The sequence below is a fragment of the Balaenoptera ricei genome, chromosome 6 (genome assembly GCF_028023285.1).
Source record: "Balaenoptera ricei isolate mBalRic1 chromosome 6, mBalRic1.hap2, whole genome shotgun sequence".
NCBI classification, from domain to species: domain Eukaryota; kingdom Metazoa; phylum Chordata; class Mammalia; order Artiodactyla; family Balaenopteridae; genus Balaenoptera; species Balaenoptera ricei.
Window position 1 is genome coordinate 38,587,221 of NC_082644.1, and position 288,358 is coordinate 38,875,578.

At 38.5% G+C, this 288,358-nt stretch overlaps 1 protein-coding gene and 2 pseudogenes across 6 annotated transcripts; 1 reads left to right on the forward strand and 2 right to left on the reverse strand.

The window, feature by feature from the left end:
• Positions 1 to 11,284: 11,284 nt before the first annotated feature.
• LOC132366976 (ferritin light chain-like) lies at positions 11,285 to 12,902 on the reverse strand (annotated as a pseudogene).
• A 21,414-nt stretch (positions 12,903 to 34,316) lies between these two features.
• AGTPBP1 (ATP/GTP binding carboxypeptidase 1) lies at positions 34,317 to 213,067 on the forward strand. Of its 6 annotated transcripts, none has more exons than XM_059924507.1 (26): positions 34,317 to 34,499; positions 66,148 to 66,214; positions 77,321 to 77,445; positions 85,537 to 85,604; positions 90,009 to 90,072; positions 90,480 to 90,626; positions 91,231 to 91,362; positions 93,146 to 93,239; positions 99,485 to 99,522; positions 102,371 to 102,579; positions 104,118 to 104,295; positions 115,825 to 115,922; positions 120,688 to 120,804; positions 137,104 to 137,819; positions 146,558 to 146,641; positions 147,739 to 147,825; positions 147,911 to 148,059; positions 169,292 to 169,379; positions 172,797 to 172,941; positions 175,568 to 175,721; positions 176,756 to 176,936; positions 178,245 to 178,374; positions 179,422 to 179,553; positions 186,031 to 186,207; positions 190,178 to 190,338; positions 212,348 to 213,067. In XM_059924507.1, the coding sequence occupies exons 2-26, from the start codon at positions 66,183 to 66,185 to the stop codon at positions 212,523 to 212,525; spliced, it is 3,684 nt and encodes a 1,227-aa protein (XP_059780490.1). In that variant the 5' UTR covers positions 34,317 to 34,499; positions 66,148 to 66,182; the 3' UTR covers positions 212,526 to 213,067. The 6 variants fall into 6 exon arrangements, with proteins under 6 accessions (XP_059780490.1, XP_059780496.1, XP_059780491.1 ...); XM_059924508.1 differs by lacking the exon at positions 34,317 to 34,499 and adding an exon at positions 34,530 to 34,683; XM_059924510.1 differs by lacking the exon at positions 34,317 to 34,499 and adding an exon at positions 34,836 to 34,993.
• LOC132368045 (NEDD8-conjugating enzyme UBE2F-like) lies at positions 64,242 to 65,527 on the reverse strand (annotated as a pseudogene).
• Positions 213,068 to 288,358: the final 75,291 nt, after the last annotated feature.

A 288,358-nucleotide genomic window follows, 5' to 3' on the forward strand; every position in this document is an offset into this window, starting at 1 on the left:
AGCTATTAGAAGTAATAAATGAATTCAATAAGGTTGCAGGATACAAAATTAACATACTGAAATTGGTTGCATTTCTATACACTAATAATAAACTTTAAGAAAGAGAAGTTTAAAAAACAACCCCAGGGGCTTCCCTGGTGGTGCAGTGGTTAAGAACCCGCCTGCCAATGCAGGGAACACAGGTTTGAGCCCTGGTCCAGGAAGATCCCATATGCTGCAGAGCAACTAAGCCCATGCATCACAACTACTGAGCCTGTGCTCTAGAGCCCATAAGCCACAACTACTGAAGCCCACGTGCCTAGAGCCTGTGCTCTTCAACAAGAGAAGCCACCACAATGAGAAGCCTGCACACCACAATAAAGAGTAGCCCCCGCTCACCACAACTGGAGAAAGCCTGTGCACAGCAACAAAGACCCAATGCAGCCAAAAATAAACAAATTAATTAATTAATTAAAACAAAACAAAAAAAACAATCCGATTTACAATTGCATCAAAAAGAATAAAACACCAAGGAATAAATTTAATCAGGGAGGTGAAAAACCTGTACTCTAAAATTATAAGACATTGATGAAAAAAATTGAAGAGGACACAAATAAATGGTAAGATATATTGTGCTCATGGATTTGAAGAATTAATATTGTTAAAGTGTCTATCCTACACAAAGCAATCTAGAGATTCAATGCAATCCCTACCAAAATTCCAATGGCATTTTTTTCACAGACCTAGAACAAAGAATCTTAAAATTTATATGGAAGCATAAAAGACCCCAAATAACCAAAACAATCTTGAGAAAGAACAAAGCTGGAGGTATCATGTGCCCTTAAAATTTAAACTATACTACAAAGCGATAGTAATCAAAACAGTATGGTACTGGCATGAAAACAGACACACAGATCAATGGAACAGACTAGAGAGCTCATAAATAAGCCCACAGTTATATGGTCAATTAATCTGTGACAAAGGAGGTAAAACTATACAATGGAAAAAGACAATCTCTTCAATAAATGGTGTTGGGAAAACCAGACAAATACATCAAAAGAATGAAACTGGACCACTATCTTACAACATATACAAAAATAATTTTAAAATGGATCAAAGACTTGGATGTAAGACCTGAAACCATAAAACTCCTAGAAGAAAACATAGGCAGTAAGCTCTTTGACACTGCTCTTAGAGATATTTTTTTGACACGTCTTCTCAGGCAAGGGCATCAAAAGCAAAAATAAACAGACTACATCAAACTAAAAAGCTTTTGCACAGCTAAGGAAACCATCAACAAAAATGAAAAGGTGACCTACTGAATGAGAGAAGATATGTGCAAATCATATACTCGATAAGGAGTTTATATCCAAAATATATAAAGAATATATACAATTTAATATCAAAAAACAAACAACCTGATTAAAAAATGGGCAGAGGATCTGAATAGACATTTTTGAAAAGAAGACACACAGATGGCTAACAGGCACATGAAAAGATGCACAACATCAACAGTCATCAGGGAAATGCAAATTAAAACCACAAAGAGATATCACTTTACACCTGTCAGAATGGCTATTATCAAAAAGATTTTTTTAAAAAATGACAAGTTTTGGTGAGGATGTGGAGAAAAGGGAAACCCTTGCGTACTGGTGGTGGGAATGTAAATTGGTGCAGCCACTACAGAAAATAATAATGAGGTTCCTCAAAAAATTAAAAATAGGATTTAGATATGATCCAGCATTTCTACTTCTGGATATTTACTCAAAGAGAATGAAAACACTAATTTGAGGGGAACTGAGCATGGGGCTAGTGCAGATGAACTGAAATACCTGTCCTGACAGTGAGACCAGGGCAAGCATGGATGGTGCTATTATTGGACAGGCACCATAACATGCTGGAGAACACTGACAAGTGAGATTCACCAGTAACTAGTTTTGTGATGTTGGGTGTTGAGGATGGAGGGCGATGATGTTGAAATAGACTTGGCTGAAAGATGGCAGAGTAGAAGGACATGCTCTCACTCCCTCTTGCGAGAACACCAGAATCACAACTAACTGCTGAACAGTCATCGAGAGGAAGACACTGGAACTCACCAAAAAAGTTACCCCACATCCAAAGACAAAGGAGAAGCCAAAATGAGATGATAGGAGGGGTGCAATCACAATAAAATCAAATCCCATAACTGCTGGATGGGTGACTCACAAACTGAAGAACACTTATACCACAGAACTCCACCCACTATAGTGAAGGTTCTGAGCCCCACGTTAGGCTTCCGAACCTGGGGGTCCGGCAAAGGGAGGAGGAATTCCTAGAGAATCAGATTTTGAAGGCTAGCGGGATTTAATTGCAGGACTCTGACAGGACTGGGGGAAACAGAGACTCCACTCTTGGAGGGCGCACACAAAGTAGTGTGCGCATTGGAACCCAGGAAAGGAGCTGGGACCCCAGGGGAGACTGAACCAGACCTTCCTGCTAGTGTGGGAGGGTCTCCTGCAGAGGCAGGGGGTGGCTGTGTCTCACCGAGAGAACAAGGACACTGGCAGCAGAAGTTCTGGAAAGTATTCCTTGGCGTGAGCCCTCCCAGAGTCTGCCATTAGCCCAACCAAGGAGCCCGGGTAGGCTCCAGTGTTGGGTTGCCTCAGGCCAAACAACCAACAGGGAGGGAACCCAGCCCCACCCATCAGCAGACAAGTAGATTAAAGTTTTACTGAGCTCTGCCCACCAGAGCAACACCAACCTCGACCCACCACCAGTCCCTCCTATCAGGAAACCTGCACAAGCCTCTTAGATAGGCTCATCCATCAGAGGGCAGACAGCAGAAGCAAGAAGAACTACAATCCTGCAGGCTATGGAACAAACACCACAGTCACAGAAAGATAGACAAGATGAAAAGGCAGAGGACTATGTACCAGATGAAGGAACAAGATAAAACCCCAGAAAAACAAATAAATGAAGTGGAGAAAGGCAACCTTCCAGAAAAAGAATTCAGAATAATGATACTGAAGATGATCCAGGACATCGGAAAAAGAAGGGAGGCAAAGATTGAGAAGATGCAAGAAACGTTTAACAAAGACCTAGATGAATTAAAGAACAAACAAACAGAGATGAACAATACAATAACTGAAATGAAAACCACACTAGAAGGAATCAATAGCAGAATAACTGAGGCAGAAGAACGGATAAGTGACCTGGAAGACAGAATGGTGGAATTCACTGCCATGGACCAGAATAAATAAAAAAGAGTGAAAAGAAATGAAGACAGCCTAAGAGACATCTGGGACAATGTTAAACGCAACAACATTCTCATTATAGGGGTACCAGAAGGAAAAGAGAGAGAGAAAGGACCCAAGAAAATATTTGAAGAGATCAGAGTCGAAAACCTCCATAAGATAGGAAAGGAAATAGGCACCCAAGTCCAGGAAGCGCAGGGGGTCCAATACAGGATAAACCCAAGGAGAACCACGCTGAGACACATAGTAATCAAACTGGCAAAAATTAAAGACAAAGAAAAATTATTGAAAGCAGCAAGGGAAAAACAAAAAAATAACATACAAGGGAACTCCCATAAGGTTAACAGCTGATTTCTCAGCAGAAACTCTACAAGCCAGAAGGGAATGGCATGATATACTTAAAGTGATGAAAGGGAAGAACCTACAACCAACATTACTCTACCCGGCAAGGCTCCCATTTAGATTCAATGGAGAAATCAAAAGCTTTACAGACAAGCAAAAGCTAAGAGAATTCAGCACCACCAAACAAACGCTAAAGGAACTTCTCTAAGTGGAAAACACAAGAGAAGAAAAGGACCTACAAAAACAAACCCAAAACAATTAAGAAAATGGTCATAGGAACATACATATTGATAATTACCTTAAACGTAAATGGATTAAATTCTCCAACCAAAAGACACAGGCTCACTGAATGGATACAAAAACGAGACCCATATATATGCTGTCTACAAGAGACCCACTTCAGACCTAGGGACACATACAGACTGAAAGAGAGGGGATGGAAAAAGATATTCCATGCAAATGGAAATCAAAAGAAAGCTGGAGTAGCTATACTCATATCAGATAAAATAGACTTTAAAATAAAGAATGTTACAAGAGAAGGACACTACATAATGATCAAGGGATCAATTCAAAAAGAAGAAATAACAACTGAAAACATTTATGAACCAAACATAAGAGCACCTAAATACATAAGGCAACTGCTAACAGGTATAAAAGAGGAAATCGACAGTAACACAATTATAGTGGGGGACTTTAATACCTCACTTACACCAGTGGACAGATCATCCAAAATGAAAATAAATAAGGAAACAGAAGCTTTAAATGACACAATAGAGCAGCTAGATTTATGATATTTTTAGGACATTTCATCCAAAAACAGCAGATTACACTTTCTTCTCAAGTGCACATGGAACATTCTCCAGGATAGATCACATCTTGGGTCACAAATCAAGCCTCAGTAAATTTAAGAAAACTGAAATCATATCAAGCATCTTTTCTGACCACAACGCTATGAGATTAGAAATGAATTACAGGGAAAATAACGTAAAAAACACAAACACATGGAGGCTAAACAATACGTAACTAAATAACCAAGAGATCACTGAAGAAATTAAAGAGGAAATCAAAAAATACCTAGAGACAAATGACAATGAAAACATGACGATTCAAAACCTATGGGTTGCAGCAAAAGCAGTTCTAAGAAGGATGTTTATAGCTATACAAGCCTACCTCAAGAAACAAGAAAAATCTCAAATAAACAATCTAACCTTACACCTAAAGGAACTAGGGAAAGAAGAACAAACAAAACCCAAAGTTAGCAGAAGGAAAGAAATCGTAAAGATCAGAGCAGAAATAAATGAAATAGAAACAAAGAAAACCATAGCAAAGATCAATAAAACTAAAAGCTGGTTCTTTGAGAAGATAAACAAAATTGATAAACCATTAGCCAGACTCATCAAGAAAAAGAGGGAGAGGACTCAAATCAATAAAATTAAAAACGAAAAACGAGAAGTTACAACAGACACCACAGAAATACAAAGCATCCTAAGAGACTTCTACAAGCAACCCGATGCCAATAAAATGGACAACCTGGAAGAAATGGACAAATTCTTAGAAAGGTATAACCTTCCAAGACTGAACCAGGAAGAAATAGAAAATATGAACAGACCAATCACAAGTAATGAAATTGAAACTGTGATTAAAAATCTTCCAACAAACAAAAGTCCAGGACCAGATGGCTTCACAGGTAAATTTTATCAAACATTTAGAGAAGAGCTAACACCCATCCTTCTCAAACTCTTCCAAAAAATTGCAGAGGAAGGAACACTCCCAAACGCATTCTATGAGGTCATCATCACTCTGATACCAAAACCAGACAAAGATACTACAAAAAAAGAAAATTACAGACCAATATCACTGATGAATATAGATGCAAAAATCCTCAACAAAATACTAGTAAATAGAATCCAACAACACATTAAAAGGATCATACACCATGATCAAGTGGGATTTATCCCAGGGATGCAAGGATTCTTCAATATATGCAAATCAATCAATGTGATACACCATATTAACAAATTGAAGAAGAAAAACCATATGATCAACTCAATAGATGCAGAAAAAGCTTTAGACAAAATTCAGCACCCATTTATGGTAAAAACTCTCCAGAAAGTGGGCATAGAGGGAACCTACCTCAACATAATAAAGGCCATATACGACAAACCCACAGCAAACATCATTCTCAATGATGAAAAACTGAAAGCATTTCCTCTATGATCAGGAACAAGACAAGGATGTCCACTCTCACCACTATTATTCAAGATAGTTTTGGAAGTCCTAGCCACAGAAATCAGAGAAGAAAAAGAAATGAAAGGAATACAAATTGGAAAAAAAGAAGTATAACTGTCACTGTTTGCAGATGACATGATACTATACGTAGAGAATCTTAAAGATGCCACCAGAAAACTACTAGAGCTAATCAATAAAGTTGTAGGATACAAAATTAATGCACAGAAATCTCTTGCATTCCTATACACTAATGATGAAAAATCTGAAAGAGAAATTAAGGAAACACTCCCATTTACCACTGCAACAAAAAGAAGAAAATACCTAGGAATAAACCTACCTAGGGAGACAAAAGACCTGTATGCAGAAAACTATAAGACACTGATGGAAGAAATTAAAGATGATATCAACAGATGGAGAGATATACCATGTTCTTGGATTGGAAGAATCAATATTGTGAAAATGACTATAGTACTCAAAGCAATGTACAGATTCAGTGCAATCCTTATCAAACTACCAATGCCTTTTTTTACAGAACTAGAACAAAAAATCTTAAAATTTGTATGGAGACACAAAAGATCCCGAATAGCCAAAGCAGTCTTGAGTGAAAAAAGCGGAGCTGGAGGAGTCTGACTCCCTGACTTCAGACTATACTACAAAGCTACGGTAATCAAGACAATATGGTACTGGCACAAAAACAGAAACATAGATCAATGGAACAAGATAGAAACCCAGAGATAAACCCCCGCACATATGGTCAACTAATCTATGACAAAGTAGGCAAGGATATACAATGGAGAAAAGACAGTCTCTTCAATAAGTGGTGCTGGGAAAACTGGACAGCTACATGTAAAAGAATGAAATTAGAATACTCCCTAACACCATACACAAAAATAAACTCAAAATGGATTAGAGACCTAAATGTAAGACTGGACACTGTAAAACTCTTAGAGGAAAACATAGGAAGAACAACACTTTTTGACATAAATCGCAGCAAGATCTTTTTTGATCCACCTCCTAGAGTAATGGAAATAAAAACAAAAATAAACAAATGGGACCTATTGAAACTTAAAAGCTTTTACACAGCAAAGGAAACCATAAACAAGTCAAAAATACAACCCTCAGAATGGGAGAAAATATTTGCAAACGAATCAATGGACAAAGGATTAATCTCCAAAATATATAAACAGCTCATGAAGCTCAATATTAAAGAAACAAACAACCCAATCCAAAAATGGGCAGAAGACCTAAACAGACATTTCTCCAAAGAAGACATACAGTTGGCTAAGAAGCACATGAAAAGCTGCTCAACATCACTAATTATTAGAGAAATGCAAATCAAAACTACAGTGAGGTATCACCTCACACCAGTTAGAATGGGCATCATCAGAAAATCTACAAACAACAAATGCTGGAGAGGGTGTGGAGAAAAGGGAACCCTCTTGCACTGTTGGTGGGAATGTAAATTGATACAGCCACTATGGAGAACAGCATGGAGGTTCCTTAAAAAACTAAAAATAGAATTACCATATGACCCAGCAATCCCACTACTGGGCATATACCCAGAGAAAACCATAATTCAAAAAGACACATGCACCCCAATGTTCATTGCAACACTATTTACAATAGCCAGGTCATGGAAGCAACCTAAATGCCCATCGACAGACGAATGGATAAAGAAGATGTGGTATATATATACAATGGAATATTACTCCGCCATAAAAAGGAGCGAAATTGGGTGATTTGTTGAGACATGGATGGATCTAGAGACTGTCATACAGAGTGAAGTAAGTCAGAAAGAGAAAAACAAATATCGTATATTAATGCATATATGTGGAACCTAGAAAAATGGTACAGATGAATCGGTTTGCAGGGCAGAAATTGAGACAGAGATGTAGAGAACAAACGTATGGACACCAAGGGGGGAAAGAGGAGGGGGGGTGGGTGTGGTGGTGTGATGAATTGGGAGATTGGGATTGACATGTATACACTGATGTGTATAAAATGGATGACTAATAAGAACCTGCTGTATTAAAAAATAAATAAAATAAAATTCAAAAATTCAAAAAAAATAGTGTTCTTTGATGAAGAAGTTTTAAATTTTAATGTAATCTAATTTGTCTATTTTCACTTTTTTTTGCTTTTGGTGTAAAACTGTTATTTTTTAAAATTGTTGGATTTATTTTGTTAATATTCTGTTAAGGAATACTCTGCACCTGTATTCATGTGTGAAACTGGCCTGTAATTTGCCTTTCTCATATTTTCCTTTACTGGTTTTGTATCAAAATTAATTATACTAGCCTCATAAAATTAGTTGAACAGTGAAAAAAAAAAAAAGAAAAGAAAACACTAACTTGAAAAGATATATGCAGCCCTACGCATATATCCTTTGCAGTATTATTTACAATAGACAAGATATAGAAACCTAATTGTCTGTTGATAGATGAAAGGATAAAGAAGATATTGGTGTATGTATACAATAGAATATTATTCAGCCATAAGAAAAGAAACCTTGCCATTTGCAAGAATATGGATGGACCTAGAGTTTATTACGCTAAGTGAAATAAGTCAGATAGAGAAAGACAATTACCATATGATTTCACATATACGTGGAATCCAAAAAACAAAACAAATAATACAAAACCAGACTCACAGAGAACAAAGCGGTGGTTGCCAGATGGGAGGGTGTTGGGGGGCAGCCGAAGCAGGTGAAAAGGATTAAGAGGTACAAACTTTGAGTTATAAAAAAATTAAATCACAGAGATGCAATGTACAGCACAGGGAATATAGTCAATAACACTGTATTAAGTTTGTATGGTCTCAGATGGTAATTTGACATCGATTTGACCATTTCAAAATGTATGTAAATATCAAATCATTTTGATGTACACTTGAAACTAATATGATATTGTATGTCAATTACACTTCAATAAAAAATACTCATACATAAAGACAACATTAGGAAGATGAGGGCAGTAATAAGCGTCAACTGGGAAAAATGAAGAGGGATATATGCCTATTACAAGGAGAAAAAAACATAAGAAGGAAGTGCAGCGGCACTGACACTTGATTTGAAGGTTTCTGTCATATTTGACTTCCTTCCTCTTCTCTGTGGTCTATTTTCTTTATTCTCTCAAGAGAATCTTCTCTTATTTGTGCTAGTTGTCCTCCATTTGACCATACAGATCCATTCTCTTGCCTTTCTCCATGTGTCTGGAGGCTACCGCTAGGGATCGTGTCACCCAGGCTCCTTTATAGACTGACTTCTGGTTAGGTTTTGCCAGGGTTGCAAGGAGGAGGTAGAGGTCAGGGTATTAATTCCACCATTTCTTCCCTCCTGGGGCACTGTGGTTTTGACAGTGGCAACTTTCCTCCACAGTTCTAGCTCTTGTACCACAGTCCTTCCTCCCTAGTTCTGCTCTCCCTAAGCTTTTTTTTGGTTTGTTTTTTAATTTTATTTATTTATTTATTTACTTATGGCTGTGCTGGGTCTTCGTTTCTGTGCGAGGGCTTTCTCTAGTTGCGGCAAGCGGGGGCCGCTCTTAATCGCGGTGCACGGGCCTCTCACTATCGCGGCCTCTCTTGTTGCGGAGCACAGGCTCCAGACGCGCAGGCTCAGTAATTGTGGCTCACGGGCCTAGTTGCTCCGTGGCATGTGGGATCTTCCCAGACCAGGGCTCGAACCCGTGTTCCCTGCATTGGCAGGCAGATTCTCAACCGCTGCGCCACCAGGGAAGCCCTCTCCCTAAGCTTTAATGACAGTATTTCCTCCCCTTGTCCCCTTCAGCCCTAGGCATGGTAATGGATTCCCACTGTTGCAAGGTCTAGATGCCCCCAATTTCTCTTGCGTGGTCCTTTCATGAAGGGACTCTTTAAATAATCCCTTCATTAAAGCCTCCTCAGTTAAAATATCTGGACCTAATTTCCTGCCAGCACCTGAATGAATACAGCTCACCTTAGTTACATACTATTTTCAACACTAGAATTTTCTTCAGTAGTGTAATTTACACTACTCAGAGTTGGAGCTGAATAAATTATTTAAGTCAACAAATATTTTTTGAGCACTTACTATGTGCCAGGCACTGTGCCGATATCAGCTTATACAATGGTGACTGAGACAGATAAGGTCTCCGCCCGCATGGAACATACAGTCTACTGGGGGAGTTAGACAATACAAGATCCTTTAAGTTGCAAATGATAGAAAAGCTGAACCCAAACTGACTCATGCAAAAAGGGGAATTTATTGGCTCATTAAAAAAAAAAAAAAAAAAAATCCAGAAATCGGGCTTGCTACTGCGAATGAAAAAAAAATATCGCCTTTGGTATCAGTGAACAAAGGATGTTGCAGCCATCAAGCCATTACATTACAGCTGCCCCAAAGGTGAGCCCTGAGGGAACTCGGGATATGAACGGGATGGCCGCCATCTAGCAGTCAGCTGCTACCGCCATCCCCCCACCCCACCCGGCAGTGCACCCTGAGGAGACTCAGGATGAGAAACCACAGGGAGTTTGAAAAAGAATAGATACGTGTATAACTGAATCACTTAGCTGTACACCTGAAATAACACAACGTTGTTAATCAACTATGCGCCAATATAAAATAAAAATTAAAAAAAACCCAACCAACTCAAGTAGGCCATTAGTTAAAAAAAAGAAAAAGAAAAAGAAAAAGAAAGCACAGGATACTGGCCGCAGATAGCTGAGGCTCATGTCAAAGGAATGATTTCAGTGAGCCCAGACTCTTGCATCTTCCCATACACAGAAAAGCGTTAAATTCCTTAACTTGAGATGTCTGGTTTTCTTTAATTAACAGTAATCTTTTATTTATTTGTTTATTTATTTTGATGTGGACCATTTTTAAAGTCTTTATTGAATTTGATATTGCTTCTGGCTTTTGGTGTTTTTTTTTATGTTTTGGTTTTTTGGCTGTGATGTATGTGGGATCTTAGCTCCCTGACCAGGGATCAAACCTGAACCCCCTGCATTGGCAGGCGAAGTCTTAACCACTGCACCACCAGGGAAGTCCCCCAACAGTAAACTTTTGATGTTCTGACTACCTGGTCTTTGTTGCAGAAACTCCTGTGTATCCTGGCTCCTCCTTTACCTCTTCGGAGAAGTCCCTCAGAGTCTCTCTGAGATGCTGTGTCCTGGGCTTAAGTCTTCAGTTTTGTCCACCGAATAAAACATAATTCTCAAATTTTAGGTTGTGTATTTTTTCAGTTGACACTACCTATGAAGTTTTATCTAGGACCTCAAGCAATGTCACCAAAACCTATTTCTCTTACACCCCTGGTTCTGCTTTTCGTGTGTGGGCTCAGTCCTTAAACTAGCTCTCCCCTCAGTGCAGCAAATGTGTTACAACTGAGAGTCCTAGAATATATTTCATTGCTTCTCATTGGCTGATTGGGAACGTGATGCTCTGATTGGCTCAGCAGGAGCCTCCTAGCCACTATTATTATTACTATTTGCTGCAAAAAGCTTTATTATTTCCATTTGGTCCAGGGCTTGGGTTAGGGCTCCAGGGTGGTTCAAAAGCAGCCTAGTGGCTGCAGAGAGAGAAAGAGGGCTTCAGGCAGAAGCCCTGACACCAGAGGGGCTCCTCAAAGGCTGCTGGGCTCCAGAGGCTCCTAGTCGTGCTTGAGGGTGAGCCTTTTGAAGAGATACGCGCCCAGCCCAGCCTGGGGACCCCCAGCCTGTGGACGTTAGTCAGGTGGTTGCCATCTTCTTGATGAGTTTCACCTGCTCCTGTAGGAAGTGGCTCTCCAGGAAGTCACAGAGATGGGGGTCTACTCAGGCAGAACCCAACGCATGCAGATCCAAAAGGGCCTGGGTCAGGTTTATCTCCATGAGCACGGTGGCTTCCGTAGCTGCCTGGGTTTTACCCCACTCATCTTGGGACGGCTTCTGCAGGTCCTGGAAGTGGGTGAGGCCACTGCTGGTGTTGCATCTCCAAGAGACGCTCAGCACCCTTGGGTTTCTCCTCCGCCAATTTGTGGGAAAAGTGGCCCACGCCCTGCAGAGACACATCGTAGTCAAGGTCAAAGTAGAAGCCCAGAGAGAGTTAGTATAAGCAGATAGGGTAGGGGGTCCCCAGAGAAAGAACCAGTCATGGCTTTCTTGACATAAATAAGCCATTTCTGGCCTAAGCCATTTTGTGATCTAAGACTGGCCACAATGCTAGTCCTTGAACAGATTTCAGTAATTAATGATCTTAAGAGAGTAAAAGAATGCAGAAACAAATGACTATTGTCAAGTAAGCAAATTAACAATAGCAAAGATAATACATCAGTTGTAAAAACTCCCAGTTCTCTTTCAGTGGTAAAGATTAACCTGAAGCTCTCAACCACCAGATCAACTGGAACCTAAGGGAGGATGATGTTAACCTTTTCTGGACCCCTGTGACTTCCATCAACTAAAGCTTGGAGTCTTTTGACCACCCAAGTCCCTTCATGAAAATGCATGTACCCTTAGCTTCCTCAATTTTACTGTTTAAGGAGACACTGCTTTGGGAAAGATCCCCAGTGTTCTCCTTACTTGCTGCAGGTAATAAATCCTTCCTTTTCTTGATCTTTGGTTTGGTTGTATCAACTGAAAAAAATGGCACAAGCTAAAAGTTGAGAATCTCAGCAGATTTTCTGAGGACTTAAGACCAGAAGACAGCCTCCCAGATACCTCTGTGGGACTGCTCCAAAGAGGTAAGGGAGGAACCAGGATACAAAAGAGTTTTTGCAACAAAACCCAGGTAGTTGGAACATAAAAGATTACTGTTAATTAAAGAAAAACCAGACATCTTAAGTTACTTTAGTACTTTTTTATGTATGGGAAGATGCAAGAGTCTGGGCTCTTTGAAATCATTCCTTAACTGTATAGGGCCTCCATACAGAATCAGATGCACAGTCGGGGCAGCTGCAGTGGCTGAGGGCTTGATGGCTGCAACATCCTTTGTTTACTGATATGGCAGGTGACATTCACAGTTGTGTCTTTTAACTCGACACCCACCAAGAGGCAAACCCAGTTTTTCGGGTAACAGTAGGTGTAGGAGGCCGGCAGATGCATGTAGACCGGGCGGTTGATGACAGCCTCTATCTCCGTGGAATAATTTTGACAAATCTGGGAGCTCATGGTTGATTGGCATTAAGGAGCTAAGCTCAGAAAATGATGTTGGCTGGTCCCTGAGACCGAGGAGAGCTGAGTGGTTGGTCCAAAGGTTGCAAGTGATAAATAGGTTGGAGGGTGGATGGGGGCTGGAGGAAGGGGCGTCTCTGGGTCTGTTCTGTCCAAACACTATTGAAGCAAGAGACACATCCACTGGACTGCGGAGCACACTGCTTCCTGGCCATTATTAGAACGAGGAGTGGACTCTACTTTTTTTTTTTTTTTTTTTTTTTTCCCCATAAGTTTTTATTTTTTTATTTATTTTTTTTTTAAACATCTTTATTGAAGTATAATTGCCTTACAATAGTGTGTTAGCTTCTGCTTTATAACAAAGTGAATCAGTTATACATATACAATATGTTCCCATTTCTCTTCCCTCTTGCATCTCCCTCCCTCCCACCCTCCCCATCCCACCCCTCTAGGTGGTCACAAAGCACCGAGCTGATCTCCCTGGGCTATGCGGCTGCTTCCCACTAGCTATCTATTTTACATTTGGTAGTGTATATATGTCCATGACACTCTCTTACCCTGTCACATCTCACCCCACCCCCTCCCCATATCCTCAAGTCCATTCTCTAGTAGGTCTGTGTCTTTATTCCCGTCTTGCCACTAGGTTCTTCATGGCCTTTTTTTTTTTTTTTCCTTAGATTCCGTATATATGTGTTAGCATACTGTATTTGTTTTTCTCTTTCTGACTTACTTCACTCTGTATGACAGACTCTAACTCCATCCACCTCATTACAAATACCTCCATTTCATTTCTTTTTATGGCTGAGTAATATTCCATTGTATATATGTGCCACATCTTCTTTATCCATTCGTCTGTCGATGGACATTTAGGTTGCTTCCATGTCCTGGCTATTGTAAATAGAGCTGCAATGAACATTGTGGTACATGACACTTTTTGACCTATGGTTTTCTCAGGGTATATGCCCAGTAGTGGGATTGCTGGGTCGTATGGTAGTTCTATTTGTAGTTTTTTAAGGAACCTCCATACTGTTCTCCATAGTGGCTGTATCAATTTACATTCCCACCAACAGTGCAAGAGTGTTCCCTTTCCTCCACACCCTCTCCAGCATTTATTGTTTCTAGATTTTTTGATGATGGCCATTCTGACCGGTGTGAGATGATATCTCATTGTAGTTTTGATTTGCATTTCTCTAATGATTAATGATGTTGAGCATTCTTTCATGTGTCTGTAGGCCATCTGTATATCTTCTTTGGAGAAATGTCTATTTAGGTCTTCTGCCCATTTTTGGATTGGGTTGTTCGTTTTTTTGTTATTGAGCTGCATGAGCTGCTTGTAAATCTTGGAGATTAATCCTTTGTCAGTTGCTTCATTTGCAAATATTTTCTCCCATTCTAAGGGTTGTCTTTTGGTCTTGTTTATGGTTTCCTTTGCTGTGCAAAAGCTTTTAAGTTTCATTAGGTCATATTTGTTTATTTGTGTTCTTATTTCCATTTCTCTGGGAGCTGGGTCAAAAAGAATCTTGCTGTGATGTATGTCATAGAGTGTTCTGCCTATGTTTTCCTCTAAGAGTTTGATAGTGTCTGGCCTTACACTTAGGTCTTTAATCCATTTGGAGTTTATTTTTGTGCATGGTGTCAGGGAGTGTTCTAATTTCATACTTTTACATGTACCTGTCCAATTTTCCCAGCACCACTTATTGAAGAGGCTGTCTTTTCTCCACTGTATATGCTTGCCTCCTTTATCAAAGATAAGGTGACCATATGTGTGTGGGTTTATCTCTGGGCTTTCTATCCTGTTCCATTGATCTATATTTCTGTTTTTGTGCCAGTACCAAACTGTCTTGATTACTGAAGCTTTGTAGTATAGTCTGAAGTCAGGGAGCCTGATTCCCCCAGCTCCATTTTTCGTTCTCAAGATTGCTTTGGCTATTCGGGGTCTTTTGTGTTTCCATACAAATTGTGAAATTTTTTGTTCTAGTTCTGTGAAAAATGCCAGTGGTAGTTTGATAGGGATTGCATTGAATCTGTAGATTGCTTTGGGTAGTAGAGTCATTTTCACAATGTTGATTCTTCCAATCCAGGAACATGGTATATCTCTCCATCTATTTGTATCATCTTTAATTTCTTTCATCAGTGTCTTATAATTTTCTGCATACAGGTCTTTTGTCTCCTTAGGTAGGTTTATTCCTAGATATCTTATTCTTTTTGTTGCAATGGTAAACGGGAGTGTTTTCTTAATTTCCCTTTCAGATTTTTCGTCATTAGTGTATAGAAATGCAAGCGATTTCTGTGCATTAATTTTGTATCCTGCTACTTTACCAAATTCATTGATTAGCTCTAGGAGTTTTCTGGTAGCCTCTTTAGGATTCTCTATGTATAGTATCATGTCATCTGCAAATAGTGACAGCTTTACTTCTTCTTTTCCGATTTGGATTCCTTTTATTTCTTTGTCTTCTCTGATTGCTGTGGCTAACACTTCCAAAACTATGTTGAATAATAGTGGTGAGAGTGGGCAACCTTGTCTTGTTCCTGATCTTAGTGGAAATGGTTTCAGTTTTTCACCATTGAGGACAATGTTGGCTGTGGGTTTGTCATATATGGCCTTTATTATGTTGAGGAAAGTTCCCTCTATGCCTACTTTCTGCAGGGCTTTTATCATAAATGGGTGTTGAATTTTGTCGAAAGCTTTCTCTGCATCTATTGAGATGATCATATGGTTTTTCTCCTTCAATTTGTTAATATGGTGTATCACATTGATTGATTTGCGTATATTGAAGAATCCTTGCATTCCTGGGATAAACCCCACTTGATCATGGTGTATGATCCTTTTAATGTGCTGTTGGATTCTGTTTGCTAGTATTTTGTTGAGGATTTTTGCATCTATGTTCATCAGTGATATTGGCCTGTAGTTTTCTTTCTTTGTGACATCTTTGTCTGGTTTTGGTATCAGGGTGATGGTGGCCTCGTAGAATGAGTTTGGGAGTGTTCCTCCCTCTGCAATATTTTGGAAGAGTTTGAGAAGGATAGGTGTTAGCTCTTCTCTAAATGTTTGATAGAATTCACCTGTGAAGCCATCTGGTCCTGGGCTTTTGTTTGTTGGAAGGTTTTTAATCACAGTTTCAATTTCAGTGCTTGTGATTGGTCTGTTCATATTTTCTATTTCTTCCTGGTTCAGTCTCGGCAGTTTGTGCATTTCTAAGAATCTGTCCATTTCTTCCAGGTTGTCCATTTTATTGGCATAGAGTTGCTTGTAGTAATCTCTCATGATCGTTTGTATTTCTGCAGTGTCAGTGGTTATTTCTCCTTTTTCATTTCTAATTCTATTGATCTGAGTCTTCTCCCTTTTTCTCTTGATGAGTCTGGCTAATGGTTTATCAATTTTGTTTATCTTCTCAAAGAACCAGCTTTTAGTTTCATTGATTTTTGCTATTGTTTCCTTCATTTCTTTTTCATTTATTTCTGACCTGATCTTTATAATTTCTTTCCTTCTGCTGGCTTTGGGGTTTTTTTGTTCTTCTTTCTCTAATTGCTTTAGGTGCAAGGTTAGGTTGTTTATTCGAGATGTTTCCTGTTTCTTGAGGTAGGCTTGTATTGCTATAAACTTCCCTCTTAGCACTGCTTTTGCTGCGTCCCATAGGTTTTGGGTCGTCGTATCTCCATTGTCATTTATTTCTAGGTATTTTTTGATTTCCCCTTTGATTTCTTCAGTAATCACTTCATTATTAAGTAATGTATTGTGTAGCCTCCATGTGTTTGTATTTTTTACAGATCTTTTCCTGTAATTGATATCTAGTCTCATAGCGTTGTGGTCGGAAAAGATACTTGATATGATTTCAATTTTCTTAAATTTACCAAGGTTTGATTTGTGACCCAAGATATGATCTATCCTGGAGAATGTTCCATGAGCACTTGAGAAAAATGTGTATTCTGTTGTTTTTGGGTGGAATGTCCTATAAATATCAATTAAGTCCATCTTGTTTAATGTATCATTTAAAGCTTGTGTTTCCTTATTTATTTTCATTTTGGATGATCTGTCCATTGGTGAAAGTGGGGTGTTAAAGTCCCCTACTATGATTGTGTTGCTGTCGATTTCCCCTTTTATGGCTGTTAGTACTTGCCTTATGTATTGAGGTGCTCCTATGTTGGGTGCATAAATATTTACAATTGTTATACCTTCCTCTTGGATCGATCCCTTGATCATTATATAGTGTCCTTCTTTGTCTCTTGTAATAGTCTTTATTTTAAAGTCTATTTTGTCTGATATGAGAATTGCTACTCCAGCTTTCTTTTGATTTCCATTTGCATGGAATATCTTTTTCCATCCCTTCACTTTCAGTCTGTATGTGTCTCTAGGTCTGAAGTGGGTCTCTTGTAGACAGCATATATATGGGTCTTGTTTTTGTATCCATTCAGCCAGCCTGTGTCTTTTGGTGGGAGCATTTAATCCATTTACATTCAAGGTAATTATCGATATGTATGTTCCTATTCCCATTTTCTTAAATGTTTTGGGTTTGTTATTGTAGGTGTTTTCCTTCTCTTGTGTTTCTTGCCTAGAGAAGTTCCTTTAGCATTTGTTGTAAAGCTGGTTTGGTAGTGCTGAACTCTCTCAGCTTTTGCTTGTCTGTAAAGGTTTTAATTTCTCCATCACATTTGAATGAGATCCTTGCTGGGTAGAGTAATCTTGGTTGTAGGTTCTTCTCCTTCATGACTTTAAGTATATCTTGCCACTCCCTTCTGGCTTGCAGAGTTTCTGCTGAAAGATCAGATGTTAACCTTATGGGGATTCCCTTGTGTGTTATTTGTTTTTTTTCCCTTGCTGCCTTTAATATGTTTTCCTTATATTTAATTTTTGACAGTTTGATTAATATGTGTCTTGGCGTGTTTCTCCTTGGGTTTATCCTGTATGGGACTCTCTGTGCTTCCAGGACTTGATTAACTATTTCCTTTCCCATATTAGGGAAGTTTTCAACTATAATCTCTTCAAATATTTTCTCAGTCCCTTTCTTTTTCTCTTCTTCTTCTGGGACCCCTATAATTCGAATGTTGGTGCGTTTAATGCTGTCCCAGAGGTCTCTGAGACTGTCCTCAGTTCTTTTCATTCTTTTTTCTTTATCCTGCTCTGCAGTAGTTATTTCCACCATTTTATCTTCCAGGTCACTTATCCTTTCTTCTGCCTCAGTTATTCTGCTATTGATCCCATCTAGAGTATTTTTAATTTCATTTATTGTGTTTTTCATCATTGCTTGATTCCTCTTTAGTTCTTCTACGTCCTTGTTAAATGCTTCTTGCATTTTGTCTATTCTATTTCCAAGATTTTGGATCATCCTTACTATCATTATTCTGAATTCTTTTTCAGGTAGACTACCTATTTCCTCTTCATTTGTTAAGTCTAGTGTGTTTTGACCCTGCTCCTTCATCTGCTGTGTGTTTTTCTGTCGTCTCATTTTGCTTATCTTACTGTGTTTGGGGTCTCCTTATCACAGGTTGCAGGTTTGTAGTTCCCGTTGTTTTTGGTATCTGTCCCCAGTGGCTAAGGTTGGTTCAGTGGGTTGTGTAGGCTTCCTGGTGGAGGGAACTAGTGCCTGAGCTCTGGTGGATGAGGCTGGATCTTGTCTTTCTGGTGGGCACGTCCACGTCTGGTGGTGTATTTTGGGGTGTCTGTGGCCTTATTATGATTTTAGGCAGCCTCTCTGCTAATGGATGAGGCTGTGTTCCTGTCTTGCTAGTTGTTTGGCATAGGGTGTTCAGCACTGTAGCTTGCTGGTCATTGAGTGATGCTGGGTCTTGATGTTGAGATGGAGATCTCTGAGAGATTTTTGCCGTTTGGTATTACGTGGAGCTGGGAGGTCTCTTGTGGACCAGTGTCCTGAAGTTGGCTCTCCCACCTCCGAGGTACGGCCCTGATGCCTGGCTGAAGCACCAAGAGCCTTTCGTCCACACGGCTCAGAGTAAGAGGGAGAAAAAATAGAAAGAAAGGAAGGAAGGAAGGAAGGAGGAAGGAAGGAAGGAAGGAAGGAAGGAAAGAAAGAAAGAAAGAAAGGAAAGAAAGAAAGAAGCTATAATATAGTGAAGTAAAATAAAGCTATTGTAAAGCAAAGCTATACAGACAAAATCTCCCCCAGAAGCATATACATATACACTCACAAAAAAAAAGGAAAAGGGGAAAAATTAATATATCCTGCTCCCAAAGTCCACCTCCTGAATTTGGGATGATTCGTTGTCTATTCAGGTATTCAACAGATGCAGGCACATCAAGTTGTTTGTGGAGTTTTAATCCGCTTCTTCTGAGGCTGCTGGGACAGATTTCCCCTCCTCTTCTCTGTTCGCACAGCTCCTGGGGATCAGCTTTGGATTTGGACCCGCCTCTGCGTGTAGGTCGCCTGAGGGCGTCTGTTCCCCGCCCAGACAGGACGGGGTTAAAGGAGCAGCTGCTTCGGGGACTCTGGCTCACCCAAGCCGCGGGGAGGGAGGGGTACAGAGGAGGCGGGGCGAGCCTGCGGTGTCAGAGGCCGGCGTGACGTTGCAGCAGCCTGAGGCGCGCAGTGCGTTCTCCCGGGGGATGTTGTCCCTGGATCACGGGACCCTGGCAGTGGCGGGCTTCACGGGCTCCCGGGAGGGGCGGTGTGGAGAGTGACCTGTGCTCGCACACAGGCTTCTTGGAGGCGGCAGCAGCAGCCCCAGCGTCTCACGCCCGTCTCTGGGGTCCGCGCTGATCGCCGCGGCTCGCGCCAGTTTCTGGAGTTCGTTTAGGCGGCGCTCTGAATCCCCTCTCCTTGCGCGCCGCGAAACAAAGAGGCAAGAAAAAGTCTCTGGCCTCTTCGGCAGCTGCAGACTTTTTCCCGGTCTCCCTCCCAGCCAGCTGTGGTGCGCCAACCCCTTCAGGCTGTGTTCACGCCGCCAACCCCAGTCCTCTCCCTGCGATCCGACCGAAGCCCGAGCCTCCGCTCCCAGCCCCGCCCGCCCCGGCGGGGGAGCAGACAAGCCTCTCGGGCTGGTGAGCGCTGTTCGGCGCCGAGCCTCTGTGCGGGAGTCTCTCCGTTTTTTCCTCTGCGCCCCTGTTGCTATGGGATCCGCGCTGTTAGCTGCGGCTCGCGCCCGTCTCTGAAGTTCGTTTAGGCGGCGCTCTGAATCCCCTCTCCTCGCGCACCAGGAAACAGGGAAGAAAAAGTCTCTTGCCTCTTCGGCAGCTGCAGACTTTTTCCCGGACTCCCTCCCGGCTAGCTGTGGTGCACTAACCCCTTCAGGCTGTGTTCACGCCGCTAACCCCAGTCCTCTCCCTGCGATCCGACCGAAGCCCGAGCCTCAGCTCCCAGCCCCGCCCGCCCCGGCGGCTGAGCAGACAAGCCTCTCGGGCTGGTGAGTGCTGGTCAGCGCCGAGCCTCCGTGCGGGAAGTGCGGGAATCTCTCCGCTTTGCCCTCCGCACCCCTGTGGCTGCGCTCTCCTCTGTGGCTCCGAAGCTTCCCCCCTCTGCCACCCGCAGTCTCTGCCCGCGAAGGGGCTCCTAGTGCGTGGAAATCTTTCCTCCTTCACAGCTCCCTCCCACTGGTGCAGGTGCCGTCCCTATTCTTTTGTCTCTGTTATTTCTTTTTTCTTTTGCCCTACCCAAGTACGGGGGGAGTTTCTTGCCTTTTGGGAGGTCTGACGTTTTCTGCCAGCGTTCAGTGGGTGTTCTATAGGAGCAGTTCCACGTGTAGATGTATTTCTACTGTATCTGTGGGAAGGAAGGTGATCTCCGCGTCTTACTCTTCCGCCATCTTCTCTCCTCCCCCGGACTCTACTTTTGAAGCCTAATAGCTGTCAATAGAGAAGTGGCTTTCCTAGAGGAAAACTGCAGTACTGTCTCCAGAAGAAAGAAGCCCCCCCAAACATTAGATGCTCATGAACAAAGATAAACAATGATATATCCTGATAATTAAACTAAGCTGATCAATATTGTTAGGCAGAATGCTTTAATGGCTGCCTATTTCAGCAAAGCCTCGTGGGGGTTAACCTGCGTTCGATTCGCACTGCACCTGTAGGGGTCAGTTCTGCTGTGGACAGCATCCCACTGCTAATTCTGCCTCGGGGCTTTCTTGGGAGCTTGCTCTGCCAGGTACAGGGTAAACTGGAAGTATTCACCAGGGGCAACCATTAACCAAAAAAGGACAGAAGTTGGTGGATAAAGGCCCCAGACTCCAACCATTTTAGAGAACAATTCTGACGCACATTCTACGTGGTGCAGCAGAGGGCTCCTAGGGGGAGGGAGCCCCAGTAGTCCATAACCGTACCCAGCCAATAAGTGGGTTCTTTATTGGATTTTCCTCCTTCCTTGTCTTATTCTTCTCCACTCTCTCTCTAAGGAATCCCTTCCTAAGTCCTTATCTCAGTCTCTGCCCAGGAGATATCAAAGTGAAACCCAGCTGAGACCCGAAGGCTGGACAGAGCTACCCATGCAGAGAGCAAGGGGAAAACTGTGGTTTTGAAAAGGAGAGTAGAACTCCCCCATCAAATAGGAAAAACAGGTCAATTTTAGGCCACAGGGGAGAGCAATGAAAGGTAAAAATGAAAGCGCATTTAATGAAGGTAAAACTGAATTGTTTCTACTGTTTTATATTAAGAAGCATTCTTAGAATTATTTCCATATTAATAAGCATAATTAATTTTGTAATGTGTATAATTATTAAAGTTGATTAGCTTTGTTCCCCCCATGCACTGCAAATATTTTGAAAGCAGGAATTTCTTGAAACTGGTATCTCTAAATTAAATTAAACTCAGCAAATTTGCATTGAGTATATACCATATCCAAAGTACTTTGCTAAGTGCTGTAAGACAAATTGCCCTTGCTTAAGGGGCCCTCAGAGTCTAGTAGAGGCAACAGATATACGTATCTGGCAAGCTTGAGACTAACCAAGGGAACTATGGGATTACAGGTATAATCCTAGTACTGTACCTTATGGCTTCTTAGTAAAGGTCATGTATTCATTCATCTTTTACCAAGCATATACCTTATACCAGATCTATATGAAGGACCGCCTTTTAATTCTTATTGTTATTATTATTCAGGTGCAAAAATATTAATGTGTCTCCAAAGGCCAACTCTTCTTAACAACTACCGGCAAATTCTCTACCTTTGCTGTGAGCATCTTCCCTGTCTTTTTGAGACTCTCCAAAGAAAACCCTCATCTGATCTTTTTCATGGCCTCCCAGGCATATTTCCTGAGGGTTTTGGAAGCTCTCCCTCTGGGAAGTGCAAATGCCACATTTACAGATTCACAGAATGTTAGCTCTGAAAGGAATCTTAATGTTTTCTAGTGTTTTCCATAGAAATCGGTATATATACTGCATACCAAAAGGGATTGGGAGGTTTGCATCTGTAAGTGGCAGACTCAGGGGCTCCAGCTGCCCTAAAGGCCAAGGGGTTCAATACCTCTGCATGCTAGTGTGGCTAGACAGGGGCAACCAGATGACTGTCAGCTTGCCCGTAAGCTGTTCCGGTCACATTTATGTTAGCTGGCACACTTGCTGGGAATAATACCTTAGAGATTGTTTAGCCCAGCCCTGCAGTTCATTTGTTTTCCAGAACTTCAGTTTTAGAAAAGAGGGAACCAAGGCCCAGAGAGGTGGCATGGCTTACCCAAGGGCACACACTGAATTGGAGTTTCTCCCCATAGCTCCATTTAGAGATGGCTCCTCTTCCGCAACTTAAGGTCCTTTCACAATGCTCTTATCCAATTTAGGGAGAAGAGAGCTTACAGTGGGAAGCCGGGGAGAGATGGGTATAGGGAGCAGTAGTAAAGTTCAAGGAAAGTTACATGCAGAAACACGGGATGTGAGACAGAGCATTCCTTTGAGTTTCAGGGAGCATATCCCGGATGCGTTTAGTGCTGAAGCAAGCGAATTATGATGATCCTCCCAAAATAACTTTGCTTTAGAGTTAAAGATATCCAGCCAGGCTCAAGGTTGCACAAGCCTTTTCCCCACAGCTCTTTGCTAATTGAATTAAACCCTTCTTGGCAATGAGGGAGTCTCCCAAAGACTGAACAGAAGTATCGATTTTGCACATGTAATGACTTGGCTTTCCAGTTGCTTCAGGCTGCCTGTCTCAGCTCAAATTCCTCCTTTAGCTACTGTCTGCTTTCATCTTCCTGTAATCATTAGTGATACCTGATCCCATTACCCTCTGGGGGCCTTCCAGGCACACTCTGTTGAACAAATACTCATGATTGCTGCTAATTCATAGAGGGAAGAGCTCTGTACCGGCTGGTACATTTTCAAAGTGTTCTTATCCACTTTTCAATTTCAGATGCAATGCCAAGGGAACTGAAGGTACTTCAATTAGAAAAGGGAATGCTGCATTTTGTTTTCCAGAATCATGTATGAGCTAGGATCAAAGCCAGCAAGAGAGGACAAGAAAAGTCACAGAATTATAGTCTGTCTTTGAGTAATTCACCTCCCATTACTGTGGACTTCTACTCACTTTCAAAGCTCACTGTGCTTTGCTCTGCCCAGAGCCCACACATAGCATTCTTCCAAGCTCTGAACCTTTCTCCCATTCCTTCATGGTAATCTGTCTTTTGTGGCCTATTTTCTTTTCATTAAACTCATAAATATCTAAAAATTATATTTTTAACTGCTAAGGCATCTCCCTCATAAATTAAATATTTCATAGCTCTAAGTTCCTTTGGAGAATTAGAATTTGCCTCAGAGGAGTGACTCCCAGGCTGAGAATTTCAGGGAACTTGATGAAGCTGCAGTCGGAGATATTTGGGGTAGACATTTATTTTAAGTTTTCTTTATTTCACATCAGCCACTCAGGCTAGTGTGAATGAGAAATGTTCCCTGCCATATCAGCAAACAAAGGATGTTGCAGCCATCAAGCCATCACATTACAGCCCCCCTGACTGTGAGCCTTGAGGGAACTCAGGATGGAGACAAACAGGCTGCCCACTGCCAACCCCTGAGCCACTGTGGTCACCCCCAACTGTGCACCCTGAGGGGATTCAGGATGGAGAAAAGCAGAATACTGGCCCCAGGTAGCTGAGGTGCATATCGAAGGAATGATTTCAATGAGCCCAGACCCTTGCATCTTCCCATATATAGAAAAGCACTAAATTCCTTAACTTGAGATATCTGGTTTTCTTTAATTAACAGTAATCTTTTGATGTTCCCACTACGTGGTCTTTGTTGCAAAAACTCCTATACATCCTGGCATCCCCTCTTGTCTCTTCAGAGCGGTCTCTCAGAGAGATCTGAGAGTCCTGTCTCCCAGGTTTAAGTCGAATGTCTGTCGAATAAAACATAACTCTCAACTTTTAGGTTGTGGTTTTTTTTTTTTCAGTCGACACTAGCTAACACTGCCTAGGAGGTGAATAGAAATATTTTACAGTGTTTATGGTTCTGTGCAAGATGGTAATCTGCAAAAAACTATCAGGACTGACCTTATGCTGGAAAGCAGAACTGGTCATGCAGGCCCTCAGTAAGAAACCAGAACATATGGATAATACATAGTAAGAGAGACTAACTCAATTATTTGTTCAGGTCCAATTCTTCTGTGGCTGTATGAACACAGCATTTATTAAAAATTGTCCATTTCACTTCCAGGAATAAACAGAAGCATGATTCATAAGGGAGGAAAAGGCCTGTAAGGTATGAAATCATCACCAGGCCAAAGAGATGGCTACAGTTTGTCAGAATCACTGCTGTCAATAAATAGTGAACCTTCAGAATTTGGTTGCCCTCTGAATAAAACCAGAAAGAATGAACACATGACAAGTAGATTGTTTCTACCTTTGGCAGAAACAATCCAGAGATGGTTTGTAGATGTGTGACTATTAGAGATTCAGGAAACCTCTAAATTTTATATAGCTGACCTACATATATCATCAAGACAAGGAATATTAGCAAAGAAAGCTATAGCCTGCTAAACTGTGTTTTGCATGGAGCACACATATAGCAGTGTTCCACTGGAGCCGGCAGTATGGGTTTTACAGAACTGATTGTTAAATATTCAGGTAAAGTCTGTTGGTCCCTTGAAATCAGCCACAGTGGGAATGTTTATACCACAGAAATTGGCAGTTGCTATAGACCATGGATTTTTGTTTGCTAGTTTTGTTTAGTTTTCAGAGAGTTGGTTTACCAGTCCACCACTGTCCAGCACTGCTAGAAGCAAAGAGAGCCTATCTGTCAGGAAAACGTACATTCCCATCTCTCAGAGAGACATGTGTTGTGCGGAACTGGGAAAACTCACCAGACATTTCCCAGAACCTGGATGGAGTATTCCTCCAAGTCTCTTTCCTTCAGGTCTATGCTCACTAAGCAACCTTCTGCTTATTTATTTGGTACCAGTAGATGAATTGGTGCCAGATGGTATTCCTTCAAGTCCTGGGGCTTCTAAGGAAATGTTCTGGAGGACATCTGGGGAAAGAGGAGAAGATCACATCAGGCTGAGCAGGCCTTTCATCTGTCTTCAACAGGAGCAGCTTCATTTTCTCTGTTTTACATATTGGTCACACACACACACACACACACAGAGAACCCAAAACAAAACAGTTGCTTGGAGAAAGCATACCACCGCTAAAAAAAACTTTTGAAAATAGTAGGCCAGAGATTTTGTTTGCCAGAAAAGCACATCCCTTATTAAAGTTAACAGTTTATTTTTCTGGGTATAATTCGGCCACTTGTGAGTTTAGTTAACTTCAATCAGCTTCCTATTAACTGATAAAGTTGCGATGCACCGACTGAAAATTCAAATTTCTTGACTTACCATGTTGAAGATTAGACTCATCAGTGAGGAACTGCCCTTCTGAGATTTCCATCAGGGTGGTCAGCACACTTTCCTCTCCGATAGCTCTCTCTTACATGGAGCAACTGGGAAACTTTCTCTTTGCTACAAGGAAACTGGAAAATGCAGTCAGTCAGGTGAGCTGAGCTCAAGTCATGGGACGTTTCTGTCTATTAAAATGGTTCTTCTTCCAATTACAAAAGTGACCTGATGTCCCTTAAAATTTTTAGAAAATTAGAAAAACAAAAAGAAGAAAATGAAAATCACTTTCTCCACCACCCAAAGACAGTCACTGTTACTTCTGGTGTATATTCTAGCCATTTATACAAACACACATGTTCATCTACATACACATGACTATTTTTTTTTCTTCCACATGGCTTTTTTTTTAAAGAGGAGTTTTTTTTTTTTTTAAACATCTTTATTGGAGTATAATTGCTTTACAATGGTGTGTTAGTTTCTGCTTTATAACAAAATGAATCAGTTATACATATACATATGTTCCCATATCTCTTCCCTCTTGCATCTCCCTCCCTCCCACCCTCCCTATCCCACCCCACTAGGTGGTCACAAAGCACCGAGCTGATCTCCCTGTGCTATGCAGCTGCTTCCCACTAGCTAGCTATTTTACATTTGGTAGTGTATATATGTCCATGACACTCTCTCACCCTGTCACATCTCACCCCTCTCCCTCCCCATATCCTCAAGTCCATTCTCTAGTAGGTGTCTGTGTCTTTATTCCCGTCTTGCCACTAGGTTCTTCATGACCTTTTTTTTTTTTTTTCCTTAGATTCCATAAATATGTGTTAGCATACTGTATTTGTTTTTCTCTTTCTGACTTACTTCACTCTGTATGACAGACTCTAACTCCATCCACCTCATTACAAATACCTCCATTTCATTTCTTTTTATGGCTGAGTAATATTCCATTGTATATATGTGCCACATCTTCTTTATCCATTCATCCGATGATGGACACTTAGGTTGCTTCCATGTCCTGGCTATTGTAAATAGAGCTGCAATGAACATTTTGGTACATGACTCTTTTTGAATTATGGTTTTCTCAGGGTATATGCCCAGTAGTGGGATTGCTGGATCATATGGTAGTTAAAGAGGAGTTTTTAAACTTTGAGTTTGCAATGTAATGACATTTGACTGGTTCTCATCTCAGTTTCTGTATCTGTAATACCTGGGTACAGGTTGATCTCTACAAGAAAGGCCTTTTCTCTATATAAAATTCTAAATAAAAGGTAACGTAAAATCTTCAAATTAAAAAAAATCAAGTAGTTATTTTACTAGATACTACACGCATACAGTATAATCTAAGAGCATAATATGGTGTTCAATAAAGGTAAGTCTTTCTGCCACAGTCTACCAGTTCTCCCCAGAGGCAACCACTGTTATCAGTTCCTTGTTTGTTTTTCAGAGACACTCTGAGCCTATGCAAGCATATTTGTAAAGTGTAACAGCTAATTTAAAGAGAAGATTTTTGGTTTATATATGGAAATAGAGCTCAAACATTTTCCTTCTATTAAAATGTTCTTAAAAAGTCTTTCATTGTTGTTTTGTTTTTATGCATTATTTTCCTTTATGGCTAGAGAAAGCTTCTCCTCTATGGTCATTACTATTGTCATAATCATCAGCAAACATGAATTAAGTCCCGGTGTATGCAGGTTACTGTAAAAATACCTTCACTTAGAGAATGAACTATCCTGACTTTGGGGCTGAGGTTGGGGGTTGGTAAGATGATAACTGCATAATAATGAGAGTTCCTCCAATTCAGAAGTAAGAAACATATCTACCTTTTCTGTCTGGAAAGTTCAAAAGAAAAAAACCCCAGCATAATCACATTTAGAATTGAGTAGGTTATGTGTGTTTAAGAAGTCAAATAGACAGAGTAGTTCTCATTGCTTATGGATAATCAACATGGAGGTGGTATTAGTTTTCTATTGCTGCTGTAACAAATTACCATAATCATAGTGGGTTAGAATAACACACATTAATTATATTACAGTTCTGTAGATTAGAAGTCCAATACAGGTCTTACTGGGCTAAAATTAAAATTTTGACAGGGGTGCATTCCTTTCTAGAGTCTGGGGAGATTCCCTTTCCTTTCCTTTTCAGCTTCTGGAGGCCACTGCATTTCTTGGCTTATGGCCTACTCTCTCCACCTTCAAAGCCGGCAATGTTGCACCTGTCTGACCTGTCCTCTATAGTCACATCTTCCTCTGACCACAGCCAGGAAAGACTCTCTGCTTTTAAGGTCTCATGTGATTAGATTGGGCCCAGATAATTCAGAATAATCCAGATAATCCAGAATAATCTTCCTATCTTAAAGTCCTTGATTTAATAAAATCTGAAAAGTCTCTTTGCCATGTAAAGTAATATATTCATAGGTTCTGGGGATTAGGATGTGGGTATCTTTGGGGAGGGGGCATGATTCTGCCTTCCACAGGGATCAAGAGAAATGAATTTCCAGAGAAATAAAGCATTCCTTCTATGCTGTTCTGTGTTGTGTGAGATTCTTGGGAAAATCCCCAAATGGAGCCTGAAATGGCTGGCTCTAGCCAAGCAGCAATTTTTCATTTCTTATAGGAACAATATACCAGCATATCCTGACCATTGTTCATAAGCAATGCAGGCCACAGCCACTGAGTCTTTTCCTGTAAGATATTTTCATGTCTCTTTGAGCAATATCCACTAATCCTTTGGTTAAAATCCCTCTTATTTATGAATCCTGTTTTTTTACTTTTTTGACATGCATTTCTTTATAAATAGTTAAGGCATAAGCCTGTCACTTTGAATTTTAAACAATGCAAAAGGAAGTTGTAAAAGTATTTTTACCAGTGTCCCAGAATTAAAGCTCATTAAGTCTCAGTTTCTCAGGGAGGAATCACAGGTCTATAGTCCTTTGGCAAATCAAAGATTCCCACCTAGAAGGAAGACTGAAAGCACTACAGATAATACCTAGATATTTTGGGGGACACTGTATATATGACCAGCTGTCTGAGGAAGAAAAAAATCAAACTTGGTTTACTGATGGGTCTGTAAATATGCTGGCACCATACAAAAGTAGACAGCTGCAGCATTACAGCCCACACAGGGGTGACCCTGAAGGACAACAGTGAAGGAAAATCCTTCCAGTTGGGCAGAATTTTGAGCAATAGATATGGATCTACGCTGCTTCTTGGGCAGTTGCCAATTGTTGGGCTGGTGAGTTAGGAACTTGGAAGAGATGGGATTGAGAGATTGGTGAGGAGGAAGTTTGCAAAGGAGGTTATGTGGATGGACCTCTCTGAATGGGCACAAACCGTGAAAATATTTGTGCTCCACATGAAAGCCCACCTAAGGGCATCTACCGCAGGGAAGGTTAATTACCAGATGGACAAAATGATGCTCTCTGAGATGTCAGTCACTTTCCCCAGCCACCTCAGTGTTTGCTCAGTGGACCCCTGAGCAAATTGGCTGCAGTTGTTGGGATAGAGGCTATGCATGGGCTCAGCAACGTGACTTATGCTTACTAAGCCTGACTTGGCTGACGCTACTTCTGAGTGCCTAACCTGCAAACAGTGAAGACCAACGTTAAGTCCCAATCGGTGACTTCTCCAACGCATGGCACCCAGTAGCCAGCAGCTGGCACCCCTTCAGGCAGTTTCATAGTGGAGTGTCTCGGTGGGATGCCTCCCCATGAATAGCTTTCCCCAGCACCCTAGATGATGGAGTTCTAGGAAGTTCCAAAGGACAGGTTTCCAGCAAGTTCTGCCAGCACAGTACCACAGAGACTTCACCATCATCTCTGTGAGTCACTGCTGTGCTCTCTCCAAGATCTGGATCTTGAACCTGGGGACTGATACAGATAGAGAACAAATAATTTGATTGATTATTGTCCTGAAATTTCCATCTCATTGTGATGAGAGGAATCAAAGTCCCGTCTAGCCGAGTATAAAGGTATGCCCAAATTTCACATATCTAAAAATAGGAAATAATGTTTCCTCAATAATTCATAAAAAATTATTTCTTATTTTTAAGCTGAAGATAATTCTGCATGACTTTTCTTTGTAGTTAAAAAAAAAAAATCCAAATCTTTCATATTTGCATTAACTCTTGTTTTAAAAGGTGTTGTCCACAAAGTCGATTGTGACAGAAGAGAGTAATGTATAAATGAGACTTCCCAATGGTTGCCTTTGGTTTCAGGCTAATGCAGTCTATTGGTGCCCATGTTCCGTGGCTACTTTAAAGCCAGGGAAACAATAATTAACCTTTGTAGGGACCTTATGATTTACAACCTGCTTTTACATATACTATACTTTTTTTAAAAAAATTTATTTATTTTTGCCTGCGTTGGGTCTTCATTGCTGCACGCGGGCTTTCTCTAGTTGCGGCGAGCAGGGCCTCCTCTTCGTTGCAGTGCGCCATCTTCTCATTGCGGTGCCTTCTCTTGCTGCGGAGCACGAGTTCTAGGCGCGCGGGCTCAGTAGTTGTGGTGCACGGGCTTAGTTGCTCTGCCGCATGTGGGATCTTACCTGACCAGGGCTCGAACCCATGCCCCCTGCATTGGCAGGCAGATTCTTAACCACTGCCCCACCAGGGAAGCCTACATATACTATAACTTCTAATCTGCTCAACAACTTTCAAAATTAGTTATGATAACTTAAATAATGTAACTTTTTTGTTAAAATATCATATTTTTATTGTAGAAAGTTTAACAACCATTGAGAAATAAAAAGAATAAATTTTAAATGATCTATAATTCCATTACCACGTGATAACTGTTGTTAAAACTTTAATGTTCCAGTCTTGTTTTTATACATATAAAGACACGTTTTTATAAAAATGGAATCATGGAATCATGTTGCATGTAATCTGCTAACTTACAAAACAATGTACCATGAATATGTTTATGTGTCATTACGTGTATCCCTCTTAAACCATGATCTTAATCCTTTTGTAATTGGACCTCTTTAAGAATCTAATGAAAGCTATACTCCCTAAGCCCCAAAAGAAGCAGCTATGCAATTACACAATTAAAATTTATCAGTTAATAAATAGAGGAGGATCCAGGATTTATGGGATTTGAAGTTTATATGATTTTGGAGACACTATTTTATTTTTATTTTTTTGTTTTCAACTTTATTTTTTCTTAGGTTGCATGCTTACTTTTAAAACATTTAAATAATGCAAAATATATAAAATGGCAGTGCCTACCCCAACCTGGCCCCAAGTAATTCTAGTAAGTAGAATGGTATTTTCCCTTATAGAACCCTATTTATGAAACTATAAATGCATAATAATTTCTGTAGTATTGATTTTTTTAAAAATACAAATTTCTTCGTACAATCCATACAGTTCAACAACTTGCTTTTCTCATTTAACAATATATCAGACACTGAAGAATTTCTTAAATATGAGAAAGTGAATTTAGTTTTGACTCCCCATTTCTAAATTTCAATCTAATTAATGATTAGCTGGTATGAAACTATTTCTTTAATGTTTTCAAATCAGTTAATTTTTAGTCGTTTGGAAATGCTAAACAGTTTTATTACATAGAAATAAAGAGTAGTTTTAGTGTTTGTGACTTCTGTTAAAAATTTATTATTTTGGTTATTAAGAACAAAACAAAACACTTGTCTAGATTGTAGGATTGAGAAACTGACATGAAAATGATGGGAAATTCCCTCCTTCTCACACTGTGGGGAGCCCTCTAAAAGGAAAAACACAAAATTATATATAAATGTATTTATTTAGAATGAGAAATTACAATATCTTGCTGGAGACTTGGAGATTCAGGTGCTTTTTAAATGAGATCTGTTTAGGAATTTACCGGAAATGCTACGTAGAAATCCTTCTTGATTGCAACTGGGCTTCCCCTTCATGCCTAGAAAATTCTTTAACTCTCAGCAATTCAGCACTCACAGGCGCCTGCACAAGTGAGGGGCTATGAGACCTCTCTTCACTGCTCACTCCATTAGCCTCAAGGTAAATCCACAGCTGTTCATGAATGAAACCTTTTGGGCCCCAGGTTAAAAACTCCTTCTCTACCACATCATTTTTAATGGCTTCCTAGTCATCTATTGCATGGATGTACAATAATATGTTTATCCAGGTGCCTTCTCTTGAACACTTAAGATGGTTTATAATACCACTCCGGGATAATCATTCTTTTAGCTAAATTCTCTGCCACTTCCCTGGTTATTTCCTTAGGATAAATTCCATTAATTGGATCAAAGGGTATTTCAAATTTTCAAATGTCAGATTTGGCAGGAATATTTAAGTTCATTTCACAAATGAAGAAAGTGAGAGTATAGTGGTTTACAGATATGGATCGTTAAACTCAGTTTTTCTGACTCTGAATCATATATCATTCGATCTACCACATGACCACTGGAAATCATTTGCCACTGTAAAAAGGTTTTGCCCCCAGAACCACACCATTATGTGAAATGCTGGCGTTGCTTCCCAGCCTTGTCATGTTTGTTTAGCTTCAGCTCAGGTTGTTCTTGCTCCATGTTTTTTTATGGGAAACCTTTTAGTTTGACACATAACAGCTATTAGGTATTTTGTTGAGCATTATCATTTGTTTAACTCCTCAGAAGATTTCAGGAGGATTGTGTCTGGCACATAGGAGGTGCTCAATAAATTGATGATTGTTGAATGATATTGAATAATTACAACAATCCTACAGAGGTTACAACTCCAGAAGATTGGATACGTATCAGAAATTTCATGATTGAGCTTGTGCCTCTAACATTTATGGTTCCAGATGGAAATGACTGTAGACTTTTGAGAGGACCACTATTATTCTAAACCTTATGGCTATAAAGTTTCATGATAAAGTTTGTGGCATTTTGTATATTTCTCTAACAAAGGTATGGAGGTAAGGAAATCAGCAAAAGAGGAGAAAGAGATAGTTGGGCTCCAACGCTCACCTTTCTCTCCCAGTCTAGTCCAAAGTTAAAATAATCAAACATTTATTGAATACTTACAAGGTATGGGCTAGACTGATTTGAAGAATCCCAGTTAAATGAATATCACTGTAAGGTCAGACTCTGGTCTACATCACACAATTATTTACAACGAGTTTTATATATCATAATAGGGTGTGCTGACAAAGCTGAGGGAACAACAGGGATTGGTTCTGCATTTTACTTAGTTGTGTGGGTTAATCTACTGGGTCTGTGTCCTGGCCATTGAACCACACTAACAGTGCTTTGTTAAAGTTGAATGCAAATTTTGCAAAAACACACATTCACATTTGTATCTATACCTTTCTACATTGCAGGTTAATTCATTTAGGAAGATGCTCTTTGAATAAAGTTTCATGTATATTACATACATTTAATTTCCGTAAAGTGTTAAATATTTAGATAATTAGGTGTTCTCAGATAATGCTTTTCAGCCTGGGTGGTTTGGGGTGGCAGTTGTTTTAAAATTATTTAAAATACTGTACCCTGCCTTTTGGTGCTCACAGTCAAGGAAACTATGGCATTTATAAAATGGCAGTCTCTTTGTTTATCGGAGTAAAGACATCTGCCAAGGGCAAACTGCAGAAAGCACAGGTGCTGCACCTCGGGTTACCTTTTGAATGACCTTCACACCTGCTTAATTTCTTTTAAACTTGATGGTAAGAAAACAAAACTAAAACCTCATAGCTCTCAATTTATTTCCCTAACTGGTTGTAATAATTTTACATTCCTTAACAGCTACTATAAACAGCAGGAAACATGATCCATGCTCTTGAAAAAAAGTAAATGGCAGTATTCATTAAGAATATATTATAGTGCGTTTACATGCAGTCAAAACAGAAGGGGGTGTATCAGTATTTTACCTTTCTGACACATTACTTTGGCTCAGATAAAACATTCCGTCTCTGCCTTCAGTGGCCCATTTAGCATTACCATTTTTGTGACTATATGTACGCACATTACAAAAAAAAAAGCAAAAAATAAATCAGCATGCTATTTTGTTCGTTGCAGCACTAGGTATCTGATTTACTGAGGCAGGGCCACAAAGCGGAATTTCGTTGTGTTCTGGGAGCCCAGCTGTGATAGCTGCTTGTCTTCACCTTCTTATTATGGACTCTCCTTGAGGTGAGGAAAAGGCTAAGTTTTACCGCGGTCCCCAGGGTCCAATGCCACCCCGGTACCACGTGGGTCGGAGGTACCGGGGTGGCATGGTGTTGGCCCGGTGCTGCTAAAAGCCTCCTAAGAGGGCGGGCGTGGGCTCCGGCTTAGTTCTGGGAAAAGGCGTTGTCTCTAACTGGTAGCATACAGGAAAGTGACTTGCGGGACATGGGCAGCCGCCCGAAGAACCATTTGGTTGGGTAGGCCGGCAGCTGCAGGGCACCACAGCCGGCGTCGCGCACATGCCCTGCTCCAGACTCTCGGCCCGGCCTTCCCCGCCCCCAAACAACGGCGCGAGCGCCCCGCCCTCCCCCCTGCGCGCGCTCCCTCCTTCTCCACGCGCGCTCCCCAACACCCCCCACCCTGCTCCTGCCCGCGCGTGCCCCGCCCTCCCCGCGGGGCGCACCCACCCGGCCCGCGCGCACGCGTGCCCCACCCTCCCTCCCGCCCGGCGCGCGCGAACCGGCTGGCCGAGGAGTGCGGTGGGAGGGGCGCCGCGCTGACGTTGCCCGGGATGCAGGCAGGTTCCGCCGCCGCTGCCGCCGCCGCCGCCGCCTGCTCCTCCTCTTCTGCCACCGGGGTTTGTATGAAAACACCCGGCGGCGGGCGGCGAGGCATCCGCCGGGCCCCCGGAGAGCAGCTGCTCGCGCTGCCGACGCCGAGCCGGCTGCTGCAGATTTACCCAGTCCCTGCCAGCGCCCCATCCTGAGCCGGTGAGCGCCCCGCCGCCGTCAGCGCGTCCGGGCCGGCAGCCCCTCGGCTGCGGCTATCCCGCCCGCCCGCCACCCCTCCTATCTCCTCAGCCGCGGCGTCCTGGGGGCTGGAGGGGCCGGGGAGGAGCGACCCCGGGCCCGCACCGGTCTGCGCCCTGCGATCCCTCCGCCCCTTACCTGACAGGTTGTGTAACCCGTGTCTTTCGGGGGGTGGACCGGGTCTTGAGGGGAACCCCTGATGGGTGGGGCCTTTGGCCGGTTTCTGGAAAACGCCCCGCCCCCACCCATGGAGGCTCGGTCGTTCCCGTTCCAGTCCCCGCGGAGGGTGCCCGGCGCGGTCTCAGGGCAGAGGCGGCCCCCTGCCCTGCTCTCCCTTTCTCTCGGTGGTGACCGCGCGGGTGGCTGCGGTACAGCGCGGAGCGGAGCCGAGGGGCGGAGGGCAGGGGCCGGGCGCGTACCCCGCCTCCCCAGCCGCCCCAGCTCCCACCCACTAGGTGCGCCGGGCTTCAGGGTGGGCTGTGGTGTGACGTCGGCAATGGCTGGGCTTGCTCCCTCTCAGTGGGTGGCTTGGCCTAAAGTGTGTTCTCTGCTTACAACTTGGCGCCTTGTGGGTTTGATTTGAACCTGAATCAGATCGCCCTAGATGACAGTGCAGAGTTTCCCTCCAGCCTTCCTTCCTGAGTTGCGGGTTCTTCCTGCAAGTGTTCAGGGACTCCTGCAACCCAACGCAAAGGCTTGCTGGGCTCAATGGTTGTTTCCCTCCTGTGCCTTTAAGTCTCTTAAAGTACCAGTGCAGTTTTGAATTGGTTCGTTTCCTTTCCTGGGCATTTACTCATTACAGAATAGAGTTTTACACATCGTTGTGAATGTTGATAACTTAAAGCCCATTTCTCATTTTAAGATAGCTTCCTCGAGTGCTTGCAGGTCTAGCACTGCCGATGACCTAATATGTTGTAAGACTCAGTCGAAATTTTCTTTGGCAATATTAATTCTGTGTGGTTTTTTTTTCTTTCAGGTATTCAAAATTGTAGCAGTGTTTATGATGTACGACAGTTTGTAGGTAGAAGGGACTTTATCGGTCTTCTGGATCACTCATTTTCACTTACCATTTATGTTCGTGTTGGAATCTTTATGTAAATCGGGTTATCTCTTTCTTTGTTAACCTCTGAATTCGTCTTATAAATTGTCTTTTTTTTTTCCCTGAGAAAACCAGAAAGTTATTTTTGTAATTGTATTGTGGAATGTTTTCAGTTCAGCAGGCCAAAAAAGTAGTAATTTATTTAAGGCACTTTATAATGGTACATATTTTAAAACGTGTGCCAAATGTTAAAACCAAAGAAAACCCTGAAAGATCTGTAAGCATTTTCTTATGTAATTACTGTGAGATAGTTAGCAGTGCCTTATCCACTCCTTATTTCTCATCCTTAAGGCTGAGTTGTAACACGACTTGTTCTGTTTCCCATTCCACTTTGCTTGAATTAATTTCTACAATGAAGTTGTAGGTTCATTTAAAAAAAAATTTATTTATTTTATTTATTTATTTTTGGCTGCATTGGGTCTTCGTTGCTGTGCGAGGGCTTTCTCTAGTTATAGGGAGCGGGGGCTACTCTTCGTTGCGGTGCGAGAGCTTCTCATTGCGGTGGCTTCTCTTGTTGCAGAGCATGGGCTCTAGGCCCGAGGGCTTCAGTAGGCTCGCGGGTTCTAGAGCGCAGGCCCAGTAGTTGTGGCGGATTCTTAACCACTGTGCCACCAGGGAAGCTGTAGGTTCATTTTTTTTTTTTTTCTAACTTTATTTATTTAGCCTTGGCTGTGTTGGGTCTTCGTTTCTGTGCGAGGGCTTTCTCTAGTTGTGGCAAGTGGGGGCCACTCTTCATCGCGGTGCGCGGGCCTCTCACTATCGCGGCCTCTCTTGTTGCGGAGCACAGGCTCCAGACGCGCAGGCTCAGTAGTTGTGGCTCACGGGCCTAGTTGATCCGCGGCAAGTGGGATCTTCCCAGACCAGGGCTCGAACCCGTGTCCCCTGCATTAGCAGGCAGATTCTCAACCACTGCGCCACCAGGGAAGCCCCCTAGGTTCCTTTTTAATGACCTCAAAACTCTGCCTTGAATTGCTTCAACACATTCTTAGAACTGCAGTCTCACTCTGAACACTGAAAAGTATAGACATAGAGCTACCCTTGTAATTAGTCACATTGCAAAACATTTAAATGTATAGTGTAATCTGAACTTTTGTAAAAGCAGTTTTTATAAAGCTCTTTCAATTGACTTGAATTGAGGCATTATTCTCTTTGGAATAGTCTAGCTAGATTCTTATATAATAACGGTTTTATCTTCAATAGTGGAAGGAAAAGAGGTCCAAGATGTGTGAAATCATCTAATTTGTATTATATTCTATATCTTGGACAAAAAATAAATCTCCACAGTTTCACCTTCCAAAATCTACTTTTCTTGCTCGAAGCCCCTTAATACCTGGAAGTTGAACAGTGCATGGGTAGTAATGGATGACCTGTCAGAGGGCTCTCTGCAAATTGGGAGCTTCTCTTAGGCAGTAGGTCTCAGTGTAACCAACAGAAATTGTCTACAGTGGACACTGAATTTAAACTTTATATATTATTGTTGGTTACTGTGCCTTTGTGTACTACAGTGTAGTGGCTAAGGGTCTGGGCCTCAGAGCCAGACAGGCTGGATTTGAATCCTGGCTTTGCTTTGAGCAAGTTATTTATCTTTTTTGTGCTTCAATTTTCTCAACTCCAAAAATGGGGATAATTATGGTGTATACTCTTAAGATGATCTTGAATATTAAATGAGTTAATACATATAAAGTGCTTAGCCCACAATGCCTGGCACATGGTAAATGCTCAGTAAATATTGCTAGTGTTTTTCCTAAGTGCAAAGGATCTAGTAAGCCGAAAAGGGGCTTTGGGCTGATCGAGCACTGTTATTCCAGATTAATTCCACGATGACCCATTTGCTCTTTTGGGGCTAAGTGAGAGCTTAGTGTTACTGTCCGGACTTGGAAGCATGTAGTTTAGTTTAGAACAGCTAGACCCTGAGCTGGGTGCCCTGAGATGCTGCCGGAGAGTGGCTGTAGTATCCCTGTTTGTCCCTTCTGACAGAACCTTGGATTGTCTCCCTCATGGTGGTGGTGGCTGCTATTTTAATCACCTGTTTTTGAGTTTGTGATTGCATGTTTCTTTGGCTGTCATGTGCAGCTATCAAAAATATTATCTATCAAACTATTAATGGATATATTTATGTGTTTATCTGATCAAGATATTACATGTTTCCTGGATATACAAAATCACTTTCATCTAAGCATTCTTTTTTTTTTTAAATTCTGTATTGATGTTACTTAGAATGAGGTTAATTTTGATTTGCCATTGTGTTCCTTTTCAGTTTTCATGTAATTTTCCTAGGAAAACTAAAAAAAAATTTTTAAAATGTACTTCTTGTTCTTTTTGGTTTGCAGGGATCTGATATTAATACTTTGTTCTTTACATCAGGTGCTTTCAAATGTTTGGTATCAGGACCCTTTTATACTCTTAAAAAATTATTGAGCACCACAGAAAGCTTTTGTGGATTATATCTATACTATATTATAAATTAAAGCAAAGATGCAAAATTTTTATTAATTCACTTAAAATGATCATTATAAACCCATTACATGTTAATATAAACGTATTTTTTAGTGAAAGATGACTATTTTTCAAGAATAAATAAAGGAGTGAGAAGACTGGCATTCTAGATTTTGTAAATCTCTAATGTCTGGTTTAATAGAAACAGCGGGATTCTCATATCTGCTTCTGCATTCAGTCTATTGCAATATATTGTTTGGGTTGAAGTATATATACAGAGAGAAATCCAGCCTCACCCAGTTAATGGCTGAAAAAGGAAGGGATATTTTGATAGCCTCCAGATAATTATGGATATACTTGTTTGGTACTACATCAAAACTCAGCATATGACAGTTTTTAGTTAGTTATGTAAGGGTTTGGAATGAACCTCCCCAAAATGTGCCACTTTTGAGCGTGGATTATTTTGAGCTAAAGGCAGTTGAGAAACTGCCTGTTCAAGGGAAACTACTGCCCCTTCCTTAACTAACTAGAAGGATTTAAATTGGGGATTTTTCCCAGAAAAAGAGTTATTACCAGAGATAAATTTTATACTAGTGGCCCCATCTATATGGCAGACAAACATCATATTGTCAAACATCTGCTCTTCTTACTGTCCTGTGAATGACCTTAGTTCTTGGAAGCCGCAGGCCCCTATCCCATTCTGTAGCTCAGGATGACATATACACTTCATTTTACCTTTCTGTCTTTGAAACTCTGATGTATGGAGGGTCTCTGACCCCTCATGTGGATGGGATTCCCATACATATGAAATTAAATTTGCTTTTCTCCTGTTAATCTGTCTCATGCCAATTTAATTCTTAGACCAGCCAGGATAACCTAGAAGAAGGGTAGAGGAAAGTTTTCTTCCTCCCTGACAGTTACAGTATGGAATCTGAAATCATAACATTGGACTTTTTGATAATGTTATGTTAAAATCCATTGGTCTGAACTTAGAGTGGATCTAATGCCCATGCCTGAATTTATAACATCATGCCCTGGTCATTTGTAAATATTGGTTCAGTGAGTTACTTTTCATTATAAAATATTGAAAAAATCATGTATGTTAATATCAGTATCACCACCTATTCCATCAGAAACAAGTTATTGGGAAGCTATCCCAGTTGTGACATGATGGTGTATATGAGTTTTCCAGAAATCTAATTTTTGCTTGAAAGCTCAAATTTTATCATTGGCAACAAATATGATTGTCAGTTGTTTCCTGTAAGTGACAAGTAGACTTCATTCATTTCTGAGCAAACCTCTGCCAAAATACCTAAGTCATTCTTTTAAGTAAAGGTGGTGTTTAATGAAAAAGGCTAATTCAAGGTCTCAATTCAGTTACAGAAGCACTTTTCCTTGAGACAGCCATCAAGCATTATAATTTAGTATATAGCAAGAAATGCTTCATGCATACTTAACCATTTTTTCACATAGAACATTAAAAGAATATGTATGCAATGGCCAAGATTTAGTAAAATTAATATCTTTTTTTACTATTTCAGGGACATTCTTAAGTGAAACAGACTCTTTTTTATAATTGCTGGTGCTTGATGGTGAAAATACAATCACTAATAACAATACAGTTTGGTGCCACCATTATAATTTGTTCCAAGGTGCCAGAAATTTTACACACCGTTGCTTTTGCACTATTAGTGTAAATGCTAATATAGTTAAAAAAGCTAATAATGTTTTAGTATTATTATAAAAATAGTTTTGACCTTGTGGACCCCCTAAAGGGTGTTGGGACCCCAGGGTTCCACAGACCACACTTTGAGGACTTATAGTATAAATCATAGGGGATTTCTACCAAACTTTGATTAGGAAGGGAAGTGGTAGTAACTATTTCTAGTCTCTTTTTGCTTCAGACTTTTGGGTCCCTGTAAAGGCCTTCTTTAAAAAAAAAAACATTTAAGCAGAGTTAAGATTATTCATAGAAAGTTGAGAGGTTTCTTAGGGTTTTAGTCAAGTGCTGATACAAGGGGGCTTTATTATTAGTATTCTGAAATTACACTATCTTAAAACAAAAAGATTTGGTAGTACATTTCCACATAAATGTTCAAATCTAATTTTTTTTGGATTTTACATGTTAGACAAATATAGTGAAGGCACAGTATGGAAACCTCGCTTGATACTCAGCTCATAAGCTGGAAAAAAAAAAAGACAAACTACTTAGCTCCCTTCATTTCTCATTTAATTCTTGCTGAGGATGAACCATCCTAAGGAGAGGTGCCCAGCACTTGCTGTCTTTGTGTCACATCTTTTCCACGTGGGGAAAATGATTTACGATTATGATTATAAGGGTATAGGTTACATTGGGAATAATAATAATAATAATGTCAATGAAGGATTTATGGTAGAATAATAGTAATAAAAATGTTAACACTGTCTACATATAATAGAGTTTAATGAATTGAAAATAATGCTATTTTTGACAAAAACTCCAGATTTGTTAATTTATGGTAGGCACAGCTTCTTGTTGAATGTAGGCAGAACTGATTGATGATAGTTGATGCAAGACTGCTAACCTCCCTGAGGAGCTTCTCTGCTAATTTACAGAGTGAAAGAATTTGACTTCCACGAGATCTTTGAAGCCTGCTACAACTCTAGAGTTCTGGGATTTTTTGTTTGCCTTGAAAATGTCTCTTTCATCTGTTAATTTCATCTCATCAGTTTTAATTTTTTTAAATTTAACTTAATTTAATTTTTCCTCTTCAACAGATTTTTTATTTTTTGGGTCCAGATTTTCTTTTATTTATTTTTGTATACAGCAGGTTCTTATTAGTCATCCATTTTATACACATCATTGTATACATGTCGATGCCAGTCTCCCAATTCATCACACCACCACCCCCACCCCCTGCCGCTTTCCCCTCTTGGTGTCCATACGTTTGTTCTCTACATCTGTGTCTCCATTTCTGCCCTGCAAACCGGTTCATCTGTACCATTTTTCTAGGTTCCACATATATGTGTTAATATACGATATTTGTTTTTCTCTTTCTGACTTACTTCACTCTGTATGACAGTCTCTAGATCCATCCACGTCTCAACAAATCACCCAATTTCGCTCCTTTTTATGGCTGAGTAATATTCCATTGTATATATGTACCACATCTTCTTTATCCATTCATCTGTCGATGGGCATTTAGGTTGCTTCCATGACCTGGCTATTGTAAATAGTGTTGCAGTGAACATTGGGGTGCATGTGTCTTTTTGAATTATGGTTTTCTCTGGGTATATGCCCAGTAGTGGGATTGCTGGGTCATATGGTAATTCTATTTTTAGTTTTTTAAGGAACCTCCATACTGTTCTCCATAGTGGCTGTATCAATTTACATTCCCACCAGCAGTGCAAGAGGGTTCCCTTTTCTCCACACCCTCTCCAGCATTTGTTGTTTGTAGATTTTCTGATGATGCCCATTCTAACTGGTGTGAGGTGATACCTCATTGTAGTTTTGATTTGCATTTCTCTAATAATTAGTGATGTTGAGCATCTTTTCATGTGCTTCTTGGCCATCTGTATGTCTTCTTTGGAGAAATGTCTATTTAGGTCTTCTGCCCATTTTTGGATTGGGTTATTTGTTTCATTAATATTGAGCTTCATGAGCTGTTTATATATTTTGGAGATTAATCCTTTGTCCGTTGATTCATTTGCAAATATTTTCTCCCATTCTGAGGGTTGTCTTTTTGTCTTGTTTATGGTTTCCTTTGCTGTGTAAAAGCTTTTAAGTTTCATTAGGTCCCATTTGTTTATTTTTGTTTTTATTTCCATTACTCTAGGAGGTGGATCAAAAAAGATCTTGCTGTGATTTATGTCAAAGAGTGTTGTTCTTCCTATGTTTTCCTCTAAGAGTTTTACAGTGTCCAGTCTTACATTTAGGTCTCTAATCCATTTTGAGTTTATTTTTGTGTATGGTGTTAGGGAGTATTCTAATTTCATTCTTTTACATGTAGCTGTCCAGTTTTCCCAGCCCACTTATTGAAGAGACTGTCTTTTCTCCATTGTATATCCTTGCCTACTTTGTCATAGATTAGTTGACCATATGTGCGGGGGTTTATCTCTGGGTTTCTATCTTGTTCCATTGATCTATGTTTCTGTTTTTGTGCCAGTACCATATTGTCTTGATTACCGTAGCTTTGTAGTATAGTCTGAAGTCAGGGAGTCAGACTCCTCCAGCTCCGCTTTTTTCCCTCAAGACTGCTTTGGCTATTCGGGGTCTTTTGTGTCTCCATACAAATTTTAAGATTTTTTGTACTAGTTCTGTAAAAAAAGGCATTGGTAGTTTGATAAGGATTGCACTGAATCTGTACATTGCTTTGAGTACTATAGTCATTTTCACAATATTGATTCTTCCAATCCAAGAACATGGTATATCTCTCCATCTGTTGATATCATCTTTAATTTCTTCCATCAGTGTCTTATAGTTTTCTGCATACAGGTCTTTTGTCTCCCTAGGTAGGTTTATTCCTAGGTATTTTCTTCTTTTTGTTGCAATGGTAAATGGGAGTGTTTCCTTAATTTCTCTTTCAGATTTTTCATCATTAGTGTATAGGAATGCAAGAGATTTCTGTGCATTAATTTTGTATCCTACAACTTTATTGATTAGCTCTAGTAGTTTTCTGGTGGCATCTTTAGGATTCTCTACGTATAGTATCATGTCATCTGCAAACAGTGACAGTTATACTTCTTTTTTTCCAATTTGTATTCCTTTCATTTCTTTTTCTTCTCTGATTTCTGTGGCTAGGACTTCCAAAACTATCTTGAATAATAGTGGTGAGAGTGGACATCCTTGTCTTGTTCCTGATCATAGAGGAAATGCTTTCAGTTTTTCACCATTGAGAATGATGTTTGCTGTGGGTTTGTCGTATATGGCCTTTATTATGTTGAGGTAGGTTCCCTCTATGCCCACTTTCTGGAGAGTTTTTACCATAAATGGGTGCTGAATTTTGTCAAAAGCTTTTTCTGCATCTATTGAGTTGATATGGTTTTTCTTCTTCAATTTGTTAATATGGTGTATCACATTGATTGATTTGCATATATTGAAGAATCCTTGCATCCCTGGGATAAATCCCACTTGATCATGGTGTATGACCCTTTTAATGTGTTGTTGGAGTCTATTTACTAGTATTTTGTTGAGGATTTTTGCATCTATATTCATCAGTGATATTGGTCTGTAATTTTCTTTTTTTGTAGTATCTTTGTCTGGTTTTGGTATCAGAGTGATGGCGACCTCATAGAATGCGTTTGGGAGTGTTCCTTCCTCTGCAATTTTTTGGAAGAGTTTGAGAAGGATGGGTGTTAGCTCTCCTCTAAATGTTTGATAAAATTTACCTGTGAAGCCATCTGGTCCTGGACTTTTGTTTGTTGGAAGATTTTTAATCACAGTTTCAATTTCAGTGCTTGTGATTGGTCTGTTCATATTTTCTATTTCTTCCTGGTTCAGTCTTGGAAGGTTATACCTTTCTACGAATTTGTCCATTTCTTCCAGGTTGTCCATTTTATTGGCATCGTGTTGCTTGTAGAAGTCTCTTAGGATGCTTTGTATTTCTGTGGTGTCTGCTGTAACTTCTCCTTTTTCATTTTTAATTTTATTGATTTGAGTCCTCTCCCTCTTTTTCTTGATGAGTCTGGCCAATGGTTTATCAATTTTGTTTATCTTCTCAAAGAACGAGCTTTTAGTTTTATTGATCTTTGCTATGGTTTTCTTTGTTTCTATTTCATTTATTTCTGCTCTGATCTTTACGATTTCTTTCCTTCTGCTAACTTTGGGTTTTGTTTGTTCTTCTTTCCCTAGTTCCTTTAGGTGTAAGGTTAGATTGTTTATGTGAGATTTTTCTTGTTTCTTGAGGTAGGCTTGTATAGCTATAAACTTCCCTCTTAGAACTGCTTTAGCTGCATCCCATAGATTTTGGATCATCGTGTTTTCATTGTCATTTGTCTCTAGGTATTTTTTGATTTCCTCTTTAATTTCTTCAGTGATCTCTTGGTTGTTTAGTAACGTATTATTTAGCCTCCATGTGTTTGTGTTTTTTACGTTATTTTCCCTGTAGTTGATTTCTTATCTCATAGCGTTGTGGTCAAAAAAGATGATTGATATGATTTCAGTTTTCTTAAATTTACTGAGGCTTGATTTGTGACCCAAGATGTGATCTATCCTGGAGAATGCTCCGTGTGCACTTGAGAAGAAAGTCTAATCTGCTGTTTTGGGATGGAATGTCCTATATATATCAATTAAATCTCTCTGGTCTATTGTGTCATTTAAAGCTTCTGTTTCCTAATTTATTTTCATTTTGGATGATCTGTCCATTGGTGTAAGTGAGGTGTTAAAGTCCCCCACTATTATTGTGTTACTGTCTATTTCCTCTTTTACAGCTGTTAGCAGTTGCCTTATGTATAGAGGTACTCCTATGTTGGGTGCATATATATTTATAATTGTTATATCTTCTTCTTGGATTGATCCCTTGATCATTATGTAGTGTCCTTCCTTGTCTCTTGTAACATTCTTTATTTTAAAGTCTATTTTATCTGATATGAGTATAGCTACTCCAGCTTCCTTTTGATTTCCATGTGCATGGAATATCTTTTTCCATCCCCTCACTTTCAGTCTGTATGTGTCCCTCGGTCTGAAGTGGGTCTCTTGTAGACAGCATATATATGGGTCCTGTTTTTGTATCCATTCAGCAAGCCTGTGTCTTTTGGTTGGAGCATTTAATCCATTCATGTTTAAGGTAATTACCCATATGTATGTTCCTATGACCATTTTCTTAATTGTTACAGGCTTGTTTATGTAGGTCCTTTTCTTCTCTTGTGTTTCCCACTTAGAGAAGTTCCTTTAGCATTTGTTGTAGAGCTGGTTTGGTGGTGCTGAATTCTCTTAGCTTTTGCTTGTCTGTAAAGCTTTTGATTTCTCCATCGAATCTGAATGAGATCCTTGCTGGGTAGAGTAATCTTGGTTGTTGGTTCTTCCCTTTCATTACTTTAAGTATATCATGTCACTCCCTTTTGGCTTGTAGAGTTTCTGCTGAGAAATCAGCTGTTAACCTTATGGGAGTTCCCTTGTATGTTTTTTGTTGTTTTTCCCTTGCTGCTTTCAGTAAGTTTTCTTTGTCTTTAATTTTTACCAATTTGATTACTATGTGTCTACGCGTGTTTCTCCTTGCGTTTATCCTGTATGGGACTCTCTGCGTTTCTTGTACTTTGGTGGCTATTTCCTTTCCCACATTAGGGAAGTTTTCGACTATGATCTGTTCAAATATTTTCTTGGGTCCTTTCTCTCTCTCGTCTCCTTCTGGGACCCCTATAATGCGAATGTTGTTGCATTTAATGTTGTCTCAGAGGCCTCTTAGGCTGTCTTCATTTCTTTTCACTGTTTTTTCTTTATTCTGTTCCGCACTGGTGAATTCCCCCAGTTTGTCTTCCAGGTCACTTATCCGTTCTTCTGCCTCAGTTATTCTGCTATTGATTCCTTCTAATGTAGTTTTCATTTCAGTTATTGTATTGTTCATCTCTGTTTGTTCTTTAATTCTTCCAGATCTTTGTTAAACATTTCTTGCATCTTCTCTATCTTTGCCTCCATTCTTTTTCTGAGGTCCTGGATCTTCACTATCATTATTCTGAATTCTTTTTCTGGAAGGTTGCCTATCTCCATTTATTTGTTTTTCTGGGGTTTTATCTTGTTTCTTCATCTGGTACATAGCCGTTGCCTTTTCATCTCATTTATCTTTTTGTGAATGTGGTTTTTGTTCCATAGCCTGCAGGATTGTAGTTCTTCTTGCTTCTGCTGTCTGCCCTCTGATGGATGAGCCTATCTAAGAGGCTTGTGCAGGTTTCCTGATAGGAGGGACTGGTGGTGGGTAGAGGTGGGTGTTGCTCTGGTGGGCAGAGCTCAGTAAAAGTTTAATCAGCTTGTCTGCTGATGGGTGGGGCTGGGTTCCCCCTCTGTTGGTTGTTTGGCCTGGGGCGACCCAACACTGGAGCCTACCTGGGCTCTTTGGTGGGGCTAATGTTGGACTCTGGGAAGGCTCTCGCCAAGGAGTACGTCCCAGAACTTCTGCTGCCAGTGTCCTTGTCCCCACGGTGAGCCACAGCCACCCCCCGCCTCTGCAGGAGACCCTCCAACACTAGCAGGTAGGTCTGGTTCAGTCTCCTATGGGGTCACTGCTCCTTCCCCTAGGTCCCCATGCACACACTACTTTGTGTGTGCCCTCCAAGAGTGGAGTCTCTGTTTCCCCCAGTCCTGTCGAAGTCCTGCAATCAAATCCCGCTGGCCTTCAAAGTTTGATTCTCTAGGAATTCCTGCTCCCGTTGCCGGACCCCCAGGTTGGGAAGCCTGACGTGGGGCTCAGAACCTTCACTCCAGTGGGTGGACTTCTGTGGTATAAGTGTTCTCCAGTTTGTGAGTCACCCACCCAGCAGTTATGGGATTTGATTTTATTGTGATTGTGCCCCTCTTACCATCTCATCGTGGCTTCTCCTTTGTCTTTGGATCTGGGGTATCTTTTTTGGTGAATTCCAGTGTCTTCCTGTCGATGATTGTTTAGCAGTTAATTGTGATTCTGGTGTTGTCACAAGAGGGAGTGAGAGCATGTCCTTCTACTCCACCATCTTGAACCAATCTCCCCAATTTTAACTTTGTGTTTACATTTGAAACTTATTTTTTCCAATCTTTAACGTATTGACTCATTCATAGTTTTGGTCCATATTTTGATTTAAAAATTTATTTTAAGAAATTATGGTATAATATATATAACATAAAGTTTAGCGTTTTAATCTCTTTTTAAAATAAATTATTTTATTTTATTTATTTATGTTTTGGCTGCGTTGGGTCTTCATTGCTGCACGCGGGCTTTCCTCTGGTTGTGGTGAGCGGGGTCTACTCTTCATTTTGGTGCAGAGGCTTCTCATTGTGGTGGCTTCTCTTGTTCGGAGCATGGTCTCTAGGCGCGCCGGCTTCAGTAGTTGTGGCACCAGGCTCAGTGGTTGTGGATTTGCGGGCTCTAGAACACAGGCTCAGTAGTTGCAGCGAATGGGCTTAGTTGCTGCGTGGCATGTGGGATCTTCCCGGACCAGGGCTCGAACCCGTGTCTCCTGCATTGGTAGGCGGATTCTTAACCACTGCGCCACCAGGGAAGCCCTTAATCATTTTTAATATATGGTTCAGTGGCATTAAGTAATTCACATTGTTGTGCATCCATTATTACCATCCATCTCTAGAACTTTTCATCTTGCAAAACTAAAACTCTTGTTCCATTAAATAATAACTGCCCATTTCTTCCCCTCCCACCTGCCCCTGGCAACTACCATTTTGTTTTTTCTCTCTCTGAATTAGACTACTTTATCTACATTATATGAATGGAATCATGCAGTATTTGCTCTTTTGTGATTGACTTATTTCTTTTAGTACGGTATCTTCAAGGTTCATCTACACTGTAGCATGTGTCAGAATTTTTTTCCTTTTTAAGGCTGACTAACATTCCATTGTATGTATATACCATATTTGTTAATTTTTTTGTTTTTTCATCCATTGATAGATCCTTGTGTTGCTTCTACCTTTTGGCTGTTGTGAATAATGCTGCTGCTGTGTAGATGGGTGTGCATATATTTCTTTGAGACCCTGCTTTTAGTTCTTTTGGGTACATACTCAGAAGTGGAATTGCTGGGTCATATGGTAATTCTATTATTAATTTTTTGAGGAATGACCATACTGTTTCCGTCACGGCTGCATCATTTTACATTCACACCAACACCAACATTGAACAAGGGTTCCAATTTCTTTACATCCTTGTCAACACTTGTTATTTTCTCTGTGTGGGTTTTTTTGTGTTTTGTTTTTTTTTGGATAGTAGCCATCCTGTTGGGTGTTAGGTGATATCTCATTGTGCTTTTGATTTACATTTATGCTGCTGAATTCAGTTTGCTGGTATTTTGTGGGGGATTTTTTGGATCTGTGTTCAAAGGGGTATTGGTCTGTAGTTTTCTTGTAATGTCTGTGTGGCTTTGGTATCAGGGCGATGCTGGCCTCATAGAATGAGTTAGGAAGTGTTCCCTCCACTTCAGTTTTTTGAAGAATTTGAGGAGCATTGATATTCTTTAAATGTTTGGTACACTTCACTAGTGAAGCCATTAGGTTTGGGGCTTTTCTTTGTTGGGAGCTTTTTGATTACTGACTCAATCTCCTTAATAATTATGGGTCTATTCAGATTTTCTATTTCTTTGTGACTTAATAGGTTTCTAGAAATTTGTCAGTTTTACCTAGGTTTTCCACTTTGTTGGTGCACAGTTGTTCACAGTACTCTCATAAAATCTTTTTTATTTCTGTGGAATCAGTAATGTCTGCACTTTCTGATTAGTAATTTGCTTCTTTTTTCTTAATCTTGCTAAAGTTTCGTCAATTTTGTTAATTTTTTGAAGAATCAACTTTTGTTTTTGTTGGTTTTTCTGTATTATTTTTCTATTCAGTATTTCATTTATCTCTGCCCTAGTCTTTATTATTTTCTTCTTTCTGCTAGCTTTGGGTTTCAGCTTTTTCTAGTTTCTTAAATTGTAAAGTTAAGTTGTTGATTTGAGATCTTTCTTATTTTTTAATATGTGTTTATAGCTATAAATTTCCCCCTTAGCACTACTTTCACCGCATCTAATAAATTTTGGTATGTTGTGTTTTTTGTTTTCATTTGTCTTTTAAGTATTTCTAATTTCCCTTAGGATTTCTACTTTGACCCATTGGTTGTTTAAGAGCGTATTGTTTAATTTCCACAAATTTGTGAATTTTCTAATTTTTCTTTTACTGATTTCTAAATTCATTCTGTTGTAGTTAGGAAAAATACTTTGTATGATTATCTGTCTTTAAAACTCTATTGAGACATAATTTGTGGGCTGATATATCATGTATTCTGGAGAATGTCCCACTTGTACTTGAGAAGAATGTATAATCTGTTGTTAGGTAGAATGTTCTGTATATGTCTGTTATCTCTAGTTGGTTAATTGTGTTGTTCATGTTCTCTATTTCCTTACTTATCTTCCATCTGGTTGTTCTATCCATTATTGAGAGTAGGGTGTTGAAACTGCCAACTATTATTATAGAACTGTCTATTTTCCCCTTTAATTCTGTCAGTTTTTACTTCATATATTTTGATAGTCTGTTATTAGGTGAATGTTTATAATTGTTATATCTTCTTGTTCTCTTGAGCCTTTTATTAATATATAGTGTTCTTCTTTGTATTTTATAACCTCCTTTGATTTAAAGTCTATTTTGTCTGGTATTAGTACAGCCACCCGTGCTGTCTTTTGGTTACTATTTGCATGTCATATCTTTTTCCATCCTTTCACTTTCAACCCATTTGTACCTTTGTATCTAAAGTAAGTCTCTTGTAGAGAACATATAGTTGGATTACGTTTTTAAAATTCATTTTTGTCAATGTCTATTGGAGAGTTTAATCCATTTACATCTAAAGTAATTATTCGTAAGGAGGAACTTTTGTCCTTTTGCTATTAGTTTCTTATATGCCTGATAGCTTTTTGAGTTCCTCATGTTCTGTATATTTTGATTCCTATTGTGATATTAGTGGGAGGTGACTTAGGGCTGGGGTACTTTCCTTAAAACAAACAAAGAAACAAACAAAACTTAAACCATTTTAATGGGTTAGAGTCATAGGTTAGAGGCAAGGAAAATATGTGTTTCAAGGTAAGAATTTTAATTTCTTCCATCACCTATATGGATTTAGGAATTTTGGCATTTGTTTAAGTATAAAAATAGTCAGTTGGAAGCAGTGTTGGGTGGAAGAGTTATTTTAAATAAACTATTTAATTAAATTGAAGTGTAGTTGGATTCTGCTCCTCCAACAATAAGACCCTATTATTTGTAGTATAATTAAAACATCACATAGCAGAACAAATTAGACCTTTGTAAATGTCAGAGCATCTTTTGTGGAGTAGTGTGTGAACCAACCAAATGCTTGTGTTTTTAATGAGGATGCATAATGAAGAAAGGTAAAAGGTATAACCTTCTTATAGGTTTACTGTTATCCACATTTTTTGATAAAATTAATGACAGTAATATAGGTGAAATAAATTTGCCTGTTTGCAGATCAGGTTAAAACATTAGTAAACTAATCATAAAATGTCATATGTTTAATGTAACTGGATGAAAATGTATACCTTAATATTGTAATTTAGAGTAGGTTAATAAACACAGATCATGTCCAATGTATATATTTCTCTCTTAATTTAGATGATAATAATCTCTATCTGCCTATTGCTGGGAATGTTACTCTTCTTTCCTTTAGACGATAGATGTTATTTATCTCTTTTCTTTAAAGTTTCTTTTTCCTTTAATAAGGGAAAGGGGTATAAGCATATTCTTTGGGATCTTATTAAATAATCAGGATTTACAATTTTCCATCACATTGACATAGCTGGTGTGGGGGAATAGTAGCTCACTTATATTCTTGAAAAGTGGTTTCTTCCTTTTAGATGATGAAACAATAAGGGAGAGCTGAAAAAAGCTCTTTTCAGCATACTTGTTTTCCCATTCCCCATGGTAGGACCAGCTACCCAGATTTTCTTTAACTACAGTCTTTTCCTAGTTGCCCACAACCATTCCAACAAGAACAATTATCTGGTATTTAACAGCAAAGGTTATTATTATTGATTAGAACAGTGTTTCTCAAACGTTTTTAAATAGTGGAAGTTTTTTGTCTAATGATACCTTGTGGGGAGACCCATTAGTAAACAGATGAGAGTAAATTAGTGAAGTTGTTCTGGCTGAATGGGAACTAGACCAAGTTGTTTAAGCAAGTCAAGTCAAAGGGAATCATATTTCCTCAGATTGTTTTTTAGAGATTTAGATGGGGCTTTGGAGTGTGAACAGTATATGGTTCTTGGCGTTTTTTCTTTTGTAGCAGTTTGACTTGAAATAAATTTAAAATCACGTGTATTTGAAGTCTTTATATATTTCGAATATACAGCTTTACCTTTGCTGTGTGTCAGAATTTCTTCTGTGGCTTGTTTGTGGAATGAAAATTAGGACAGCTTACATGTATGAAATACTGATGCCTTATGTGTGTGTGCCTGTTTATTGACTTGGCTGATGAGCTTGATTCCAGGGTTAAGCCAGTGAGAACTGAGGGTTTCAGTTTTTAGATTCTCTAGGCCTGGAACTAGTTCTAGTTGAGAGCAAAAGATCAGGAAAATCTCAAAAATTCAGAAGATCCAAACCTTTGTACTTTTGAGCTGGAATATACAAAATTGTTTACTTTTCCTTAGGTGTGGGCTAGCTTGAGCTAGTTTATTTGCTTGTATGATTTTCTGCTAAGGCCAGATTTCCACATTTAATTCCAGTGTAAGCCACATTTAAATATATAAAAATCAATTTATACAGACTCTTCCCCCAACTGGGGGAGGTGTATACTGTGGATTTTTATGTGACAGCATAGTGCAGCTTTTTTCTTCCCCAAACCTCTTTTGGGTAAATAACTCAGAATACATATTCCCAAGAGCCAGGTGGGTCTGTAGTTTTGCTTTTGTGTAAAGGGTATTGTATTCTATCAAGAGAAGCAGGCACTGAGGTACAGAAGGATTTAAGTCTCTAATCCTAATTTAGGAATGGTTGAATTATGAAAGTACCTGCAGAGATTAAGCCTTTTTTTTTAAATAGTTGTATTGAGATATAACTCACATACCATACAATTTCACCAGTTAAAGTATGCAATTCAGTGGATTTTAGTACATTCACAGAGTTGTGTAAACATCACCACAGTCAGTTTTAGAAAGAACATTTTCATTACCCCTCAAAGAAGCCCCACACCCTTTTAGCCTCTTCCCACACAGCCATCCCCATCTCTCCTAGTCCTAGGTAACCACTAATTTACTTTCTGTCTCTATAGATTTAGCTATCCTGGATATTTCATATAAATGGAATTATATAATTATGTGGTCTTTCTTGATTGGCTTCTTCCACTTAACATAATATTTTTAAGATTCATCCAGGTAGCACATATAAGTACTTTGTTTCTTTTTGTCACTGAATAATATTACATTGTATGGATATACCACATTTTATTTATCCATTCGTAAGTTGATGGGCATTTGGGTTGTTTCCACTTCTTGGTTTTTATGAATAATGCCGCTATAAACATTTTTGTACAGGTTTTTGTATGGATATAACTTTTCATTTCTTTGGGTATGTACCAAGAGATGGAATAGCTGAGTCATTACGGCCACTTTATGTTTAGCTTTTTGAGGAACTGCTAGACTGTTTTCAAAGCAGCTGTATCATTTTACTTTCCCATCAGCAATGTATAATAAGGGTTCTAGTTTCTCCATATCCTTGTTAACACTTGTTATTATCTGTGTTTTTTATTATAGATATTTTAGTAGGTGTGAAGTGGTATCTCACTGTAGACTAATTTTTTAAAATAGTGGTTAGGCATTACAGGAATGGTAGTACTCTAAGATGAAGTTAATATTACAATTAAACTATTTAATAGCCTGACCTGGGAATATAATCTTCAGTAGCCATTCTTAACCCTGGCTATGTATAATTAGTATCACTTCCTAATTAAAAAAAATGATGTTATGAATATTGTAAAATCCTTCCACCCACCCCACCCCTAAAAATTCTTTATTCAAAGAGAAAACAGTGAAGACTTAATTATAGAGAACAGAATCCACTTGATGTAACTTAAGCAGAGAGGATTTATTTACCATGGGGTACTAAAGAGCTTAAAAAATTGTTGTGATATATCAGTCTGGGTCCGATCAGGAGATAGAAGCCACATAGTAATTTAACAGGGAAAGAATAGTATAAAGAATTATTGACTACACTTGATCTTAGCCAAAAGGCTGAGAAGTGGTGCTGGGAAAACTGGACAGCTACATGTAAAAAAAATAAAATTAGAACATTCTCTAACACCATACACAAAAATAAACTCCAAATGGATCAAAGACCTAAGTGTAAGGGCAGACACTATAAAACTCTTAGAGGAAAACATAGGCAGAACACTCTTTGACATAAATCACAGCAGTATCTTTTTTGATCTGATCAGGGTCAGGTAGTAGCTATCTTGTACAATTTAGGACAGTCGATCCCTTCTAGAGTAATGAAAAATAAAAACAAAAATAAACAAATGGGACCTAATTAAACTTAAAAGTGTCTGCACAGCAAAGGAAACCATAAACAAAATGAAAAGACAAGCCACAGAATGGGAGAAAATATTTGCAAATGAAGCGACCGACAAGGGATTAATCTCCAAAATATACAAACAGCTCATGTAGCTCTATGTCAAAAAAAACCCCCCAAACCAAAAAACAAAACAAAACAAAAAAATCAAAAAATGGGAAGAAGATCTGAATAGACATTTCTCCAAAGAAAACATACAGATGGCCAAAAAGCACATGAAAAGATGCTTAACATCACTAATTATCAGAGAAATGCAAATCAAAACTACAATGAGGTATCACCTCACACTGGTCAGAATGGCCATCATCAAAAAGTCTACAAACAATAATTGCTCTAGAGAGTATGGAGGAAAAGCAACTCTCCTACACTGTTGGTGGGAATGTAAATTGGTACAACCACTATGAAGAACAGTATGGAGGTTCCTTAAAAAGCTGAAAATAGAACTACCATATGATCCAGCAATCCCACTCCTGGGCATATATCTGGAGAAAACCATAATCTGAAAGGATACATGCACCCCAGTGTTCACTGCAGCACTGTTTACAATAGCCAAGACATGGAAGCAACCTACATGTCCATTGATAGAGGATTGGATAAAGAAGATGTGGTACGTATATATAATGGAATATTGCTCAGCCATAATAAAGAATGAAATAATGCCATTTACAGCAACATGGGTGGACCTAGCAATTATCATACTAGGTGAAGTAAGTCAGACAAAGACAAATATATGATATTGCTTATATGTGGAATCTAAAAAAAGTACAAATGAACTTATTTATAAAACAGAAATAGAGTCACAGATATAGAAAACAAATTTATGGTTACCGGGGGGGAAAGGGAGGGAGGGATAAATTGGGAGATTGGGATTGACATATGTACACTACTATATATAAAATAGATAACTAATAAGGACCTACTGTATAGCACAGGGAATTCTACTCAGTACTCTCTAATGACCTATATGGGAAAAGAATGGATATATTTATATGTATAACTGATTCACTTTGCCATACAGCAGAAAGTAACACAACATTGTAAATCAACTATACTCCAACAAAAATTAAAAAAAAAGAATTACTGACTGTAACAGGGGATTGGAGCAATATGGGATTTACCAGTAAGAAGTCAAGGTAATGCTAAAGAATATAGGAATAGCTGATATAAAGAGCAGTTTCTAACCCCAGGGCTCACTGACATCTATCCTTGGTTAGGTAGGGCACGTTCAAGTCAAGTAGGTAAGGTGTGGCACTAGGAGAATTTGCTGGATATGTGCCCTCTTGGGTACCAGGGAAAGCGTTCCTGGGGAGGTGACTCACCAGCGGCACTCTGCTACAAAACTGCCTAACCTCCTGTTGGAGAAGCTGCACTGCTGCAGGAATCTGGTGCTGGAGAAACCATCCTTGTCGGGGTGGGTCCTGGAGAAGCCTTGCCTGCTGCAGCCAAGTGAGCACATTGGAACCATGAAACAGAATCTTTTTCCCCTACAGTGTCTTTCCAGTGCTCTCTTGACAAAGCTTAATATCATGTCAGTTGGCAAAGAAATTGGTATTTTAAGTACATAAATCCATTTTCACAGTACAGGCAAAAAGGGTGAATTTGGAGAGGAGGGGGAATGAATCAATATCTAGCACAGGTATTAAGTGGTTTACAGAATTGTTTAGACATCTAAAGAAAGAGACTCTTGATTGAGCTTCAAAGGAACAACCTCCAAAACCTCTGCACAGAACTGAGAAGCACAGGGAGTTATTGTCTTTTTTTGACTAAGAGGCCTCCTGTCTAATTGTGAAATTGCCTTTAGATCTTTACTGCTGTTTTAAAATCAGGAAAATGTTGTGGTCAGGAGGCCATGGTGCTCAGGAATCTCCTGCTATACTTAACCAGCTCTAGAACCACACTGGACCTGTTCTGGTCTGTACCAGCCCTGCCTACAAGAGACTAGACTAGCCTTTCTCAATTTTTATACCCTGGAGGATCCATGAAATAATTTTCAGGTCTCAGGTTACAGGTGTGATATTAGTGTAAACAGAAAGTTTAGATATAGTAATTGTCTGACCACCTCCTATTCACCTCCCTTCACCTGATTGGTGAAAGAGAGATCTCCTGTCCTAAATGGTACAAGATGGCTGCTACCTGACCCTGATCAGATGAGACAGTAATTGTTTAGTTACATGTACTCACAACCTATGGGAATGGTACTTGGGAGTAGAGTAAACTAGCCAAATTGTCTATGGGAGATTGGCTTTGGAGTAACAAAAGGATGAAGTACTCCCCGCAACTCTCCACCCCCGTGGGAGGATGTGATTAGTTTGTTTGAATAATTCTGAGGACTGGCAGGGAACTGAAACTAGTTGGGTTGAGGACTGAGTGGAGTGCAACTGATTCAGCTGATAGTGGACTGAGCTGGGTGAGGAGTCTTTCCTGTTGGCTATGGTGAGGGTGGGAGAACTCTCATTAGGCCTCTGGGGCCCTGTGAGGCTCAAAGCTGTCAGAACAGCACTTGAAATTTTAGGCCTTACAATACAGTACTCCAGTAATGATTGCTAATGCTTTTTTGATAGAGAATGATATTTTTCTGTGCCTCTATATATTTTGGCCATCTAATTAGTCTATTCTTTTGTATGGATCTCCATCTGCACACAGGATATAAACTCTTATGTGAGTTAGTAATGCAGGTAGAAAAAAGTTTTTCCTTTTCCTAAAATTTCCCACTGTATTTTTGTACTTTATCCAAGTAGGCCTAGGAGTCTTACAGATTTTTACTATACAAGATATCAATAGCATGGCTTGTGGTATATAGCTTGTACAAGAGTAATTTTATTTTTCTTTATTTAATGCAAATAAAGACTTTAACCCACCTTACTTGAAAAATAACCAGGTAGTTAAACTTAGCTTACTGTTCTGGAGACTAATCTCTTTCCTTTTTATGATTTTTAAAAACACATATGGTGATGATAATAAATTTCTGTTAAATAACTGGCTTAAGCTAAAATGGGATTCAATTTTTTTGAAAAGTAGCCTTGGTAGACTTAGTTTAAAAAAATATTGTAAGCTGAGTTTTAAAAAAATTATCTTTTTATTGTGGTAAAATATATTTAACATAAAATTTGCCATTTTAACCATTTTTAAGCTTATAATTCAGTAGCATTAATTACTTTCACGATGTTATACAACAGTCATCACTATCTAATTTCCAAAATTTGTCATCACCCCAAACAGATACTCTGCAACCATTAAGCAGTGACTCCCCATTCACCCTTGCCACCAGCCCCCAGTAAACTAATCTACTTTATATCTCTATGAATTTGCCGGTTATAGATATTTTATATAAGTGGAAGCATACAATATTTGTTGTTTTGTTTCTGACTTATTTCACTTAGCATAATGTTTTCAAGGTTCATTCATACTGTAGCATGTGTTAGAACTTTATTCCTTTTAATGGCTAAATAACATTCCATTTTGTGTATATACCACATTTTCTACATTCATCTTTCAGTAGACACTTAGGTTGTTTTTATGTTTTGGTGTTGTGAAGAATGCTATGTACGTTGACGTACAATTATCTGTTTGAGTCTCTGTTTTCAATTCTTGTGGGTATATACCTACGAGTAGAATTGCAGGGTCATATGGTAATTCTTTTTGAGGAACCGCCAAACTGTTTTCCATGGTGGTTGCACCATTTTACATTCCCACCAGCAATGTGTGAGGGTTTCAATTTATCCACATTCTTTTATTTTTTAAATTTATTTATTTATTTACTTATTTTTGGCTGCATTGGGTCTTCATTGCTGTGCCCAGGCTTTCTCTAGTTGTGGCAAGCAGGGGCTACACTTCGTTGTGGTGTGCGGGCTTCTCATTGCAGTGGCTTCTCTTGTTGCAGAGCATGGGCTCTAGGTGTGCAGCCTTCAGTAGTTGTGGCTTGCCGGCTTCAGTAGTTGTGGTGTGTGGGCTCAGTAGTTGTGGTGTACCGGCTTCAGTAGTTGTGGCACGTGGGTTCTAGAGCGCAGGCTCAGTAGTTGTGGCGCATGGGCTTAGTTGCTCCATGGCATGTGGGATCTTCCCGGACCAGGGATTGAACCCGTGTCCCCTGCATTGTCAGACTCTCAACCACTGCGCCACCAGGGAAGTCCCTGGATATTAAACCCTTATGAGATGTATGATTTGCAAATATTTTCTCCCATTCTGTATGTTGTCTTTTCACTTTCTTGACAATGTCCTTAGATGCACAGAAGTTTTTAATTTTGAAGTTCAATTTATTTATTTATTTTTTGTTCCTAATGCTTTTGTTGCCATAACTTAGAATCCATCACCAAATTCAAGGTCATACAGATTTACTCCCATGTTTTCTTTTAAGAGTTTTAGTGCTTATATTTAGCTCGTTGATTCATTTTGAGTTAATATTTATATATGGCGTGAGTGGGTGTTCAAATTCATTCTTTTGCATGTGGAAATCCAGTTGTCCCAGCAATAGAAGAGACTGTTCTTTCATTATGGAATGGACTTGACACCCTTGTCAGTAATCAATAGGCCATAAATGTATGTGTTTATTTCTAGACTTGCAGTTCCATTCCATTGGTCTCTTTGTCTATCTTTTTGCCGGTACCACTGTAAACTGATTTTAACTAGTGTTTACTACAAACATGAAAATTATTGACAGTGCAGATATTTGCTATCTAAAAACCATAAGCCAAAGTAATAGTAATAAAAATATAGCCCATTAGAATTTATACCAGAATTTGATAAAAAACAAACTCTTTTTTTCCTGACTGACATGATGAGGCTCAAATATAGGTCCAGGAATTACAAATGAGTATATATATGTGTGTTGATCACTTGATATTTTATCAAAAGGTTTTATACAATAAACTTATTAGTTTTTAAGACTAAAAATAGTGAAGTTTATGTCTTTCATATGAAACTTGTTTTTGTTTTCTTTGGTTGAACTTTAAATAACCATTCACAGATTTCATTTTCGACTGACATAAGATGATTTCCTACTTGCTCTTGATGCTTGTTAAACAAAAAATTCCATACACATATAATGAAATTGAAAGCTGGCAGCAAGATGTTCATTACCCTCTTATGATGTGCAGGACACTACTCTTTGATAGAAATCCAGCACTTTTTAGGGGCAGATCAGTAAATACCATCTTGGGTTCATAGTCAGACCGCAGAGTGCAAAATTCTTCCTCCTCAAAGTCAAGTTCTCAGCCTGCACAGATGATTCAGAGAAAGGGTCTCTCATTTCAGCCCTATACTTGTTGGAAAAGAAAGGGAAAATACTGTTCTATTTTATTTTTAAATTTTGTTCCCCTAGGTCAGCAAGACTTGGGATTTGCAGATATATCCTTTTTCCCTCTCAAGTCCAAGCAGCAATAAGAGCATCTTTTGATATCCTTTTGTCACTTGATCTTTTCCCCAAGAATCTTGTCACTTGAAGTCAAAATGCTTTCTTTAAAGTCTTGCAGAGAGTGGTTCATTTGTTTCATGTGATAACAAATCTTTGCTAAGTTGGCTAGTTTCAGTAGCCATTCTTCATCCTCTAAGCACTTAGCAGAATCTGGCCTACTGTGTTTGCAAAAGTACCCCTGCAGCTCACCATTCAGCTTGGATGTCCTGTTGAGAACTCTTCATCTGCTAAGCCCCCTGGACTTCTGCATGGAGCAGGAGATTTTTGTGCTCTTTGTCCAGGCTTTCACACAGCTCTTTAATCATTTTTGAGTAAACAGGTTTTTGTTTAATAAAGTCAATCATTTTTTGTAGCTTCAAATAGAACTTTTTCATTTCATCTCCCAGAGCTTTTGACACTAGCATTTCTCTGTGAAGAAAACACTGTGTTGAGAAGTCAGATTTTTGATTTTTGGTTTTTTTTTCGGGGTGTGGGGAGAGTTTAAACAATAGTGGCACATCTTCACATGGAGCCAGCTGTTGGTGGGACATTTTCAGCACAGATGCCAACATAGTTCCTCCAAGAGGGACCTTTTGTTTCTAGACAGAGGACAAAACATTAAATATCCTGTCCTTTGCTGGCTTTGGGCAGCACTCTGTAGCAAAAAAAGGTTTTCTTGATTTCACCATTTTCAAATCTTATAAAATCTATAAATACATAATGTAATCTTATAAATATTACAGATGATGAACTCTGTTGGCTCATCAATCTGGTTAGAGAAACTTGTTTTCCTATTATCACGTAGGTCTTTAACATCACATGACATGTCAATACATTGACTTACCTTACTGTTATTGTACTGTAGAACTTTAAAAATTTCTCTTACTGCATCTCATATAAACATTTCACTCAGCATAATTTTACATTCTGGCCGTATTAGGTTCTCAGCAACTGGGGTGGCTTTCCTTTTTCCGGTCAGTAAGGTCTACTACTATATAACTTGCTACCTCAGCCTTTTCATTATATGTAATTTTTTAAAGCAAAAGCTTTATTATGCTTATTTTGAGATCCCATTAATACCTTTAACGTGTCAAATGACTATAATTTGCAGCTGTGTCTTTTGAATACTGCTGGAGCCATTGCTGCACTTGAAACGTTGTTTTCCACAGACAACACAAAATGGAATAGGATATTCCATTGTATAAATCCATTGATAAGTAGTTTTCATTAGAAGGGTATGTTTTTTGTGTGTCTCTTGTTGCATTAATTTAGTGAAATGACTCGCATGATACAACTCTTCATTACTAATCTTACCAGAATTGTCCACTGACCTTCCTTTCACACCTCAGCCTCAAAAATTGCCACATTGGATTATCAGGCATATTTGTAAATTACAAATGTTAATGTGTGAGACATAAGGACATACCAAACAATTAAATGAGAAAATCACAAAAAGTCCAAACATTTCACAGTAGAAGTCCCTGGTAATTTATTTAGTCCACATTTTGGAATGTTCAGACCAATAACAAAGCATTAGGAGTGGGGGCAACTGGGTATAAAGTTTTTTTCATTAAAATTAAAATTTCCCTCCAGGTTTTCATTACACTTGTAGAGCTTATTTGCTCCTATAAGGCAGTTAGCAGTGCATGAGGGGAGATTAGGGGAGGCAATTTGAGAGGGAGAGGCTGATAGTCATTAGCCTATTATCTTCTCCCTGTGTCCTGCAGTCTTCAATTATCAAGGCCAACTCTAACCAAATGAACATGGTCCTACTGTGCACTATCACACACAGCTGATTTGTAACAAAATCATTAATTATGCTGCCATTGCTTGGTGCACAAAAATAGAAGAGAAGGAAAAAAGAACCCCCTGCCCCCAATCGTGAGCTCTCAAAGAATTCAGCTTGTGGACCCCACTTTGAGAAACCCTGGACTAGACTTTGGGACCTCTCCATACACTGCTGTAGAAGAACTAAGCACGTTTAAGTTGGTACTTACCTGTGGGATCAAGTGGCCTTTTTCTGACTTTCAGTCTAATAAATTTCATAAATGATGAAATTGAGGAAAACATCTGGAACCCTAGCTGCAGGAGAGTCTAGGAAATACTTTTTTTTTTTTTTGGAAAGCTTTCACGTTCCTGTAGTACAGGAAGGCATACTGGAGAGAAATTGGGATAGATATTGCGTGCCAATATATCTACGATATTGTTGGATTTTTAAAAATGAAGATTTCTTATTTGTGTAGTAAAATTTTCTCAAATTTTTGTTCATTCAGAAAGTTATTTACCACCTGCAATGTGCTGGCACTGTTCTAGGTACTTGGGAGACAGTGAGCAAAACAAAGATTTCTGCCCTTATGGAACTTTAATTCCAGTGGAGAGAAATAGATAATAAATAGTGCACAGAGTTAAATTGTCTAGTTTACAAGGTGATTAAAAAGAGTCAAGTAAGTCACCACCAAGATATTAGATATTAAACTACGTGACTTATGTGGTTATATCAAGAACCTTGGGTTGCTGCTGCTTTCCTCAAAACCTTGAGGAAATGAAGGAACCCATTGTGGTTCTTTTGTAGTCACCAGTGGTGATAAGCTGCTAAGAGTCTGGGATGAATTAGAGTACAGGATTGATGTATGTGGTGTGATAGGGCCATATATTGAGCATTTATAAGTATATGGAAATAAACTGTTCCCTTAAAAATTTGTTTTGACACCTGTTCAATTATAATCAGTTATTGAGAGTACAATTTTCAATGTGTTCTGATACTTTTGAACCATCCTGTCATAGAAGGTGGTAAGTGCGCTGGGAAAAGACAAAAGTAAACTGAGGCAAGGGGCAGTGGGTATGCCGGGGTCTGGAAGTGATTTACAGTATTAAATAGGATGGTTGGGATAGGCTTTATTGAAAAGGTGATACTTGGGCAAGGGAAGTTTGGGAGTTGGTTGGTCATTGGGATATCTGGCAGAACATTCTGGGCAAAGGAAACAGGTTGGGTAAAGGTAGTAAGGCGAGAGTGAGCCTGGCGTGTTGGTGGAAAGCAAGGAGGCCCAGCCAGTGTGTCTAGAGCAGTGTGAGGGAGAAGAGTTGTAGGTAGGAGATGAGGTTAGTGAGGGAAGGGCTGGGGTATTCCCTTAGGGTCCCTAATGTCATTGAAATGGGCAGCATTGCTGGGCTTTGAGCAGAGTGCTGATAAGATTTATCTACGTTTTTTTTTCTCTTTTCTCCAAGTTTTTAAAAGGATCAGTCAGGATGTTTTGTTGAGACTAGACTGAAAGGAGACTAATAAGGGCAGTGGCCCAATCATGGTAGTAGACGTGGAGAAGTGATTGGAGTCTGGATATATTTTGAAAACAGAATTATCAGGAGTTCCTCATGGGTTGGATGTGGGGTGTAAAATAAAACAGGAGTCAAGAAGGCCGCTAAGGTTCTAGACTGAGCAATTGGAGAGAGAGAATTGTCTCTAACTACAGTTGGGGAAAGCTGAGGTTAGAGCACATTGGGAAGGGAAGGGAAAGTCAGATTAGTTTTATATATGTTGAGTTTGTGATATTATTAGAGAGCCAAGTGGAGATGTTGAGTAGTCATGAGACTGGATGAGATCACCAAGGAAGAGACTGGAGTTGAAAAGGACAAGAACTGAGCCCTGGGGCATTCTAGTAAAGGCAACTTAAGAAGGAGTGGCAGTGAGGTAGGCAGAAAACAAAATATGGCCATATAAATAAAGTATTTGCAAGAAGAGGGAGTGATCAGCTATATCAAATGCTCCTTCTTGGAAGTACTTTCTTTGGCCATACACAGTTGAAGCTATGTAGCCATTAGTGTTTGTTAAATGAATGAATTTTGAGATTACAGTGATTTTCATCATCTTTTTAAAGTTAATTATTCAAGTAGTATAAATCCATGCTTTCTAATATTTTAAATATATAGCAAAACATGGTAGTTACATAAATTACACATGTAATAAAATGACAGAACTAGAGAAACATGTTGTATGAATATCAAATTTCTGGCTTTGATACTGTGCTAGAGTTAGCATAAAATGTCATATAACTGTTGGGAGAAACAGAGTGGGAACACGGGACTTCTCTCTACTATCTTTGCAACTTCCTGTGAATTTATAATAATTTCAAAATAAGAAGGTAAAACAATATGGTGAAACATAAGAAATCAAAGATCTTTTTTCCACTATCACCTTGTTTTCCAGCCCCCTCTTCCACTCACCCCCATGCCCAGAGGTAACCACTGTTAAGCTCTGTTAAAGTGTCCATTTTTCCTAACCTCCTGAAATATTTTAAAATAAATATGAGGTAGGTCAGATCATAAAAGTGATTCAGATAGTGCCACAAACTGAATGTTGTGTCCCTAAAAATTTAGTTTTTGAAAACTAATGCCCAGTGCAGTAGTGTTTGGAGGTGGGCCTTTGGTAGGTGATTAGGTCATGAGGGTGGAGCTCTCATGAATGGGATTAGTGTTCCTATAAGACACCTAAGAGAAACCCCTGGCCCCTTCCCCCATGCCACAACACAGTGAGAAGATGGGGGTCTATGAACCACATAGCCAGTTCTCACCAGACACTGTAGCTGCCAGCACCTTGATCTTGGACTTTCCAGCCTCCCTTGCATAAGGTCTTAGCTTCTTTGTCCGTTTCTTGCTTTGTCACACTTGGTTGGCAAAGCCACAAAACTTCGTGAGATGCAACACTTCTGCTTCTAGGTTCCTGCTCTTTCTGTTACACCATACTGTAATGAACACAAACTGTCACAGCAAAAAGAAGGCTTTTCTTTTTCTCTGAAGTACTGTGGCATCAGGCTTCAGCAAGAAAAACTGACTGTAAGGGACATATTGGCTTAGTGAAATGCACTTTTTTTTCTTCTTTTGTATTTTCTTTGTATTTCTCTTAAGTAGTTGCTTGACTTAACATCCTTCTGTTGGCTCTATACAATGAAAATACAAACTAGATAACAATAGAAAAAATAATTAAAGCATTAAATTGTACAAATTACAAATCTGTTCCAAATATACTTACATTAAATACAATGCACATTTCAGTAGAGATCTACAGTGAATGACACTATACATTCCGGGAAGCTTCATGACATCTAGGAAAGGGCTAAGAGAATTTACATCCAATCACAGTTTGTGACGGATTTCTTATCACCAGTCTGCAAGCTACGCTGAGCACATCATTAGCATCACTTGTGCAGGGAACTGATTTTGTCTGGGAAAAAGGGAAGAAGCAAGCTCTAGGCTCAATTCTGAGTTCATTACAACTTCTCAGGAATAACAGAGGCCTATTTAGTACAGTTTCAAAAAAGTAAATATGTTAAGGTAAGGAGGCAACCCTTTAGAACTTCAAACACATTTTCTTGCTGTATTTATGTAGAACTCTCCATCTACAGTGGACAGTTGTGAAGAGGTTCTTCCTCAGGACAACATGGTCACAGGACTTGGACAACCAGTGGGACTGAGAGGGAGCTTGATGACTGGGGAGGAGGGCTTCCTTTTAAGTTGGAGACAGACTTGTAACACAGCCTATGAGCCCTGTAGCCTTCTCCTCCTATCATCTGGCAGTTAACGCTTCGTGTAGTCTTCAACTTTATTCCCCAGGTCCTCCTTGTCCCACAGATGATGTTCTGCAGCTTCATGATTCAGTCGAGCATCAGAATTGAGAGGATCAGTAAACAGAGTTTAATCCCGAAACAACATCCTTCCATGTCCTCATGGGAGCCCAGCCGGTGCCATCAACCGAATGTTCTCTCAGTAAACTTAGACATATTTTACCAGTGATCCTGGTCAAGCATTTCACTTTGGGAGGCTGGAGTTACAGTTTGCTGAAAGCAGCGAAGCTTGTTTGGATCAGAAAAGTGCACTTTACATGTGCAACGTATTATAAATTAGCTTCATGTCCTGCAACCTCTTTAATAAGCAGCATGTCTCTCATAGAAGCCCTCTGAGCAGAGTCGGAGGCTATGGCTGATGTCCGGGGACCCTTTGAGACCCATCATCTCGCTTCAGTATGCTTGCCAACGTCAGTGTTACTGCTCTCTTTACCCTGGGCACCCGAGACAGGCGAGATGCGGCCCCTCACCTCCTGAGGTGGGCTTGCTGTTAATGTAGTTTTAGAGAAGGTCATACTGCTCAACAAGTAGAAGTAGCTTAATTAAGTTCTGTTTATGGCAGCAACAGCACTTTTGAAGACACACAAGATCCCCCCCCCTTAATTAATTTGGAAATTGGAAAAAGTTACTTTGACTTTGTAGTCATTAAAAAAGTCAATTGTAAGAAAAAACAGCATTTAAAAAAATGTCTTATCTACCTTAAAAACAGCCTATGTAATTTTTGTACATAACCCTAAATACATGTTTCCTCTTTCATAATTGAGTTAATTAGAAAAATGAAAAAAAGTCATGTTTATTTTGTTAATGTAAAAGTTCTTTGTTGTTGAAGAACTACATCCAGAATATCTATATCTTCTAAATCTATTAAACAATTTGAAGTCTCTTTTTTTTGCATGTTTGTTTTCCTTTAAATGTAGCATTACTAAATATTGCATAAGAATGTAACTTGTTGAATTGGCAGTAATTTTTAAATTTCTTGTGTTGCCACAAAATTCTGCTTCATTAATAAGCATTGATATGTAAAATTAAAAGATATCCAGGGTTTTTTTTTTTTGGGGGGGGGTGAATAGTTGTAAAAGAAATCTGAAAAATTATAAAAATTGTGTGAATTGAGATTTAGGGTTTTAAACCCCTTCTCCCTCTTGTCCTTGCAGCCCAGGGTGGTAACTGCTTCCTGCAGCTCTTTATCTTGAGCCTCCCTAGGTTTCCTCTTTTGCTTGCTAGCCTTTCAACACTCATGTAACCAATTCCTATATTAGGTTCCTTCTATTAAAAAAAAAAAAAAAGATTTAAGGTTTTAAATGTGTAATATGCACTTTCTGAAGATGAAACCTGTATTGCGGGAAAATATGCATAAGTATATTAAATGAGATGGTGTTTTAGAAGGTTTTTGCTCTGTCTAAGCAATTTGTTTTTGATTAAGGTGTTTTCATATAGAAATAATTATACGTATTAACCAGTATTGCACTGCTGTGTGAATGGTGGACAATACACTAATCACATGATGCTGTGATTGGTTTGAGTATTTTAGGGTGGAGTATTAGAACAGGAAGGATAATTTGAATTATCTAAAAAGAAATCTTGGCACTATATCATAAATTCTGTTATGTTAAATTTTTGCATTTTTGTAGCACTAGGATTTTTGATAACATTTTGCTGGCTGATTTTAGGTAATTTAATAGTCACACATTGCAGATTGAAGTGACCTTCCAGAAGCACATAAAACTCAAACATTCTCCTGTGGTTTCCAGTCTTATGTTGCCCATGATAAAACCTTTCAATTGTATGGCTTTTATGATATCTAATATATAGAAAACAGAATTGTGTGTTTAATATCATTAACTTTTTTTTCTTTTCAGCTTATCTGCAATGGTGAAATGAAGAGTAATTCAAGATGAGCAAGTTAAAAGTGATACCAGAGAAAAGGTACTGCAATTTTAGTTTTGTTTATTTATTTATTTATTTTTGGCTGAGTTGGGTCTTTGTTGCTGCGTGTGGTCTTTCTCTGGTTGCAGCGAGTGGGGGCTACTCTTCATTGCGGTGCGCGGGCTTCTCATTGTGGTGGCTTCTCTTGTTGCAGAGCATGGGCTCTAGGCGTGCGGGCTTCAGTAGTTGTGGTGCACGGGCTTCAGTAGTTGTGGCGCACGGGCTTAGTTGTTCCTCAGCATGTGGGACATTCCCGGACCAGGGCTTGAACCCGTGTCCCCTGCATTGGCAGGTGGATTCTTAACCACTGTGCCACCAGGGAAGCCCTGGTACTGCAATTTTAAATACCAGTATGTATAAATTACAGAACTAATACATGAAGTGATCATTTGAAACTTTTTGCTTTAAGAAATATTTGTTTAAATACAGTGTGTTATATTTATGTTATTTTATTAATATTTATTAGTGTTTAACTTTTCAGTTAAAGCAGGAGTCAGCAAACTAGGACACATGGGTCAAATCTGGCCTACTTCTTATTTTTGTGTGGCCCATGAGCTAAGAGTGGTTTTTACATTTCTAAATGGTTGGGAATAAAAATAAAAAGAATAATATTTTCTGACATATGAAGATTATATGAAATTCAAATTTCAGTGTATGTAAATAAGGTTTTACTGGAACACACCTGTGCTCACTTATTTATATATTGTCTGGCCACTGAATTTTTTTCCTTACATAAGACTTGATCAAAGCACATCCATTTCCACAGAAAATTTATTATATTCTTTCTGTCTTTAAAGGCTTCTATAGTTGCTCTTTTTAGTTTATTTATTTTTTTGCCCCTTTTAGATTTATTTCTCAACTGTGAGATATCTATTAAACACTTTTATGTACCTAACCCAGCACTGAATCTGTGAGAGTAGAAAAGAAACATAAATATAACACTTAACACAGTGCTTTGCAGAAAATGGGTGTTGAGTATGTTCTAAAGAATTGAGCCCTGTACTCTTTTTTTTTCAACTTTGGGTTTATTTATTTATTTATTTATTTATGGCTGTGTTGGGTCTTCGTTTCTGTGCGAGGGCTTTCTCTAGTTGGCGCAAGTGGGGGCCATTCTTCATCGCGGTGCACGGGCCTCTCACTATCGCGGCCTCTCTTGTTGCGGAGCACAGGCTCCAGATGCGCAGGCTCAGTAATTGTGGCTCACGGGCCTAGTTGCTCCGCGGCATGTGGGATCTTCCCAGACCAGGGCTCGAACCCGTGTCCCCTGCATTGGCAGGCAGATTCTCAAACACTGCACCACCAGGGAAGCCCCCTATACTCTTTTTACACGAAGCTTATAACCTGATGAGAACACCTGCACAAATGCAGTGTAGTGGTTTAACCAGTATATAGTGAAGTGTTAAATTGTGGGGTCCATAGAGTTAGAAAACAGGATCCTCATAATAAATAGGTGTTTATTGTGTGATATGGACTTGAAGAGGCAGGGCTGGCTTGAGACTTTCTTACTTTTTAGCAAATCTGGAGGAGTGGGTGGAATATTGATACTTGCTGAGTTTAGACAAGGACTGTAATTAGATGGATTAGATTGGCAGATTTAAAGACCATGTGAGTGGGTGGTGAGACAAATCAAGTAATGAAAATTTTATAAGATAGAAGAAGCAGAATTTTTCTCTACTCCCTACTCTCCATCATGATGTTCATGCCCTAAATGTTATCACCAGCAAAACTCTCCTTTCAAAGTACTAATTCAGACTTTTCATTTTCCAACAAAAATCTTTTACCTTTCCAGCTCACTTGTTCAAGTGGCTGTACTGCAAAGAGTTCTGCCTTATCCAGAGCTCTGAGCTATTGTTGACTTTTATCATCTCTTCCTGTCTTACCCAGTGTAGAATCCATTGTTCATCATTACACTCTTTGAATACCTGAAATGTTTTTACCTCACTTTGTGTTATTTCATCACACATACCTGACGAAGTCCTTTCTCTGGGTAGACCTTTACTGAGCAGCTGAATGATGTTGGAGGATAAACTAACTTGGAAGATATTGCTAAAAATTATGGATCATTATTGATCAGTAATCTTACTACTGTGGTTCTCTATAAAGCTCATTTTCTCAATTTTTTTAATGACTGTTTTACACTTTCTTCATACCTTTCAAATCTTTGAAATCCTCCGATGTATCACATACATACCCTCAGCAGTTGACCTTCTCTGTGATATCATAGAGATAATACAGTTTTTTTATCCTTATATTTCTTACACAAAATTTGCCTACTCCCCTTTACTTGATTCTATCCTCTGTTTACCCTCCTGTTATTTACTGCAACAGAGGATGTGTCTCTTTTTTTGTTAAAGACTAGCACTGTCACCTGTGTTCTAGATTTCACCTCTCTCTTTCCTTCTCAGGGTCTTTTAATCATTAGTATTGTTCTGTATTGAATCTTTAACTCCTCCATTCCTTATCATTTAAACATGATCTAGGCTTTCCAATATTTAGACTCTGCTCTTCTGCTACTACTCAATTTATCTGATTTCCTCAAAAGCCAAAAAATTTGAAATAGCCTATAAATGAAATCTACATCTCATTTCACACTCTCTAATCACTCGTCTTTAGTTTCTGCCTTATCCACTACGCCAACAGTACCTATGAATTTTTAAACAGCTTTATTGAGATATAATCATCTTATAACAAGCTGTACATAGAGAGTACAGTTTGGTAAGTGTGGCCTATGTATAACTGGAATTATCCTCTCAATCAAAATACTGAACATATTTATCATGCTCAGATATCTCCTGGTGCCCTTTTGTAATCTTTCTCTCCCACCCCATCCTTCACTCCAGACAACCATTGATCTGCTTTCTGTCACTACAGAAGTGTTGGCTTTTTTAGAACTTAATATAAATGGGACCATACAGTATGTCTTTTTTGGGGGTGGGGGTAGAGGTAGAAGGTAGGGGTGTGGGTATGCCTTCTTTAATTCAGCACAATTATTTTTGAGAATCATCTCTTGCAATCATACCTTTTTTTTGGTTAGTAAGTAGTATTCCATTGTGTTGATATACCACAATTTGTTTATCCATTCAACTTTTGGACATTTGGGTTGTTTCCAGTTTTTGGTTGTTACAAATAAAGCTGTTATGAACAGTTTTGGACTTACACTTTATTTTCTATTAGCTAAATACCTAGGATTGGAACGGCTGAAGCATATGGTAGGTCTGTGTTTCTTTTTATGAAACTGCCAACAATCTGTTTTACAAAGACGTTAATACCATCTTCTATTCCCTGCAGCAGTGTATGAAAGTTCTAGTTCTACATTCTCAACAACACTTGGTATGGTCATTCTTTTTAAATTCTTAAATTCTTATGATCATTCTTTTAAAATTGTAGCCATTCTAATAGGGGTGTATTGGTATCTCATTGTGATTTTAATTTGCGTTTCCCTAATGACATGATGTTGAGCATCTTTTCATGCACTTATTGAAATATCTTTCCAAATCTTCCAGTTTTTGAAATTGTAGTGTTTCTTAATAGTTGAGTTTTAGAATTTTTTTAATATATTATGGATACAAGTCCTTTATCAGATATTTGAATTGCAAACATTTTCTTCCAGTCTTGTCTTTTCATATTCTGTGCAGTATCTTTTAAGATAAGAAGTTTCAAATTTAGATGATTTCCATTTGCTTATTTGTTCTTTTATGGATTATGCTTTTAGAGTTGCATCTAAGAAATATTTGCATAACCCATATTACCAACGTTTTCTCTTATGTTTTTTCTAGAAGTTTTTATAGTTTTAGATTTTACATTTAGGTCTATGCTCCTTTCTGAGTTAATTTTTATATATGGTGCGAGGTATGGATAGAAGTTCTTTTTTTTTGTACATATGGATATCTGGTTGTTCAGCACCATTTTTAGAAAGACTATCCTTTCTCCACTGAGTTTCCTTTGTACCTTTATCAAAAATCAGTTATTTGTGGATGTGTAGGTCTATTCTTTTTTTTTTTTTTTTTTTTAGGTCTATTCTTATACTCTGTTTTGTTCCGTTGATCAACATGTCTGTCTTAGTGCCTATACCTCACTGCTTGGATAATTGTTGCTTTATAATGAGTCTCAAGATTTAGATAGTGTTGGTCTGCCAACCTTTTTCTTTTTTCTAAAGTTTGGCCTATTTTAGGTTCTTTGCATTTCCATATGAATTTAGCATCAGTCTGACAATTTCTACACGACAGCCTGTTGGTATTTTGATTGGGATTGCCTTGATTCTGTAGATCATTTTGGGGAGAGTCTTGGTTATGAGTCTTGGTTAAGTTGAAAACTTTGATATATTTTAATGAATTTTTTTGCTGTCAGATGTTTATATCTTATTTATGAAGACATTTACTATCTGTATTCAATTTACATTTTAAGATGAAAAGGTAATAAAATTTATTTATAATGTGAAGATAGGTTCTTTAGCCTTTGCACTTCCTTGGGAAATTATTTGTTGCAAGATAATATCTATACACCATTGAGACTTTTGTAACATACAAAAAAATTATGTTTTTAGGGAAATAGCTGTAAGGCTGAATGTAAACTCAAAGAATCAAAAGCAGTAGGAGACCACTACAGTGAAACAAATATTTGAGTGATAGTGTCTTTAAAATATACATTGGAAAGTTAACTCGATTTGATGTATTTCACATTGATCATATTTTCAATTCCATGATTTTTTTTACTATAAAGTAATTAACATTAGCAGTTATAAATGGAACCTCCCGAGGTTGGTCTTGGTCTCATTTTGATTCATCTAAAAATAGGGCAAGGCAGGGAAGATAAATCCTTGTCTGAGCCTCTTTATTTAACAATTTTCTGCTCTGCTGTGTAGCTCAGATTGTTCATTGAATAGCTGTATAGCTTTTGTTTTTTCCTTTATCCTTGGATTTTCCAAAGTCTAAAAATCATTCAGGAGGTAGAGCTGCCCTCTGGTGTTCACCCTGCAGTTCTCTCAACATTAGTGTCAACAGCCTTAAATTTTTAGATCTGAGTTGGGGGTGGCTTGGAATATTTTGTTCAGTTTTTATTCTGTCAATGAGAAAAGTGAAAATAGGGAAATGAACTTGCCTACGTTCTTAATTTACATTTGTTTGCCGTCCTTCAAAAAATTCATGGCATCTATCCATCTATAGTTTGTAAGAGCATGATTCTTAGAAAGAAATCACTTAGTTGCAAGTTGTTTTACTTTGATAGTGGTGTAATTTAATTTAAAATTCAAACTCTTACTTTGGAATGGAATAGAGCATGTGTTATGATCAGTTTGTTTTGTATGTTTTTGAATATTATTAATAGTAGATGTTTTATTAGCTACTGAAAAATGCTAACAGATGACCTTTAAGAGAAAAATAACTGGAGAAAACTAAACAAAAAAAACCACTCAATTATTAAATTTCAGAATCCTGGTTTCCATAATGCAAATTTTTCTTAAATCTAGGTTACAGAATTGTTTTTAAAGATGTATTTGTTCTCTAGTATGCGGACTGTGGTGTCTTAATACCATTTCTTACCAAAAAGAACCAGGGCTTTTTGGAGAAAGGGTCGATTCCAGATCAGAGCACAAAATGTGCAAGATAAGTTGAGAACAATAGTTCTCAAACTTTTTGTCTAAGAACCCCCTTGTGCTCTTAAATTAATGACTCCAAAAAGCTTTTGTTGAATGTGCGTTATTTTTTATCTATTGATATTTACCATATTATAAATTAAAACTGAGAAATTAAAAAATTTGTATAACTTCATTTAAAAATAACAGTAATAAACCCATTGCATAATAACATAGTAATATTTTATATTAAAATAACTAAATTGTGAAAAATATTTAGAAGGTGGCATGTTTTATTAAATTTTTGCAAATCTCTTTAATGTCTGGCTTAATGGAAGACAGCTAGATTCTCTTATCTGCTTCTGAGTTCAAACTGTCATACATACATCAATATACATATTGTATATAGTACACACATATGTTATACATACATATATGTTTTTGTGTATATTCGTGTTGTTAAAGTATATGACTACAATATGGGCTCACATAGATATATATTTAGAAAAGGAAGGAATACTTCAATAAAAGGCCTTTTCAGATAACTGTGGCTAATTGTCTTTTGATTTATGATGGAGGAAAATAAAGTTGTGTGTTCAGTATTTGGAGAGAAACAGTAAAAATGTGATTAAAGCAAGAATAATAATTATAGGTGAGGAATAAACATTTCTGAATGATAACAGTGTACTTTAGAAATAAAGCCATATTGTTTGAAATTCAAATTGAAGTGGATGTTCTTTGATATTACACTAAAACTTGATAAGTGGTAGTTTCTTAAAGGTTAGTTGCACTGTGGAATCAGAAGCCACATATGTGAACTTTTTGTTTTCTTTTACATTAAAATCCATTGGTCTCTTTTGCATATTGACTGGTTATTTTTCCCATGTCTGAATTTGTAACATCACACATTGGTCAGTGTTTGGAACATATTGATTCAGTGAGTTATGCAGACCTTCTAAATATTGACAGTGTTTATTACACAGTTTAAAAAAATTACATTTACTAATATCACCAGTGATTTTATCAGAAAATTCTTTAAGTAGGGGGAAGCTGTCAAGGTCATGATGGGAGATCTTTGTTTTCCAAGATTCTAATTTTTGCTTGAAAGTTCACATTTAATCATTGGTAACAGATCTATCAGTTGTTTCCTTGAAATGATAGACTCACTTTGTTTATTGCCAAGAAAATGTATGCCAGGATACCCCAGTGCGAATAATTATTGTCAGTTGTTTTTTTAAAGTAAAAATGATGTTCTATGGAAAAAGTAACTAGTTCAGCTTGCAGTTTAAACAACCACACAAGTGTTTTCCCTCAACCATCATATTTCATTGTGCAGCTGAAATGTCTTATGTGCACACAGAATATTAAAAAAATGTATACTCATAGGTGAAACTGGCATTTTTGTTTTTAACTGTGAGTGCATGTTGGTGAAGAACATGGTGACTGCTAGTTATCACACAGTGACTACAATTTGGTGGCACTGTCTTGATTGTATCATGTGCCAGCACTTTATCCACCATTGCCTTAAGATCAACAATGTAAATGTCAACACTGTGTCAAAGGTAAGTAGTGTCTTAGTATTTTTATGAAAATAGCTTTTGACCTCACAGATTTTCTGAAAGAGTCTCAAGTACTCAGTTTTGTAGAGCATACTGAGAACTGCTGGCCTAATAATAGTCCTGTTATATCAGAAATCCAGGAAGCTATCAAAGACTAGGATCATAACAAAAGGACTTGGGAGCCCACATGAAGAGGCTCCCACTGATCAAAGATGGGGCAATTTGAGCATTAATAACTACAGTGGATAAAATGTATCATATGCGTTTAAATCTGTGAGTACATATTGATACATGAAATCAAAATACTTCATTGATTACTTGGGGAGGACTTTTGGAAATGAACTCATTCTTCTGAAAACTGGTAAATAAAGATAAATTAAAAATCCAGCATTTATTTTGCTTTTATTTGATGAATTATACCTCTGGATAATTAAATAAGGGATTTTTCTTTTTATGGAGTTGTCCTAGTTAAGAAGTAGAAGGAATGGAAATGATAGAGTATCAGTGCTTTTCAACTCCTAATAAAGTAATGGATCTAGGCAGTGGTAACCAGTGACTGCTTATATTACAAAAGTAAGATAACCAGACCCTGTTTGCCTCATTATGGAAGATTACAGTACCACTTATAAAGACTTCATGTCACCAAATCAGGCCTTGATCAGATGAGACCTTTAAATTCGACTACCAGTTTACAAAAAATAAAGATAGACAAACATATTAATGATACTATTGTTGGGGAGGGGAAAATATATGTACACACACACACACACACTAAAGAATATATTGTATTGAATTTGTATATTTTAAAACTTTATGTTAATATCATACTGTATACATTTTGAGTTGTTTTTTTCATTTAGAGATTTTTACATAGTGATATATATTTTCATTTCCATACTATGCTGGCTATTTGCAAAATTAGGAAATATTGTATTATTTTATTTTAGTTACATTCTTAAATAGTATGCTCAATATGTTTTTTTCATCCTCCAGATACTTTTTCAGATGAAGTACCTCCAAATTTAAAGCATTGAGTCTAGTTGTTAATCTAAAAATAGTATAAATATACTGTTTTCCATATGCTTCTTCGTTTTTTTGTTCATTCTGAATATAGCTGTGTATTGCCTATTCTGTGCTAGCCACTGTTCGAAATACTCCATATATAGAATAAGACATGCAAGGTCTTTACCTTTGTGAAGCTTACATTGTTGGACACATTTTAATATTGGAAGCTGAAGGGCTGGTGGAGAAGTGGGGACATCTTCAGGTTGTAACCTGAAATGAGAAGGAGCCAGCCATATGAAGAACTGGCAGAAATTATCCTCTAGGTTGAGAGGACAGCAAATATAAAGACCTTGAGATTGGGAAAAAACTTGCTATATTTAAGGAAATGGTAGAAGGCCAGTGTGTTTGGATCCCGGTATGAGGGCAGCAAGAATGAAAGCAGATTATTTAGGGTGCTGTAATTGCCAAGTGAGAAATGATGATTGCTTGGACTTGGGTAGTAATAACGATGAGATGTGGAGAGAAGTGGATGGATTTGAGGTGTTTTAGAGATGAAGCTAATATTGAGTTGGGCATGGGAAAGGGAGTTTAGATTTTTGTCTTGAGCAACTGATGGTTTCATATGAGTTTGGGAAAGTTAAGATTTGGAAGAGGAGCAGGTTGAGGCTGGAGTTGAATGTAGGAGCCAGGCAGCATATCAATTTTAATCTAACCCCCAGCTGTGGGGTTAGATGAGATTGCTCGGGGCAGTAGAATGGAGAGAGTGAAGGGAAGAGGGCTGGGGATAGAGCTGTGGGGGGTCCTCAGCATCTAGAGGTTTGTTGGAGGAGGAGCCAGTAGAGTCGATCTAAAAGAAGTGGCGATAGGAAGAAAATCAGGAGAATATGGAGCCATTGAAGCCCAAGGGAGAAAGTGAAGAAAGAAGGAGCTGATTGGGATAGGGCTGAGATTCTGAATCTGACAAGGAAAGAAGTGACCACAGGAGGTTTTGGGGAGACCTCAGAGTGCAGAAGCCAAACTAGTAGTTTGAAAAAGTGAACAACATGTGAGGAAATGGAGAGGTCAAGTACAGACATTTCCTTCAAGGAGTAGCAGAGAAATGGGGTGGTAACTAGTGGGAGCTCCTGGATCATATTGTGTGCCAATGGGTATGATCCAGTTGAAAGGGAGAGCTAAATGATGAATCAGAGAAAGATTAAGTGAAGGAACAAATACATTGGGAATGCAAGAAGGGCTGGGGTCAGGCATGCCAGTGGAGGGATTGTTCTTTAAGTCTCAACATACCGGCCGAAGAGAGCCTTTTAAAAGCAAGTCAGGGCTTCCCTGGTGGTGCAGTTGTTGAGAATCCATCTGCCAGTGTAGGGGACACGGGTTCAAGCCTTGGTCCGGGAAGATCCCACATGCCGTGGAGCAACTAAGCCGGTGCGCCACAACTACTGAGGCTGTGCTCTAGAGCCCGTAAGCCACAACTACTGAAGCCCTCGTGCCTAGAGCCCATGCTCCGCAACAAGAGAAGCCACCGCAATGAGAAGCCTGCACACCACAACAAAGAGTGGCCCCCGCTCGCTGCAACTAGAGAAAAGCCCGTGAGCAGCAACGAAGACCCAACACAGCCAAAAATAAAATAAATAATAAATAAATAAATAAAAGCAAGTCAGATCACATCACTCTTCTCCTCAAAAACTTCCCATCTCACCTAGTTGAAAAAAGTCAACGTTTTTACAGTGGCCTATGAGGCTCTAAATGATTGTGCTCTCTTCTACCCAACCCTCAACTCTGACCTCATCTTTTACCGATATTCTCCTTTAAGTCTGCTGTGGCCATCTCACTCTTAATTGAATACAGCAGGCATGGTCCTGCCTTGGTGTTTTGATGATTGTGACTCTGTCTTCTGGTCAGCTCTTTCTGTGGGTATCTGCACCGTTCACTCTCTTACTCCTTTCCGGCCTTTCCCTAAATGGTACCCTCTCAAAGTTTTTCCTGACCACCCTGTCTAAAATTGCAACCTTCCGTGCCCTTGCATCTTTTATTCCCACAACCCGCTTTTCTCCATAGTGCTTCCTACCTCCTTCATACTATATAATTATTTATGTATTTAATTTGTCCCATTAGAATGTTCACTCTGAGGGGCAGGAATTTTTGTTCATTTTGTTTACTGTTGGCAGTACCTAGAATAGCACCAAATGTGCAAATGTATAATGAATGGGAATAAAGAAAGAATGTGGGTAGAGAATCAGAGAGGTTTAAGGAACTGTTGGTGGGAAAATGAATGTATTCTTGTTTGATTTTATAATAGTTATGAAGCAGGGTACTAACTGAGAATGGAGTGGGTTAGAAGGGGTGGTTAGAGTTTTGAGGAGAGCATAGTAGGATGTATAAAAAGTCTGCTTGGAGAGCGGAAAGGTGAATTGTCAGAATGTGATAAAAGATTGCTGGATAGGGTTGAATGCACATTTGTGGTTTCCTGAAATAGAATGTTTCTCACGTAAATCAACAGAACATTAGTAATGTTAAGCTCTAACACAGAGTAAGGAAATGTGACATGTGTAAATGCTTAATGTTTTTAGAAGGGTAGAATTTTGTTTTGATTTGTTTTTTAAAATATTTATTTATTTATTTTTGGCTGCGTTGGGTCTTTGTTGCTGCGCATGGGCTTTCTCTAGTTGCGGTGAGCGGGGGCTACTCTTTGTTGCGGTGCACGGACTTCTCATTGCGGTGGCTTCTCTTGTTGTGGAGCACCGGCTCTAGGCACGCGGGCTCAGTAGTTGTGGCACACGGGCTTAGTTGCTCCGTGGCAAGTGAGATCTTCCCGGACCAGGGCTCAAACCCGTGTCCCCTGCATTAGCAGGCAGATTCCCAACCACTGTGCCACCAGGGAAGCCCCTTGATTTGTTTTTAACACTGATCTTTATAGTATTTTATTTGCAATTGATGTAGAATGTGCCCTAATTTAAAGTAACATTCTTTTTTTAGCCTTACAAATAACTCTCGGATTGTGGGACTCCTGGCTCAGCTGGAGAAGATCAATACTGAATCTACAGAATCAGATACTGCCAGACATGTTACATCAAAAATTCTTCATCTGGCTCAGAGTCAAGGTGAACTTTAATCTCTTATTTTTGGAATGCTTTCTTAATTCTTTAAAAGTAGATGCTGAGAATGTTCAAACTTTTGATAAATACATGGTTTTATGTAAAAATTGAACTTTCTCCCATAGACTCAAGACGTAGAAAAGTAAATAACTGTGGAAGAAATTGATCTTCAAAACATTGTTTCTAAAAAATGATTATGAGTTTACTTATGTGTGACTGCCCCCCTTTCCCCAATTTTCAGACAACACCTAATTCCAGTACTACTTTTTCTAGAATGTTGACAAAAAGATGGCAGATATTATGTTGGTTATTAGTGTTGTTCCCCACTTTGAAATGCAAGCCCTGTCATTCAGTGATTGGGTGACCTTAGGGAAGTTTTGAATCTCTAGGACTTAGCTGCACCACCTCTGAAATAAAGATAAGAGATATCATGTAATTATCATGTAATTTACATGAGAAGCATATAAAAATAATGTTAAAAATGTTCAATAAATATCTGTAATTAGGCATAATTTATCTGTTTTATGAAGGTAGTACTACTGAGTTGGTATCAAAACCTTGACAGAGTACAAGAGAAGAAAAGTATTAACTTTGCACTCCGGAACCTAAATTTGAAAAATCCCAAATAAAACATTAATGAATTAAGTCCAATTATAATATCAGGAAATATATCAGTGTAGCATTATTTGGACAGGTTGAATAAAATCCATGTGATTATCTCAATAGGAGCTAAAAAAGAAATTTAAGATTCCAAAATCTGTGCTTGATTAAAAAAAAAAAACCTTGATTTTTCTTTTTCTAAATAAGGGTAAACCAGTAGCTACCTTTATATTTAACAGTGACACATTGAAGGCATTCTGTTAAAATTAAGATCCAGACAATTCACAATTATTTTAATTAATTTATTTTTTTATTATTTCATTATTCTGGAGGTGTAGGTCATTGAAATATTGTGCTTATCAACTAAGGTAAATGTATACGGATGGTCACTGTATTAGTGCAAAGATAGATAGATGTACCAAGTATATTCATTGTATTCGCATATGAAATAACTCCTTAAAACAAACAAAACACCCCAGCAAAACAAAGAAGACAAATTCTCCGAACCTATAGATACTACTTGCGTATAATTGCTCTCACCACTGTAGGCTCTTCCCATCATAGTCTAGAAGTCCCGACTCCAACATCACTACTGAAAATGCCCCTAGTCATACCACTACCAGAGATTGTCCTTTTCCCCACACTGCCACCCACAAATGGGGAAACCAGCCCCTGAATACTGCCCCCTGGGGTTGTATAATACAGTGACTCTGTTTATAGTTAACACAGTGTAAATTAGTAATGAAAGATTGTCCCGTCATTATTTATAGGATAATCCAGTTGTCTATCCATTTGAGAGAGAAAGATTAGGAATTTACAGCTCAAAGAAGAGGAAATGCAAATAACCAGTAAACATATGAAAAGGTTCTTTACTTTCTTAAAAGTCAGGAATTACTAATGAAAACAACTAAGGTATTTCTCACTACTTAGATTGGCAGAAATTAGAGAATGGCAATATCCAGTGCTGTTGAAGGCATGGAAAATAGGGTATTCTCATACACTGTAGGTGGTACAATAATTATTATAAACTTTGGAGGAAAGATTCTGGCAATGTTTATTAAAATTTAAAGTGCACCTGCTATTTTACTTAACGCTTTCACTCTCAGAAATCTGAGTGAAATAAAAATCTTATTATATAAAAGAATATTTGGAGGTGTTTATTTCAGTGTTTGTAAAGTCAAAGATCAAGAAACAACCTTAAATATCCAACTATGGAGAATGGTTGAATTAATTTTGATGTAACTGAACTGTGGGACATTATAACTACATTATACAGCTATTATCAATAATAAATTATTTATAATATATGCTGTGGTTCATTTGTGGAACTACAGGAATACCTCAGAGATATTGTAGGTTCGATTTCAGACTACCGCAATAAAGCAAATATTGCAGTAGGGTTAGTCACCTGAAGTTTTTGGTTTCCCAGTGCATATTAAAGTTACGTTTACACTGTACTGTAATCTATTAAGTATGCAATAGCATATGTCTAAAAAAATGTACATACCTTAATTAAAAAATACTTTATTGCTTAAAATGTAAGCCCTCAGTGAGTCATAATCTTTTTGCTGTTGGAGTGTCTTGCCTCAATATTTAAGGTGGCTGACTGAGGTGGTGCTTGCTGAAGGCTGGGGTGGCTGTAGCAATTTCTTAAAATAAGACAGTGAAGTTTGCCACACATCACTCTTTCACGAGTGATTTCTCTATAGCATGTTGTGCTGTTTGATAGCATTTTACCCACAATAGAACTTCTTTTAAAACTGGAATTAATCCTCTCAAACCCTACTGCTGCTTTATCAACTAAGTTCTTGTAGTGTTCTAAATCCTCTGTTGTCACTTCAGCAATCTTCACCAGGAGTAGATTCCATCTCAAGACCACTTCCTTTGCTTATCCATAAGAAGCAGCTCCTCATCTGTTAATATTTTATCGTGAGATTACAGGAATTCAGTCATATCATCAGGATCCACTTCTAATTCTAGTTCTCTTGCTGTTTCCACCACATCTGCAGTTATTTCCTCCTCTGAAGTCTTGAATCCCTCAAAGTCATCCATGAGGGTTGGAATCAACTTCTTTGAAACTTCTGTTTATGTTGATGTTTTGACCTCTTCCCATGAATCACAGATGTTCTTAATGGCATCTAGAATGGTGAATTCTTTACAGATTTTTAACTGACTTTGCTCAGATCCATCAGAGGAATCACTACCCATGACAGCTATAGCCTTATGAAATGTATTTCTTAAATAAGAAGACGTGAAAGGCAAAATTACTCCTTGATCCATGGATTGCAGAGTGGATGTTGTGTTAGCAGGCATGAGAACAACACTAATCTTGTATATCTTCATCAGAGCTCTTCATCAGAGTGACAAGGTGCATTGTTAGTGAACAGTCCCATTTTGAAAGGAATCTTTTTTTCTGAGCCAGTAGGTCCCAACAGTGGGCTTTAAAATATTCAGTAAGGGCTTCCCTGGTGGCGCAGTGGTTGAGAATCTGCCTGCCAATGCAGGGGACGCGGGTTTGAGCCCTGGTCTGGGAAGATCCCACATGCCGCGGAGCAACTCAGCCCGTGAGCCACAATTACTGAGCCTGCGCGTCTGGAGCCTGTGCTCGGCAACGAGAGGCCGCGATAGTGAGAGGCCCGCGCACCGCGATGAAGAGTGGCCCCCGCACCGTGATGAAGAGTGGCCCCCGCTTGCCACAACTAGAGAAAGCCCTCGCACAGAAACAAAGACCCAACACAGTCATACATACATACATACATACAAAGAATGTAAGCAGACAAGAATAGCATTAAAAAAAAAATTTAAAAAAAATTAAAAAAAAAATAAAATAAAATATTCAGTAAACCATGTTGTAGACAGATGTGCTATCATCCAGGCTTCATTGTTCCATTGATACAATACAGGCAGAGTAGATTAAGCATAATTATTAAGGGCCCTAGGATTTTTGGAATTGTAAATGAGCATTGGCTTCAACTTCAAGTCACGAGATGCATTAGTCCCTAATGAGAGAAGCTTTGAAGCCAGGCATTGACTTCTCCCTAGTTATGAAAGTCCTGGATGGCATCTCTTCCGATATAAGGCTATTTTGTCTACATTGAAAATCTGCTGTTTCGTGTAGCCAACTCACTGCAGCTTCTACATCAGCACTTGCTGCTTTACTTTGGGCTTTTATGTTATAGAGATGGCTTTTTTCATTGAACCTCATGAGTCAACCTCTGCTAGCTTCAAACATTTCCTCTGCAGAAAAAGGTATTCCATGCAAATGGAAATCAAAAGAAAGCCAGGGTAGCAATATTTGTATCAGACAATAAAGACCATTACAAGAGACAAAGAAGGACTTAACAAGATGATCAAGGGATCAATTCAATTGTAAATAAATTTACACCCAATATAGGAGCACCTAAATACATACAGCAAGTATTAACAGGCATAAAGGGAGAAATGGACAGTAACACAGTAATAGTAGGGGGCTTTAACACTCCACTTACATCAAGTGACATATCATCCAGACAGAAAATCAATATGGAAACACTGACCTTAAATGACACATTTAAACAAATGGACTTGATAGATATATATAGAACATTCCATCTGAAAGCAGCAAAATACACATTCTTTTCAAGTGCACATGGAACATTCTCCAAGATAGTTCATATGCTAGACCACAAAATAAGCCTAGGTAAATTTAAGAAAATTGAAATCATACCAAGTATCTTTTATAACCACAATGTTATGAGTCTAGAAATCAACTACAAGGGAAAAAAAAACTGCAAAAACCACAAATATGTGGAGGTTAAACAATACGTTACTAAACAAGAAATGGATCACTGAAGAAATCAAAGAGGAAATCATAAAATACCTGGAGACAAATGAAATGAAAATAATGGTCTGAAATCTATAGGATGCAGTAAAAACAGTTCTCAGAGGGAAGTTTGTAGTGATACAAGCTTAGCCCAGGAAACAAAAATCTCAAATAACCTAACCTTACATGTAAAGGAACTAGAAAAAGAAAGAACAAATGAAACCCAAAGTTAGTAGAAGGTAAGAAATCATAAAGATCAGAGCAGAAATAAGTGAAATAAGACTTAAAAAAATTAGAAAGAATGAGTGAAAATAAGAGCTGGTTCTCTGAAAAGATAAACAAAATTGATAAGCCTATAACCAGATACATCAAAAAAAAAAAAGAGTGCTCAAATTGATAAAATCAGAAATGAAAAAGAAATTACAACTGAAATCACAGAAATACAAAAGCTCATAAGAGACTACTATGAACAACTATATGCCAATAAAATGGACAACCTAGGAAAAATGGGCAAATTCTTAGAAACGTACAATCTCCCAAGACTGAACCAGGAAGAAACAGAAAATATGAACAGACCAATTACCAGTGATGAAACTGAATCAGTAATTAAAACACTCCCTACAAACCAAAGTCCTGAATCAGATGGCTTCACAGGTGAATTCTGCCAAATATTTAAAGAAGAGTTAATACATATCTTTGTGAAACTGCTCCAAAAAATTGCAGAGGAAGGCATGCTTCTGAACTCATTCTACAAGGTCAGCATTACCCTAATAGCAAAACCAGACAAAGATATCACAAAAAAACAAAATTACAGGCCCATCTCACTGATGAACATAGATGCAAAAATCCTCACCAAAATATTAGCAAATTGAATCCAACAATACATTAAGAGGATCATACACCATGATCAAGTGGGATTTATCTCAGAGATGCAAGGATGCTTCACTGTCCACAAATCAAACAGTGTGATACACCACGTTAACAAATTGAAGAATAAAAGCCATATAATCATCTCAATAGATGCAGAAAAGCTTTTGACAAATTTCAACATCTACTAATGGTAGAAACTCTCGGGCTTCCCTGGTGGCGCAGTGGTTGAGAATCCGCCTGCCAATGCAGGGGACACGGGTTCGAGCCCTGGTCTGGGAAGATCCCACATGCCACGGAGCAACTGGGCCCGTGAGCCACAACTGCTGAGCCTGTGCGTCTGGAGCCTGTGCTCCGCAACAAGAGAGGCCACGATAGTGAGAGGCCCGCGCACCGCGATGAAGAGTGGCCCCCGCTCACCGCAACTAGAGAAAGGCCTCGCACAGAAACGAAGACCCAACACAGCCAAAAAAAAAAAAAACCAAAAAAAAAACCAAAAATACTCTCCAGAAAGTGGGCGTAGAGGGAACATACCTCAACATAATAGAGGCCATATGTGATAAGGTCACAGTTAACATCATACTCAGTGATGAAAAGCTGAAAGTATTTTCTTTAAGATCAGGAACAAGACACGGATGCCTACTCTCACCACTTTTACTCAACATAGTTTTAGAAGTCCTAGCCACAGCAATCAGAGAAGAAAAAGAAATAAAAGGAATCCAAATTGGAAAGGAAGAAGTAAAATAGTCACTGTTTGCAGATGACATGATGCTATACATAGAAAACCCTAAAGATGCTACCAGAAACTACTAGAGTTCCCCAATGAATTTGGTAAAGTTGCAGGATACAAAATTAATATACAGAAATCTGCTGAATTTCTGTACACTAACAACAGAATATCAGAAACAGAAATTATGGAAACCATCCCATTTATCATCACATCAAAAAGAGTAAAACACCTGGGAATAAACCTACCTAATAAGGCAAAAGACCTGTACTCTGAAAACTATAAGACACTGATGAAAGAAATTGAAGATGACAAAAATAGATGGAAAGATATACCATGTTCATGGATTGGATGAATCAGTATTGTTACAATAACCATACTACCCAAGGTGATGTACAGATTCAGTGAAATCCCTATCAAAATACTAATGGCATGTTTCACAGAACTGAAACAAATAATTTCAAAATTTGTATGGAAACACAAAAGACCCCAAATTGCCAAAACAATCTTGAGAAAGAAGAACAGAGCTGGTGGAATCACACGCCCAGACTTCAGACTATACTACAAAGCAACCGTAATCAAAACAGTATGGTATTGGCACAGAAAACAGACATGTAGATCAATGGAACAAGATAGAGAAGCCAGAAATAAAGCCAGGTACTTAATCTATGACAAAGGAGGCAAAAATATACAATGGAGAAAAGACAGCCTCTTCAATAAGTGGTGCTGGGTAAACTGGACAGCTGCATGTGAAAGAATGAAATTAAAACATTCTTTAATGCCATATACAAAAATAAACTCAAATTGGATTAAAGATCTAAATGTAAGATTGGATACTATAAAACTCCTAGAGGAAAACATAGGCAAAACACTCTGACATAAATCGCAGCAATATTTTTTTGGATTCATGTCCTAAAATAAAGTAAATAAAAGCAAAAATAAATAAATAAATGGGACGTAATTCAACTTAAAAGCAAAGGACACCATTGACAAAACAAAAAAACAACCTTTTTTTTCTATTTATTGTGATGAAAAGGATCATCTAGTTTCCATTTCTACTGAAAGGGAGAAAATATTTGCAAATGATATGACTGATAAGGGATTAATATCTAATATATATAAACAGCTCATGCAACTTCACATCAAAAAAAAAACCAGACAGCCCAATTAAAAAATGGGAAGAAGAACTGAACAGACATTTTTCCAAAGAGAAAATGCAGATGGCCAACAGGCATATGAAAAGATGCTCAATATTGCTAATCATCAGTGAAATGTAGCTCAAAACCACAATGAGCTATCACCTCACACCTGTCAAAATGGCTATTATCAAATAGAACACAAATAACAAATGTTGGTGAGGATGTGGAGAAAAAACCCTTGTACACTGTCATTGGGAATGTAAATTGGTGCAACCACTGTGTAAAACAGTATGGAGCTTTCTCAAAAAACTAAAAATAGAGCTACCATATGACCCAGCAATTCCACTCCTGGGTATATGTCCAAAAAACCCACAAAAACACTAATTTGAAAAGATATATGCACCCCAATGTTCATATCAGCATTATTTACAATTGCCAAGATATGGAAGCAACTTAAGTGTCCATCAACAGATGAATGGATGAAGAAGATGTGATATACACACACAAGCACACAGACACACACAATGGAATACTACTCAGACATAAAAAAAGAACAAATTTTGCCGTTTGCAGCAACATGGCTGGACTTGGTGGACATTATACTAAGTGAAATACGTCAGCCAAAAAAAAATACTGTATGATATAACTTAAATGTGGAATCTAATATATATAACAAACTAGTGAATATAACAAAGAAGCAGATTCACGGATATAGAGAACAAACTAGTGTTGCCAGTGGGGAGGGAGGGAGGGACAATATAGTGGTGAGGAGTGGGAGGTCAAAGTATTTGATGTAAGATAGGCCACAAGGATATGTCGTATACCACGGGGAATATTATCTAATATAATATAATTATAACTAATATAATATCTAATATTAGTAAATATTAACTGTGTGATAAAACTATATGTAATTTTTTTTCTTTCATGTTTTAGAAGAAAATTTTTTTCCTACTTTTCAGAAAAAACAAGGAGAGAAATGACAGCCAAAGGTTCTACAGGAATGGAAGTTCTGCTGTCAACATTAGAGGTAACTCACTGACATGCTTTAATTATGTAGCTGTTAATAGCAACCAATACTGAGAGAAAAAAAATGACAAAGTACAAAATTTTTATCCTAGAGGTAGAGCCAATGAATGGAAGTTTGTTTTCTTTTTTAAATTATTTGGAACGGGGATATAAACATTCCAGCATACATTAGATAAACCTCTAAGTGTATTTCCCTATGATTATAATGATAACCATATTTTAAATCTTTACATGCCATTCTAATTGGTAATAGAAAATAAAGCATTAGTTGCAAATAAATCTTTAGCATAAAATAAATGATTGAGGGACTTCCCTGGCGGTCCAGTGGTTAAGACTCTGCGCTTCCACTGCAGGGGGCATGGGTTCGATCCCTGGTCAGGGAAGTAAGATCCTGCATAATGCGTGGTGTGGCCAAAAAAAAAAAAAGGATTGAAATTGGAAATTCTCATTTATTTTGTTAGTTATACATTTATGATTAAGTTCACTTCATACATTGGTTGAATAACTATATTATATCGATATTAATTAAGTTTCAATGCTAGTATAACAGTTTGGGGTGGATCAGCAAGACATAGTCAGAATCAAGATTTTATATTTTATTCAGTGCAATGTTAAAAATAAGGAGTGAGTGAGTACATTGTACACCTTAGACTTAAACAATGTTATATGTCAGATTATATCTTAGTAGAACTGGAAAAAAAATGATCAGGGAGTGAGTTCATGTGTGTGTGTGTGTTTTTTTTTTTGACTGTGCTGCATGGCTTGTGGGATCTTAGTTCCCTGACCAGGGATCGAACCTGTGCCCTCAGCAGTGAAAGTGTGAAGTCCTAACCACTGGACTGCCAGGGAATTCTCTGTTTTTTTTTGTTTTTGTTTTCTTTTAATTGAAGTACAGTATTGATTTATAATATTATATTTTTTATAGTTTCAGGTGTATGGCATAGTGATTCAGTATTTTTACAGTTTATACTCCATTAAACGTTATTACAAGATAATGGCTATAAATTCCCTGTGCTATACAATATATTCTTGTTGCCTATTTGTTTTATACATAACTTTGTAACGTTGTATTTGTAACTTCATATTTGTAACTCAATTCTGTACCCCTAATGTGCCCCTCCACCATCTTCTCTCCCCACTGGTAACCACTAGTTTGTTTTTTGTATCTGTGAGAATGTTCCAATTTTGCTTTATACATTCATTTGTATTATTTTTTAGAGTTCACATATAAGTGATAGCATACAATATTTGTCTTTCTCTGTCTGACTTGTTTCACTAAGCATAAAATTCTCTGGGTCCATCCACATTACTACAAATGGCAGAATTTCATTATTTTTTTATGGCTGAGTAATACTCTATTCTATATATATATATATACCACATCTTCTTTATCCATTCATCTGTTTATGGATACTTGGGTTGCTTCTATATCTTCTTGGCTATTGTAAATAGTACTGCTATGAACATTGGGGTGCATATATCTTTTCAAATTAGTGTTTTTGTTTTTTCTGGATATATACTCAGGAGTAGAATTGCTGGGTCATTCTGTAGTTCTATTTTTAGTTTTGAGAAACCTCCATACTCTTTTCCACAGTGGCTGCACTAATATACATTTCCACCAACAGTGTACATGGGTTTTTTTCTCCACATCCTCGCCAACATTTGTTTTTTGTGTTCTTTTTGATGATAGCCATTCTGACAGGTGTGAGGTGATATATCATTGTTGTTTTGATTTGCACTTCTATAATAATTATCCTTATTGTACATCTTTTCATGTGCCTTTTAATTTGTTGAGACTTGTTTTGTGGCCTGGCATGTGATCTATCCTAGAGAAGGTTCCATGTGCACTTGAAAAGATTATGTATTCTGCTGTTTCGGGATGTAACGTCCTGTAGATACCTATTAAGTCCAACTGGCCTCTGGTGTCATTTAAGACTACTGTTGCCTTTTTGATTTTGTGTCTGATGAGCTGTCCAGTGATGTAAGTGAGGTGTTAAAGTCTTCTACTATTATGTATTATTGTCAGTTTCTCCTATATGTCTGTTAGTCATCACGAATTATTAGAGAAATGCAAATCAAAATCACAATGAGGTATCACCTCACACTGGTCAGAATGGCCATCATCAAAAAATCTACAAACAATAAATGCTGGACAGGGTGAGGAGAAAAGGGAACCCTCTTGCACTGTTGGTGGGAATGTAAATTGATATAGCCACTATGGAGAACAGTATGGAGGTTCCTTAAAAAACTAAAAATAGAACTACCATATGACCCAGCAATCCCACTACTGGGCATATACCCAGAGAAAACCATAACTCAGAAAGACACATGCACCCCAATGTTCATTGCAGCACTATTTACAATAGCCAGGTCATGGAAGCAACCTAAATGCCCACCGACAGACGAATGGATAAAGAAGATGTGGTATATATACACAATGGAATATTACTCAGCCATAAATAGGAACGAAATTGGGTCATTTGTAGAGACGTGGATGGACCTAGAGACTGTCATTCAGAGTGAAGTAAATCAGAAAGAGAAAAACAAATATATATTAACGCATGTATGTGGACTCTAGAAAAATGGTACAGATGAACCTGTTTGCAAGGCAGAAATAGAGACACAGACGTAGAGAACAAACGGATGGACACCAAGGGGGGAATGGGGGGGTGGGATGAATTGGGAGATTGTGATTCACATATATACACTAATATGTATAAAATAGATAACTAATGAGAACCTGCTGTATAGCACAGGGAACTCCACTTCACTGTACAGTAGAAACTAACACAACGTTGTAAAACAACTATATCCCCTCCCCCCCAAAAAAAAACTATAGGGTGCAAGATAGTTTTGTACAAGGATGTATTGTACAACATGGGGAATAAAGCCAATATTTTGTAATAACTGTAAATGGAAAGTAACCTTTTAAAATTGTATAAAATTTTTTAAAAATTAAAAATAAAAAACTGTATTCAAAAAAAAATTATCCTACCTCCCTGGTAAATGAGTTAACAGTGCAACTTCCATTCATATTCCAGTGGCCTGAAATCAGTCACATGGCCCAAACCTAATTGCAGAAGAGCTGGAAAATGTGGTTTGGCTGTGTACCCAGGAAGAAGATGAACACTTAGCAATATTGCTCCTGCCGCAGTCTATTCTTTTCTTTAACAAATGTTTGTCTCTCATTCTTCCAACTCTGTCCCCAGTAAGCCAGTGGTCCAGTTAACACCCCCAGTGCTAAGACGAGGGTCTCTGGTTAATGTGTGGTCCTTTTTCTGGTCTGGATTTGACTTTCTGGTTCCATTAGTCTCTGCCCTTAAATGGTGAAGTAGAGACAACACTTATTCCCTTTTGGAAAGGGGAAGAGCAAGAGTCCCATTCCAGTCACTGATACATTGCAATTCCGAAATTCCTCTAAATAAACACTGTAAAATCCTTCTACTCTGGGGATGAGGCAGTTCCTTGAATAGGCCACAGTTCTGCTGTCTGTGTGGTTTTCTTCATCCAAGCATTGCTTTTAGTAAGAGAAATATAACCAAAGTACAGTATTTAAACATTTTCTCTTATTAGATTGGTTGTTCAGACTTTGGGAAATAGTTACTTTTCTGCATTGTGGGTTGGAGTGTAAATTGCTCAATGAAGAGCAGGTTAGTAATATCTACTATCAAAATAAATGCCCATATCATTGACCCAGAAATTCCAGGAATTTATCCCATGTACAGTTGTACTTGCTTCCCTGTAAGTGTATGTACTTAGTTTTGGTTGCAATTTTTAATAGCAAAAGATTTAAAAAATTTAAATATCCCTTTGATAGGTGACTGGTTGCATAAACAGTGGTATTGCCATGCAGTGGAATATATCATGTGGCCCTTAAAAAAGGATGAAGAAACTATTTATTGACATGTAAAAATATCAGTATAAAAAATAGTTACTTATAGAGCAGTAATATCATTTGGAGAAATAAGTCTATGTATACATGTATTTTTACATGGATTAGTTTTACGTGTGCACACTATCTTGCTGGATACATAAGAAATTGATAATGCCGTTACTTTTTGAGAGGGGAGCTCACTGGATAGTCACCATATATACATTGTAGTGCCTTTTATATTTTGATACATTTATTTGTATTATCTATTTGGTAGAAGTTGATGAGTTCAAATGACAAATTAATTCCTGTTGATAATAAGAAAATAATAGCTCAGATGATTTCCAAAAAATTTTAAGGGCAATAAGAAGAGACTGAAGTGATGTGTGAGAATAGTGAAAACCTGAATACGTTTATTCTTAGAGAAACCAAAAAGGTCATCTGTAAAATATAGGTGGTTCCCGACTGACAGAAAAAGTTTGGGAATCACAAATTTACAATGTTTTAATAAAGCAAATAAACTATTTATTTCAGAACACGAAAGATCTTCAAACTACTCTTAATATCTTAAGCATTCTTGTTGAGCTGGTGTCAGCTGGTAAGTTTTTGTTTCCTTTGGTGTAATTTCTGTTTGTAAACAATGATCAGAAATGCATCATGTGTACTTTTTTTGGAATTTTCTGATACTCGTACAGAGGCTATTCTGAGTATTGGAATTTGGAAGCGAAAATGTCATACTCTTGTTGCTTTGTTTTTGGTATCTTCTGGTGTCCCTCAAACCCATGTCTTTTAGAGCCTTGAATGTAGAGTTTTGCATCACTTTTATTTACTGTCTGCGCTATTTTTTAAACTAACATAAATAAAATAAAATTTTATTTTGATACTATTTGTTTGCTTTCTGAAGTCATCACTTTTAATACTTCTTTAAAGCTAACAAGTTGTGATATCTAATATGTTACAGAAGAATTTGCGATTTCAATGTATTTCTTTCAAAAAACTTCTTAGGTGGAGGTCGAAGAGCGAGTTTCTTAGTCTCCAAAGGTGGTTCACAAATATTATTACAGTTACTTATGAATGCCAGCAAAGAATCTCCCCTGAATGAGGAGTTAATGGTGCAGATTCATTCCATTCTTGCAAAAATTGGACCGAAAGGTAAGGGTTTCATTTGTATGACTTTCAGGTGGAACTATTTTTGTTACATCAATTCTGTGTGCCTTGAAACTGGTAAATTTTACAATCTAAAATGCTACTGCTTTTTCTTGGTCTGAGTCATGGAATGCTTTTTACAGTCAACTAGTGACCTGCAAGAATTTAGGATCCTAAATTTCTGAGTAATTCTATTGCATATGGTGGAAAAAGGAAGAAAAAATGCATTAAAGTCAGAAGTGTGTCTTGGTGTGTGTGTCCCTGGCATATATATGTTATAAAAGATACACGTAACATGGATATTGTTGAGGCCAGAAGGAGGGAGTGTGGATGGGAATGCTTTGAGGAGCATGCAGGTAGAATGTGTTTGCTTTTCATTAATAGTCATCTTATAGTCATGTCTCAGTGCCTAAAAAGCTTACAGACTAGTTAAGCTTTTAATCATAATCATATAAGAAAGTGATTACAGCTTTAATTATCTCAGATCAACTTTTAGTTGATAATAGGAATTTATAACATTAGTTTTAGAAATTTAATCGTTTTATGACATTTCATTTTATTCAGAAGTTACATATGAATAAATTGTGTTTGTTCATTTTTTTTTAAACAGACAAAAAATTTGGAGTGAAAGCTAGAATTAATGGAGCTCTAAATATAACCCTGAATTTGGTCAAACAGAATTTGCAGAATCATCGCTTGGTTTTGCCTTGTCTTCAGCTTTTACGAGTATATTCTGCCAACTGTGAGTATTTCAGAGCAGCTTTTAGTTAGCTCAGTGTTGTGAAGTTAACACAAAATGAAAATTTTGTACTTTAACTCCATAAATCTCTAAAATTTGTGGACAAGGAAAGAGAATATTTAATATGGCTCTTTGTAATTCTAACCCCCCACCACAAAAGTGAGGTAGGGTAAGAAGGTGAGTTGACAAAATCTTCAGAATTCTCATAATTCCCCCAGTTTGTAAAGGCATGTAGTAAGGGGGATGATTAGGTGGCCTGTGGAAAAGATTTGGAGGAATATGAGGATATTGGCAGCTGGAAAAACTGCTATGCCTATTTGGATTTTCACAGATGAGAGGAAAATTGAGAAGGAAGGAATGCGGTGGCATAGTCACATGGAGCTAATTCTCTTCAGTAATGAATAGGGAAGTAGCAGAACCGAAAATAAATAGCACAGGAGACTCTGAGGAAGCTGGAGAAAACAGTAATCACAGGGAGAGAGTCTCAGATGAAGTGTCTCCCAATGGGCACGCACACACACACACACACACACATACACACATTCTCTCCCTCTCTCACTAATGTAATATTAGGTCCCAAGCCCCTGAGGTATGGATTTTCTTCTATTCCCTGACAATGGGTTTGGAATGATTAACAAAACACCCAGAATTGAGACTGTACAGTATATATTATTGCAGAACATCATCACAAAATAATGATAATCAAAGTGGTAGATGTGTGTGTGTGTGTATTTATTTATCTGTATCTATACTTTGACAGTATAGCTAAAGGTGTACTCACAGGAAAATAGTTTTGAACACTTAAATAATTAACACTTAAATAATTAAGAAGTGCATAAGGAAATGAATTAATTGGCTGTTTAAACAAAGAAATTAGGAAAAGAGCAATAAACATAAGGGAAGCAGAGGAATGAAATTGTAAAGAAAAAATACGTTATGAAGTCTTCAAAAGTTGATTTAAAAAATAAAACAGATAAACCACTGAATGAAGGAAAATGGAAGACAAAACAGACTAAAATTAGAAGCGATAATGGAGTAATAAACAGATATAGAGGAAATTAAAATTGTCATACAAAACTTGAGGAACTACATTTTTGGTGGCATTTTATTTAATTAAGCACCAGGAGGCCAGTAAACAGTGTATCTATAATTTTTAAGCAATATTCGTTCAGGGTTGAAAATGTTAGGCACAATTTTCTGGTTAGGTAATTATTTGCATGTTCTGTCTAAAGTTGTTACCTGTTTTTCCCTACTGCAGTCGCTTTAGTTAAGGTTCTCATTACCTCTCACCTAGACCACAGTCTCCTAATGTGTCTCTCAAATCCATCTTTCCTACAATGCTGTTAGATCTGACCTGTATCTAAAATGCAGATCTGATTTGTTGTTCCTTTTGGGTAATTCCCTGCAGTTGAAAGAATTAACAACTTCTAGGACCTTTCATAATTTGTTCTAACTTCTTTTCCCACCTCATCTTCCCATTGGCATGCCTTTGTCTAACACTTTGTTTTAACAACATGTAACTGCAATTTCCCTGCAACTTCCCATTAAAAAATAAAGCAAAAAAAAACCCTTCCTTTGAAGTATTGACTAAGGTGGACTTTACGAGGGACTTGAGTTCACATTTACTAAACAATTTCAGAGCAGCTTTTAGTTAGCTCAGTGTTGTGAAGTTAACACAAAATGAAAATTTTGTATGTATATGTTTTTGGTTATGTATCACACGTATACACATTTCTACTCCCTGAGGTTTTAAAATCACTTTACATCTTTTTTTTCACCTTCCCAGCTGTGAATTCTGTATCCTTAGGGAAAAATGGAGTTGTGGAACTGATGTTTAAAATCATCGGACCATTTAGTAAGAAGAATTCCAGTCTTATGAAGTGAGTAAATGTTTTAAGTGTAAATAGAGGTATACCCTTTGTTATTTTGGGCCTTACCATCTTGATCTGTACAATGAGCAGGTTGAGTTAAATTGTATCTAGGGTCCTTTCTCAGTTCTTAAATAGTGATTTAATTATGATAAAGATTTTCTTTAGTATAAAGTTTAATCTTCAAAAATATATCAAAATTAGATAAATTCATTGAACATAGTGTTATGGAAATTCAGACTTTGAACATTCCTAGGTACTATAATAGGAAAAAAGACCATTTATAAATCTCATTCATTCAGAAACATTTATTGAGTGCCTACTATATTCCCTACCCAATTTTACAGTCTTTTAATGACTACTTCCTTCAGTCTTACAATTATCTGGATATATTTTAAATTTATACATTTCTTTTTTGTCAGAATCATGTTATTCTTTTTCTTACTTTGAGATATGTATATATATCTCAAAATATGTGTTATATATGTGTGTATTTGTGTGTGTGTGTGTGTGTATATATATATATATACACACACACATCCATAAATAAATAAATAATAAATAAATACACGCACACACACACATATGCACATATTCATTTGTAGGTCTTTCAACCTCAGAAAATAAAAGCAGTTTCCAGTTATTTCATTATGTTTAGTACTTTCTTAAGCCAAATTAATGGTCATTCTTTAAAAAAAATTTTTATTATGGAATTTTTCAAATACAGCATTTATATTATATTAATTATTACTTATTATATTCAACAGTTATCAACATTCTGCCATGTTTGTTTCATTTATTCCCCCTCCAGACTTTTATTTATTTTTCCTGGGGTATTTTTAAGCAAATCCCAGATGTTATCCACATATATATGAATTTCTGTAAGCAAATACCAGATATTTTCTCACTTTTCCCCTAAATACTTCATTATGTAACTCTGCTAAATAGGGACCTAAAAAATAACCATAATACTATAATCATGCTCAACAAAATGATTAATTCCCTAACACAATCTAAAATCCAGTGTGTTTAGTTTTCTCCAGTTGTCTCCAAATGCCCTTTAAAGCAAATATCAGCCATCAGACATTTATACTGTAAATTCTTTAGTATGATCACTATCAGACATAGTTTTTTTCTTTTAGTGTTACCAAAGTATCATTTCTTTGTTCAACAATATTAATAATTCTTTAAGATCATCTAATATTTTCTGATTGTCTAAGGAATGTCTTTTTTTTACAGTTGGCTTGTTCAAATCAGGATCCAAATAAGGGCTCTACATTCTATTTGATTGATAAGTCTTGTAATTTTTTGCAGTCAATAACAGGCCCCCTACTTTTTTTTTTTTTTTTTTTAAATCTTCATCCTTCCTGTTTTTTTAAATTTATTTATTTATGGCCGTGTTAGGTCTTCGTTTCTGTGCGAGGGCTTTCTCTAGTTGTCGCAAGCGGGGGCCACTCTTCCATCGCGGTGCGCGAGCCTCTCACTATCGTGGCCTCTCTTGTTGCGGAGCACAGGCTCCAGATGCGCAGGCTCAGTAATTGTGGCTCACGGGCCCAGTTGCTCTGCAGCATGTGGGATCTTCCCAGACCAGGGCTCGAACCCGTGTCCCCAGCATTGGCAGGCAGACTCTCAACCACTGCATCACCAGGGAAGCCCCCCCCTACTTTTCCATTCTGTTTTGTTTATTTGTTGAAGGAACTGGGTGGCATCTTATAGAATGTCCCAACATAGATTAAGATGACTGTATACTGGGGTCACTTAATTTGTAGGTATATCCCTCAAATTTTCTGTAGACTGATGGAGCTTGAGGCTTGATTAGATTTGTTTGTTTTTTTTTTTAATGGTCAAAATATTTCATAGTTGGTGCTGGGTCTCTGTTTTGCACCCCTTAAAATCATTGAGTTGAAATGTTCCATCCTCTTTCACCTAAAAACTTAGCAATATTTCATAGCATTGCCTGATCCATTATTTCTTAAAAGGTTCCAAAATAGTGACTTTTCTAATTTTCTCATTCTTTCTGCTTTTATTAGCTGTGATTCTTTTATAAGGAAGAACTTGTCCACATCAACTATTTGGTTAAATTTTACAAATGAATAACGTCCAGAACATGCCCAGTCTTTTCACCCTTTCTTAATAAAGGTCAGATATTTAGCTTTTACCCTTCTTGAAAATGGAAGCTTACTTGCACATATAATTATTTATTAAATATTTTTTGGTGGGATGACAGCATATTTACTTATACAAAGATCATACACACAGTCTTAGAGCATCTGATGAGATGTGACAAGATAAAGAAAATGATTGTTCACAATTAGTAGAACCAACTTCCAGCACTGATGTAGTGTAGTGAGTGGGCTCTGGAGCCAGGCAGAACTCGATTTGTGTGTTAGCTCTTACTGGCTTCATGATATGAAGTAAGTTGCCTAACTTTTTATGCCCCAGTTTCCTGTCTGTAAAATGGTAGTATTTGTGCATACATCATGAGGTTGTTACGAGGATTTAATGAGGTGATTCTTGTAATTAGCACAATGCCTATATTAATGCAGTGTAATTAGTTTAGGTGAGTAATGTAGTAATGTGGATGTGAATGAATCCTAGTTAATATTAAAAACATATTCTTTATCTTTAAAATTGTTATGCCTTGTCTCTTCTTGATCTTTAAAGTACTTTAAAATTAATCTTTATCTTGGTTATGATCTCCTACTTAAGATCTACATTACTCTATTGTAACCAAGTTACCAAATCTAATATAAAAAGTTCCTAGGAGAAAAGAACATTTCACAAGTATCTGTATAATATACAACGTGGAATATTTCCAAAACCATGTAGAAATCAGTGGGTCTAAACTTCTGAGAAAGCAATGTAAGTTATCTACATTATTCCTTCATTCTTTTTTCTATATTTTAAAAAGAAAAATTCTTTAAACTTTATTTTTACTTTAAAAAGGATAAACCATTCATTGACCAGACATCTATATCATGATTCCTTTATTTTGAATAATTGTAGGATCCTCCCCCTTAATTAAACAATCTCAACATCTAGAGCATTTGTATACCAGTTCTTCCTCCCCTTAATGCCCTGCATTTAGTTAGTTGAAGAAGATTGAGGGTTATTATTTATGTTTGAAGAGCGACACTTCCCTTTAGAATTTCCTTTCCTTTCCATTTTAGGTTTTGGATTTAAACATTGTTAATCTAGAAGGAAGCAACTCTAAAAGTTATTGTAACTCTTTCCGAGTTTCACTACAGGTTTGGAGGTTATTGCAAGGATTGACGCCCCCCCAACTTAAATGACTTCATGAGTACCTGGGGCTTCAGTTTCTCCTCCCTCGCTGCTCCCAAATGAATAAGCCACAGGCTGCTTTTAAAGCCATTGTTAGTTATGTTATTCTGTGTGGGACTTATGAAGACTGAAAAATATATGAGGAAGTATAAAATATTGGTGCTGAGAAATTCTAATCAACATATAAAAATGTACTTTTCAATAAATACTATTCTGTAATTGTTGGGTAACTTTTATATTATAAATTCATACTGGCTTATAACTGACATAGAATTACAGAAATTCCTTTGTACTGAAGTTTTAAAAAATACCTTTTAAAAATCATCTTGGTAAAACTGTCAAGACGACTTTGCACCAAACTTCATAATTTCTTTTCATCTAATGGGGCTGTGGAACAAGCATGATGGGCAGAAGGAATTGGGTGTATATCCAGTCTTGGCAGTGTTGAAGAATAAACATCAAGAGAAAAACATGTAGTTTAAGGCTTAGAAAATGTCAGAGCACTTCTGTTTGGTTCAAATGTGTTGTAAACAACTGCCAGCAGGCAGAAAGACTGTTTCTGAAAGTACTGTTAAGATTTTTAAAATTTTGAATTAAGACTTAGCTGTAAATGGGAAAATTCTGAGTTCATTGCAAATGATTGCTGCTAAGCGATTGTACTAGTTTCCTAGGACTGTTGTAACAAAGTACCTAGTACAAAGTTGGTAGTTTACAATAACAAATTTATTGTCTCTGGAGGCTGGAAGTTCAGAATCAACTTGTCAGCAGGACCAGTGTTCCCTTTGTAACCTGCAGGGGAGAATCCTTCCTTGCTTATTCCTAGTTTTTGGTGGTTTGCTGGCAATCTTTAGTGTTCCTTGGTTGTAGGTGCAACATTTCAGCCTCTGCCTCTGTCATCATATGGTGTTCTCTCCTTGTGTGTCTGTCTTCAAATAGTCTTCCCTCTTTTTATAAGAGCATCAGTCTTGATGGATTAAGGGCAGTCTACTCCAGCATGACTTCATTTTAACTAATTACCTCTACAAAGACCCTGTTTCCAGATGAGGCCAAGTTCTGAGGTGCTAGAGGTTTGGACTTCAACATATCTTTTGGGAGGAGACTGACATTTCTGATTTCATAATTTTCTTTCTCAACAAGAATCTTGTGTGATTTATTTTTCATGTCACTTAGTTTTTTTGTGACCCTAGGCATATTATATTCTGAAATCCTTAGTTTCTTTATTCATAAAATGTGCCAATTCTATGGACTAGGAATTTTCTTTTTAAAGAATTAAACTAGAAAACACATATACAAGGCATGTGTAACAATTTTTGGCATTTATCAGGTCTTGCTGAATGAAGTCTTCTTTTCTTTTTTCCCCAAAATTGCCATTGTACTTAGAAGATCCATTTAGTTCTGATTTTGACCAATTTAAAAGTCATCCTTATTCTGATAGTTTTACAGTCTTAAGTGCATTTTATTGCATAATTATAAGATTATGAAAAGTTTCTTACTGATGATTCAGTGCTGTGAAAATTCTGTTAATAATTTTATAGTTTTCATTTACTTTTAACTTGCCATTACCAAAACTGCACATTGTTTTGAGAAAGTTACATGCAGGAGTTTATATTTTTTAGAGCATATACTGTTGTTTTTATTTTACAAATGTTATCATAAATAAATGTTTATATGGGTGCTTTATTTGTGTCAATAAACCAAAATGTAACTGTTAACAACTTGCTCTAGAGGGTAGCAGTAATGAGCATTTATTATAAATGAGCACTTAGTCTGTACCTAGTCCTGGATTATTGTTTCAGGTTTTATTTTGAACCAATATCCATCTTAAATCAGTATCCGTTTTAAATCTTCTAAGTCATCTTAGAAGTCATCATCTGGTCATGCTATGTGTACCACGAATGTGTATGCAGCTTTATTAACTTTATTACCTTGTTTTCAGTTTTAATTTCTTGAGTAGTTTTTCCATAGATGTGTACACTTTATTACATTATCTAGATTGTAAAATTATCTGTGAAAGAGATAACTGTTTTCTAATTTTATACCCATGAAGAACCTGCTACTGTGGGTATCTAGTAGGCATTCAACAAATGCTTAGTGATGAGTGAAATGCTTAAATTTGACAGTGTACAGATTTTTATGCAAATTAATTATCCTTGTTGCAATCTTACTAAGAGGTGCTGGCTTATATTTTTAAAGTTCCTGAAAGTTCCATTTCTTCAATAACTCATTTTTAAAAAAATATTTGAATTACAGGTTTTCCACAGTGATGTCATATATATTTTTAAAGCTGATTAATGGCCACTGATTTCACTGTGTGTAACTGTACATTTATATTCAAAGAATATATAAGTCCTCTAATGGGCGGTGAGAAATTTTGAGATGTTAATTAGGTCATTATTCTCTTTGGTGCCGTATGGCTGAAAAATGTTAAGGGTTCATACTTCCTCTCCCCAAACCTCCTAGTTCCAAAATATTTTACATTTGTTATCACATTAAATGTTAGGATTATTGCTTGATAGAGCTAAAATACTTTGAAGTCAGATACCTACGAATATCTATAGAATTTTGTAGTCGCAAACTTTGTGTTAAAACTTGTTTTTGTTTTAATTTTTTTGTGAATCAGAATCTATGATTCTTAGTATTATTCCTTTGTGAACTCTGTCCCAGTCAGACACAGGTACAATGATTCCATTCACCTAACCTCCGATAACGAAGACTTTTAGACATTGTTAATTTTCTTCTTTTTCTTTCTTAAACATTTTTTTTTGGTGCTCTTTTGTTGATATTTCAATCTTCCTCATATCCAATTTTAACCTGAAGGAAGTGAGGCATATAGAGAAATGCCATATGTAATTGATTATAACAGGAATGACATTTGGAGTAGATACTAATAACTTATCTGAAAAGATTGTATGAATTTACTATTGTAGATTAATTTTACTAGTTTTGTTGTTGTTTGTGTTTTCTCATGTTGACAGGGTTGCTTTAGACACTCTTGCTGCATTGCTAAAATCAAGTAAGTTTTTAAATACTAGAAATACTAGATACTATTTTCTGAGTATTCTATCTACTATGTTAAAGAAACTGGAAATGTAGATTTAGTTTATGTTTATAAAGCTTGTTCATAATAATGTCAAAGTTGATTTTATCTTTTAGTACAGTTGATTGATATACATCATAACTAAGATCATTTATGTTTATTGAGCTCTAATTTATCAGTACATTTATATAATTTATTCAAGTATATTGACTTCCTTTTTCTAAGTTACTTTTATAAACATAAAGCCTTGTTAGTAGGGGAAAGTAATATGTAAATATTATATAGTATCATTTTGAAAAAGTGATGCTAACATGGCCTTGAGAACATCTACCATGAAGAGTATCTTTGACAACTACTGTCTCTGTATAACATATGATTTTCAGTTAGGACATCTTTATTAGAAGTATTATTTCTACCATAAAATTCAAATTTATAACATTAAAAATGACTTAATGTAAATTTACACTTTGCTAAATGCATTTACAGACTAAAGCACAATTTTTTTAATCTTCAAAATTGAAGTTTTGGAGGAAATGTGTCTTAACACAATATGGTGTTTTTGGAGAGTAACCATCTGCATTATGTGCTTTTTTTCTCTCCATGATACTCAGTGTCTGTATTTTAAATATTAATTTTTGTTAGCGCTCCCATTCCCCCATTCCATTGGTTGATTAAATTAACATCTTATTTAATCACAATAACATTTAGTCCTAAAGATCTATGTTGATGGCTTTCAATGTTATTTTTCCCCAAAACTGTCTATTGAGGGTGAGAACAACTTGCCCTTAAGTTTGATGAGAAGAACAGTAGCAAATGATTAATCGATTGAGAATCTGATATTTGGTAATGATTTATTAAATTTAAAGAATCACCTTAGGTATTAGTATTATATACTAGAGTGCATAAAGTTCAGTTAACAGTTTTATCCTTGAAATGAAATGTGTGTTATTCAATTAGATTAGCTATGTAGCTTTGTTTTCATATATGATGTGATAAACTTTAGACCAAGATTAGAATACTTGGATTAATTTCAAAGATATTTGTAGCCTTGCTTTGATGTGCCCTCCCTGCCTTTGTGGTTCAAATTGTTTAAAGATTAATTTTTAAATTAATGTAGGCATATTTTTTGATTTAGAGTAGATTAAAATAGCCATTAAAACTAAACTCTTATTAAAGCTTACTAATTTTCAGAATCACTGATGACAAAGTCACTAATTTGAAGTCAGTAAAAACTAAAACTCTTAAGTTTCAAGTATTTTTAGATATCAGTTAACCTAAAATGACTGAAATGCTGATATCTTCAGTTTTAAATAATACGCTTCCTTTTACTCCCTCCCTTCTTCTCCTTCAAAGGAGGATGGTGGGCAAACATATCTGTTTGCTCCATCAGGTAAAAAAGTAACTGACAAGTAAAGGCTCCTGGATTGCAGATAGCTCTGTTCACTTCTCTTAAGAGTCACTCAGCACCTGTGTTTGAGTTATGCACAAGTTTTTTATTTGATCTTCAATAAAGAATTTAAATATTTCTCATAAGTACCATTTAGGCTTTTGGGAATTCCAGTGGAATCTGGAATTACATTTGTAGCAGTGGAATCTGAAATTACATTTGTAGCTCTTCCAGACACAACAGAGGTATTAAACCTTTTACATAAGAAAGTGCCCCGCTCCTGCCCCTGTGAGTTTCTTCCAGCTCTCAAATATCAGAACATAATTTCTAAGAGGGCATTAATAAGTTTGTTGATCTCGGTGTCTTTATGTTTTAGGTGAGTATTAGCACATTTAAAACTGTAGTAACTCTTTCAGGCAACTAAAAGCAGCACAGCCTTACTGTTGCATTATCTTAGTGTCCATGCCATGAGCCAGGTGGTCATTTTATACGTAAACGTAGATGAGGAAGAGATTGGTATTTCTTTCTAATTAAACAACCTCAGATGGGTTGGTATTCCACATTATCTTGCACTCTTATCATTGGCCCACCCATGTGGTGCTGGGTGGCTCAGGATGTTGCTAAGATATGATTCCCTTGCTCTCATCTTAGTGAAATGCACCCTTCTGGTTAAAAATCTTAAATATTAACATTAAAAAAATGAAGTACATCAGATTTATGGATTTATTTCTGTTAATTTTACCCCAATAAAATTGACTGTTTACAAAAAAAATTTTTGATGTAGTTTTTTCATATATTAAAAAATTAATGACAATAAAGCACTATCTTCTAATCATATAATGCTTCTTACATTTCACTTACTAAAAAGTTGTTTAAGTATTTTTCACTTAGCTTTGTTGTAGCATGGATATTTATATAATTGTGGGGGTAATTAAAATTTAAAATAATTTCAATAGAAACACATAAAATTTGTAGTAGGAGCTACAATCCAATGGAGTTTATTTCACACAAAGATTGTAATAGAAGTTGCAATAATGATAATGGCTTTTAACAAAATCATAGTCACAGCTAGTGAGGTAAAGGCTTATATATTCCTTTTGGTGTAATGAAAGTCAGTATATTCATAAGTTTTAAAATATATGAAAGTTTTGTTAGTATTAACATTTAAAAATATACAACCTTAATTGTGTTAAAGATATTTTGATATTTATTAACCACAAAACAATATATGGGCAGGTTTCTGGAAAATTACCTGGAACTTGTCATATTTATTTTGTTAGCTAAAAAATATTTAAATATGTGGTTGCCATTTTTTTTTGGAAAAAAAGTATTGTAAGACTTCATTACAGTATTGTGGTTATGTTTTTAATTTGATTTATTCTACCAGTGTCTCTTATTATTTAAAAAATATTCTTTCTCAATTTTCTTTTGTTAAAGAAACAAATGCCAGGAGAGCTGTAGACAGAGGATATGTCCAAGTCCTTTTAACAATTTATGTAGATTGGCACCGCCATGATAATCGGCATAGAAACATGCTCATTCGAAAAGGAATTTTACAGAGTTTAAAAAGTGTTACAAGCATCAAGTTGGGAAGAAAAGCATTTATTGATGCCAATGGGATGAAAATTCTTTATAACACTTCGCAAGTGAGTTTTTAATTTTCTTCCTATTATTATGATTATCTATTAATGATAGGATTTGGTTCTTAAGAATACTTATTATTTCTAAAAATACTCAAAAAGTATGATAAATATATTAAAAAAATCCGAAAGCCAAAAGGCACAATCGTTTCTGAAATGTGACATCAGACTGAGTTCGAGAAAGTGCTCAGTGCATATCTCTGCAATATGAGGTTTTTCCCCCATACGTAAAAGGAAGATGTATATAAATCTCTCCACTGGGCAGGAAGGGATTCCATATAGCCACGTTTTCTAAGGTGTGCAGTTGGCTGTACTCAGTTTTGTATGTTCCCCTCATAAGTATTCATGAATCCTTTATGGCTGGTCAGGCAGATATGCTGTTTGTGAGTGTTCTCAGTGTCTTTCTTCTGGAGAGAATATTTTTAAATAGTGCAGGTACAAAAGTGAAACCTGGCGTTAGGAATCCTGGTTCTGCCAGCCATCTTACGCATAAACCTTCTCAACAATATCTTTAGCAAGATTCTAGCATCTGTAGAAGACTGTCAGTTATGGAGAGTGGGGATATTGCAAAGAAACCTTTTATTTTTACAAGGCTATAATTATTAGAACAAAATCTGTCTTGAAAATTCCAACCAGTCATCTTGGTTGTGCCCTCTTGGTCTTACGCACAACAAATAATCTTTTTCTGTGTGAGAGTAGTTAAGAACAATCACATGATCAATCACATGCACTTATTTTTACTATTCCTAATATAGACAGTGATGGATATTTAATATATGAGGAAGAATTTGGTTGACTTTGTTTATGCCACCTCACATTTATGAGCCTTAGTTTTTCATCTGTTTTGACAGGTCAGGTGTGAAGATTTCTATTGAAAATTTCACAGGTTATCAAAGTGCCATCTAAAGCCATCTAAATGTCAATTGTCAATAATAATAACAGTGTTATATGAAATAGTTTCAAATTCCCTGTTCACTAGTCCTTCTCAAGATTAGATACCAGGATAGCAAATTAAACTCTTACAACTTAAAATTGTGATATTCAGGCTATTCTTTTATAAGTTGAACAGCTAACTTATTAGGGGTGCTATTGCATGATAACTGATAGAATTTTGAGAAGGGCTCAGCCAAATGCACATTCCTTTTTATTTTCTACACCTTTCTTAATTTCTTAATCTTTCTTCTTTTTTTCTTCTTCCCTTAAATTTTCATTTTTATTTTATACCCTAGGCTTGCTAAATGCTCCCTGAGTCACTCATAGATATTACTTAGTGCTTTGGTGACTTCTGGAACCAAAGATGGTACTGATTTCTGCTTAGTTAAGATATTTAAGGAACATTACTGCTAAATTTGCCATATGAGGTTCTTACTTACAAAGAGATATTTCTGATTAGTCAAAGCTGTTTTATAATTATGTTAAAAATATTCGTTTTTGTGATATTTGCCTTTTGAAATTATTAATATATTACTTTCTGAAGTCATGTAAAATTGCTTCACTTATTCACCAAAGGCACATTATCTTTTTTTTCTTTTCTTATAAAACAGGAATGTTTGGCAGTCAGGACCCTTGATCCTCTTGTCAACACCTCCAGTCTGATAATGAGGAAGTGTTTCCCTAAAAATCGCCTGCCACTCCCAACGATTAAAAGTTCTTTCCATTTCCAGTTACCAGTTATTCCTGTGACTGGACCTGTGGCCCAGCTCTACAGTTTACCCCCTGAAGGTAGGACCACATGCTTCTTGCTGACTTTCAGTGGTTATTGGAATTGTGTGACTTTATCTATTTTTGCTTTTGTTCATCTCCCTAGCAAAAGAAGGCTTTAATGAACATGATAAACTTTCATATTATTTTTTAGTTAATAAATATTTCTTCAAATATAAGAAATTGAGGTTGAGTAATTAAGGGAAGGAATGTGGGGTGTGCTACATATGTGGAAATGTGAATTGTGAAAAATTTAAAGCGCCACGCAGGAACAGTATTTGATAGTTTATATAAATTTTCAAAATCTAAGAATGTAAACATTAACTGTTTAGGTAATTATATTTGAGCTTATATTTGTAGCTTTTTAATGAACTTCATTTTTTAAAGTTAAAGATGTCTAATCATCAGACATGTTATGGTTTATGTTTAACAAAACTTGAACAGTTACTTACCTGATAGAAAATATGAAATGATCATAAATTGGCTTTTTGTCATTTTTGGTGCAATATTGTATACATAGCAAAGGAAGTAAGGGTTTCCACTTCTTAATGTGGGCAAAAAGCAAAATTTTTTTTTTTTTAAATTTTATTTATTTATTTATTTATTTATGGCTGTGTTGGGTCTTCGTTTCTCTGCGAGGGCTTTCTCTAGTTGCGGCAAGCGGGGGCCACTCTTCATCGCAGTGCGCGGGCCTCTCGTTATTGTGGCCTCTCTTGTTGCGGAGCACAGGCTCCAGAAGCGCAGGCTCAGTAGTTGTGGCTCACGGGCTCAGTTGCTCCACGGCATGTGGGATCTTCCCAGACCAGGGCTCGAACCCGTGTCCCCTGCATTGGCAGGCAGATTCTCAACCACTGCGCCACCAGGGAAGCCCAAAGCAGAATTTTTTTGATAAGACATAGCAAAATTAAAAAGAGAAAGTAGTCTAGGCTATTAATAGAATTTCTAAAGTATTTTCTTGTTAGGTGATCACTTTTTTAAAAAAATAAGAGGTTTTTAATTATATTGAAAAGCAACTCTTTGAAGTAAGTGATTTAAGAAAATTTTCAAGTAATTAGAATTAGTTTATTATCCTTGATATAGACTTACCTATGGTATATATCACAGAGTTCACTGTTATGATTTCATTTCTAAAGTATTTAGTTATTAAAGTAGAAGTTTAGTCTACACAAAATATCAAAATGGATTATTCAGAAACTTCCTTTAAAAGGTTTAAAAGTCTAAGTCTGGGGCTTGATTAAACATAGCTAAGTGAAAACAGTGATGTAATTGCTTCTTCTCATTCCATTTAAAATTGCCAACAGACTTCAAAAATAGGGGAAAAATCTGTACTGAATCTGAAAACTAGATAAAAGGAGCATTCCCATGGAATAAACATAGGGTGTGCAACAAACATGTTGGAGAAAAGAATAGATTAAGGAAGAGTGTCAACTCTATTCACCCTTCTATGAAATGCAGTATCTCTGGCTCCAGGTTGAGGGCCACTAGTACCTAATTTGGAGGGACAATCAAGGAGCTGTTGGAATTTCTTTCTCTCTCTCAATGTAGGATTATGGAGGTTTAAGTGGTGGTCTAACTGGTAGAAAGCTTGTGAGACTTCGCTATATGTGGCAGGTAGTAACACTGGGAGAGAGATAGGATATACCCCAGAGTGTTCTTTGTTCCGTGTCCAGAATAATCACATGGCTAGAGAAAGCTGACTTGTAGTGCAGGGAATATATCAAACATGGGGGAAAAAAAGACAGAGATAATATTTTTCTGAGGGTTCCTTTTCTGCATCATTTCAGACTGATGGATCACTGAACTAGAAATGGAGACTTTAATTGACTAAGAAGGCTTCATGAATAAGATGTGAGAGCAGGGTTCTAATAGCAATTGCATAGACACAAAGAAAACACCCTGCTCTCCATCATTTTCTCACATATCAGGCTTCATTACATTTATCACAATTTTCATTAGTTTTTACCATCCTCAGTTAGACTGTAAATTCCACGAAGCTAGGACTGTTGTTTTTACCTTCATTTCATCCTCAGCATGCGTTAGATTGCATGAGTTGTAATAAATGTGCATTTAACATTTGTTAATGGGTGAATTGAGCTGGGCTCCAGACTTATTCTCTTAAACATTTAATGCCAAAAGATAGTGAAGCAGACTCTGGAGATTCGAAGGAAAAGTTCTGACTCAAGATTTCTGAACCCTTATTAGAAGCCACCCATATGGAAAGGTGACATATTCTTAGATATGCAAGGGTACAGAAGCATATTGCCCAGGAACCCTTCTGAAGTAATTATATTAAATAATACTTCAGCCAGGCCAGTGATGAATTAAGTCAAGAATGCAGAAGACATGGTAGTAGAGTAATTGTCTTTAACATTACAAATTGTTAATTATGTAATACTAAATAGTTGCTCTACTATTATTTTGAAATATATCAACTAATTTTTGGTGGAAGATACATAATATACGGCTATAGTAAACTGGGTCTTTTGCAATTTATATTCATAGATTTCTTAAATTATAATATTGTTGTATTTCTAAGATGGTAATTATAGAAATAGTGGCCCAAATATGTGTTTCAAAATGTAAAAGTAACATCTAGAGCAGAGATCCTTAGACTAGAATCTACTGAACCATGGGAATTCATGGATGGACCTCAGAGACTAAGAACCCTTTGAAATTCTGTATAAAATAATGTATATTCCTTCTTGGAAAAAATTCTTGAAGAGGTCCATCCATCACTGCTATAGAAAAGTAAGAAAAATTCCAAGATGCACAAAATCCGGAGAATGCTGAATACAAAGCAAGAACAAGCAAATCAGTTTCAGTAATAAGATATCTAAAAGGATAAAATACTCCCATTAAAAAAAAAGAGACTCTCAGGTTGGGTTAAAAACAAAATCTAAGTAGCTAGCTGATGCATCCTAGAAACTCTTAAAACAGCAAGACTGAAAGCTTAAAATAAACAGATTGGCAACTGTGTATCTGTTTTTCTCAGCTCAAGAAAGGTGAGGAAGACATTATTACTACCCCACAAAATATAGATACAGAACAAAAGGTTTAAAGCAAGATATCAAAGATGATTTTATACAAGCTAGATAATAACAAGTGTGCCAAGCACTAGAACAAAGGTAGATAAAGCTATAATTATTTGGATAATATGGAGAAATTGATAGAAACACAGCATTAGTGGGTGATTTTAATATACCTCTAAGTTCTTGGCAAGTTAAATAGAGGAGATCCAGTCAATCTAAGTGGATGCTAAAGATAGCTCCTGTTAATACATTTGAAAATATGATTGAGATGGACAATATTTTAGGGAAATATAGGTAATTAAAATTGACTTAAATAGTAGAAAACCTGCAACTGAATATGAAATCAAGTTGCCTTCAGTGAAGACACCAAACAATGATGACTTTATAGATTAGTTCTCTCAATTTTCAAGAAATTTTCCTATGCTTTATTTTCCAGAGCATAGAAAAAAAGAAAAGTTTAGAAGCTAGTATGTTGCTGAAATCAAAACCTGGTAAGAATAACCTGAAACAACTTACAGATCATTGTCACTCATGAAAATAAATCTAAAAATCTAAAATACTAGTAAATTGAATTGAGCGGCATTTTCAGATATAGGACACTTTGACAAAGTAAGGATTATTAAGACTTTAATTAAAATTTATCAGTAGGTCAAAGCAAGAAAACCAGTGATTATCTTAATAAATGCAGTGAAGAGTTTTGATAAAAATCATTATTAGTTTCAGATAAAACTTCGTAAGGAATATTTTCCATGCTAGCTGAGTATTATCTAACTCAAATCAGCAACCAACATTACAAATAGTTATGAAGTGTTAGAGGAACCCTTTCTCAACCATTATTAGTTAACATTGTTTTGAAAACTCTGGCCAAATCAATAAGACAGGGAAAGGAAAGGTATTAATCATTAAAAGAGTGAGATAAAGTTATATCAGTGTCTGCAGAGGATGTTATTGCTCATGTGGAAAATCCAAGCAAATCAATTATAAAATGTATCTTAAACCAGATGAAAGTTCAGTGAAGTCCTGTTTACAAGATAGATGAATAAAATTCACTAGTTTTCCTTCATGTGCACACGCGTGCGCGTGTGTGTATGTATATGTATGTATCAACAAAAAACAGTAACAGAAAACACAAAGGGAAAGATCACATTTATAGGAGCAATAGGATGAACAAAATAAACCCCTTGGAATATACTTTCCAAAACCTTATGGAAAGTGCTGACTTGTACCTTTTAATTGTTATATCATAGAGATATAGTATAATTTATCTAACTAGTTTCCTATTGATAGCCATTTAAGTTTTTTCCTGTGTTTTTGTCTTTACTATAAATGAGCCAAGGACATTTTGAAAACTAACAACAAGGATGATTTATATTCCCTGATTTTAATTGTGAGATTAAGTTATAATAATTGATATTTATTGGTGATGGTACAAGAATAGATCATTGGAATAGAAAAGAAGGTCTCAGACACCCTAAGCTATATAACATTTCACATCTGGCGTATGAAACCAAAGGAAAATACCTATAAAGGAAGATATTTGACAGGTTTGCCTAAAAATTAAAAACATATTTTCTCTTTGATACTGAACTGCATTTTCCCTTCTCCCTATCCAAGGAGTTCTCTTTCTTGTTTGCAATAGGCTTTTCTGAATTCAGTGCCTTCTTTTTTCCTAACAGTTCTTTTTCCAAATGTCAGTTTTTCCTATGTTTATCCACGACTAACTGGCATTAGTACATTGACATAAATAGACCCAGTTACTATATGCAATATAAATACTTACTTTGTGTGGTCTATTTCCAAAAGAATTTAGAGCAATTTGGTAACTCTGTCTGTTAGGATAGACTGAGCTGCTGTTACACAGTGACCCAGTACAGTACCACAGTCCCTCAAGCAACAATAGTAATAACAGACGTTTTTATAACACATACTCTCTCTTTTTTAAAAATAAATTTATTTATTTATTTATTGGCTGTGCTGGGTCTTTGTTGCTGTGTGCGGGCTACTCCTTGTTGTGGTGCATGGGCTTCTCATTGTGGTGGCTTCTCTTATTGTGGAGCATGGGCTCTAGGCGCATGGCCTCAGTAGTTGTGGCGCACGGGCTTAGTTGCTCCATGGCATGTGGGATCTTCCCGGACCAGGGATTGAAGCCATGTCCCCTGCATTGGCAGGCGGATTCTTAACCACTGCACCACCAGGGAAGTCCCATATAACACATACTCTTTGCCTGGCACGTTATATATATTAACTCCTTTAAGTCTCCCAAGAACAGTATGTGTGGGTATCTCCATTTTATAGGTGAGGAAACTGAGACACAAATAACTTATGTAACTTGCTCAAGGTCAAGTAGTTAGTAACTCAGGGAGCCAGGATTTGAATTAGGTATTCTGTCTCCAGAGCCCATTTGCTACACTGCCATGAGATAGATATTTTTTTTTTCTCTCACATACCCATCCAGAAGATGGGCAGGTGATCCTGGACAGTAGGCCTCTGTCCACCAGGTCATCAAAGGAAAAAGATTCTTTTTGTTTTCATCATCTCCTATGGTGGTTTCCTCATGTGCATGTGGAAAATGGTAATGGAAGAAAATGGAGAGGGCAATTTTCTTTTTAAAGGATGTGACCTGGAGTTTGTATTTACAACTTTGCCTCACATACTATTGGTCAAAAATTAGTCATATGGCTGTAACTACTGTGAGGGAGGCTGGAATCTATAACCTCTAGCTAAAATTCAGAGGTTCTGTTACTGAAATGAAGGAGAGGAGAACAGATACTTGGGTGGGAGGAATTTATAATCTTTGCTATAAAAAAATCACATTGGAAATGGAAGTATAAAATGGAAGTTTAAAGAAGGTTACATCAGCAAGATGGAGGGGTAGGAGGTCCCAACACTTGTCTCCCCTGCAAACGCAGCAAAAACAATAAATAACCAACTACAAACTGATGAAAATATCTCAGGGATAGCTCTGAACTTCAATGAAGACGCATCAGAAACCATGCAGAACTCAAAACCTGAGGATGGCCACATAGAAAAGTACAGGAAGCATTTTATCTCCATCACCCCATCCCCCAGTCCAGAGCAGCTTGGTACCAGAGGGTTCCCCTCCGTAGAATTTTACCCCATGGAGAAAAGGACAGCAGAAGAATCCCAGTGAGCCTTGCTGCTGTGGATGTTTATAGCCTTTGTTTCCGAGGCCTCCTAAGTCTTCACCAAAGTTGATTTCAGCTGACGGAGCTGCCTGGAGTCCTGCCTCTTGAATTTGTTCCTTGGGGATGGAGCTGTTGCTGTGGGCTCATATAGCTGCTGCATCTCCCCTCAGCTGGACTCACTACAGTGAGCCCCAGAGCTCCAGACCTCATTTTCATGAGAGATCTGCACATTCTCGCACCTTAGACACCAATGCCACTGCCACAGCAAGTGCACCAGTGCCCAAGGACCCAGGCATTGTGGTAGTTCCACATGCATCTGATTGTAGGACCCTGTCTGGCTCTGTTACTGCTGTGAGATCCAGCATACCAGATCAGGTGCCAAGGGGGATCCCCTTAGCTAGAACTTCCTCGTATAGGCAGAAAAGAGGAGTACAAGAAGACCCTAGCAGCCTTTGCCCCTGAGGATCCCAGTAGCCCTAGCCACCACTGCTACCTGAGGACCTCCATAGTATAGGCCACAGAAGACCCCTACAGTCAGTGCTGATGTTGACCTCAACTGACGGAGCTGCATAAAGACGCCACCACTGTGCCTTCCCAGGAAGCAAAGATGCTGCATGCTACCCAGCTGGTGCTCTTGCAGTCACCTTCAGGTGAAAGTCTTTCCCTACCCAAGCCAGTCCAAAAAGGCTGGAAGAGTTGACTGCATCCTCAGATGTGCAGACATCAATACAAAACCTTCAGAAACCTGGAAAAGCAAGGAAACATGACACTGCCAAAGGAACACAGTAACTTCTCAGTAACTGAACTTAAAGAAATGGAGATCTGTGAGTTATCTGAAAAAGAATTCAAAATAAAGAAGCTCAGATACTTCAAGAGAAGACAGAAGCAATTCAGTGAACTTAGGAAAACAATACATGAACAAAATGAGAAGTTCAACAAAGAGAAAGAAATCATAAAAAGAACCAAATTCTGGACCTGAAGAATACAATGAATAATGCAATAGAGAACTTCAGTATCAGGCTCAATCAAGCAAAAGAAAGAATCTGTGAACTTGAAGACAGATCTCGTGATATTATAAGGTCAGAGGAGAAAAAGAAATCAGAAAGAAAAAGAGTGAAGAAGGCCTATGTGAATAGTGGAACACGATTAAGTGAAACAACATCTGTGTAATGGGAGTCTCAGAAGAAGAAGAAGAGAGAAAGGGACAGAAAACTTATTTAAAGACATAATGGCTGAAAACTTACCAAATCTGGTGAAGGTATGGCTATGTAGGTGCACAAGCTCAAAGATCTGCAAATAGATTCATCCCTAAGAGATCTTCACCAAGACATTTTCATCAGGCTCTTAAGGCAAAGGGAGGATTTTGAAAGCAACTAGAGAAATAACTTGTTACCTACGTGGTAATCCTGATAAGCCTATTAGTAGATTTCTTGGCAGAAGCCTTGCAGGCCAGGAGAGAGTGGGATGATACATTCAAATTGCTTGAAGAGAAAAACTGTCAATCAAAAACACTTTACCCGGGACTTCCCTGGTGGTGCAGTGGTTAAGAATCTGCCTGCTAATGTGGGGGACATGGGTTCAAGCCCTGGTCTGGGAAGATCCCACATGCCACGGAGCAACTAAGCCCATGAGCCACAGCTACTGAGCCCACGTGCCACAACTACTGAAGCCCGTGCACCTAGAGCCCATGCTCTGCAACAAGAGAAGCCACCGCAATGAGAAGCCTGCACACTGCAATGAAGAGTAGCCCCTGCCTGCTGCAACTAGGGAAAGCCCATGCACAGCAATGAAGACCCAACACAGCCAAAAATAAATAAATAAATTAAAAAAAAAACTTTACCCATCAAAGTTGTCCTTCAGAAATGAAAGAGAGATAAAGAGTTCAGCAGAAACACAAAAGCTGAATGCCCACTCTCACCATTTTTACTCAGCATAGTACTAGATATCCTAATTATAGCAATTAGGCTAGAAAAAAGAAAGAAAATACATCCAAGTCAGAAAGGAAGAAATGAAATCATCTGTTTGCAGATGACATTATCTTATATATAGAAAACTGTAACATCTCCACCAAAAAACTGTTAGAACTAATAAATGAATTCAGTAAAGGTACAGGACACAAAGTTAATATACAAATCATCAGTTGCGTTTCTACACGCTAATAATGAACTATCTGAAAGAGAAATTAAGAAAGCAGTCCCATTTACAATAGCATCAAAAACAAAGTACTTACGAATAAGTTTTACCAAGAAATTGAAAGACCTGTACACTGATCAATAAGACGTTGTTAAAAGTTATTGAAGAAGACACACAAAAAAATTGAAAGATATCCTGTATTCTTGAATTGGAAGAACTAATATGAAAATGTTCATGCTGACCAAAGTGATCTTCAGAATCAATGCAATCCCTATCAAAATTCCAGTGTCATTTTTCACAGAAATACAAAAACTGTCCTAAAATTTGCATGGAACCACAAAAGACCCCAGATAGCCAAAGCAATCTTGAGAAAGAAGGATAAAGCTGGAGGCATCACACTTCCTGATTTCAAGCTATTATGAAGCTATGGTAATCAAAATAGTATGGTACTCAAGTAAAGCAGGGCACATAGACCAGTGGAACAGATTAGAGAGCCCAGTCATAAACCCAAACATATTATGGTCAACTGGTTTTTGATAAGGGTGCCAAGAACACACAATGGGGAAAGGACAGTCTCTAATAAATGGTATTGGGAAAACTAGGTATCCACATGCAAAAGAATGAAACTGGACCCCTGTCTTACACCATTCACAAAAATTGACTCGAAATGGATAAAAGACTTTACATATAAGGCCTGAAACTATAAAACTCCTAGAAGAAAACTTAAGGGAAAAGATCCTTGACATTGGTCTTAACAGTGATTTCTCGGGTAAGATAACAAAAGCACAGTCAACAGAAGCTAAAATAAACGAGTGGGACTACAGCAAACTAAAAAGATTCTGCACAGCAAAGGAGACAATATATTGAAAAGGCAACCTACAGAATGGGAAAAGATAATTGCAAACCATATATCTAATAGGGGTTTAATATCAAAAAAATACAAAGAACTTACATAGCCGAATAGTACAAAAGAAGGTAGTCCAATTAAAAATGGGCAAAGGACTTGAATAGACATTTTCCCAAAGAATCATGTATAAATGGCCAGTAGATAATGAAAAGGTGCCTTACATCAGTAATCATCAGAGAAATGCAAACCAAAACCACAAAGAGATATTACCTCACACTTCTTAGAATGGCTATTATCAAAAAGAAGAGAGAGCAAATAGCGAGGATTTGGAGAAAACAGAACCCTTATATGCTGTTGGTGGGAATGTAACATGGTACAGCTAATGTGGAAAAGGACATGGAGGTTCCTCAAAAAATTAAAAATAGAACTACCATACCAGCAAACCCATTCCTGGGTATATATCCAAAGGAATCAAAATCATTATCTTAAAGAGATATCTGTATACCCATGTTCATTCCAGCATTATTTACAATAGCCAACATTTGTAAACAACCTTAATGTCTTTCCATGAATGAATGGATAAAGGAAAAGTGATTCATATATATGATGTACATATATCATATATATGAATATTATTCAGCCAATAAAAAAAAGGAAATGCTACCATTTGCAACAACATGGATACATGGATGAATCTGGTGGGCATTCATGCTAAGTGAAATGTGCAAGGCAGAGGAAGACAAATACTGTGTGGTATCACTTATGTGTGGAATCGTTGAATAAAAAAAAAAAAAAAAAACGATTTCATAGAAACAGAATAGAAAGTTGGATTCCAAGGGCTGGGAGAATGGTAAATGGGGTGATAAGGTCAAAGGGTATACATTTTCAGTTTTAAGAAGAGTAAGTTCTGAGGATCTAATGTACAACATGGTGACTATAGTTAGTAATATGGCATTGTGTATTGAGTTTCTGAGAGTAAATCTTAAGCATTCTCACCACATGCACACGCACACACACATACACAAAGTGTTAACAGTGTTAACCATATGAGGTGATGGACGTATTAATTATCTTCATCTTGATAATCATTTTACCATGATTTACCATTTTACCATATGTCATCACATTTTACACTTTCAATATATACAGTTATATTGTCAATTATTCCTCAATAGAGTCAAAAAATAAAAACAAAGTTTAGAAAAATGTCCTTTAAAAATATTCTCTACTTTGTTTTAATGCACTCATTTGCTTACATGAGTACTCTCAGAGTACTCCTTTACTCTTCTTTTCTTGTATCCTCCACCTCTATGGTCCTCATGTCCTTTTGCATTCTATTTCCTGGGTTTTTCTCTAATGCATATTCATTCTTCATCCCCATTACTGCTGTATTGGTCCAGACAGTTACTGTCTTTTCCTCTGTTAATTGGTCCCCCTCCATATATATGCTCCCTTTCTCATACCTGCCAGAGTGATCTTTTGAAAAATGTAAGTTAAATCACTCTCCTCTTTAAAATCCCCAGTCCTTATCATCCATGGGGTGAAAATCTAAACTAATTGGCCCATCATACCCTTCATTTTCTCTTTCTTATTTGCTTCTCGCAGTACTTTCTCAAGCATACAAGTTAAGTCACGATTAACTTATTTTCCAAAGATATAATTTAAATTCTTTATTTTCGCATTATCATTTCTTCTTCTTAAAAGCCACACTCACACACTCTTATGTTCACCCAGAAAGCTGCTATATTTTTCTCCAAGATACTGCTTAATTATTACCTGTTTTGTGAAGTGATCACTAATAACCTTGGCCCCAGGCAGTTTGCATTTATTATTCCATTCCCATGGCATTTTTAAGTATACACCTTCATTAGTGTATACCTTTTGTATTATAATTATTTTTTGCTCTTTCTCTCTTTAACTTCATAAGCTCCCTGAGGCAGGGACTATATTTACACATCTTTTAAAAAATTCCCAGCACACAACGCAGTGCATGGTACATGGCAGTCAGTGAAAGAAATAAATGGGGAGTGAATTGTAAATGGATGAAAAGAGTTATTGAAATTTATCATAAACAGGAAGCGAGGTGTTTCATTCAGGCTGTTGCAATGTAAGACATTATTAATTTTTTAGAATGTGACAACATTAGTAAAAAAGCTCATACATTTTTAGAGTGCTTTTCCAAATTTTGAAGTACTTTCACTTCATCTAACAGGTTTTTCAACACCTGGAACAACCTTAGAGACATTTTTTATAAGGAAATTTCATTTACTTTTCCATTGGTGATTGAAATACCAGTGTTATATATATATATATATATATAAAACATTCTACTTTTGGTTGTGCATGTTATAGAATGCTTACCTCTGACCTACTTATAGCACATTTTGTATCACAGTGGATGACGTAGTAGATGAAAGTGATGACAACGATGATATTGATTTAGAAGCTGAAAATGAAACCGAAAATGAAGATGACCTAGATAAAAATTTTAAGGTTGGTATAAATTTCTGTGTTTAGTCAACTTTATAAATTGTATTCACAGGTGTAGAACAAAGATTGGGTAGATATGTATAGCTAACAGTAGATTAATTTGTTTTGTCCACATCTTTTTATCATGGATGACTATGGACACTAAGCTATTGAAAGGAAAATAATGTTGCTTTGAATACATTAGTCTGAAAAGGGCCTTAAAATAAGTTATTTTCACTCTCTCTGACAAGGAAGATTTTATCTAACCTTTCTGGCTTAGATTTTAAAGTCTAAGAAAATCTAAGGTTGAAGGAAAGTGTTTTTTGAGACTCTTAGGTGGCAACCCGTTTTGCTTTGTTAAGTGGTAGAGGGGGCCATTTTAGTATCTGCAGAAAAGCATCTTAACTCCTTTATTTTTCAACTGTTTAGCTTAATGCCTTTTGGGGCACAGGGAGTTCATTTGACTCTTGTCTGCTGGGGCCTTTTTGTCTTGGAATGCTACATCAAAATTGGGGTACACTGAGTATTTGACTCTCTCTGGAGATAGAATCTAAGATACTGGAAGGAGATTTCTATCTTAATAGCAGATGTAGAACCAGTTTTATTATCACCAGATGTGATCACCAAGCTTTGGTGAAATTGTCATGGTAGCCAGTCTAGACAATGTGATGGCATGCATCCTGGCCTCAAGAAGCTACAAAGACGAAAAACAGTGCAGGCTCTGGTGTTCAAGGCAAAAAATCTGGGATAACTGTGTTGGTGGTTCTGGACTTGATATGGTGAAAGAACTGGTAGGATCCAAGTTAGAAGAGTTTATATTCTGCATGTAAAGTGTTCCTTAGATAACAGGAGGTATATTAAAATCAACTGTTTGGATTCTTCGGGAAGTGAGTGTTTAGAGATAGTAAAATTTCCTAGATTAATATTCAGTTTATAATTTAAAGTTTTGTATTTTGATGGAAACATTTCTTTTATGTATGTTTCCATGTGTATTAAAAACAAAGTATGTTGAGTGTAATTTATTCTTCATGGCTCAGGGTCCTCATTAAAAATATCTGTTGTGACCACTACAGATGTAAAGATGGAGATTGGCAGGGAAATAGAACTCGATAGGAATTTATAACAGTGATTCTAATTTTTCTGCTTGGAAATAGTGTGTATGCATGAATACATATTTAAAATTTAAAAAAAATCATATGGGGATAAGTTCCATATATTATGTATCATGGTAATTTACCCCTAAATACATTAGTGTATATTTTCTCTAAGGACAGTGATAAAGTAATCTCTCAGTGTCCTAGGGGGAATTGGTTCCAGGACCCACCTCAGATACCAAAATCCACAGATGCTCAAGTTCCTTATATGAAATGACATAGTATTTGCATGTAACCTATACACATCCTCCCATATACTTTGTCATCTCTAGATTACTTATAATACCTAATACAATGTAAATGCTATGTAAATAGTTGTAAATACAAAGTAAATGCTGTGTATATAGTTGCTGGCGTGCCGCAAATTCATGTTTTACTTGTTGGAGTTTTGTTTTTTTAATATTTTCAATCCATGGTTGGTTGAATCTGAGGAATGGGAACCTGTGGATACGGAGGACTGACTGTATTCTGTTACATAACCACAATACAATTACCAACTTAATACATTTATAGTGATATATCATTTTTCTCTAATCTACCATCCACATTCCATTTTGTCAGCTGATCTAATAATCCCCTTTAAAAGATTTTTTTTCTTTCTCCAGTATAGGATCTAGCATCAGGTATTGCATTTAATTGTCATTTCTATTAAGTCTCCTTTAATTTAGAACATTTCCACAGATTTCTTTGTCTTTTTTGACAGTCACATCTATAAAATACAGTTATTGGCAGCATTATTCACTGGGGTATTTGAGATTGCTCACATTTTCCCCATTTTACCTTAACACAGCAGTTACAATAATAAGAAAAAATAATAGATTGAATTTATTGAACAGTTAATCCTGTGCTAGTCCGTGCACTTTACATATACAGGCGTACCTCGTTTTATTGCACTTCCCTTTATTGAGCTTAGCAGATACTGCGTTTTTAACAAATTGAAGAAGGTTTGTGGCAACCCTGTGTGGAGCAAGTCTGTTGGTGCCATTTTCCCAACAGCATTTGCTCACTTCATGTCTCTGTGTCACATTTTGGTAATTCTCACAATATTTCAAACTTTTTCATTATTAATATATTTGTTATGGTGATCTGTGGTCAGTGATCTTTGATGTTACTATTGTAATTGTTTAGCAATGAAGTATTTTTTAATTAAGGTATTTACATTGCTTTTTTAGACATAATGTATTGAACACTTAATAGACCACAGTATAGTATAAACATAACTTTTGTATGTATTGGGAAACCAAAAATTCGCTTTATTGCGACATTCGCTTTATTATGGTGGCCTGGAACTGAAGCTGAGATATTTCCGAGGTATGCCTGTAGTAACCATTAAATCCTGATAGTAATCCTATAAGGTATGTGGTATTATTACCTCTGCTTTACAGGGCTGATAATTAGAAACCAGAGGTACAGAAAGGTTATTGGTGTAGCTGATAAGAGGTGGGACCAAGATGCAGAATAAACCAGTCCAGTGTGAATGTTTGCTTTCTTTACCACTCTGCTCTGCTAAATATTACTTTTTTTCAAGGGCTACAGAATTGTTGGCTCTTTGACACTGCTGAGCTGTGTTATCTTATTTTTCTTCTTTACCACTGTCTGCTTCTTACTCACGTTGTCTGTTACATTTGGACTTTCCTTAGTTTTTCCTTTTTATCTAAATCACATCACTTTTTTCATGCTTTAGGTGAACCTGCTACATTGTAGTGGGTATAATATCTGTGTTCTAATGTGACTGTAGTCATAGAGACTGTTTTTTCCTCACCATAGTGATTCAATTCTCTTTGCCCCAGATTTTTCAGAGTTTGGAGCATTTATAGAAACCTGGAGGTTCTGTTGTAGAAGAGTCGTCTCCAGATTGCCAGGACTTGTCAGTATATAAGCTTCAATGCATTCTTTTTTTTTTCTCCTTAATTTTAGAAGAACTTTAAGGAGTAGTAGGAGGTTTATTTCTTCTGAGTGTGTCAGGAGCTCTTTATCTTTTTTTTCCCCCCCGAACCAAAACACAAAATTTCTTGCTATTGACCTCTCAAAGTATAGTTTTCTTTCCTCACTGTGCCTGTTTTACAGGAAATTTTTTTTTTAATTTTTAAAATAGCTACTTTGTAAAGCTATATCTTCATAAAATAGTAATGAATATTGAACTACTAGTATGTTTAGAGAAAGGAATACCTTTTAAAAATTTTTTATTCTTTGGAAAGTATTATCTACTTTAATAGATGCTAATCAAGAAAGTTACATTTTTTTGGTTCATCAGTGCATAATTTAAGGATATATGAAATTATATATTCATGTAATAATAATTACACAATTATGATACAGTAATTAATATGATACTCTTTAAATAAAACCAGTCTTTATTATTTATGGCAATGGGGAAAATCTTTTTATTGGTTAAAGAAATAATAGCTAAATTCCTGAATATGAAATATGAGAAATATATAGTATATTGTTCTTTTTTAAATTGTGTGTTAATATGACAATATATAAATATAATCAGGTACATGTATATAAAGCATTTTAAGGATTGACACATAGTAGAATGAATTTAAGTCTGAAAAATATGTACTTTACTCTGATAGTAAGATAAATGTAAAATTGAAGATGAATACCAATTGAAAATTAATAAGTGGTCTTATTATCTCTCTTTAGCCATCAGTGAAGGTAATGATGGATTTGTATTTGTGAAAGGCCAGAGTTGTTGAGGGTCCTAGAAAATAGCTTGGATAGTAGGTAACTCACACTTGTCTTTCCATCATGATGTACATTAGCTCTTTGTACACACACAGATCAAATTGATCCTGGATACATACCCTATTCCTCCGAGGTCATATTTCTTTACATTTACCCTCTTTTTTTTCCCCAAAGGGACATGGAAATCATTTTTGGCTGTTGTTCCACTCCTCATTGTTTTTTTTCCCTGAAAAACAGAGTGAATGGTGGTAATGAGCTTTTCTAAGGGTGCCTGATAACCATTAGTCGCTCTTGAGGCAATGCGTTATATTGACTAACAGTGTATTCTTTGAAATCACTGATTAGTGATTTCACATGCTGGCTCCTCTCTTTGCAAGCCACTTAACCTCTCTGTACCTCAGTTTCCTTTTTAATTAAATGGAGGTCATGATACTATCTGCTTCATAGTATTCTTATGCAGATTAAATTAGATCATTATGTAAAATCCTTAGCATAGCCCCTCACATATTTTCATTGCTCTATAAAAGTTAGTTATTTTGCTTATCACCACCACCATCATATGCTTACGTTTTTCAATTTAGTTTTCTTAAGTTTTACTGCCCTTTAATCTGAGCGAAACGATGGCAGTTGGGGAGGTTGGGGGGGCGAACGTAATTTAGTATCGATCTTGATGTTAGTTTTTCTATCTTGAGGAGCCCAAATACCATGCTATGTTAGAATAATCTTTGATAAAAAGAAAACACAACATAACAACCAAAATAACAATAACATAACAACCAAAAAATATAAGCAAATTTTAATTTACAATGAAATTAATACAACCTTTCTGCAGTGATTATTCTCTATGTACATGTAATTAATAATTTGGAAAGCTTTAAATCTGAAATGTATTTTGTAATTTTTCGTTTTTCTTAATTGGTGACATACCATTTTTATTATTTCAGAATGATGATATTGAAACGGATATTAACAAACTAAAACCCCAGCAAGAACCAGGACGAACAATAGAAGAACTTAAAATGTATGAACACCTTTTCCCTGAGCTTGTTGATGATTTTCAGGTATACAGAAAATTCAGCATCTTAACTAATTTTAAGAAAAAGTTCTTTTTTTCTTAGACCTATAATCACTGTTTTCACTTCTAAAAAATTAAAGTATTGTTGCTTTTCTGAGTGACATTGGACAATTATTTCAGCATTCTGAGCTACAAATTGCTGTCGGTAAAATGAGGGGACTAGGCGATTTAATTTTTGGACTAGCTTTTAAATTTTTTAATCATTTTTGTTTATCAAGTTAATTGACATAATTTTTTATTCTTTTTAAAAATAATCTTTAAAATGGCATTTCAGAATCTTATGTTAAAGCCTTATTTTTATCAGTTGCTTTCAGCTGAGGGGAGATGAGAGCTGAGAAAATGCTTAATTAAAAATATAGTCTATGCTCGTTGAATTGTTTTTCCTGATAGTCACCATATAAGCATGGAAGGTTGGGGAAAGAGGACAACTGGAAGTCTTTGAATCTAAGTTGCTTCATAAGGACAGTGACTTCTTGTTAACATTTCTTACCCTCATTTATTTACTAGAATATAGTATTCAGCTTGGATTGCACAGCAAGTAAAGCTGATTGAATTGATGGCTAGTAGTAAATATAGTTTCTTACGCTCACTCTGCCACTCACTTGTGGTGGGTTCTTGAGTAAGTCCCTGAAACTGCCCAGAATCTTAAACTGTAAAATAAAGAGTTTGAACTGATAATCTTAGATTTATTTAGCTCTTGCTGCAAAACCCCCATCCCTCCCCCTCTTCCCCCCCCCCACCCCCACCAAGTTTCACACACTTAATTCCTGGTTGCTCAAAGAAAAAAAACTTAAATGTGAAGCTATATGTGAGAAATAAAAACAGAGAAATACTTGTAGCTAATGTTTACATTTCACAGTTCTAATTATTCAGGTTTCTCTTTGGGAACTAATGAGCTTTTGGATGCAATAGAAGAAGCAGCAAGTTGCTCCCTCTCCCCCTCCCCCAGTGTCTTGGTACTCCCCATAGATTTGGGGTATGTTGGAAGGTACGTTGAAATCAGGGGTAGTAGAAAGAGGGCAGGAATGAAGGAGAGGTTATTTGTCAAAGAAAAAGAAGAAGACAAGAAGAGGCATTTGGGAAAGGATACAGGGTGATTTTCTTTCATGCCACCTACAGGAAGTATCTGGCTGCTCTTTTCACACTTTTGTGCCCAACTAAGAACCGCTTTAAAACAAAATCCCAGAGATAACAAATACTGCCAATTTAAAGCAGAAAAAATATATTGTGGAAGGGGTTTGGGGAAGGAATTGATTATTCTGTAAAGAAATGACCTATTTTCTTCTCTATTTGTATACATATAAGAATTATATAATGTGAGTAAAAACTATAGGAGTTTTGATGTGGGAATAGAGATGACTAGTTTTTTAGTAGGTGTTAAGGTCAGGATTTTGATTCGCATTATTTCACAAGCCAGTTCTTTCTTGTAGACTATGTTGATGAGTACTTGTACGTTTGCCTATTAGTTCAACAACCAGAATAGGCCACCTGTGATGGTTTCCTGCTTGGCACCTTTGAAGAGCTGGCCAACTTGTCCTTTAGTTTGGCTGCTCCTAGAACAGACTCGTACTTTTGGCCTGACTTGGTGTGACCAGGGTCAGATGGTAAAGACAGGTGTGTCTGAGTGTTAAGAGATCTGAGGATTCTTCCCAAGTGAGTTACCCCTTTTTATTGTGTTTTATTGTGTTTAAGCAAAAAAAGTTACTTCCAGTATTTCAGGTAGTGCATATTTATTAATGCCATATTTTTAAAGCTTAAAGTAGAATAGTAGTTAGGTCTATGTATATAGTATATGTTGCAGGAAATAGCACATTTTCTTCTATGTGCGTAATTGGAAAATCATTCTAAAGTAATTGTGTTGGCACTCTTTCTCATTTTTCAGTTTCAGAGGAATGCACTGTTCAAACACTTTAGTCTCTAATTTTTTAAGTGTGTGTTGGAACTATGTATAGGCAGCAATATTTAAGTGATGTATTTTTGAGAATTAAAAATAATTGGTTGGTTCTAAATAGAAAGTGTTTGAATTTTTTTCATCTATCATTGTATCAAATGATACAATGATATGAGATGGCAGATCATGAGATATTAAACAGAAATGGAATTAATTTTGATTATGACTTTTTCCACTTGGATTTACATGTCACTTTCAACATCAACCACTGAAGCTTAAAATTGCTTGATGTGTTTGTTTTTACCTGAACACCACCCACTTTGTTTCCAGATGTGTTAAAGCTACTATTCAGTGGCCTGACAGAGGCAGAATGAGTGCATTTGAAGTCCACATAAAGAATTATTAAAGTAGTTAGCAACAGACTTTTTTGAGGGGACCTTACGCATGCTTTTAAAGCTATGATTATTTATTTGTAGTGACAAGTATAGTTTTATTTTCTTTTGTTTCTTGATAGCAGAATATTAGAAGTGTCAAAATCCTGCATTTTCACAGCTCTATTTTCATACATCTGTGGTAGCATGATGACATTTACGATATGGACTTTTGTTATGTTTATTTTTTCCCCTCTTTTTAATTTGGTTTTAAGTTTTTATTAAAGTTATGCATGAACAAAGTTTAAAGAGCAAATAGTTTTACATAGTTTAATCAGGAAAAACTGTAGTCTCCTTCCTATCTGCTGTTTCCTACAATCACCTTTCCATATGTTTTTGAAGTTAATCCCCATATTTCTAAATGATATGCTTACAGTGCCATGTCTTGATATTTCCTGCTTTCATTCTCTCTCTCTCTCTTTTTATTATCATCTTAAGATAGACGTCCAGTAATTTTCAGCTTTTCTTCTCTTCTAATATTTACATATTCAGGCTATAAATTTCCCTCTAATTACTGTTGTAGTTGCATCACACAGGTTTTGAAATTTAGTGCTTTCATTATCTTTGTTTTGAAACTTTTTTTCCATTATGATTTTTTCCTTTGATTCATTGGTAATGTCAGAGTTGGCTTTTTTTTTTTTTATAAATTTATTTATTTGTTTTTATTTTTGGCTGTGTTGGGTCTTTGTTCTGTGCGTGGGCTTTCTCTAGTTGCAGCGAGTGGTGCGCGGGCTTCTCATTGTTGTGGCTTCTCTTGTTGCAGAGCACGGGCTCTAGAGCGCAGGCTCAGTAGTCGTGGCACATGGGCTTAGTTGCTCCACGGCATGTGGGAATCTTCCTGGGCCAGGTATCGAACCCGTGTCCCCTGCATTGGCAGGCAGATTCCCACCCACTGCACCACCAGGGAAGCCCCAGAGTTGGCTTTTTAATTTCCAATTTTTTGTTTATCTTTTTATTGACTTCTAGCATATTGTAGTAGGATGAGAGGACATATCCTTTATGATTATAATCTTTTGAAATTTTTGAGGCTTATAACTTTGAATATGGTCAACTTTTGTTATTATTTCTCATGTCTTTGAAACGAACTCTGCTGCAGTTAGGCACAGTTGTATATTCGCCTAATAGGATAAGATTGTTAATTGTCTTTAGAATTAACACAATTTAATTAGTTTAGTTTAGAATTTAATTAATTAATTTAGAATTTTCTATCCTTATGGATTTTTATTCCTGTGTTATCAATTACTGAGAAAAGTGTGTTAAAGATTTCTCACTATGATTGCAAATATGTTTCTTTTTGCAGCTCTGTCAGTTTTTGTTACATATTTTTGGAGGCTTATTATTTAATGTGTATAAGTGTAAATTGATTTCTCTTCCTTTCAAACTGAACCTTTTGTTTTTTTGGCTGCATCGGGTCTTAGTTGCGGCATGCAGGATCTTTCCTTGTGGTGCGTGGGCTCTTCATTGTGGCACACGGGCTTCTCTCTAGTTGCGGTGCACAGGCTCCAGAACACGTGGGCTCTGTAGTTTGCAGCATGCGGGCTCTCTAGTTGAGGCATACAGGCTCAGCAGTTGTGGCATGTGGGATCTTAGTTCCTCCACCAGGGATTGAACCTGCGTCCCCTGCATTGGAAGGTGGATTCTTAACCACTGGACCACCAGGGAATTCCCTCAGATTGAACCTTTTATTGAAGTTAGTTTTTATCTGTAAGACTTTAAGGCAAAAAGTTTTTTTAAAAAAATATTAATGTAGTTACATAAATTTTAGTTACTTGCCTGGTATCTTTAAAAATTTTTTCACCAACTTCTTGTTACCCTTAGATGTTTATCTTTTAAACAGCATATAGTTGGATTTTAAAAACTCAAGTCTGAGTCTTTGCTATTTAACTGGAGCGTTTAGATCACTTACATATAATTATTCATATATTTGAATTTGTGAGATCTTATTTTGTATTTTCATTTGTTTCATCTCTGTGTCTTTGTGTCTTTTTCTTGCCTTTGTTTGGATTATTTTTCCTCGTTTCAGTTTTTTCACCTTTATATGAAAACTATACAGTCTTGTTATTTTAATTTTATTCAACTTTCTTGAGGTATAATTTATGTGCAACAAATTGCATTCATTTAGAGTGTAAGTTTGACATATATGCAAAAATTTTAGTTACTCTTTTTTTAAAAATTTATTTATTTCATTTATTTTATTTTTGGCTGTGTTGGGTCTTCGTTGCTGCATGTGGGCTTTCTCTAGTTGTGGCGAGTGGGGGCTACTCTTCGTTGCAGTGCACAGGCTTCTCATTGTGGTGGCTTCTCTTGTTATGGAGCACGGGCTCTAGGCACGTGGGCCTCAGTAGTTGTGGCATGCGGGCTCAGTAGTTGTGGCTCGCAGGCTCTAGAGCACAGGCTCAGCAGTTGTGGCACACGGGCTTAGTTGCTCCGTGGCATGTGGGATCTTCCTGGACCAGGGCTCAAACCCGTGTCCCCTGCATTGGCAGGTGGATTCTTAACCACTGTGCCACCAGGGAAGCCCTCTAGTTACTCTTGATAAAATAGTTAATATATGTATTTACTAAATTCTGAAGTTAATTAGGATCTTTCTTTTCTCTTCTTAATTATAAAAGGAAACTTAGGATACTTTATATACACCTCCCAAACCTTCAAAACTTATATGCTTTGAATTTATATTTTAATTCTAGCTTTAAAAAAAAAACTCATATGTTGCTACTGCTTTTTGTTTAGATTCAGTGTTTAAGATTTACACACATTTTCACTACCTTTTTATTTTTTATTTCTTCTTGTTTCTCAGACTTTCTGTCTGAATTGCTTTCCTCCTGCTTGAAATGTTTTATAGTGTCTGTCTGTCTCTTTTTTGGTCCAAAAAAGTATTTATTTTGTAATTCTTCTTGAAAGTTAGTCACTGTTTTCCTCTAGCTGCTTTTTTAAAATCAACTTTACTTAAGTGTAATTTACATGCAATAAATTACAAATATTTAGGTTCAATGAGTTTTAACAAATATATACAATTGTGTAGCTACCAACCCCATCAAGACATAGAATTGTTTCTGTCACCCCAGAAATTCTGCCTGGGTTTCTTTTTAGACAATACCCTCATCTCTTGCCCAGGTAACTACTGATCTGCTGTCACTCCAGGTTAATTTTGCCTGTTTTGGAATTTCTCAAAACTGGGCTCATATAGTGTGTACTCTTTTGTGTAAGGCTTCTTTTGCTCAGTATGTTTTTGAGATTCACCTGTGTTTTGCATTTATCAGTGGTTTTTTTCCTTATTGCTGAGTAGTATTTCATTGTATGAATATACCACGATTTCTTTATTCATTCACTTCTTGATGAGTATTGGAATGTTGGCAGTTCTCGGCTATCATGAATACAATTGATACTACCATGTGTGTACAAAGCTTTTTTGTAGGAAAGCTTTGTAGGAAATATGCCTTCATTTCTCTTGGATAAATACCTACAAGTGAAATTGCTGGGTTGAGTGTATGTTTTCGCTTTATAAGAAATTGTTTCTGGTGACTTGTAAGATTGTTTCTTTAGCTTCAATGCTCTACAGTTTCCCAGAAATGTTTGTTAAGTGTAGATATTTGTTAAGTCTTGTTTGGGATTCATTGTGTTTTGGAATCTGTGAGTGTTGTTTTCTCATAGGATTTGGAAAAATTCTTTATTCTCTTCTTCAGATACTGCCTCTTTCTCTTTCCCTCTCTCTTCTCTTTTGGCATTTCTAATTGAATGTAGATTTTCTAACTCTCTTCCATATCTTTTAACTTTTTTTTTTTTTTTTTGGACAATCCTTTTTGAGTTTTTTTTTTTTTTTTAAACATCTTTATTGAAGTATAATTGCCTTACAATGGTGTGTGTTAGCTTCTGCTTTATAACACAGTGAATCAGTTATACATATACAATATGTTCCCATATCTCCTCCCTCTTGCGTCTCCCTTCCACCCTCCCTATCCCACCCCTCTAGGTGGTCACAAAGCACCGAGCTGATCTCCCTGTGCTATGCGGCTGCTTCCCACTAGCTATCTATTTTACATTTGGTAGTGTATATATGTCCATGACACTCTCTCACCCTGTCACATCTCACCCCACCCCCTCCCCATATCCTCAAGTCCATTCTCTAGTAGGTCTGTGTCTTTATTCCCGTCTTGCCACTAGGTTCTTCATGGCCTTTTTTTTTTTTTTTTCCCTTAGATTCCGTATATATGTTTTAGCATACTGTATTTGTTTTTCTCTTTCTGACTTACTTCACTCTGTATGACAGACTCTAACTCCATCCACCTCATTACAAATACCTCCATTTCATTTCTTTTTATGGCTGAGTAATATTCCATTGTATATATGTGCCACATCTTCTTTATCCATTCATCTGTCGATGGACATTTAGGTTGCTTCCATGTCCTGGCTATTGTAAATAGAGCTGCAATGAACATTTTGGTACATGACTCTTTTTGAACTATGGTTTTCTCAGGTTATATATCCAGTAGTGGGATTGCTGGATCGTATGGTAGTTCTATCTGTAGTTTTTTAAGGAACCTCCATACTGTTCTCCATAGTGGCTGTATCAATTTACATTCCCACCAACAGTGCAAGAGAGTTCCCTTTCCTCCACACCCTCTCCAGCATTTATTGTTTCTAGATTTTTTGATGATGGCCATTCTGACCGGTGTGAGATGATACCTCATTGTAGTTTTGATTTGCATTTCTCTAATGATTAATGATGTTGAGCATTCTTTCATGTGTCTGTAGGCCATCTGTATATCTTCTTTGGAGAAATGTCTATTTAGGTCTTCTGCCCATTTTTGGATTGGGTTGTTCGTTTTTTTGTTATTGAGCTGCATGAGCTGCTTGTAAATCTTGGAGATTAATCCTTTGTCAGTTGCTTCATTTGCAAATATTTTCTCCCATTCTGATGGTTGTCTTTTGGTCTTGTTTATGGTTTCCTTTGCTGTGCAAAAGCTTTTAAGTTTCATTAGGTCCCATTTGTTTATTTGTGTTCTTATTTCCATTTCTCTGGGAGCTGGGTCAAAAAGAATCTTGCTGTGATGTATGTCATAGAGTGTTCTGCCTATGTTTTCCTCTAAGAGTTTGATAGTGTCTGGTATTACACTTAGGTCTTTAATCCATTTTGAGTTTATTTTTGTGCATGGTGTCAGGGAGTGTTCTAATTTCATACTTTTACATGTATCTGTCCAATTTTCCCAGCACCACTTATTGAAGAGGCTGTCTTTTCTCCACTGTATATGCTTGCCTCCTTTATCTAAGATAAGGTGACCGTATGTGTGTGGGTTTATCTCTGGGCTTTCTATCCTGTTCCATTGATCTATATTTCTCTTTTTGTGCCAGTACCAAACTGTCTTGATTACTGTAACTTTGTAATATAGTCTGAAGTCAGGGAGCCTGATTCCCCCAGCTCCATTTTTCGTTCTCAAGATTGCTTTGGCTATTCGGGGTCTTTTGTGTTTCCATACAAATTGTGAAATTTTTTGTTCTAGTTCTGTGAAAAATGCCAGTGGTAGATTGATAGGGATTGCATTGAATCTGTAGATTGCTTTGGGTAGTAGAGTCATTTTCACAATGTTGATTCTTCCAATCCAGGAACATGGTATATCTTTCCACCTATTTGTATCATCTTTAATTTCTTTCATCAGTGTCTTATAATTTTCTGCATACAGGTCTTTTGTCTCCTTAGGTAGATTTATTCCTAGATATTTTATTCTTTTTGTTGCAATGGTAAACGGGAGTGTTTTCTTAATTTCACTTTCAGATTTTTCATCATTAGTGTATAGAAATGCAAGAGATTTCTGTGCATTAATTTTGTATCCTGCTACTTTACCAAATTCATTGATTAGCTCTAGGAGTTTTCTGGTAGCATCTTTAGGATTCTCTATATATAATATCATGTCATCTGCAAACAGTGACAGCTTTACTTCTTTTCCGATTTGGATTCCTTTTATTTCTTTTTCTTCTCTGATTGCTCTGGCTAACACTTCCAAAACTATGTTGAATAATAGTGGTGAGAGTGGGCAACCTTGTCTTGTTCCTGATCTTAGTGGAAATGGTTTCAGTTTTTCACCATTGAGGACAATGTTGGCTGTGGGTTTGTCATATATGGCCTTTATTATGTTGAGGAAAGTTCCCTCTATGCCTACTTTCTGCAGGGCTTTTATCATAAATGGGTGTTGAATTTTGTCGAAAGCTTTCTCTGCATCTATTGAGATGATCATATGGTTTTTCTCCTTCAATTTGTTAATATGGTGTATCACATTGATTGATTTGCGTATATTGAAGAATCCTTGCATTCCTGGGATAAACCCCACTTGATCATGGTGTATGATCCTTTTAATGTGCTGTTGGATTCTGTTTGCTAGTATTTTGTTGAGGATTTTTGCATCTATGTTCATCAGTGATATTGGCCTGTAGTTTTCTTTCTTTGTGACATCTTTGTCTGGTTTTGGTATCAGGGTGATGGTGGCCTCGTAGAATGAGTTTGGGAGTGTTCCTCCCTCTGCAATATTTTGGAAGAGTTTGAGAAGGATAGGTGTTAGCTCTTCTCTAAATGTTTGATAGAATTCACCTGTGAAGCCATCTGGTCCTGGGCTTTTGTTTGTTGGAAGGTTTTTAATCACAGTTTCAATTTCAGTGCTTGTGATTGGTCTGTTCATATTTTCTATTGCTTCCTGGTTCAGTCTCGGCAGGTTGTGCATTTCTAAGAATCTGTCCATTTCTTCCAGGTTGTCCATTTTATTGGTGTAGAGTTGCTTGTAGTAATCTCTCATGATCTTTTGTATTTCTGCAGTGTCAGTGGTTACTTCTCCTTTTTCATTTCTAATTCTATTGATTTGAGTCTTCTCCCTTTTTCTCTTGATGAGTCTGGCTAATGGTTTATCAATTTTGTTTATCTTCTCAAAGAACCAGCTTTTAGTTTTATTGATTTTTGCTATTGTTTCCTTCATTTCTTTTTCATTTATTTCTGACCTGATCTTTATGATTTCTTTCCTTCTGCTAGCTTTGGGGTTTTTTTGTTCTTCCTTCTCTAATTGCTTTAGGTGCAAGGTTAGGTTGTTTATTCGAGATGTTTCCTGTTTCTTGAGGTAGGCTTGTATTGCTATAAACTTCCCTCTTAGCACTGCTTTTGCTGCGTCCCATAGGTTTTGGGTCGTCGTATCTCCATTGTCATTTGTTTCTAGGTATTTTTTGATTTCCCCTTTGATTTCTTCAGTGATCACTTCGTTATTAAGTAGTGTATTGTGTAGCCTCCATGTGTTTGTATTTTTTACAGATCTTTTCCTGTAATTGATATCTAGTCTCATAGCGTTGTGGTCGGAAAAGATACTTGATACGATTTCAATTTTCTTAAATTTACCAAGGCTTGATTTGTGACCCAAGATATGATCTATCCTGGAGAATGTTCCATGCGCACTTGAGAAAAATGTGTATTCTGTTGTTTTTGGGTGGAATGTCCTATAAATATCAATTAAGTCCATCTTGTTTAATGTATCATTTAAAGCTTGTGTTTCCTTATTTATTTTCATTTTGGATGATCTGTCCATTGGTGAAAGTGGGGTGTTAAAGTCCCCTACTATGATTGTGTTGCTGTTGATTTCCCCTTTTATGGCTGTTAGTATTTGCCTTATGTATTGAGGTGCTCCTATGTTGGGTGCATAAATATTTACAATTGTTATACCTTCCTCTTGGATCGATCCCTTGATCATTATATAGTGTCCTTCTTTGTCTCTTATAATATTCTTTATTTTAAAGTCTATTTTGTCTAATATGAGAATTGCTACTCCAGCTTTCTTTTGATTTCCATTTGCATGGAATATCTTTTTCCATCGCCTCAGTCTCAGTCTGTATGTGTCTCTATGTCTGAAGTGGGTTTCTTGTAGACAGCATATATATGGGTCTTGTTTTTGTATCCATTCAGCCAGTCTGTGTCTTTTGGTGGGAGCATTTAATCCATTTACATTCAAGGTAATTATCGATATGTATGTTCCTATTCCCATTTTCTTAAATGTTTTGGGTTTGTTATTGTAGGTGTTTTCCTTCTCTTGTGTTTCTTGCCTAGAGAAGTTCCTTTAGCATTTGTTGTAAAGCTGGTTTGGTGGTGCTGAACTCTCTCAGCTTTTGCTTGTCTGTAAAGGTTTTAATTTCTCCATCACATCTGAATGAGATCCTTGCTGGGTAGAGTAATCTTGGTTGTAGGTTTTTCTCCTTCATCACTTTAAGTATATCCTGCCACTCCCTTCTGGCTTGCAGAGTTTCTGCTGAAAGATCAGCTGTTAACCTTATGGGGATTCCCTTGTGTGTTATTTGTTGTTTTTCCCTTGCTGCTTTTAATATGTTTTCTTTATATTTAATTTTTGACAGTTTGATTAATATGTGTCTTGGCGTGTTTCTCCTTGCATTTATCCTGTATGGGACTCTCTGTGCTTCCTGGACTTGATTAACTATTTCCTTTCCCATATTAGGGAAGTTTTCAACTATAATCTCTTCAAATATTTTCTCAGTCCCTTTCCTTTTCTCTTCTTCTTCTGGGACCCCTATAATTCGAATGTTGGTGCGTTTAATGTTGTCCCAGAGGTCTCTGAGACTGTCCTCAGTTCTTTTCATTCTTTTTTCTTTATCCTGCTCTGCAGTAGTTATTTCCACCATTTTATCTTCCAGGTCACTTATCCTTTCTTCTGCCTCAGTTATTCTGCTATTGATCCCATCTAGAGTATTTTTAATTTCATTTATTGTGTTTTTCATCGTTGCTTGGTTCCTCTTTAGTTCTTCTACGTCCTTGTTAAATGTTTCTTGCGTTTTGTCTATTCTATTTCCAAGATTTTGGATCATCCTTACTATCATTATTCTGAATTCTTTTTCAGGTAGACTACCTATTTCCTCTTCATTTGTTAGGTCTGGTGTATTTTGACCCTGCTCCTTCATCTGCTGTGTGTTTTTCTGTCGTCTCATTTTGCTTATCTTACTGTGTTTGGGGTCTCCTTTTCACAGGCTGCAGGTTCGTAGTTCCCGTTGTTTTTGGTATCTGTCCCCAGTGGGTAAGGTTGGTTCAGTGGGTTGTGTAGGCTTCCTGGTGGAGGGGACTATTGCCTGTGTTCTGGTGGATGAGCTTGAATCTTGTCTTTCTGGTGGGCACGTCCACGTCTGGTGGTGTGTTTTGGGGTGTCTGTGTCCTTATGATTTTAGGCAGCCTCCCTGCTAATGGATGGGGCTGTGTTCCTGTCTTGCTAGTTGTTTGGCATAGGGTGTCCAACCCTGTAGCTTGCTGGTCGTTGAGTGAAGCTGGGTCTTGATGTTGAGATGGAGATCTCTGAGAGATTTTTGCCGTTTGGTATTACGTGGAGCTGGGAGGTCTCTTGTGGACCAGTGTCCTGAAGTTGGCTCTCCCACCTCAGAGGCACAGCCCTGATGCCTGGCTGGAGCACCAAGAGCCTTTCATCCACACAGCTCAGAATATAAGGGAGAAAAAAATAGAAAGAAAGAAAGAGGATAAAATAAAATAAAATAAAGCTATTATAATAAAAAATAAGAAAAACAATTATTAAGAGTAAATGTATTCAGAAAAACATTTTTTAAAAATTTTTTTAAAATAGATTTATTAATTTTTTATAGTAAAAAATAAGAAAAAATTTTTAAGAAAAAAATTTATTAAGAAAAAAAAATTTTTAATTTTTTAAAATAAAAAATATGAAAAAACTTATTAAAAATTTTTTTAATTTCTAAAAATAGAAAGTATGGAAAAAATTATTAAGAAAACATATATTAGGAAAAAAAAATTTTTTTAAGTAAAAAAAAAAAAAAAAAAAATGGACGGACCTAGCCCTAGGTCTAATGGTGAAAGCAAAGCTATTCAGACAAAATCTCACCCAGAAGCATACACATATACACTCACAAAAAAAAAGGAAAAGGGGAAATTAATATATCCTGCTCCTAAAGTCCACCTTTTGAATTTGGGATGATTCGTTGTCTATTCAGGTATTCCACAGATGCAGGCACATCAAGTTGTTTGTGGAGCTTTAATCTGCTGCTTCTGAGGCTGCTGGGGGAGATTTCCCTTTCTCTTCTTTGTTCGTACAGCTCCCAGCGTTCAGCTTTGGATTTGGACCCGCCTCTGCATGTACCTCACCTGAGGGCGTCTGTTCCCCGCCCAGACAGAACGGGGTTAAAGGAGCAGCTGCTTCGGGGGCTCTGGCTCACTCAGGCCGGGGGAGGGAGCGGTACGGAGGAGGCGGGGCGAGCCTGCGGCGTCAGAGGCGTCGTGACGTTGCAGCAGCCTGAGGCGCGCCGTGTGTTCTCCCGGGGAAGTTGTCCCCGGATTACGGGAGCCTGGCAGTGGCGAGCTGCACCGGCTCCCGGGAGGGGCGGTGTGGAGAGTGACCTGTGCTCGCACACAGGCTTCTTGGTGGTGGCAGCAGCAGCCTTAGCGTCTCCTACCAGTCTCTGGGGTCCGCACTGATGGCCGTGGTTCGCGCCCGTCTCTGGGGTCCGCGCTGTTAGCCGCGGCTCGCGCCCGCCTCTGGAGTTCGTCTAGGCGGCGCTCTGAATCCCCTCTCCTTGCGCGCCGCGAAACCAAGAGGCAAGAAAAAGTCTCTTGCCTCTTCGGCAGCTGCAGACTTTTTCCCGGACTCCCTCCTGGCTAGCACCAAAGCCCGAGCCTCAGCTCCCAGCCCCCGCCCGCCCCGGCGGGTGAGCAGACAAGCCTCTCGGGCTGGTGAGTGCTGGTCAGCGCCGAGCCTCCGTGCGGGAATCTCTCTGCTTTGCCCTCCACACCCCTGTGGCTGCACTCTCCTCCGCGGCTCCGAAGCTTCCCCCCCCTGCCACCCGCAGTCTCTGCCCGCAAAGGGGCTTCCTAGTGCCTGGAAACCTTTCCTCCTTCATGGCTCCCTCCCACTGGCGCAGGTCCCGTCCCTATTCTTTTGTCTCTGTTATTTCTTTTTTCTTTTACCCTACCCAAGTACGTGGGGATTTTCTTGCCTTTTGGGAGGTCTGACGTCTTCTGCCAGCGTTCAGTGGGTGTTCTGTAGGAGCAGTTCCACGTGTAGTTGTATTTCTACTGTATCTGTGGGAAGGAAGGTGATCTCCGCGTCTTACTCTTCCGCCATCTTGCCCCTACCTCTTAACTCTTTTTTTTAATGTTTTCCTTCTCTTTGTTTCTCTGTGCTGCATTTAGGTAATTTCATCAGAACAGTCTGCCAGTTCCCTAGTTCTAATTTTTGCTCCATCTAATCTGTCATTAGAAACATACATTAGGCATTTAAATTTGTTTTTGATTTTTAGAAGGTTTAAAAAAATGTTTAATCAGTCTTTAACTTCTTGTTTCTTGTCTTTCATTTCTTTGAACATATTAAATATAGGCATTCCTTAGTCTTATAGTTTTAGTGTCTGAATTTCTTGCAGTTTTTTTAAAAAAATTTTTTTTACCATGAGCTGCTCGTTTTCTTTATAATTTTGTGGAAATTCCAGAAGTTTTTGTTGTTGTTGCTTTTGACAAGCACTGTAATAGATTAAATTCCTCATTGAGGATTTTTGTACCACCCAGATAATGTGAATTCAGGCTGCAAATTCATGTGATGTGATAGCAGGCTTTTGGTACCATTTTGTGAGTAGTGCTATTCTTCACCCTCTTAAGTGCTAAGGTTTGAGACAGTTGACTTTTCTTGCTATTAATTGTTTTGTGGTAGGGTATTTCTAGGGCCTCTATACTGAAGGTTTAGTTTTCTGGGGTTCAATCTTTATGGGAGGTGTATCTTCTGTTGGACTCCCCACTTTATGCAAGCTCTGGGTTACTCTCCTGTTCTTTATACTTTTTGAGATGGGAAAACCTATACCCTAGGTCACCTGTTTTAGCAAACATTTTTCAAGTGAAAGCCAGCTTCAGTCTTAAAACTTTGGGATTCCATCTTCACTTACCATTTGGTTTTTAATCCTTGCTTTCTTATTCACTTGTTGTCATACTTAAAATGTTTTAATATCTTTTTTTTTTGGCCGTGCCATGTGGCTTGCAGGATCTCAGTTCCCTGACCAGGGATTGAACCCTGGGCCAAGGCAGTGAAAGCTCTGAATCCTAACCACTAGACCGTCAGGGAACTCCCAAAATATTTTAATATATTTTCCAACAGTTGTAAATGTTTCTGTAGGGTAGATACCTAGCCCACCAGGTTTCCTACAACAGATTTTTAAATGCAGATTTCTTCCCTTCAGCCCTTTTAATGCAGAGACACTTACCCATTACCTCCTTTGTGCCTCCTTGTCTCCTTGGATTAGATATAGTGCAGAGGCCGAAAGTGAATAATATTTGAATCCCTGGTTTTTATACAGTGGATATTTAAGGAATGAATCACAAAGGAAAAGAGTCTTAATTTTGACTACATAATGTGTGTGTAGAAGTTAAACAAAATTAAAAGATGAATTGTAAATCCAGAAAAATTGTTGCAAAAATGGGTTAAGGGATGTGTCTCTGTGTGTGTGTGTGTAAATAAATGTGAGAATTTATACTACAAAACAAGAAAATCCCTATATTCCAGGAACAAATATATTACCTATGAAGAAATAAACTGGTTAATAGATATATGGAAAATTGTTTGCTTTTCTAGTAGTCAAAGAAATGCAAATTAAAGTGGCAGTAAGACCATACTTCTTATCTACCACTTTAGAAAAAATTTTTAAAAACTATAGTACCTAATGTTGTCAAGGAAGAGAAAAGTTGAAATAGATACTCTCATATACAGTTACTGGGAATAGTATTAATTTAAGTATTTTTGGAAGGCATTTGGACAATTTGTATTAGACATTAAAATTGATTATAGTATCTGGCTCTGTAATTCCATTTCAGTGCTTGGGAAATTATCCTAAACAAAAAATTTATGCAAAAGGATGTTCATTGCAGAGTTCTTTATAATAGCAAAATTTTGGAAATGGCTTAAATATACATCTTATTTGTTTGTTTAAATCCTTCCATATTCTGTGAAGGATTTAATGCCCAGCAATAGAATAAAGGTTAAATCCATTGAGGTTTTTTTTTTTTTTTTTTGATAAAATCTTACATAGACCAATAAAATGTCTAAAAGTATAAAAAGAGAAAAGGCTATTTGATCTGTCAGCAGCATCCTTTTTTTTACTTGTCTTCCAGGACACTTTTCTTCCCTGGTTTTCATGTTTCCAGCCCAGCTTTTTCTTCTCCATCTCCTATTGTTTCATTTTCATCTCCTCAACCTCTTAAGATTGTAGTATCCCGAGGTGTACAGCCTTTTGTCTTCTTCTCTTATCTGTCTGTTTCTTTCCACTGATGATGTCCAGTCTCATGGCTTGGAATAGTATCTGTATGTGAATGACTTTTCCCCCTTTTGTGAATGACAAAATGACAATTTTTCCCCCTGTATGTGAATGACTTTTCCCCTTTCCCCCTCTTCTTTTGCTTTAACACTTTACCCTCTAACATTCCATAAAATATATTTGTATCATGTTTATTACTTTTTGTATTGACAGTCCTCTCCCCTCCTTCTGTAGAAGAATATAAGCTGCAAAAGGGAAGAGTTTTTTTTGTTTGTTTGTTTGTTTTTTAACTGATGGGTCTTAAGTGCCTGAAACAGTGCTTGGCACAAAACAAACACTCTAAATATCTGTTGAATTAGTGAATAACAATTTAGCTGTTCTGTTTCCTTTAATAGATTTTGGATGATTTTAATGTCTCTATACTTTTCTAAAATTTCTCATATTTGTTATATATAGGCACTATTTTTATAATAGAAAAAGTAAAATAAGTGTAATGAATTTTGTGCTGGTTAAACATTTTATCTTTTATTAGCAAAATTAAAATATACCCTGTTTTATCCACATTTAAAATTTTCAAATGTTAGGTTTCTGAATCAGCATATAAAATGAATATGATCTTAGTTTTGTTAATACGTGTAAATATTTACATATAAAAGATTAAACTTATTTTTTATTTTCAAAGGACTATGATTTAATCTCCAGAGAACCAAAAGCTTTTGTATTTGAGGGAAAAGTGCGTGGCCCTATTGTTGTTCCCACGGCAGGAGAGGAAGCATCTGGGAATTCCGGCAATTTAAGAAAAGGAGTTGTAATGAAGGTGACTGTGTCTCCTAAAGGAGATGAAGATAATAAGAAACCAGCCTGTGCGGTTCTGGCAAAAGAAGACATTAAAGATAATGACAGAACATTACAACAGCAGCTAGGCGATCAGAACAGAACTATTTCATCGGGCCATGGCTTAAACAATGATATTGTGAAGGCCTTGGACCGAATTACATTGCAGAATATTCCTTCTCAAACAGCCCCGGGTTTTACTGCAGGAATGAAGAAGGACTGCAGTCTCCCTGTCACTGCCCTGACGTGCGCTAACGCATGTTCACACGTGGCTACTTGTGGGAATGTTCTGTTTGAGGGAAGAACTGTTCAGCTAGGCAAGCTTTGCTGTACTGGAGTCGAGACTGAGGATGATGAAGACACTGAGTCTACTGCATCAGTGGAACAAGCATTAGTTGAAGTTCCTGATGGACCAACACTCCACGACTCAGATCTTTATATTGAGATTGTGAAAAGTACAAAGTCTGTCCCAGAATATTCAGAGGTGGCTTATCCTGATTATTTTGGTCACATTCCTCCTCCATTCAAAGAGCCTATTTTGGAAAGGCCTTACGGTGTACAAAGGTGAGTTGCAGATTTCCTCTTCCTCGTAAACAAGACCATTGTCAAAATATGGAGCATGCTGAAAAAAACTGCTTTGGGTATTTAGGAAGAAAATTACTCTGAATTAAAATTAGTGTCGGCAGAGCCCCCTCACCTGCCTGCTTGTATCCCTCACAAGCATCCTGTAGTAATAAATCTACTTCTTGCCTATCAAAAGAAAAAAAATAAAGTTAGTGTCATTTTTTATCCTGCTTTGGAAATTTTGCATTGTTTTGAAATTGTCTGTATGGGTTTACTTTATTTTCTAAGTTTATTACCTATTCAAATGAAGCCAGCATAATAAACCTGACCATTGTACAATTTAGAAATGTTCTATTTAGAATGATTCTGAAAATATAAAAAGATTATTTAGTAATCTTTGAAAAAATATTATATTAGTAATATATATTAATTTAGTAATTTGATTATTATTTGAATTTGATTTAGGTATATAATCTAAAAATAGCAATATGGACAGCATTATTTTGTTGTAAAATTTGGAATTGGAAATATACAATATAAAAATTTGGGATTCATAGAACCGAACTTATTAAATGTTGCCAATTAATTTAAAAAATTATGGTTAGTATTAACTGTTGCCAACTAGTGAATATTGGGCACGTAAATACATTTTTGGTGCGACTTGACTATTTTCAGAGATTATGATTAAGGGTTTGTGATGGTGGCTTACCAGTACTTAAGAACATTTATATGTTCTTGCTATGAGTATGGTATGTAATGATGAAGGAAGACATTACTGTGCATATTTGATCCTCCTTAGACTATTAGCTCCTTTAAGGCAACACCTGTGTCTTATTTATTTTTTATATTTCGTATATAATATAATTAATCATTTTTACTTGGCAACTTAGTATATGTTTAACGCTACCAATTGACTCCTTGATCCATAGGTGTGGAATCACATACAACATAGCATCAGAACAAGGGACTGACTTTGCTGGGACGTGGGACGGGTGGGTGGGTGGGTGGACCTTTGCCTTGTCATCCATTGGTTGTATCACAGACTGCATCATCCAGAGGCGACGGGCCTCTTGGAGTGCTGGAGTGGCCTTCAGAAGGCACAGATGAAGCTCCAACTCAGAGGAAATACTCTGCAAGGATGGGCTGCAGTCTTTCAGGATGCAGTATAGGCACTAAGTTAGAAACTTCCATTTGCTTCTGTATCCCCAGTAGAAAGACTAATGGGTCTGGGAAGCAGAAGGTGGAAACAGAAACAGTCCTACTTACTGTAGCTCACAGTGTCCCGCTAGGGAACTTTGTGCAAGCGTGTGTCCCTGCACCTCTGAGCTCTGCAGCGTTAGTAGTCCTAGTCTCAAAGTGGGTGTAGTCTTTCCACAGGGGACATAGCAAGGGTACAGTTTGACTGCAAGCTGTGGTTGCCAATGATTTACTTTAGTCTCTTGTGTCTAGGACCAGCAGACAGGACCCAGATCAGCTAAAGGAGGTAGGATTGCTTCTACACGATGGCAGCAGGTTGACTATGGGTGGCACTCAAGTGATCCACTAACTTTAAGTATGAGTGGACACATCACGGCCACCCTGGAATGAGGATGATATGATTGCCAGGGTCTCAGACACCTAAGGAATGTTTGGGTCACTTAATCACATCAGCTGCCAAGACCTGCAGAGGTGTGATAGCTGAGGCAGAGGGGAATTTTGATAGATATTGGAGGATGGAGATGAGTTGCAGCCCTGAATAATTGCAGTGATGGATGGGGACAGCGTTTGTTCTGCTCATGTTTTTCTTTTAAGTGTCTCCTTAGTAGAGGCCCACAGGAACTGTGGAGCAGCTGCTCTCCAAAGATGGGTGGAGAAGTGGATCCATGCAGCACAAGGGTGGGCTGTGGCAGCCATGGCAATGAGTTTCTCATCTCTCCCTTCCTGAGAGAACCTGCTGTGAGGCTTGTAGTTGCCCCCAGCCTTCAGCCACTGTATTTTGGAGATCTCTTGCAGCATTATTGCTGAGACCATGTCCTCTCTGCATTGCTTCAGCCATCGGCTGACCATGATGGTGGTACTAGAGCTGAGCCATTCCTGAGCAATGCGGGGATCTGATCATAGGCAATATTTGTTCTGTGGCTTCTTGTTGGCATGGTCAAGACTTTTGCAGAGCTGCACTGCAGTGTGAGGCTCTCCTACTCAGTGTTCTCTCTCTTCCCAGGGGTAAAATCTGCTTTTTGGACAGACCTGAAGGCCTTTCACGCCTAACTACTGCTCTCTCTCACCTTTGTTTTTCACACCTGTTTCCCCTAATAGATCTCTTGCACAGTTGGCTGCAAGAGATTGTGATTGTGTCTGGCATTTGCTTTTTGAAGGACCTGAACTCACATGCCTGGCATGAGTCACAATCAGTCAGCAGCTAGATTTTTCTCCTTTTCAGCATCACTGCTTAGCCTCTCTATCTCCTGAAAGTCAAAGATGTCATCTTGACTACAGAAGGCACTTCCTGAACTTTAAGTGTTCTTTAAATGCTGAGAGCAAGTTTCCTCATTAAATTGCCTCAGTCTGAAAGTTTTAATTTTCCTTATTAGCCTATAATATCTGAAGTAAGATTAGAAGGAAGGAAGATTGTGGAATTGGGCTATAACTATTATATAGGTCTCTGATTCTCAGCCTTAATTTAACTACCAAGGATCCTTCTTATTTCCCCTCATGGACTTTGTTATGAAAGCTTTTCTCAGTCAAGACTCTTATTTAAGTATTTTACCCATTTGTGCTAATAAAAGACATAAATTCCTGCTAAGCAGAGCCTCTGATTAACATTAGATCACCTTTTCAGTTGCTACATTTATTGATATTGATAAGTAAAGAAACTTGTTTTAATTAAGTGTTTCTGTACTGCAAATGAATGTATCATGGCCACGAATAGTTGTTATACCTACTCTGTGGGTTCTCAAAATGTCTGTGCTGCAGGTGGGGAGCTACACCCTCAACTCTGGTGGCCTCTGTCCTCTTTGAGCAGCTTTTTCTAGTGTTGGGCTTTGTCATTGCCTGGCGGGGTCTTTAAGAGAGGATTATTCCACCCATAGTCCCATAGTCTACTTGCTGTCTCTGCAGGACTATGCCTTTCTTGGTAGAGGAGAAGTTTATACAGACTGGAATTACTGTGGCTCTTCTCAATCCTCCCCTCTTTCTTCATATTTATGGTGAATTCTTTCACCTCATTCCTGAAACACAGACATTGCAATTGCTTTACGCATCTAATCAACAGATTAGAAGTTCGACCTCTTGAGTATATTAGGCCACCTTCAGATTTTTTTCCTGAAGTAATTGACTTTTTCTATTGCCTCTCTACACAGGGAAATGTACCACGGAGTTTGTATGTTATTCAAACCAAAGCTTTAATATATAATTTTGAAACTAAACAGCATGATAAATGATAAAAAGGTCACTCAGAGTTGGGATATGTGTTTTAAAGGTGGGTGTGTTGGTGCAAGTTAAAGTGCAAAGGAGATGGAGCTCAAGGAAGTGAAAACACAGAAAACCCAATGATTTACAACCCGGTTTCCTGCATCCACTCTGGAAAATTTACAATGAGAAAAATAGGACCCTAAAACACCTTGGAGGGTTAGATGATCCATTTCTCCTGGAAGTTTCAAAGATTTCTTACCCCACTGATTTTCATCACCTTGATAAAAATATTTTTTTGCCTTCTGATTTGTTGCAGAAGAAATAAGTCAGAAATTATGAAGTAATCTAATCTTTGCTAGTCTCTTTTGCTGCATCATTATATATTTTGTGTGACTGTGAGTGTTGCAAAGAACACCTTTCATCTTATTTGTCATAATTTCCATTTTCATATCATTTGTCAAAATTTCCATGGGTGTCAGATATTTGATGTGAGGCAGGAATATAACTCTATGTCAATTAAACCAAACATTATGATTCTGTTTATTTAGATGTGTAGGATTTCCCCCGGTAATGTTAATTGCTTTAGATATAACTAATGCAAAAAGTATATACTTAAAATATTTCTGAATTATCAATACATACTAGGCAGCAGTACTCTCATATTTGAGGGTTGTTACTTCTTTTCTCCTTATTTTATGTACTCTGCAAATATTTGTCAAGTATTTATGTGGAATTTGTGGTGGGCAGTGTCATCCCGATGCAGCGAGATGCAATGTGTCAAAGCTTCTTTTCTCCCATCATTTTTGAATAACGGGTAGAAAACTTCAGAATTATTTGTTCCTTCAGGTGACATTAATTTGAGACTGCAAGAACAAATGCCTGTAGCGGCAATACTTGGACAATTGGACTTGACTTGAGAGTGCTGAGGCCATGTGGCGTGGTGAGGCGTTTTGGCGGGTCAGGATACTCTGAAAAGCAAGTCGAAACACATGGATTCTAGACTGGGCTCTCCCACTGACTTTGTGTGTGTATATTTGAGCAAATAACTTTATTTCTCCAGATACCAATTTTCTTAACTAAAAGCAGATCACTGTTTTTGAAACTGTGGGTTGATGTCCATTAGTAGCCAGTATTGAAAGAGAAAATAACAGTGTGTCACATCTAGTGCAGCCAGGTATCGTTTTATAAACTTTTTGTTTCAGCTGTGTGTGTGTGTATGTGTGTGTGCGCTTGTGTGCCTGTGTGTGTATGTAAGGCTGTGATTTTTTTAATGTATTTCTTGAAGGTCACGATCAAGAAAGTTTGATAATTCATCTAGATGAGGGATAGCAAACTGGCCCACAAGTCAAATACAGCTTACTGCCTATTTATGTTCAGCCCACCAGCGAAGAATGGTTTTTATATGTTTAAATGGCTCAAAAAAATCCAAAGAAAAATAATATTTTGTAACACATTAAAATTATACGAAATTCATATTTGTGTTCATAAATAAAGTTTTATTGGAACACAGCCAGTCCCATTTGTTTATGTACTATCTATGGCTGTTTTTTCACCACAGTGGCAAAGTTGAATAGTAGTGACAGAGACCATGTGCCTTGCAAAGCCTAAAATATTTACTGTCTGACCCTATATAGGAAAAGTTTGCTGACCCCTGTAGCTAGGTAGTCTGAAGGCTTTATGGTTCTGTATTTGTAATAAAATATCAAATATGGGCCAGGTAATACGTATTACTAAAATACTCAGAAGTGCTTCCTTTTTTTTGAAATACATTGAGGATATTGATTCTAGTTTGTTTATCTTATTTGCCTCATCCTCTGAAACTTATTTTTTGAGCAAATGATAAACACTTTGTAAATGTCAACTTTCAGCTCAATCCCTATCTGAGTGCAGTAACATTGTAAATGACTGATGTCAGAATTAATGAGGATTTACTATTTTATTATTTTCAGAAAAGGAAGCATTAGATTCCTTAAAATTATTCAGTGAAAATATCTTTTTGTCATTTTGAATTTCTACTTTATGATAATCTTTCTTGTATGTAATCACTGATCTTTTTAAAAGAAAGTACAATAAATGAATAAAATTTCATTAAAAATCTCTTCACCTCATTTGGAAGGGGAAAAATCCATTATAAGATTCATATCTCCATGTGGATAATGCACTGACATTTAAAAAAGTATTGTAAATACATAATGATGATTACTTGAAATCCATATTTTTGGTTTAAGTTGGATCAAAAATTAAAATGAAGCATCTCAATTTAAAGTGTGCTTAGCATTTTTTGGTGTATTTTCCTTGTTTTCATATTACATAAAATTAGCATTTTGATTTTCTTCACATTGTTTTTCTGTATGTTTTAGAAAAATTGCCTAGCTGTATTTTATAATAATAGATGTTATAAAATATAATTCATGTTACCTTGTTTTAAAAAAGCATTTAAGGTATTTTACAAAAATACTTTCAGCAAAATAAAATGAAAAAAATGGCAAAGAAACGTGGTGACTCTTAACCTCAGAAATATGTTCAGCATTTTTTCAAAGTAAGAGACTTTTTTTTTTTTTTTTTTTTTTTAACTGGAGTATAATTGCTTTACAATGTTATGTTAGTTTCTGCTGTACAACGAAGTGAATCAGCTCTATGTACATATATATCCCCTCCCTCGTGGACCTCCCTCCCCCCATCCCACCATGCAAATTAAAATGTACTGAGATATTTCCCACATATCAAAAATTGGCTAAAATGTGGAAGCTTGACAGTATATTCTATTGATGAGGCTGTGGAGAAACAGGCTCTCACATATATTGATGGTGGGATTTTCAATTGTTAATACCTCTTGTGGAGGGCAGTCTGACAGAGTATCAAAATTAAACTCCTTTGACACATTAATCCCACATCTGAAAATTTATGATATATATATATATGATATATATGTACATATACACATGTAATTTGCACATCTACGTTCAAAGTTTTTCATTGTAACATTGTTTTGAGATTGGAAGCAACTCAAATGCCCATCGATCAGAGACTAGTTAAATAAATTATGGTATATCCATTCTATGAATACTTTGCAATGATTAAAAAACAAAAATCTCTGTACACCAATAGAAAGAGCTACAAGATGTATTATTAAATAAAATAATCAAGGTGCTTGCGGAAGGAAAGTAATAAAAGTAGTTAACTGGATAAATGAACAGTGTGGGTTGTGTTGAAAGTGAGAGTCTTCATTTTATACTTTTATGTAATATTTGATTTTTGTACCAGGTCAATATATTACCTGTTGAGAAATTTAAAATTAAAAAAGTAGGTGAAGGAATTGTGGCAAAAGCAAAATAAGGAAAGCAAAACCTTGGATTTCTTTATATCACATTTAGAATGGTTCAGGTACTTCTGGAATGGAGATAATAGAAGTATTAGTAGGAGTAACACTAGCAGAAAACTTTTATATTGGGTGGTTTTTATGGGCCAGACACAGAAATAAGTAAAAAGCACTTTGTATGCAGTGTGTATATGCTTATAAATTATGTCATTTAATGGTATAACAGCTCTATGAGGAAATTGCTATTATTTCTCCTGTTTTATGGAAGACTATGCTGAAGCTTAGGATTCTTGAGGAACTTATCCAAGGTTACACTGCTAGCAAATGGCAGAGCCAAGAGTCAGCCTGGTCTACGTCATGAGCCTGTCCTGTTAGGTATTCATACGTAGTGATCATATATATGTGGTTATACCATACTCATGAAGAATATCTTCTACGGGTCCTCAGAGAACACTTATGTAATGAACAACATATCTCATAATATCCTGATGGTTGAGTAAATATAGCAATGAGGTGTACTCAATTGTTTCTCATAATGTTGTTCTGTATTGGTTGAAACCTAACAAAAGTACAGTTTTGGTGTTGGCCACATATCATGTGAACTTTTGAGTATTTACTAGACTGAATGGGCTGCAAATTTTTCAGGCTGCCTTACACAAATTATTTTCTTCTGAGCCAAGCCTTTGACGATGAATGTCAATAAGTTTGAGGTTATAGTCCCCAAGGGTACCTAGAAAATATTTATTGTTTTGTTTTGACTAGAGAGCCATATTTTTTAATAGGCAGCTGAGGTAAAGTAACGAAGGATTGATACCTCTTATGAAAGCTGTGCTGCTTAACACAAATGTATGAATAAAAGGCTAATTGTCCTCTTTATTAATGAGGTCTGAGGGCAGGGCAAGATTTCCCTCAGGTATTAGTTTTAGGTCTAATCTAAATTTAATATAAATGGGGAGTTATATCCCCTAATATGCAGTGTCAGAGGTTGAAAACCAGTGGCCTGTAGGCCATATTCAACTTGCTCGTGATTTTAGCTTCACTTGCAGAGGTTTTTGTTTTTGTTTTTTAACTGAATGCCAACATTTAACATTTGAGAGATTCCACATAGAGATCCAAGTTTGTCCTGTTTCTCGGAAAATTGGTATGACATCCTTAACCTCTGTTTCCTGCCTGGCAACATTCAGTTGTTTTTAGACAGAGCCTGCGTTCCCCAGTTTTCCACAGGTCTCCTCAGGTACACCACCTGCTGGCCCTGTAGGTGTCGAGCTTTTTTACCTTGTTTTACATTACAGAACATTGCTGTAAAACTGAGCTATTATATCAGCCTTTTAATACCATTTTCCTTAAGTAAAGCCCCAAACTTTTGTAAGTATTAATTTTTTGCACATTTGTGGTAGATATCAACCTTAAGATTTAATAAATTATTTTGACAAATGGATGTATTTAGTCATTCACCATACTTGAACACTTGTATTTTTTGGTATGGTACTTATATAAGTGCCATCTCTTTCATTGTTGGAGATCTGGTTGATATAAATTTTAGATTTGTTATTATTATAATTAATACCTTTTTAAAAGTTTGTTTCTTTAGAAAGGATTTGACTTTTGAAAGTTACGACATTGACTCTAAATCAAGGATTTATATCATAATCCTTTGATACTGGGTTTTTTTCTTGATATACTGCTTTGTGAGTGATGAGTTATTTTTTGTAAAATAAAAATTAAAAATAAATTATGCTTAACTGCGTAACTGCTAGATTAAGAACTTCTATGTAGAAAAGCATAATAGACATTAAACATTTTTTTTTCGAAAACTATTGGCCTTGTAGCTAGTTATTTTCTGTAACTCAGACTTTTAAAATACTGGTTTTTGTCTTGTTATGAATTGATTTTTTTTTGTACACAAAATATGTGGAGGAGTGATCATTTTTATTTTAAGAAATTTTTTTATCATTTTATACTTTTTTATCCAAAACTTACTTGGGAGATAATAATGAATTTTGGTCAAACTTCTTTTTTATGATTTCAGGACAAAAATTGCCCAAGATATTGAGAGGCTAATACATCAGAGTGATATAATAGATCGAGTGGTATATGACTTAGATAACCCAAAGTAAGTATGCTTTTTGTTTGTTTGTTTTACTTTTATTGGTTTTATTCCTACTGTAAAATTTCAGTGTTCTTTTAGAACACAAAAAAATATAGTTAACTTCCACCTAGTTAACCCTCACTACGTTTTCATCTTTTAGCAGAGATGTAACGGTAATGTAAATCATGTTTATTTACTTAAATTGAATATATCACAAGCTTTTATTTGATCTTAGGTGGGCTTTTAACGGGTTTAATAAGGGAAAGGTCACAAACTGATGCTTTGTTTTTAAAAACTGAAATTACCTCCACTTAAGAGAGTGGAGATATCACATGAATGCTGCAATTTTGTCCTGTAATACTGAGCCTTCATTTCCTTAGGACAACAAATAACCATCCCCTTTAGAAGGAACATATGCTTCCTAACTCTCCACAGTCCCCACTTCTCTCTTTTATCTCTTACTGCTTACAATCTGCTTCAGTCCTTTAAGTTACTTGCCTGACCTTTGAAGCCATTTGTTTGTGATCCTTGATGTTTTAACATCACTTCCAATTTAGGATTATCACTGGTACCATTGTATTTTATGGCTTAAATATAAGTAAATAAGTGAAAATGAAAAATGATGAAGGTGACTACTATTTATCAAATAAGAAATTTAATCAGCCTGCACGTGGGTTTTCCCTCTCCCTCAACATTCTAATATTTTGGGGAAGTTTCATATTTCAGTAGTCTCATTTGGAAGAAATAAAACATTTTAAGAAGATTTTTGTTAGAGAGTTAGGGTAAAGTTATGTCAGAGCTAATGACTGAATTTGAAATAATATTCTCAAAAATGAAAAACAAATCTACCTTATTCATAACTTCTTAGTTATTTCTAAAATTTTTGTGATTAACACTGACTGTAAATGTGGGAACAATTCTCGTAATTATAATTTTTTTGTCTATAAATATTAGCCGAAGTTTGTATTTTGCTTGTGTTGGTTTTGTTCTTTGGTTTAAAAATAATGAGGAGGGTGAGGCAGCAATAATGGTGTATTTTTAATCTGTAGTGTAGTTTTATTTTTTGCTCACTTGTTTAAATGCAATGTATTTTATTATTCTTACTTTAAAATTTCATTTAGTTACACCACTCCAGAAGAAGGAGATATTTTGAAGTTTAACTCCAAATTTGAATCTGGGAATCTGCGCAAAGTAATTCAAATTAGAAAGTAAGTCATTAAAAATTTTCCCATTTTGTATGTACACAGATTATTTTCCTAATTTTCATCAAATTTGTTTATTTTCTGTTTTCAGAAATGAATATGACCTTATTCTGAACTCAGATATAAATAGTAATCATTATCATCAGTGGTTTTACTTTGAAGTCAGTGGAATGCGACCAAGCATTGCTTATAGGTTCAACATCATTAACTGTGAAAAGTCCAACAGTCAATTTAATTATGGTAAGACAACTTTCTTTCCCAATTTAGAGGGCATGCAGGCATTGTAACTGTAGGATAGAAGTTTTTAAAAAATTACTAATGGGCTTCCCTGGTGGCACAGTGGTTGAGAATCTGCCTGCCAATGCAGGGGACACGGGTTCGAGCCCTGGTCTGGGAAGATCCCACATGCCGCGGAGCAACTAGGCCCGTGAGCCACAACTACCGAGCCTGCGCGTCTGGAGCCTCTGCTCCGCAACAAGAGAGGCTGCGATAGAGGCCCGCGCACCGCGATGAAGAGTGGCCCCCGCTCGCCGCAACTAGAGAAAGCCCTCGCACAGAGACGATGACCCAACACAGCCAAAAATAAATAAATTAATTAATTAAATTAATTAAAAAAAATTACTAATGTTTTTTAAAAGTTTCAGTGTTCTTTTGGTTTTTCTAGTTTTCAAAATTCACATATTTATGCAAGATTTGACATAAACTAAGCTTTGCTTTGTTGGTGAAAAGAGTTACCCTTATAAAAGCAAGCCCTTTAAAATGTAATAAGTGAGGTTGATTTCATCCAAATTGAATACAACTATAAAGATTTATTATGTATGTGGCTTAAAATCAAGTTTTTAATAAAGTCTGTTCATCCAGAAGAGAATTACATAAAGCAGTCTCTTTTTAACTGTTTATTTTGAATAGATTCATAAAAAGTTAAAGTATTGTAGAAGTTGCAGAAAGGTTCCATGTTTTCTTCACCAGATTTCCTCTCATGGTTACATCTTACATAGCTGTACTGGAATACCAAAGCCAGGGTTTCAAATACTAGTGCTATAGGTAGATGGCATTTTTACTAACTGTATTTATTTATTCACTTTTATAAAATAGTACTTACTACTTTAAGCTTCATTAAAATATTTTAATTTTTACACTTAAAAGCACACATTTTGGAGCGATGCTTCTCTATTAAAAAAAAAACTATACTTCTGTGTGATAAATAATTTCTTCCTTTAGTGTCATTTTAAATTGAAAATGAATAAAATTCTGTAAAACTAAATCAAAACAATGAGACAGATGTCTGCTTTAGTTTTTAAGTTTCTCCTGCCCTTTGGGTATTTTTGTATGTATATCATCCTTTCCAAACCCACTTTGTGGAGAATTTGGAAAAAACAGTGTTAAGAAAATTAAAACCATCAACAGTACATCATCCAGAGAAACTTATTTTATTTGTTTATTTTGTATAAATTTATTTAATTAATTTATTTATTTATGGCTGCGTTGGGTCTTGTTGTGGTGAGCAGGGGCTACTCTTCGTTGTGGTGCACGGGCTTCTTATTGCGGTGGCTTCTCTTGTTGCAGAGCACGGGCTCTAGGCGCACGGGCTTCAGTAGTTGTGGCACATGGGCTCTGGAGTGCAGGCTCAGTAGTTGTGACACACAGACTTAGTTGCTCCACGGCATGTGGGATCTTCCTGGACCAGGGCTGGAACCCATGTCCCCTGCATTGGCAGGCGGATTCTTAACCACTGCGCCACCAGGGAAGCCCGAGAAACTTATTTTAATGTTTGTTGTTTCTTTCCAGCTTTTAAAATAATGCAGTATGTGATTTCTCCATACATATAGTTATGTATTTATTTAAAAAAATAAATGCTCACAACCCACGCAGTTTCATAGTCTATATTTTAACATTATATTTATATTGTCAGTATTTTTCTGGTTATTAAATATCCATCTGAAGCAGAGTTTAATGGACATCCTATGGAAGTTCTGTAACTCATTTATCCAAACTTTCTTTTGTTGGACTTGCTTTTTTTTTCCTTCCAGTTTTATTGAGATATAACCGACCCTACAGCACTGTATAACTTTAAAGTGTACAGCATTATGATTTGACTTATATCATGAAATGATTACAATGTTTAGTGAACCTATTACAACTTAAGTTGTTTCTAATTATTTTCTATTTTAAATACTACTGAGATAAACATTATTGTACTAAATATTTGTGTGTATAATAATTTAGTTACACATTCACAGAAGTGGAATTTCTTTGCCAGCTGTAAATGTGTGTTGTTTTTTTTTTCTGATTAGGAACAGTGGATCTTATGGGATCCACTGTCTGAATTAGGGAATTTGGTAAAGAAAATATGCTTTAGAGAAGAATCTCTAGGAAGCAAAGAGAAGAAAAAAATCCACTGTTTAGCATTTTGTTAGCCATCCTTAAACTTATTCACATTCACATAATTTTAAAAGTAAATTTTACCCTTTTATAGATTTGGGATCACAATATGAAAACTCATTTGTAAACTATATTTTTAAACTACACAATATATTGTAAAAACATTTCCCCATGCCATTACATATTTTCAGCAACATTATTACTGATGTTTGTATAGTATTCTATTGAGTAATGTACAATAATTATTTAAATGATAACAGATTGACGAGAATTTGTCTTTTTCAACATTTCAAAATTACGAGCTGTGTTGCAATAGATATCCTTAATTATTTTTTTGTGTGTATGTTTCTGCTTATTGCTTTGCCATAAATTCCTCCAAGTAGAATTTCTCAAAGGAAATGAACTTACGTTGGTGAAGACTAGGGAAAATGGGTCCTTACAGTGTTGGTGGGAGTGTTGAATCAGTTCAGCTTCTTTGAAGTGCATTTGATAGTATGATTTTAGTGTTTATATTTAACTTCATCCATGCAGGATTTTTTTGGTATATTCTGTGAATTGCGATCTAACGTAATCCTATCGTTTGTAGTTAATCAGCTTTAGCTGAACTAATTCTTTCTCAAAAGAGTTTTAAACTATTGTTGATGAATTCATTGAGGTGTCAGATGTTTACATTTGTAACTCATTTGCAACTCTGTTCCTGACCCACTAGTAAAAACAGGATAGGGAACACCACTCAGAAGACATTGTACATTGTTGCCCTGTTATAATTGTTATAGAAAACGGTCAGTTTAGAAAAAAACAGATTAGAAACTGGTTTAAGGTATCACACTATTGCTTACTCATAATTTCTGACTTTCTGGTTTTTTTTTTTTAATTAATTAATTTATTTTTGGCTGTGTTGGGTCTTTGTTTCTGTGCGAGGGCTTTCTCTAGTTGCGGCGAGCGGGGGCCACTCTTCATCGCGGTGCACGGGCCTCTCACTGTCGTAGCCTCTCTTGTTGCGGAGCACAGGCTCCAGATGCGCAGGCTCAGTAGTTGTGGCTCACGGGCCCAGTTGCTCCTCGGCTGTGGGCTCTTCCCAGACCAGGGCTCAAACCCGTGTCCCCTGCATTGGCAGGCAGATTCTCAACCACTGCGCCACCAATTTGGGTCGAATTATTCTGACCTGTTAGTCATATTGTGTATCCCTTTTGGTTTGAAACTCCACAACTCTTGCAAGCTGTGGCCTTCACGATATACTAGCATTTGTTTGGGGGCTGTGTGTTGCTCTAGCACCACTTGATTTTAATTATTCTGACCTTTCAGTCTTGTGTAACATCATTGTTGCTTTAGAACCATTTTGTTTTTTAAATTATTTTGACTTTATAATATAGTTTAACATCCTGTAGTCTTTTTCAAAAACAATTTAACAACTTTTTCTAACTTTATTTTTCCTGAATAGTTTATTCTGAATATCATTCTGAGTAATTTTATCAAGTGCCCCAAATTTCCATTGCATTAAACTTATAGAATAATGTGGGAGAAATCGTATTTCTTATATTGTATTCGATCTTGCCACTTAGGAACATGGTGTATTTGTTTACTCAAGTTTTTTATGTTCTCACCTAAATTTTTTAGTTTTCTTTTTGTAAGTTCCATATATTTAAGTATACCTTCATTCTTAAGTATTTTATGTATTTCTTTTTTCTGTTGTGAAAGAGTACTTCTCCCTATTTTCAAGCTTGTTATTATTTATAATTAAGAAAGCTGAGGATTTTTATATGTTTACTTGAAAATCAGACTCCTTAGTTTCTTATTAGTTCTCATAGTTTCTCAGTTGATATTTTGAATTTTCTTGGTAGGTCCCTAGAATTTCTCCTTATCCCTAGTTATATCGTATATGTTTCATTGCTTTTGGCTGGAACTTTGAGATTGTTTAAACTAAAAGGAGACTTTGGGCATCCTTGTTTGATTTTGAATTTAATGTGAGTGCTGTTTGTGTGTGTGTGTGTGTGTGTGTGTGTGTGTGTGTGTATTTTTTTTTTTTTTTGTGGCAGTGCCCCGCGGCATGCGAGATCTTAGTTCCCCGACCAGGGATCGCACCCGCGCCTCCTGCATTGGGAGTGTGAAGTCTTAACCTGCTGGACCGCCAGGGAAATCCTGCTAGTATTTATGTTATGTATGTTAGCTCGTTTTGGGATACATATTCTTTCTTATACTAAAGAATTGCTATTTTTACCGAGTTTTAAAAAATCAGAAATATTTTATTTCACTTTTTGCATTTATCAGTGTTACCATATATTGCTGTGAGCTGTTAATGTGCTGTATTATAATTATTTAATAATGTTTCTAATAGTAAACCATCCTTGAGTTTCAGAAATTAGTCTGTTTTGCCCTGTGAGTTAATCTTTAATACAAATATTTTGCATTTGTTAGTATTTTGTTTAAAGGTTTTTACATCATTGGTCATAAGTTAGACAAGACAATTTCCTGTTTGGAGGACTATCTTTTTATAGTTTTGGAAGCAGGCTAATGCTAACATTGAACACTTAAATGAACAGCTTTTATTTCCCTACCCAGTGTTCTGGAGCAGTTTAAATAGCATTTATATGTCTAAAGTAGTCTGATTCTGTGCCCCTTTTTGGGGGGGAGAGGGAGCATCTGGATAACTTCTTTAGTTTTATGTGAGTCCATATAGTCTAGTTTTCTATTTTTTACTGAGGCAGTCTTGATGATTTATTTTTTCTTACACAGGTGACATTTAGATTTTCAGAATTCACTAGCAGAGAGTTGTATGAGATATCTGTAGTATGTGTACTTGCATGTCCCCTTGTTTGCTTTCCTTTTTGTGTGTGTGTGCTTAAAACATAATTTGTTTTATTTTACTATTTTAAAAACCTGGCTCTTAGTTTTATTCATTATTTCCTTTAAAAGTTTTTTTTTTAAATTTATTAATTTCTCCCTTGTCCTCCCTGCAGGTTGATACTTTTTCTCTTTCTAACTTCTAGTTTATTTGCTTAAATTTATTTAAATTTATTTTTGTTTGATGATCAAGCATTTAGGGTTTTTTTTTAATTGAGGTATAGTTGATTTACAATATTGTATTAATTTTAGGTGTACAACATATTGATTCAAAATTTTTATAAATTATAATCCATTTATAGTTATTAAAAATATTGGCTCTATTCCCTGTGTTGTACAATATCCTTGATGCTTAATTGTTTTATACATAGTACTTTGTACCTCTTAATCCCCTGCCCCTATCTTGCCCCTCCCACCTCCCCTCTCCCCACTGGTAACCTAGTTTGTTTGTTCACAGTATCTGTGATTCTGTTTCTTTTTTGTTATGTTCACTATTTTGTTTTATTTTTTATATTCCACATATACATGATAAAATACAGTATTTGTGTTTCTCTGTCTGGCTTATTTCACTGAGCATAATACCCTCCTGGTCCATCCATGTTGTTGTAAATGGCAAATTTTATTCTTTTTTATGGCTGAGTAGTATTCTGTGTGTGTGTGTGTGTGTGTGTGTGTGTGTGTGTGTGTGTGTGTGTGTGTATACACCGCATCTTCTTTATCCATTCATCTGTTCATGGGCAGTTAGGTTGCTTCCATATCTTGGCTATTGTAAATAATATGAACATTGGGGTGCATGCTTATTTCGGGGCTCCCTGTCTGTTTCATTGATCTGTGTATCCATGTTTGTGCCAGTACCATACTGTTTTGATTACTGAAGATTTGTAGTGTAGTGTGAAGTCAGGGAGCATGGTACCTCCAGCTCTGTTCTTCTCTTTCAAGATTGTTTTGGCTATTCAGGGTCTTTTATGTTTCCATACAAATTTTAAATTTATTTGTCCTAGTTCTGTGAACAATGCCATTGGTATTTTGATAGGGATTGCATTAAATCTGTAGATTGTGTTGGGTAGTATGGTTATTTTAACAATACTGATTTTTCCAATCCATGAACATGATGTGTCTCTCCATCTGTGTCTTCTTCAGTTTCATCAGTGTCCTTTTGTTTTTCGAGTACAGGTCTTTTACCTCCTTAGGTAGGTTTATTCCTAGGTATTTTATTCTTTTTTGATGCATTGGTGCATGGAATTGTTTCCTTAATTTCTCTTTCTGATAGTTCGTTGTTAGTGTATAGAAATGCAACAGACTTCTATATATTAATTTTGAATCCTGCAACTTTACTGAATTCATTGAAGAGCTCTAGTCGTTTTTTGGTGGTGTCTTTAGGATTTTCTATATATAATGTCATGTCATCTGCAAACAATGACAGTTTTACTTCCTGTTTTCCAATTTGGATTCCTTTTATTACTCTTTGTTATCTGAAAGCTGTGTCTAGGACTTCTAATACTATATTGAATAAAAGTGAGGAGAGTGGGCATCCTTGTCTTGTTTCTGATCTTAGAGGAAATGCTTTCAGCTTTTCATTGTTGAGTATGATGTTAGCTGTGGGCTAATAATATATGGCCTTTATTATGTTGAGGTGTGTTCCCTCTGTACCCACTTCCTGTAGAGATTTTATCGTAAGTGGATGTTGAAATTTGTCAAAAGCTTTTTGTGCATCTTTTGAGATGGTCATATTGTTTTTATTCTTCAATTTGTCAATGTGGTGTATCACATTGATTGATTTGTGGATATTGAACCATCCTTGCATCCCTGCAATAAATCCCACTTGATAATGGTATACGGTCTCCTTTTAACATATTGTTGGATTCAGTTTGCTAATGTTTTTTTGAGGATTATTGAGTCTATGTTCATCAGTGATATTAGCTTGTAATTTTCTTTTCTTGTGATCTCTTTGTCTGATTTTGTTGTCAGGGTGATGCTAGCCTCATAGAATGATTCCTTTAGGAATCATTCCTCAGCAACTTTTTAGAATAGTTTGAGAAGGATAGGTGTTAGCTCTTCTCTAAAGTTTGGTGGAATTCACCTGTGAAGCTATCTGGTCCAGGACTTTTGTTTTCTGGGAGTTTTTAAATTACTGATTCAATTTCATTATGGGTAATTGCTCTGTTTATGTTTTCTATTCCTTCTTGGTTCAGTCTTGGGAGATTGTACATTTCTAGGACTTTGTCCATTTCTTCTAGTTTGTACATTTTATTGGCATATCTCTTATGATTCTTTTTATTTCTGTGGTGTTGCTTATAAATTCTCCTTTTTTATTTCTGATTTTTATTGATTTGGGCCCTCTTTTTTTCCTCAATGAGTCTGGCTAAAAGTTTATCAATTTTGTTTATTTTTTCAAAGAACCAGCTTTTAGTTTCACTGATATTTTCTATTGTTTTTATTAGTCTCTATTTTATTAATTCTTGATCTTTATGATTTCTTTCCTTCTACTAACTTTGGGTTTTGTTTGTTCTTTTTCCTTTAGGTGTAAGGTTAGGTTTTTTTTTTTTTTTGGTTTAAAGTTAGGTTGTTTATTTGAGATTTTTCTTTTTTCCTTAGGTAAGCTGTATCGCTTTAAAATTCCCTCTTAGAACTGCTTTTGTTGCATCGTATAGAATTTGGATTTATTGTGTTTTTGTTTTCATTTATCTCCAGGTTTTTTTTTCTTCAGTGATCCATTGGTTGTTTAGGAGCATATTGTTTAGCCTCCATGCGTTTGTGTTTTTGGCAGGTTTTTTTTTTTTGGAGTCTCATGGCATTGTGGTCAAAAAAGATGCTTGATATGATTTCAATTTTCTTAAATTTACCGAGGCCTGTTTTGTGGCCTAGCATGTGATCTATCCTGGAGAATGTTCCATATGCACTTGTAAAGAATGTGTTATCTGCTGCTTTTGGACAGAGTGTTCTATATATATCTATTAAGTCCATCTGCTCTAATGTGTCACTTAAGGGCAGTGTTACCTTATTGATCTTCTGTCTGGATGATCTGTCCATTGATGTAAGTGGGTGTTAATGTCCATTACTAATATTGTGTTATTGTTGATTTCTCCCTTTATGTCTGTTAATATTTGCTCTTTGTGTTTAGGTGCTCCTATGTTGGGTGCATATATATTTGTAATTGTTATATTTTATTCTTGGATTGATTCCCTGATCATGATATGATATGCTTCTTTGTCTCTTGTCACAGTCTTTGTTTTAAAATCTATTTTGTCTCATACAGGTATTGCTACCCTGGCTTTCTTTTGATTTCCATTTGCGTGGAATACCTTTTTCCATCCCCTTACTTTCAGTCTGTGTCTTTGGATATGAAGTGAGTCTCTTGTAGACAGCATATATTACAGGTCTTGTTTTTGCATCCATTCAGCTGCTCTCTGTCTTTTGATTAGAGCATTTATTCTATTTATATTTAAAGTAATTATTGATACTTATGTATTTACTGCCACTGTGTTAATTGTTTTGGAGTTGTTTTTGTAGGTCTTTTTTGTTTCTTTTTTTTGTTCTCTTCCCCTATGATTTGATGACTATCTTTAGTGTTATGTTTGGATTCCGTTTTCTTTTGTGTATGTATCTATTATAGATTTTTGTTTTGTTGTTACCATGAGGTTTATATGTAGCAATCTATATTTATATACATGATTATTTTAGGTTGGTGATCTCTTAATTTCAAATGCATTGTAACAACCCTGCATTTGTACTCTTCTCTCCTCACAATTACCATTTTCGATACCATATATATTTTACATCTGTTTGTTTTGTGTATTCCTTAACTGCTTATTGTGGATATAGCTTATTTTACTGCCATTGTCTTTTAACCTTCCTACTAGCTCTGTACATGTTGTTTTACTACCTTTACTGTATGTTTGCCTTTACTGATGAGCTTTTTCCTTTCATAATTTTCATGTTCCTAGTTGTAGCCTTTTCTTTTTCACTTAGAGAAGGCCTTTTAACATTTCTTGTAAAGCTGGTTTGTTGGTGCTGAACTCTTTTAGCTTTTGCTTATCTGCAAAACATTTGATCTCTCCATCAAATCAGAATGAGAGCCTTGCCAGGTAGAATATTCTTGATTGTAGGTTTTTCCCTTTCATCATTTTAAATATATCATGCCACTCCCTTCTGGCCTGCAGAGTTTCTGCTGAAAAGTCAGCTGATAGTCTTATGGGAGTTCCCTTTTATGTAACTTAGTGCTTTTTCCTTGCTCCTTTTAATATTCTCTCCTTTTAAAATGTTTTTGCCATTTTAATAACACTGTGTCTTGGTGTGGTCCTCTTTTGGTTGATCCTGTTTGGGCCTCTCTGTGCTTTCTGCACTGGGATGTCTGTATCCTTTCGCAGGTTAGGGAAATTTTCAGGTATTATTTTTTCAAATGTGTTATTTGCTCCTTTGTCTCTTCCTTTTGGGACCCCTGTAATGTGAATCCTAGTATGCTCGATGTTGCCCCGGAGGTCTCTAACTGTCCTTATTTCTTTTTATTCTTTTTTCTGTTCAGCATCAGTGATTTCCACTATTCTTGTCTTCCAGGTTGCTGATCCTTTTCCTCTGTATCATTTAGTCTTCTACTGATTCCTTATAGTGTAATTTTTGTTTCATTTATTGTGTTCTTCATCTCAGTTTGGTTGTTCTTTATATTTTCCAACTCTTCGTTAAAAACTTATAATTTCCTGCCCTGTGCATCTTTACTTCTCCTGAGTTCTTTCATCATCCTTATGATCATTACCTTGAACTCTTTCTTGGGTAGATTGCCTATATTTACTTCACTTTGTTCTTCTTCTGGGGTTTTATCTTATTCCTTCGTTTGAAATGTGTTCCTCTGTCAACTTATTTTGCCTAAGTTGTTGTTTTTGTTTTTATGTATCTGGTATGTTGGTTATGTTTCCTGACCTTAGAAAAGTACCCTTTTGTAGGAGATATCTATGCGCCCCAGCTGTATACTTCTCTCTGGTCACTAGAACTGTGTGCTCTAGTGGTGCCTCCTATATGGGCTTTTTGGGTCCTTCTATTGTGGTGGGCTGACCACTGTGGGTGGACTGGTAGGTGTGGCTGGCCCCTGGTCTGGTTGGTTGCCAAGCCCTGCCTTGTGTGGAGGCTGCCAGCCACTGATTAGTAGGGCTGGGTTGTGAGGTGGCTGGCTGTGGAACCCCAGGGGGCCTTAGGGCTAGTGCTGGCTCACTGGTGGACAGAGTTGGGGTCCAGGAGATCCTGGGGCCAGTACTCACTCACTGGTGGCTGAAGCCAGGTCTTGGAGCTGGTGCTGGCCTTACTGGCAAGCAGAGCTGGGTCCTGGGGTCTGGCTAGAGGGCCCAGGGGTCCCAGAGCTGGTGTCAGACCACTGGAGGGTGGGGCTGGTTTGTGATACAGCTGGCTGCAGGGTTTGGGGTGTCCTGAAACTTGTCTTGGCTTGCTGGTAGGTGGGACTAGGGCCCAACTGTCCCAGGTCTGGTGCTGGCCTGCTAGTGGTTGGGCTGGGTCCTGCCCCGGCAGGCTTCAGGGCTGAGGTTGTCCTGGGGCTGGTGAGTGCCCACTGGTGGGTGAGACTGGTCTTGAGGCTAGAGCAGGCTTGCTTTTGGGCAGGGGCTGGTGCCTGTCCAGTGGTATGTGGGGCTGGTCCTGAGGCCAGTGTCAGCTTCCTGCTGGTAGGTGGAGTTGGGTCTTGGAATCTCTGCCTGTAGGGCCCTGGAGGTCCCAGATCTAGTGCCTGCACACTGGTGTGTGGGGCCAGGTCCTGGGCCCTCTGGTGGGCACAGCTGTGTCTGGGGCAGCTGTCTGTTCAGGGGTTCTTAAGGCAGCCTGCCTGTTGGTGGGTGGGGGGTATGTCTTGGCCCAGTTAGTTGCTTGGCCTCGGGTGGCCCAGAACTGGTACCTACAGGCTGTTGAGTCCTGGGGTCCTGGGGCTAATAAGCTAGAGGGAGGATTCCACAGTGATACTTGCCAGCACCAGTGTCTGATAGAACTAGCATCCAAAGATGGCTGCCCCCAGTGTCTGTGTCCTTAGGGTGAGCTCCAGTTTCCTCCTGCTTCTCTGGGAGACTTCTCAAGATCAGCAGTTAGGTCTGACCCAGGCTCCTTTCAAATTACTTCTTTTTCCCTGGGCCCTGGAATGTGTGAGATTTTGTGTTTGTCCTTTAGGAGTAGAGTCTGTTTCCCACAGCCCTCCAGCCCCCCTGAATTTAAGCCCTGCTAGCCTTCAAAGCCAAACATTCTCAAGGCTTGTTTCCTGGCACAGGACTCCTGGGCTAGGGAGCCTCATGTGGGGCTTAGACCCCTTGCTCCCTGGGGAGAACCTCTGCAATTGTATTCTCCTGTTTGTGGACTGCCCACTGAGGGGCATGTGTCTTGACTATACCATGACTCTCCCCCTCCTACCCATCTCGTTGTGGTTCTTCTTTATATCTTTAGTTGTAGAAGATCTTTTCTGGTAGGTTCTAGTCTTTTTCATAGGTGGTTCTGCAGATAGTTGTGATTTTGGTGTGCCCCTGAGAGGAGGTGAGCTCAGGGTCTTTCTACTCTGCCATGTTGGGAAGTCTCCTGCAAGCATTTAGGTTTTGGATTTGTTCTCGATTACAACTTAATTCTGTATCCCCTCCCCTCCAGATTTTGATACTAAGCCCTCCTTGTTATTTTCTAGATGGCTTCTAATTGTGTTTGGTTTTGGTATCCCTTTTGGCCCAAGAATTATTTAGAAAAGGGTTTGTTATATTTTTAGTTGGTTAAATTATTTTGGCTATAATTTTTCTCATTGCATTCAAATTTTAATCAGTTTTGTTCATAGATGTGAAATTTATGATTTGAAATAATTTTTATGGCTTAATATCTGATCAGTTTTAGTGTTCACAGGTTCTTGGAAAATATGTATTCTTTGTTGGCAACATAATTTAACATACATTGTTAAGTTTATTGTTATAAAACGGTTTATTCAGTTTTCTGTATCCTTTTTATTTTTTATCTTGTCTACTTGCCCAAGGCTTAAGAAAACTCAACAGTCTTTCACTTCTATTATGTTTCTGTCAATACCTCATTTAAAATGAGGTATTTAAAATGTATACATATTTTTTCTATTTTAATGCTGTATCATTTGGCACATAGACATTTATAAGTTTTCCTGTTCCTTTTGTGTATACCCATTAACAGTATAAAATAGTCACATTCATTCCATTCAGTATCTTTTGCCCAGAATTGTATTTTTATATTATATTGATTTGAATTTGTTTGATACATCTTTGCTGATTGTTTTTGTAAATAGAGGTTGCATTTTGTTGTTCGACCCTTGCCTTTTAAAATGTGATTTTAACCTATTTAAAATTCTTTTTATAATTGATACTTTTTTAATGTTTTCTATATTTGCTGTTCTTTATTTTCTTTATGTGTTATTCTTTAAGGGCCTACAAGGTGTAGTATGACACTTCTTTTAGCTGTGGGAAACCAAAATATGTATATATAAAAATAGATTGTGAGGCATATTCTGTACTGGATTTCTTTCAGTCCTGCTCCATCTGTCTTAAGTTTAGTAGAGATTCCTCCCAGATTCTGACAAGAAGTTGTCTGTTGTGAGTCTTTCATTTTCCTATACTTGTAAGTATTTAACTAGGAGGTTGGTAGAAGCTGTAGAAAGAGTTGTTTGGTAGATGTAATTTTTAAATGAACTCTAGTATTAGATTTGTTAGGGTAATGCAACATACAGCAAATCTTGGTTTGTCTGAACATCAATAGAGTTAGAAGACGGGAGAGACCAATATTTTAGTAAATTAGAATTCAACATTTTAAGAAATGATAACCAGCTATGTAGTTAATGTTAATTGTCATGAGATTCATACTGAATTCACTTCAGGGATGGTAATGATGACTGAAGATATTTGCAGTGGAAGCATCTTCAGCTGGAAGAATTTATTTAATTGTCATGCATGATTGAAGTCAGGAAATAATATTAATTAGGAAATTGTAAAAAAAAATTTTTTCCCCATTGGGACATGCTGCTTGGGGGAGTATTTAAATGTTGGTTCTTCTAGCAGATGTGCCCAATAGAGGTCTTGTTCTTTGGCAGTGTCCCTCAAAAAAGAGCAGAATTATAGTTTCTTTTGTTTCACAAGTTGCCCTTTTCTTGGAGAATTTTTAGGTGATTCTATTAAATATTAGTTTTCTCACAATGAATGATCTTATTTGTAAATTTGTATATGAGAATTTATATCACTATATACTACTGATATATCTGTTATAATCCGTCACGCCCTCCCCCCTCTCGGGCCCCCCCCCCCTTACTTGAAAGGGGTTTGCTCGAATTATCACTAGATGGCAGTCTTGCGTTTTAGTAACTTAGAGCTTTAGTCACAAGCTCCCTCTTTCTCCCCCTGCCCTCCCTCCCCCATATCTTCCAGATATATGAAGATTTTTAACCACTCTCTTATATAAATTGAACATATGTGGAACCAGGCAACAAAATAGAATTTCAGAGTCAATTCTGTAGCATTCCCACCTTGCTCACATTAGTTAATTCCATACTTGGAAGTTGAGCTATCTCTTGACTAAAGAAGTCTTCCCTGACTCCCCAGACTGGCTTAGTCCCCTTGATAAATGTTGCTTGTAATTTTTTCCTTTTAGGGTGCTCTTCACAGTTTTATGTTGTTTTTGTATGTGGCTGATTAATACCTTTCCTCTCTATGTGCCCCTCCCTGCAAATTGTTTGTATATTCCACAAGATCAGGGACAGTATCTGTTGCTGACCACTGTTATTTATAGTAAGGCATTTAGTAGATGTTCAGTTAAATAGTTATTAAATAAATGAGGCAATGGATGAATGAACTATGAAGATCCTATTAGGAACATAAAATGCCACGCACAAAATATATGTCAAGAAGACTAGTTCAGTTTATGATCATCGTTTTCTAAATTTATTTATGAAATAATTTCAAACTTACAGAAAAGTTGTACCCTTTATCTAAATGTTGGGCTTCGAAAGTGATGCCCCATCACCCTAGAACACTTTCAGTATATTTTGTGCAAACATGGCATTTTTCTATGTAACTATGGGATAGCTATCAACATCAGGAAATTATCATTGATACATGAATCCCATCTAATCCTTAGACCCCCCATTTAAGTTTCACCTATTTTCTCATTAATGACCTTAATAGCACAAGGATTCAGCTCAAACCACATGTTGTATTTAGTTGTCAAGTCTCTTTAGACTATTTTAATCAGGAACAGTTTTGTGGTCTTTAATGTTCATGACCTTGACACTTTTGAAAATTATAGCACTTATTTTGTAGAATGGTTCTCAGTTTGGAGTTGTCTCATGTTCCTCATGATTTAAGTTAGGCATCTTTGGGAGGAACATCACAGAAGTGACATTGTGTTTTGGTGACCCAGGATTTTGTTTTATTACTGATAGTAATAATTTATTCACTTGATTAAGTTGGTGTCTGCCAGACTTTTCCATTGTAAAGTTACCTTTTTTCTCTTTGTAGTTAGTAAGTATTTTACATGTTAATATCAGTATAGAATTGTTTACTGTTTTACTCAGTGGGTTGTAATTTGTTGCTATCATTATTTATTTTGATGTTTAAATTGCCCAGCATTTGGCCATTGGGATCCCTTCATGCTGCATTGTGTGTTCTTTTGACATGTCCCTGTCATTCTTTATGGGTGTCCTTGCTTTTTTGGCACAAGATGCTCAGGGCTCATCTTGCCTTTCAACAATCGTTTCTTCAAAGAGCCCTGGTTTGGAGAATGGTATTTTAAAAATAAGATCTGTATGCATAGTGTCTGCATTGTTATTGGACCTGTCCATGGACAGAGCTAGGGAATATGTATTTGTATATACAAGCGTTTATATAGAAATTTTCATTGGTAGTAATTTATACATATGTGTATGTTTATTTTTGTGTGTGTATGTTATACACAAACACACACATAAGCACACACACAGTATCTCCATGAAGTCACACTGATACCTTCATTGCACAGGATTTATTCTAGTTTTCTTTCCATATTTACAACCTCCTTCTCCAACATGGAGAATTTTGGCTTCTACTATTCTTAATATATTTTTTTATTTGATGAATTCCAGTGTACGTAACAGTCTGTCCTTTGCACTTACGGGCAGATGCCCTCCTCACCCCTTTCAAGGCCTGACACCCAAGTCAACCTGTCTCCCTTGCCTCTGCATGGGTATCCTCCCTTTTTGTTTTGTTTTTCATTTTGATTTTAATTTCTAGTTTTATTACATGGTGATCAGAGAGTTTTGTTTTTAATATTTCTCTTTTATGGAACTTACTGACATTTCCTTTTGACCTAATATATAGTCAATTTTTGTGAATATTCCCGATGCTCTTAGAAGAAGGTATATTCTCTACTATCAGGATACAGTGTTCAACATATCTATATAAGATTTGCCTTATTAATTATGTTATTTAGATCTATATAAATATTCTTAATTTTTGTTTAATCGGTCTGTCTTATACTGAGAGTGGAGTGTTAGCATCTGCTATCAGTAGTATGTTTCTAATACTTCTCCTGTATTTCCTGTAGTTTCTGCCTTACATAAGAGGTTGGTCTTATCTGGTGCATAGATATTGTGCCTTGCTATATTTTCACTGTGAATTGTGACTTCATAAAATTCCTTCTTCGTGTCACTTAGTATTTTTTAGCCTGCAGTCTACTTTGAGCTCATGATTTCAATCCCTCCTTTACTGTTTCCACTTCTGTGGTATATCTTTGCCCATTTTTCTACATAAAGGCAACTTGAAGTCTGTTATATTCTGTCTTCCAGTAATGCTGAAGGCCTGGGCGTGTGTGGTTTTTATTTGTGCTACTTGTTGAATTTATTTATTTGTTCTTGGTGAGGATGTGTGGAGTGATTCTGATTCAAGTGACTACCATTACCCTGCAGACCAAGAATCTCATCTTCCTGTTTTTAGTATGACTCTCTGCTATGATACCAGCCATATTAGAAGCATGTGTTTTTTTCTCTGTACAGTTACTGATAACATATATGCAGCTTGTGATAGGTACCTTCAGGTTATTCAAGCTCCCCCTCATCTGTTAAATGATGTTGTTAGCTTCAACTTGAAAAATTTGAGTCTGTGATTCACAATACATTTGATGATTAGGGCCTAAAACACCTTGCCTTTCATTGTATCTGCACTTGTTACTGAGCATGTACTCATACAACTTAAGCCTTTACATAGATATTATTAGAGGCTAGTGCCATTGGATGTTGGTTTCACTCTGGCAGTTTAATATTTTGATTGTCTGTATTCAAGTGACAAGCTTGACAGTTCTTAATATATTTATTTTATACATGTAAAAGTTTATCCTTTGGCTAATGACTAAATCAGTTACTCAAATATGGCCTTTCTGTATCAGGTTGAGTAGATTGTGATTTGTTCAATCTGAGTTACCTCATTTGAATGATTCTTACTGGGGCAACCTATTTTGTTCAGATGGTTTTCATTATACTCAGAATTTCCAAATATAGCTCCCTTCACTGTGACCAGAATTAACCATCATTTTAAAAGTAATAAGAGAATACATTGTCTTTTATAAAATTAGAACACTTCAGATAAATCTTTTATGCCCTTTGACTTCAGCCTGAACCTTGTTCCACCTTACTATAATTAACCATTATTATGAGTTTTGTGTGCCTGGAAGAGGTTGAAGTTTCGGATTGAAATGCCTCACTGACTCCTAGGAAGAAATAAGGAAGACAGGAATCTTTTATATGTACCAGTGAAATACCTGAGTTTCAGATATAAAGAGAAAATCTTAACATACTTCCACTTTAAAAGAACTGGTTACAGTACTTAAATAATATTGATAATAACAGCAGCTAATGTTTATTGAAAATTTATCATGTGCCAGGCCTTCTTTAAGTGCTAACGCATGTGATACTCTTAATCCACACAACAAACCAGCCTAGCAAGGTTGTTATCCACAGAAGAGAAAAAGGGGGCATGAGTGGTTTAGTAATGTGACCAGGATCATGCATGTGGCATGTGGTAAAGTTGGAATTCAAACCCAGGTAGTCTGGTTACAGACTGCATGCTCTTGATCACTATGTTGTTCTGCATGTGAAAAAATTAGGTTAGTATTGGACTCTCATCTGTGGTGCTAGAAGCTAGAGGAGTGCCAAATGTCTTTTGCAAAATCTGTCACTTTTTTGTCACGGCCAACAAACTGCATGTTTGTGTATATGTAGAATTCAGAAAATCTGCTACCCTGAACCCTCTCTGAGAAAAATAAATGAGGAAAAAGATCTCAAGATAGAAGACTTGAAATTTTTAAAATGTGTTAAGTGAAAGTGTTCTAAAAGAGGTGATATGGGAGAAGTGAAAGCTAACTTGTCTTGATGGGATTGCTTAGTTATTTAATATGATAATAGTATACTAGAGAAATATCAGTTAATCATAACTATTAGGATGGGAAATGGAATTGAGAAACACGAAAGAAAGCTTTCAAATGATAGAAGAAGAAAAGGAAATGTGGAAAAATGTAACCAAGCAAGTGAAATAAGAAGTTGTAAAGAAGGAAAAAAAAATTAATGAATAGTAGAAAGTAAGTAAGTTGGAAGGAATGAAATGAAATGTTTGTCTGTCATTACTGACTATGAATGAGCCAAAATGTCCTCAAAAATCAGATATCGAAAATTATACAATTTGTAGGGTCGGAGAATATGTGTGTGTGTGTTTATTAATTAAATGATAAAGTAAAGTTGAAAGAAATGATTGGGCAGAGATAAACTAGGTAAATGCAAATAAAGTAAAGGAAAAGTGGTAATATTAATGTCAGACAAAGAATAATTCAGGGTTAAAAGCACTGACTGCATATTGTGTATTTACAAGTTGCAGTCCTTGAAGATGCTATAATAATTGCAAATCTCCCCCCCCACTGAGATATAATTGACATATAGCATTGTATTAGTTTCAGGTGTACAACATAATGATTCAATGTTTGTATATATTGTGAAATGATCACTACAGTAAGTCTAGTTAACATCCATCACTACACTTTATTTTTCTTGTGATGAGAACTCTTAAGATCTATTCTCTGAGCCACTTACAAATACACACTATTGTATTATTAACTCTAGTTACCATGCTGCACATTATATCACCATGACTTAGTTGTTTTATAACTGGACGTTCATACCTTTTGACCACTTTACCAACCCCTCCAGCCCCTGCCTCTGGCATCCACCATTCTGTTCTCTGTATCTATGAGTTTGGGTTTTTGTTTTTTTTTTTAAGATTCCACACATATGCAAGATCATACAGTATTTGTCTTTCTCTGTCCTACTTATTAGCATAATGCCCTCAAACTGTGTCCATGTTGTTGCAGATAGCAAGAATTCCTTTTTTATGGCTAAATAATATTCCACTATGTACACACACACACACACAGTCATACATACATTATATACATACCACATCTTCTTTATCCATGCACTCATCAATGGATACTTAAGTTGCTTCCATGTGTTGGCTATTGTAAGTAATGGTGCAATGAGCATGCTGGGAGCAGTGCATGTCTTTTTGAATTAGTTTTTTAGGATAAATACCCAGGAGTAGAACTGCTGGATCAAACAGTAGTTCTATTTTTAATTTTTTGAGGAACCTTCATACTGTTTTCCATAGTGACTCCACCAATTTACATTCCCAGCAATGGTGCACAAGGGTTCTCTTTTCTCTACAGTCTCACCAACGCTTATTATTTCCTGTCTTTTTGATAATAGCCATTTTAGCAGGTATGAGGTGATATCTCATGGTGGTTTTGATTTGCATTTTCCTGATGATTAGTTATATTGAGTACCTTTTCATGTACCTGTTGGCCATCTGTATGTCTTCTTTGGAAAATGTCCATTCAGATCCTCTGTCCACTTTTCAACTAGATTGTTTGTTTTTTTGCTATTGAGTTGTATGAGTTCTTCATATATTTTGGATATTAACCCTTTATCAGATATATGATTTGCAAATATTTTCTCCCATTTGTTAGGTTGCTGTTTCATTTTGTTGTTGGTTTCATTTGCTATACAGAACACTAACCTCTTATACAATACAACAGCCATAACCACATGGCACCCACATAGGTAGAGCAAAAGCTCCGAGAAATACAACCTGATTAGAAGACAGTTATTGTGAGAATTTAAAATTCAGTTCTTTAGTGGCACTAGGCTTATTTCCTGTGCTTAACAGCCACACATGGCTAGTGGCTGCCACATTGGACAGTGCAGATATGGAACATTTCCATTCTGGCAGAAAGTTTAATTGGATGGCTCTGATCTAGAAAGTATAGCAAAGGAGAACACTTTATAGACTTATGGGACATAGCTAAACTGGTATTTGGAGGAAAATTGAATGCCTTTAATAACTGCATTATTTAAAATAAAAAAAACTGAAAATAAGTTATTGCTCAAGTGCTCAGTTTTTAAGTACTCAAAAAATAAGTACTCAAGATATTAGAAAAACAAAAAATAAAACCAAAAGGATAGAGAAGAGAATTTTTTTAAATGCCGAAAATAATGAGATAGAAATAGAACAAAACATAGAAATACTGAAATTGATTGAAAAAAGTAAAGATTCTGAACAGACTATAACTGTTGAAAAGGAAATAAAAAATGTATTTATTAGTCACCATATCAGGATGATATTCCAGCTAAATTATATTTACTTCTAAAAAAATTGATTTTACTTTTATTCTAATAAGTGATGGACAGCTTTTTAATATGTTTTTCTGAAGCTAGTGTAATATTATACCAATGCTTGGTAAAGGTAATTTTTTTTTTAAAGACCAATTTTTAGATGCAAAAATTCTAAATGAGATTTAGCTAATTTAATCATACAGCAGTAAAAGAATAGCATTTTCTTGGAATGCAAGGATAGTTCACAATAGGAAATCTATCAATTTATTGCATCAAGAGACTAAAGGAGAAAAGCCATGTGATTCTGTTACTGGATGCTGAAAAGGCATTTGATGAAATAATTAAAAACACTTAAATGTAATAAGAATTATGGGAGAAACTGCTCCAGTTATAGGAATAATCATAGCGCCTACCACAGAGGGTTATTGTGAGGATTTAATGACTTAACATATGTAAAAATGCTTAGAACAATATCTGGCACATAGAAATTATTCAGTGTTAGCTCTTTCTACTGTTTAAATAAGATAAAGTTGATTTGTTAAAAAAACAATAGGCAAATAATTGCATTGAATGGCAAAGTATTTTGATTAAAATGATCAAGACAGAGTTTTGTTCTTACCACTATATTCAGAATCATTTTTGAGGTTGCTTCATTTCTCTATAATAAAAGTAGAAAATAAAGTAACTGTTACAAATACTAAAAGAGGAGAGAAAATATTTTAAGTTACAAATGATATGATTTGCATGCCTAGAAAACCCTAGAGACTATTAAAGACTAATAAAAATACTCAGAGATAAGTTTAACATAATGGTTCTGTAGCAAGAAAATGAAGAAATGAAAGTTGAACGAGATCTCAATAAAAATTGTCAACCTTTCCAAAATTAACATATGAATTTCGTTAATTCCTGTTAGAAACCTAGAAACCTTTAAAATGATTTTAAAGTGCATGTGGAAAATATACTTCTAAAACTACCTAAGAAAATATACTATATATTTAATTCTGTTTTTGTTAACAGTCCCTCTCCCTCCTCATCCCCTCTCTCCTTCTCCATGCTATAAACACCTATTTGTATGGAGAAGGCTGAGGAAGAAAACAGTCATGCCATTTTAGTGGCATTGTTTTCCTTACCTTGGTGTAGATGGGAATCTATGGAGAGTTAGAGGGGTGATCATACTTAATTTAATATATATTTTTGTCTCTTTCACTTGTTATAAGGAATATATGTATAATTTTTAGTGTAATATGTATTACATATATATAATTCTTATATATTATATACAATTATACATTATAATTATAATGTATATAATTGATCTAATATAGAAAAGATAATAGAAAAATGTTTAATGACTTTTCACTCATTGAAGTTGTAACTCCATTTTAGTTAAAACTAGAAATAAAACATATCATTGATTGATTTAGGAGATTTTAAAGAAAGATCTCAGATTTTTTAAATGCATACTGAAAAACCAAAATGTATTTTCTTTTAGCTTTCCTGAATGTTTGGTGCTTCCTACAATGGCAAGATTAATTTTTAACTCAAAAATTCTGAAAAGAATTTTCTCTTTTTTTCTCTCTGTCAAAGGTATGCAACCACTCATGTATTCGGTTCAGGAAGCGTTAAATGCTAGACCATGGTGGATTCGTGTGGGGACTGACATTTGTTACTATAAGTAAGTATTCTGACAATAATAGGACATCAGTTTACAGAAGGAAATATTAATTCGTCTTATTTCAGTTCAAAGATAAAAAGTTATTGTGTTCTTTGAATTTGGTGATATGCTTTAGTATTACTTCCAACACAGTTTTTAAAAATTTGAGATCCATTATGGGGGTATATTTAGTGGAAATAAAACGTGTTTTGTAGACAGACGACAGACTTAGGTCCAAATCTTGCCTCCCCCACTTAGATGTGTTCTCAACTTTTTTAGCTTTAAAATTCTGGAAACTTCATTGAGTAAGACTGAAATTAGAAACTCTAGGAAATAATTTACAGTGGTTTTTTTATTATTCTGGTGATATTAAGTGTAATTCTTTTCTCTTCTGCACACAAATGTTTACCTCATTTTAACTTCCAAAATATTTTACTTGGAGATGTATTCCACAGTTACATTACTTCTGCTTTCACAGTTCAACTTTGACTTCAAATAGGTGATCTATTTATCAAGTTAAAATAAGTGCTAGAAATCATTTATTGCTTCAGTGGAATAATTGGATTATTCAATTCATGATTAAGTAATCTAGGATTATCATATGCCTTGCTTCCCATTTTTACTGTTTCTGCATGTAATACATTTCAAGATAACTTCTATCCACTATTGAATGCACTTGACATCCCTCTTTTTCTCTGTTATTAATCTTAATCCTGGCATTTCTGTTTAGTGGATTTTGAGTTTTTATATTTTATATTGTGCTTAACTAGCACTAATGTTCCTTTTCTTTTAGTTTTATCCGTTAGAAGAAGAAGAATTCTAAAATTAAACTGTTTTTAATGGTTTAGATAGGGTTTTGGAAAAACCTAGATCTTAAGTGCTATTGCTTTCTAAGAAAGAAATTGTTCCTTGGATTTAATCTCAGTAGGGTTTTCCCCATTTTATTAGCAAAATAAATAGTAAATAAATGAAGGAAAGAAGCATAAGGTTATATGTAATTCTTCTTCACCTGAATGAATTTCATATTTCTTTCAATGGTAGGCTAATATAAATATACTTTATCATTTATCTCTTTCTCATAAGTTGGAGTGGAGCAGTGATTATCTGGGAAGTGCTTGGTTAGATTTTGGCAGAATGATTTAAATTGTTAAAGGGTGAAACAACGTTTTTCAAAAAGTATTTCTTTCATGCTTCTCTTTTGCACAATAGAAATCATCAATCAATGAATGCTTTTCTTTTTCACACTGTAAAGTGAATGGTCATAGCATCTCAGGTGGTTTTTCTTTTTTATGTAAGGGGTGATGGCAAGGATTTTTGTTTGTTTAGTTTTTATTTTTTCTTTTGGCTCCTTCCAGATCCGGAATTGGAATTCAGGCCAATTCAACAGATATTTATTAACCACTTTCTATGTAACAAGCACTGTTCTAGTTGCTTTCCTCAAGCCTGAAATCCAGATAGTGGGGATTAAAAACTATTTTTGCACTGTCCTTTGATACTTGTTTGTCTCATCTGTAAAATGAGAATAAAACTACTTTCCACGAGTATGTGAGTGAATGTAACCTATAAAATGCCAGGTAGCTGTAATGTGGTGACATAAATACCTCCCCAATTAGATGTTAAGCTTTTGGAGTAAAAGAGTTGGCAGGATCTACTTCCAGACCTTATTTTGCATTTTCCTCAACTCTTAGCACCTTGTCATTGAATATCTATTCAAGATGTAGTGGCTAAGTTAATGAAGACTCTACCATTCTTTTAGGTCAGTGTTCTTTTACTTTCATTAATAGCAAGCTTGATTTTTATAAGATTATATTAGAAGATCTCATCCCAGGGTAGTTCTAAGGTTGTGATCTACCTTGAATGTCTGTGTGCATGAATAAGTAATCTATAGGCCATGGCTTTTCTTCAGTTCATGGCTTACATAATACAAGGTGATTTGGAATTTTAGAAATGAAGTTGATAGACCAAAGCATCTTTAGGTCATCATATCTCAATGATATTTAAAGTCTGGAAAGTAATATGTAGTTTTAAAAACTTTTTATTATGGAAATCTCCAAACATTTACAAAAGCGGATAATAGGATAATGAGGCCCCATGTATTCATCACTGAGTTTCAACAGTTATCAACACATGGTTTCATTTTAGCTATACTTTCACCCCTACCTCCACACTGAATTTTTTAAGGCATATTTTATCCTTATTTTTTTCCAGATATATTTTATCCATAAATACTTCAAAGGTCTTTGTCTTTTTGAGATACATATTTAAGACAATCTAACCACAAGGCCGTTGTCACACCTAAGAAAATTCCTTAATATGATAAAATATCCAGTCAATGTTCGGGCTTACTTGTCTCATAAATATTACTTTATAGTTGGTTTGTTTAAATCAGACCAACCAAGGGATCACACGTATGTCCTTTAAGTCTCTTAATTTATAGGCTTCCTTCTTCTCTATTTTTAAATTTCTCCTTTATTTATTGAAGAAATTAGATCATTTGTCATGTAGGATTTTCCACATTTTGGATTTTGCTGTTTGCATCCCTGTGGTGTTAATGAATTCTTCTATCTCACCAATTTCCTATAAACTCATAGTTAGATATAGAAGCTTTATCAGTTTCAGGTTTCATTTTTGACAAGAATACTTCATAGATGGTGCAGGGAATTCCTGTTGCATCATATTAGGAAACATATCATCTCTGGTTATTTCTTCTTTTGTAATTTTAAAATTGATCAGTGAATTCAGGTATTGTTGTCTGATCCATCAGCCTTTCATCCAATGGTCGTAGCAGCTGTTGGTGATCACTGCCTGGATCCAGTAATGTGTATGGCTATCAAAGAATGGGGCTCTAAAACCTCTATTGATGTACAGAGTAGTAGCTCTATTTAATTAGTAAATCCAGAAGTGGAAAGTCATGATGTTGACTGATAGCAATTAACTGCTTTTTTAGTACCAAGTCTAATTTTTGTTTTAAACAACATACTGATTTTTTATAGAGATTTATTTATTTATTTATTTATTTTTGGCTGCATCTGGTCTTATTTGCGGCACGCGGGATCTTTCATTGTGGCACGCAGGCTTCTTTCTAGTTGTGGTAAGCGGGCTCCAGAGCACGTGGGCTCTGTAGTTTGTGGTACTCAGGCTCTCTAGTTGAGGCACGTGAGATCAGTAGTTATGACGCGCGGGCTTAGTTGCTCCACGGCATGTGGGATCTTAGTTCCGTGACCAGGGAGGAAACCTGCGTCCCCTGCATTGTAAGGCAGATTCTTTACCACTAGACCACTAGGGAAGTCCCCCAAGTCTCATTTTTAAGAGTATCTAAGTTAAACTTTTTTACAAACTATGGTTTTTCTTTTTTTTTTTCTGAAGTTCTGTTTACTAAAATAGCAAGAAAAATCAGAATTTTGGTGTGGATGAAATAAACATGCTTTTCTGTTGCAGAAATCACTTCTCAAGAAGTTCAATTGCTGCAGGTGGGCAAAAGGGAAAATCCTACTATACAATTACATTCACTGTCATTTTTCCACATAAAGATGATGTGTGCTATTTTGCTTATCACTATCCATATACGTATTCAACTTTACAGGTGAGAACTCATTAAGTTGTACTGTGACCATTATTGTGTTGTATGTGTATGTGTCAGATAATTGAAGAAAAATTGCTTTAATTAAATATCTAAATAAGATAAGAAAAAGATTCAGGGTTGATGACTTTAGAAAATAATACAATATTTGTTGAAATCATTAAAGTAAAATGGGAATATAGTCTTCATTTTTATTTAATAGAAATACTATGGAAATATGACATGATTTTTACTTTCCACTTTGGGTAGAAATCTACAGATCACAATTTATAAATTTTAACTAGGTGAGATTTCTACTTGTTTAATGAAAAGCATTGAATCTCACAGAAAATGTAACAGTAGAAAATGTATATGCAATTTAAGTTTTTCTGTTGTGAATTCATTTCTTCCAATGGTTTCATATGGAGTCCTAGATCCAGATTGCTTAGAATATGAGGTATAAGAGTTGTTTTGTGGGTTCTTTTGAGATTTTTTGATTATCTGCATTGTAAAACAAAAAATTCAAGTAATTACTGTGGCAGATTTATACTCAGAACAGAATGTCTGTCCTAATGATCAAGGATCGTGAAGCTTCGTATGATCAATTTACCCAGAAAGGAATTGGAACACTATGATTAGAAACAAGCTTCCAAATTATGAGAGAGGAGAAAATGAGAGAAAAACATAGTCTATAGAGCAGAAGAAATGTCAAGGCCGAGAACATTAAATGAGGCTCTCTTTATTTTAGTAAGGTTCCAACCTACAGTAAAGGTATAAACCGATATCTTTCTGTGCTGAATAACATAGCATCAGAAATATAGTGTTGTTATTTACATGGTATTTGTTACTGTTCTTTACTGATGTTATCTTTTTAATATATTTTAAATGCCCCTACTTTCTTCCAGTCCCACTACCATGACCTTTTCCATGCATTACCATTGTTTCTCACCTGGACTTATGCCAACCTCTTTCTAACTGGTGTCCCAAAATTCACTTGTATCCCCTTTCCTCTTCATCACTGTTTTATCACACTGTAGCAAGAGGGCTCTTTGATGGCAAATCTAATCATATAAATCTGCTCCTTAAAACTCCTTAGTGATTTCTCTTGCCATTTGTATGAAGTCTAAAATTCTTACCGTAGCTCATTCAGTCATTTCTCCACTACTTTGCACAGTTTTGGCCATTTCTTCATACTGTTTGAACTGTTATTTACTTAATATTTATCTTTAAATAGACTTTAAAGTAATTCACTCTTTAAAGATTATCCTCATCCTAAGTTAATATCTGTGGAATTACAGGTTTAATGTGCTAAATTTTTTTTCTAATTCACAGTAAAATACATATCTATTAAAAAATTTTTAAAGGTTATCCACATATTACTTAGTTATCTTAATTACCAAATACTATGCTTTGGGAAGGACTGGTCTACCGGGCCCTTCCTTCTGTGTTAAATTCTCGATTTCTTACCCTTTTCTTTCTGGTCTAGCTATAATGAATCTTCTTCAGTTCTTTGAAATGTCCTTTTTTCTTATTTCATGATCTTCCTGTATGCTTTCCTTCTGCCTACAGCACACTTTCTATCCATTTCACTCATCCTTTGGATCTCACTTTAAATGTAATTTTTTTCTAGAAGACCTTTCCTCCCTGCCCAGACTCTGCGAGGCTCCCTTCCCTTTATTTCAAGCTCTCATAGCACTGTATATTTTTTCTAGGGTAGGGACCATTTATTCATTGTTATATCCCCAATGCCTGGCACAGTTTCTAGCCCAGAAATAGTGACCACATGGTAAATCATGATTATGTGAATGAACATAGGCAAAAGTTTGGAAACCAACTAAGTATCTTTAAAATAAGGGATTGAACAATTTATTTTTGGTGTGACCATATACTAAAACCATTAAAACTTGTGTTTTCAAAAGACATATATTCAACATGTTTAATGATGTGGCATAATATTTATAATTATGAATATCTTAATGTGAATGTATAAATTATTAAATGATAAAATCAGATTATAAAAAGTCTTACATGTAATTACAGTTTTGTTTATATATATTGGCATTTGTTAGTAGTAATCTAGGTGATGCAATTATGGGTGTTTAAAATTTTTTCTTATACTTTCTGTGTCTTCCAGACATTTTACAATGAGCCTTTATTAATTTGAAATCAGGAAAAATTGTTAAAAAATTTGTGCTGCATAATATTCATTCTCCATATTTTAGGTTGCCATTAACAGATCTATAGTCACAAAATTTCAACATTCAGAAGCCTTTGAAAACCAAAAGCATTTTCATAACCCATTTGGCAGCAAAGCCTGGCCTGAATTGATGTGAGCTTATTTAGAATATTGATTCTACTTAGCGTGACTCTTCATATGCTTTGCTACAGAAATACTAATGTGCTTATTTACAGGCTGCTGCCGCTGACCCCACTGGTTATATCGCACTATTAAGGGTATCCAAACTGTATCTATCCCCTTTCTCAAGTTCCCAAATACTGATGTTTAACTGCATCTGGACCCTAATCCCTGGAGAAGGGATTAGGAATCTGATTCACTTTTAGTTATGTTCAAGATCTGGATGCATTTATTTCTGTTTATCATAGGGAGTTTTTGAATGATTATATACTTTGCTTTTAAATTTTTATTAAGATGCATCTTCAAAAATTGGAATCAGCACACAATCCTCAGCAAATCTATTTTCGAAAAGATGTGTTATGTGAAACCCTGTCTGGAAACAGCTGTCCCTTGGTGACTATAACAGCAATGCCAGAGTCTAATTATTATGAACATATCTGTCAATTCAGTAAGTTTGTCTTCTTCACTCACAATACCAATCATTCTTACTTATTTTTCTTTGCTTCATGACTATTTTGTAAGGGCATTAGTACTAGGAATAGGTATCCGAAGTCTTGGGTTCTAGTCTGGGTCCTGTTACTGCCTAGCTCGGGCCCACTTCTGGGCCCCAGATTCCTCATATGAGGGAGCTGCCTGAGATGACCTCTGAGGTCTCTTGATACTAATATTCTGTAGTTCTTATTCTTAGAAGTCATACCCAAATTATAGTATAACAAATTATACCATCAGTTTAAGACTTTACAATTAATTTTATTTATAAATAAAACTACCATAAACCTATCAAGTATTTTGATGCTAGTACTGAATAGCTACTTGTTTTTCCCTGCCATTTATGTTTTTAAAGTTGCCTCAAATGTACAGCTATGGTAAAAAATATATACATATAAGAAAACTGTTCTAATTTTGTTAAGAAGGTAAAATATTTTCAGGAAAGAGAAAGAGCTTGCTATTCATGAAAATATGAGCAGATGAACTGAATGGTTATTTTGTAGCCCTGTATATCTAAATGTATAGTGAAAAATAGTTTTCTTTGTAAATCTCTGAGCAGATATACCTATTGTTCTGTGCTTATCATAGCGACCATAAAACAGGAATAAGATTATATTTTCCTTCTTTTTTCCGTGACTTTATGAAAAATAAATTTATATTTCATCTATTTTCCCCAGATACTTGTTCTTTATGAAACCAAGATAATATTAAAAAATTAATTTTATATGTTAGATTAATCATTGTGAAATAAATGACTCAAATACTATTTAATGTGTTATGTTCATATAAGACATGACTTATATGGGTTTTATATCTGTTTTCTCTAGCGGGCCTAGTATAGTGCTTGTATATAGTAGGTGCACAGTGAGTTCTACTTTGACTTTATATCAGTATTCACAATTGAGTAAAAATATTTCTGAAGCCCCAAGGTCAAACATCGTACAGACTTTTAGTAGACGTTCATTTTAATTTGAGGTTTTATGTCTACTTTAGGAAATCGCCCTTACGTTTTCTTATCTGCTCGGGTGCATCCTGGAGAGACTAATGCAAGTTGGGTAATGAAAGGAACATTGGAGTATCTCATGAGTAATAACCCTACTGCTCAGAGCTTACGAGAATCCTATATTTTTAAAATTGTCCCTATGCTAAATCCAGATGGTGTCATCAATGGAAAGTAAGTTAAGCAATAGTTATAGAAATATTATAGATTGTTGTGGCTATCCTGTATAAACTTGTTGAAATAATAGCATCCACATTAATTTCAAAAACAAATCTAGTGATTTTTCTAGAACAAAAAAAATTTAGTGAAGAATTAATCTGATAAATTTTTAAATGAAAATATTATTTGTATATTGTTAGTACTATGATATTTTGAGAAATTCTGTATCTATTCATGAGAATATGATTTTATAAAATGTATGTCTGCTTGAATTGTTTTAGAAAAATCACAGTATTGGGATATGAAAAAGATTTTTAGCACATTGTCTTATAGTCCTTTTTATTTGTCATGGCATGGTCTTAGGTTGTTTTAAGATTTAGAATCTTCTGGGATCTCTTTCCACTAGTATGGAATATTGGCTCCATCTGCTAACCTCTTCTTGATATGAGTAGGAATTCTTTAGAGTGGAAATACTGGAACGTTACTTTTTAAGTGGAGGTGGCTTATAGTTGGTACAGTTCATTTATTGTGTCAGTTAGACCAAGGTCTCTTTAGTGCTTCTGAAAGGGGGAAGTTAGTCTAACTGTCATGAGCATCTCCAAAGTCGAGGACACCATATTTATTTATTCAATAAAAGAACCATGAATATTTCTCATATTTAGGAAATTTTTGAATTAAAAAAATAGAATAATTTCTTTTTAGGTAGTATGATTATGGAACTAAAATGAGACTTTATGTCTAGTTTTAATTCAGAAACATATTGACCAGTTAGAATTCTGTTTATATTTCTGTTATCACCTTCTGACCGTTTACTTAAATTTTCACTCAGTGGCTTTAATACTTAATACCTACGATTAATGAAAATGTATTTGGATTTTTGCAAGAATGTGTGCTTTTCATACACAATACTTATCTTTCTTAGAAGGAGGGCCCAGATAGCACTTTTAATAATAACTGATACAATCAAAATACAGAATGTTAGCTTAAGAAATGATTATTATGTAGTTAGAATGGAAAATATGACCATGAATAAATTTTATGGTGTATGGAACAAAACCCCAGAATGGAGAATTTTTCCTATAGCTTGAAAATTTTGACTTATAAAACTGCAAGCTTACCACAGTTAAATGCATGTAACACAAGATCTTGCATATAGCAAATGCTAAATAAATGTTTACTTACTGACTATAATATGCATTCTGGTGAGCACACCCCATTTATACCTGTTTGAAATATTTAGTGGAATAGAATCATAAAATTAAATCAAGTATATGTAAGAGTTTATTGGTACCAATCTTTGTCATTGTGTTTACATATGTGTAGTCACCGCTGTTCTTTAAGTGGAGAGGATTTGAATAGACAGTGGCAAAGTCCAAATCCAGATTTACATCCTACAATTTATCATGCCAAGGGTCTGCTGCAATATCTGGCTGCAGTGAAGCGTTTACCACTGGTAAGCGGCAATATTTGTTTGTATAGTCAAAGAGGTGATTTTGTTGTAAGTTAGTATTTGGTAGATTATTTTCTGGTTATAAAAGCTGGGTGTTAATTTCAAAAACAGTTTCTTTAACACATCTTTGTTATCTATCACTTGTGTATTAATTATTATGTTGTCAAATTAATACAGTGTATCGATATTCTTATTTCATTAGATTTAATTTTTATAATTCTCATGAGCCCTTTACTTTTCTGTTTTGTTTATGAATATTGGTAACTCCTGGCTGTAAGTTTTAGCTATTTAACTTCACTGTTTGAACAATATCAAGGTAAAAGTACAATAGGTATCTTCCAAATTCTCAAACTAGTAGAAACTTATTTCTGAGCTCTTTAGCTAATTCTGAAGCAGGTAAGTCTCGACTATACACATAGGAAAGGTAGTATAGGCATGGTGGGAGACTCTCCTGAACTGTGTATGTGTATTTCTTCTGTTTTCAGCAACTTTTGTTTAGAATGTTTCCATTATTTTAGTCTTTAAATGAGTTAGTCTTCCTTTGGGAAAGATAGAACACTTTGCAGAGGGGCAAAATTGGCATGCAAATCTGTCCATTTTCTATTTTTAAAATGATGCTCTTAAAAATTAAAGGGAAACCATGCCCCCTTTTAAAATGTTTTTCATGAAAGCATTTTTTATGTTCTCTTAAATTAGGTAAATATTTTAACAACCCTTGGGGCAGTGATGAGTGCAGCTGTAGATTTGACCTATAACTGAATTTATTGTTTTTTAAGTGATGAATAGTAGATACAAAAGAAAGAGTGCAACTCGTGGCTTGACGCAGGACCTACCTGCAAAGGATTTAGCCATTCTAAGATTAATCATAGATCCTTTCCAAAAGTAAATATGTATTATTACTTTTATTGATTCTACTTGTTAAATGGTGGCTCAGTTACAATAAAAGGACAAAGGAACACAGAACTGTTTATTGGCTTCATATTAGCTAGCTTTACTTGGCAATATATGAATTTGAAGGATTTTCTTTTTAAAATATATTATCTTTTCAAGGTTTATTGTGATTATCATGGCCACTCCCGAAAGAAGAATGTATTTATGTATGGCTGCAGCATCAAAGAGACAGTGTGGCACACGAATGACAATGCAGCTTCATGTGATGTTGTGGAAGATATGGGATACAGGGTAATTATTACAGATAAGGCAGGAATTTTTGAATTTCAAACACTCATAAAACTACAGAAAATAATTTAACATATAGGAACTACTCAGATTCAGTAAATGTTGCCATTTTGTTTCAGATTTTTCGTTTTAAATGTTTCTTCTAATTTTTTTTGCTTTTCACATTTTTTTAATTAAAGTAGACTTGATTTACAATATTACATTAGTTACGGGTGTGCAGTGTAGTTATTCACTATTTTTGTAGATTATACTCCATTTAAAGTTATTATAGAATGTTGGCTGTATTTTCTGTGCTGTACAGTATATCCTTGTATTGTTCATGCATTGTTTATTTTATACATAGTAGTATGTGTCTCTTAATTGCCTACTGTTATCTTGCCACTACCCCATCCCTCTCCCTACTGGTAATGGCTAGTTTGTTCCTTATACCTGTGAGTCTGTTTCTCTTTTGTTATATACATTTGTTTTATTTTTTAGATTCTACATATAAATGATAATATACAGTATTTGTCTTTCTCTGTCTGACTTATTTCACTAAGCATAATACCCTCCAGGTCTATTCATGCTGTTTCAAATGGCAAAATTTCATTCTTTTTTATGGCTGAGAGTATTCCATTGTATAATATACACCACATCTTCTTTATCCATTCATCTGTTGGTGGATACTTAGGTTGCTTCCATGTCTTGGCTATTGTAAATAGTGCTGCTGTGGACATTGAGGTGCATGTATCATCTTGAATTAGAGTTTTTTGTCTTTTCTGGATATGTGCCCAGTAGTGGGATTGCTGGATCATATGGTAGCTTTATTTTTAGTTTTTTAAGGAACCTCCATACTGTTCTCCATAATGGTTGTACCAATTTACATTCCCACCAACAGTGTAGGAGGGTTCCCTTTTCTCCACACCCTCTCCAGCATTTATTATTTGTAGACTTTTTGATGATGGCCGTTATGACCAATGTGAAGTGATACCTCATTTTGGTTTTGATTTGCATTTCTCTAATAATTAGCGATGTTGAGCATCTTTTCATGTGCCTGTTGGCCATCTGTATGTCTCCTTTGGAAAAATATCTATTCAGTTCTGCCCATTTTTTAATTGGGTTGGTTGGGGGTTTTTTTGATGTTGAGTTGTATGAGCTGTTTATATATTTTGGATATTAACCTCTTTCAGTTATATCATTTGCAGATAGTTTCTCCCTCTACGTAGGTTGTCTTTTCATTTTGTCAGTTGTTTCCTGTGCTGTGCAAAAGCTTTTAAATTTAATTAGGTCCTAGCTATTTATTTTTGTTTTTGTTTCCTTTACCTGAGGAGACAGATCAAAAAAATATTGCTGTGACTTACATGAAAGAGTGTTCTGCCTATGTTTTCTTCTGTGAGTTTTATGGTTTCCAGCCTTACATTTAGGTCTTTAATTCATTTTGAGTTTACTTTTGCATATGGTATGGAAAATGTTTCTAATTGTACTTTTTTACATGTAGCTGTCCAGTTTTCCCACCACCACTTATTGAAGAGACTGTCTTTTTCCTATTGTATATTTTTGCCTCCTTTGTCATAGATTAATTGATCATATGTTAGTGCATTTATTTCTGGGCTCTCTATTCCATTGCTCGATATGTCAGGGTTTTTTTGTGTGTGTGTGCCAGTACATTCCTGTTTTGATTACTGTAGCTTTGTAGTGTAGTCTGAAGTCAGGAAGTCAGTGGTACCTCCAGCTTTTTTTTTTTTTTTTCCCTCCAGATTGCTTTATAGTCTTTTGTGGTTCCATATAAATTTTAGGATTATTTGTTGTACCTCTCTGAGAAATGTCCTGGGTATTCTAGATATTTTGATAGGGATTGCATTAAATCTGTAGATTGCTTTGAGTAGTATGGACATTTCAACAGTATTAACTCTTCCAGTTCATGAACAGGGATATCTTTCCATTTCTTTGTATCATCTTCAGTTTCCTTCATCAGTGTTATATAATTGTCAGATTATAGGTCTTTCAGTTTATTCCTATGTATTTTATTCTTTTTGATGCAGTTTTAAATGGAATTAGTTTTGGATTCCTGAACTAATGATAGATCATTATCAGTGTATAAAAAAGCAACAGATTTCTGTATTTTAATCTTGCATCCCGTACAAGAAAAATCCCAAATAAACAACCTAACCTATCATCCAAAGTAATTAGAAAAAGAAGAACAAACAAAGCTCAAAATCAGCAAAAGGAAGGAAATAATAAAGATCAGAGTGGAAATAAAATTGAGACCCCCCCCCTCAAAAAAATAGAAAAAATCAGTGAAACCAAGAGCTGTTTTTTTTTTTTTTTTTGAAAAGATAAACAAAATTGATAAGCCTTTAACCAGGCTCATTAAGGAAGGGAGAGAGGTCCCAAATAAACAAAATAAATGAAAGAGGAGAAATTACAACCAATATCACAGAGATACAAAAAACATAAGAGAATACTATGAACAGTTTTATGCCAACAAATTGGATGACCTGGAAGGAATGGATAAATTCCTAGAAATATACAATCTTCCAAAACTGAATCAGGAAGATATATTGGGTAGGCCAAAAAGTTTGTTTGGTTTTTTCCATAAGATGGCTCTAGTAGCATTTAGTTGTCTTTAACTTCATTCAAAATAATTTTGTTAGATTGTATTGTGACAGCTGTCATGTCAGCATGCATTTAAAAAACTTATCAAAATGGGTGAATTTTTGTGTAGCCATTTTAATATTGAAAATGGAAGAAAAAAAGCAACATTTTTGTCATATTGGTTTTTATTATTTCAAGAGAGGTAAAAACGCAACTGAAATGCAAAAAAAGATTTGTGCAGTGTACGGAGAAGGTGCTGTGATTGATCGAACGTGTCAAAAGTGGTTTGTGGAGTTTCGTGCTGGAGATATCTTGCTGGATGATGCTCCATGGTCAGGTAGGCCAGTTGAAGTTGATAGCAATCAAATTGAGACATTAATTGAGAAAAATCAACGTTATACCACGTGGGAGATAGCCAACATACTCAAAATATCCCAATCAAGCGTTGAAAATCATTTGCACCAGCTTGGTTATGTGTATTGCTTTGATGTTTGGGTTCCACATAAGTTAAGCGAAAAAAACCTTCTTGACCTTATTTCCGTGTGAGATTCTCTACTGAAACGTAATGAAAACGTTCCATTTTTAAAACAAATTGTGATGAGCAATGAAAAGTGTATACTGTACAACAATGTGGAATGGAAGAGATTGTGGGGCAAGCGAAATGAACCACCACCAACCACACCAAAGGCCGGTCTTCATCCAAAGAAGGTGATGTTGTATATATGGTGGGATTGGAAGGGAGTCCTCTATTATGAGCTCCTACCGGAAAACCAAACAATTGATTCCAACAAGTACTGCGCCCAGTTAGACCAACTGAAAGCAGCACTTGATGAAAAGTGTCTGGAATTAGTCAGCAGAAAACACACAATCTTCCATCAGGATAATGCAAGACTGCATGTTTCTTTGATGACCAGGCACAAACTGTTTCAGCTTCTCTGGGAAGTTCTGATTCACCCACCGTATTCGCCAGACATTGCACCTTCGGATTTCCATTTATTTCGGTCTTTACAAAATTCTCTTAATGGAAAAAATTTCAATTCCCTGGAAGACTGTAAAAGGCACCTGGAACAGTTCTTTGCTCAAAAAGATAAAAAGCTTTGGGAAGATGGAATTATAAAGTTGCTTGAAAAATGGCAGAAGGTAGTGGAACAAAAGGGTGAATACATTGTTCAATAAAGTTCTTGGTGAAAATGAAAAATGTGTCTTTTATTTTTACTTAAAAACCAAAGGAACTTTTTGGCCAAAGCAATAGGTAACCTGAACAGACTGATCACTAGTAGCGAAATTGAATCAGTAATAAAATAACTCCTAGCAAACAAAAGTCCAGGATCCAACAGCTTCAAAGGGGAATTCTACCAAACATGTAAAGAAGAGCTAATACCTATCCTTCTCAAACCACTCCAAAAAATTGAAAATGAGGGAACACTCCCAAATTCATTCTGTAAGGCCAACATTACCCTGATAACCAAAACCAAAGACACTACAAAAAAGATTACAGGCCAGTATCTATGATGAATATAGATGCAAAAATCCTCAACAAAATATTAGCAAACCGAGTCCAACAGTATATAAAAAGGATCATGCACAATGATCAAGTTGGATTTATTCTAAGGATGCAAGAATGGTTCATAATCACAAATCAGTCATTGTAATATGCCGCATTAACAAAAGGAAGTATAAAAATCACATGATCATCTCAATAGATGCAGAAAAAGCATTTGACAGAATTCATCCATTCATGTTAAAAACTCTCATCAAAGTTGGTATAGAGGGAGAATATCTCAACATAATAAAGGCCGTTTATGACAAAACCGCAGTTAATATCATACTCAAGTTTGAAAAACTGAAAGCTTTTCCTCTAAAAATGCTTCTCACATTTAGATTTTTAATCAATTTGGAATTTATTTTTATTTTTTTATTTTTTGGAATTTATTTTTGTATGAAATGTGGGGGTCTAATTTTAGTTTCCCCATGTATAACCAGTTGTCTCAGCACCATTTATTAAACAGCACCTCCTTCCTCTGCTGATTTTATACAGCCATCTGTTACAGACCTTGTTTCCACATGTATGGGTGTGTTTTGAGGTCTGCCTAGGACTGAAGGGAGATCTATTGTTTTACGTACTGGGTGCTTTTCATTTTGTCACAGTGTCTCTCTTACTATATTTACGCCTAAACAAACACCCCAGGTTATTTTCCAAAAAAAAATTTCAGTAACATACCACTCCCCTTAGCAAAACTTCAAAGCACATTTTCTTTTTGGTGTCCTCTCTCTTCTTCCCCTTTCCCAAATAAATAAAATGATTAGAGTTATGTTAAAAAATGGAAACACTCCAGAAATGTAAAGTAGTGAGTGAAAGTCATCTTCTCTCAATTAATCACTAATTAATCACTTTCACCATGTGTATTGTGAGATTTACCTCTAAGCACATTCATTCATAGATGTATATAAACATAGTATATCAAGTTTTTGTGGTTTTTATTTTTTTTTAACGCTCCACAGCAACTTTTTCTTCACATAATGTTTGTTGGCCATAGGTCCTCATATCTGAATCTGTCTTCATCTTTTTGATAGCTACACAAGATGTTCATTGTGTATTTTTGTTATTATTGTACGACTGTACCAAAATTGTTCACTGTCCCTTGGTGGTGGTCACTTCATTAGTATTGCCAAATTGTTTTTTATAAGGATTGTACAAATTGATACTCCCCAGTGAATGATAGTGCTGTTTCTCCAAACATCTTACTGTCATCTTTGCCAGGTGAAAAAAATATCTGATGGTTTTAGTTTGTGTATCTGTAATTATAATATATGAGGTCAAGTATCTTTTTCTATGTTTGGCCAATTATTATCTCTCTCTTTTTTAAAAATAGCCTTTTCTCATATTCTCTGCTTACTTTTATACAAGTATCTAATTATTTTTAAAATAACTTTATAAGTATACTCTTTATAAGTATATTAAAATTTTTTGTTTATGATATGTAGTGATTTAAAACTTTTATCATATTTGTTGATTTTTTTTTAAAGTAGCTTCTGGGTTTTGAAGCTTAGAAAGACTTCTCATTCTAAGATTTTAAAAGTAGAGTTCTATGTTTACTGTTTGTAGTTTCATTTAAAAATTTAACGTATTAATTTAAAATTTAAATTCACAATCTAATTAGAGTTAATTCAGTGGAGAGTGACTTCAGCTGGTTTTTCTCAGTGGCTGAGCAGTTGTATCAGCTTTTCGTGAATGATCAATGTTCCTCACTAATAATAATACTAATTTTAACAAATACCTTTGGTTCTAATTCTGAACTCTCTTTCTAAAGATGCATCTATTCCTATACCAGTATCATCATTTAACTGTTAGATATGTAATTATCTGTCAGATTATTTCTCCAGTCATAGCCTTTTCTTTCAGAATTCCCCAGGGTATACTGCTATATTTCATTTTCATGTGAACCTGAGAATAATTTTAAGTTGCAGAAATGTTGTGGGCATTTAGACTGTGAGTGTCTTAGCTTTATTGTTTCATTTAGGGTTGATTGATGTTTACAGTGTTAAATCTCATTCAAGCCATCTTCATGACTAAAGTTTCTTCATTTTTTGAAATATGTTTTTCTTTGTATTTTAAAACATGGTTTTCTTACATGGTTTTATTCCACTTACTGGTTGCTACTACGAATATTATCCTTTCGTTCATTCTATGTCCTGATTAATATTTGTCTAGGAAAGCAGAAAAGTCTAATTTAGTAAGAGGATTCTTTCAATGTTTTGAATAGCAAGGGATATAGGAAGAAGATCCACGTGACTGCTCTAATGACTATGTTTTCATAAAAATTTTTCAAAATTTAGAAATTAAAATAATTTTAAATGACAAAAAAAGAAAGCTCTTGAAATATTTTATCATTCTTATCTTTGCAGACTTTGCCTAAGATTCTGAGCCACATTGCCCCAGCATTTTGCATGAGCAGCTGTAGCTTCGTAGTAGAAAAATCTAAAGAATCTACAGCACGTGTTGTAGTTTGGAGAGAGATAGGAGTACAAAGAAGCTATACCATGGAGAGTACTTTGTGTGGCTGTGATCAGGGAAAATATAAGGTAAAACATCTCAGGACTTCCAGCCATAAAAATATTTCAAGTCTTCCATATATGCTCTAGTAGTTTTCAAGTATGTATTAAATGATATGTTTGTTATACTGAGCTAAATGTAACTTGCAATAATGGAATTGAATTATATGCGATCTTAAGAACAGTTTTTGTTTTTTTTACTTCTCTGAACTAAATAGCTTGCTTTGGATCCTTATGAAATCTTGGTTGAGTCTATTTACAGTCATAATTTTTAAGAAAGCATGCTGTAATACACATTTAAATAAGTAATTTATAATGAGCTGTGCAAGTAGTACATTATTAATAAAATGTTCTATAATTTTAATTCATTGGATGTAAATATATTTTTATGCATTTAGAAATAAACACATTACACTTACTTATAAAATTTTTTTAATTTAGATTTTATGTGTGTATGACTTTTAAATGCATATTCCTTCACTAATTTTTTTTTCTTTTCTAAGACTCCTCTTCTGTGGTACCATAGGCTTTTATGGGAAACAATGAGTTCAGACTTTATTTTTGAAATTTAAGAGTAATTAAATGTTAGGTGACTTTGAATTTTTTAATTTTAAAGTTTGAGAACTTTTAAAAAAAATTTTTATTGGAGTATAGTTGATTTACAATGTTTTGTTAGTTTCAGGTGTACAGCAAAGTGAATCAGTTATACATATACATATATCAACTCTTTTTTAGATTCTTTTCCCATATGGGTCATTACAGAGTACTGAGTAGAGTTCCCTGTGCTATACAGTGGTTCCTTATTAGTTAATCTATTTTATATACAATAGTGTGTATACGTCAATCCCAATCTCCCAATTTATCCCTCCTCGCGTTTCCCTGCTGGTAACTGTAAGATTGTTTTCTACATATGTGACTGTATTTCTGTTTTGTAGATAAGTTCATTTGTACCATTTTTTTAGATTCCACATATAAGTGATATCATACAATATTTGTTCTTCTCAGTCTGACTTACTTCACTCAGTATGACAATCTCTAGGTCCATCCATGTTGCTACACATGGTATTATTTTGTTCTTTTTTATTGCTGAGTAATATTCCATTGTATGTATGTACCACAAAAGATTGAGAACTTAAAAGGCAATGAATTGGACCTTAGGTAAGCAACTGTAAACCCGGATATTTATTTTTCTTGCCTTGCCACAAAAAGCTTTTCAGGTGTCATGCTAATTATTCCACTCATTCTGTTTTGTTGTGTTTTGTTTTTTTGACATGGGCAAGAGGAATCTGAATCTCATAGTAATTTTCATATACCTCACATAAAAGTGATTATAACTTTATGTTTAGAAAGAGTTAAAAATCTTCCAATTGGTTAGTATTAAAAATGTAAACATATTATGATTGATGCCAAAATGTTCAAATGGAAAGCTTAAATGATTTTTCCAGTCTGTAACAAACTGGGAGAAAATTGTATAGATTTTGCAACTGGCGTTCAAACTTTGGGGGCCTAGATGGGTAGAACTTAGTGAAATTTCAGTACTTTCTGTAGAGTGACTCTTCCCTAAGATTTACGTTGACCACAGTATACTATTCTTCCAAAATGTGCTATCTTTTGAAATCTCTTCAAATATTGTAAAACAGTGTCTTCTAGACTACCAAAGGCACGATTGTGGTAAGAGAGGAGCATGAGCACTCCAGCCCACAAACCCTGCCTCCTAATCATTGCTTTAGTGAACTGTAAGTGTGTGGGATGGAAAAAAGCTTGACAGTCATTTTTGTAAAGGACCGTAGGTAGTTCCTATGATTTAGGGAAATAGACTATAAATTCTTTGTTCTTAAAGAGATGCAGTCCAGCTGGAGAAGGTAAGTTAAAGCGTCAGTGTCTGTGAAACTGGTGTCTGGGAGTAGGGAGAGAAGAAGTCAGGGAAGCTGAGACTTGCATGCCCCTTGAAATCATCTGTTGCATAATAATAGTAGCACTTTCTTACTGTATTTGGATTCTACTGATAGACTTTCATTGGATTTTTTTGAATGTTCTTTTTGTGTTTTGATAAATTTATTTAGTCATTGAAAAAACCACGTTTAAAAAATTGCTAAAATATATTTTGAAACATAAAACATTAGCCGAGTTTTCTAAAAATTACTTTATAAAATCTTAAAAATAAAATGAATACCTAATATATAGTCATTTCTCTTTTATACGATTTACATTGGCATATATGTACTTTATGTGATTTCCGTTGATAGAGCTACATTGATTTAAAACTATGGAGAGGAGTATGTCTTATTACTAATAATAAGCTAAGTTTTTTACATCTAAAATTCAGTGCTTTGATCATAACGTATACTTTTTTAAAGCTTTTTTTAATTAATAAACTTTTTAAAATAAGTTTATTTATTTTTGGCTGCATTGGGTCTTTGTTGCTGCACCCGGGCTTTCTCTAGCTGTGGCGAGCGGGGGCTACTCTTCATAGCAGTGCATGGGCTTCTCATTGTGGTGGCTTCTCTTGCTGTGGAACACGAGCTGTAGGCCTGTGGGCTTCAGTAGTTGTGGCATGCAGGCTTCAGTAGTTGTGGCATGCAGGCTTCAGTAGTTGTGGCGTGTGGGCTTAGTAGCTCCATGGCATGTGGGATCCTCCCGGACCAGGGCTCGAACCCGTGTCCCCTGTGTTGACAGGTGGATTCTTAACCACTGTGCCACCAGGGAAGTCCCAATAAACTTTTTAAAGAGGAGTTTTAGATTCACAGAAAAATTGAGTGGAAACTACAGAATTCCCATATACCCCCATCCTCCCCCCCACACATAACGTATACTTTACAAACTTGTTAATATTAGCTAATAAGTTGTGTAAGTCTAATAATATTTTAAGAAACAAATCTCTTCACCCTCAAGAATGTTCTTATATTACTGAATTTTAGGCTTCAAATATTCTTTATTTTTATTTTTGATGAGCTAATTCAGAAATAGGCATAGCCTTTCTAAAGCTTTTAGATTAAGAAGGCAAATACATTTTCTAAGTCAGTTAGGTCACATTTCTTAGAATATTTGGAGATGGCCAACCTATTTAAACAATCAGTCAATCATTATTATGAAGGCATGTGTTACATAGAGTAAATAACAGTTTTTATAATTTATCTCTTCAGTTACTGTGTGCTTTTAGTCTGGTCATTGAAAGTCTAGTCTGCTCTCATCTACACCTGCAACCTTTGTTGGTGTAAGGATTGCATTTATTTTAGAGATTCATTTTTATCTGAAAATTAAATGATAAGCAGCATCTTGATTTACAGTCCATTTTTATCCTTTTATTTGGTAATGTTTAACTTTTGGTAAACCTTATATTGTTTATTGAGAAACTATTGCTTAAAAAAGGGTTGTGGTAAAATTTTGTTTTTGCGTTAGTAGACCGCCTTTGAAATGGGCATTGTCATCTGACATGGAACATAAGAACTTATTTTACTGCTGCCTCATTAGCTTAGATTCGTCTGATTATTTTTTGACATAGTTACCTTTCTTTTGTTTGTTTTTTACTCAGCAATTTCTTTTTATCATTCAGGAAAAGTATGTATAAAGTAATGTTCAAGTATACAAATTGGAGCCTTGATTGTAGCACTATAATATTTCAACATCGGCATACAAGTAGTAGATTACAAGAAGTACTAGCAAGATCTCGTAAAAATATAATTTCACCCATGAGCTCCAAGAATAACTTAACCACAAGATGTTTATCTGTTTTTTCCTCCCCAGTGTGTTGGTGAAAATAATTTTCACGCAGTGAATGAGCATAGACATTTTAGAAACGGTTTTTTAAGACAGTTTCCTTTGCGACTTAAAATGATCTTATGTTGTTAAGACACTGTGCTTATGAGTCCTAGGTTCATACAAAGTGCCAGCCTTTTATTTTATTAATATAGTTACAAATTCATTTTATGTAATTTTAGTGAGATACAGCCAGAGGATAGCAAATGTCCTAGTTACATGTTTATTATTTCTTTATTTTTAGGGTTTACAGATTGGTACTCGAGAATTGGAAGAGATGGGAGCAAAATTTTGTGTTGGTCTATTGCGTTTGAAAAGACTGACATCCCCACTGGAATATAATCTGCCTTCTAGCCTGCTTGACTTTGAAAATGACTTGATTGAATCGAGCTGCAAAGTAACTAGGTAAGACATACTTGTTTTATTCTTTTGTTATATGGTAGTATACTGTTAAACTTCATTAAATTAGTTACACAGAGGAAAGGCACAGAGATTTTGACAGCCAGGAGCATTTTTAGAATTAATATACATAAGTCTTGCTTATTTTAACATTGGTATTTGGATAAAATTTTAATGAAATATCCTTATATTTGGAATGCTGTTTTAGTGATCTTAATGATTTACTTTTAACTTAAATAAGCAGTGTGGAAAACAGTTACTTATATCAGATAATATGTAAAATTAGAAGGCTTGGAGCCAAGATTCATAGTTCAAAAGAAATTTTATTTTGTTGATAATCTACACATATCAGATGGCTTTCCAATCACCTTCTGGTTACATCTACTAGAAACAGCTAATTTAATATCCCTCTGAAAATATAACTACATCTGCCAAGTAGTATCCTTCTGAGTAGGTAAACTTTTGCTCCTAAAATTCAGTGTATGTAAAATTTGATCAGTTATTGTCTCAGAGATAGTTTAGTATCACAATTCTTAATCATAGTACCAGAGTTTAGCATTTTATAGTTTGATACATATGGGTAGGAATAGTCCCATTTTATAGAATCTACATGATTTTTATTGTTGGACATTGACATCAGATTTGTTAATTTATTACCAAGCTATGTTATATATATATATATATATCAATTTAGTAGTTTTAAGTGTAGTAAAACATTAATTAGAACTCTATTCTTATATAATGTGATAATTAGGCAGTGATCCTCTGCATTCTCTATATTTCAAAACACTTGCTAAACGATAATGGAAATAAATGTAAATATATTTATTTATAAATAAGTATAAATAAAGTTGTTCTCATTGATGTTTAGAAGCCTACTTTTAAGTTATTTCATGTATTCTTCCCCCCCCCCCCATCTTTTTGAGGTAAAATTCACAAATAAAATTGTAAGATATTTAAAGTGTACACTGTGATGATTTGGTATATGTATACATTGTGAAAGGATTTACCCCATTGAGTATTAACATATCCATCCATCACATCACATGTTTACCTTTGTGTCTGTGTGTGAGGGAATATTTTTCAGTTTTACTCTCCTAGCAAATTTCAATCATACAATCCAGTGTTATCTAGTATAGTCACCATGTTATACATTACTTCCTCAGACCTTATTCATCTCAACACCTGAAAGTTTGTATCACTCTTACTAACCTCTCCCTATTGCCTCCTCCACCTGTCCCATATCCCCTGGCAACCACTTTCCTGCTCTCTGTTTCTGAGTTGTTCCAATTCTTTTTTTTTTTTTTTTTTTAAACATTTCATATGTAAGTGACACCATGCAGTATTTGTCTTTGTCTGGCTTATTTCACTTAGCATAATGCCCTCCAGTTTCATCCATGCTGTAGCAAATGAAAGGATTTCCTTTTTTTTTTTTTAAGGCTGAATAATATTACATTGTATATCTATATGCCACATTTTCTTTATCCATTCATCCATCAATGGACAGTTAGATTGTTTTCATACTTTGACTATGTGAATAATACTGCTTTGAACATAAGAGTAGAGTGTCTTAACAGTTTTCAGTGTACAGATCTTCCACCTTCTTGGTTAATTTATTCCTAACTATTATTTTTGATGCTATAGTAAGTTTGTTTTCTTGATTTCTGTTTCTGATGTTTCATTGTTAGTGTATAGAAATGCAGCTGGTTTTTGTATATTGATTTTGTATCCTGCAGCTTTACTGAAATCATTTATTACTTCTAACATTGTGCTGTTTTTAGGAATTCTATATGATATCTTGTCTACTGCAAATAGAGAAAATTTACTTTTTCCTTTCTGATTTGGATGCGTTTTATTTCCGTTTCTTGCCTAATTGCTCAAGCCAGTACTGTGTTGAATAAGAGTGGTGAGAGTGGGCATCCTTGTTTTGTTCCTTATCTTAGAGGAAAAGCTTTTGGTATTTCATCGTTGAGTATGACATTAGCTGTGGGCTTGTCATATATTGCCTTTATTATGCTGGTTTGTTGAGTTTTATCATGAATGGATGGTGAATTTTGTCAAATGCTTTTCTGCATCTATTGAGATGATTGTATGATTTTTATCCTTCATTTTGTTAATGTGGTGTATCACATTGATTGATTTGCGTATGTTGAACCATCCTTGCATCTCAGGGTGCAAGGTGATCATGGTTTATGTATGATTCTTTTAACGTATTGTTGAATATGATTTCCTAATACATTTTATTGAGGATTTTTGCATCTAAGTTCATCAGGGATATTGGCCAATAATTTTCTTGTTTTTAAAATTTCTTCTCTGACTTTGGTATCAGGGTAATGCTGACCTTGTAAAATGAATTTGGAATTGTTCCCTCCTCTTTTAATTGGGGAAGAGTTTGAAAATAATTGCTATTATTTCTTGCTTAAATGTTTGGTAGAATTCATCATTGAAGCCATCTAGTCTTGGGGTTATCTTGGAAGGTTTTTGAGTATTGATTCAGTTTCCTCACTGGTAATTGGTCTGTTCAGATTTTCTGTTAATTTCTTCATGATTCAGTCTTGGTAGCTTGTATGTTTCTAGGATTTTTTTCCATTTCTTCTAGGTTGTCCAGTTTGTTGGTGTATAATTGTTTATAGTGGTCTCTTATGATCCTTTGTATTTTTGAGGTATCTGATGTGATGTCTCCTGTTTCATTTATAATTTCTCTCTCTCTTTTTTTGGGAAAGTCTTGCTGTTTGTCTATTCTATCTTTTAAAAAAAATTAGCTCTTAATTTCATTGATCTTTTTTTTCTTTTTAGTCTCTATTTCATTTGTCTGTTTGATCTTTGTTATTTTCTACCTTCTGCTAACTCTAGGCTTAGTTTGTTCTTATTTTCCTAGTTCCTTGAGGTGTAAAATTAGGTTGTTTATTTGAGATCTTTCTTTTTTCAGGCATTTATTGTTATAAACTTCCCTCTTAGAACTGCTTTTGCTGCGTCTCATCAGTTTTGGTATGTTGTGTTTCCATTTTTAGTTCTCTCAAAATATTATTTGATTTCTCTTTCACTCATTGGTTGTTTGGGAACACGTTGTGTAATCTCCACGTACTTGTGAATTTTCCAGTTTTCCTAATTGATTTCTAGTTTTCTTTTCTTTTCTTTCTTTCTTTCTTTTTTTTTTTTTTTTGCCACACCACACGGCTTGTGGAATCTTAGTTCCCTGACCAGGGATTGAACCCAGGCCCTCAGTAGTGAGGGCACGGAGTCCTAATCACTGGACCACCAGGGAATTCCCAATCAATTTCTAGTTTTATATGGTGGTTGGGCTTAGTATGATTTCAGTCTTCTTAACTTCATTAAGACTTGTTTGTAGCCTAAGATATGATTTACCCTGGATAATGTTCCATGTGTGTTTATGTATTCTTTTGCTGTTGGATAGAATGTTCTATATATCTGTTAGGTCCTTCTGGTCTAATGTGTAGTTTAATTCCAGTGGTTTTTTTTAGACTGATTTTCTGTCTTGGATGACCTATCCATTGTTGAAAGTGGGTGTTTGAAGTTCATTGCTATTCTTATATTGCTGTCTGTTCCCTCCTTCAGATCTGTTAATATTTGCTTTATATATTTAGGTGCTCCTATGTTGGGTGCATAAATATTTACAATTGTTATATCCTCCTGATGAATTGATCCTTTTATTATTATTATTTTTAAAATTTATTTATTTGTTTATTTATTTCTGGCTGCATTGGGTCTTCATTGCTGCATGCGGGCTTCCTCCCTAGTTGTGGCGAGCAGGAGCTACTCTTCGTGCAGTGCACTGGCTTCTTATTGCGGTGGCTTCTCTTTGTTGTGGAGCATGGGCTCTAGGCGCGCGGGCTTCCGTAGTTGTGGCACACGGGCTCAGTAGTTGTGGCTCGCAGGCTCTAGAGCACAGGCTCAGTAGTTGTGGTGCATGGGCTTAGTGGCTCTGTGGCATGTGGGGTCTTCCCGGACCAGGGGTCAAACCTGTGTCCCCTGTGTTGGCAGGCAGATTCTGAACCACTGCGCCACCAGGGAAGTCCAATTCTTTTATTATTATATAATGACCTTATTATTTTCTCTTGCTGATCTTTGGCTTAAAGTCTTTTATTTCTGGTATAAGTATAGCTACCCCTGCTTTCTTCTGGTTTCTATTTGCATTGAATTTATTTTTTCATCACTTCATTTTCAGTTGATGTGTGTCCTTAAAACTGAGAAACTGAGGTGTCTCTTGTAGGCAACATATAGTTGGGTCTCTTTTATTATTTATTCAGCCACTCCGTTTTTTGATTGGAGAATTTAATCCCTTTACAGTTAAAGTAATCATTGATAGGTGTAGGCCTACTATTGTCATTTTAATTGTTTTCTGGTTATTTTGTAATTCCTTTGCTTCTTTCTTCCTGTCTTGCTCTCTTCCTTTGTGATTTGATAATTTTCTGTACAGTAAGTCCCCTACACACGAACCTTCAAGTTGCAAACTTTCAAAGATGGAAACATGTGTTCACACGTCCAATCATGTAAGTTAGTTCATGTGTCTGGTGTACATTGTCGTCTGCGTGCATCCTTTACAAGTGGTTGTGCTTTTGTGTACTTTACTGTATAGTACTGTATAGAGTACAGTAGTACAGTATCTTTATTTCAAGCTAGATCTGCAAGGGAATGACTTCATTGAACTCCTTGCTGTGCAACATGAGGAGCTTATTAATGAAGACCTGATGGAATTGGAGACCCAGAGAAAGGACGAAGAGAGACAAGAAGAAGAAGAAGTAACTGAAGAACCAAAGAGATTCACGACACAGGAAATGGCAAGGGGATTTTCTTTATTTGAGGAGGCATTGTTAGTTTTGAGGCACAGGAGCTGAATGTAGAACAGTACACAAAGGTTGCAGCAGCCGTTCAGAATGCAAACCAGTGCTGCTGTGTCATCTATGATGAGAAAAAAAGAGCTACTACCCAGACATCCCTGGATCATTTTTTCAAGAGGGTAGATAGAATTGAATCCAGCAAGGAACCAGAACCTATGTCATCAGCGTCAGGCATGAGTGAAGTTGCAGCTTGCCCTCCATCTTCTATTGCTGATGATCCTTCAGTTCTATCATCTCTCACCTCTCCTCTCCCCTCCTCCAGTCAGTAACTCTTCTTGCCTGTTTACTCGATGCCAGCCCCTGTATGCCAGCTGATTTACTGTACTACTGTACTTTTCAAGGTACTGTACTGTAAGATTAAAAATATTTTATTTTTTGTGTTTGTTTTTTATGTATTATTTGTGTGAAAAATATTATAAACCTATTACAGTACAGTACTATATAGCCGATTGTGCTAATTAGGTACCTAGGCTAGTTTTGTTGGACTTACGAACGTGCTCTCAGAATGGAACTCGTTTGTATGTAGGGGACTTACGGTAGTGGTATGCTTTGAATTCTTTATCTTTTGTGTATCTACTATAGGTTTTGGCAGTGCATTGAGGCTTACATAAAACATTTTGTTTTTCTTTTTTGCCAAGGCCGCTACCCTTACATAAAACATTTTAAATATAAACAGTCTATTTTAATCTGATAATTACTTAACTTTAAATGCATACCAAAACTTCCCCTTCCTTCACATTTTGTTTAATGTTATAATTTGCATCTTTTCACATTGTATATCCATTAACAAATTATTGTAATTACATTTATTTTTAATACTTTTGTCTTTTAACCTGTAAACTAGATTTATAAGTGATGTACCCATCACCATTGCAATATTAGAATATTCTGAATTTAATTATATATTTACCTTTACCTGTGAGTTTTATACTTTCATGTTTTCCTGTTACTAATTAGTATCCTTTTGTTTCAGCTTGAAGAACTCCCTTTAACATTTCTTTTAAGACTGGTCTAGTGTTGATGAACTCCTTCATCATTTGTTTATCTGGAAAACTTATATCTCTTTTTCAGTTCTGAAGGACAACTTTGCCAGGTAGAGTATTCCTGATTGGCAATTTTTTCCTTTCAGAACTTTGAGTATATCATCTTACTCCCTTCTAGCCTGCAAGGTTTCTGCTGAAAAATCTGTTTATGGTCTTATCTGGGTTCCTGTGTATGTAATGAGTTTCTTTTTCTCTTGCTACTTTGAAGATTCTCCTTGTCTTTAACTTTTGATGATTTAATTATAATGTGTTTTGGTGTGGGTCCTTTTGGATATATCTTTTTTAGTACTTTCTAGGCTTCCTAGATCCAGTTGTCTGACATCTCTTTCTTTTCCCAAGTTAGGGAAGTTTTCAGCCATTAATCCTTGAATAACCTTTCTGCCTCCTTTTCTCTCCTCTCTTTCTGGAACCCCTATAATGCATATTTTAAGCTATTTTCACTCTTTCATTATTTCTGTTTGCACCTCTGTTTGAAAAAATTCCACTGCCGTTTTCAGGTTTGCTGATCCTTTCTTCCACTTGAGCTAGTCTGCTGTTGAAACCATCGTATTGCATTTTTCAGTGCTGTTATTGTAGTCTTCAGTTCTATCATTTCTGTTTGGGGATTTTTAATATTTTCTATCTCTTTTTTGAAGTTCTTACTTTGTTCATGCATTACTCTCCTAACTTTGGTGTGCATCTTTATGACCATTATTTTGAACTTTGTATCAGGTAAATCACTTACCTTTATTTCATTAAGATCTGCTTCTGGATATTTTTATTGTTCTTTGTTTGGAACATATTCCCCTAATTCTTCATTTTTATTGACTCTCTGTTCATTTCTGCACATTAGTTAGGACAGGCACCTCTCCCAGCCTGACAGAATGATCTCATGGCACGTGCTCTTCGTTGTGTTTCATACTTTTGTTATTCCCCAAAAGATAGTGTTCTGAAAGGAGCTGATAGTATAATAGAAAAAGCACAATTTACATTTGTGAAGGGGCATGATGGTGATTATAAAAAATACAGAAAATACATTAATATATTTAAAAAAACAAAATTTAAAAATTACATAGACATACTGAGAAAAAAGTTACTGAGTAAATAATTTAAAATCACCTGGATTTATGTGGAATAAATTTCTTAAATTAGTAAGTTTTAGGCTAGGACTTGAAAGATAGTAAATGAGGCTTGGTAAAGAAATAGGAGCTAACATGAAGGAAACAAAGTTGGCAATAAGAAGTAGGCTAATTTAGGTAAGGTGGAAAGGATTGCTTGGAGCTCAGAAAAGCTAATGTTGAAGAAGGCATTATGGGAGCAGGTGTTCAGTTTCATGGGAAGGTTAGTGTGGATTTTATAGAAGAGAAGTAGTAACTGTATATGTTCTTAAGCAAGGAATGATAACTGATATATCCTATGCAGGATGTATTAAAATTCAAAATGTTTAGAAGCTTATGCTAGTGTAATACTTCTGTATTGTAAGCACCAGGTATTATGGTAAGTTGAGGGAAAAGGTGACTGCAGAGCTTTCTGGAGTTGTTCTTTGAGGTTGATACTTCTAATGTATACTACTGGTGTCCAGTTATTCAAAGTGCTGCTTCTTGAATGTAGATTTCTGTTATTCTTATTTTCTTTTGTTTTAGTTGGTTTCTAATACGGGTAGAGCGAATAAGGAGGAATGAGAGAGGTTCTGATTGTTGGCTGAAGATGAAACAAGCTAGCTCCAAAGTTTCCGATGGAATTATTGGTATATACTTAGTGCTTTTAAGACTGCTCCCCCACCACCAAGACTGACAAAGCTCTTTTCCTCATAGCTAACTGTCATTTATGATTTTAAAATCTTATTTAATAATGATTGCTTACGCATTTGGCTGTCCTTTTTATTGCTTCTTGGAAACTTTTCAAGAATCATTGTAAATTCTTGTCATTATTTGCATTATTGGTAAAATGGGTGGGAGGGAAGTTGTACATATTTCTCACCTTTCCCTCTTTCTCCTAGCTTTTGATAATCATCCTTTAGTTTTGCTGTGCATTGGCAATCACTGATAACAATTACCTTGGAAATAAAAGCTATAGTAAATGTAACACAGATCAGTTGGGTTTATTTGTTGAGGCCAAAAAAGGGGCCTGTGGTGTTCAAAAACTTTCCTTTGAGTATTCCTTCTCTATCTTCTTTGCTTTTTCTCCTCTTTCAACTTTTCTTCTCATCCTACACACTTTCCATAAATGATACTCATTCCAGTGATTTTAAATTACATCTGTGTATTGATAACTCCAAAATACATATAATCTTCCAGACCTCTCTTCTGAGCTCTAGACTTATGTATCCAGCTTCCGACTTGATTTTGTACACTTGGACACAAAATTAACTTCTCTAAAACTCAACTTGTGACTTCTGTTCCCCTACCTCTCCCCAAACAAACCCATTCATCTGTATCCACCTCCCTCTACCCAATTGCTCTTGTAAGAAATCTTATTCTTGGCATCTCCTTCTCTCTCCCTTACCCTTAATCCAATCCATCACTTGGGGCTTTTTGATTTCACCTCCAAAATATTTCTCAGATCTTTCTATTTCTCTCCACCACTTCTGCCATTACACTGGTCCAGGCTGCCATCATCTCTTGCCTGCTCTACTCCAATAGCCTCTGACTGGTCTTTCCCTACTTTTTTGTATCCTCCAGTTTCTTTGTACGAAGTGGTCACTGTCCTGCTTAAAGTCCTTCAGTTATTTTCCACATATATGGCCTATATCCATTATCAGAGTCTCTGAGGTCCAGATGAGCCATCTATACCTTTCTCTCCCCCTTTAGCTTGTCCTACTCTCTCTCTGTATTCTTACCATTCCAACCACACTGACCATCTTATAGTTTTTATGACAGTGCTTCTAAACTAGCAAAGGTCTAGTTTTTATTTTCCAATTTGTTATGGATTGGTAATTGAATAAAATACAGTAAGAATGAAGTACTATACAAATGGAAGGGGGCACCCCAAGGAATGCAAATATAAGCTCCAATTTCCTGTTATTAGAGTCACCAGACACATAATTTTATGTAAAATTGTTGTAAAAGTTTCTGAACACTTCATTTTAATTCCTAGGCTTTTGTTGCCATGGACCAGTAACAAAGAATTTGTGGACCATACCTTGAGTAGTGCTATTCTAGAACATGAAAATCTTTTTATCATCCCAGCGTCTTTGCATTTGCTTTTTCCTCTATCAAAATGTCTATGCCTCCATTTGTTTAAGGTTTTATCCTTATCCTCAGTGCTATTCAGTTTCAGTGCATTGTGTTTAGGAGTGGTATATTAAAAAGAATATACCTTGGTTGACACTTAATATGTACGTTTAATTTGAGGACTCTTCAATTTTGAAAAAATCTCAACCATTTTTTTTTTTTTGAAAATTGCTTCTTTGACAATTCCTTTATTCTGTTCTTCCAGAATTCCTACACTGGAGCTTCTCTATGTGTTCTCCACACATGTCTCTTAACAACTTTTTCACATTTTCTATCTCTTTCAGTCTAGGTAAATTCTTCAGTAGCATTTTATAATTCACTAAATTTAGTTGTTTCTGGTCTAAAGTTTATCTCATGGGAGTATTTTATTTTAAAGATTATATATTTCACATCTAATTGGTTCTTTTTTGTTTCTGCATTTTTTAATTTCATGATTCCTTGTTTATTCTTATGGCCACTATTCTTCCCTTCTTTGAAGACCCTAAACACTTTCATAGTCATTTGTAGATTATGCCATTATTTTTGTGTTGGTAAGCTCATCACGGTTTCTCAAGACTTTTGTAACTTGCAAGGTCATATTAAATGAGAGCTTCCCCCAAACCGCCAGCTCTTTCAAGTCTTGCCCTTAATCCCTTAATGATTTTGTATTGCTTCTACCTGGCCCTCTCTAGGCTCCAGTCCAAGCTTATATTAGCTTACACTAGCATTTTATTAGTCTTGTATTTCCTACTTCCCATCCTTCAACGATACTGGGGATTTTGCTGGACAAGTGACTGTGTTCATGAGGGTTCTGACTTTGCTGCTTTGTCTCCTTTTTTCTGACTTAATAATTGCAACTTTATACAATCTTAACCTTAGGCAGAAGTCTCAGCCTTATTTTTTCAGCCTCCTTTCTAAAGTGGGAAGCCTCACTCCAGCTGCTCGATTGCCATGAGTCTGGGTTTAATTCCCTGGCTCTAGGACACTTAAGCCTCCCTGTTATTTTGAAGGAGCTATTGCTGCCTGCTCTTGGACCTGGAATTCAGGAGACCCATGACCTATTTTTGTGCCTCTATGCTTTTACTGGTCCAAGGAGATGTTTATGTTGTTTCTGTATACATCTGTGTCTTTTTTGTTTTCCTGTTTTACATTTTATCTATCATTGCTCTGTGGTTAGAGCAAGGATAATAAGGATCTCAAAGCATGTATTTGTCTAAACCAGCTTCTGAGAGAAGTCTGTCAGTCACACCTACCTAGCTAACTCCTAGTTAACCTCAGGGACCATATTTAAGCCTTTCAACACTGTCTAATGGTGCCTTGCATAGTACCAGTCACATACTGAGTTGAGGAAGTGGTAGGTTGCTACATAAGATTTTCAGATTCAATTGGGTTGGATTGCTTGTTGGTTGGGGGAAAGGTCTTACAGTACCCTAAATATCAGTGTAAGGATGTTAGACTTTATCCTTTAGGCAGTTGGCAGTTTTGAAGCCACTGGGTGGAGTATGCTAATTGGTGTTTTTTGCCTGAAAATAATGTAAAGATTTGATTGAAGCTGGGAAGGTAGAGGCAAGAAAACCTTTGAGGAAACTAGAATCATTCATGTTTGAGAGGAGGATGAGAGCTCAAATAAGGAGGTAATGTGGCAATGATTGTTTGAGGAGACAGTATCAGGTGGCAATGGAGAGGTCTTGATGATTGAATATGGAATCAGAAGCAGGTGAAGCCACGTTTCCATATTGGAGTGAAAAAGGCAAATGATGGTATTAGAGATGGAACTAGGAAACCACTTACTTTTACTAAGATTACCTTCCTGTCCTTTTCTCTTTATTGTCTGTACTCTTCTGGATCCTTTCTTTGTCCTTGGTAACTTTCTGTTTCCTGGTCTTAATGTAAACCTGACATATCATCTGAATGAATTAAGTTCTTCCCATTTTTTTTAGTGAGTTGACCCGTAAAAATCTTTCAAACCCATCTTCCCCTGTTCAATTTATGCTTTTGTTTCTGTGTACAATGTGGATGGTTTTATTCCACATAGTAGCCCTCAATTTAATTTTATCTTCCTCAGGTTTAACTGTTTCTCAAGGTAGAGTATCTATTTGTTGTGAACTAATTTATTTTCTATAGGCAATTTATATCAAGTAAGCTTGGAACAATTGCAGCGGCAAGAATAGTAAACATTAAATGCCTTTGTCAAGGTAATCAGTAACTCATTTATAGATGACAAATAATTAGTCTTCACAACACCATAAACCCGTCGGTATTTGGCACATAGCATTTGAGTTTGTTTAAATAAACTTAAGAAAAAGGTAAGAGACTTATTCAAAGTGAATCTTTGATAATTACGAAAAATAATTTCCCAGGTTTTCCATTTAGTATATATACCATTGCTTCATTTAATAGAAGATACTTTAGTTTTATAAACAATAATTGGAATCTAAAAATCAATTAGAAGTTGAACAAAGCATAAAAACTACCGATCTATAAAATTATTTTACTTGGAATGCTTAAAACTTCTGAATATAAGACTTTATATTAAAAAGCAGACAGATTCTTTAACCATGTTGGTATTACATGTATATAAGCTATAACTAGCTCTCTTTTTATTTAGTGTTTGTTTTTAACCTTCTCTTTATATGTAAATATATTGTAAGCAGAATATAGTTGTTTTTGTAAAATTTTAGTCTGACAGTTATCTTTTAATTGGAACATTAGTTCATTTACATTTATTGTAATTATTGACATATTTAGATTTAAATCTACCTGCTTATTATTTGCTTTGTTTGTTCCACTTGCCCTGTGTTTTTAAAAGGATTTTTATTTGATTTATTTAAACTAAACTTTTTACATTTATATTATATAAAATATATTCGTATTTATATTCAAGCTCAATATAAATGTGAATTTTTATCTCTTGGGACAATATAGGATCCTTCATATGTTAACTCCATTTAACCCCCTCTCAATATATGTACTACTGTTGTCAGATAGAGTATACTATGAGCATTTTACACTTTGTAGCTGTTATTACTGTTTTATGCAGTCATTGGATCTCACCACACGTTTACTGCCTCGCCACTCCCCGCCCCTTTTCTCATTTCTTTCTTCATATCAGTTTTTGTCTGGGGTCATTTTTCTTCTACTCAAAGAATACTCTTAAGTCTTCACCTTCATTTTTGAGGGGTGTTTTTTTGGATAGAGAAACGTTTTTCAGCATGTTGAGGGATCATTCTATTGTCTTCAATCTTCCACCACTGAGTTGTCAAGCCAGCCATTTGTCTGATTGTGGCCCCTTTGAACGTGATCTATCTTTTAAGGTTAAGTTGCTTTTATGAATTTCTCTTAGTCTTTAGTTATTTAGGGGTTTAACTTAGATGTGATTTTATTTATTTTGCTTGGGATTCACAAGGTTTCTTAAATTTGCAGCTTGATGTCTTCCATCAGTTTGGCGAAATTCTTAGCCATTTTCTCTTCAAACATTGATTCTGCTCCATTATCTCCCTCTTTCTGGGACTCAATTTACTTTTTTTTTTAAATTAATTAATTTTATTTTTGGCTGCGCTGGGTCTTTGTTGCTGGGCTTTTCTCTAGTTGCGGTGAGCGGGAGCTACTCTTCATTGCACTGCGCAGGCTTCTCATTGCGGTGGCTTCTCTTGTTGCAGAGCATGGGATCTAGGCTCGCAGGCTCAGTAGTTGTGGCGCATGGGCTTAGTTACTCCATGGCATGTGGGATCTTCCTGGACCAGGGCTCGAACCCATGTCCCCTGCATTGGCAGGTAGATTCTTAACCACTGTGCCACCAGGGAAGCCCCTCCATTTACTTTTAAGTTTGACCTTTTTACTATGTCCTCTGTGTCTTTTACTGTCATGAATAAGTTTCTATTCTTCTGTCCATCTGCTTTTTTCTGGATGTTTTTTCTAACCAACCTTTAATTCACCTCTGCTTCCTTTAGCTGAGTCAAATCTGATGTGAAATTTATCTTTTTAATTCTTAATTGTAGTGAATTAAGGGGGGATTAGGGGGAAAAAAACTCTAAAAAAAACTAGGGAGGATGATTTTTTAAAATTGAGAAATATTGCCCAGGTGCATAAGCCAGCATTCTGGGAGCCTAGTAGGACTTATTTTGAGCAGACTTTCACTTACTCTTCTCACCTTTACCCCACTTCTGCCTTTTGCCCTAAGTGAATAGCCTCTCTGATAAAAAGTCTTTAGAAAGTCAACTTTCCATCTCTTTGAACTAGGGCATGGCCCAAGCAAGGGGATCTAAAGATCTAATTGCTCTTTATAATACCTTTTAACCAATTCTGTTTTCAGTTCCCCATATAACCATTATCTTCAATTCCTGAACTGTTCTAGGGCTTTGTAATACAAATCGGCATTTTTTCCTTGGCTTCCCCTACTGTAGATGCTCAGCAAATTGGAGGAAGTTGGAACTCAAGCCTACTAATTTCATCCATCTTCCTCCATCCTCCAACATTTTATTGATATCTCTTCTTTGCTATTATCTCCTCTCCAGTTTTCTTTTTTTATGGGTTTATCCTTTTTAAAAAAGTTATTTTTTTTCCCATCATCTTAGTGGCCTTTGAGGTCCACTGTGTTTATCATAAGTTACAGAACTTGCTTCTCAGTGAAGCCTGTGGTTGAAAATTAATTATGTTTTATATTCTTAGGGCATTTGTTGGAAATTGCCACACACAAATCATTTTAATTTTACCCAATTGTATTTGTTGTGTAATAAAAATTCCATTTCATACAACACTTAAGTCTGCATTATGTCTTTCCTAGGGGGTGTGTTTCTTTTAGGTCAAAGCTGGGAATGTTGGTAGAACTCATTTAAAAACTTAAAGCTTGTTAGGCTGCACCCTACAGGCCTGCAAGCCTTGTAATTGCCCAGCCTTAAAACCGAAGAGCGAGCCCAGAGACAGCTAGAAACATCCTTGGTTTATTGGATAGTGACCCTTACATGTCCAATGCAAGGTCCTGGAAAGAGACAGCAGGCAGGACGTGGCCGCAGTCTTCGCTACGGGTGGTAGGGGGTGGGTGTTACCAGTGACACAGAGAATTGGCATCAGGTTGGCTCACCAGTTACCAGGGAAACCAGCAGAAGAGCCTGTCCCTCACAGCCCCTTTGATAAACTAGCAGGTGGAGCCATTCTGATCTGAAGAGTAGAAGATCACTAAGCTGGGGGTAGGTGTGGGAGGATGGGGCGTGGGGCAAGTTGCTTATTAGGCTCTATGATTAAGAGGGAAGGTCAGTCATGCCAGTAGGGTGTGGGTGAGGCAGGCACTCCTTGAGTGGGGGATGTACACAGAGCAAGAGAGCAGCCATCTTGAGTGGCCTGACCATACACAGCTATATAGTGTTTTTGAACTTAGCAAAAGTGTTTTTATTTTACCTGTTACCTGAACTAAGCAGTATTCTCAGTGACCCTCATTTAAAGGATTTGAGAACTGATAAAGCGTTTAACAATACTTCTCATTAGGAAATTGTGATGGTGACTAAATTTCAGGATAATAAGCATATGGTTTTAAGTTTAAGTATGTTTGAAACATTATGGGAAAGTGAAGTTGAAAAATACCAAACTCTATATAGTGTTTTATTGTAATAAAAAATATAGCCTTGTTTAAATGAAGCCTACTTATTATCTTATAATCAAACTGTATTTGGACCTGTTTTTTTTTAATTGAGGTGAAATTCACACAGCATGAAATTTACCATTTTTAAAGTGAACAATTTAATAGTATTTAGTTTGTTTACAATATTTTGCAACCACCAATCACCTCTGTCTAGTACCAAAACTTTTTTTAATCGCCCACGAAGGAGACCCTCATACTCATTAAGCAGCATTTTCAGCCCCTGGCAACCACTAATCTGCTTTCTGCCTCTATGAATTAACCTATTCTAGATGTTTCAAATAAATGGAATCATACAATATGTGACCTTTTGTGTCTGGCTTCTTTCAGTTACCTTTGTTTTTGAGATTCATCCATGTATCACTACTTAATTCCTTTTTGTGCATATACAAAGACATAAGAAAAGTTGATGAAAAATTTTTCCTAATGCAACTAATAAAATAAATAGGACTTAAGCTGAAGAAAGCCTTTAAAACATGCTTAACATTAGTTCTATTTTGTGTGAATGCTTCTTTAAAAATCTAATTTGATGTGTTTTGATAAATGTAGAGTACATTTCTACTAAGGTATAGGAAATGAGTACAGGTCTGTGGACCAGTTAACATCATAATGTTCTTGGTTGAAGGTTCTACCCCGTCCCTAGAAATATAAGAGAGGATAGCTGGACGTTATTGGTAAAGTAATACAAAGATATTGATTGCTGCACACTATTAACATTAGAATGAAATAGTAACCTCCATATTATCCACACTTTCTTTACGTGAAGCTAGTGTTTATTTGTAAATATATAAGAACTTTTTCTTCCGAAAAAATTAAATTAATATTCTTAAAGAAAAAATAATTATTCATGATACTTGTTAAAGAACAGCAAGGCAGACTTAATTCAGGAGGACTGCTACGGTGGGGTTTTGCAGTAGGGGAGAGTTGAGTTCAACTCTGAATACAGTATGGAAGAGTGGAGATTTATAGCTGAGGTACAGAGTGGGGATTTGTGGATGGAAAATTGCTAAGAGTAAACATCAGGGGTAAGGGAGATTCTGACTAAACGGACATGACAGAATTTTTGCCGAAAGCAGGCCAGGGTGATCAGATACCGAGAGTAAGGGATTAACGGACTCAGCAAGATTCTTGCTAAACCTGGAGTAAGCAAGGCAGAGCCACTGAACTAAGGACAGAGCCCCAGGTCAGGGCCAAGTCAGAAAGAGGACTCAGAGGACCCTGCCTCAAGTTTGGTCAAGGAGAGTCTCTGTCAGTAGAGATCATTTGTGGCCAAATGTTCACAGCAATATCTAGTATAGTAAAGCTTACTAATATTAATGTGCATCATTTTTAATGTACAGTTTACCATTTAATCAAGCTAATCTTAAAAATGGATCTTCCTTTTCAGTGACTGTGATGCACATATTTGAGTCTGGTTTGCATATGAGAGTCATTTATTACTACCACGTAGAAAATTCTTATAGCTATAATTGCTACTGGAATATTTTCTAGGCAGATAAATCATGCCATGTAATTGAAGATAGTATCACAACTTCCAAGTCCCCTGGAAATCATAGTTGCTTATAACTAAAAGTGAACCATTTGTGCGTTTGTACGAAGTCGGTGAAATGCTGTTGTACCCACAAATACAGAGGAAATTGAAATCATCTAGAAAAATAACTGGGACTTAAGTGAGCACTTAGGTCCACAGGCCAGATTTGACTATAATGAAAGCTTTGAGGCTTATCGTAAGAGGAGGCAATGATCATCCTTATCATTGAGATTCAGGCAGGTGTCAAGTTAGTCATCGTTAGTCTCTAAGACTTAGCTGGACAAGACATTTGATGACCAGATATATTTATAGATATATATGTGTTAAATTCTTGGTAGCCTCTTGGAAGAATGAAGTTATTCTTCTCACATAGGTGTCTATTTGAGACTTCAAAATAAGAATATAATATATCAGAATAAGAAGAGCACATATTCATTCAAAGAATGAATTCTCTCCTCCGGCAGGCCGTAGAGTAGGGCAGATCGCCCCAACTGAGTGAGGAGCTGAGCTGACTTGAGATGGGTTTGCAAAACTTATGAAGCTTGTGTAATTCTCGGTTCACGCCTCCCCCCTTTCTAAGTTGTAGCCCTCCAGAGGTCACAATTGAAGGCCCAGTGTTTCTCCTTTCCTTAGCACCACAAGACTGCCAAAAATTCTGTTATTTTCTGTTTTATTTGTTTTGCTGCTTTCTGCTTTGCTTTTCCGCTTCTTGCATTGTGTATTTTAAGAATTTGTCAAATACCTCTACGTCAGAACTGTTGGGGGTCACATCTCTGTAACTCCCTTCCTTCAGGAAACTTCGCAGCTCTGAACTCCAATTTTTGCCTGCATTCTTTTGAAATTGCTGAAAGCTCTGATGACTACACTGCCTCTTAGCCACTGCCCTTGCCTGCCCTTGGTTTCCTCTGGACTTTGCCCCATGCACCTTTTCTCTTGGTTGATTTTTCTTTGTATCCTTTCACTGTAATAAGTCATAGCTTTGAATACAACTCCGTGCTGAATCCTGTAAATCTTCCTAGCAAATCACTAAACCTGGGGTGGTCTTGGGACCCCCAACACACGTGCCCATTCCGAATTTCTGTTAAGTTGGATTGTTATCTCAGAGATTTTTTTTTTTTTTAATCTCAGAGATTTTAATGTTCTACTGAGAATGACCAGAGACAGATGGAATTGTAACCCCTCTACATATGTGTGTAAATCGAGGCTCAGAGATGAATTTATCAAGGTCATCCATGTAGTAATTCCTGACAGAACCAGGAATTGCATCCACGTCTAACTCCAAAATTCCCCTGTACTTTCCTTATATCTTGCATCTTCCAAATGATTAAGCAAAATTACTGAAAGGGAATGGTTTCAGTTTTTGGAGCTGTCCTGTATTAGTTAGGAATTAACCATTTAACCCTCTCATTATGCACAAGGAGTGTTTTTAGATCAATAGCAAACTAAGTTGGAGTTTAGTGACTTAACTGTTAACCAAAGGCAACTGTTACACTGTTTTTCCAACAAAGTATCAGTAAATTAGCAACTTAACTTTCCTTTTTTTTTCCAAATAGATAATCTCTTTTTAAACATTCTGTACACTGTGTGTGTGTGTGTGTGTGTGTGTGTGTGTGTGTGTGTTGCATGTGAATGTGTGTGCAAGTACTTATATGTATGCCGTGGGCACTTAAGACTGACAAAAGTTGTTATTTGTGCTTTTTATGGATAATTTTGTTAACTTTGTGATATTTAGTAGAGGCTATAGGGTAGGAATCAAATTATATAAGTAAAATACTCTCCAATATTTGTGCAGATAGAGATTTTCTTTCACCTTAGACTTAACATTTCAACACAAGAAAGACACAGTCAGCGAGTCACAAATTTCTGACAATGTGGGCAATGGAATATTTTTCTGTTTGTAAATAAGTTTCAGAAATTCTCCCCCAGGGTATCTTTATTTATTTATTTTAAAATTTTACTGTCTGAAAACAGGAAGGTTGGTCTCAGAATTGTAAAAGAGTGCAGGGTTAAGGGAGGATCCTGAGTTACAAAGGTAAGGCAGCATTTTTAGTCTGCTAGGCTTGGGGCAGCCCATCACCTGGACTCTTTAGGAATGGAGAAAGATTGATTTACTTTTTTCTTTAACAAGGCAGGTTTTATTAATGTCGTAATAACATTTTATATTTGTGCAGCTTAGGAGTTTCAAATGCTTTCCCATTTACTATCTAATTTGAGCCAGACCACTTTGTGAGGTGGTGGGGCTGCTCTACACTTGAGAAAAACCGGTGCTTGGAGAAAGTAAGTGACTTGTTCAAGATCACACAGCTGGCTAACAGAGGAGTAGAGGCACAAACCCAGACTTTCCGACTCCATGTGTCCCCCGTGCTTGTACAGGTAACAGAGCTGAGGGTCTACACTCTGGTGTCTCGGATGTCAGAACAGCCGTAATGGCAGCAGATGAGTGTACGTCTGAGGGAGACACTTAATTTTTTAGGTTTAATTTTGTGCAGTGCTTGATAGTTTAACATAAGGATAGCCAGAAAACCTTCTGAATCTGAATGAAGCAGAATTATAAACCTTGTCCACATCATAACAATACCATACAACAGAGAATTTCAATGATTTGTCCTGTGAGAATGCCCTTTGGGGGAAAGTTTTGATATTTACCCTGAAGCAGCATGAGGAGGATTTGTTTTTGAATTAAAATGCTATTCTCTTTTAGAATGAAATGTTTCTAAAATCCAGAATAGAAGGACATTAAGGCAGGTATATATGGAACAGCTATTAGAATGAAACAAAAACAGGGCAAAAGGAGTAAACATATGTGAAGAAAATGAGGGGAACAAGGAAGTAGTGGTGGGAAAAGCAACGTAGTCGTTGATGGGAAATAATTAAATGTTGATTAGACACCAAGGCGGGAAAGGTGGGGTGGGATGAATTGGGAGATTGGGATTAACATGTATACATTAATATGTATAAAATAGATAACTAATGAGAACATGCTGTATAGCACAGGGAACTCTACTTCATTTTGCTGTACAGTAGAAACAAACACAACACTGTAAAACAACTATACCCCAATAAAAAAAATTAGACTTTCTTTTTTTATGATTAAAATAATATTTGAATTCCTGTCTGCTGATATAAAGGGATTGTTTTATAACACTAGGGCAGATTACCTTAGTCTTTCTCTGAAGTGAAGGTTATTGTGAGATCATGTGTGTGCAGGAACTTCCTGAGTTGTAAAGCGCTCAAAACGTATGTTGGAATTATTAATAAAAGTAAAGCTGAGTTGTTAGGATTGATCTTGTGCCTTAAGTTTTTTCACTAAGGTAAAATCACTGGGATTGGGTGATATGAAAATGGATGATCTTGTCAACCTTGTGGCTTCTCATGGAGTTCAGCAAACATTTGTTCAGGGCTACAGTGTATCAGGTAGTCTGGGAGCCGACCGTCAGGAGGTGCCAAGAGACACCTGTGATTTAGTACTGAGAAGACAGGCCCTCAATAGATGGTTTCAAATGCATATGAGAAACATCAGATAGAATGTGCAGGGTACAAAGGGCGTGTATAGAGAAAGGGCAGCGTGGGCTTTAATAAAAGAAGAGCATCTAAAGTGACAGTAAGAAGGCTGCTTTCAGTGAGCGATGGGGGTTGTATTCTTCCTTCTCTTTCCTCATCTCGGTATCCCTCTAGCTCCTTAAACCCAGATCTACTGACCTCTCCTGTCCCCTCTGCCCCCCTCCCCACCATAAGTTAGCACTGATGGCCCCGTTACCATTGCAGGATATACTGAATATTTCAGCTGTAGTGTTGTCCTTAATGAAGCTGGGCTAGGAACATGATTTTGTTAGGATCCACAGAAACAGGAGTCAAATATCAGGGCCAGTGTGGGTTACAACAGTGGGCTAAGAATATGAAACTAGTCCACTCCTGGCTCTTAGAATGGGTGATGCCAGAACGTGAATGGAGTTCATGTCACAGGCGGCATATGAATAAGCCAAAACCAAGAACTTACAGTCTTAAATTATTTTCTGTATCCAGAGCACTGAACGTTCTTTATTGTGGGATTTCTTCTAAATTTCCAGGAGCTTTCCTTCCAGGTTGTGCTTCTCTGTCTGAAAGTTCTTGCCAGCATCTGATGCCAGCTCCAAGTCTCCTTGTTTTCTGGAAGCTTCTGTGGCTTGATCCTGGGCATCTTTATTGTCCCTGAATTAACTTCTCTCCTTCAGTTTCCTTATTGACTTACAGTTTATAAGACTAGGCTTTTTCTTTAAACTCTTTCCCTTTGTTCAAATTGATTAATTTTTTAGTATTTAGCTTCCCTGGGACACCCTGAGAATTTGAAACACCAAGGTCAAGATGGAATGAATTAACAGTTTTTCAAAAGAAAGAAAGAGTATAATTGTCATTTTAAAGGCAAATAATTTTTTAATCCAACTTTTTTTTTCTAAAAACCTAGCAGAGTGATGATATTTTAGTTGCATAATGGTGAAATTGTTCTTGTGAATGTTAGATGTATTGTAAAGTCTTACACAATCTTCCAAACCACTCAGCTTGATTTATCAGGACTACTGTATCATGGTGCAAGCTCTCAGCGTTTAAGAGGAAGTTTACTATACAAGATCAAGGTGGTTTTGCAATGTGTTATTCTCTTTTCCTTAATTAGCAAGATTAAAACAATTCTAGGAAAAAAGATACTCTCACCAGATGAGTTTTGCCTTCTTGTCTCAGAAAATTAGAACAATATAATCCATTAACTTGTCTTTCCTGTTTAAACTTCCAGATATCTGAACTGAATTTAATATTCAGTTGCAGGAATTCTTTCATTTTAGGTGCCTAATAACATCTCTTCCTCTGCTCATTTGACAAGATTATTGTTCCCCTTTTATTGTCTGATTTTATAGCTTTTAATTGTATCAGCAATGGGAAGTAGGTGGGATATAAACAAACACATATCTATATGAAGCTAAGATCGTTTTGCTCACAAAATGGGGACGTTGAAATGTTTCTGTAGTGTTTCTTTGATATGGGTGTGTGTGTGTGTGTGTGTGTGTGTGTGTGTAAAATCTCCCAAATGGGGAGAAGTCAGAATACTGTGATTTTTTTGAAGAGGAAAGAATATGTTCCTAGTGGAACGGTTGTCTTAATCCCAAACAGCCTGCCTAATGAAATATTTAGAAGCACTTAGTGCTTTTAGCAAATATCTTCTTCTGTGTCCTAAGGGAAAGTAATTAACCTGGGTATGGAGTGTTCACTTGTTTTTCATTTTTATTCTTGACCAGTGGAAACTGTGAGGATGGGTATATGGTCCGTTTTCATGGCAAATAATTACTTTACAGACTTAGAATAAGTGGTTTCAGGGCATTACTGGAGGAACCAATTAGATACCACAGTTTCTTATAAAGCCGGTTGAAATTATCTGTTACTTGATTTATAGTGATTAAAATACACTTTTAGAGTCTACAAATTGATGGAATCCTTCAAAGAAGTAACCTAATGAGCGAGTCCATTGTTTTTTGTAGCTATCTAATTGTAGCATATATATTGACACTCTTGTCAGATAATTAGAAATCAGCATTTCACCCTTTATTATCAATGCAATAGATTTCCGCTACTATAAATTTCTTAATTTGTTCATTTGGGTAACATTTTAAAAAATTAACCCAAATTACTTGTATTATATTGAAATCAAAGTTAATCCAGTATGGCCAAATAATCTTATATTAGAGCCTTGAAAACTAATGAAATCTTGTGTGTTCCATGTGCTTTGGCTACAGCCCCACCACTTATGTTTTGGATGAAGATGAACCTCGATTCCTTGAAGAAGTTGATTACAGTGCAGAAAGTAATGATGAGTTAGATATTGAATTGGCTGAAAGTGCAGGAGACTATGAACCTTCTGCACAAGAAGAAGTACTTTCTGACTCTGAATTATCAAGAACATACCTACCTTGAGCCCTTTGCCATCTCTTGTGAACTGCAAAGAAGAAATGAAATATCTTGGTTTTCATTACACAGGAAGTTTGAGAGCAATGAGTGTATAGAGAGGTGACTCAGAAAGACAGAAAGCAGCTTGGGCCTGTTTGGTTTCAAGACAATAAATATGTTATTAATTCATGATGAAATTGGCACTTGTTTTATTTTAGATATTCAATGCACTTTACATAGCATTGAAGTATCAAATATTGGATTTACTTTTTCAAAACCTGAGTATCATTGCATGAATTTTTATCTCCTTATGGTTATATCCTGCATCAAATGGATAACTTTGAAGTGTGTGAGAATATAAAATCTACATTCTAGAGTTGTTGAGAATCCTGGGTTGTTGAAAACTAATATGTATGTACATGGATTCCTGTAGATGTGTCTGTGTAAGGGTGGGTAGATATTGAAGATAAGACTGTTCTTCAAAATCATGTTAACTGTTGAGTTGTGACTGAAATACTCCAGAGTTTTCCTTGAAACCATTACATTCTACATTTACCAAGTTGAACAAATAAAAGCTCTATTAAATGTTGCATTCATTTTTTCATTCTTTTTAACCAGCTCAGATTATTTGGTCTATAGAATCTTTGGGGGAATATTATGATAATCTGACATCTGAAAACATTGACAAAAATTTGTAAAAAAAAATGCTTAATTTACTAGTGTTAAGTTTTTTTTGTTTTTTTTGTTTTTTTTTAATTTATCTTTGGCTGCATTGGGTCTTTGTTGCTGTGCGTGGGCTTTCTCTAGTTGCAGTGAGCCGGGACTGCTCTTCGTTGTGGTGCATGGGCTTCTCATTGCGGTGGCTTCTCTTGTTGCAGAGCACAGGCTCTAGGCACGCGGGCTTCAGTAGTTGTGGATCACAGGCTTAGTTGCTCCAAGGCATGTGGGATCTTCCCGGACCAGGGTTCGAACCCATGTCCCCTGCATTAGGCAGGCAGATTCTTAACCACTGCACCACCAGGGAAGCCCTAGTGTTAAGTTTTTTATAGCATAAGTATACCTATCTATCATAAAAAATATACTTGAACAGCCCTTTTCTCTAAAATTGTGTCTCATGGCTGCACCTAAAGTCTATCACTCCAGTCAGTTTGTTAAAAAGCTTTAAAAATTCAGTGAGGCTATGAGCCATTGTTAAATGTATATGAAGTTTATATAGCACCTCCTGAGCTGTGCTGTTATTAGATGTGCTAAAGTGAATTCAGGGCATGCTGACACTGGTAACCGAGTCCTAGAAGATGGCAGTGAATTTCAGCCTTTTCTTGTAGTGACATCTTCCTGAGTTTAAGCTGTCCTGCTGCAAGAATGTCTTTGTCCTCAAGTAAAATAAAACAAGTCCAGGGTCTTTGGATAAGTGCTTTAAGAACTAAGTTTCTGTTGTAACAAAACAAATCCAAAAAGATAACTTAAGAACAGACTCTTGCCAGGACTCAGGTGCTTTGGTTTTGGCACATTATCTTCACTTATTCCGGAAGAGAATTTTTTAAAATCTTTTTTGAAAAACCTGTAATTATGGAAAAGAAATTATAAAAGAGTATTTTTCAGAGTTTTGCATTTTCCAAATCAATGATTTTCATTGTTTTATTTGAGGCATTTCATCCACAGTGTAGCTTCTTTTTGGTGTCAGAGGAACCATGTTTAAAAACATAGCAAGGGGCCTTGATAATGAGGTCTTTTCCCTAAATAGCCTAATTCTTATTAATGTCAGAAAATAAAGACTAAATAGATTGTGAAACTGAACCAGCCCTCTTAATGTGTGGTGACCTGAAAGATGAGGATACCTTAGCAAGGTAAAGTATTATTTATTTAATAATTTATCTAACAATTCATAAAGTTATTTTATTATTTCTATATATAGAAAGTAATTACATATATAATTATAATATTTTCAGAGGGTGGATTATGGAGCCACAATGTCTGTATGTGCACTTCTCTTGGATCTTACAAAACTAGACATTAAAAACCAAGGCAACTGAGGCTACTAGAATGTGCAGAATAACTCAGAACGTGTGTTTCTTATGTTAGCAGTGTAAAAACCCCTTATGTACTGCTATAATATTTTCTATAGATCAGGCATATCTTTTAGTATATTTACAAACCTGAATATGCCTTTTATTAAATAATTATTCACAAGATTGAAGAGAAAGTCTTTATAGTTAGGAAATGACTTTTTTCTTTAACAATAAATAGCTTTGGAAAAGTAAGAAATACTTTAAAATCCTAACTTTCCTAATGAGGGGTAAAACTAAGTTTCATAGGCTATTTGTAGCTAAAAAGGCCCTAAATTTTACCTTTGTGGCTATGTCTTTTTAGATTTTCAAAGAATGATTGAGGTGCCTTCAGTACCATAATCCTGAAAATTAATGTGGCTGATAAACTGAGTCTATTATGGAATTTAGATTTATTTAATTTACATTGAATTTGTAGCTGTGAATTTCTTAACTGTAGTTTTGATCTAATGCAGTGGTTCTCAAACTGTATACAGCAGCGGTCCCCAATCTTTTTGACACCTGGGACCGGTTTCATGGAAGACAGTTTTTCCACGGGCCGGGGGTGGGGGTGGGGGTGGGGGATGGTTCAGGCAGTAATGCAAGCGATGGGGAACGATGGGGAGTGGCAGGTGAAGCTTTGCTGGCTCGGCCGCCCACCCGTCGCTCACCTCCTGCTGTGCGGCCCGGTTCCTAACAGGCCGAGGACCAGTACCGGTCTGCGGCCTGGGAGTTGTGGACCCCTGGTATACGGTATATATTGTGTGCATCAGAATCACCTGGACTTGCTTCTCAAAACACAGATTACTGATTCTGTAGATCTGAGGTGGGACCCCCAAATTTGCATTTCTTAAAAATTCTCAGGTGGTGATGCTGCAGGAGCCACACTGTGAGAGTCACTGGTGTGACCTGATGCTCTTTCAGCATCGCAGTTTCTCAGCACCAAGGATGAGTTACATCAAGCTAATCTGCAGAATCGAGAAAATAGGCAGAGATCAGGTGAGGTCACAGGGTCACTGAGGGACAGAGCCAGGGCTTTAGCCCAGGTCTCCTGACAACTAGCCTCATATTCTTACCAAAGAAGGAGATGCTGTTCTTTGCCTTTCCCCCCAAAATGAGGAATATTAAAAGCTCGAGGGTCGGTCTTTCTTGAGCTTATAAAATTTGTCTGGCAAAAACCTATGGTTCACAACGGCTTTTCCTTTATTGCAGTCATAGTGTTGTTTGAATACAGGATTTTGTTCTGCATTTAAGTATCTTTCTTAATCAGTCTCTGCCACTTTTGCCAGTTTTTGTGTGGTGTTTAGAAACATGGACATTTGTCTGAATCCTAATTACAAATAACTAAGCTGGAGTTCCACTTTGGAGAACATATGAACCGCAGTGGATATGATACTTCTGAATTTCAAGTATCCAAATTAAGATGATCATATTAATATAAGCACTGAAATGGATAATACAATAAGTGTACTAATGGAATTGTTTTTGTGCATGATCCAGAAATAAATTACTGTAATGAAACTATAAATGTATCTTTATGAATCTTTTCGTTTTCGCATATGTATTTTAATCATTACAAAATATTAATTGAAAATCAGTGAATTTTTCTCTTATTTTGGTGAAAGTTTAGTAGCTGTATTTAAACCCTAGTTCTCTCCATTAGCAAAAAACATGTTGAAGCAATATTTTAATTGAAAGGCTATTCTACTTTACATGACAGAATATTGTCATTAATTATTAAGTAAATATTTCTCTGGTTAAAGCATATTCAAATTCCTGCATAGAAAAAAGGAAACTAAGAAGAAAGTCTCATTTTCTTTATGAGCGTTAGTGTTTTGAAGATTTAGTCCTCGAAATGTTACAATTCAGTTGTTTTCAGCTATTAATAATATTTATAAAGCACTTCTACTTACCTATACTGGTCTGCCTTTGTGGTGGCCTCCTCTTTCTAGACCCTGAACAGTAACTTAGGCCCATGGCCATTTATTCTGCCCATTCTACCTCATAAGCCTTCTTTATACTCAGGCTCTTGGACCTGCTGGCACCCTCTGTCAAATCTGATCAAGTCTTTAGAGCATTGGGGGCATTGAGTCATTCAACCTTTTTTTCAATTTGAGTTTGCCAAACATGCAGTACCTAAATCTAAGTGAATGGCCCTGTTATGGTGGCATCTGAGGCATCATGCAGGCCAGTCACAGTGGTATTTGGGAGTCTGGGACATGGTTGACATTGGTGAGTACTGAAGAGGTCTCTGTGGATGTGCATCTGCACACAGCATACTCAGCCCTGTGAAGTGGACATGGATTTGTAGTGCCCTCCTACCTGTAAACCCAGACAGCTTTAAAGGGCTGAAGAGATATGGCTCCAAATATTTAGGAAGGTTTATTTTTATAATATCAACTGGATTCTACTCTCCATCTCAAAGACACCATTGATAGAGTGCCCAGCGAAGATGAGGTGAGCAGCAGGAAAAATCCGGTCGGGGTAATTATGATGCTGATCTTCCAAATATTTTTAGTGTACTTTTAGGCCACATAAAGATCTGTGATAAATGGCAAATGTGAAGAAATTATAAAAGGCAAAGATGCTCATTATTGGAAATTAAAGTGGAAAGGCTAGTGTTTAATAAATAAATGTAAAGTCTACACCTTTGAAAATACGTTGATTTCTCTGCAAGCTTTTTTTCTCTAGCTGAAGGTGTAATTAAGTAGAGAATTTTAAGACTGAAAATGTATTTTCATGTTCAGTGCTCATAGTAAAATAGTGAAGTCAAGTTATGTACTCTATTTACAGTGTCCTTATTTTTTAAAATTACTTATGCTTTCCTAGTCTTTGTATTATCTATGACTGTTTTTTCTCCTCTTTTCCTCCTTTTAATTCTTAGAAATGTTTGACATTTCATCTGTTTTCTTTTTCTTTCAAAATGTGGGCACTTGAAACAGAGTGCATGAACTGGATAGGATAAATTTCGGAATCTAAAAATTTTGCTGTTAAAGGAGTATAATTTGTATTTAATATAGAGGAGTGTCCAATGATAACTACCTTTGCCAACCTTTATTTCCCCCTCCTGAAGAGCTACACAAGATGAAAAAATATCAAAAACGACACCACTGTTTAACCCAGATCACTTACAGGATGCTGTGGGCACACATCCAGTCTCCCCCTTGCCCTAACCAGCCTTCAAGATCTGTGTGTTCTGAGGTACCCACTTCAGGAGTGGAGCCCATGACCTGAGCCGAGCCAGCCAGCTTGTTCTTTCTGCTGAGCATCTGGGGCGGGCACACCATCTAAGCCAATCCAAACAGAATGACTGTCGGGACTTGCGAAGGTAGTGCTGGAACAAAGACCCGGTCTTGGTAAGGAACGATATACTGCTGGTGGCCACCATACAGCCCTGAGAGGAGAGCGTGCCCGAGACAGCCAATGTTGAAGGAACAGAGGCAAGACATTGAGGGAAACTGCTTCTTTCTCTCACTTGAGCCCTGTGTCAAGCTGTATGTGAAATCTCAATTGCGTCAGTTATAAATCACCTTCAAAGTGTAGGCTGTTTAAAATTGAATTTTCTGTTACTGGAAAAGATATGTCTGTTACACAGGTGTGTATGTCTGAAACCTACCTGAAAACCCAGCAACCTTCAGTGTCCATCCCTGAAGGGGTGGCTCCACCCAAAGCATATGTCCTAAGAGATGTTAAAAGGAAGAGACACTCTGGGAAGGCAAGACCAGCAGATATCCACTCAAACATGTCAGACAAACTCATTTTTATTTTGTGTCTGCCAGAAAAGTTTACTGGGCCAGAGACAAGACATATTTTTGCCATTGCCTACTTGAAACTCAGGAATTATTTCCTCCAGTGATGAGACCTGTTATTGGTTTGTTCAGAAAGAATATTATCCCAAGAGCTGACTTTCCAGCATCTTGCAAGTTCTCTGTAGTAGTAATGGAGGACACAAATGTTGTGAAATATTAATATTGAAAGTGAATACCTCCTCAATGGTGCATCATATAACAAGATGGACCCAGGGAGCAAGCTGAGAGGGAACAGAGATCCCTTTGTTGAGTTACATCAGTTAGACCAATGAGCAAATATAATGGAATGAAGTTTTAATATTACTCAGTTACCAATTTCCATCCACCCACTGATTGGAACTACAGATCCCTGCCTTTCATCCACAAAAGATTCATAGATTAAAGAGCATTTCAGGGCTTCCCTGGTGGCGCAGTGGTTGAGAATCTGCCTGCCAATGCAGGGGACATGGGTTCGGGCCCTGGTCTGGGAAGATCCCACATGCCGCGGAGCAACTAAGCCCATGCGCCACAACTACTGAGCCTGCGCGTCTGGAGCCTGTGCTCCGCAACAAGAGAGGCCGCGATAGTGAGAGGCCCGCGCACCACGATGAAGAGTGGCCCCCGCTTGCCTCAGCTAGAGGAAGCCCTCCCACAGCAACGAAGACCCAACACAGGCAAAAATAAATAAATAATTAAAAAAAAAAAAAAGCATTTCAACAGCTCTTTAAGAAGTGCTTTCCTAAAAGTTACCTCATTTGAGCATCACGAAAGCACTATTAATAAACAGATACATTAGCATTGCCATTTAATATGTGAGGAACGTGGGGCTTAGAGAGGCCATATGACTTACCTGGACTTCTAGTAAATAACAGAGTTGGGGCTCAGACCCGCCCTCGGCCCCTTTGCCGACCACTCTGTGCTTCTCTCCCAGGGAGTAATCGGCGGCCTGTACCACCTCTGCAAACGAGCCGTCCCCGCCAGCCTTGTGTAGATAGTTTGATGACACTGGAAAAATATGCAACTGTTTTATCACTACGCACCACAGGGTCCCCAAGGTGTGTGGGCAGAGCGAAACCTGACAGTATCGGGTGTGTGTGAAGCACTCTCTTGGGTGCTTCATGAAAACGTTCTCAATGGAAACATTTTCTTTTTTCGCCCATGGAATGATTCTCCTATTTTCCAAATCAGTATTTTTATGGGTGGTTAGGAGGAGGGCGGTCCATCCAGTTTTTGTTTCTAACCATTTTATATATATATATATATATATATATATATATATATATATATTTTTTTTTTTTAATATATATATATATTAAAGGAAAAAGACCCTGGAGTCTTTTTTATGTTTAACAAAACAGGTAATGGTTTAGTACAAGCCTTTCTCTGTCTTTTCTGCTTTCCCTCAAGGCTGCTTTTATACCTGTGATGGTGAGGGAAAAGAATTTTGTCTAACATACTTACCTAGAGTACATTTTGTCTCATAGACTTAACCTAAAGTACATTTTTGTTTTGTTTTCTTTAAAGAATTTATGTTTTTACTGGGAAGATAGTTTATTCTGTAGCTGCATTATCACTTTAACTGACAGGGCCAACAAATAAGCTTTAGAAATGAGCCCACAATTACCTGTTTTTCTAGATTGAATTTTAGTTAGAGGAATATAGCCTTTTTATAATACAAAACAAGAATAAGATAACCTAAACACTCCAGCTTTATATTTGTATTAGTTTATGATTGAGCTCTTGGCCAAATTTTTTTTTTTAAAGTATAGTCCATAGCATGTTCTTTTTTTTTAAAAAATATATTTATTTTATTTATTTACTTTTGGCTACATTGGGTCTTCGTTGCTGTGCACGGGCTTTTTCTAGTTGCAGCGAGCGGGGGCTACTCATCGTTGCGGTGCATGGGCTTCTCATTGCAGTGGCTTCTCTTGTTGCAGAGCTCGGGCTCTAGATGTGCAGGCTTCAGTAGTTATAGCATGCGGGCTCAGTAGTTGTGGCTCATGGGCTCTAGAGTGCAGGCTCAGTAGTCGTGGCACATGGGCTTAGTTGCTCTGCGGCATGTGAGATCTTCCTGGACCAGGGCTCAAACCCGTGTCCCCTTCATTGGCGGGTGGATTCTTAACCACTGTGCCACCAGGAAAGCCCCTTGACCAAATTTTTATAGAGACTTTTTTATTCATTGGCTGGTTAAATTTGGCTTGCACCATCCTCAAGTTTTGGTAATTCTAAAGGTGTGAGTGCCATAGTATCAACTGGAAAGCTGGGTAACTGCTGCTGTACCATTTTGACAAGGTGCACTCTTGCTTGCATTGTAGAAGACATCCACCATGGGTCATTCCTAGGGTTTGTATACCAAACCCAAAAGCATAAGCATCCTGAACAGGAAGAGATCTCTAGGACTCTTCTACATTGCTTTACTTCTAGTTAATGTGACGCGGAAAGTTTCACATATCTTTCCAGGTAAGCCCATTAAATTTACAAAACCTTTTAGTAAGACCAGTCCAAAGCATGTCGATCTGTCCTATACTTGGAGTGAATAAAATAATGCTTTTCGCTTTGATGATAATAAAGGCTAGCATTTGCAGAGTACCTACAATGCTACAGGCACCAATCTGTGTACTATGTGTATGTCTAATCTTCACAACAACCCTATGACAGGTACTATTATCCCCATTTCACAGATGCGGAAACTAACTTGCTAAAGATCACACAACTAATAAGTGTTGGAAAATCAGTTGATTCTTATTCAAGTCAAGCAGGAAAGTGACTACTAAGAACTGGCATTAGAGCTTCCCTGGTGGCGCAGTGGTTGAGAATCTGCCTGCTAATGCGGGGGATGCGGGTTCGAGCCCTGGTCTGGGAGGATCCCACATGCCGCGGAGCAACTAGGCCCATGCACCACAACTACTGAGCCTGCGCGTCTGGAGCCTGTGCTCCGCAACAAGAGAAGCCGCGATAGTGAGAGGCCCGCGCACCGCGATGAAGAGTGGCCCCCGCTTGCCACAACTAGAGAAAGCCCTGGCACAGAAACGAAGACCCAACACAGCCAAAAATAAATAAATAAATTAATTAATTAATTTTAAAAAACAACAACAAAAAAAGAACTGGCATTAGGGGTTTTACAAAGTTGTCATCCCAGATTCCACAGTATCTCACCAGGGAGTACATTTCATGGCCAGTATGGTTCAAGCATGGCTTATTTACATGGGCCTGCCAATTTGCTTATACCCTCAAGGAACAGGTATCGTGCAATGCTTCTAAGTCCAATCTCAGGACCCTCGCTAACTCAGGAACTGTAGCAGGATGGCCGTCACATTTAACTTACCAGGAGTAGCTCTGTTTACGGGCTGTCCCCCGTCATATGCCACCTTGTGGGTAAGCGTGATGGAATTCAGGTAGCAATTCAGCCACTACATGGTCCAGTTCCCCAGTTATACCCATCATAAACCTTTTGTTGTTGTTAAAAGGAAAGAAAAAAGCAGGTCCTGAGAAAAATTATATATATATAATTATTATATAATTGTATATATATAATTATTATATAATTATATATATTATTATATAATAATTATATATATATGTCTAAAATATCTCCTGTGCTACTTGTTTATAAATCTAGAGGATCAACATGATGAGAAACCATTGATTAATAAAGATGGATTGTGAGAGTTCCCTCTTGAGGGAAGTGCCACACTTTACAGCGTGTCCGTTACCCCTTAGGCACCTGCCTGGGATCCACTGTACAGGTAGTGCAAGGGGGGCTGTGTATGGAGACAGTCATGGACTCTAATGAGTAAAATCAATGGGCCGAAAAATGCAGAATCAGGGGCAGTGACAGGGCTGTGACTCACAGGGCAGTTTTGCATCGTATGCAAGTGTCAACTTGTGCAGCAACAATGAAACTTACTTTTGCAGACTTAGAGAAGTGGAAAGTTGTTTCAAAAATTGTGTTATTTTACAAGTCCACACAGGGTGACATAGGGGTAGAATCTGGGCATAGCAGAGCAAGACTTTACCTTTCATTTTTGGTATGTTAATATTCAAATAGCCCCCACCCCAAGTCAAAGCCACCTGCCTAGGAACTTACTAGGGACAGATGTAATAACACCCAAGGTGCGAGTTCTCCATAGATCTTTCAAATGATTGTTTTCATCTTTAGCCTCCCTGCTCATCAGCACCACCCCTGTGTTCGCCAGCTGTCCACAGTACGTTTGTTTTTTGTGTCCCAGTTTCAGAGGCCTGGGATCTTATTAATTGTGGATTCTTTCAAATTATCTGACTTCTTTCAAAGGAACCAGGGGTGCCTTTTCATAGGTCTACTTTTCTAACTTGGGATTAGTTTGCATTGGGTGGAGGATTTAATGTCCATTTAATTAATTCACCAAGTACTACTATCACAGCTGGTGAGGTTATAGAGACCTGAAGTAAGAGCGGCAACCTATTGGCTGAAAGAAAATGATGCAACTCAGGAATTTAGTCCACTCTATTCCCACAAGATAATAATGCACATTTATAACAGAGGAAAGGAAAGCAAGAGATAGTCTATCGTCTTTGTATCTTGCTTAAAACTGTCTAGAAATTGCCTTTTCTTTTGGGGTCAAAAATGTCACTAGACATTGTGGAAATTGGAGACACTTTCATCAGTGAACCACTAGCAGGGCAAACCCAACAGCTCTTAGTACCTGACTAATTCAACCTTTGCATCTTTGTCAGACCCATGTCTCTATTTTGTTGTCCTTATTGATGAAACTAGATGGTAATATTCCTGGGAAAATGAGTGTTTCCCTTTATCAGGGTTATCACTGGGAGGGGCACAGGGCCTGGTGTGGGCTTGCAGAGTCACTCACATCGTTTGAGTAGAGTCTGATTTAAATAACTTATGGAGCTGAGGATGCCCTTTCATAGGTCTACTTTACTAATTTGGAATAGTTTGCGTTGGGCGGAGAATTTACTGTCTATTTAATTAATTCACCAAATACTGTTACAACTTGTGAGGTTATAGAAACCCAGATTTGCAGGGTGTCATGTATAAAGCCTGGGACAAAATAACAGCTCAGTAAATAGTGTAACTCTGTGGGTGGTGGGCCATTTGACTCTCATTTATTCTACTTAGTATTGCAGAAATTTTCTGTCCTTCCATAAAATCTTGAGTGCTGAAAAGACCCTCAGAGGTCATTGAGTCCCCCACTCTTTTTAAGATGAATTCAGTCCAAGAGAGCTTAAGTGGCTTGCCTGAGGCCACTCAGCTTTCTGACTCTGCTCCTTGAACCGCCCTCTCATCAGATCTTTTCTGATGTGTACACTCTGCTGGCACATCATTTTAGGCTGAGCAGAACTGACTCAATTTCAGACTTGTTTCATAGTCTGTTGACAATTACATTAACCATCTTGCCATTTATAGCTTTGACTTTATAGCTCTGGGAAGCACCTTAAAGGATAATTGCAAATACTCTACCATCCAAATATGCACTCCCCATGCCTAATAATGAGGCTTTTAAGTGGTGGCATAGGAGAGCAGCAAGATGTTAGCGCATGTGAAATGAGAAATCTGGGCAGATGGGATTTGGTAATGGACTTTTCAGTGACACTAGTTGTCTGATCATTGGTCCGCAGTTGTGCTGGTACATTTTGTATTTTGAAAGGCACAAAATGTCAAGTCATTGCCCAAATACTGGTTAAGATTTTGATTATTTTTCAGAATTGTAGCAAAGCACCTCAGGACTGATTTTTCTTCTTTTTTTTCAAAGCTTTATGTTTATGTTCCTATCCTTTGTTTACAAGTTGTACTTTCTATTGTTGGTAGGTCTATCCAAAAAAAAAAAAAAAGTTTTTCTTTCCTATTGCCTCAGTGATTTAATTGTTCTATTCTTGGAGGAGAAATTCCACCTGCCTTTGGATTTGAGACACATAGAAAATCTGCCTATGAGTTTGGCAGCTCTTAATCGAGAGCATTCATTCACTCATTCGTTTGTCAAAATTTTATTCAGTACCGATGTGTATGGCACCGTGGTAAGCGAAAGGAACGCGAAAGGGAGTAAGGCGTGGTTCTTATCTGCAAGGAACTCGGAGCCCATGGAGGAGATAAGCATGGTTTCAGTAAACAACAGCGATGCAAGACAGAACATGACGCCAGGAGAAGGGACAAAATTGCTGAGGGGGCACACGGGAATGATCAATCCCGAAAGGGGCCTCTGGGAAACGTGCAGGGATGTGAGGCCCAGCTGGATCTTAAAGAATGCTGGGGCTTGAAAAGTGGAGAAGGGAGCTGGCAGTGGGGGGAGTGCAGGCAGAGCAGGTGGGGGAAGGTGCAGGTGTTCCAGCGGAGGGAACAAGACACACAGAGGCTGGAGGTGGGAAGGTGAGGAGAGGCGGGGTGGCGGGGGGAGTGCTCTGGTCATGAAAGGATTTGGAAGCTATGCTATGGAGTTTGTTTCCATAGGTCAGTGGGGAGCTACAGATGGATCTTAAGCAAATAAGCAACGGGATTAGTGTTATGTTTTAGAAAGCTAAAGAATCATTGGGAGGGTATCAACCCCTGATTTCACTTCTGGATCCAACAACCAGTTGGGTTTCTTAGGTTTGCCTCTCAACTCCCTTATTTGGGGATGAGTTTGTAGCTGACCCCCAGATCCCTCAGGCCACTAGTTGCCCCTGGGTGAGAGGCCCACTAGGAGTCCTCAGAAACAAGCCCACCCTCCCTCTGAGCCAGGGCCTGCTGCAACCTGCTCCATAGTCCAGGAGGGAAAACGGACAGAGATAGTCACACCAAAGTTACCTGTGCTCTGTCTGACATCATGGGCTTGGATTTAACAAGTGCATGTGCACTATGGATCTTGACGTTTCAACTAAGGATTCTAGGCTACGTCAATATGTCACAGAGTGCAGTTCTCCGAGGCTAGCAGGTCTTACAGCAATTGACAAATAATTTTCCTTCCCACCAGAACTGCAAACAAATTCCTGATTAATGAGTTTGCTGAGTGAGTCCCTAAGGAGGGTCAGCGTGGGGAAGTGGAGAGTGAGGAGCCCCTCGTCTACTCATGCACATTGTTCAAACCTCCAGAAAGTGTTTCTGGATTCTGTTACATGTATAAATGGAAGGTATTTTAGGCAATCACCTTAATTTACGCAATCACATGACAGAATATTTACCTAAGGCAGATAACGTTGGCAAAGTGATCGTACGTAGAGACACGTCCTACTGGTAGTCCTCACAGAGATCTGGGTGACTGCCACTCACGCTCTGGAGCATTTGCCCCTCTACCTCCCATTGTGGGCGAGTGGAAAATACCTGTCTTTACAGAAATGTCCTCATTAACCAAGTAATTTGAGCAAATGGTACCATTTTCATAATCTTTTTTCCTGATCTAAAAGTTTCTAGCTGATCTCCCGTTAAGAGATGTGCATGAGTCACATAGGATGTGTGTGTGTGTGTGTGTGTGTGTGTGTGTGTGGTATATGTGTGTATGTAGGGTGTGTATATGGTATGTGTGTGTGGTATGTGTTTGTATGTGGTGTGTGTGGTGTGGTATGTGATTGTGTGGTGTGTAAGTCCAGTGGTTTTTCTGCCATGGCAGAGATGCTGCCACCCCAATACCCCCCAAATCAGAAGAGTGGAAAGGAAGTGAAATTTGTATTAGACTTGCTTGGACCTCCATCTATGCAAGAAGAAAATTAAGCTAAAAACCAAGTTAGCAAATGGGAGGGAAGAAGAGTGTGATCAGTAAAATGCTAGTTATGTCGCTCAGGATTCCCATTCCCTGGTTATTCAGTCAAACACTAATCTAGGTACTGCTGAAAGGTTGTGCAGATGTAATTAAAGTTACCAACCACCTGACTTCAAAATAGGGACATTATCCTGGATTATTTGGTTGTGCCAAAGTAATCACACGAACCCTTAAAAGCAGAAGGGGAAGGCAGAGGACTCAGAGAAAGGAGGCAGAAAGATCCGTCAGAGAGAGCTGAAGCACCCGTCGCTGACTTTGGAGATGGAAGTGGGGAGACCGTGAGCCGAGGAATGCGGGCGGCCCCAGAAGCTGGGAGCGACCCTGGCCCAGAGCAAAGGAGTGGGACTCCAGTTCTCCAGGAAAAGGAAATCTGCCAACAACTTAAATGAACTTGGAAGCCGGCTGGTGCCCAGAGCCTCACAGCCCTGGCGACACCTTGCCTGCAGCCTTGTGTGGGTTCAGGCCATGCAGAGCCCTCTAAACTCCTGGGCCCAGACTTCTGACGGAGAGAAACTGAGGTAATATGTTTGTGTTGTTTTAATCTGCTACATTTGGAGTGATTTTAGTCTGCTAAATGTGTAGCAACAGAAAACTAATCCAGAGGAGGGAAAACAAACAAAACCCACCAGCCTTCCAGCTCCCACATGATGAATTCTGTGTGTGTCTAATGAAGCTGCAACTCAACTCCTTGGATAAACAACACTAACCACCTTTCCTGTTGCTTTTGAGTTAAATGTTTTCATGTTTGGCTTCAGCTTCAAGGTGCTGCTTTTTATTTGTTGCGAGCGCATGGAAAGTTTATTTTAACCCCTTTTGAGTTATGAGAGTACAAGAATGAGGAAAATATGCTTTCCCCATTTAGAAAATTCAAATTGTGCAGAATGGGTTGAATTTTAAGGCTTTCCGTGTGATGAATTCTCAATGTGGAATAACAGTTTGGTTTAAGTTTGGGGGGGAAAGAGATAAAAACATAGCAGATGAAACCACGAAGCAGCCCAGCACTGTCTTTCATAACTGCCGGGTGCTCTGGGAGGTTGCCTGACCCAGTTGGGCTTGAATAGCTCAGCCAGTTTTTTGTCCATATTTGTGGGGAGTCATTTTCAAGATGCAGAGAGAGAATTGCACACCTCCACGGTGCTCTCAGCCATGTAGTCTTATTTTCCTTGCGTTTTGAATCTACTACAATGTCACATTCCGTTGGAGTGACCTTGGCCATTTTAACTTTTTAATATCAGAAAGGTGGAACTTTCCGGCTGTTTTCACTAAGCATGGTCACACCTGTGCCTTCGATACCTATGAGATTACCAGTGAACAGAGTTCTCTGAGCCAGTGGACGGGACAGGCAAGGTGAGACGGGGGTGCTTAGGTGTTGGTGCACCAGGGAGGGGGAGCTGTGGGAGCAGCCATGGAGATGCTTCTCCAGCGTCCTCGTCGAGGGCACCACCCAGCAGATGCGCCTGCCCTATTCCAGGGCCGTGGGCGGGATGCTGGTGACATGAGCCTGAGACAGGCCTGGGACCTGGGGACCCTTTGCTGCACTGCTGCAGTGCTTGCACCTGGACACACCTCTCCTCGAGCTACGAAATACAAAGAAACTATATGGGACTAAAAATAACAGTGTGCATGCGCAGTTGGGGCAAATTCTGGGCCAAAAGATACAAAAGGCTAAAACAAACAAAAACAAAAACACAAAAAACCAACCAAACTGCCATTTCCGAAGAGCCGGGAGCAAAAAACAGGGTGTTGGGAGCAAAAGCAGGGTACTGAGCATGCCCCCAGCCCTCAACACCGCCTAAGGGGTGGGCAAAACACCGAGGCCTCCCCTCCGGTCTGACCCCTGGACACACCCCTATGCCTCAGGGAGCAAGCAAGCAAGGGAATCTGTTGTTTGTTCTCGCTCCCCCCCACCCCCTGCTGCAGCAAGAACCCCAGTAAAGCGTTGCCTGAACTTCTTGTCTGGCTCTGGTCAATTTCTATTGCTTGGGGAAGGCCAAGAACCCTGGTGGGTATCAAGCTGAGGGCACTAGGAGATTGCAGGGAACTGTGCCATGAGGAGGAACCTGCAGACACAGGCCTCCCGAAACACCTGCCCCCAGAGGGCACCAAGAGCCCCTCGACGTGAGCCAGAACAGCTGTGCCACCCAACCAGGAGGTTTACAGCTGGACCAGATCTTGTCGCTAACTCTCAGTCCAAGAAGCAGAGGCAACCAACAGAAAGAAAGCTACAGTGGGACCCAGTGAACTAAAGAAACACTTGCTCATTTGCCTCTCCCTGCTCCTCACCCCCACATGCTGGTGGGGCATGACCCCAAAGACCAGGGGTGATGCGAATTTCAACCACGACCTCTCCCCTGCATGTGCTCAGGGTCTCCCTCAAGTCAGCACTGGAGGAGGGAGAAGATGAGGCTTGGATCAAATTCGAGTTAAATATATGTATGAACTCAAAATGTCATCGAGGGAAAGAAATGGGAGATTTGACACAGTATGATTGAAAATAATTATTGACCATTATGTTACGTAAAATTGTTACGGAGCGCAAGTTCATGTGCCCGATACACAGTGAGGCCAAACAAACCAAAACGTCTGAGTTTGGAGCAGAGAAAGGTTTATTGCAGGGCCATGCAAGGAGATGGCTGGCTCATGCCCAGAAAACCCCGAACTCTCTGAAGGGTTTCAGCAAGGCACTTTCAAAGGCCAGGTGAGGGAGGGGCGCGCAAACTTAGTTGTTTCAAACTTCTTGAAGTCGGAATCCTTTGTTCTTGCAGCTGTCCACATATGTCAGGTCACGATATTCCGGTAAACCTCCAACATGACAAATGTTATTCTCTGTTCTGCAACTTTTTATCTCTATATGAATGGATGCAAAGGTCAGAGCCCTGAGAATAGGCTATCCTGTATATTTCAGGCTATAGGCAACATTCTTTTACAAAAGTTGTGAAGCCAGCATGACTAAGCACAGGAAAAGGAACAGATCTAATATGGAGTCAGATTTGTTCTTCCCTACTACAAGTAAGTCAGACAGAGAAAGACAACTGCTGTGTGGTCTCACTTATATGTGAAATCTAAAACAACAAAGAACAACCAAGCTCATAGATACAGAGAACAGATTGGTAGTTGCAAGAGGCGGGGATGGAGGGTGGGCAAAATGGGTGAAGGGGGTCCAAAGGTACGAACTTACAGTTATAAGATGAGTAAGTCCTGGGGATGTAAGTACAGCATGATGACTATAGTTAATAACACTGTATTATATATTTGAAAGTTGCTAAGAGAGTAGATCTTAAAAGTTCTCGTCGGGCTTCCCTGGTGGCGCAGTGGTTGAGAATCTGCCTGTTAATGCAGGGGACACGGGTTCAAGCCCTGGTCTGGGAGGATCCCACATGCTGCAGAGCAACTAGGCCCGTGAGCCACAACTACTGAGCCTGCGCATCTGGAGCCTGTGCTCCGCAACAAGAGAGGCCACGATGGTGAGAGGCCCGCGCACCGCAATGAAGAGTGGCCCCCGCTTGCCGCAACTGGAGAAAGCCCTCATACAGAAACGAAGACCCAACACAGCCATAAATAAATAAATTAATTAATTAATTAAAAAAAAAAAGTTCTCGTCACAAGAAGAAAATTTTTAGTAATTATGTATGGTAACAGATGTTAACTAGGCTTATTGTGGTGATCATTTTGCAATATACACAAATATTGAATCATGTTGTACATCTGAAACTAATATAATGTTATATGTCAGTTATACCTCAATAAAAAAATCTTTGGCAAAAACCAAAACTGTTTCATGCTTGTACCCCCAAAGAGCTGAGAACTGCTCAATAAACTGGTAAAGGTTTCATACAGTAGAAGGACTGCAGGGCTCTAGATGGGCCCCTGTGGGGTCTGGGTGAACGTGTGAGCACTGATGGGTTTGGACTCAATGTAAGGAGATGAATGGGGAGGGGGGAATATGCTGACTGAGGAGGAGTGAGTTCCCCGTCTCTGCAGGGATGCAGGCAGGGATGAGGACAGAGATGGGAAGTGGGAGGACATAGATGTTCCTTAAAGCCCCTTCAAAACTGGGGCTTCTCCTCCTGTCCTGGGACCCTTGGGAGAGATGGGTAGGTGGGGGTGGCTCAGGAGGAGAGCAGGCTGGTGATGGCCTGCACTGCGAAGGTCCCTGGGGCCGGCCTGGGTCTGGAGGTCGGTGTTATATGAGGCTGGCCTCCCCAGGCTGGGGTCTCCAGTTGCCTTTGCACAGACTCAAGCAGGCTCTTCTGCTGGGCACTATTTCCTGCTGGCCCTGGGCATGGTGATGCTCAAAAACAGTTGTACCAGCTGGTGCACTGGGTCTGGCCCAAGGACGCAAAGGGAGGTGCGGCCAGGAGAGCTTCCCACAGGGTGCACGCCCTTCAGACCTTCAGGCCACCCCACCTCTGCTCTCACAGGAGGGCCAGCCACGCCTCCTCCCAGCTGGTCATCTCTGATGTGGATGTGGGATGGATGGGGACATTTGTGTGGGTGTGAAGCCCCCACCAGGGGCAGTTAGCAGGTGACTGAACAGCTTGGTTATGGGACTTTGGGCCCTGGTTACTGTTGATTTAAGTTTTGGGGGAAAAAAGATTCAAAAAGAAAAACATAACAGATGGGATCATTAAGTTGCCCCAGGGCTTAGCAGGGCACAGAGAATGGTAGGAATTCAAGTCCACAGCTTCCGTGGGCCTCCTGGGTCTTCAAACCTATTTTCCTAAGGCATCAATTCTTTTATATCCTCCTCCCCTCCTGACTAAATAAAAAAATCACACCCATGACGGTAGGGACCCTCATCCTTGCTCAGCCCAACCACTTCCTCTGATTCACAGGAAGAAGTCAGAGGGCTGTGTACGGTGCATGGGAAGAATACAACGAAAACAGGCCCACAGCAGATTCTGCAGTAAGACTGGGGCCGCCAGGTTTATCAGACAAAAAGATAGGATGCCCGGTCAAACCTGAATTTCAGATAAACAGCAGTGTGATATTTGGGGCATTCTTGCACTAAGAACTTCTTCATTGTTTATCTGAAGCTCGAATCTGACTGGGCGTCTTGTGCGCTCCCTGGTGACCCTCAACGGGGCTCGTTTCTGCAGTCGACACCCCTTTCCCCAGAAACAGGCAAGGCACTCAGTCTTTGGAGTGGAAAGAAGTCCAGCAGGGGACACCCAATCTTTCTCTACTGCAGGCTGAGTGTGAGGCACGGGATGTAACCTGAATGACCTACTTGACCAGCTTGGGGCACAGACCCAGGAGCGGTGTGACGGGCGTGATGTCTTCCTGTAATGTTCAAGGTGAGCCACAATCACCCTCTTGCCCACCTTACAGAACGTCCAGAACCACCTTTCTTGGGGTCTCCCTGCCACCTGGGGTTTGTTCAGTTTAAAGGGATCAGCCCTGTTTCCAAATGTCAGGCCTCCCCCCCAAGCCCTTCTCTCAGATCCCTGGCAGCCTCTGTGGTTCTCTGAGGGAAACCACTTCCGCGCTTGCTGAAGGTTCTGCCAGTTTCGTTCAGGGCAACTGGTTTAGGAGGGCTGCCCAGCCCGCTGGTCCTGGTGTTGAGCTGGGCTTGTCAGTCAAACGCCTGTCTTCTGACTAGCTCTTGATCCTATCCTGCCAGCTGACCGTGGCCAGAATGTTCCAGTCCAACCTAGAGGCTCTAGAATCATGAACCTCAAAGGCTCAAGTCAGGTCCCCATCCCTGTGCTCCCAGGAGGTGTCCTCGCTCTACAGCAAATGTCCTCACGTCTCTCCAGCAGCCTGCTCTGCATGGAAAGTGGTTCTAGAAGGAGTGACCTTTGTTAAGGCCCAGGGCAGGCCTATGCCCTCACCTTTAAAGAGCCAGGAAGGTCACCTAGCGACTCTTCCTTGAACAAAATCTGCTGGGCCCATCCAGGCAGAAAAGCAGTTAGTAATTTTAAGATGGCAGCGTCTTAAAATTCTTCCTGATCAGGCACTTTTGCCTGATCTACCTGAATGGGAGAGAGAAAATGTGGCTTCCTGCTGAGTTTTGTCAATTGGATCACCTCATAGGGTTGTTTAAAACTAGCAGCTGGTTTGGAATGGTTGTACCACGTAAGAGTGGCCTGTGTGTGTGTGTGTGTCCAGGTGTGTGTGTCTGTTCAGTGTAAGTTCAACAAGTCTGTGGATCCCCTTAGCCACTGGAACAGACTGTCAGCATGTCTCATCTCACAGAGTGTTTCTTCCAAGTGGTAAACACACATACAATCCAATTGTGTTTGAAGGAGACAATAGTTCAAAGGGTTTGCCAGGCTATTTTTAACATTGAAGTCTGGAAGGAAAATGATGTCACATGCTGGGAAAAGTGTCCAGATATTCCAACAGACTGCAGCCAAAGAATTCTGGTTTGCATTTGTTTCTCTCAGAATTGGGATCATTCAAAAAAAGGTGGGTTTTAAACCCCTCATTCCAAAAAGCTTTGCTTTTTTTTGCTTGACCTGTGCCTGGACCAGTTTTCTCTCCTGAAGTTTGTCAAACAGACACAAAGGCTCCTGCAAGCCAGGGGCCTGGGTGGGAGTGGGTGAGCCGGTGGCAGGGGAGGAGGGGGTCTTCTGAAGGCAGATGGACTTCACATTGCAGAGGAGCAGAAAGCCGGCCACCTTAAAGTCAGGAGAAAAAGGAAAAGAAAGGTGATCATTTTAGGATTTCCTGCCTCTTCTGTGTGATCTTGGACAAATTACTGAACCTCTCTGATTTTCAATCATCTCATTTGTAATATGGTAATACCTACCTCTGAAGATGGTTGTGGGTATTAAGATAATGAATGAGAAAAGCTATTACCGCGCAGGGCACATACTGGGTTAAACGAGTATTAGTTCTTGCCTCTCCTTTCCTTTGACGTTGTTTTTTCCATTATCAGGATTTACTTTTCTCCATTGTTTACTAGAGAACACATGCTACAAAGATCTCCCCAAGCTACTCTGGCCTACAGCCTTTAAGTGAGGAAGAGCACCCGGAAGAAATAAAGTCATAGGAGGGGTGGTAAAGCAGGGGGAAGAGCATGACTGTGATTGTTCTGTTCCCTTGGGAATAGGGGTTCATGTCTCTGCGGGAAATGGTGGTTTTATCTGCAGACAAGTGAGGGCCTGACCTAGTCCATGTGCTGACTGGGGAGAGAGGAAGGTCAACCCCTCTCTGGGCCAGTACTCCCAGAACAGCCCAGGCCTGCTTTGGCATTAGGTGCAAGCTTCCTGGAAGGCTCTGGCAGTCCCCTGGCCTCTTGGTGAGAACTGTATTCTTTAACACCTATTTCACTTTTGCCACATGTCGCCTGGGGTTCTTCGTTTGTTTATAACGGCGAGCCTGGAGACAGTTGTTCATCACTCTTGGCCACACAAGAGGCTTTCGTAGGAAACCCCCAGGCAGAAGGAAGGGAAGCAGGCACCAGTGGGAGAGATGAGGCCCTGCTTTCAGAGCCTGGCCTGGGAGTCAAGCTGCCCGTTGCTCTCGGCGGGAGAATATGGGTCAGCTTTGGTAGGGGTGGGTGGTGATTTCTTGACTCTCATGCAAAATCTAGAGACTGACTCAGCTTCCTCCCATCTTCTTTCTGCTCACTGCTCATTTAGCAACTACGGCCCAATGACTTCTTTTTACGAAAGGAAGAGTCTCAAAAATAGCGCATCTGGTGATCCTGGTGCCGGGGGACAGTTAGGTCAGTTACCCTTACGAGAAGGATGCCCTATTCTTATGAGAACGAGGCTTCGCCTACTGCTGGTGTTTGTATTCAGACCTGCTTGCTTCATCTGCTGGTCCAGCTTTAGTCTTAGGTCATTGGTCTACGGGATGTGGGGAGGAGCACCAATGAATGACAGCCAAGCAGGCTGGGGTGGACGAGAGCAGCTCAGAGGATGGGCATCTCACCTGGGCTTGTGTGGTCAGGTCAGTCTTCCTGGAGGAAGTCATGTCTGAGCTGGGACCTGTGGGATGAACTTCAGACTCTGAAGCCAGGGAAGAGAGTTCGGAGCAGCAGGAATAGAATATGCAAAAGCCTGCAGAGAGACAGGCGCAAGGTATTGGAGAAGATACGGGTGCTCAGTGTGGTCAGATTAGGAGGTGGAAAGAGGGAAGGAGGAGGCTGGTAAGGTCAGCAGTGGCCGGGCCGGCTGGTCCTTGGCTCAGACACGGCTGTGCAGGCTGAATAAAGATGCCCTCCCTGTGGGCACCACACACAGAGCTCCTGCTCAGGACAGAGACCAGGATCTGCCAGCATGTAGCTCATACGGAAAGGGCTCTGGTGAGGAAAGGTGAGGACACCTTTCTAACATCAGGAGTGAGCTGCCACCAAAGGGAGTATTATCCTACGATGAGAAAAGAGAGAGTACAGAGAGGGGGTTACCTTCTCCTGCCCTCACATGGAAGGTGATCAGGGATGAAGTGGATTAACCCTGCAGGAAAGCCCCCAACTCCAGCACCCTCCAGTCTGCCAGTGTAGATGGTGGACCGTTCTCCGTGGTTCGTTTGCTATGAGAGGCCGAGAGAGGGAGGACGAAGAAGAGACACACAAGGCAGCAGGGACCCTCCGACCTCACCTCCCAGCAGCCTTCTTTCCCTTTTTCCTCACTGACTGAAGCCTGGTTTATTGGGGATGTGCGTGTGCGTGTGTGTGCCCCAACTAAATGGGCCCAGTGAAAAAGCGACGTTACCCAGTCTTCCTGGCAGGGAGCAGTGTCCACAGGACACAGTGCTGGCCAAAGAGGCGTCGGTAGGACCCACTGGGTGAGCCTTCTGGACAGTGTGTAAGTGGGTGCAGATTCCCGGGCCCAGGCGCTTGCCCTTTGCCTGTGCCCATCCCCCCTCCTGTAGGTCAGGGCGGGGCCTGCGCCTTTGGATTTCTCGCGAGCTCCCTGCAATGCGGACGCTACTGGTCCAGGACGGCACTTTGAGAGCCACTGCTCAGTGGTCCTAAGGCATGGGTTGGAAGCTCATGTGTGAGCTCATGTAGAGCAGCCGGAGGAGGTGGGGGGAGGGTTGGGGGCGGGAAGGGGCGAACGTGAATGATGGGAGTCGTGACTGGGTGCCCGGAGGGAACTGGACGCCGCCACTGACTGTCGCCACTGGAATAACCAACATGTGCCTTTTGTTCTTCAGGAACGGTGGGGACAGGACCAGATAAGTGTGTCCTCCCGATGGCACGTGCACACACAGCCTCCAATGCTCCTCGCCCCCAGGCCTGTGTCCCCTCACTGCCAGGCCGGTCCCTACCTGCCTGGAGTCTGCGGCCTGGGCTGTGCCAGTGCTTCTGGATGGCAGCATGTTTTCTCCATCAGGACTCCGTTGTTACCATACACAGTGTTTATTTTTCTTCATAAAAACATGCAAGCTGTGTGCCTCCAAATGCTGGAAGCTCAGAATATTCCATTTGTTTGTAGAGAGACAGACGGGATGGCACACTTTCAGTCAAACTATGAAATGCAGCCTGGCAGCCTGGAGGGAGGAGGGGGAGAATGGCCCCCTGTGATCTTCCTTCGCAGGAGCCTGAGAGCTGAGATGCTGGGCCCACCCTCTCGTCCCTGGGAGGGGTCCGGGTGCACGTGTTCCCTCAGGATGGGTGACAGGAAACTGTCAGAAAAAAAAAAAGGAAACTGTCAAGAGCGATCCTTCCTCTCCCTGGGAACTGGCAGGGCCACGTGGCACATGCTGTGCCCCATTGATTTACTCTGGGTCTCAAGGCATGAGTCCTTTTGGTTCCCAAATGGAAATGGCCTTTTTCCCCCCACTAATTACAAAAGTAATAAATGAGCATTTAAAAATTTTCAGGAAACAAAGACTGAAGACCAAAAAAAAAAAAAAAAAAAAAGGTATAATGTCTCCCTGTCTGTATGTGTCTGCCTGTCTGTACCTAACCTGCCTTTTTCAACTGCGGACATCTTCCCGCAGGTTAACACACATAGATCTGTAACCTAAATTGTGACAGCTGAGTCACACTCTACCCTGTGGCTATGTCAGCCCCCAGTCGAGGGGTGTTTTTGCTTTTATAACTGTGCTGAATATCCTTCTTCATACGTCTGAGCTCCCTTTGTTTTCTTACAAGTGTAGGCTAAACTCTTAGCAGTGGAATTGCTTTTGAGGAACATTCCTGAACTGCCTTCCCTGAAGTCTGTGCAGAGGACACTTTTTTTTGTCACTTCCTCTTAGATTTCTGAACGATTAGCGTATTTTGAAATGGGAAATCTGTATGTAATAAAAATTAAAATTTTTTCTTATTATAAATTGTAGTTATATGGACTTCCCTGGTGGTCCAGCAGGTAAGACTCCGCGCTCCCAATGCTGGGGGCCTGGGTTCAATCCCTGGTCGAGGAACTAGATCCCGCATGCATGCCACAAATAAGACCTGGTGCAGCCAAAATAATTAATTAATTAATTAATTAATATTTTTTAAAAATTGTAGTTATAATAAGGATTTTATAATAATATGTATTTGACTTTTTCCTTATTTCAGCGTTTTCTTATGAAAATGTTCAAAGTGTGAGACAAGTTGAAATAATAGTAAAATGAACACCTGCATATGCTCCATCTAGATTCAGTGATTTACATTTTGCTATGCATGATTTCTCTATCTCTATGAGTGTGTACTTAAATCTTCCTAACAACCATAGTGCTGTTATCACACCTAAGAAAATTACCAGTAATTTCATAATATCATCAATTGTCTAGTCCATATTCAAACTAATCCAGAGTATGCAAAGTATTATTTCAGTATAATAATGTCTATATAATAAGTAGAGATAATATTCAGGGCTCTCAATCCTGGCGTATGCATTACAATCACCTGGGACTATGTTTTTAACAGGTGCTGGGGCTGGAATTAGAAATTCTTCAAGGAATTCTGAGGGGTCGGGGTGGGGAGTAGGATTTTTTTTTTTTTTTTTAATTGGAAGTTTTCCTGCAAGTTAGCAAATTTATCCAGAGACAAGATACCTAGGGGTCCTGATGCAGGGGCAGTGGCAGGGCAGAAAGAGAAAAACATGGTCACCTTGGTGAAGACAGCGACTGCCCCAGTGGGGCTGCTGCGATTAACCCAGCACGGAGAAAATAGCGGTGAACTAACAAAGCCGGGGGAGATGTGATTTTGGTGCTGGAGGCTGGAGAGACATGGTGGCAGCACAAGTGCCCCCAGGCCCCTGACGATGCCTTATTGTTTGAACTGGGTTGCTGTACGTCCCCGGATTGAGGGGCTGGGCGTGCTGACTGCTTGGTCCCTGTGCTCTGTCACCTGGGGGAAAAACACTAAACAGGTTTAGTCTGCAGTTCCCCAAATCTCTCATTGCCAAGAGCGTCCACTTCATTTAGAACTTGGATCAACCATGGTTTTCAACAGCGATGCTTAATGAACTGGGGCCTGAGAAATGGGCAATAAACTGTGTGGCCTGCTTAACCAAATACCGTCTCATTTGTCCTGACTGCAGTAATGTGTTTTATTTCCCCACTTTTTATTAGCTCCCAGCTAAAGGCCACGCTACACGAGCCCCTGTGCCTCTCTTTTGGGAGACGTGGGTATCTCAGCTTCACATTCGCCTCTGAGCATCTCAAATGGTCTTCAACGCTATTCTGAGTGTGGACCAAAGCCATTGAAAATGAGATTTCAGTAATGGCGATGGTTTGCTCTCTTCCGTCTTATAAATACAATCTTTCTTCCTTTTGTATTTGTTTGGATTTATATTAACTTGGATTATGTACACTGGCAGGATGGTTTTGTTTTGTTTTTTTAATGAGATTGGTAATGGCATTGTAAAAAAGTTTAAATCCCCTTATAATCACAGAAAACAGATTAAAGTGGGGGACGCACAGCAGGGATATTTCTGGGATGCATCTGAGAGTTGGATTTCCGGCTCTGTGTCCAGAGTGTGGCTTCCTTTTGAAACATCTTTGCACTAGGTTTGAAATCATCAGTAATTTGTTAATTGGTGGCAAACATTTGTATCTGCAGCTGCAGAGAGACAGAGAGAGCCTTGGGCATCAGGCATAGGGGACTTGGGGTGTCAGTCTCGGCACAGTCATTTCTGAGGCCACTGAACCATTCTGAGGCTCAGTTTCCTAAAGTCCGCTTCCCATCTGACCTTGAACATCCCACTCAGGTCTGGGACTCTATTAGTGCAAATGAGCTCTTCAAAACCAGGATATTGCCGTTTTATTGCATTTATTGGGATGGTGACTATAGATTCCACACTCCCCCTCCCCACCCCACTCCTCTCCCCCAACTTAGAACTACAGTGAGTTTTATGTTTAACCATAATTAGAAGGAAAAAGTTGTGAATAAATGGTATCTGTAAAATATATATACCATAGCCAGGCTATGAAACAAAACTGTTGTTATTTCTCAAGTTTTTCTGAAAATTGTTTTACAGACAAATCATAATTCTCCTATATCTGAAATATGCAAAAAACTAAAGGATGGAAAATCAAAATGCTTTAGTGATCTCTCTAGACTGTCTGAAACTACTAGCACATGAGCCATCTATCCATCCATCCATCCATTCACCCAACCATGTTTCTGCCATCTTGTAAACTTGATGCTTTAACATCTGCCCTGCGTGCATATGTCAGACACACCTTGTTCTGGACAAACTGAAGATATGCCTGAATCGCCTGCCCTTGCTGTCTTGTCTCCCTCATTGCCTCCCATGTCCTCCTCCCAGGGGTGCCTTTCCAATTCCAAAGCAATTAATCCAGAGTCTACCCCCCAACTACCTCCCTTACTGGATGTTCACACTTAGGGCCACTATCCATTTGTCCTATCACCCAAGGGCCAGATGCCAGGCAATTAGGAAGAAGCCTTTCCCCACCCGAGTGCTCTGAAACTATTCAAACGAGCCAATTTTAAGCCTGTTTGCCTTGCCTTGCCCATTACTTTCTGTGGAAACCACAATAAAGTCTCTCATCCCTGTTTTCCCCTCACTCCCTCTGCCTCCTGATGGATCCTGGTGCTTCTCCACGTGGCCCCCGAGGTGTGGTGGGCCCTATTCTCCTAGGAACTGGGAGTAATCAACTATTTTTTCAATGGCAATCCTCTCCCGATCTGTTGGCTTTACCATAACTGAATAACATTAAAACCTATTAAGATGCCTACTATATGCCAGGCATTACGTGAGGCACTGCGATGTGAAGGTGAGCAAATTGGAGTCCCTGCTTTAAGGATCCTTACAGTTTGGATGGGGACACAGACAAGCAAACACAGATCGACCACTCAGGCAGGGCAGGAAGTGCTAGATTTGCGACTGCGCTGTGAGCACCAAGGAAAGGGAGCTGGATCTCGAAAGATGAGAAGGGGAAAAAAACCACTTGTAGAGACACAGAGCAGGGTGGGCATGGTGGGGTAAGAAGGGGCAAGTCATTTGGTGAGGCTGGAATGAAGGGTGGGGGGTGGCAGGAAGGTTCAGAGTGGGGGCTTTAGAAGGTCTCGAAGGCCACACCGAGGTTGGGGACAGTAATTTCTGAGCGATGAGGAGCCAGCGAAGGCAGATGAGCAGGTGACGTGACCAAATGTCACCTGAAGGTGAGGCTGGAGTCAGCTCTCTGAGGTTGCCTGTCGGGGACTTGGAGAGCCAAGAAAGTAGTGGCAGGAGAGAAGGATTCAAGAATCAGTCTGGAGACTTAGCGACTGGGCCTTGGTGCCTGATGGCGGGGCCCCCTGAGCGGCCGTGTGTGGCCCACAGGCAGGTGGTGGGGTGCTGTTAAGTGAGACGGGCATGGAAGGTGGACGGATGGAAAGGGCGGGGAGGGAAGGGTAAAGTTTACATGCTTGTTGACCCTTCCGGGGAAGACAAAGACAGGAGTGGCCTGTGGGTTGTGCTGCTCCTAACGGAAACATAGAGGGGGAATGAGATTGCCTGGAGAGAAGGCTGATGGCAGAAGCCCCGGGCCACCAATGTGTTGTGGTGTTCGTGCCAGTGTCCCCTCTTTGGTTTCCTCTTCTCAGCCTCCCTTCCTGCATCATTTCCCCTGTCACTGAGTGCCATGTGTGCATGCTGGTGCGTGTGAGAAGGAGGCGAGGGCAAAGTTGACTGGAGTTTGCTGAGAGGTTAAGAAATGAAGGAGGGGGAGGGCATCAGGCAAGATGGTGGATATTTGATGCAACAAAGAAACGGAAAAGGATGGAATGGAAAGCATGGCTTTGCAGAGGAGGAAGGGTGTCTCTTCTTCTGGACGGGGAGGAACCAGGTGAAAACTAGCTCAAACAGTTTAGAGGTGGAGCGAATATTCGGTCCGAATGTTTTCTCTTCTCGGTGACTCTAGAGGTGAGTGAGGCTGGATACGTAAGGCAGCGGGGCGTGTGGTGGGCCCTTCCAGGAGGGCAAGAGACACCGTCACTGTCGAGTCAGTGGTGTGTGTCTGAGTGAGCCTTTCTGCACACAGGCTGGGTACCCGCTCGCTGTGGGCAGTCAAAAGGCCAAGGAGATGAGTGCCACTGGCTTTGCCCTCACGGGGCCTATGGTCCCGGGGCTGAGTCAGCAGCCTCATTTCTGGTCATAGAGCAAAGCAGTAGGAAGTGCTCCAACAGCTGTGAGCCTGAGCCCCGAGGGACCAGGACCAGCTTCCCAGAGGACGTGGCATTGCAGGTTGTCTTAAAGGATGTACAAGAGGCCAACAGGCTGAGAAAGAAGGGGACTGATCCTTTGGTTGCAAATATGGCAAGAAGAAATGTCAGCCCCTCAGTAGATAAAGAGAACTAAACTCAAGGGATGGGGTTAGGGAGTGAAGACAGTTTTAAAACACTGCCTGTGGCCTTTTCTCCATCTTTGAGAGTGGAGATCCTCAGTGGCGACTGAACAGCATGTTTCTAATTATTACATTGAGTCTTTGATCTGTTTTAATTATTTATTTCCCCTGCAAACACAAATTTGACTCACTGTTGCTGTCTTTAGCCAGCTGCTGGCTTGGAGGTGCTTGGGCGGTGGACCGTGTATGTTTCCCAAATGAACTACAAATGCCCTGCCTTTCTATTCAGCACATAACTATGGAGCTTCTACTATGTGCTAGGTGAAGGGGAGTGCAGGAATGAATAGGGCCCCTATTGCAGGTTGCCTCAAACACTTCTGACTGTCTAGCTGTCTCTCTTTCCCCAGGAGGAGGCTCTGGAGGAAGAGAGAAGAAAGTATGATAAAAATCCTGACCAGTTAGACCCCAGCCTACAGAAATATGAACACCTTGCAGCTGTATCAAAGCTGGAGACTTGTTAATTAAAGAAAAAACTTTCTGCCTAGGTCTTTTGGGATTCAAAGTGTTAGCTCCGTATTTGAAGTTTCTGAATTTTTAGTGTAAAACCTTTGGCAATAATCAGGTGAAAATGCAGTATGGTTCACCCAGCTGATTTAGTGAGGCTCAGAGGCAGAGCCATGCAAAAAGGATTTTAAAATACAAACTTGTGAATTTTAGAATTAAAACAATACTTTATGAGGTATAGTATACATATCATATAGTTCATCCATTTCAAGTGTTCAATTCGATGATTTTATTTTTGGGTAAACTTACCAAGTGGTGCAATCATTACCATAACTCACATTTCCCTAATAAGTTCACTCATGTACCTTTACTGTTAATCCCTGTTCCTCCCAGTACCCCTGTTCTGCACCACCAACCACTAATCTACTTGTCTCTGTATATTAGCCTTTTCTGGACATTTCAGATGGAAACATACAATATGCAGTCTCCTGTGTCTAGCTTCATTCACTTAATGAAATGTTCTTGAGGTCCATCCATGTCTCATCGTGTATCTGTTGTCTATTTCCTTTCATTGTAGAGTATTATTCTATTGCATGGACATACCACATGTTTTCCTCATTCACCAGTTGATGGACATTTTAATTTTTTTCCAATTTTGGTCTCTTATAAATAATGCTGCTATGACCATTCTTGTTCAGGTCTTTGTATGGGAGAAATACTTAAAATTTGGAATAAAAAATCTGCTCCAACTTTCAGTTACCCAGAATGCTATGTCAGCTCACGAAAAAGGTTTAATGTGCAGGCCAGGATATTATATGCAAAGCCCAGTGGTAGTTTCCCATTAGATGAGTACAAAAGAAAGAAGTCTGAGCTTTAGTCTGTCAAGACATTCAACTCAGTCCTAGAGGCAGGGTCCAGCTGTTAAGAAGTTGAGTTGACAGGCATTTCTGGATGTTCAGGCACTTGGTTCCTGGGCATTTTAATCAGTCTGGACCTTTAGTTGATAAAAACCCAACTCAACCAGTTTTCAACAAAAGAACAATAATAACAAGGGAATTTATTGGCTCAAAACTATGGTGTAGGGCTAGCTGCAGGTGTGGCTTGATCCAGAAGCTCAAATGATACTGTCAGTTCTTGGTTTCCTCCCAATGTGTGTGTTAATTCACAGGCGCCACCTGATGGTGAGATGGCTGCCAGTCCCTCTTCTTCTCGGGTTCAGGTTCATATGAGAAATATCCACTTCTAACAAGTTCAGAAAAGTATCACTATGTTTTATTGATTTTGATTGAGTCATAGTCCCACTCCTGAGTCAATCCTGTGGCCAGGGGAATTTGATCCCCTGATTTCTGGTGTTAGTCACATGCTTCAGCCCTGAAGTTGGAAGGTGTGGCACAAGTGGAGGAGAGGTGGATCCTCAGGAAAGTTGTGTGCTGTTGTCAGCAGGAGAATACATTGCTACTGAGAGACAAAATCAACATCCACCCCCTAGATAACTTCTGGGCTCCAAGACTGGGTGTACAGTTCAAGTATTTTAGTATCCTGCTCCTTCTCTCTACCCAGGATCCTGGATCTTGCAAAAGATAGAGGACTAAAGGCCATTGAGTTATTGCGTCTTCACTTCCCCACAGCATCTGCCTTGTTCTGGGCAGGAGGAAATCTCCGGAGGGAGGAAGACTATGTTGCAGTTTCTTAGCTTCTCCTTTGGATTCTTTCAAAATAGTGAGAGTTTTAAGAGTGAGGGGAAAGGTGGCCTCCTTTGTTAAAAGGGGCTGCTTTGCAGAAGTTGTAGAAAGTGTATCATGTAGAATCTCTTCCAGAAAGCTGTAAGGAAAACTATAGATTACAATAAGGATAATCTGAGGTATGATTTTTAAAAATTACTTTGAAGAGCCTCAGGAAAAAAGAGGAGGCACCTCAGGGGCCAGGGATGTGACAGGGAGGACAAGAACCCTTCAGTCATATGCACCTACTTTTGTTTATCTCTTGGATTTTTCACAAAAGATTCTATTTGAAGCAAGATTCCAAGGCTACAAACAGAAAATCATTGATATGGTTAAGAAACCTGTAATTTGGAAGAGTCATGCATATGCTAATTATACACATAATTTTATGTCCTCAAAATAAAAGGTTTAGAGAGGGAGATCCAAACTTATAATTTCCAAACTACAGCAATGTGGGATTTGCACAGTGGATTTTATTCCATGTGATAAGAGTAGATTTTCTCCCCTCTTGTGTTCAGTGGTTTCCTCTTCCATATCATTTCATATTTTATCTGTTCCTTTGAGTCTGTCCTTCTATTGACTATGGGAGTCAAAATCTTCTCGTTGGTGGAGCTACTCCTTATCTACCTATTCCAAGTTACTGTTATTCCATAATTGCCTCATACTATTCACATTTGGGAAAGCCCCATTGCTCAAGAGTAATAATCTCATTAGAGACTTCTGGTTTCCAATCTGGCATGTAAGAAGTTTAGAAGTTGCCACTCCATCCTAACGATAAATTAAAAACCTGAACAAACTGAAAAATCAACAATTCTTAGATCCATCAGAGAAGTGAGGTCACAGGGAAAACCACTGCCCCCACAGACTGGTGAATACAGAGAATCAAAACTTACCAGGGCAGAAAACCACGAGTAGCAAAGCAACCTCCATGGGAAGCAGTGCCAGAGTTAAGTAAACCTAGCTGTAATTGATGAATTGCTGGAGGCTCAGTGTGGACAAGGCTGGAGTTGAAAAAACTCCAGGTGGGCCCAGTCACAGAAAGGCCGCATGCCTTTGTGGGTTTTATCTCCAGGAGCTCTACCAGGTCCTCACAATGACTATCAAAGAGAAATCTGATTGTTCTGTTCTTAACAAAGTTGTTTCTTCAGGAGAAACTATTTAACCAGAGCCTAACTGGCTAGGGTTTCATCAGAGCCTAACTGACCCGAGAGAAAGAAAATACCCAACTTTAGCCTCCTCTATCCTTCCTATTCCACCTAATGCAGGGGTAGGGTGGAGGGTGGAGAGTAAGAGGAAGACAGAGAAGCACATATGAAGTTTACAATCCAGAGGCACAGGCTCACTAAAAGACTGAGACCTAATCACATGACTATAGAATGCTTCCCCTCCCCCATTCCTTACCAACACATTACTAAACGCCCATTTATAGCAGTTCCTTTTGCCTTGTACATCATATCTGCTATCAAGAAAATTATAAGACATACTAAAAGGCAAAGAGCACAGTTTGAAGAGATAGAGCAAGCATTAAAACCAGACTCATACATGGCAGGAATGTTGGAATTATAAGACTGGGAATTTAAAACAACTATGATTAACATGCTTGGAGCTCTAATGGGTAAAGTGGACAACATGCAAGAACAGATGGTGAGAAACTCAAAGATTTCCCACTAAGATCAGGCAATGATGTCCCCTCTCACCACTGCTTTTCAACATCATTCTGGAAGTCCTACCTAAAGCAATAAGACAAAGAAAGGAAATAAATGGTATACAGATTGTGAAGGAAGAAATACAACTGTCTTTGTTCAAAGATAACATGATTGATCATGTAGAAAAGCTGAAAGGGTCAACACACACACACAAACTCTCCTAGAGTTAATTAGTGATTATAGCAGAGTTTCAAGATGCAAGGTTAATATACAAAAGTTATATATACAAGGTTAACATACAAAAGTCAATTATTAGCAATGAATTTGAAATTAAAAACACAATACCATTTACATTAGCATTCAGAAAAAGGAAATGCTTAAGTATAAATATAGCAAATATTTCTAAGATCTACATGAGGAAAACTGCAAGACTTTGATGAAAGAAATCAAATAAGAATTAAATAAATGGAGAGAGAGTCCATGTTCATGGATAGGAAGATTCAGTATTGGTAAGATGTCAGTTTTTCCCAAACTGATCTATAGATCATTGCAGTCCCAATAAAAATCTTAGCAAGTTACTTTGTGGATATCAGCAGACTAATTCTAAAGTTTATATGGAGAGGCAAAAGACCCAGAATAGCTAACACAATATTGAAGGAGAAGAGCAAAATCAGAGGACTGACACTACCCAACTTTAAGACTTACTATATTGCTATAGTAATCAAGATAGTGTGGTATTGGCAAAAGAGTAGACAAAGAGATCAATGCAACAGAATAGGGAGGTCAGAAATAGACCCAATAAATATAACCAAAGAAGCAAAGTATATTGATAAAGAAGCAAAGGCAGTACAGTGGAGAAAAGATAGTCTTTTCAACAAGTGGTGCTGAAACAACTGGACATCCACATGCAAAAAAATGAATCTAAACAAAGACCTTACAGCCTTCACAAAAATTAACTCAAAATGGATCACAGACCTAAATGTAAAGCTTAAGAGTATAAAACTCCTAGAAGATAACATAGGAAGAAATCTAGATGACCTTGGGTTTGGTGATGACTTTTTTTTTTTTCTGTTCCAGGATCCTATCCAGGATATATTATATTTAGCTGTCATGTCTCCTTAGGCTTTTCTTAGCTTTGGCAGTTTCTCAAACTTGCCTTGATTTAAAAAAAAAAATAAATTAATTTATTTAATTTATTTTTGGCTGTGTTGGGTCTTTGTTGCGGTGCTCAGGCTTCTCATTGTGGTGGCTTCTCTTGTTGTGGAGCATGGACTCTAGGCGCACGGGCTTCAGCAGTTGTGGCCCGTGGACTCTAGAGCGCAGGCTCAGTAGTTGTGGCACACGGGCTTAGTTGCTCCACGGCATGTGGGATCTTCCTGGACCAGGGCTCGAACCTGTGTCCCCTGCGTTGGCAGGCAGATTCTTAACCACTGTGCCACGAGGGAAGTCCGGTGATGACTTTTTATATACAACACCAAAGCCATGATCAATGGCAGAAATAACTGATAAGCTGGACTTTATTAAAATTAAAAACTTCTGCTCTGTGAAACACACTTTTAAGAGAATAAAAAGAGAAGCCTCAGACTGGGAGAAAATATTGGCAAAAGACATATCTGATAAAGAAAACTATTATCCAAAGTACACAAAGAACACTCAAAACTCAACAATAAGACAACAAACAACCCAGTTAAAAAATAGGTCAAAGATCTTTAAAGATAGCTCATCAAAGAAGATATACAGTAGGTAAAGAAGCATATGAAAGAATGTTCAGCAGCATATGTCATCAGGGAAATGCAAATTAAAACAATAATGAGATATCACTACATACCTATTAGAATGAGCAAAATGCAGAGCACTGACAAAACCAAATGCTGACAAGGATGTGGGGCAACAGGAGCTCTCGTTCATTGTTGGTGGGGATGCAAATTGGTACCACCAGTTTGGAATGCAGTTTGATGGTTTCTTATAAGACTACATATACCCTTTCCAGCTATCATGATCCTGGCATTTACCCAAAGGAGTTGAAAACCTATGTCCACACAGAAACCTGTGTGTGGATATTTATAGCAGCTTTATTTATAATTGCCAAAACTTGGAAGCAACCAAGATACCCTTCAGCAGGTGAAGGCATAAATAAACTGTGGTACATCCAGGAAATGGAATATTATTCAACGCTAAAAATAAATGAGCTATCAAGCGATGAAAAGACATGAAGGAAATTTAAATGCATATTAGTAAGTGAAAGAAGCCAGTCTGAAAAAGGTACATATTGTATGATTCCAACTATATGACATTCTGGAAAAGGCAAAACTATGGAGACAATACAAAATCAGTGGTTGCTAGTAGTTAGGGAGAGGGAGGGATGAGTAAGCAGAGTATGGGGTAATGAAACTACTCTGTGTGATATTATAATGACTAATATATGTCATTATACATTTATCCAAACCCATAGAATGTCCAACACCAAGAGTGAAACCTAGTGAAACTGTAGACTGTGGTGATAATATTGTGTCAACATTCCACTCTGTTGACACAGATGTTGACAATGGGAGAGACTTGCGGGGGAGGGGCAGGAGTACGTGGGACATCTCTGTGCCTCTTTCTCAATTTTGCTGTGAACCCAAAAGTGCTCTAAAAAGCAAAGTCTGTTAAAAAAGAGAGAGAAAGAGAGAATGCAAGGTAAGAAAAAACCCCATTAAAGAAATTTGTGTAATTAAGCATGTTCTGGTTGGGTGACAATGACTTTTGGGGTCAGAAGAGAGGAGTAATAATCCTGTGGATACACTTGGCGACTGGGCTGTGTGGTCCACTCGGGCTGGGATTACTTACGTTCCTGGAGTGTACACAGTGATCTTTGACTCATCTGCACACCACATGGGTGAGAATGAATGGGGAGAAGCTGCTCATTAACACAGATATGCAAAATAAGGACATGGAGAGTTCTAGAAAATGTCAATAGGATTGCATTTACCCCAAACAGGACAGATGTCATGGTGGGTGCTAATGAAAGGGGATCAGCATGAGTTACATCAATAGCGGTGATAATACTTGAGCAGGTGTCTGTGCTTCAGATCCCAACCTGAGGTACAGGCTCAGCAAACCTGTTATGAGAGACTTGTTATGCTCCAATCCTAAGACGCATTCAGTCCTTACCCCTTAAGAGCTTTCTGTCTGGATGGAAAAAGACATAGAAATAGATAATTTACCACCCAGAAAGACAATTGTATCATAGAGAAGTTCGGACAAGAAGAGGGGGCCACCATTGACTGATGATGTCTCAAAGTCCAGATTCATAGAACACTGTGTGCAAATACAAAGAGGGTTCATTGAGCAAATGGTGACTCTGGAGTGTGTATGTGTGTGTGTGTGTGTGTATGAGAGTGTGTTTGTTGTGTGCATGTTTGTGTTATGTGTATGTATGAGTGTGTGACTTTGTGTATTTAGGGTTTGGGTGTGTGTATGAATGTGGGTCTGTGCATGTATGAGTGTATGTTTCTGGCTTTGTGTGTGGTGTGTGTGTGTGTGCGTGTGTGTGTTTGCGTTTGTATGGTGGGGAAGGCGTCTATGGCATAAAAATAATGGTGGCAAGGGTAGGTTGAATCTTTGAATGTCATAGTGCCATAGAGTGAATTTCAAGCTACCAGGAAGTATTTTTCAACAAGGGGTGGCCAGATCATTTTTGAAATTCAGAGATCACTGATGAGGAATGTGGAAGGTAGATGGGAGGAGAGAAGGGCTGCAGAGAGGCCTGAGAGGAGGGCCTTGCTTGGGGTTAGGCTTGGCCTCGCTGGCTGAGAGCCAACTGTAAAGGTGAGGACAGTGAGTAGAGGGCGTGGGTGCATCAGGTGCTGGGCTGTGGTCCACAGCAGAGGGATGGGCTGAGGCAGCGGGGAAAGCAGGAGTCCCGGCACGGCTCCTGAGGCCACTCGCCACCGCCGCTGAGCTCTCCTGTGCCTCCCCGACCTTCTCCTGAGAGACGACAGTCCTCTGAAGATCGAGGAGTGCTCTGGGACCCCAGACAAAGGACCTGAGGCTCTTGGCCTAGACCTACTAACTGGGGGCTGGGGACTAACCCCACCCAGTCAGTGGTTTCTGGAGGTTGCTGAAGATGACGTTTATGATGCCTTTAGAAATAATTCCTTTTTATTTTGCTACTTCATTATGCAAACCAAGGACACATACATATATTTATCATATACACACACACACACACACACACACACACACACACACACACACATTTGGCTCCATGGCAGACAGCTGATCACCTCGGAGAGCCCCACTCCTTGGCGTATGTTCTGAAAATGCCCAACACCCACAGAATGATGAGTTCCGATAATCAGGGATTTGGCAGATTCTTTTAGACTTTCTTTTCTTTTATTTATTTATTTATTTATTTTTATTTTTGGCTGTGTTGGGTCTTCGTTTCTGTGCGAGGGCTTTCTCTAGTTGTGGCGAGCGGGGGCCACTCTTCATCGCGGTGCGCGGGCCTCTCACTGTCGCGGCCTCTCTTGTTGCGGAGCACAGGCTCCAGACGCACAGGCTCAGTAGTTGTGGTGCATGGGCTTAGTTGCTCCGCGGCATGTGGGATCTTCCCAGACTAGGGCTCGAACCTGTGTCCCCTGCATTGGCAAGCAGATTCTCAACCACTGCGCCACCAGGGAAGCCCAAGACTTTCTTTTCTTTGAAGGATGACTGAGGGCAAATTTGTAGGGGAAGTTTACATGATTAGGGGAGAGAGCAAAAATGAGGAGGACTGACATAAGAAGAAATCAAATTAAAAACTGGTTTCTAAAATGATACAGATGAACTTACATACAAAAGAGAAATAGACCCACAGACATAGGAAACAAATTTATGGTTACCAAAGGGGAAAGGGAGGGGGAGGGATAAATTAGGAGTGTGGGATTAACATATACACACTACTATATATAAAATAGATAAACAACAAGGACCTAGTGTACAGCACAGGGAGCTCTACTCAATATTTTGTAATAACCTATAAGGGAAAAGAATCTGAAAAAAACCCCAGATATATATGTATGTATAAATGAATCACTTTACTGTACACCTGAACTTAATACAGCACTGTAAATCAACTATACTTCAATAAAAAAATAAAATAAATTCTATCATTGGCAAAAAAAAATTTTTTTTCTAATTTCCGGGAACCTACCAGCTTTGACTCAGCAATGACTGATTGGCTCCAAATCAGAAGAGCCTTCAGAGCCTTTTGTCCAAACCCCTTTCTCACATTGTATATCCTATAATACAGCAAGGACATAATAAAATCTAGTCTAAATCCCTTATGCTGCAGATGGGGAAACTGAGGCCCATAGAGGTCAAGTGACTCTCCAAAGGTTATACAAAATGTTTGTGGTAAAGCAGGGACTTGAATCCTGGTCTTTTGACATTCAGTCCTAGTATTTTAAAAGTTTTATTTAGTTACACCTTTATGCAAACCGGGTACACACAAACACACATATATATATGTATTCATAAATAAATTTGGCTCCACATATGGGGGCTGATTTTGGTCTGGGGTAAGAAAGAAAGGAAGCAGGGGTATAGGACTGTCCTGCCAAATTTTAATATAGTATAATTTCAGTTTAGTATAATAATTTCAATATAGTATACTTAATCAAATAGAAATCTAATTTACAAATGTATCTCCTATTCTTTATTGCCTTAAGAATGGAATAAAAAGAGAAAGGAATTTCTGTGGGGAAAAATAAGGACGAATTGGGTGAAATGGGCTAAAAGGGAGGAAACAGGGATATTCCCAAGGGGTGCTGTGAGAGAAGGAAACTTCCCCTGTCACATACATGCCACTGTTTCCATTTGTTTAAAGCCTTCATTTATCCTGTGTGCCAAGGGCCTCATATATATCATTTAACCATCCCGGGTGGTATTATTATCCCATTTCCAGAAAAAGAAAATGAAGCTCAGGAGATTTAAGTACTTTGCTTGAGGTTACAAAGCTGGCAAGTGACAGATTCACTCTTGGAACTCATTATTTGGAACGCCTTATGGACTAGGATTCAGCAAGCTTCCTTCCTTAAAGGAAAGTCTACAAGTTGATCCCCTGAGAAGGAAAGCATCTGAGCATTCCCTGGGCTCAGGGGAGGGTCTCCGTCTGTCTCCTGCAGGTAGGCAAGAATAGAGTGTCCCTCTGTAGAGACTCGTCTGGCGGGTGGTTCACTGTGGCGATGAAGAATGGGTCTACCAGTCCTATAAGAGGGGTCCTGGGATAGTGGTGACAGCTGTGATTTGGGATGAGAAAGGACCCCAGAGAACCAGAACCTTGTATGGTGGACCTGAATCTTATGTGAGGATCCAGCTTTCATGGCCAGCCAGCCACTGCGCCCCAGCCTGGTGGAGGGGGGCTGCAGGCCCTGAGTCTGGGGGCAGTTCTCGCTTGGCTGATTGGAGCTGGACTTTCCTTCCCTCAGCAACTTGCTCCTTCGTTTGTACACAAGTTCACTCCTGAGACTTCGATGTATCCCAACCCTCTTTTTTTGTTCTTTTTCTGGGTTTTCCCTTAGTACAATACCAATCCCAGCTCTTACTAAAGTGGGGGAAGGGAGCTTGCCCACCTCTATAGGGGGAGATGGGAGAAGCAGAGGCTGGGTGGCCTGGTGGTCCCAGGGATCTCTTTCTTGTTATGCCTTTGATCCATTATGTGGGACTCTCTCTCGTGGGCTTTCTGGAGTCTTCTCCTCCCTGGTTGAACTCCTGGGCTATGTTTTTGGTTGAGTGGAGTGAAAGGTGGGACATGCCAGCTGGTCCTTTTCCTCCCTGACACCCATCTCTAGACCGGGGGGTGGTGAGGGCATCCAGGAGCATCTAGAGCAGGGCTGGGCAAACTTTTTCTTTAAAGGGCCAGATAGGAAATATTCTAGGCTTTGCCGGTGGCATGATCTCTGTCACACCACTCAACTCTGCCACTGTAGTGGGAAAGTAGCCATAGACAAAATGCAATGAATGGGATGGCTGTGTTCCAGTAAAACTTTACCAACGCAGGCAATGGGCTGGATCTGATCCCTGGGTATAAATTGTAGAACTTGATCAAGAAGATGGAGGAAATTAACTGAATGGGAGGAATCCTTTCGCAACGTATACGTATATCAAATCATGATGTACACTTTCAATAGCTTACAATTTATTTGTCAATTATACCTCAATAAAGCTGGAAATAAAAAGAAGATGGAGCAGCCACAGTCTTTCACATGAGTGTCATTGACCAAATGGAAAAGATGTCTCGGATTGACCCGAGGCTCCACAGGACCCGAGAATTTGTACAGCCAAGAGCTTTGGGTGCCGGCCTGCCCCATGCAGCCCCGGAGACGATGTCTGTCTAGTGCTGGGGAACCTCGTTTCAGAGCATCATATTAAAGGAGCCATGGGCGAGAATGTGGGTCTGGATAGTACAAGTGATAATGTCCAGCTTGTCCTCCAGAGCTTGCCAGCTGGGGCTGGGCCAGGCTTGGGCTGCTTTCAAAGGCTGCTAAACTTTCCAGAGACATATTTCATCCACAGACACATGTCCGGCACACGTTGTTCCCATTACTCTGGCCCCTCACGGTGCACAGTGCACTCTTGGAAGATGTATGGGGTTTGAACCTGCTGCGGGTCAGTCCAATGCTCAGACACAGAAGGGCCAGAGGGAGATTGGGGCATGAGCCAGGGCAGGCCCAGACACCTAGGCTGCAGGGTAGAAGAGGGTAGACACCCGAGAAGAACAGCTACATCATGGGCCGTGGAGAGGAGGAGGAGTTTACTTTCGGCAGGGGCACTGGCTTCACGGAGGAGATGGTATTTGTGGTGGGCCTTGAAGGATGTGTCGGATTTAGGCAGCTGGGGCTAAGGGACAAGGGGTGGGAGAGTGGGCATGCTTGGCCAACAGCCAATGTGTCCTCTGGCTCTGAGGTACGCGGCTGATCGTATGTTCCAAAGATGACCCCACATTTTTCTCCCCATCAAGAGGTGTAGTCGAATTTCCTTCCCTTTGAATCCTGTGGCCATGCCCTGTATGTAGTCATCAGAATGCAGTGGAAGTGACATCACAGGACTTCCGAGGCAGGACCATAAGAGGAGTTGCAGCTCCTGCCCTGTGGGTGAGAGCACTCACCAGTGGCATCTGAGCCCTCGTGTATGAAGCCCGACCCCGCTGAGCCTGCCGGGGCAGGAGGAAGCCACTCTACACGGAGTGGCTGGACAGAGGCACCCTGGCGAGCATTCCTGTCCTCCCAGCCCAGGCCTGGGCGTTCAGATGACTCCAGTCTCCTGACACTGGGTCACCCCAGCCTCCAAGTCTTCTCAGGCCCCAGACACGCCGCAGCAGAGGGGAGCTGTCCTCCTGTGCCCTTCTGGCTCCTGATCAACAGAATCCATGGGCATGTTAAATGGTTGTTGTTTTACCCACTGAGGTGGGGGTGGTTTGTTCCCTGGACTCTGAAACTGGGAGAAGAGTGTAGGAAAGCTGCATGGCACCAGTTGTCTTTATTACCTTGAATCCAGGTTCAATGCTTGGAACTTCTGAATAGGCAGCAGGAACCCAGGGGAGGGTCAGTTGGGGGGGAATGGCTCACCTCAAGCTGTGTTTTCAAATGAAAAATCTGCAGCAACATCCAGGACAGGGTGTTGGGTGGTGGCTGGAAGTCAGGGTGGAGAACTTGCCCGGGTTTGGGGGACTGATCGAGATGACACGCAGTCTCAGGTGAGTTGTAGCTGTGGGAACAGTAAGGAGGGACCAGATGCTGCTGTGGAAGATTAGACAGGAGTTTTCCTGACCCTTCCGCAGCTCCAGCCCTCATCCAAGATGACCAAGAGCACACGCATGGTGTTCTTTGGAACCTGACTGGCACCGTCTTGTACTTGGCACAGGACTTTCTGTTTAAAATAGGCCTGAGGGGACTTCCCTGGTGGCACAGTGGTTAAGAATCCGCCTGCCAATGCAGGGGACACGGGTTTGAGCCCTGGTCCAGGAAGATCCACATGCCGTGGAGCAACTAAGCCCATGCGCCACAACTGCTGAGCCTGTGAGCCACAACTACTGAGGCCCATGTGCCTAGAGCCCATGCTCTGCAACGAGAAGCAACTGCAATGAGAAGCCTGTGCACCACAATGAAGAGTAGCCCCCTCTTTCTGCAACTAGAGAAAGCCCGTGTGCAGCAACGAAGACCTAATGCAATAAAAAAAAAATAAAAAAAAAAAAGTCCTGAGGCTTCTCACTGCCTGGTGGAACAATAAAACACAGAGCTGGTTTCTGGTGAGACTGTGTTATGTGTGGGTAGGTCGGTAAGGAAGAGCTGAGTTGGTAACCTAGGTGGTCATCAGATGTGAGGGACAGAAGACCCAATAGCTGTGACAGGTCTGGGAAGATAGGCAGGCAGCAATATCCCTAAAAACACTAAAGTAAGATTGCCCTACTTAATAGGCTACCCCTGTGGGCTGTCACCATGGGGCTGTTTCAGGGCAAACTCCCCTGTTGTGGATGCGTCTTTCACGGAGATTCTGCCTTTTCTTCCACAGTCAAGATGAAGCTCACTGTTCAGATGCTTTAGTGTCTTAAATTCAGACTATAGTGTAAATGACTGATAAACGAGATTTTCCTGAGTGAGAATTCTGAAGCAAAGAGCACTGGACCACAGGAAGGTATTGGGTTGCTGAGAGACAATGTGGAGGAGAGAAAGGATGCAGGAAGTGGAGGCTGGGAACTGATACTCAGAGCTCACTGACCTCAAGCCTGTGTTTAGGTCTGGGTTTCCCTACAGCTAGAGGTATTCTACCTATTCAACCCATTGTTAATGGCCATTGTTGGTTCTGACTGGCCGAATGTCAGTTCTAACTTGTTGGACATCTATTCTGATTGATTGAGTGTCCTTTAAGATTCGTTGGGTGTCTCTTCTGATTGGTAGTTCTGAAGTGCACCCGAGGAGGCTAAACCCCAGTGGTAGGAACAATTCCTGGGTCCCAAAAATGTGGAAGACAAACACAGGATGGCCAGTCCAGTCCTGTTGCCTCGCTGGGGCCCATAACCTTAGGTCTTGACCAACCTATGTGTGAACCCTGCCGGTCTTTGTGACACCTGACTCCTTCATTCCTGGGAACTCTCTTCCTCTCTCTCATGGTCCTCAAAGGCACTCACCTCTCTCTGTTCCCTCAGCATAACCCTTGGGGCAGAGACTGTGGTGTCCCACCCAAGTCCCCCCAGCCCTCATCATTCCCAAGCCCCTTCCAACTGCAAGTGTGCATAGACTCTGCCTTCCTCTGGCCTCTGTGGCCTCCTGGCCTGCTCACAGGGCAGGTTGAAGTACTGGGCTGTTAATGACCCCCAGGAACAGCCCTCAACCAATGATGGATGGGATTTGGTGGATAAATACCCCTCTCGACTGGGATATCTCAGAGGCATTGTCCACACCATCTCACAGAGCTTCCCGGTGGGCGTGAGCTCCAGTCACCTACGCTGGTAACCTGCCCATTTCCTGCCCTCCCTCTTACGGTGCTGCTGACAACGCCTCCCAAACAGCTATGGGCACTGAAGTTCTTATCTCAGGGTGTGTTTTAGAGGCTCCCACACGCAGGCACCCTCCCAAGGAAACCATGTTTCAGGGAAACAAAAGGTGAGTGGGGTACAGGCAACTCCTGCTGTTTTCCCTATAACACGACTCTCTGAAGTCTGGAAACAAGGAAGACATGACTGCTTTTCTGGTACTCAGAGGGGAAAAACACAGTGAAAGCCAAACACAAACTAATAACACGATAAATGACCTTGTCCCAAGTTCAGCCATGTTTGAAGCCAGCCACTCCTCGACTTCCTTATTAGGCAAGTCAATAAGTTCTTTCAGGGTGTGTGTGCCTGCGACTCTGAGTTGTGTTTCTAAGACCTGCAGCCACAGAAGTCCCACTTCATTGACGATCTCAGCTTAAACACCTCACAGGAGCCTTCCCTGGTCACCCTGGGCTGTGGTCTGTTTGTGTCCCCCTCTTCCTCCAGTTCATATGTTGAAATCCTAAACCCACCCAATGTGTTAGTATTAGGAGGTGGGCTTTGGGAGGTGATTAGGTCACAAGTGTGGAGCCCTCATGTTTGGGCCTAGTGCTCTTATAAAAGAGACCCCCAAGAGCTCCATCACCCCTTCCACCACATCAGGGCACAGTGAGAAGTTGGTCATCTACAACCCCGAAAAATGTTCTTGCCATATCCTAGCCATACTGGCTCCCTGATCATGCACTTCCAGCCTTAGAACTGTAAGAAATAAATTCCTGTTGTTTATAAGCCAAAACAAACAAACAAACAACCCCAAACTGTCCTATTTTCTTGGAATCTCTAATGCAAAGTAAAAAAAAAAAAATAATCCTCTCTCCCCAGCACTAACAATACTTCCCTGTGGTCATGAGTTTATCACATCTTTGAAGACCCTACTTTCTCAGCTACTAGTGTGAGGTGCTCAGCCCTTTGCATCCTCAGACAGAATCTCTTTTAAGCTCCGCTTCCTCTAATGATTAGATGACATTAAAGCAAGATTGAAGCATCTGCTGTGAACACGCCTCGGCAGGTGCCTCGGCCCTACCAGGGCAGACCCCTCCCCAGCTGACAGGCTGTTAACTGTGAACGTGGAGCAATCAACACGCTCTGTGTGCAGCGCTGCTGCTGCTTTGTGGAATCTGCTTTTGATGGAGACAAAGCCACTTGTCTTCAATTCGCTTCTTTAAACCTCCCTGGACCTTTGAAGTCAGAACCAGCAGCAGTGAGGATGGGGAAAACACAGGGCTGCAAAGTTGGGAAAAACACAGATGTAAACCATCCCTCCATGATGAATTTGAAAACCCATTTGAAAAACAGAATCTGACTGTCTAGTCGGACTTCTGTACGATTTCCTCTTGATGCCTCCATTTGGGGCATCCTGTCATGTCAAGTGCAGGAGGCGGGGAAGCAGAGGTCATCCCTTGTTGGGGGCCAGCAGATGCTCAGGAGGGATGGGGACACGTGTGGAGAGCTCGTGTCCATGTGCAGCTCATTCTAGGGGCCTCCCTGTCAGTGGTTAAAGGAGGCTTCCTCCAAGTTTTGTTCGCTGCTCTTCCACGGATTCATGATGTGCAAGCTCCTCCCTCAAATCCCAAGTGCAACCAAAAATGAACGCTTTTTCCTTACTTGTTCTGCTTCCCTTTCTTTTATTTTCCCTTCCCTTCTCTTTCTCCTTGAGTTTTCCATTTTCCCTCTGTATTCATTTGCCAGGGCTGCCATAACAAAATACCACAGATGGGCTGGCTTAAACAGCAGACGTTTATTTTCTCACAGCTCTGGAAGCTGGAAGTCCAAGGTCAAGGTGCTGCGGGTTTGGTTTCTCCTGAGGCCCCTCTCCTTGGCCTGAAGATGCCATCTTCTCCCTGTGTCCTCACGGTTCTTCCCTCTGTACTGCTGCATACCTGGTGTCTCTTCCTCTTCCTACGAGGACACCAGTCCTACGGGATTGGGGCCCACCCTTATGACCTCATTTAACCTTAATTATCTTTTAAAATGTCCTATTTTAAAGTACAGTCACAAACTGAGGTACTGGGGGTTAGGGCTTCAATATATGAAATTTGAGGGGACCCAATTCAACCCATCACACCATCTTCTCCATTCTGTAGCCAGAAATGGTCTTGCTTAATCAAGTTACATGGGTTTGAATCTTGGTTTTTGCATTTATAAGCTAAATGACCTGAATAATTTGCCTGACCTCTTTGATCTTCAGTTTTATTGTCTGTGAAATGGGAATATTAATACTTCATGGCAGTGTTGTGAGGATGAAAGGGGACAAAACACGTGGAGAGCCTGGCCCGGCACTAGGTGGGGGTGAGGTGCACACTACGTGTCTTCCCCTCTCTCACCACTCCTCCTCCCGCTTCAGTGCCTGTGGCTTTAGCCAGGACAACTGACCGCCTCTACAGAGGTGGTCCAGAAGTGCTCTTGTGAGGCCCTGGGCTGCAGTGGCTCCAGAAGGATCACAAACCTGGCATTCCTGATGAAAAGCCCGATTCCCCAGCCCTCCTCCCAGAGGCCAGAAGTGGGACTGGGAAATCAGGCTCTCCGGTGCTTGGGATGTGTTACCAGGTTTGGAAACTTCTGCCCTCAAGGTTACTGTTCTTTCAGATTTTAGGTTTAATTCACTTTACAGGATAGATACATTGGTTTGAAAATTATCATTGACGTTAGCTCCTATTTTCGTAATAGATTGTCATATAAAAGATGGTTTCTCTGCTGCTCACGGATGTGCGTTTCTGGCACAGTCGACCACTTCAGTTTCCCCATGAAACTGAAAACAGAACGGATCTAGAGACCTGGTCCGAATCAACTGCTATTTCAACTGCCTTACAGGGGCCTGCACAGCTGTGGTCGTGACTTCTTACACGTGTCTCCATGTTCTTAGGTCCACTGGGCAAGCTCTGCTGGTGGCTCAAGACAGTGGTTCTCAGCGACAGAGTCAAGAGATGAAGGTTAACATTTCTGGATCAGGAAATAGAAGTTTAAGTATATCTAAAAGTATAAAGGCAAACCTAGAAGAACGAATAAGATTATACAACAAAAATCCAGCGGTACGGAGAGTGGGGATGAAGCAGGCAATTTAAGGGCAGTGATTTCCCATCTTTCATAGTGGGAATGTCAGTGGATATTGTCCAAAGTTGGTAAATTAAGAAATGGAGGGGCTTCCCTGGTGGCGCAGTGGTTGGGAGTCTGCCTGCCAATGCAGGGGACACGGGTTCGAGCCCTGGTCTGGGAGGATCCCACATGCCGCGGAGCAACTAGGCCCGTGAGCCACAATTGCTGAGCCTGCGCGTCTGGAGCCTGTGCTCCGCAACAAGAGAGGCCGCGATAGTGAGAGGCCTGCGCACCGCGATGAAGAGTGGCCCCCGCTCTCTGCAACTAGAGAAAGCCTTCGCACAGAAACGAAGACCCAACACAGCCATAAATAATAAAATTAATAAATTAATGTAAAAAAAAAAAAAAAAAAAAAAGAAATGGAGGTACAGTGCTCCCTGCTATCTGAATATTCATTATGCTGGTCTCTGTACCTATGAGGTTGTGTAGGGAATCAAAAGTTGTCAAAGTATGCATATATTAAAAAACGATATAAATATTGGTAAAATTAGTTCCTACTAAAACATCTTCCCTTCTTGACACTTGCAGTTCTCTGCACCTATTACATTAATTCAGCCAATTGCAAACCTTAGGTAAGATGTAGGAGTTTATGTAAACTCTAAAGTGATACAGGACAGCTTCATGAATAACACTCAAAGTCAAGGACAAACAAGGACTCGGTGGAGTGAGGCCAGTTAACAACTGAGAAGAGAAAAGCTGAGCAGGGTGACAACAGTGCAGTCATTCATAGGAAATGGATTTGAATATCACACAATAAAGAGAAGTGCTTGGAATTTATGAAGTCTTCAAATGCTCTTTGCAAAAATGTCCATTCTATGATTAAACAGTGAAAGTCAAATACGAAATGCACCATGTCTTATCCTGCTATTATGCAATTTTGTCTGCAGAATTACTCCCCAAACCCTATAAATGCTTGATTTATTCTTTATTCTTTCTAAGAATTAGTGCACAGTTGCCATTATAGTAAAAGTTTAATTAAATAAAATACATTTATTTTTATCATTTTAGTTTCAGTTTGCAAGATAATCTCCTAATCACCATTTACTGTGAAATTTTGATCTCCATTTTAAATGGGTTCACTTTAAGTGGCTTTTTTTCCGGTGCCAATTGTCCTTGGATAATGAGGACCTCCTGTCTAAGTATATGATTTAGAGGGATGATTATAACCAAGCATTTAAAACAGAAAATAGTTAAGAGAGTAGATACCTCTGTGGAATGGGGTATGGAGACAGAGATGAGACTGACTTTTATTTTTGGTTCCTTACTTTTCTGAACTGTTTTAACTTCTCTCATCATATTTTATTTTGCTGAAGATACATACTACATTCAAAATTTGATTTTCTTCTTATTTGATAAAAACGTCTCAGTGATGTAATTGGTAAAAAAGGCCATGATGTGAGGTCTAATGTGGGTCCTTGGATATGAGTTGGTGGCAGACATTGTTGGTGCCCCATCTTTATCCCCTCAACACTTACTGTTCCTGACCTGCGCATGTTGGCAGCTTCCTACAGGAGCACCCGTGGCTCTGCCTGAGGCTGTCTCTAGCTGCTAGGCCCACTCCTGGGGCAGGTGCAATGTGCAGGGGAGTTGGCGCCTGAGAGCAGTCGTCAGCCAGGATGGGCGGGGCTGGAAGTCAGTATCCCGGCTTCCACCCCATATGCATGGGCCAACTCTGAGGTACCCTCTACGGCATCCCCAGAGGTCAGCAAGGGTGAGCCCTGGCTGCCCATCGTGGCTATCTGCTGGCTAACACGTCCTCTCCTGGGTTCCTTCCCTTTCCCACTCCATACAGGTGCTTCTTGGCATTACCTCCCAAGTTCACTTCTTGCACTTGAATCCTCGTCTCGGAGTCCGCTTTGGGGGAGCCCAATCCCAGACATAAGTTCTAGCGTGTGTAGCGGGAAGATTAACTGCCTTTCTCTTTTGAGCAGGGGAGGTGGGTTGAGGAGATTCTGAGGAAGTGAGCACTTTTGAGAGGAGCGAGTGGAAGGAAAAAGCCTTCCAGGAACTCAGCCCCACCTCCAGGCACTCAGCCCCACCTCCAGGCTCTCGTGGGGCAGAGGGGCTGGAACCATGCTCTCCCGGGCCCCTCACTCCTTTGTTGGAGGGGGCTAGTAGAATGATAACACCAAGAGGAAAGGGCCAGAAGGTCGTCCTCCTTCATTCTTTCCACCGCTCTTCAGTGGGCATGGAGCCCACTGCTGCTGGTAGCACCAAGGAACACAGGAGCCCAGGCTGGGAGACCCTGGGTCTGGATGCCATGCATAGGTGTGTGGGTTAGTTCTCCAGGATGGAGAAGAGGCCACAAACCTGCCTTCCAGGTCATGTGCTGTTCGTTCCACATAGGTTTGAAACGTTGCTCACATTCTTGTAAAGCCCTTCTCAAACATGTGCAAAAAGGACAACATGGAAAGCCAGCTATTCAGGCCCCGTTTTCCTGAGGAAGCAACAGGATTTTAGAAATGAATAGAGGGATCTTGTTTGTGACTCTTTTTTTTTTTTTTTTTATAAATTTATTTATTTATTTATTTATGGCTGTGTTGGGTCTTCGTTTCTGTGCGAGGGCTTTCTCTAGCTGCGGCAAGCGGGGGCCACTCTTCATCGCGGTGCGCGGGCCTCTCACTATCGCGGCCTCTCTTGTTGCGGAGCACAGGCTCCAGACGCGCAGGCTCAGCAGTTGTGGCTCACGGGCCCAGTCGCTCCGTGGCATGTGGGATCCTCCCAGACCAGGGCTCGAACCCGTGTCCCCTGCCCTGGCAGGCAGATTCCCAACCACTGCGCCACCAGGGAAGCCCTGTTTGTGACTCTTTTGACCAATAGAGTGCAGTGGACGGTTCTCTGTGCCCACTTCCAGGCCCATCCTTAAAAGGCTGCAATCCTCTACTTTCTCTCTCTTGGAAGTTCTCTCTCGGGGCTTTGCGGTACCTAGCTAGTCCAGCCCAAGCTCCTGATTCATAAAATTATGAAATCTAATAAATGGTTGTTTAAGCCACTAAGGTTTGGACTACTTTGCAATAGATAACTGAAATCAGTATGTTGGATCAAAGCCATGACATTTAGAACCCACTTTTATTAGTATTCTGTAAGTCAATGCTCTGTTTAGCAAGAAATATGTTTGGAACGATAATTTCCTTACATGCAATTTATTATTATTATTATACTCCCCAGGTAAAACTCCTCAGACTTCCAACCATGTAACGAATCCAAATCAAAATTCTCAATTCCTTGTGTGGTAGATTGATTACATTAGTGGTCCCAAATGTTCATGCTTTCCAGGGTCCACACCCTTTGGTACCCCCCTCTCACACTGACTCTGGACTAAGCCATGTGTTCTGGGCTGAACTGTGTCCCCCTGAAAATTCGTATGTTGAAGTCTTAACCCCCGCGCCAGTACTTCAGAATGTAATTGTATTTGGAGATAGGACCTTTAAACAGGTAAGTTAAAATGAGATCATTAGGGTGGTCCTAATCCAATATGACTGGTATCCTTATAAGAAGAGGAAATTAGGACCCAGACATGCACTGAGGGAAGACAATGTGAAGACACAGGGAGAAGATGGCCATCTACAAGCCAAGGAGAGAGGCCTCAGAAAAAAACAACTATGCCAACACCTTGATCTTGGGCTTCTAGCCTCCAGAATTGTGAGGAAATAAATTTCTGTTGTGTTAAGATACCTAGTCTGTGGTACTTTGTTATGGCAGCCCTAGCAAATGATTACACCTTGTGACTTGCTTTTGCCAATGGGTCGGTAGTAATCTTTTTTTTTTTTACTTTAAAAAATTAAATTACAGTTAACATAAAATATTATATTGGTTTCAGGTGTACAGCATAGTGATTTGATATTTTTATACATTATGAAGTTGTTACAATATTATTGACTATATTCCCTATGCTGTACATTATATCCCCATGATTTATTTATTTAATAACTGGAAGTTTGTAACCTCTTATTCCTCTTTACTTATTTCTTTTTTTAAAAATTAATTTTCATTGGAGTATAGTTGCTTTACAATGTTGTGTTAGTTTCTACTGTACAGCGAAGTGAATCAGCTATATGTGTACATATGTCCGCTCATTTTTGGATTTCCTTCCCATTTAGGTCACCAGGGATGGTAATAATCTTTATGCCAAGAGGAAGGTTGAAAAGTGCTTGTAAATTTCTGCTTCTTCTCTTTTGACTCTGCTACTACTGAGAGAACATACCCAAGATACCCCCCTGGAAGGATGTGAGAGATACGTGGAGAGCCAAGACCTCCCAGCTGAGGTCAACCTGGACCATCCATCCCACGGCCCACCTGCTGTCTGACCGCAGATGTGTGAGAAGCCCAACTAAATCAGCTGAGTCTGCTCACATCACCACAGCCCCCCAGATGACCCAGTGATTTGTGAGAAATAAGAAATGGGTGGTGTCTAAAGCTACAGTCTTGGCATCGTGTATTGTGCAGCATTATTGTGGCCATAGATAACTGATATTCCCCATGCAAGGCCTTCACAGACTGCTTAGTGTCACCTCTCCCTCCTCTCCACTACCCTCTACCATCAGAACAGAACAAAAAACTAAAGCACAGCCTCTACAGCACACCTGCTTCTACACTCTCACCCACTGCTGAGACGCTCCCCTTTCTGGCTGCCCCAGCCTGTTGCCCTGTACTGGCTTCCTGAAACATTCTGCTGAGCTTTCAAACCGAAATCTGACCTCTTCCAGGAATCCCTTCTGAGCCTTCTATCAATACAATAGTTCCCTGTCACCCCCATAACCAATTACCACAAATTTAGAGAATTAAAACAGCACACATTTATTCTCTCTCAGTTCTGGAGGTCAGAAGTCTAAACTCAGGATATTAGCAGGGCTGATACCTTTTTGGGGGCTTCAGAGGGAGCCATCCATTCCTTGCCTTTTCCAGCTTCTAGAGGTCACCCACATTCCTCAGCTTGTGGCCCCTTCCTTCATCTTCAAACATATCCCTCTAACTTCTGCTTCTGTTGTCACATCTCTTTATTCTGAATCTGATCCTCCTGCAGCCCTCATATAAGGAGGCTTGTGATTACATTGGGCCCACATGGATAATCACATTTGCAGGCTTCCGGGGTAAGGATGTGGATATCTTTGGGGGCCATTATTCAGCCTCTATTTTCTGCAAGGTAGTGGTGCTCTGAATCTCCCCTGAATGTCTCTATATCTGAACAAAATGCTTAATGTTGCACTTGATAAGCAGGCCGAGGTTGTTTAGAACTCTGTATCCACTACTAGATAGTGAACTCCACAAGGAAAGATATTTTGCGCATTATTCATTTTTGAAACCATGGCACTTAGCATAGACCCTGGCACAGGGTAGGAGTTCAGAAAAGATTTCTAGATGTTTAATATACATGCAACCTACAGTGTCCTTGTGTATAATTGCGTATGAGAAGTATGTGTGTCTCTACATAGATAGATGTACGTAGACATTTATAATATTATTTGTATATAGTGTTTTTGAGGGAATGAGTGGGAAACATACGTATTGGGTGAATAATACTGATTTATTTAATTACCAAGTGAGATCAAAGAAGACTTTCTCCTTAAAGCATGTCTTTTACTTTCATACTTCCGTTCCTACATTTTCCATCTTATAGTGACCCAGACCACACAGCACACACAGTGGATTCGCACACGCCCTTTTCCATGGCATCCTTGGGGAGAGAATGAATGCTTTCATCCTCTTTGTTGGAAGGGTGGGAGATGAAGCCCAGGGTGGCTGAGTGGCTGGACAAGCTGTAGAGGGGTGAACACAGTGCGGGGGCGGCCTTCCCAGGTCAGTGTTTGCCCCCCTGGATGCCACGACGAGTGGTCAGCCTTGTGTCCAGGTGTACATCATTACCACCCCCTCCTCATTTGCATCACAGCTTTGGGAAGAATTATTCCTTTGACTGGAAATTTTCCATGCTTGATCTGTATTCAAAGGGAGAGGAAAGATAAAGATCAAAGAAAAAAATATTCTCTGCTTTGTAGCTAGATGGGAGGACGGTTGTGTGTGTGTGTTTAACATGCAAACAAAGAAAATAAATGGTATTGGTCTTCCTCATAGATAACAGCAGAACATCTGGAAATTACAAAATGAAAACTTCCATGTGTTAAATTCTCCATGCAGAAACATGTGCCTATAAAGTTTGAGAAAAGGAAGCACTGGCATTACTCACATTTCTCAGGTCAACTGCCCCAAAGCTTCACGAGCAACTCAACAACATGATGGGCTCTGTCGTGTTACATATTTCTGTGCAATGGTGATGGGCTTCACAGAAACAAGGACAGGATAAGACCTGTCCTTAATAAGACCTTAATAAGACCAACTTATGTTTAGTTGTCCCAGGCTCATTGAAATGAGGCCAGGACTCAGAGAAACCAGCTGGCGCTGGAGGGGAGAGTGGTGATCACTCCAGGACCCCTCCCAACCCTTCACCGTAGGAGAGCTTCTCCACAAAGCCATCTTTCTTCATCAGCCCTCTAACCTCTGAGAAGAAGGAATGGTGGTGTGGTGTTTGCAACTTAGTGACGATCCCTGACGTTGAAACAGAAGTCTGCACTCATTCAATCTTAGTGAAGACCATCTTTAAGGCAGAGCAGGCAGTTGCTCCAACTTTCTAAACAAGGACCCAAACTCGCTCTCTTCTATACTCACTTCCTAGTTGATACAACCCAACTCTGATCACTCCATAGGGCAAAAGGTCAGTTCGGCTGCCTACCTGTATTCATCTGGGTATCAAACCAGCACCTCAAACTTGCCACAGCCAAAATAGAGTTCTTCATCTCCAGCGTCCTATCTGTTTGTCCCCTTGGCCTCCCTATTTCAGTTAATGGCCTCACCACCCACCTTGTTCAAATTCTTTCTTTCCCCTACCCCTACCCTTATTCCCAATTGTCACAGACTCTACTCATTAGCAAGTTGGCTCAGTGATACCTCAAAAATAGCAAAATGGTCCACGTTGCTGCATTTTCCTGATTCTGCCCTTGGCCAGGCGCCACCAGCTCACTCTGGAAGTACAGTAACAGCCCCCAAACTGGTGGTACTGCCCTCACTCCACTCCCCACACATAAGCCAGGGAAGGCTCTAAACAATATGAATCAGATGGTGTCATTTCCCTGCTACAAACATTTTAAAGCTTTCCCTCCACACTTCAGAGTACAACCCATCCTGGTCCACGTGGCCCTGGCTGATCAAGACCTTGGTCACCCCCTGCCTCTCTCACACTCTCCATTCTTCCTTCTGCTCCAGCCACACTGGCCTTCTTTCTCCGCCATCCCCTCCCTGTTCGCTCCCCACCCACCCCGAGGCCTTTGCTCTTCTTGCTCTTCTGCTAGGGCTTCCCCACCCTGAGATCTTTACAGGGTTGGTACTTCCAGGTCTCATTTCAGGTACAGTCTCCTTGGATCTTCTGACCATCCAACCCCAGGGGCTCCCCTCAGTGCATTTCCTTGTTCCCCACAAACCGACTCCCCAGTGGAAACCCAAGTTTGTGTGCTGAGCTGGGGCTTTGGCTCACTGCCCTCTGCCTTCCCAGAACCAGCATGATGCCTGCACACAGAAGTGCTGACTGGGTCAGAAATGGAATCAGAAGTCCTCCTGGGGTGGTGACCCTGAATGGGTCTCAGAGTCAGAAAACCTGGGTTAAACCCCAGATCTACCTCTGACTGCCATGTGGGAGCCACTCATTTCCTCTGAGCTCCGGGGCCTCATCCACCATGTTACATTACAGTCACACCCATTACACTGGAGTTAATAATGTTTTATTTCATCTGGTTGCTGTGGGGATTAAATAAGATCACACATGTGACAGTCCTGGGTACACCATGGATAGTCATGGTGCATTTTCTGTCTCCTTCTAGGCTTATTTGATCAGAACACAAAGCTAACAGGGTGAGGACATCATGGATTTAATGTCTCATGAGCTGGTTGCAACTGGCTTCTTGGCCTCAGACTTACCTTGCTTATCATCTCTGTTTAAAAGCCATCTCAGAGTGCATGCCACAAGGCACCAGGTCTAACTAATAACACAAGTAGTCACGGTATCCACCAAGCTGTCGTACATATGCAGGACCTCAGCAAAGGGACACAGTGGCAAACAAGATGGGGTTTTACCACAGGTAAGAGAGAAATGGAAGTGGCATTTACTGAGCAGCTATTCATTTCAGCTGATCTGAACACAGAATTTCAGTTTTCCCGTGGCAATCTGAGGAGGGGACATCATTGTTCTCATTTTACAGATGAGAAAACCAAGGCCAAAGATGATTGTGCAAAGAATATGCATGTTGTGAGGCCTTTTGGTATATGCTCCATAACTTTCAGAAAATTTGTTCTGATTTACATTGCCACCAGCAGTGAATCTCCCCTTGCTCTTGCAGAATTCACTTTTTGAGGGGCCAGGGGAGGTAAGCTTAACATCTACTTTTAATTAATTCTATCAATGTATGGAGAATTTAGCAGCTGGTTAATAGTAAGTAGTTAGAAAATATATTTTTCCAAGTTTAAAATAAGTTGTCTTGAGCAATCTCTAGCAACCTAAAACCATGAGAACATGTGTGAATGGTCAGAGCACTTTCCTGTAAAGCCTGTGTCAAGGTTATCGGGGATTTCCTAACAAAGTCTTCTCTTGCAAAGTGCATCTAATCTGGGACCTCCATGATCATATCTGGCCACCTTTATTCCTCTATAAATAATCGTGACTAAATACAATTTGATATAAGTAAAACTGAGCAAGTATACCCTGAAGTCTTCGCAAGTGGCCTTACTGCTTTGAGGGTCTCTGCCTGTCTAGACAACACTTGTATCTGTCCCAACTGGGTTCCAGCCACAGCCTGCCATCAAGCCCATCAGTGGCTGTCCTTTAACCCCCCTTATGCAGGTCATGCTGCTCTGGAGATAACTAGCTTCACTTTTTTTTTTTTTTTTAAATTTATTTATTTTATTTATTTATTTTTGGCTGTGTTGGGCCTTCGTTGCTGCATGCGGGCTTTCTCTAGTTGTGGCGAGCAGGGGCTACTCTTCCTTGTGGTGCACGGGCTTCTCATTGTGGTGGCTTCTCTTGTTGTGGAGCATGGGCTCTAGGTGTGCAGGCTTCTGTAGTTGTGGCTCATGGGCTCAGTAGTTGTGGCTCATGGGCTCTAGAGCGCAGGTTCAGCAGTTGTGGTGCACAAGCTTAGTTGCTCCGTGGCATATGGGATCTTCCCGGACCAGGGCTCGAACCCATGTCCCCTGCATTGGCAGGCGGATTCTTAACCACTGTGCCACCAGGGAAGCTCCTAGCTTCACTTTTAAATGGATGCAAGCAGATGTAGGACTCAGCGTGTTAACAGGCTCAGTGTAGCTCCACCCTTTCCCCTCCCATCCTTTCCTCTTATCACTAGAAAGAGCAGCCTGTCATTGTACTGGTCAGCATGGGAGGAAACCATACACTTTCTGGTTCTACACAGGGCATTGGATTTAATAGTTCCTTTGGTTGCTATTCCTTGGCTCAAAATCACAATGGGTTTCTCTATTTCTTCCTTGAGCCCAATTGGAAAGAGTTTGCAAGATGTGGAGGCTGAAGAGAACATGTCCAAATAGGCCATTTTACCTTCTTGCTGGTCACAGGAGCTACATTTTCACAAGCAGAACGCTGGTTTTCCTCTTCAATCAAAGTGTTATGACACCAGATCCACTTCCCCTGTGTTGGTAACTTCTCGATTGTCCTCGAATGGAGCAATTGCTTTTCTTTCCATCTGCTGTGTTTTCTTCATCAGTTCTTGAGTTGTTTTTCCCTCTTAAAGAATTTCCAGCACATTGGTGGATCTTGCCCAAGAAAGCATGTTTCCTGCTAACCACTGGTCACCTAACAGTTCCTCAGGCAGGATTCTAGTTGCAAGATCCACTTTTGTAGGTTGTTTCAAGATGCTTTTGGCACAGTCACTTATCAAATCCCCAAGTGGATTTCAAAACATAGTTCTTTCTTTTTTTATTAATTCAAAAATTTCTCTTCTGAGCTTGTTAAAAAGTGTGGTTCCCACATAATAACATGTCCTTACGCATCTGTGACCCAGTGTCACACTGCTGGCTTTGGCCATGGGCATTGATAGCTGCAGGGGTCCCACGTGTGCCTCACAGCATGGCTTCTGCAGAGCTAAGCCACAATTGCCTTTATGTTGAAGTTGGTAGCATCAATAAAGCTGCTTTAAACCATCGTGCTTTCCAGTTTCAGATCTCTGTGTATCCTGTTGTGAAGATATGCTCTAGCTGACGTGAGTGAGGCTTTGGATGATCAACCTGGACTCATTCTCAGAATTTCTTCAAATTCTCCCTCCCCACAAAGCTCCGTCACAAGGTACATTCACTTAGGCGTCTCAAACACTTGCTCCTGACATATGATGTGTTCCTGTTTCACACTCTTTAGGAAGCTCGACTTTCGTCCAAGTAACTTGATAGTGGAGCTTCCAGCCTGCCATCTTTTGCCCATTTAGTGGTCCCCTGCAACCTCAGGGACCACTTCAAAGTTCCCTTGTCCCAGTATTCTTCCAGAGGCACAGATTTCCTGAGGAGATCCATTCCCCATCTTTAGTTGAGCAGATTTTCCTTCTGAAAATTTCCCCTGAAACCATTGTTGTTGAGATGCTTTTCTCTTTGCATTTGAGGTTCTTAAGGGCTCTTCTGTGAGAAAGAAGTGTTCCTTTGATGGTTGGGAGGGCAATGAATTTGCTGACAAGGCCCCACAGGGATGGAATTGGGGGATGAGACTTGAATCTTCAGTATTTACCAAATCTTCCCCAGAGGACATGTCTCTGCTGGTAATTTTTTCTTCTTTTTTGTCTCTGTTGAAACTATAAATTTGGAACTATCCATGTTTGGTGTATCTGGCATTTCTTCCACCAATGGGAGGAAACTTTGTTCACAAGAACATACACAAAGCCCGTCTTTCTGAGCATTAGCAACGCTTGGGACATTTGGTGGATTTTCTCACCAAGCCCTAGCAGCCATTTCCTTAATTCTGTAACAAAAGCAACTTGAAAAGAAAGGTGTTTCTGTTTGAGGAAGAAGGGTAAGGTGAGTTGATGGCCAACTGGTGAGGTCCATAGCTGAATGTTGCGCTACACTCATTTTCTCACAACAGCAACTTCACTTTCAACTTTCAAAATGGTTCATGTCCCAAGATAGAGTGGGGGTAAGAAGGTGTAGGTGAAGGGGAGCTATCAAGGACCACCCCGAACATGGGACCCTGGGGAAAAGGTGTCCCAACAGCTCTGTCCCAGGAGACACCAGGAGATGAACTAGATTAGAGGGACTCAGCCTGGTCCCTCTGCAGTGTCACCCTGATCCCGAGGGTCCTGCCCTTCCTAGCCCAATCTGCAAAGACGAGGGTGTAAAGGGACCAAGTGCTTTAAGGTTAGGTGGCAGGGGCTGTTGGTAGAGTGATTTTCCTTAGAAGGGGCTCTGGGTAGGCAGATACCAAATGACATGGCATGATGGGGTTAATCAAGAGCATGGGTCAACCAGGGAAGGAAAAAGCTTAGAAAATTATGTATATATTTATAAAGATAAAAGCTAAATTAAGGTTTAAGAAATGAAAGAAAACATGAAAATCATACATTAACTCTAGCCTTCAGGCACACGATTGGAAGAATTATATAATTTCTAATCTTAGGTCTGGAGCAAACATTTCAAGAACCAGAACAGTTTCAGTTGACAGAGAGCAGGGCTAAGAAAGAGTATGTATTGTAAACAATACTTTGTTTTGTTTTGTTGCTTCACTAAAGACCAGTCCATTCTTTACCACTGGAAACAGTCATTAATGCCTTTAAATCTAATTAGACCAGAGAACCAAACATCAGAAAACCCAGAACCCTTGATATCAGTCTTAATAATGATTTTTTTGGATTTGACACCAAAAGCAAAAGCAACAAAGGCAAAAATGAAACAAACAAACAAAAAACAAAAATAAGTGTGACTATATCAAACTAAAAGCTTCTGTATAGCAAAGGGAATCAACAAAATGAAAAGGCAACCTATGGAATGGGAGGAAATATTGGCATATCATATATCTGACAAGGGGTTAATATCTAAAATATATAAAGAACTCATACAAACTCGGAAAAAAAATCCAATTAAAAATGGGCAGAGGATCTGAATAGACATTTTTCCAAAGAAGACATTCAAACGGCCAACAGGCACATGAAAATGTGCTGAACATTACTAATCATCAGGGAAATGCAAATCAAAACCACAGTGAGCTATCACCTCACACCTGTTAGAACAGTTATTACCAAAAGACAAGAAATGAAAGTGTTGGGGAGAACAGGAGAAAAGGCAATGCTTGTGCATTATTGGTAGGACTGTAAATTGGTGCAGCCACTATGGAAAACAGTATGAAGTTTCCTTAAGAAACTAAAAATAGAACTACCATATGATCCAACAATTCCACTACTGATTATTTATCTGAAGGAAATGATATCACTATCATAACTGCAGTTATGTTCATTGCAGCATTGTTTACAATAGCCAAGACACAGAAACACCTAAGCATCCATCAACGAATGGATGGATAAGAAAATGTGATATATATACACACAATGGAATATTATTCACCATTAAAGAAGAAAAGAATCCTACCATTGTGACAACATGGATGGACTTTGATGGCATGCATTATACTAAGTGAAATAAGTCAGACAGAGAAAGACAAATACCATATGCTCTTATGTATAGAATATAAAACAAACAAAAAAGCACCCAACAAACTAAGCTCACAGATACAGAGAACATACTGGTAGTTGCCAGAGGTGGGGTGGGGGGAGGGATGGGCAAAATGGGAAGGTGATCAAAAGGTGCAAACTTCCACTTATAAGATGAGCAAACCCTGGGGATGTAGTGTACACCATGGTGACTATAGTTAATAATACTGTACTATATATTTGAAAATTGCTGAGAGTAGAGTTTTAAGGTTCTTATCATAAAAAAATTTGTAACTGCGGTGATGGAGGTTAACTAGACTTATTGTGGTAGTCATCTCACAATGTACACATGTATCAAACCACTATGTTGTGTACCTAAAGCTAATACAATGTTATACGTCAATTATATCTCAATTTTTAAAAAATAATAAGAAAAGAAAACCCAGAAGCAATTCAGGGAACCTATCCTTAAGGTTCTGCTCCTCTAGAATCAGACTCAGGTACCAAATTCTGTGTCAGTCAGGGTTCAGTTAGAGCAGTTGGACCCCCAGGATAAGTACACGTATATGATTTTTGCAGTACTTGACTATGCACTCGTGGCTGCCATTTAAGCAGGTTCTGTGGGATTGCGGTCTTTGCATCTGATGCCGGAGCCAAGTCCCACGGGTGCTGAAGAAGAGAGGACGGTTGTAGCACGGGGAAGAGCAAGGACAAGCCAGACCACTGCAGAAACAGGAGCCTCGGAGGACAGACTGAAAACCGTGGCCGTTCTCATCACCTTTGATCTTGGTGGCGCGGGCTCTTCATCAGGAAGCTCAACAGACACACCTGGCCCAGGAGTCAGAGAAGCTGAAGAGGGCCCAGAGGAAGGAGGAGCCGCTGCAGGCCCGGCTGTGGCCTCATGCAGTTGAGGTGCACCAGCAGGTAAACCAGGAAGTGTGTGAGCTTCAGCATGACTGCAGCTTCTCCTCCAGCCTCCAAATCTCCCACAAGGTCTCTTTTGTCTCCCGCTCTGACAGGAAACCTGGGATGAAGGGAATTTGGGGATGTGTGGTTCACCCCAGCCAAGGGGACACATTGCAAAGCCCCTCCCAGCCAGGGTGGATTTCTTCTCAGCTTCTTGTGTGAACAGGCCTACGTTTACAGTCTCTCCAGGGACACTACAGGATTATTGAGTTTTCTACTGGGATCTGGTAGAGACAGGTAAGTTTCTTTGTGGGTTCCCTTTGATTCTGGCTGATTTCCCCCTGCCCACCCTTTCACTGAGTTTGTAGCCACTTCAGGGGTCCTGGCTTTCTGCAAGAGTCTCATTTTCAGTGGACTCAAGACCCAGTATCTTATTCCCATGCCCGTGGCTGTGAATTCCTGAGGCTCTGGGTCCCTGGCATCAGCATTGGCTCTCACTCCAGTGTAGCCCCAGCTACTGAATTTGTTCTATTTTAAGCTTTCAGGTTTGGGGTTTTTGGCAGGGTCATGTGGGGTGGAGATGTCTTTTCTTTTCTTGTGAGTACAACGATGTGGTTTAAATTGTGTTTGATGAATTCATCCAACATTTGAGTGTTTTGTGATGGGCAGCTATTTCAGAATATCCAGTCCAACTGCGGGAAGTCCCTAAAATGAGATGATGTAGATACAGTACCCAGTGTATGAAATGCCACATGGTAGACACTCAGGACATTTATTTATTTTATTTTATTTTAAAATTTATTTTATTCAAGTATAGTTGATTTACAATGTTGTGTTAATATCTGCTGTACAGCAAACTCTTTCAGTTATACATATATATATATATATATACATTCTTTTTTAAACATTCTTTTCCATTATGGTTTATCACAGGATATTGAATATAGTTTCCTGTGTTATACCGTAGGACCTTGTTGTTTATCCAGCCTACATATAATAGTTTGCATCTGCTAATTCCAAACTCCTAATCCATCTCTCCTCCACCCCCCTCCCCCTTGGCAACCACAAGTCTGTTCTCTAAGGACATTTTTTTTATTAATTACATAGACATTAGACTGTGCTGGGCAGTGGAAATATTGTGATAAACAAAATAGGTATTCTTTTTGCCCTCCTAGAGATTATATTCCAGTGTGGGATAGAGGGAGAAGAAAGCAATTGTCAGATAAATGGAATAATTGCTACTGGAATATGTGTTATAAAGCAGTTGATTAAAAGACTGAGTTAGCAAATCAGAGATACATAAATATATAAAGATATATAGCAATATATATACAGATACAAAAATATAAAAATAAATGGCAATCCTTCCTTCCTTTCTTCCTTCTAATGAGGGAACAGAGTTGAAAAGAAGGGTAACACCTGAGAGCGATAATGGATGAGAACAGCATGGAAGAATAGATTAGGTCCCTCCTGTCTTGAGGTCCGCTTATAAAGAGTCTCAGTTCTAACCCATTAGGTTGGCAGGAAGTTCAGTCTTTTCCTGATCTTCTTAGAACCCCCCATCACATCCCTTGTCCTCTAATTTTCTAAGAATTACATTTACTGGTGAGTCAGGCACCCGACGTTCCTCTGGGAGCCTGGGGGTCTGCTGCTGGTTGTTAAGGCTGGTTATTGCAGCTGATGTGACCGAGGATTCACAGGCCCACAAGTAGAGGAATTAAGAAGTTGTGCTTGTGTCCCAGTTCTGCTCTGACACAGTAAGGAGGATATGTCACCTTTTGTGGTCCATTCAATCTTTACAGGTGTGTGTTTTAAAAAGTACAAAAAGAAGGCTACAAATCACACTAAATCCAATTATCCCCCAAACACCTGTGTTAATATTTTCTGAACATTAAAATAGATACCTGTCTATGCATCTAGGTGTGGGTGCACACACATACGTACAGAAATAATTTCTGAAGGGTGGGATTACTACACATATGTTTTTAAAAACAAAATTTCTTAAATTTAATATTGATTGAAATCATTAGGAAAGGCATCAGCTGGTTTGTGGGCCTGGAGCCCATGTCCCCCTCCGAAGTGCTGTTAAGGAGAAAAACCACAGGCCCAAGATGGTGTCCCTTGTGCTAAAGTTCATGATGCCAAACCTAGATTCAATACCAAACTTAATTGCAGTTACGACCTTCGCCAGAAATGTAATCTTAATCAACCAGTTTTCTGTTCAGCACCAACGAGGTCATTGGTCAAGTAGGTCCTCTCCACCCCCCGCCCCACCTCCAGAGGAAGAAGAGGCAATCTGCACGATAAACCCCGTGCTGTTCCCTACCCTCCAAAAAGAAGGTGTCCTGGCCCCAAATAACCGTTTTTTGTTTCTTTTGCTAATGGCTTCCTTGCCCCACCTTCCTTTCTATAAAAGCCTTCCGTTTTGTACCACTCCCAGGAGCTGAGCGTCCTTCAAGTTGCTAGATTGGATGCTGCCCAATTCAGGAATTGTTGAATAAAGCCAGTTAGAGCTGCAAATTTACTCGCTGTATTTTGTTTTTGACAGTGTCCAGTGTGGGTTCCAGCGCCTCAGCCCGCACAGTGAGCTCCTTCTCTTGCCGGGTACAAGGCAGGTGTGCTGGTAGCTTGTGTTCTGGGTAACAAGGGCATCATCTGTCCCTTATAAAAATCAGCTTTGGTGGCTCCCAGCAACCACCCAGGGTCGCAGCCTCATCAGAAGTGCACTTTCAGAAAGCTAGAGCCAATGGTCAGATTTTAGCCCCCTAAAGGCTCCTTCTCCAGGCCTTTGTTGCTGACTTGGGATTATTCAGAAGTTCTGAATGGCGAACCTCACTACTTTTGGATGTCCTTCCCTGTTAATTTTGGGTTTATGAGATCCTCAGGCCTATTAGTTTACCATCAAATGCTTCCCTTCTGCTTTATCTCTAAATTTATCACTATCTGATCTTCTGGTGGCACTGTTCTCTGGTTTACAGGAATTGCTATGGATTTATTTTAATTATTTATATTCATTTTATTATTTCAGTGCGGGTTTTACAGAGAGAAAAGGTAAATATTTGTATTCAGTTGGGTATTTTGAATGGCAAGTCTCATTCTATTTTTATAGAATCTGTATCTATCTATAGATATAGATAGAACAATATAGAATATATAGAGCAATGAGAAGAAAAGCAAGAATTATTTTAAAAAATTGTGAAAGGTTTTGAATTTTTATGGGTGCTCCTCCATTTATTAATCATGCTTCTGACCCTTTATCTTAAATACATTTACTAAATTGTTACCAGTATCTTTATTTTTTCAGGTGACATTATTTTTCTCTCTTTTAAAAAAATATTTTATTATTTTTTTCAGCTTTATTGAGTCATAATTGACAAACAAGATTGTAAGATATTTATTTATTTATTTCTAACATCTTTATTGGAGTATAATTATTGTAAGATATTTAAAGTGTACCAGATGATGGTTGGACAGACGTATGCCTTGTGAAACGTTTCCACCCACTGAGTTCATTAACACATTCCGGTGACTTATTAAGGATGTCCGTTGGCACTTGATGACACAAGGCTGGAAAAAAGTGCATGGGGGGCAGAAAGTTGGGTTGGGAGTTTGGTCAAATTTGGACTGAGAATTTGCTACATCTGTTTCTTAATCACCCTGGGTTGACTGTGATAATTTTAAAGTTGTTTGGGGGACTCTAGGAACTGTCATTTTCAGACCTCGGGTTCTGGGCTGCATGCTTTCTTTGCCCGTCCACATCTACTCTCCCCGGCTCTCTTCCTAATGGTAATGAACCTGACAGAACAAATGGGCTTCCTTGCCCTCCAGCTCCCTCTTGGATTCAGCTGATGGAGTTGGAGGGAGGAGAGTGAGGTTGGGATATTTGTTCTCCTGGATCCCTGCTACTGTGGGCTGGCTGGCCTTGGATGGCTGTGCCCTTTGACAGAAGATTGCAGCTCCTCTCAAGATGGCATCCTCTACAGGATTTTTACCTTCTGGTTGGTAATCATGCCTTCCTCTCTTCCCTTGAGTCCCGAGTGTCTAGTTACAGTGACAGTAGTTCCAGGGGACTGCATTATTCCTTGTGGTTTCCCTGCAAAATTTTAAATAGTTCTTTCATTTAATATTTCTTGAATTATCCTAATTTGAGCATGTCATCTCTTTCCTACTGGAACCTTGACTGTTACACATCTATGAAAAATTGTCGTTAATTAAGCATGCTATTAATGACCTAGTTCTAAGAGCACTAAGGGAAATATATGACACATTTTCACATTTCAGTGTGTGCAGTCTTTTTTTTTTTTTTAAACATCTTTATTGAAGTATAATTGCCTTACAATGGTGTGTTAGCTTCTGCTTTATAACAAAGTTAATCAGTTATACATATACAATATGTTCCCATATCTCTTCCCTCTTGCATCTCCCTCCCTCCCACCCTCCCCATCCCACCCTTCTAGGTGGTCACAAAGCACCGAGCTGATCTCCCTGTGCTATGCGGCTGCTTCCCACTAGCTATCTATTTTACATTTGGTAGTGTATATATGTCCATGACACTCTCTCACCCTGTCACATCTCACCGCACCCCCTCCCCATATCCTCAAGTCCATTCTCTAGTAGGTCTGTGTCTTTATTCCCGTCTTGCCACTAGGTTCTTCATGGCTTTTTTTTCCCTTAGATTCCGTATATATGTGTTAGCATACTGTATTTGTTTTTCTCTTTCTGACTTACTTCACTCTGTATGACAGACTCTAGGGCCATCCACCTCATTACAAATACCTCCATTTCATTTCTTTTTATGGCTGAGTAATATTCCATTGTATATATGTGCCACATCTTCTTTATCCATTCATCTGTCGATGGACATTTAGGTTGCTTCCATGTCCTGGCTATTGTAAATAGAGCTGCAATGAACATTTTGGTACATGACTCTTTTTGAACTATGGTTTTCTCAGGGTATATGCCCAGTAGTGGGATTGCTGGGTCGTATGGTAGTTCTATTTGTAGTTTTTTAAGGAACCTCCATACTGTTCTCCATAGTGGCTGTATCAATTTACATTCCCACCAACAGTGCAAGAGAGTTCCCTTTCCTCCACACCCTCTCCAGCATTTATTGTTTCTAGATTTTTTGATGATGGCCATTCTGACCGGTGTGAGATGATATCTCATTGTAGTTTTGATTTGCATTTCTCTAATGATTAATGATGTTGAGCATTCTTTCATGTGTCTGTAGGCCATCTGTATATCTTCTTTGGAGAAATGTCTATTTAGGTCTTCTGCCCATTTTTGGATTGGGTTGTTCGTTTTTTTGTTATTGAGCTGCATGAGCTGCTTGTAAATCTTGGAGATTAATCCTTTGTCAGTTGCTTCATTTGCAAATATTTTCTCCCATTCTGATGGCTGTCTTTTGGTCTTGTTTATGGTTTCCTTTGCTGTGCAAAAGCTTTTAAGTTTCATTAGGTCCCATTTGTTTATTTGTGTTCTTATTTCCATTTCTCTGGGAGCTGGGTCAAAAAGAATCTTGCTGTGATGTATGTCATAGAGTGTTCTGCCTATGTTTTCCTCTAAGAGTTTGATAGTGTCTGGTCTTACACTTAGGTCTTTAATCCATTTTGAGTTTATTTTTGTGCATGGTGTCAGGGAGTGTTCTAATTTCATACTTTTACATGTATCTGTCCAATTTTCCCAGCACCACTTATTGAAGAGGCTGTCTTTTCTCCACTGTGTATGCTTGCCTCCTTTATCAAAGATAAGGTGACCGTATGTGTGTGGGTTTATCTCTGGGCTTTCTATCCTGTTCCATTGATCTATATTTCTGTTTTTGTGCCAGTACCAAACTGTCTTGATTACTGTAGCTTTGTAATATAGTCTGAAGTCAGGGAGCCTGATTCCCCCAGCTCCATTTTTCGTTCTCAAGATTGCTTTGGCTATTCGGGGTCTTTTGTGTTTCCATACAAATTGTGAAATTTTTTGTTCTAGTTCTGTGAAAAATGCCAGTGGTAGTTTGATAGGGATTGCATTGAATCTGTAGATTGCTTTGGGTAGTAGAGTCATTTTCACAATGTTGATTCTTCCAATCCAAGAACATGGTATATCTCTCCATCTATTTGTATCCTCTTTAATTTCTTTCATCAGTGTCCTATAATTTTCTGCATACAGGTCTTTTGTCTCCTTAGGTAGGTTTATTCCTAGCTATTTTATTCTTTTTGTTGCAATGGTAAACGGGAGTGTTTTCTTAATTTCACTTTCAGATTTTTCGTCATTAGTGTATAGAAATGCAAGAGATTTCTGTGCATTAATTTTGTATCCTGCTACTTTACCAAATTCATTGATTAGCTCTAGGAGTTTTCTGGTAGCATCTTTAGGATTCTCTATGTATAGTATCATGTCATCTGCAAACAATGACAGCTTTACTTCTTCTTTTCCGATTTGGATTCCTTTTATTTCTTTGTCTTCTCTGATTGCTGTGGCTAACACTTCCAAAACTATGTTGAATAATAGTGGTGAGTGGGCAACCTTGTCTTGTTCCTGATCTTAGTAGAAATGGTTTCAGTTTTTCACCATTGAGGACAATGTTGGCTGTGGGTTTGTCATATATGGCCTTTATTATGTTGAGGAAAGTTCCCTCTATGCCTACTTTCTGCAGGGCTTTTATCATAAATGGGTGTTGAATTTTGTCGAAAGCTTTCTCTGCATCTATTGAGATGATCATATGGTTTTTCTCCTTCAATTTGTTAATATGGTGTATCACGTTGATTGATTTACGTATATTGAAGAATCCTTGCATTCCTGGGATAAACCCCACTTGATCATGGTGTATGATCCTTTTAATGTGCTGTTGGATTCTGTTTGCGAGTATTTTGTTGAGGATTTTTGCATCTATGTTCATCAGTGATATTGGCCTGTAGTTTTCTTTCTTTGTGACATCTTTGTCTGGTTTTGGTATCAGGGTGATGGTGGCCTCGTAGAATGAGTTTGGGAGTGTTCCTCCCTCTGCAATATTTTGGAAGAGTTTGAGAAGGATAGGTGTTAGCTCTTCTCTAAATGTTTGATAGAATTCGCCTGTGAAGCCATCTGGTCCTGGGCTTTTGTTTGTTGGAAGGTTTTTAATCACAGTTTCAATTTCAGTGCTTGTGATTGGTCTGTTCATATTTTCTATTTCTTCCTGGTTCAGTCTTGGCAGTTTGTGCATTTCTAAGAATCTGTCCATTTCTTCCAGGTTGTCCATTTTATTGGCGTAGAGTTGCTTGTAGTAATCTCTCATGATCTTTTGTATTTCTGCAGTGTCAGTGGTTACTTCTCCTTTTTCATTTCTAATTCTATTGATTTGAGTCTTCTCCCTTTTTCTCTTGATGAGTCTGGCTAATGGTTTATCAATTTTGTTTATCTTCTCAAAGAACCAGCTTTTAGTTTTATTGATTTTTGCTATTGTTTCCTTCATTTCTTTTTCATTTATTTCTGACCTGATCTTTATGATTTCTTTCCTTCTGCTAGCTTTGGGGGTTTTTTGTTCTTCCTTCTCTAATTGCTTTAGGTGCAAGGTTAGGTTGTTTATTCGAGATGTTTCCTGTTTCTTGAGGTAGGCTTGTATTGCTATAAACTTCCCTCTTAGCACTGCTTTTGCTGCGTCCCATAGGTTTTGGGTCGTCGTATCTCCATTGTCATTTGTTTCTAGGTATTTTTTGATTTCCCCTTTGATTTCTTCAGTTATCACTTCGTTATTAAGTAGTGTATTGTGTAGCCTCCATGTGTTTGTATTTTTTTACAGATCTTTTCCTGTAATTGATATCTAGTCTCATAGCGTTGTGGTCGGAAAAGATACTTGATACGATTTCAATTTTCTTAAATTTACCAAGGCTTGATTTGTGACCCAAGATATGATCTATCCTGGAGAATGTTCCATGCGCACTTGAGAAAAATGTGTATTCTGTTGTTTTTGGGTGGAATGTCCTATAAATATCAATTAAGTCCATCTTGTTTAATGTATCATTTAAAGCTTGTGTTTCCTTATTTATTTTCATTTTGGATGATCTGTCCATTGGTGAAAGTGGGGTGTTAAAGTCCCCTACTATGATTGTGTTGCTGTCAATTTCCCCTTTTATGGCTGTTAGTATTTGCCTTATGTATTGAGGTGCTCCTATGTTGGGTGCATAAATATTTACAATTGTTATACCTTCCTCTTGGATCGATCCCTTGATCATTATATAGTGTCCTTCCTTGTCTCTTATAATATTCTTTATTTTAAAGTCTATTTTGTCTGATATGAGAATTGCTACTCCAGCTTTCTTTTGATTTCCATTTGCATGGAATATCTTTTTCCATCCCCTCACTTTCAGTCTGTATGTGTCTCTAGGTCTGAAGTGGGTCTCTTGTAGACAGCATATATATGGGTCTTGTTTTTGTATCCATTCAGCCAGTCTGTGTCTTTTGGTGGGAGCATTTAATCCATTTACATTCAAGGTAATTATCGATATGTATGTTCCCATTCCCATTTTCTTAAATGTTTTGGGTTTATTATTGTAGGTGTTTTCCTTCTCTTGTGTTTCTTGCCTAGAGAAGTTCCTTTAGCATTTGTTGTAAAGCTGGTTTGGTGGTGCTGAACTCTCTCAGCTTTTGCTTGTCTGTAAAGGTTTTAATTTCTCCATCACATCTGAATGAGATCCTTGCTGGGTAGAGTAACCTTGGTTGTAGGTTTTTCTCCTTCATCACTTTAAGTATATCCTGCCACTCCCTTCTGGCTTGCAGAGTTTCTGCTGAAAGATCAGCTGTTAACCTTATGGGGATTCCCTTGTGTGTTATTTGTTGTTTTTCCCTTGCTGCTTTTAATATGTTTTCTTTATATTTAATTTTTGACAGTTTGATTAATATGTGTCTTGGCGTGTTTCTCCTTGGGTTTATCCTGTATGGGACTCTCTGTGCTTCCTGGACTTGATTAACTATTTCCTTTCCCATATTAGGGAAGTTTTCAACTATAATCTCTTCAAATATTTTCTCAGTCCCTTTCTTTTTCTCTTCTTCTTCTGGGACCCCTATAATTCGAATGTTGGTGCGTTTAATGTTGTCCCAGAGGTCTCTGAGACGGTCCTCAGTTCTTTTCATTCTTTTTTCTTTATCCTGCTCTGCAGTAGTTATTTCCACCATTTTATCTTCCAGGTCACTTATCCTTTCTTCTGCCTCAGTTATTCTGCTATTGATCCCATCTAGAGTATTTTTAATTTCATTTATTGTGTTTTTCATCGTTGCTTGGTTCGTCTTTAGTTCTTCTACGTCCTTGTTAAAAGTTTCTTGCATTTTGTCTATTCTATTTCCAAGATTTTGGATCATCCTTACTATCATTATTCTGAATTCTTTTTCAGGTAGACTACCTATTTCCTCTTCATTTGTTAGGTCTGGTGTGTTTTGACCCTGCTCCTTCATCTGCTGCGTGTTTTTCTGTCATCTCATTTTGCTTATCTTACTGTGTTTGGGGTCTCCTTTTCACAGGCTGCAGGTTCGTAGTTCCCGTTGTTTTTGGTATCTGTCCCCAGTGGGTAAGGTTGGTTCAGTGGGTTGTGTAGGCTTCCTGGTGGAGGGGACTATTGCCTGTGTTCTGGTGGATGAGGTTGAATCTTGTCTTTCTGGTGGGCACGTCCCCGTCTGGTGGTGTGTTTTGGGGTGTCTGTGGCCTTATGATTTTAGGCAGCCTCCCTGCTAATGGATGGGGCTGTGTTCCTGTCTTGCTAGTTGTTTGGCATAGAGTGTCCAGCCCTGTAGCTTGCTGGTCGTTGAGTGAAGCTGGGTCTTGATGTTGATATGGAGATCTCTGAGAGATTTTTGCCGTTTGGTATTACGTGGAGCTGGTAGGTCTCTTGTGGACCAGTGTCCTGAAGTTGGCTCTCCCACCTCAGAGGCACAGCCCTGATGCCTGGCTGGAGCACCAAGAGCCTTTCATCCACACAGCTCAGAATATAAGGGAGAAAAAAATAGAAAGATAAAAAGAGGATAAAATAAAATAAAATAAAGCTATTATAATAAAAAATAAGAGAAAAAATTATTAAGAGTAAATGTATTCAGAAAAAAATTTTTTTTTTAATTTTAAAAAATAGATTTATTAATTTTTTATAGTAAAAAGTAAGAAAAAGATTTTTAAGAAAAAAATTTATTAAGAAAAAAATTTTTAATTTTTTAAAATAAAAAATATGAAAAAACTTATGAAAAAATTTTTAATTTCTAAAAATAGAAAATACGGAAAAAATTATTAAAAAAGCATATATTAAGAAAAAAAATTTTTTTAAGTAAAAAAAAAAAAAAAAAATGGACGGACCTAACCCTATGACTGATGGTGAAAGCAAAGCTATACAGATAAAATCTCACCCAGAAGCATACACATATACACTCACAAAAAAAGGAAAAGGGGAAATTAAAATTAATATATCCTGCTCCTAAAGTCCACCTTTTGAATTTGGGATGATTCGTTGTCTATTCAGGTATTCCACAGATGCAGGCACATCAAGTTGTTTGTGGAGCTTTAATCTGCTGCTTCTGAGGCTGCTGGGGGAGATTTCCCTTTCTCTTCTTTGTTCGTACAGCTCCCAGCGTTCAGCTTTGGATTTGGACCCGCCTCTGCATGTACCTCACCTGAGGGCGTCCGTTCCCCGCCCAGACAGAACGGGGTTAAAGGAGCAGCTGCTTCGGGGGCTCTGGCTCACTCAGGCCGGGGGAGGGAGAGGTACGGAGGAGGCGGGGCGAGCCTGCGGCGTCAGAGGCGTCGTGACGTTGCAGCAGCCTGAGGCGCGCCGTGTGTTCTCCCGGGGAAGTTGTCCCCGGATTACGGGAGCCTGGCAGTGGCGAGCTGCACCGGCTCCCGGGAGGGGCGGTGTGGAGAGTGACCTGTGCTCGCACACAGGTTTCTTGGTGGCGGCAGCAGCAGCCTTAGCGTTTCCTACCAGTCTCTGGGGTCCGCGCTGATGGCCGCGGCTCGCGCCCGCCTCTGGAGTTCGTCTAGGCGGCGCTCTGAATCCCCTCTCCTTGCGCACCGCGAAACAAAGAGGCAAGAAAAAGTCTCTTGCCTCTTCGGCGGCTGCAGACCTCCTCTCCGGCTCCCTCCCGGCTCGACGCGTCACGCCAACCCCTTCAGGCTGTGTTCACGCCGCCAACCCCAGTCCTCTCCCTGCGATCCGACCGAAGCCCGCACCTTAGCTCCCAGCCCCGCCTGCCCCAGCGGGTGAGCAGACAAGCCTCTCGGGCTGGTGAGCGCTGCTCGGCGCTGAGCCTCTGTGCGGGAATCTCTCCGTTTTTCCCTCTGCACCCCTGTTGCTGTGGGATCCGCACTGATAGCCGCGCGGCTCGCACCCGTCTCTGGATTTCGTTTAGGCAGCGCTCTGAATCCCCTCTCCTTGCGCGCCGTGAAACAAAGAGGCAAGAAAAGTCTCTTGCCTCTTCGGCAGCTGCAGACTTTTTCCCGGACTCCCTCCCGGCTAGCACCAAAGCCCGAGCCTCAGCTCCCAGCCCCCGCCCGCCCCGGCGAGTGAGCAGACAAGCCTCTCGGGCTGGTGAGTGCTGGTTGGCGCCGAGCCTCTGTGCGGGAGTCTCTCCGCTTTGCCCTCCGCACCCCTGTGGCTGCGCTCTCCTCCGCGGCTCCGAAGCTTCCCCCCTCTGCCACCCGCAGTCTCTGCCCGCAAAGGGGCTTCCTAGTGCCTGGAAACCTTTCCTCCTTCACGGCTCCCTCCCACTGGCGCAGGTCCCGTCCCTATTCTTTTGTCTCTGTTATTTCTTTTTCCTTTTACCCTACCCAAGTACGTGGGGATTTTCTTGCCTTTTGGGAGGTCTGACGTCTTCTGCCAGCGTTCAGTGGGTGTTCTGTAGGAGCAGTTCCACGTGTAGATGTATTTCTACTGTATCTGTGGGAAGGAAGGTGATCTCCGCGTCTTACTCTTCCGCCATCTTGCCCCTTGTGCAGTCTTGATATTACCCGCGCTTTGATTTTTTTACAAAACTTGTGATCCTGGACAGGCAAGCGAAGCCTCAACTACAGCTGCAGAAGAGACAGATCAGATAGAACTTTCCAATTTGGGGTAGGAATTCCTTCCTTTCATTACTCCTCAATCATCCATAATGTGTAATACATGTAAAGGTACTTCTAGGATACTTAAAAAACCCTCTTTCCTCCCATGTTGGCTGGCTTACAGAGAGCCAAGGGATCTTCTCAGGGAAGGCATAGATTCCTGGTGTTCAGTGATTTAGGCTAAATTACAGCTGCACTTATATTGGCAGGTGAGTCTGAGAGATGCTCAGATCAGCAGGAATTTAGCTTAAGGGAGTGACTTCCCCTCACCTGGTGGACAAAAAGAGTTCTCACAGGATTGTACAAACCGGATTCCACTGGCAGGTCATGGGCTCCTTAGGGCAAGGATTTTAGTTGATTCACTCTGTACTCCTAATCTCACAAGTATCTGGCAAATAGAGATGCCCAATCAATGCCTGTTGAATGAGTAGGGTGGACTCAGGGCTCCAGGGAGATCGGGAAGCCATCTCTTCATTCCGCTGCCTCCGGTGAGCTGCCAATAAAGCAAAAAAGCTCTCCAGTGTGAGTGAGGATGGCCTTCCAAAGCTTATTTATCCACACATTTAAGATCTTTCTCTAACTGAAAGCTACATAATTGCAGGTTAAGCTAATTTTATTGGACATAAATAAAAATGAATGGTAAGACCCTTATAACAGCTGTTTTTATATCTCAAGGCATTCAAACCTTCTCCAGCTTCTTTCCGTTTCTTTTTCTTGGTGGGCTAAATTATCCCAATTTCTTAAAAATTTCCCAGGACCCAAACTCAGAAGAGTATGATGAAGTTGGCTAAAGACATTTGAATTTATACTGTACCTGGTTTGGGGACTATGTTTCCTAGAATTATTCTGTTTTACGACAGGTCAGCATGTTTTAAGAATCAAAATGATTCAGAAGCTAGTCATTGAGATTGGGTTGTCTCCTGTAGCCTCCTCATTTCCCTTCAGTAGTGTTAGGGCAGACGGATGGCAAGAATGGGATTCATTGAAGGTAAATCTTTTAATCCAATCTGGTATTATGGGTTTTAGAAAGTAATCCAGAGAAGTGGTGGCATCAAACTATGCATGTAGGTAAAGGGGTTTGGGTCACTTTATATCCTCAAATCATAGGCAGGTTCATTCAATTTCCCACAAAGGGAAAGAGAGGAGTCAGACCTGGAAAGAGTAAAGTATGATTATTTTTTTCTTCAAATGTGTATCAGCCAATCTCTTAAGGAAACTGGAACAGAAAAAACAGAGGAAAAATAAGTGAGGCTTCCCTTTTAATCAACTGAGCTGAATGAAGGGCTCTGAGCAACCATCAGCAAAACCAGCCTAGATTCCTAAGAGAAGGGGCGAAGAAAGCACGCACTGATTTTCTGGCCCCTGTCTAAGTGGAGGGCTTGGAAACAATCTGAGTGGGTGTGGCAACTACTCACCTCCAAAGTGTTCATGGTCTTAATGGTGGAACCAGAGAGCCTCGGGCCAGGAGTCTTCAGCAGCTGCCTTAGGATCCCATTCACTCAGTGCACAGAATTTAATTAAAAGATAGACTGAATTATGACCTGCCTCTAGATTGAGGTGGAAAATAATTTATTTTATAAACAGTAGGCTCTGGATTTACATCGTAGTTTTGGATAGAACTTGGGATAGAAGGAGAAGCTCTAAAAGTCTAGGTGTCTGCTGAAACCAGGGCTTTTGCTCTGCAAAAGAAGGGGGTGATTCTTTGGAGGGGACAGGCACTCTTAGACAGGAGGGCCAGAGAGAAAGGAGAAGGGGAAAGAGGCAAAGAGGCTGGCAAGGTAGGGTCAGGGTCCAAGGGCCTGGAGCTGTCAACAGATATTTTAGCAATGATGATGCCCAGAGCCTGGGTACAGGTTGTGTATGGACCACATCACACATCTAAGGAGAGCAATTCACTTTGCAGGTATGAATATTTGAACTTGAATATTTATTATGATGATTATCCACCAGATGTCAGTAAAGCATCTAATTCTAACAACATAGGAGGGTAAAGGCAACTTTCCAACAGACGAAATTGTCTCAAGGAAGGGGTGCTTTAAAAAAATTTGCACAAAGGAATAGTATGTGCTAGCAGAGCCCTGATTCTTGGCCTTCTTCCACTTACTATTTAAAATAGCTCCCTCTTACACTTCTCCCAAAAGATAAAGACAAGCAAAAAGAAAGAAAACACTCCCAAATTTCCTACCCTCCAAGAAGCCATCATATCCAAAACCTGCAAAACAGCCTAACCAAATGGAACATAACTTTTACTGTACTCAGTTGCATTAGATCCACTTTAAGAGCTTTTCCTATGTTTCACTCATAACACATCATGCGTCACTTTGGGTATTTACAGTATGTATTCTATAATTATCTGTGTTCATGTCTCCTTCTCCTCGAAAGTTGTAAACCTCTTTTAAATCAGTAATTTATATTTTTATTTAAATTATGCATATTTGTAGTTAAATTTAAGTGTTATCAATAGTATTTGGCTTATAATAAAAACCAGCAGTCACCTACCCTACCCCACCCTAGTCCTACTAGGATTACTCCTTGGATGTACCACTTTCACCTCTTTTTCCTGTTTCTTTGGCTATCTACAGCCATACGTCTAAATACTTTGCTTCAATGTCTATTTCTTGATTAATCAGATTTTTCACTGCCTTCTTATTACAGTGGTTGAATATATGAGTCAGGCTAAGAACGTTAACTGATATAATAACCTCTCCATCATGCTAGCTTAACACAATAAAAGTTTCTTTCCAAAGTAGGTCATTAAAAGAGATGAGAAGATGTTCTCCACATCTTCAGGAACTCAGGGTCCTTTCATCCTTTGATGCCACCATCTTCAATATGTGGCCTCCAAGTTCCCCTGGAACAGGAAGAGAGAACAAAGGATTAAATATGAGGGATGCGGGGCAGTCGGGAAAGAGTGGTGTTTGGAGACGCAAAGGGAAGAAAGTGTATCTAGTTGGAGGAGTGATAAATTGTGCCAAGTAAGGAAAGAGAGAACTGACTATTGGATTTAGCAAGAAGGATGTCATTGGTAACCACGCTAAGACTGTGGGATGAAAACGTGAGTGGAGTGAGCCTACAAAAGGGAGAGGAGTTGGGATAAATGCAGAAGCATTGTAAAATGGTTTTGCAGCCCTTTCATGTGGAGAAATAAGGAGGGAGCTGAAGGAGCAAGGAGAGTTCAGCTAGTTTGTATGCTGAAGGGGGATGACCCTGTAGAGAGGATAAATGATAGGGTAGGATGGGGGGAGAATTCTGGAGTGGTTCTCTGAACTAGCTCACAGCATGGGGAGCTTTACAGCTGGAAGGCGGCCTTCAGTCACAGGAAGGAAGGGCACATGGTGTGAACGCTGCGGCAGGTGAAGGGGGAGACGTGGTGATGGGAGTTTGGGAGAGTTTTTCTTGGAACATGAGGCGAGGTCATTAGCTGAGAGTAAGGATGGGGGTCAGCTGAGAGGGTGGTTTTAAACTTTATTTCTTCTTTTTGAAAAATTAGTTTTCAGTCACTGTAGAGCGATCTGGGGAGGGAACACAGGTGTTCAACCTGCCATATTTAATAGGAAGCCCAATTATAAACTACTTAAAATTCCAATCCTACTCCTTTGCGTCTGTCAGGGTCTGAACCAGTAAACTCTCAATAAATGTTTGTGCAGCTGAAGTGAATTTTCTTCGTGGTCACAGTCAGCTTTTCCATTTCAAAAAAAATGTTTCTTCCTTATCACTTCCACAGACTTGAGAAAATTAAAGATTAACCTGTTAAAGACAGCTTCTCCACCCTTTCTTGCTGGGTGTTTTTGTGTTTGGGTTGCCCGTGTTTGCAGGTGTGCACGCTGTTGATACACATCTTTGCAGAACATGGAGGGTCTGAAGCGACCCGGTAGCCAGCGGTTTGGGAACATTGTTAGTTGCAGGTTGTCTCAGGGTGTGGCCACCAGCATCCTGCCTGAGGGTCAGAGCCAGGCCTCTGTGCTTCTGGGATGGGATGCCAGATATGGGCGCTTGTTCTATGATCTGGAGAAAGTAGATTGAAGTGCCACTCATGTTACTGTTTTTGAATTGAGATTTAAAGCATTTATAGGACAGCAAATTCAGAGGGTGAGGGAGCTGGTTATTGCCATGAGAGAGGACAAGTCTCCACTCTGTGAGCTTCAGACATTTACTTAAACACAAGAAGAACCTACATTTATGGAGGCTTATTTAATCCTGATGACTTCTGTTTGAGTATTATTATCCCTATTTTACACATAAAGACACTGAAGCAGGGAAGCTCAGTGACTTGCTGAGGTCAGACAGAAGTGAGAGGTGGGTTTTAAACCAAGGTGCATTGGCTCTGGAGCCCAAGTTCCTCTTAACCTCTGTGCTGACTCCCAGAGCCTCTATTTTCCTACCTTTCAAATGGGAATATGAGCATGTACCTTGCAGGGTCATGCTGAGAATTAAATGAGATAATGTATATAAAGTATCCGGCATATCATGGGAACTCTATAAGAG

Bases quoted from the DNA above. Each gene is read 5' to 3' on its own strand.
- AGTPBP1 (XM_059924507.1), top strand. From the start codon at position 66,183: ATGAGCAAGTTAAAAGTGATACCAGAGAAAAG. The intron at 91,363-93,145 runs GTGAGTATTTCA...TCACCTTCCCAG, and splicing joins ACGAGTATATTCTGCCAACT to CTGTGAATTCTGTATCCTTA. The intron at 146,642-147,738 runs GTAAGTATGCTT...AATTTCATTTAG, and splicing joins TATGACTTAGATAACCCAAA to TTACACCACTCCAGAAGAAG.